This window comes from Fundulus heteroclitus, chromosome 22 (genome assembly GCF_011125445.2).
Source record: "Fundulus heteroclitus isolate FHET01 chromosome 22, MU-UCD_Fhet_4.1, whole genome shotgun sequence".
Lineage (NCBI taxonomy): Eukaryota > Metazoa > Chordata > Actinopteri > Cyprinodontiformes > Fundulidae > Fundulus > Fundulus heteroclitus.
The window spans coordinates 38,678,698-38,932,655 of NC_046382.1; the positions used below are offsets into that span (position 1 = coordinate 38,678,698).

General features: G+C 40.4%; 3 protein-coding genes across 5 annotated transcripts; 2 read left to right on the forward strand and 1 right to left on the reverse strand.

Moving 5' to 3' along the window:
* The first annotated feature begins 90,460 nt into the window (after nt 1-90,460).
* Nucleotides 90,461-95,863, forward strand: si:ch1073-126c3.2 (uncharacterized protein LOC555816 homolog). The gene is made up of 7 exons (XM_012872856.3): nt 90,461-90,506; nt 91,906-92,000; nt 92,099-92,187; nt 92,301-92,415; nt 95,010-95,122; nt 95,242-95,356; nt 95,559-95,863. The coding sequence occupies exons 2-7, from the start codon at nt 91,958-91,960 to the stop codon at nt 95,732-95,734; spliced, it is 651 nt and encodes a 216-aa protein (XP_012728310.2). The 5' UTR covers nt 90,461-90,506; nt 91,906-91,957; the 3' UTR covers nt 95,735-95,863.
* Nucleotides 95,864-99,538: 3,675 nt separating this feature from the next.
* Nucleotides 99,539-115,483, reverse strand: ccdc172 (coiled-coil domain containing 172). Of its 2 annotated transcripts, none has more exons than XM_012872784.3 (8): nt 115,330-115,483; nt 115,115-115,200; nt 111,393-111,509; nt 109,256-109,421; nt 109,012-109,113; nt 107,082-107,184; nt 99,952-100,039; nt 99,539-99,723 (listed from the first exon to the last, which is right to left on the reverse strand). In XM_012872784.3, the coding sequence occupies exons 1-8, from the start codon at nt 115,406-115,408 to the stop codon at nt 99,688-99,690; spliced, it is 777 nt and encodes a 258-aa protein (XP_012728238.1). In that variant the 5' UTR covers nt 115,409-115,483; the 3' UTR covers nt 99,539-99,687. The 2 variants fall into 2 exon arrangements, with proteins under 2 accessions (XP_012728238.1, XP_021177304.1); XM_021321629.2 differs by having other exon boundaries at nt 107,082-107,187; nt 115,330-115,482.
* A 10,474-nt stretch (nt 115,484-125,957) lies between these two features.
* On the forward strand, nt 125,958-243,300 carry LOC105933367 (GDNF family receptor alpha-1-like). Of its 2 annotated transcripts, XM_036126730.1 has the most exons (8): nt 125,958-126,487; nt 126,830-127,135; nt 129,163-129,243; nt 156,330-156,500; nt 234,425-234,603; nt 237,886-238,058; nt 242,314-242,423; nt 243,101-243,300. In XM_036126730.1, exons 1-8 carry the CDS (start codon nt 126,451-126,453, stop codon nt 243,283-243,285), a joined length of 1,242 nt encoding a protein of 413 aa, XP_035982623.1. In that variant the 5' UTR covers nt 125,958-126,450; the 3' UTR covers nt 243,286-243,300. The 2 variants fall into 2 exon arrangements, with proteins under 2 accessions (XP_035982623.1, XP_035982624.1); XM_036126731.1 differs by lacking the exon at nt 156,330-156,500 and having other exon boundaries at nt 125,959-126,487.
* The last annotated feature ends 10,658 nt before the right edge of the window (nt 243,301-253,958 follow it).

Sequence of the window (253,958 nt, forward strand, 5' to 3'; positions counted from 1 at the left end):
ACAAAGCATAAAATCTAGAGCAGAATGGCTGAAAAAAAAGAAACTGTGTCGACCCAGTCAAGTGCAGTCAAACAATGTTTTGAAAAGTGAAAAATCATGAAGAGAATGAAATTTCAAGTTATTGCTGCATAATAAGGTTCTGCTTACATTGTGCTTTAATTGAAAGAGGGTGTTTTTCCTTTTTATCATGACACTGTATTGCCCCAGTGATTTTCAGCCCCATACTGCCAGCTTGTTCCCAGTCTACTTTGGCCCTCGGGTCACTTCTGTTGTAGCTGTTTGTAGTCAGTCTGAACCGAAATAGAAAAGATAAAGCCACGGGCCATGCGACTGATGATCTGCTTCATTAGACTTGGCAACGAGACCTAAATAATCTTTTTCATATTTTAAGTGTAGCTTAATATGTATCTAAGTTTATCTATGTGGCGTTATTGTAAGGAGCCAGTTCTGTTGGTCCTCAAACACAAAGCTCTATTACAGAAACAGTCAACACATCTTAAACCCCTTTTCTACTAAGAGCACGAAGCAACACTGAAATATTTAACTGGAGAAGAAGCGAGGGGGCTTTTGTCAGAGGCAAGCTTTGTACTGCCAACATCAAACTTTTATCTTTCATAGCCAGAGGGCTGACTTTGAAAAGAATATTAATCTCCAAAGGCCATTCTGGTGTTTCCCATCGCTTAGAGTCAATATTCCACTAGAAGGTTTGCTCATTGCAGATTTTCGCAGTGTTATGATGAAAAGTGTGAGGATCTTTTAGGGGTGGTGTGAACTCCCCCAAATATAAATACTGAAGAATTAAAAACAGTTTAAAACTCAGATTAAATAGTGGCTATTTGTTTTATCTTCAAATGGAAAGTGACAGAATGTCAAAATCTTTTATGTTGGAAAATGTTAATGAACATGCAGGAAGCAGAGCAAAGGTGCTCTTAAATTGGATTTTGAGAGCAATTTTTATTTGATTTTCAATATAGAGTGGGAATTTCTTCCCCCATGCCTTGAAATTTTGGCCGACAGCTACAAACATGTAACTGCTAAACACACCACATAACAGCCAAATGCCCTGCAACAGAAAAACGCGACAGAAGAAAAGGTCTGTAGTCAAAGACAATTCAATGATGCAAACTCCAAAACACACAAAGAAAACAAACAATTACCACAGAAAGCAAAACAAAAAGCTGCGCCATAAAACTAGGGGGAGTCGACTACCAACTCATTAAAGACATTAATGTGAGCTGACAAGCTAATCCGAGGAAACAAGAGAGCCATGGTAACTCTGGATGAGCTGCAGAGATCCGTAGCTCAGTTAGGAAAATCGATACAACACTTATTAATGCCAAAAAAATCTAGCCTCTGTCTCTGAGAGGAAAGGCTCTGTTGAAAACAATGATTTGTTTTCTTCAGAAAGTTAAAGAGAATGGTGGATGTAGCTAAATACAGAGCAATCCTTGAAGAAAATTCTAATATTGGACTTAAATGGAAATGTATTTTAACCTTTCGGTTTATTTAATCATTCATTTTGTTCAGCACTTTTATCAGTGCCTGCTGTTTATTTTTCTTTTAAATAAAGTTGGCTCTGCTTGCCTATTTCATCACAGACTGTCACTATACATTGATTTTTAACATTGCTGTTTTTAATAACTGTTTGCCAACAAGGATAATGGGGAAATGCATTTAGTAATGGAATCACATATCCTTTTTCACTAAAATAAACTCTGCATAATTGATTTTGGAGGAAGCCATACCAGATCTGTGTCATCTGACATGTTTGACGTTTGCACAGCAGGGATTTAATTTTTTATCATTGTGTCTGTCCTCAGGAGTCGTTTAATGTATCCAGTGCTGTGACAGCAGTGAACACTTGGTCTTTTTTGGAACATACTGTCAACCATCAGATTGAATTCCCTCCACTGTAGATAGGTGAATCTTCTGACTTTTATTTTTTTTTAAAGAAAACAAACAAAAACAACGGAGACACTGGATCTCTCCCCCTCATTTACTGCCAGTTCTAGCTCAGGACCCTCTCCCACAACCAGATAATTATTTTATTGCTCTATTTTTTTTAAGTCAGAGAAGGATTGTGAATTGTTTGTAAGTCTTTCTCTCAAATACAAAAGACATCACCTTGCTCAAGGGTTGAAATGACATAAATTTTTTAAAAATCTTTTTATGAAAATTGTCTGTTGACGATTCTTGAAAATAGCACATTTACCAATAGCTTTGATTAATTAAAATAGATTTAGTTTAGCTTTAGCCAAATCTTTAAATTTTTGAACAGGCTGTTTGCCAGCTCCAGTGTGATATTAATCCACGTACTGATGGTGATTCTTCAGTAATCCAATACCTTCACTCCGATAAACTAGTTTGTTGTCAAACAGACAGAAGTTAAAAGAAATATAGAGGTAAATTTTGTCATTGTAAAATGAGTTTTGTACTTATCCAGACCACAATGACTCATGGAAAGCATTGTCATTGCATTTTATGAAAATTTTAAGTGTTTTTTTTGTGTCAGTTCTGTTCTCTTTTTGGCTTTCAACCCATGACACATTGCTTAATAATTCACACTAAAAACTGCTGGGTTACTTAAACTAAAATATTGGGTTATTGCTGTTTTTTGTTTCAAGCAGATTTAAGATTAACCAGAGATTCTTAATTTCAATATAACACATACAGTAGATATAATTTTAGTTATTTAGCATAGTATTGAATAGTCCAAATTATCCTACTCTACAATTGCCCTAGTGTGTGTGTGTGTGTGTGTGTGTGTGTGTGTGTGTGTGTGTGTGTGTGTGTGTGTGTGTGTGTGTGTGTGTGTGTGCGTGTGTGTGTGTGTGTGTGTGTGTGTGGACTGGTTACCTGCCCAGGACATAGACTGCCCATAACCCCATGACCGCTGATGATTGGCACAGCACACAATCCTGTAAGGATTAAGCAGGCATAGAAAATGAATGATTCCATTTCAACATTTTTAGTGTCTAGCAATCCAGGTCGTGATTTTTTCAACCCCTTTTTTGAGTTGATAACCAATTGCTCCATTGCTCCATTTGAACCTGTTTGGGGAAAGGCAAGACATTCAGCAGAACTCTCCCAGCTGATTGGGCAGAACGACACCTACCAACCTACCAAAGGTTGGTTTTGGTTAATCATGGCATCAAATTAAAATGTCAAGTGCCTGTCAAGGTGCAACCAGACAGGCATAAAAAGGACGTTGCAGCAAATCCAGATGAAGTATGAAAATACAGTTCAATCAGGTAAGGGCCAGTTGTAACTTTTTCTTATGTTTAACCATACTCAACTAATGCATTAATTGGCTATAATCAACATTTGCTATTAATGACGGATGGTGTGAGTTATAGAAATAACTGATATGTTGATTCATCTTTTGGCCAGAATATGGTTTCACCCATCCTTCTAAAATTATTTGACACAGATTTTCTGGTAGGTTTATAATATGTACCAACCTCACTTTATATTAATCATATAGGCTGTATTCATATTTTAAGTTGAAGTAAAGGTGGCGTTATTTAAGTGAAAAAATGTGCCTTTGCCCTAATGGTGTTGGGTGGAAAAATATATGAATGGAAACTAAAATATATGAATGGAAACTTAGAGCTGGAATACTGAAAAATTCATACTGAATACATGATTGCTTTTATTCTGTATAGTTATTTATTAATCTTGTGGGTCTCTGACTCCTTTAAACTCTGAGTGTAACAGTAACATTCCTGACAGTGCGACATACAGCTGGCTCTGAAAGATTGTCTGTGTCACCTACATTATTACAAAGCTGCTGTTGGCATAAGAACAAAGAGCACCAGACTCCTCACAATGAAGAGCCTGCACATCACTCTTCATTGTGCTAGAAGTGCGATATGCAGGCTGAGAATATTAAAATATATCATTAATAGTGGTGAAAAACAGTAATGCTTGAAAATACATTAATATTGAGACAATAAGACATGTAACTGTGGTCTGATCATCCACTCCCAACAGGGATTTCTGTGGAGTATTTGTGCTCCAGCATACAGGCTCTTCCACAAAAGGACACGCCTCTTACACGCCTCTCTGACACTTCTTTGTGCAGATCTCAACTAAAAAGGAGGAAAAGCTCAGATTATATCCAACTCTGCAGGGTTGTTTCATGGAATAATTTGTTGTCATAATTTGACTCAGGGTAAAGGCTTCTGAGCTTTTTGAAACAGAAAAGCCAAGGTAAGCAGGAATTTAACCCAGAAATTACTCTTAATATCCATTAACCCAGCTTCCTGAAACGGGCCCAGATGACACATGTTGATCCGGACTATTCAAAGATGCTGGGTCAAATCCATTACCTGATTTGGATTCGGCCTACATTTGGTGCAAGGCTGGGGTTGAGAAATATCCCAAACTGGGAATGTGCTTTTTACACTAATCAGGTATAAATCAGCACATAAGTAAAAGTTTAATTTCTTTTAAATACCATTGTTTTATGAAATTTTTATTCAGGTTCGGAAGAGATCAGCCATTACCATCTACACACAAATACTGTTTCTATTAGGATAATAGCGTCCATATTTATTATTCCCCACAGAATACAGCAACACAAACAGCAAGCTCTTCACACACGCAAAGTAGCAAGCATCAAAGCCGACAAGCTTTCAAACAGGCGTGTTGTTCCATCTCTTACCATGGTATAGGACTGGGAAGTCGGTCAGTACGGTTAGAGCACAATCCACGCGGCCGGGCGTCCACACAACCTACGGCTGGCTTCAACGACTAAGGGCAGTTCCCTCCTTTTTATACTAATAAACAAAGTATCAGATAGGAGGGAGAGTGGCCAGTTCTCTCTCCCATGTGAGCTGTTCGTCCCGTTTCTAAAACAAAAAAACGTTCCCAGCATCTCAGCAGTGTGTGAAGCAAAATAATATTGCAAACTCAGAATACAGCAAATAAAAGCAAAATAAGGAATCAGTCTTTCCCACAACACATTGTCATAGGTTCCCACCACAAGTTAAAACAAGTTATAGCAAAATAACACATGTTGTTCTAAGTTTTATGTGAGCAACATAACAGGCACGAGCATATATGTTGCTCTTAGTTTAAAACTAACCAGTTTTTCCCAAAATACATTGTCAAAGAACAAAAATAATTATTTAATATATCAACCATTAATCATTTTAATGTCTCACCTAATTTCTGAAAATCACGTCAAGACCCCCACTCTCATCCGTGATGTTTCGATACCCACAGTGGAGTCCCACCTCCACTTACTCACATTACCTCATTTTAAGGCAACTACCTCACGCTTAAGTCTAGAAATAAAACATTGCATTCAGGTTTGCAAATATCCACCTTACTTTTCTATTTGCTTCTTTTATACTTGAACGTTATGTATTGTTTGCCCATACAGGTACATATATGATCTTTTATAGCCCCAAGTTATATATTTTATGAGGCTTAAATTGTACAGCAAAGACACCAGAGACAGCGATACCGCCTGCCAAATATGATGAAAGTCTCACCATGATGCCCCTGGAGCACCAACTTTTGCTGGCTTCTGTTTTCATGCGCTTGAAAGGCTCCAAAATAAAGACTTTACATTGACTTTCATGTCCCAAGATCACTACTTGAAATTCACCTTTATGCATTAATCCTTTTGGGACCAAGCCATAAGACCTAGCAGCATGAAATGAAGTAATTACAAAAATATAATTGTGTTTATACAGGAGTGGTACAAAGACATCTTAAGGCAAATGCTGCAAAGTGTGTACATTGTGCTCCAGAGTGAAGCACTCATTATGTCTGATCAAAGTATATCCAGCAGGGCAGAGAGTGGGAGCAGAGACGAAATGGATGATGCAAGTGCCGCCTTTCATTAGCTCAAAGGACAAAGAAAAAAAAAAGGCACCTTGTAGCCCCACTGGCCTGTCCTGATGTCATCATCACCACAGCAGAGAAAAAAACGGGGGCAAGCTTGTGCTATTTATTTATTTTTAATAAAAGACAAAGGTATGGGATGTTAAGACAATTTGAAACTTAGCAGTGTCTTAGAAAACTAATTTACAAAACACCACTATTCCGCAGTAAAAAAACAGCCTAATGCTGACTTAACAACATGATAATTCACTCTTTCTTCATGTTGTTTGATGGAGACAGGTTGTGATGTTCCTGGCTGTGGGGTTTGCCATCCTTGTCATGCTGCAAAGTGGAACTCAGAATGATCAGATGCCTCCCACAAGGTACGGCATGATGAATAACATTCTAAGCAACATGAGCATGAACAAATGAGTATCTCTGAACAAAATGTGTGATTCCATATTATGTGAAGCTTTTGCAGAAACCTTCTTGGGGCTTGAATTATTTTGAGTTTTGTCATTGGCATCCTCCCGTCTTTGGGAGGCAACAGTGCAACATCCAGTACACAGGACTAACTGCATGGAATGGCAAACATCTCAGGTTAATAGTGATGCATGTTGGTGCTGTTCTTATTCTTCATTTCCCTTTTTTGTAGAAAATGTATTTCAATTTTAAATACATTTTCTCTCTAATGTGTGTGTCCAGTCAGTTGTGTGCCTCCTATAAGCTCCTATAGGCTTTTTACCATGGGACATATAGGCTTGGGGCGCTAACTGCTAAAGCAGGCGTAACAAGAGGACCTGAAAAAAAAAAATCAATAATAATAATATTTTGCAGTCCCTATATGCACCTGTTTCTCATGTAATGAAAATAAAAATGTTGAAAATATAAACCTTTTTGTATTTTAGACCTGTTGTTTCTCAGTATTTAACAGACCTCTCTCCACATCAAAGAAAAAACTAAACCTAAAACTGAACCTAATTACTGAAATGCCACCATCAGCCAACAGTGAATTCACTTTTAAAGATTCTTCCCAGATTTTCTTAATTATAGAGTATCAGATGCTCCTTTTTACAACATTTCCTTACTTACAGTTGATTGGCAGCATAGGAAATTACTGTTTCACTTTTTTATCTGGGAAATTGGAAACTTTGAATCAGAGGCTAGCTTCAGTGTTGTTGTGCAATATTTTATCTGTGAGTAGGTCAGGGAGAGGCCATAGCAGTTCAAAGATAAATTAATGATGGTTATTTCAAAAGCTTTTGTGTATCAGGTTCATTTTATTCACTTTTTGCATCCTCATGATGCCCAAACACCAAAAAGTTTTATTATTTTAAGTTTTAGTTCATGTGGACTTGCTAAGTATGAAAAAAGTCTTTGTCGTATAATTTGGACTTCTTGGATGTAGCCCATGTCTGACATTTTTAGGCCAGCTAAGTTGCAGTAAAAAAAGGTTGTCTAGTAACACTGCTTTAGATACTGTAGTTGCTGTCACTTTTTAAGTTTTGTTATCTCTTTCATTTCATACAAATATAATCAAACAAGATAATGTATTATGTTGAAAACATCCAGGGGTCTGCTACATGTTTTGCCTGCGCTGTTCAGCAACGGGTAAATCTAATCTAGAGCTGTCCTGGATAGATGCACTCTATTTTAACTGTGCCCAGAAAATGGCTAAAACGTCGTATTTCTCTGATCTTCTGTAGACTCAGAAAACGATGTGAATTGTATCTTCCACACAGATTCAAATGGTAATACAACATTGCCACATATTTGACACATTTTTAACGATTTAAGAACATTGCGATAGACTGGCGACCTGTCCAGGGTGTAACCCCGCCTCTCGGCTATTGACAGCTGGAGATAGGCACCAGCACCCCTCGCGACCCCACAAGGAATAGACGTGTTAGAAAATGGATGGCTGGATTGATGGACGGATTTAACAACGCCAGCAGTGTTCATTATTAATACTATTTGGTAAAATTATGGTAAAAAGTTTATTATGGTAAACGTTTCCAGTAAATACATATGATGATAAATAAAATTCACACAGGGAGGTCAGACTACAACTACCAATTTTTCCACATGACATACAAAATAATGCATACAGCTTTTTGTCTGTTAACATTTGCATTATTTGGGTACGTTTGCCCCAAACCATTAAATTGCCTAGAGCTCCAAGAAGAGTAGGGCTAGCTCTCTTTTAGGATCTTGAGTGGTGAGGCCTGTGTCCTTTTGCTCGACATGGCCGAGCCAGCATAGTAGTGTTGTGCCAACCAAAACATTTCTGTTGGTTAATTTGTCTTTCAACTAGATGCAAAGAATACACCCAAGACATCTCCAGTACGAGCTGCTGAGTTTTCTCATATAGCTCACAGATGAAGTCTCTGGCACTGCTCCACAGGAGAGTGCTAAGCTAGTGGGTCAGGAAGATGATCAGTTCGGCCCTCTCTGTGATGCTCAACTTTTCTTTTGTTCACTCCAGACATAATCTTTGCTGATTTGTCAGGTTTGTGGTTTTCTTTAACATCACAGAAGAGTCAGCTAGCAAGGTCAAACGCTGCACAATCATGGGAGAAACAACATAGAAGCTGCTCCTGACAGGAGGAATGCTGACCAGAGTTAATTTCTTATTGACGAGGTCTATTTGGTTCTAGAAGTGGGAAGATGAGTGCCTCCATTACCAAAACACCTCACAAGTGTTGTTAGTGACACATAACCAATGGTGACAGCACAAAACCAGACATTACTAACCACTTTAATCATCTTTGCCCCTTCCAAAATGACCAACAGAGATGAGCCAATCACTATGGATGTCTGCTACATCACTTTTGAAGTTATCAAGGAAGTAGAGAAGGTCTGTGTTATGGACGTTTGCTATTGCTTGGTCAAACGCATCACAGAACCTTTTTTGTTTGTCTTAGAAGTGGAGTGAAGGTTTGGTTATACGTGGCTATGATTTTGACAAGGTCTAAAGATGTTTACAGCAACAGAGAAAAGATCTTTTCAGTCTATTCCTTACCTTGAAGTTGACATCATATTCTTTTTGTTTGTTTGTTTAAAACATCCCTTGACAAAAGAAGGCAACTGTGCAGCTGTCATCCCACTTATGTGTTTTTAAGGCAGGGGATTTAAATGTTCAATCAGAGGAGTTTTCTGTTACAGGGCAATCTCATGCGTCTTTTACTTTTTGTTTTCTGACCTCTTCTCTGAGCTCCCCTCAGTGAAGTAGGCAGGCAACAGCAGGGCAATTGCTAATTTCCTAGACTATAAAGCTTAACAAGGGTTATACCTGTCTTTTGAGAGTCGCTGTGCTTTTTCTCACCAAGCAACAGACCAGGGGTCTGCTACCCACGGCTCTGGAGCTGCAAGCGGCTCTTTGGACCTTCCACAGTGGCTCATCTTTGGCTAAAAATTATAAAGAACCAACTAATGTTTTTAAACATAGATATTAGGACAGTAGTCTGTTAGGTTTTTTTTTTAGCAATTTTTCAGTTCTAAGTATAATTGCACTGACATTTTACAACCGAATGCAATAAAAGTACCATTAGAAAAATTTAGATCTAGAAAAAAACAAAAAAAAAAAAAACCAATTAGATCTGTTTTTCCACTCATCAGGGTAATAACGAAGTGCTTTTTGAAGAATTGTTTTGGACCAATATTAAAACCCCAGTGAGAAAAATGTATCCATCCTCTTTATGCAAAATGGTATGATTTTTCTTATTTTAAAACTTAAACATTTTTTTTAACAATTAAAGTAAATGACATAGTAGATATTTATCAAAAATTACGAGTTTTCTTTATTCAAAAGGTCATGTAACATTTGTGACTCTAAAGTTTTATCAAGCTGTATGCAGAACAAAATAAATAACTCTGGATTGTAAAGGTTGCCGACCCATGGTCTAGCCATATGGCCCAGCCCATATATATATATATATATATATATATATATATATATATATATATATAAAAAAAAATCTTGCATTGTTGGTTTATAGAGTGGCAGCCATGAAAGAAGCCGCTGTTGCATATTTATGTTTCTCCTCAGTCTTGACCTACTCTTTAGATCTTCAGATTAATTGCCTTAAAGGACAGGTTTTGCAATAACATTCCTTATTTCTGAATATTCCTTAACTATGTGCTAAGGATCTAGTCTTATTCCTGAAAAAAATATTAAATAAGCAGGCATCAGTTGAAATTTGTTAACTATTTCTTATTACTGTACCACAGTGTTTAGGTACAGAAGAGAAACCAGCGTGTGAATCATGCAGCAATATTCCTATACGCAATGAAAATAAAATCAGTAAACACAAATATAAACACTATCAGTGTGTCTGCAGGGTGCCTGCTGACTCCCATCACTGCTAGAAAGTCTGATAAAAGTGTGCAAAACCTGAGATGGATGACAGAACCTGTACAACACTAGTGTAGGAATCCCAATGCCTGCAGATTCTGTCATTAAAGCTAAAAATTCCCTCTGCACCTCTGTGCATTCAAAGGACATTCTGGACAGGTGCTACCCAATAATTGAACTGCTTGCAGTTCCAGTTGAGATTGAGTTTCTCTCTTGTTAGGCTGCCTTTTATAACTGAATTCCACTATACTGATGTGCATCTTGGGGTGCAGGTGAGTTGCTGTAATTGGCTGGTTGGGATGGTGGTAGAAAGTTGTTTCTGGAAATGTTCTGCTCCCTGTGGATTAAATGACAGACAGGATTTAATGAACAAGAGAGTGAATCATCCACTACACGACTTGCTGCTCTTCCATGGAGAGAACCAGGTGTGATAATTCGGATAATACTAATGCAAGACAGGGAAGAGTGATGGGGGGAGCTGCTCTGTTCAAGGAACCTGGAATCTAAACAGTTTCCTGATGAGGGTTTATATGATGTTTCACTGCTGAGCTATAGGATGTGTAAACTACCGTTTATACTTATAATGGAATCTGCTGTATCATTCAGACATCTGTTGTGCAATCATGTGTTATGCCATAATAATGCCATAAAGAATAATTGATCTCAGATTGAATTCTGAACAGTAGGGAAGAGGTGATAAAAATAATTCTATCCTGCTGCAAAGGATACACAGGCAGAACGGACGGCCCTCCTTCTCTCACCAGGAGTTCTGCTGCTATAACACCTTCCTCTAACAGAAAAAGAGCCTCTCTCTCCTGCAGCTTCAGACTTCTCCCAGACTTTCTCCTGGCAAGCTGCTCAGACCACCTCGTCCTGGAGCAGACCAGGAAACCATTTCGGGCCATAGGCCCTACACGGGCCTGAAAGAACACACAGGCTGCATTTGGAGAGGACTCTCGTCGCCCAGGGAACATGTTCGGGCAAATACAGAGCTAAGTTTGCTGTCTTAACTTCATAATCAGATGCCGGAAGAAGGATCCTGCATACCAAAACAGCCTTGTTGTATTTCTTCTCAGCCTGTACCGGGAAGCGAACCCAGATGGAGCTGAAAGCTGTATGCTGACGAAACCCCTGCTCAAATCGGACTGCAACCGGGTCAGAGAACCAGGCCTCCGACCTCGACCATGTGGTGCTGCAGAGCTAACGCTAGCCCGCCAACAACAAGCCAACAACTTCCCTCCTTCAACGCTCCTTCCATGAATGGCCAAACTGGACAGAACTGACACGAGACAAAGGACAGGTTTGGGCACAGGGAGCTGAGGGAGAAGTTAAAAGGTTTATTGGGAAATGATTTGTAAATCGTTGGTACATGGGTCTTTGAACAAAGGGCTAACGAAGTAGCTCACGCTAGCTTTCGTTTCATGGTATTGCTAATATCATTTAAGTGTGTTTTTCTTTGGTTTTAACAGAAAGGTAATCTCCACAAGGGTTTCATACATTGATGCGACATTAATGTACGTTATCCAGCCCACTCATTATGACTAAAGAATAAAGCTAAAGCTTTCATTTGTTAGCAAGGAATGCCCTCTAGCCAAACTGCTATTAGCCTTGCTAACATCCGGTTTCGGACATTTCAAAAGGAGTTTGTTTAAAGCACAAAGCTTAATCGTTCAGCTCCGCCATCCTTCAGTGGTGCTATGAGCCTTATCCCCGCATTACTATCGAATATTAATGTTGGTAAAGGCAATTTTGATAACTTTATGTTGTATCCTCTTAGCCACCAATTTGCTACAGTGACCCCTAGCGCCCAGAGGTAGAATCGCATAAACAAAGGCAAGCGATTCTGAATTAAATGATTTTACAGGACAAACCGGTCCTCAGAATATTATGTCATCAAATAATGTTTTGGTTAACTTGGGCTTTGCATTGTGAATGGGTTGAAACACATGCCAAAAGTCCATTCCATGCTTTTGGAATCAGATCTGCAGTGAACCAGGATTCACTGAAGTATTCTGAATATGATCAACCACTTTTGTTTTGTCTTTTGTTTGTTTTGCATGTAAATAGTTCCTTAGCTTAGCTTCTTTTTTTTTTCTTCATTTTACTTAGTAGTTTAGTTAAGTTTCACTAGCCTAGTAGAGAGGATTTGTTAATCGAAATATTGTGTTAATTCAGAAAAACTGCATTACATAGTGATGTTCTCTGGATGTTAATTTTAATTTTGTTATTAAATTCTTGGACTTGAAAAGAAGTTGTCACTCCTTTGTCTTCAAGTATAAGAATTCATTAACTGAAATAGTAGCTAATGCTAGCGGACATTCAGTGCTTATTCAAAAGGAGTTTTAAGGTATATTTGGTATAATGAGCGGACCGGAAAATACAAGCGTTATTGTCCCATCAGTGTATAAAACCCTTATGAAAATAAAGTTTGTCATAACCGTAAAACACACCCAAAACACATCAGCATAGCTTTGTTTCAAAGTTTGCTAGCAGGTAGCTTAGCTTGTTAGCTACAGGTCTTAACTTCAGTCAAACCTTAAAAACACAGTGAAAATACATTAACAGTAAACCACTTTAAATGGCTCATTCCATCCTAATTTTTCTCACAAACTCTGCCAAACCTCTGCCTTTCTGTCGGGTTGTGGCAACAGGGCATCTGGAGTGAAAGCAAGGACATGGCTCTCACTCTCCTTTATTGCAGTTTTTTGGAAACATTTCTACAGCCTCTCTGGCCCAAGGAAGCTCAGCGCTATTTGAAACTATGTAGGGCTTCTCTAGCACGGCTGTTTTCAGTGCTGGGGAGGCTACAGCGTACTTAGGCACCGTCCAGCCGGAGGAAACCGCTTCATGCAGTCTCAGACCAGCTGTCCTGCAAAGCTAAGAAAGATTCCGAAAGCTGGTTTCTATAGAGGGTTCCTCACTCTGTTGTCTGATTCTGCAGAAGACAGAATGTAGCTACTTAGTGTCATTTCCAGCTTAAGCACATGGTTACGGGTCTCCATTATGTGATGGAGAGAAGGCTTCTCCGATGTGGTTGCCAGCAGCAGGCGAAAGAAGAAGATTGGCCCAGGCAGCTGGGCCTTATAGTTTCAGTAGGCACCCTGCTGCGAGAGGCAGTTCCTTGGGGAGGCAGTCTGCTGCTTCTTATAGCATTAGAGATAGTCTGATTTTATTGTGACTTTCAGCTGACAGTCTGATATTTATGTTGTCTCTTCTTGGCTGAACCCCAACAGATCCTTACAAACTTCAGAATATACAGAAATTACAACATAAGGAGACTGTTTTATTATAAATGCAACCAACACAAGTTAATTCTGACTAAAGGTAATTTTATTTTGTCAGCACCTTCTACTGTGTTTCTTCCAGACAGCATAGCATAAAACAACATTTGAATGTCTTCATGTTTAAGTTGTGCTGCAGTGGGTGATGGGAATCAAACCGCAAGTACCATATTGATATGTGTGTGCGGGTTTGGCCTTTGCAGTACACATTCAGTATTTAACTGTCCTCCATCCTAGACTGAGACATCACAGTCCAGGAAAACCAACCTGCCATTTTTTACATCCTCTCATGTGAACTTTGTATATTTATCCACAGAGTTGTTGTGATCAGTGAAATGTTGGACTTCCTGACATTTAAGTTTAACCCAAGTGTCATTAACATATCTGAACCAACGCTTTGGTGGTGTCTCTGAAAGGACACTAAAGCTCTTTGTTCTACCTCCTCCTACAGGTTTGCAACAATAGGAGAAACTGCGAATCCCACAGCACACCCATGTTTCTGCCTATAATATTGCCCCTCATTATGTGAAGTAGGTTTTCTGTCAAACCACTAGAACACAAGTCACCCTCCCCCACCCGCCCTCAATTGATCCTCAGTAACACGTGTTATAGTTGGGCAGACTTTGGTAGCTAAGTTTTTGGTGGAGTATGAATAGACAGCACCAAAACAAATTTTTTTCATGTTCTTGCCACCCCAACAAATATAAAAAAAATATTGTTTTTTGTGGAGTATGTACCAATCTTAAGGCTATGGTCACACATGGGTTACAAATGTTGTATTCCTCGTGTCTTGACAGTACTGAACCAGAGGCAACGTCAGAAGTGTCTTACCTGGACGAAGGAGAAAAGGAACTGGACTTTTGCTAAGTGGTTCAAAGTTTTGTTTTCAAATTTATGTAAATTTTTCAATTCATTTGAAAAACAAGGTAACAGAGTCTGGAGGAAAGGTGTTGAAACAGAGAATCCACGTTGCTTGAAGTCCAGTGTGAAGGTTCCATGGTCAGTGATGGTTTGGGGCACCATGTCATCTGCTGGTACTGGTCCACTATGTTTTATAAAGTCCACAGCCAATGCAACCATCAAGCAGGACATTTTATAGAACTTCATATTTACTTCTGCTGACAAGCTTTATGGAGATGCTAATTTCATTTTCTAGCAGTACTTGGTACCAGTCCTCACTTCCAAAGTTACCAAGAGCTGGCCCAGTGACTATGGTGTTACTGTGGTGGACTGGCAAGCAAACTGGCCTGACTTGCACCCCAGAGAGAATCTATGTCAGTATTGTCAAAAGGAAGATGAGAGACACCAGACATGACTATGCAGATAGCCAAGACACTGCTATCAAATTAACCTGGGCTTCCTGAACACCTCAACAGAACCAGAGGCTGATCGCCTCCATGCCACGTCTTACTGGTGCAGTAAATCTTGCAAGAGGAGTTCCAACCACATGTTAAATTCATAGATTTGAAAAGACTTTTCAGAACCCATTTAAAATGTCAGTTTAACATGTTGATTGTTTTTGTTGATTGACTGATTGATTGATTTCATAATATTCAAAATTTCTGAGACAGAATTTTTGGTTTTTACATTATCTGTAAGCTATAATCAAATGAGTACAAGAAGGACTCCTAGCACTCTAAACTCTGCAAATGTATGTTTGGTACTATGAATCCTTCTTCTTCAAAACACTGTGTTCCCAGCAGGAAACTGGAAGAAGACAGCATTAAGGAGAAAAGACATTTTCTCCAAAAAGAAAAGTGTAGCCTATGAACAGGGAGGATTGCATGCAAACAAATCAGATTCAATATTTTTACAGCAGATGAACAAAACAATGGCCAATTTTAGTTTTTTAAGAAAAAAAGATAAACGTTGCTGTAGCACCTATGCTGTTAGGCAGCGGTATAGACTAATGGACCAGTTGTAGATTCACTAGTGGTGAACTTATGGTAATAAGAACTAGGATCAGAGCAATTTAAATGTAAGCCAGCAGTTTCATTAGAACAAAGTACAAGACAAACAGTTAACAGATATTTCCAGGCATACTTGCTTGCATGTGTTAGCGTTAAAACAATCTTTTTGTTGTATTTCACCTTGTTCTGTATTAAGGATTGAAAATAAGAGGTTTTAAGTACAAATGTATTTCTGGCCTAATTATTCCTATTTTATTAAATGACCTGTCATTTAGCCTGGTTTTGGGTAACTAACGCCTAATTTTCATCCATCCATCCTCTTCCGCTTATCTGGAGTCGGGTCGCGGGGGTAGCAGCTTCAGTAGAGAGGCCCAGAGTTCCCTAGCCTAATTTTATTTTATTTTATTTTCAAGTTCACACAATTCATCCAATGTACTTTCTTCGATCAAAAGTGATTCTTCAGAGTGTCTTTACAATTACAATTACTTTTTTATAATTACCCTTTAAAGCTCTGTCCCAGCAATACCAAAGTTTCACATAAAACCAATATAACATAGAAAACTTTAATGAAACAGTGCTTCCAAGGTTCTTTAGCTAAGCAAATGCTGCCAGTGTTCATCAACTATGTGTCGGGTTGTACATACTTCACTCCAAAGATTCAATTAATCCCTACTGCGATCTTAGTGTATCAGGGAGTTTATGGTGGAGATGGGATTGTGGGTTGTCCTGATAGCGCTCCTAGAATCCGCACCGCATGGTTACCACTCTTTGAGGTTCAAGTCTGAAACTCAGGGTATTCACATTTATTTGTTGTAGTATATATATATATATATATATATATATATATATATATATATATATATATATATACATACATACTTTTCTTACCTATTTATTTAATAAATTATCAACTGTTTATGTTTACACTTATCGGGGTTACATTGCACTACATCATATAAAACTGTACTTTGCTGTCTGACTTTCACCTAAGTAGAAAGAGGGGTTTGAAAACCAGTTTGTATTGAATACCCTCTCTTTTTATTTAGGTTTTGTTTCCTAAAATCCTCTAAATAGTTTTATACCTAACAGGTACACAGAAAGGAAAATATGGTTTGGCTTTGAAAAGAGTAAACAGGCACAGAGAAACATTATAGGTGTTTAGTCTAATATTCAAACGTGTTTCTGATCATTTATGTGTGATCACAGCCGCGTTCAAAAATAACCCCGGTGCAAAGCGTGCTTACTGTGCCTGATGACTGTAAGAGAGGGTAGTGGTTTGAAGGTGTGCATTCAGAGTGTCTGTGAAGTTTTTGAGCAACTCTCAACACACTCCTGAGAGACTGCTGTGTCTCGTTAAAGCAGAGAGCTTCAAGACTGGTGCAGGATAAATGGGCGTGTTTCTGGTAGATACCATGTTCATCTGTCAGCGCTGCTGTCATGACAGTCTTCTACATCTTCACTGAAGTGTGTTGAGAAAAAAAAAAGACCGAAAGAGATTCAAAGAAACTGTGCCACTGCTGAATCAGTGCATAATTTTAAAGAAATACATATATATATATATATATATATATATATATATATATATATATATATATATATATTTTTATAATTTTTTTTTGAATCATCCTTTTATTTTTTCATCTCTCTTGAACGCTGCAATGAAAAAAACCCAATGTAACCCTTGTTATAGTATATCTATCTATCTCTCTCTCTCTCTCTCTCTCTCTCTCTCTCTCTATATATATATATATATATATATATATATATATATATATATATATATATGTATATGTGTCCAGAGCTTTACTCGGAGAACAAATTTGGCAGTCATAAGGCTTTCCTAAGTCTTCTCACACGCATGTTTCAAAAGTAGTTTAACCTTTTTTAAAAGGTTTAACTGAATTTGTGTACAAATCGCTAATCATAACTTTCTGACTGTTGATTTTAGGTTTTTTTTCTACTGAGTGCATAAAGTGCTGACAATTGATGGATTAAGTGTCAAGTGCAATAAGTTTCTATTAGTCAACTCTGCGAACTAAACAGCTACTTCCTATATCCTTTTTAAAAATGATAATAAATTAGAAATAACAGTCTCAAAATAAAGCCCCTGTCATAAACACTCTAATGTGAGAATAAGATGCTCTCTCATCGTCTGTGCATTTTGTGAAGAGAACAATTAAGGTAGCAGGGAACTCAACCCAACTTTGTTACACTGCATTGTTTGGATAATACTAATGTTCATTTAGGCTGTACAAATCGCTGGACTTCAGCCAAGGTTCAAGGTTTTCTCCAATCAGCAGTTATGGTTTAAAAATGGAACCAAACCAGAAAAGCATCAAACCTGTTTAACCTTTCAGGGTTTTCTTAACACCTCACTCTCTTGGCCTTCTGTGGCGCTGTGATGCTAATTCATTTCTGAGTGGATTTCTTTCTGTAAAAGAGGCCACAAAAGTCACATGAAAACAGCAACCAGGTTGTGCTTCACAGCACAGACCTCCACCTTGATAAGAATCAGCGTGATGTTTTATTATAACCAAAGCAAGATGTTTTAACTCCCCAAATATTAGCTAAAGGTCTTCTGATCAGGACAACACAATCAGTCATTGTTTCCGACCAAGAACACAAGGGAACTGAATCTTTGCTGGCTTGGGTTTTAGATCTGGGAACAGTCTTTCTGTGGGAGTCAGAACAGCCAGCTCTCCAGAAAGTTTTAAATGTCACACCTATCTTTTCTCAGTACGTTTTTTTTTTTTTTTTTGTGGGGGCCTTTTGGCTTCAAAGTTGTTTAACTAGCTCAGCAACCTCATCCTTTATGATAGCAGAGTCCCTCACACACATATTATGGAAATAAATGCTTTCATTTTACCTTACAGTAAAAAAAGAAAAAAAGACATTATCTGACTGTAGCTGTATTTACACTTTGGAGTTGAGCCTCTTGTGCACTCGATAAAAGCAGGAGGTACCATAGCGGTCTAGTGCAGTCTGGGTTACACGGCCTTGGTGGCCCAATCTGTTAAACTGCATAGAACAGTTACTTGTCTGCTTTTTCTTCTCTTCATCCATCTGTGATTGACTGCTGTACTTTCCATTTGTCCTTTCAGAGTCTTGCCAGGAATGAAAAATTGAAAAGAGAAAAACAAAGAAAGAAAAAGGGCACCCGGTGAGTTGACAACAGCCAAAAAGAGGGATGTTGGAAATGTTTAATTAAGCCTCTCTGTGGTTTTTTTTTAAACGCCCAGTGGCGTGTCAGTCTAGTGGAGATAAATACTATCCAGCCTTTGCTTCATTTATCCTCCAAAATCAATTCGCTCTTTCTCTTCCTTTCCTCCCTTTTTCTCCCCACTTACAATATTCAGCCCCACAGCAAAATGTACCCGAGAAAATAAATTGCCGCCTTTATAATAAGTGGCCCTAATGCAGATGAATGGTGCACGATCTCAGAGCAGTGAAGCCTCTCACCCGTCAGCCACCTACTTTCATTTCCATAACAAACAGGAGGCATGACTGAAAGCGAGGCTGCCAGTACTTCAGGCTTCTGCACAGTTTCTGTAGTTGTTCCCTTCTCTGGCGAATCTTTATTGACTGTGTATGACAAATATGTATAAGAAAATACATAATGTTGATATAATTGCAGTAGAATATTCAAAAGGCCTTAAGCATGTAGGCTGTAAGAGACTTGTTCGTTCTGACGTAGCTGAGGATTGTGTGTAAAATCTGATGTTAAAGAACAGAGGTTTGGCTCCAGACAAGATCAACTCGGTGCGGAGCCAGAAAGTCGGGTCCCAGACAGGAAAGTGTTTTTTAGAAGATAAAAGGCTGCCAGTGTGGACGAGCAATTATTGCTGTGTCTGTTGGATATGTTAGGTCAGTTGTTGACACCAACAAGATCTGTAAGTCCGACTGAATTCAACATGTACGTCTCCTGAATGTTATGTACGAAGAGCTTTCCAGATCTGTTGATATGTTCCTTTGCAGGTTCTTTCAAAAAACTTGATAGAATTCCACTTCTATCATTTGTGGATCTAGTGTCTTTGTTAATTTTCCATATATTTATATTTTAATACTGGTTAAAAGTCAACAATCATAATTGAATTCAGTTTAATTAGATTAGATGGCACCAATTCACAACACGTCATCTCCAGAAACTTTACAAAGTCAGTTCAATCCAATCATCCAGACAGATTGGTCAAAAGGTTTCCTATCTAAGGAAATCCAGTAGATTGCATCAAGTCTCTCCAAGCAGCATTCACTCCTCCTGAAAGAGCGTAGAGCCTCAGTGGACAGTTGTCTGCATTGTTGATGGCTTTGCAGGAATCCCTCAAACTGAGCATGCATGAAGTGACAGTGGAGAGGAAAACTCCCCTTTAACAGGAAGAAACCTCCAGCAGAACCAGAAGCAGGCTCTGTGTGAATGAGCGGCCGTCTGCCACGAGTGACTGGGGGTTCGGGAAGACAGAGCAGAGACGCAAAAATATTCCAGAACCATACATTGATCGAGGAATACTTTTTATGTCAGAGACGGTAATAAAAAAGATAATTTTGAAGCATGCTTTTAGTGAAATCTGTGAGAAAGATATCTGGATACTCTGGCCAGTGTTACAAAATGTTTGTCACCTGATCTTAGCACTGACATTTAGCATATAGTAATGTCCCTGTCCATCACAAGGGGTCTGTTGTCATTTAATATTTGAATTTAAAATAATCGTTTTAATATGCTTAACTATTATCTTTATTGACTTAAAAGAATAATTGTGAATAGTTGTAAAAACAGCCCACAGTAGAAAACAGTTAAAGGAGGAAGAAGCTGTGGGGTGTATAGTGTTTTAAAGATACTAAATACAGGTTATCTGCAATCCAAACACCTTTTCTGGCAAGGATTTTTTTTATTAATTTTTCAGAGTTAAGATTGATGACTACTATTAACTCAACAACTGATTTCTGAACTAGAAACGACCACAGCAACAGTAAATTTGTGTATGTTCTTGATATCAGCCAAGACTTACTGTGCTCATCACAGATATTTAAAACAAACAAGCTGCTTTGCAATATATCCTTGCTATGTGAAGAGTTTTTATCTTGTTTTGGTGTCGAGGTCATTGCCATCTACGGGCAAGGTCTGTGTGTCTCTGCCTTTTTAATAATTTCTGCTTCCCATATGATTGGATAAAAATATTAAAGCGAATTTACAATAAAAATAAATAAAGGGAGAGCTGGAGCTTAATGTTACATTTCTTAAGGCCATAAATTTAGAAACCACTAATCACAGTCCACCCATGAATCAACAGACAAAGGAAACTATTTTTGCATTAGACGGCTAAACGTGTAGGAATTCTTTCATGAAATGCTGTAATCTTTTATTTGTTAAAGAGACAGGGGCACAGAGATTGGAGATTGCATGTTTTCTGTCAAGTCGCCCAGAGATGATGTACTACCTGCTCGAAACATACCCCCCACCCCAAAAAAAAATTATAAATCAGTTATGGAAAATGGATGCGTATGCTTTCAGATGAAACAAATTCAGTTTCACTGAAATTTATGAATCTACTTTCGTCATTCAATACGTGTAGTATGAGTTCACAATGGATGCATTAGGACTAAGAGTGGTTGGATGCAAATGTATGACGAAAGTGCTATATCTGCTATATCTACAATAATAATCCCTACTTGACTACTCGACTCTAGGATTGAGCTGACCGAGCGGTGTCTGGTTGTTTGCAGAGTTAGCTTCTAGAAGCAGATCAAATAAACTGCAGCCCCTATTGAGAGTGATAACCACAGGAGGGATTGGCCCTGAAGTTATTAAAGCACATCACATGTCATAGGAGTCAGTAGCCTGAAGCCAATCATGGCAAGGGAAGCTCTTCATATATTTTATCCTGTTTGGAGACAAAACAAACACTCCCGCCATGTCTGTGCACATCTGCCAGGGAAAGGTTGGAGAGAGTGTAGGAAAAGGATGTTTAAAAACCGAATCCACTTGTCTAGGCGCCCTGTGCTAGGTCAGCGACCTGCTCAGGGTGTATTCTGCCTCTCAGCGTTTGACCACTGAGAGGTGGTGGTTAAACGCCGTGTCATAGGAAGACACCAGCCTACCCATAACACCACACAGATTCAACTGGAACATTAGATTGGAAATCCTGAAATGGGGAGGATGGATTAACGTTTTAATGAAATTAAAATTTGTGTTTTTTAAATAAAATGTAAATGGATCAAAGAATAAATTGTGAGATAGACTGTGCATACCCTCCAAAACCAAGCACCACCCATAATAAAGGAAATAAAAATAATTACAGTTTTCATGAGCACCTTTCTAAATTGTCACTTAAATATGAGTAAAACCTCTACACAATGATGCCTTCTAGAGCATTTACCCTACATCTATAACTGAACATGGCTGTTGCTCCGCATCTTCTCTCTCTCTCTGTCTGTCTGCCTCCTCTGAATTGTCACTGACCAGAATGGGGAAATCAGGAGGAACTAAATAAGACTGAACTTTCAACTGGATGTTCTGATTTCCCTCTCACGCTGCCCAGAGGATGAAAGGATCAGGAGCTTTCCGAATGAGCAGCTGATGTGGTGCTCAACAGATTCACCAGCTTCTGCATTTTCTGGAAAGGAACCCGATGTTGCAGGTATCACATCCATTGCAGAGGCTGTGCATGTAGCTAGATTTGTCTAAAAAAAAAAAAAAACTATGTAGGAGTGGGAGTTTGTTGAGTTGGCTGTGTCATCAGCTGCATCACTCATCAGAAGCATACAGTCTGGGACTGTGACAGCAGATGTGGGGCTTCAAATTCCAGACTCCAACAGGCTTTTTTTTTTTCTTAGTTGGCCATAGCACTCGCTGTGTCATGATTTAGGTTTGTTTGTTTTGGGACTTTTTCTACTTTCAGCCTGTCACCTCTCAGCCACCAGCCACTATCCAATCAGCTCAGTCTCCTTCCAGCCAATGCCTTGCTCTCAATCAGATCCACCTGCTGCACTAATTAGTCGACTCTGCTCACCTGTTCACATGCCTACTTATACCTGCCTCAGTCATCCACTCGCTGCCAGAACGTCCCGTCGTGTCATGTGAGATGTGCCCTGCCTCTACCAGTTCCTGTTTGCTCAGCCAGCTGGACTCTTTAGATATAAATTTGCTGTGTTTGCGTGCTGCACAAGTCTGCCTTTTTTCCCGGTGAGTTCCAGCTGCTTACTCTGCCCGTTCTGGTGGTTCCCCGGTCTGCATCGCCTATCCCGGTCATCTCCTGCCTTCCTCACTGCTCTGGCTCTGCCTGCATCTGGTCAAGTGTGGTTCTGCTTGCCTGCCTGACCTGCCACTATTCATCCCTTTTAAATAAACCTCTTATAAACGTCACTCTGTGTTTGGCTGAATATGGGGTTCACCAGCATTATCCATTACAGGCTGGCAGTCTAATTTTCATATTTCACCGAAATTATCCTGAAAGAGTCCAGAGTCTTCATTCGTTAGTAAAGGCTAATTAGCAAGCGCAGTTGTAAACTTGAGTCATATCACGATTGTCAGCGAATGCATTTTTAAATGACTTGTTTGTTAATTTTGAAAGGCTGCTGAGATACACTGTTGCACTCAGTGGTGGGATGGAGGTATGGACCTCTCATTATGTTGTCTTGGATGTTGTTCCCCCTCTCTTTTTGGTTATTTATTTTATTACACAGGATGCTCAAAGACAGGTTTGTTTCAGCCTCTACTGACCCTGCTTGCCCTTCCAGTGCGGCAGTCTTTTGGATAAAAACTCACACACAAAAAAAAAAAACTCAACTAAATTTAGAGATTTCTTTCTCCAAGCTAGACCATATAAACATAACCTTAACACAGATGATTGTACTATTTAATTTTGATAGCAAACTAACACGAAATAAGTAAACTTTAAGACCTGGCCCTGGCTTCCTCCCACAGTCGAAAAACACAATTCAAACCTAAATGAAATCTGACTTTATGTACAATTGCACAGCCCAAAATTGAAATCACACATTTCTCTGATTTTCATCCAAAAAAAGTCATGCCTCGACTTCAGTAACTCGATACGGTGCTTTCCAGTTCTCCAACTAGCAAATCAAAAAAAGCTCATAAGCCTCAAATCATCTTGATTAGTTGCCCAAACCATCTCAACTGACTCATGTTGATGCAGAGAACCGGCGGCTTTATACGCAACCGCTGATGGAGCTCCTTACCGTTTCTGTAAGCCTGAGCCCAGGTACCCTATAAGACAAGATCATTTAAGCAGCTTATATCCAGGATGTTGTTCTTTTAGGGAAGCTCCATATTCACTATCACAGATGAGAGTCGGAAACTTGATTGATCAACAAACGGGAGTTTTGCCTTTTGGCTCAACTCTTCTCTCACAAGAGACTAGAGCAGATAGGCCAGAGCAGCACCTACACTACTGCCAGCCAAGCCCATATACATCTATTTAAACAAAAGAATATTTTTTTTCAACTATTTAAAATAAACAGTGCAAACTGAAGCAAAGAATGTCTGCAATGATCAGTAAAATGTAATTAAATTTTTTTTTTTTTGAGGAATAAATGAGGACAGCATATTTATTTTCACTTAAAACAACTAAAATCATACAGAAGCTTATTACATCATGATTTCCTATAACATTATTAAGCATCTTGAAGGAAGTTTATCCAGTCTACACCTCAGAAATTTAGTTTGTTGTGATCCTGACTGTAGAAGTGAGAGTAGACTCCATGGTCAGATCCAAAAGTTACGTCTTTTAAGGGATTTAAAGACATCTCAAAAGAGTTTGAAATAAGGCATCTGACTGCGGGGAAAATAATCTGCGAGTGGAGGACAGAAAACAAAAAAAGTGGTGTGCAAGGATTGCTCTGACTGAAACAAACCATGGAGGTCAGATTCAGTCCAGACATCATTCCAGGGCTTCTGAAATAATGTACTTTGGACAGGTGAGCCTTAAATGGAATTTTTTGGACACCAGGATGGGATGAGTCTCGGCTGTAAGCGATGCATTAGCACGATAACGTGGGTTAAATTCAATTTTTATAACTTTCTTACCTCAGAAGACGCTATGCCTCTAAACAAAAGACCTGTGCAGTCGCAGCGGCACATGCTTTTCCTCTTCTCCCATGCACTTGCACAACTCTGGTGTCATTTCAACTTGTTGCCAGAGGGGGCAAACTTGAGCTAAGTCTCAGGAACTTGCACAATGCACCCTTTAAAGGGAAAAAAATGCTAAAGAAATCTGAAACAGAACTGAAGTCTGTAATATACCAAGTATTGACTGAGAATTCAGATAATGGGATGGCTGGGTGTGTCAAAACCAAGATCTTGATCTCGTTGAGATGCTGTGGGGGGAACAAAAAACCATTCAAACCTCTGATAGTCAAAAGTGAGGGGGAGGGGGTGTAATGTCAGGCCTATTTGTGGGTACCTTCATCAGCCCAATGTCAGAGACTGGCTGATAGCTACGAGAAGCATCTCACCGAGCTTATTTCATTCAAAGGGGGTAAGACAAGTCATTAGGGAATAGAGTGTCTTAACCTTTTCTCAGTTAAAAAAACACATTTGTAGACATACTGTATTTTGTTTAAAATAAAAAAGGCAGCTTTTAGATACTTGGATGCAATTGAATTAATTTATTGTACAGAGATAACAAAATGAGCTAGAATTCAGAATATGACATTTTTTTAGCAAAGACCTGAGTATTTAAAGGGGTGTCCTAATTTTTCCACGTTACTGTTATTGGTCTTTCACTCATCACTGCAACATGTCTCAGCTTCAGAATGGGCCTAATCATTACCTCACTCAGAACTCATCCACGTCTCTCCTCGAATGAGTCGCTGCACATACTTTATCCCGTTTGGGTTTCTGATATGCTACCATTACACTGGAGTCGCAGAGCTCAGCATCTGTTTGTCTGAACAGTAAATCCCCAGGGATTCCTACAGACACCCAGACGGTTGTTCAGCAAAATCCTCATCACATTTTAAATGCCTCTCAGCCTCTCTGCTGGGAGATAGAAAATGCTGGAACTGTACTTTTATTAATGGGGATTGGGGATGCATAGTAAAAGGTAAATGCTCCACACGCAAATGATTCTAATGTTCTTTGCATCTCTTTCAACATGCAACCTCAAAGATATGTGTGATCATTGCGTTTTCTGCAAAAGCAAATGAATGACCCAAAAAACAAACATATTTATATGCAAAACAGGCCTTAACAGGACAACCTGAGTTAACAAGGAAAAACATAGAACATCAGAACGCCTGCAATAGTGCCCAAAAGCTCTCTGCTTAATTTAGGAAAAGCAAAAACCCAAAGAATATACCTTCTTATGAAAATAGTCATACACCCTCTTATATAATTGTATATGCATTTAGAGAGTGACGAGTTGCATTTTAACATCTGTCACATCCCACATAATTGTTGATAATCCATAAGGGATTCTCTTTTAGAAGTCTTCTTTTAGAACACAGATGCTGAAAGTAATAGATAGGAATGGGTGAAAGGACAATTGGATATACATAAGAGATGAAAACTGTTTTATTCTTCCCCAGACAGAGTCACGTTTTAAGTAATCTGCCAATATCCCAATAAAGACTTTTCCCCCATTGATTATTGGAAAGGCTTTAAATAATGATTGAGATGCCATTTAAAAAAAAAAACTAAATAAAAACAGATCTTTTTTTTTTTCAAACTGACTCTCTTGTTGCATTTTTACTATCTTCTGAGAGATGCCTGTCTCATTTCCCATCAGAAACAAATATCTTGGTTGAATTAAAATATTTTCACGTCTAAATCTGCCAAGGGTATGAACCGTCTTTGGTTTAACTGTTTTCTTTTTTCTGTTTCTTTTTTACTTTCTTTTTCTTTTTAAAAGGACAGACAGTGTGGCATTTCAAGGGTTGATGTAATGCAGTGGTGGCCTTGAAGCCTTCAGGGCAAGTGACAGCCAGAAGAGGCATTTATTATTTCATATGTGCTGTTAGCTCATGTTTAGATGACCAAAACTGGCTTGTGAAAACCTTTTTTGCAGCACCAGCTACATGAAACACATGGCGGGTATTTTCTAGGCTGATACGTCAAAGATGTTTTTTTGTACATCATTTTAGTCAGTGACTTGTAAAAGTATCCATACCCCTTAAACTTTTCCACATTTTCTCATGTTGCAACCATAAAATATTTTATTGGTATTTTATGAGACAGACCAACACAAAGTGGTGCAAGCCTGTAATGGGGATGAAAAGTGGTAACGATTTTATTTTTTTTTTTTTTTTATTTACAAGAAAAAGTGAGAAAGTATTGGTATGCATACTGGGACAGGCAGATCAAGCAGGGATGCTTTTTATGAGGGGTTTTTCATTTCTGTTCTTTGCGTCTTCTTTCCATACGAAAGGTTTGCAGATGCCCCTAGATGGCCTTAAATCAATAACTGGGCTCTACAAATATTTTGCCATAATTATCTTCAGAAGTATCATTTTGTTTCTCTGTGCCTGAGCTAAATGAAGGAGTCAGGGTTTGACCCCACCGGCTGTCTGATTGTGATTGATTTCCTTTTGATCCACCACAGTAGGACTCTGGATTTGGTGGCATGACAGATTAAGTTCTCCGTGTTGTTTTTCAAGACATTTCAATTTGAATACAAATTAAAATGTATGTTTTTTGCATATATTTAATTAAGAAATATGAACCTAAACGAAGTTTAAAAGACCTGTATTAAAAACTTTGTTTTATTTTTAAACATTGGGAAAATACTTTTGAAGCAACATCAGTTTATATATATATATATATATATATATATATATATATATATATATATATATATATATATATATATATATATAAAAAATATATATATATATTTATATTGCATACAGGATAAGTTAAATAGGGGTAGGATTCAAGAACCATTCGCTTCCTCTTGCCGCTTTTCAAACACCAAATACTTTTCTTTCACTCTATACATAATCTGAATTTTGCTGATTGACTGACATTCTTTCTTTCTTATATTGATTGGAGGGCTGTGTATTATGCAGTTGTTCTTTAAGGAATATTTTTTACAAGTAAGAATGAAAGTCTCAAGATTAAAATAGAAAAGCGGCTAATGATAATGCAGGTTGCAGCAATCAATTGATCCTATCTAGGTGAAATCAAGCTCATTCCCTTAAAAGTGCCTTAACTAAATGAGCCATTAAAAGGCAAAAAAGGACACACAAAAAATGGAAAATTGCCCATATATAATACCAGCTAAACATTAGTTTTTGAATATGCACTGTATTTGATACGACAAAAAGTTTCATTCCACAAACATTAACAGAAGTCATATTTTTTTCTTAATTTTTGTACCCATTCGGACAAGAATACATGCCGGTTTTGCTCTCTATCAAAATATGAATGAACCGAATTCAAGTTATTCATGCTTAGGTGGAACCGCAAGCTGGATCAGATTAAATATGTAATCCATCTCCACTGTAAGTTTCTTCAGCAGAGGCCAAAGTGATGGAGAACGGCAGCAGACCCCATATCTCCATTCTCTATTAACATAGCCGGCAGCTGGGAAAGGGCAGAGCGTCGGCTGCCCGGAGATTTATCAGAATGTCACCTACGCCACATTAGCCCTGACACCGTACGCAGCACTCCCACGACTACACACACAATTGTAGCCGTCACACTCGATACCTGGGTCAGACCGGGGTCAAAGAGATATGTCACAAGCAGGCATATCATCAGAGGCTGCTCTCCAGACCAGTGCCTGTGCTCTAAGATGTTGGCGTGCTTTTTCTTTGTGTGTGTGTGCTTGCGTAGCTGCTCAGACTTTGTTCTTTCATCCTCACTGAAAAACAAGCAGAAGTCTTGCAACACCTGCGTTTCCACACTGAAAGCAAGACTCAGCACATCAAAGCCAGACGTGCGCTCTGCTGCTTTCTTAATTCATTAAACACTCCCTTTAATCACTCCAAAACACGCAGCTTCATCGCTTCTTTCAGCTGCATCCAATCCTGCAAGCAAGAGCCCGAGCCTTTTTTTTTATAAGCAATCAGGTTTTTGCTTCAAAATATACACAGCTGGTGGGGGAAAAAAGGCGTCTATGAAAAGTTTTTTTGTTATGTTACTTAAATTAAAGACCTGATTTCTTTGTAGTAATAAGGCAACACACAAGCATACGTAGAGGCTTTGCTTCTTTACCTACCTCCCAAGTTGTAATGGAAAGACAAATGTTCTAAGTAGGTCAAGACATCAGCCATACTGGTAGTGTTTATAGAACAACTCAATAGTTCAGGCTACATGATCCAGATTAGGATGAGCAATCTGGATCATGTAACCAAGGAGCATTATCCAAAACAGTTGAAATCATATTCAGTTACCGTGTTCATGTAAAGTCCAGACACAGTGTCTCAGACAAGTGCAGAGAGCGGTAAGAGTTCACTGAAGGTTCCTCAGTCTCATTATTCAGTGTTGCAGTAATCCGGATTTTATAAAAAAAAACATGGAAGGATTGATGAGAGATGTTTTTTTCTTTCTCCTCTACATGCAGAAACAAAGAACATGGGTTGTATTCTGTTCCAAGGAATGTAATGTTCAGGACAGAGGTTGTTCCTGAAATCTGCCCAAGCCTTTTCTGCTTAGTCCATCACGGCAATGTCAGGTTGGTTGGCCACGACCGGTTTATAGGTCTAGAGCTGATCATTCAGACAGGAGGTCAGCTGATCGAAAGCAAAGTGGATCCAGTCAAGTAAAAGACTACACGTGCAGACTATGGATCGTATTCTACTGTGAAACCTAAATGCGTCATTACCTGCAGCTTCAGCACCAAGCCACCAGAGGATATCTCTATACTTGACACCATAGACGACTGGGTGTTTATCTTGGAGGTGGAAAAACACACCATTTTATATCATGCATCCCTTTTATAAAGACATTAGATGAAGAGTTGGTACATGAGACATGGGTACTACTGACCAAATTACCACTTCACTGGTTTATTGTTCTGTTTATAGCCTACAAGTACACTAAGCAATCCTTGCATGATTCTTACCCTGAATCAGGAACCTTTTAACCTGACGCCGCCAGATAGATTTGGTTCTTATATCCATCTGGAAACCTTCCGTTGAAGTAATTTTGGGAAGGGGCGAAAATACTGGTTAGCTGATTGGCCTATGTTGGTGATAGACGGGCCAAATAAACCAATCAGATCAACGAAGCATATGACGTACTCGTCAACATGCTTCGTCGTCGCTCTGTTACGAGCACAACCACAACACAAGCCAAGCTACTCTTGCTGCTGCAGATAAAGGCTCGTTAGCTCAGCAAAGAAATACTCTGTAATTCCGATAAAACTTGCTCGATAGCCACGCTAACGCTAGTTTCATCGGCTGAAGCCTCCATGTTCTTTAGACTGAACTGTCGATCTTCTGGTTGCGTCACACCTCAACCCGCCCCAAAGCCAACGCTGATTGGACGTTCGTTTGGTGAACGGCTCCAAATTTTCTTTAACGGAAAGTAGCCAGACTGATCTGCGAGTGAAACCTTGAAAGCTCGTGAGATCAGGATGGTCTCACGAGGCTAAGAACCTTTAGCCCTTCCCAAAAAAAGTTACAAAACAAAACAACTGAACTTTTTTCAGGAATTTGAAGACCTTTCACTTCCTATCCAGCAAGCTTTCTCAATTCAAATGTCTGGAGTAGTGTGGAGTTCCAAGCTTTATATTATTTATAATATTATATAGAGAAGCTTGGAACTCCACACTACTCCAGACATTTGAATTGAGAAAGCTTTCTGGATGGGAAGCGAAATGTCTTCAAATTTTGGAAAAAAGTCCAGTTCTGTATTTTTTTTTTTTTGGAATGATCATGACCTGGATTACTGAGAATCTTCACCAGCATAGAACCTATAGCCTGTACGTGATGTTGATGCAAACTATTTCTTTCACCTGGTTATGACGTTTTATGTACTTTACCTGTTTGAGAAGAATCTTTATGTATTCTGCATCTTGGGTCATGTCGGGTGTGGTAGACCCTGGTCTCTATCTGACATCAGCTGAGCACATGTTGTTGTGCCGCCATGATCAGTGCTTCTGTAATATCCTTCAGTACAACCAGCTCTAGGCATTGATAAGACTATTCCATATCAGCGATATTTTCCACTTATTGGTGGAAAGCACCCCGGCTTTTCGCTCAGGCCTAATAAAAAAATGGTGGGCCAAATAATTGTAGTTGAAAGTAAGTTTATTTGTAAGTTGCACATTTGTAAGTTTACTATGGAGAAGATATGGGCTGAGGGGAAGGAGAAAAAACGTTCTTTCTTCAAGTGAACATCCTTGAATTGACAGCGGAAAAAAATAGTCAGGACCCGTAAGAAGATTTAGAGCCACAAATATGGGAGAGTAGCTTCTGGATCATTTGAACTATCGCAGCCTGTCAAAGTCATTATTTCCGTTTCTGAACGCAATGTCACTCAGAGACAGCCACCATTGCATCATCCAGCCAGACATCACTTCACTTTTTTCTAAGGAAGGGAAAACTTCTGCTATTTTCTTTTCTTTTATATACGGACCCGGCAAGTGCCAGCGGGTACAAAAAACAAAGCAGGTGGAAATCCACGCTCACACTTTACTAAACCGTGGAACTCGAAGCATGCAGCGTTTTTTACGCTGCGCCATTACGCATGATCCTGTTGCTGAGCTTTCCTCAAATCTGCTCCTTCTCTCGTAGATTGTTACATTTCATAACCTTTGTCGCCACCTTTCACAGCGGCACGTTTGTCATCTCAGCCTCCACCCTCACCAGACACTATGTCCCCTGTATTTGCACAGAGCACCTCTAAGAGCATAATTACGCCGATGGCTAAATTTGAAGTTGTTCTCCAAGCAGATGTTTCATGTTCGAGCTCCAAACGGACCCAGTCAGGCATTAACTCCTGCGTCGCCGCTAACCCACTAGCAATAGTCTTAAGACCACAAGAAATGGCAATATAGTAAATAGAACTTATATTTATGTATTGTAACCCCTGATTCTATGAGTTTAGGCGCAGCCCTTTAGGCTCTGTGCTTCACTGCGTCTCACTTTTCTACACAGCCTTGATGGCTGTAGAAAATCAATAGGCTATTTGGGAACTGATTGTCCGGTCCCAGCATAATTTACGTTCAATGATACCCGGTTGAGAGGAAACTGTTCTTTTTATCAGTTCTGCAAGTGAGAGCGAGGGATAAACATGGGAAAAAGGCATACGTACTGATTGTAAAGTGCTCTTTTTAAAGAGGGAGGAAGAGGAATGAGGGGTCTGTGCTGAAGCTCCCAATGTTACAGGATCATAAAAATGCTCCTTAAAGGTATGCACCGGCATTACCGTGTGACTAAATTGAGTTTCTGCACCAGAATTCAAGCGTCAGGCGACACAAAAGCCCCACAGCTCGCCTAGCCTGTAAAAGAATCGGGCAGTCTGTTTCTCGGTGCCTCGTAAGAGAAATGTCCCGTTTGGCACACATCATGACAATATCCAACACCACCTTCACACGCTGACGGTTTCTCAACAAATGCGATGTTTCCAGCGTCTCCTTGCCTGTTTTCAGGCTGATTACAGTCCCGCGGCTCTTAGCTGAATGACTTTCTCTGTTATGCCAGTTTACTGAGAACTAGAACATGAAGCTCGCTGTTTTCATGTTTGGGACAAGCTTAATTTAGTTTTAGCCTGCTTTGTTTTATTTTATTTCATGATTATTTTTATGATGACTTTAAGTGAAAATTACAAAAAAAAATGTATATTTCAAAGGAAAGCCACTTCATTGGGTGGGCTCTGATCAAAGTGGGCGAGCCTCGGCCCACCCAAGCCCACCCATGGCCACGCCCCTACCACAGAGGCTTGTCATCACATGTGGGTTCCTATTGGTTCTGCTACTGAACTTTGAGTTTCTGATGCCTGAGACATTCCTTCCGGAGTTCATGATTGGGGACCAATGTTGTGAAGTTTTCCAGGATCTTTGCTGTTTCACGCTATAATGTGTTTCCTATGCTCACCAGACTCTGGCCTCTCTTATTTCTAATAGTGTGCTTTCAGGATGTTGTCAATTAAGTACAACCCCAATGCAAGCTTCAAAATCCCACTTTCATTGGGCTTGTTGGTATAGTAGCCTTCCAGTAGGTCAGTATGCTCAGCTCTCAACTGTGTGTGTTTTGCTTCAGAACCCCAACCTCTGTAGCAGGATGTTGCCTTGATTTAACCACAGCTAAATCTCAACTTATGTTCACAGCAACTTTTTTAGCTTTGAGCAAATAAAATGTGTTTTATAAGTTGACCTGTGTTTAATTTCAGCAAGATGTTGTGATATTTTTATTTTTTATTTTTACCAGTTCATTTACAATGACAACAAGGTAAAACAAACATTATTTAAAAAAGCATATCAAAAGTAAAGGACAGAAAAATCTCCTGTCTGTCAGAAGAAAATTCCCCCACATGAGTGTTTAATGTAGCAATGTTGGAATGCATTTGCCTATTTCTCTATTTACAGTGTATGTTGTTATTAAATTAAAAAAACATGAATGACTATGAATTCTAATCAAAATGTTTTCGTACAGTTAATTGTTATCAGTGATCAATTTGACATTTAGGTGTGGATAGTTGATATGGGAATGTACTAATAACATTAATCTTTACAGGCTAGAATAAAGAATTGTACTAATTGCTGTCAGCGAAATGTCAGGCCTATTTGTGAAGCAAAGATTTTCTCCCCTGATTCATTCTCCATTATTTGCCCTCGAACAGACAGGGGGAGCTTTATTTTTAACATAAAGAATCTGCTAATGAATTATGCGAGCTCTACACATCAGTTCAGATTCAGCTCATCAGTCTCAGGCCATTACAGGCTGCCAACATTGTCAATACTGCTACAGCAGCGTGGGATGTTGGTGAGTTTGTCATTGAATCCATCAGACATCTGAGCTGATCTCTCCTACTCAGTCGTGTGGGAGGTACAGGGCAGTTATAAATGACACTTTGGTTATTTCTCTGCCTCAGATGGCTACTTTCACCACTGCACTCAGATTTAACAGAGGTCTGTGCGCACCTTCAGCCAGCGCATGTTCAGCCAGTGCTAATGTGGGTAAACAACATTCACTTAAATTTGCTGCAATCAGTGTTGGTTGTTGACAGAATATTTTGTCCACATAAAACATTTTATTTCTTGACCAAAAACGGTTTTCCACCTGACTGAGCATCTTTTTGGGTCATGACTAAATGGATAATATGGCTAACATCGGGATACAGTGACTCCCTAAAGTGTACAGCTCTGTTAAAATACCATGTTTCTGTGATTTAAAACAGTGAGATCAAAACATCTCCCACATTTTCCCTCTTTTAAACTTACCCTAAAAAATAAAAGCAACATTTTAAATCTCAGTCCTGTACTTGATACCGTTGGTCACAATAAAGATTCTTGAACATGCTGTAGAGATTGTGTGAACAACATTAAGCTGGTTGTCTGACTGATTCCAGTTTCCTGATGGTAATGTTAAAATGTCATCCCTAACTTATGGATGTCCAAAACGGTTAAGTTTTTGGACCTAATATTTTTACTATACAGTCATAAAAAAAATCTCAATATTGTCGAAAAGCCATTTTTCCAGACCTCAATTTAATAGTAAAACAAAATGGAAAAAAAATTAAATTAAAATTCTTACATAGCGGTTTTCATCTTATATTCAGGTTTTTCTATATGTTGCAAACAAAGCAATTTGCTCTCAAACTGCAGGCTTACTAGTGGTTACTGGAATTTCTAAAAGTAAGAATTGATGGTAGAGTTTTCTAACCTGACTCTTGCCAGATGGATTTATAGTGGAAATATTTATAGTGGAAATATTTTTTTAACACACCCTTATTAAAAATCCAGGTTGTTGTCACGATAAATCATCTCAAAACCTTTTCCACCTAAAAAGTGGCATGTACAGCACACCATAACATTGAAACAAAGCAGTATGCTCTTTCCTTTTTTCTCTTCTTGTTCGTCCTTTAATCTCCTAGTTTCCCATTGTAGTGTCCACATAATTTTAAAAACTCCCTGCATGAATCATAATCTTTACATACATAAATCAAGCAGAGCACTATGGCGAAAGCTGACTGCTCCACTTGTGAAAGTAAAATCTGTCGAGCTCTATTTGGCATTAAGACAACAATAAGAAAAAAAGAAAAAAAAAAGAAAGAAAGCAGTATGGATCAATACTTTTATGATGTTTACATTAGTTTCTAGCAGCCTACCATCTGAGATTGACAGTCACAAGACCAAACATGTTTTACCAGTGTGTTATTTTCCAGTTCTGGGGCGCCTAAGCAAATTGTTACCTCTGTTTCCTGCACTTATCAGACAGGAGGTGCACCTGGTGTGATCTGCTGCAGTAGTCCATCAGTGTCATAGCTTCACGTGTATTTTCTGGATGGTATCCTGCATGCAAGTTGTTATTTGGGCTCTCGTTGCTATCATCTGGGACCAGTCGGCTCATTCTCGCCTAACAGGGGACATCAACAAAAGAGCAGCAGCTCACTGGATATTGTCTGCTTTTAGGAGAATATCCGAAGACATTTTACATTTTTCATTGGAGACTTCTTGAAGCATTCTGCAAATTGCTTTGCAATTTGGGTCAGACCTGAGGCCTCATGTATAAAGCATGCCTATGCACAAATAAACCTGCGGCACAATGTTTCACATAGAACTTGAGATGTATATAAAGGAATGTTGCATGAAAGTGTGTGGAAATCCATGCAAACTGTTTGACCTGCTGTGAAAATGTGCGGCAGCCATACAAACGTTTTCAGTCGACAATAACAAATTACAAGGTACTAAAACTCAATGAATACAATGAAGTATGATTCTATTCAGTTTATTGAAACTATAAGCATCACACCTGAGTTTTTTTTTTTTTACGAGTTTAAGCTTTAATGGTTTAAACGTGTAAAAAGAAACTGAATCACATTTCGCCTCATTCAATAACCTTACACACCTAAAAACTGATGGAAACGTCAATTGAATATCCTTCTGTTGTTGTCAGATGTACTGTAGATGTCAATGCACATCGGTTTGTACTTTGAGGAGCATAAAATGCATGTAAATTATCTAAGGGACACTCCCATTCTCAATGAAAAAAGCAGTGATGGATCAGTATGTCTAAACAGGTCAGGTGTGATAATTTATGATAACTGATGATGGACAAGGAGGAGACAATCACATGTGTCCGTAAGGAATTGCGTAAAGTTGTTCATAGTGTGGAATGATGGTAGCTTCGGCGCTGGAGGTCCTACTGACCTGTTAGCACCAAAATCAGAGCACTACACAGAACTGGCAGCTGCGTTACGGGACACTTGGAGGAACATTGTATTGCTTTTGCCGGTTCAAGTAGTCCCCACGCAGGGATTCCTTGCAACCAGAGCTTTTTAGAGGGAGCTGTCTGGAAGTCATCCCTGTGCCATGCCAAGCCTCCAATATGGGCAACCTCTTCCGTATGTGGCCCCGACATATAAAGTTCCTCTACAGTGGCTGAACATGTAGAGATTAAATTGCAATTCCCAGCGAAAAGCTGATTTCCAAATCTGATTGGAGCTACCGACTGCGCCATTGTTGCTATAAGGGAAATGTCTGGAAATGAATTCACTTTTGTGAATAGAACGCCGTTCCATTCAATAGATGTGCCGATGCGCAAATGTGTCTAAGAAATATAGCAGCTCGTTGGCCTGGTGCAACACATTATTATTTTATACTACTGAATAGTACAGGTGGAGACTGTTTGAGACTACTGTGTACTAACAGTAACCCAGTCTCACTGAAAAACGTGTAATACCCACGTTGGTCCACAGGGAGAAACATAGCATTGTCACAATTTGGCTCTTCAATACGTGTCAGAATTATGTTTTTTTTGGCCAATTCATTTACATTGGCTTGCAACCAGGTCACGTGACAATCCAGTTTTCCCCAGCGAACAACACGGCTGCCGTTGCTCCTGGAACAGTAAACATTCAGGCAAAACAACTGCATTTATATGCATTTTGATTAGGTTTCTAGCAAGAAGTATGGATACTATTTTCACAATCTTCGTTCAGGGAAGGTATGTAATTTTTACTTTATTAGTTTGACCGAAGATTTTCTAAGAAAGATCTGAGGAAGTGATGTTCCCTAATGATGAAAACATCATTCAAGCAAAACATCTGCAGTTGTACGCATTTTGATGGCATCTCTAATGAAAAGTATGCATGGTATATTTTAAGCTTCATTCTGGGAAGGCAGACAACCTTTCCGTTATTCATTTCGCTGAAGATTTCAGTGTGTCTCAGAAAGACGTGAGCAGTCACATCATGTTGCTAGGCGGTTGCCAGGACGCAGTCAGTTATGTCACCGACATGCGCAGACTTCCACGTTTATAAAAATCAATTTTTAAGAAAAACATCACTGTTCTATGCATTTTGATGACATCCCTTGCAAAGTGTATGCATAATATATTTAGAATCTTCGTTCAGAGGAGGTAGACGATCTTTCATTTATTAGTGAGACAGTGACTGGACGTTTTTCAGTGAGACTGGGTTGACTGACAGACATCAAGCGGGGGCTGATCATGATGGCTGGTTTTGTTTTTTTACTTGATGTTCTGAATGAGATTAGGGATTTCATTGTTCATCATGTGTTGATGTAGTGATATCCATACTGACAGAAATATGGGGAACATATTCATATATCTGCAGCGACTCTCTTCTTGACATCCGCCTTGATCTGGGACCACTTTTCTTATGTCAGCCTTTACTATATTCTGCTACAATTTCATTTTGTGACTGATTCCAGAGGAGCGTGTGCCAGGCAAAAGTTGACTTCTTGCTTCCACCTCCGATACTTATGCCTCTATTTCAAATTCAGCGTATCTACTCTTTTCTTTCCCTTCCTGACCACCTCCGTTGGCATGGTTATGTTTGACACATGGTTAGTGCCTTCTGGCTATTTAAACTACTTTGCATTTTATTTGTAGACCAGCCCTTGGCGTTCTAAGCAGTCCCTACAGCTGTGCTGAATTTCCTGTAAATTAGGATGTATAAAGGCTAGGTTTGTGGTGAGACGTGCACGCAGAGTTTTATACATCTACATTTTTTTTCGTGCACCACAAGTTTGAAAATGTTTCACTATTGCCAACTTTTAGTATAAAAGCTGCACACTCCTTAATGCTTAAGACCCCAGCACATGTTGGCAGCTGTATTGAATGTCCTGCACTTGTACACTGTTTCATACAGTGGGGTGGCTGAGTCCTAAATTCCTCTTCAAATACCTTACCAGACTCATACGCTGCTGCTATCTCCTCTTGGAAGTCCACAGACCTTGGTCTGTCCTGTTTTTCATGCTCACTTCAACAGGAAGGGGAACACCAAACTAAATGTCAGAGGTCTAAAGGACAAACCTTCAAAATGCTGAGTAATGGTGTTCTACTCATGTACACCTGATGTGATATGATGAAGTGTGATTTCAGCCCTTTTGTATAATGCGGAAGTGTCCAGAATTTCTTATTCATCACAACTTACAGCACATTTCAAAACTGTCTTTTCTTCCACTTTTGTTTATTTAAATTAGTAGAACTGCTTAGTCGTTTTTAATTCATATCAAATGTCCACACAGGCAGTCGTGGGGTATCCTATTTTTTTCACATGACTGTAAAGTTTGGAAAAGAGCAAATTTGTGGAACCTTATTTTAAAGGTTAAACGTTTATCAATTCCTTATCACCAAGAGGCTTAATTGTCTAAATTAAAATCATCAGCAGAAAAAAAAAAAAAAAAAAACTTGAAAAATACTGTACATGCAGGAATTTGCATTTTGCTTAAGCAGCATTGACTGAAGTGAATTATTGAACTTAATATCAATGGGCACCGCTACTTCAACTAGTCCTTGCACTGTGTTCATACACGGATCGATCCAACAACAAAGTGACTCCAGAAGGCCAACGTTCAGGTTCAAGTCTCCCCATGCAACAGCGGGTGAATTTAACAGAGTCGGCCTTCTGACTCTGAAGAGGAGAACAAAGGCAGTGGGAGATCAGGGAGAAGTGTACGTGTAAACAGGCTGTGAACCTGTGAAGGTGATATCTGACAGAGAGAGTGTCATGACACTCTGTGGATATGGAAAAATATTCTGGAGCTCTGTGGACTGCTGCTGCTGGGCATCAGTTAAAAGCGGGCCTCTGCAGGTTTGAGGTCTAAGCACTTTGAAATGTGTTAAATGGCTCAAGGCTACTGGACATCGGAGGGCGTTTGATTTGTCTCAGTGAGGATATTGACCACCAGGCCGGTTCAGCGCAGCAGCACAGACATCCTTTTTATCTTTCTTCCAAACGTTCACTACCCTGAACCTAGCCATCATTGAACGGGGAAACAGGAAAGAATACATTGAGAATTGTGTATGAGTTAGACTTCATGTGAAAAGCAAATTCGATAACTTCAAAAGTTTTACTTTTTTAACCTTTCTTGATCTTGAAAATATACCGCATGACATGAACGATATGCAGTGAAAAAAAAAATCATTGAAAGAAGAGGAAGTTTCACTGTGTGACTGTGGATTGTATTATTTCCTGTGTGTAAAGGACTGTAAAGCACTGCGGCTTATTACTTTTATATGAGGTGCTTGAATGCTGTGGTAAACTTCAATTTTGTCTTTTCACACCTTTAAGGCATTGGCTTAGATGCTCGAGTACCTTTACCAGCTACTTGGAGCCAAACAAAGTTGCTTTTCAATATGTGCCGGTATGTCTTATTGTTTGAAGAAAACACAACCCACACTGCCTCCCCTCACTATCCTCAAGAGCACCGTGTCTGCTGTGGAGACAGAGTGGTCCTCACAGGAGGAAGAAGGCCCTGCAGAGACTGTACTTACTGCGCCAACCTAAGAAGTACAACATTCCACAGGAGTCGACGCCACCATTATTCAGTCTGTCCGATGTTCATCCAGCACTGTGTGATTTGGCTTGTTCACAAAACAGGACATGTCTGGAATTCAGGTCGATCCTACAGAGCACAGTATGCTAAAATCAGCTGCCACAGTGACCGTTTCTTGCCCCACGCTGTATATCGGATGAACAGTTGACAGTCAGAGTACTCAAATAAATGTTGTGCTTATTTACACCAATTGAGTGTAAATAAGACAATAAAGTTGTCTAAGACTTTATTTTAAGACATTTTGTATGCACAGAGTGTGTACAGAACGAAATTACGTTTGCATACAGCTTGAGAGCATCACAGTAAAATGCAGTAAATTACAGTAAATTGCAGGTTAAGGTGCAGCGGTGATTTTTGTAATCAATTGAAATGTAAACAGTCTCAACAATGTAAACACGGAGGGGAAATAGACAGTGTGCGATTTAACAGTGTACAGGTGAGTATTATTAAAAACTGTGTAGTTTACGAATGTGGTACAGAGTCCATTCGTGGCTTCAGCAGTTCAGCAGTCTGGAGTATATGTGCAAATGTTTAAATATACAGATATACCAATGAGTCCATTTGTGGCTTCAGCAGTTAAGCAGTCTGATGTCATGTGTGCTTTTTCTCTTTGTTAAAAAAATTATATATTCATATTTACAAGAAAAAGACTGCAATTTGCCTTTTTTATAATGCACTCCAATGAAGTGTTTTCATTGAAGTCAAAGTGGAAATGAAGTCAAACAATTAGTTGTATGAAGCAACTTGGCGAATAATCCTAATTATAATTCTTAATAAAGCTGATTCTGATGTTTACAGTTTTTGTTGTGCTGGAAGGGGAATTTCTGACCGAGGATCAACCCTTCTGATCAAATGAGCTCTCTCCAGGATTGCCCTGCGTTTGGCTGCAACCGTTTTCCCATGAACTCTGTCCTGGTTCGGTGTCACTGCTGAAAAGAGTATCCCCACACCATGATTCTACCACCACCATCTTTCGTATTCTAGATGGTTTTTGCCCAAAGTGATGTGCAGTGTTTCTTCTTCTCCACACATGTATTTTCATGTAGGGTGAAACATTGTGTTTTGGTCTCATTTGTCCAGAGCACCTTGTTCCAAATTTTGCTGTGTCCTCTACATGGCTCATAACACACCTTTATGGTTTAATGGCAACAAAGACTTCCTTCTTGCCATTCAGCAAATACAAAAATACTTTGTTATTCCAAAGAGAAAATTCATTCTTGTTGCAACTCCTATTATAAAAGCATGATGGCATAAAGGTGTAATTTACAGAGGGTCCTATAAAAACTTTCCTGTCAACAGATTGTCCCATCTGAGTTGAGAGGAAGATACCTGCAGCTCCTACAGTTACCTTACTACTGCTGGCTGCTTCTCTGATTAAAGCTCTCCTCGCCCAGTATGTCAGTTCAGGTGTACTTCCATATTTTGATTGGTTTGCAGTTGTGCCTTCATATAACAGATGGATTTCTACTCTTCTCACTTGGACTCTTCTCACTTCTTGTGACAAAATGTCTAAGAGTTCAATATGTTTGAATAGATGTGAAATGCCCTTTTACATGCATTTACAAAAAAAACACTTGAGGGAGGAAAAAAAATCTGAAATTGTTGTTGTAATGAACGCGCTTTATGCCTAGAAGAAAGGTTACATGCAGTTACACTCCATAGAAAGCAAATGTTAGTAAATGCAGTTTCCACTTAAAATGGCATAACCATTACTGTTTGTGTTTCTCAGAGGAATAGGACTGGAGATCCATTACAGATTATATTTGGGGCCTTGGGGATTGCAGAAAACATAGCAAAGGAAGTAATAGCATCTTAGATTTGTTGTCTTTTCTTATATCCAGCTCATAACCATTGAGCTGATGGCATGGCTCAGTCAAACTCAGTTGTAAAGGAACAATTGTAGCCATAGAAAGAAAATGGATACTGAACATAATGCTAAAAATGTTTAGGTACGTCGGGAACAGAAGGAAGGGCACTGTATTACCCAGGTATGATAGGAGGCCAAAGAGGACCCATTTTATATTCTTATTAGAATTATAATGTTCACTGCAGGACATTTGAGAAATCCTCTTTCCAAAACTGCAGTTAGATGATTATTACTTTATTCATGAGAGGAAAATTGAAAATATGACTCGGACGTAGAAATCTTCAACCTTGAATGGACCATGTTTATACAAAAACTGGACTGGTGCTTGCACTTGTAAAGGGTTAAAATGTTTACAGTTATGCAAAAGTATGTTAAAAAGTAAATTAGTACAGATCATTATAGTACTGCTAATTGTTGAAATAAACAAGGTGTAAAAGACACTTATATATCATAATTTGTTCATGATATTATCTTAGATGACAACTAAAAAGCCAATTTCCTTGCATTGTACTAGTTGCTGCTGAGAGGCAAACCAACCCAGTCAGCGCTGCGATGGCTGTGCTGGCTGCGTTGGCGGGTCTGCCCATTTGTTTGTTTTGTCAACAGCAAAGACAGGTTAAAAAAGTAAAATTTTAAACTCGAGCTCTTTTCCTTCTAACTAGCACTAGACCTGCTAGTTAGAAGGAAAAGAGCAGCAAGGAAGAAGAGGCTTTGGGTTCATGAAACCCTCAGGTCCAGAGAGCAGCTTGGGGAGTCCTGGCTTGTTAAAGAACTCCATTTCCACAGCGATAGAATCTCAAACCTGTGTCATACAGCTCCGGGAATTCAGACACACATAATATTAACTTCTCCTCCATTTTGCTCCCTGGTCTTTCCAACTGATGGCCGAATGGCCCGGTTTATATTGGCCGCATATGTATCAGCTACTGTGCGCCTGTGGCATGCGTGGCAGCTCGCCATGCAGTGGGTGGCCACTGTGGGTGGTTAGCTTAGCATTCAGTTAGTTAATTTAGCATGTATGTATCTCTTACTAGTAGCTCAGCCCACACCCAGCCCTCATATCCAATATGTTTCCGGGTCCATCGGGCACTGCCTCCTCTGCACATTTTCAAGTATAAAACTAGGCAGAGTGATGGGCCTTTCAGACAGTTTGCATTGATCTTCTGCGAGGTTCAGCGCAGCGTCAAGCTGCTACGAAGCAAGCCCTGCTAGCTAGGAAAAAAAGAGGAGCAAGAAAGGAGTCCAGGGAGCTTGTGAAAGAGCTCTGTTTCCACAGCAATATGAACTCAGACTTGTGTCATACAGTTCAGGGAATTCTCCCCCATTTTGCTTCCTGATCTTTCCGGCTGACGGTCACATGAGCCAGTTTCTATTGGCCGCACCTGTGCATGCCGCGGTCAAAGCTGATCATAGTTTAACTTTGACCACGGCATCCGTGGACCTTGCAAAGCGGTGCGCTGCACTTGCACTTTGCTTGGTGCAGCACTTTTGCGCCCTTGTGCGCCGTATTCCGTTGAAAATAATGTGTTTCAGAGCGCAGCGGTGCGAGGGCCAGGTCCTGTCTGAAAGGCCCATAAGGCTCTACGGGGGTGAGTTACACTTTAAAGAACTGTGTCCGTCCTATTCTACACATTTATTGTTTCTACCCAATTACTTCCCATCTGAGTTCAGTGCCAGTAGATCTAACGTTAAGTATTAGATCTAAAGGCAATAGAACTGCCTCCAATGAAAGTTAAGCCAATGGATTATTGTAATGTTCCAAAATAATGTAAATAATAGGGGAATCCCAACAAGTAATAATTTTATCCTTTAAGCTAGATTAATTTTTAGAATCGAAATACCACCTACAAGTTTGTAGGAATAAAAATACTGTTTGATTTCATTTTTAGCTGTTCCCAGGGTATTGACATTAGAGCTTTTCGTCATTAAAACAATTGGACAACATTTGTCATGTACTGTACAGTGCTCCTTGTCAGATTCTAATTAGCCCTTGTGCAATTTCAGCTGACACCTTGAGACAGGTTGGCTAGTGGATGGATTGCTATGCAATAAATGTAGATGTTCACAGTGTCTAGAAGTAAGTTGTCATATCTTTGGAATTCTCAGTCATTTCAAAACGTCACTGTCAGAAACAACGGACACTGTTCTCACACACTATTCTCTCCCTTGCACTGACTTTAATAGAAAAGAGGTTAAGGCTTTAGTGACACCACTTTGTGCAGGTAGTCTGATACATTTTAAAGACCAATTTAAACTAAATAGGTAATCCTGGCACACAGAACTCACTTTCAGATTGATTTTTAAAGTAAAAATAAAAAAGTAGCAAAGCACAAAAAAATATGGATACAGAAATTGTCGGCATCTGACATTAAGGACACTTTCTTTAACTCAGGCCTAAACAATGGTTTATTGCTCTCTGAGAAGCCTTATTTTCCTGGTTTAATGAGTTTGTTCTGAGTTCTCCAATCATTCTGATCCAAAACATGTTCATTTCTGGGATAAAGCTTCCTTAGTGGTATGATGGCTGGACATTGCCATGCTGCGTAAACCAGCTTGTAACTGTTTTGAACATCTCTTCCTGTCAAATTTTCGGATTTGTTTTTTTACATTTTTCCAGAATGACATGCAAGAATGTGTTATGTGTTCAAAGTGGTGCCTTGAAATACAGCCACACAAACAAACTCATTTTCTTTCAATTAGCTTATTAGAGACTTACAAAGTCATGCTCATTTGGGATTTCCCAAACTGTTTAAAGCCATTTTTCTGGCAAACAGGAATCATTTTGGCAATCACAAATTACCTAAAACACAAACCATTTTCTCTAATTTAATTTAAGACAGCTACAAAGTGAAGGTTATGTTTCTATTTATGTAGTGGGTGTAAATGAACTGGCTAATAGTGTCTCTGCCAAACTTGAATCCATGCACAGGAGATAATTCAAGTATTTGAACCAGGTGTTTAATGGCAGAAGCACATTTAAAAATAGCACAAAAAAGGTCTGAAGGCTTCAGTAAATTACAAATGTCTAGTTAAAGTCAAATAGATTCTGAAACCATATCAGATACCACACAGTCTTCTAGGGCCAAACAGCATTAATGGCAACAAGAAAAGTTCCAGTTTTCAGTTGTTAAAGCTGATTGCCAATTATAATAATCAAATATCATATCCCCGAGTTTTAGAATTGAAAATTAGACCTAGATCTACATCCTACAAAGCTCATTAAAATCACATGCTTAATACCTTCCAGAGAAGGTATAAAAAATAAATATTTTCATCACACAGAAGGCTCAGATGACTTGCCGCAGGACTTCAGCTTTTATAGAGAGTTGTGCATCTTACTTTCAAATATAAACTAAGTAATGAGAACAGAACTGCTTGGGCTTCATGTGGTTTTTGACTGCTGAATGCTAAAATCATGCTAATTGCTCAGTGGGAACCTAAAAACCTTGATAAAGTGGTGTGTGTGTGTGTGTGTGTGTGTGTGTGTGTGTGCGTGTGTGTGTGTGTGTGTGTGAGAACATGTTTTGTGTATTACCACCAAAGTGAGGACTTTTTTGGGGTTAGGACTAAGGCTTAGGCATGTATTGGTAATGATTTGGGGTTAAAGCTATAGTTGGTTATACTGTTCAGAAACACTTTTTGTTATGCTGGGTAAAACTGTCCTTCCACCCTGAAAGTAGCAAATACATTATATATATTCAGAAAAAGGAGATTAAAACGATGTGTGTGTGCGCGTGCACGCGTGTATTGTGTGTGTGTGTGTTTTCAACACTTCCTATGTAAGTGTTAAAACCATTATTAGCATAAATTTCATTTTCATTTAAGACTTGTAATTTTGCACTAGAATTGTTCTTACATGGCAGACTGATAATACACCATACAGCTTGTGCTTTCAAAAGGAAGAACAGAATGAACAGACACACAAAAGTTTTGAAAATCATAGATACAGGATAAAATATCAAAAATCAAGAATCTCTATGACCATTATGCAGCCATAATGAAATTTTGATGACACGTCCGCTCTGAATGCACACATAACAGACTCAAATCAAAAACACCCATGGATATACACACATCCCCAGCCATACAGGATAAATCCCACTTAGCAAGTTGCAACCTGACCACACTGTTGCCATCAGTGCAGTTTTGGCTCTATATCTGCCTAGCATTCAAATCAGAAACTGCAGAACTCATATACACACATTTGTGTGTATATATATATATATATATATATATATATATATATATATATATATATATATATATATATATATATATATATATATATATATATATACACACTATAACAAGGGTTACAGTGTTTTTTTTTCATTGCAGTGTTCAAAAGAGATAAATATAAAAGGATGATTCAAAAGTTTGTATGAACTATTTGTCCTTCATGAGTCACAGATAACAGATAATGAGGTAATAATGTGCTTATTGCACAATGATGATTTGAGGCTTCGTTTACAGAAATGTGCATTTAGATATTGATAGTGTGCAGGTAGGCAATAACATTAATGTGATTGTAACGTATGGCAGGCTAGTAACAGTGGGGTGATTTTAAAGCATTGTACTGCAGTCTCCCATCAGGGGGTGATTCTTTCTTCTCTTGGAAAGAAGCTGTTTCTAAGTTTAATTGTTTTGGCTTTGAGGCTTCTGAAGTGTTTACCTGATGGGAGAGGGGCGAACAGCGCATTGCCTGGGTGGGTGGGATCAGTGGAGATATGCCTGGCCCTTATTTGGACTGGTTCTTCAAAAATTTTGTTTAGATCCTGTAGACGGCATCCCACAATCCCCTGCACTGTTCTCACCACCCATGTTTAGTCCTTCCACTCCTGAACTTTGCAGCTCCAATATCATACAGTTATGCTGATACATAAAACACTCTCTATGGTAGCTCTATAGAAGTTCTTTAGCATTTTAGTGGAAATTCCAGACCTTTTCAGTTTCCTGAGAAAGAAGAGCCGTTGTTAGTTCTTCTTCACCAGGTGGGAGGTGTTCGCAGTCCATTAGAGGTCAGAGGAGATGTGAATGCCCAGGAACCTGATGCTGACCACACCCTTTGCCACCTCTCCCTGTATGTAGAGAGGAGTATATTCAGTCCTCCTGGACCTCCTGTAGTCTATTAGTATCTCTTTGATCTTACTGGTGTTCAGGATCAGGTTGTTCCTGGAGCACCACCGTGTGAGATGGCTGACCTCATCCCTCATCATTGGTGGATATGAGACCCACTAGAGTGGTGTTGTCTGTAAACTTCACAGTTTTTGTGGGGTGGACAGCAGAATTGCCCTGAGTGAAAAGGGTGAAGAGGACTGGGCTAAGGACACAGCCCTGCGGCATTCCTGTGTTGAAGATGAGTGGAGCAGATGTACATTTCCCTATCCTCACCACCTGGGTCTGTTGGTGAGGAAGTCCCTGATCCAGGAGCAGAGAGGTGTGGATAATCCCATGTTGTGGAGCTTCATAGCCAGCATGTCTGGTAGCACGGTGTTGAATGCTGAGCTGAAATCCATGAAGAGCATCCTAGCATGGGTGTTGGGATGCTGTAGATGAGTCAGAGCTGAGTGTAGTGCTAACGAAAGAGCATCCTCCATGGAGCGATTCTCCCTGTAGGCAAACTGCAGGCTGTCCAGGCCAGCAGGGATGGACAGTAAGGAGTAACTGCAGAGCTGTGGGGGCGTTCCGACTGTGGGGGCGTTCCGACTGTGGGGGCGTTCCGACTGTGGGGGCGTTCCGACTGGGGGCGTTCCGACTGTGGGGGCGTTCCGACAGAGCGGCCATCTTAGGTCAGACCAAGGTGTAGTCAGACACAATACAAGTCAATTCAGGAAAATGTACTTTATGTTTTCAGACACTGAATCCGGTGAATTTTCACCCGTTTTCCAGATAAATCAACTGACTGAAAACGTCACCCCTTTAGGGGCTACATGGGACCAATTGATTGAATTAAATGATTGTCTAACTTAATAAATTATTTCGAATTTGTATTGAAAGTAAGCAAACTTCCAGAGCTCCGTCCGAGGATGCCCGATTTTTGCTCCGCTTATGGGTGCGCAAATAAAAGGACACTAGGACACTTGTTTTTTATTAAACAAACCATACATTGAAAAATATTGCAGAGTTATACAAAAGCATCCGAAGCTTTCGTCCGTTGAAAGGCAGGTGACAGTCCGGATTTTGAATGCCCCACACGCATATTTGTCCTTCTTCTTCAGGCTTTATGCTAGGAAGCGGATTTTTTTTTTCCAACTTTGCCTGGCTCCATGCAGCAAAATGTCCAATCGCCTACTCGCTCGGATCTGGTTTTTACCTGTGATTACATGTAATCAATACGCTGCGCTGCAGCTGTGTGACAGAAGCAGCGCTGTCAACTCTGCCTCTGTATGCTTTCTTTTTTTTTTCTACAGTCGCTGGTAAATTTCGTGAGTTGTTTTTTTTTTTAGCTTTATTTTTGAACGTGCAGTCGCATATTTGGGGTGTTTCTCCAGTAGAAGCCCTTATCCTGACAGGACAGAATTCTATCGTAGGCTACTACATATAATAGTCATAATAGTCCTCGCGCTGTGGCTTTCTCCTGACACCGCGAGCCGGTTAATATCTGTCTGCATACAACGCCGTTATTATTACAAATCACATGTGGTCCCTAGGTAAAACTAATACCCTGCGATAGGGATTTTTTTCGTCGGGACGGATTTTTTCAGCGGGACGGACATTTTTCGTCCGTCCCGCTGAATGAAGGAGATGGAGGGAAAAAACATATGTATTGAAGTGGGCAAATCAACGAACCAATCAGCGTTGGCGTGTGGGCGTTCCGACAGTGGGGGCGTTCCGACAGTGGGGGCGTTCTTACGCTCTGCAGTTATACCCTTCTCGGGATGGAGCCCTTATGTACTTTAGGAGGATCCTAAGTACGGGCTGCTATAACAATGCCAAACATATTTGTTTTACCATTAGATCCTCTCTTGATGCCAAACTTCGGTTACTTGTTTTATTGCTGTCAAGGTAGTGTTTAAAAACTGATGTCAACAATGACAGGGGGAGAGGGATTACAAGGAAAGTAAGTAAGAGAAAGAGAAAGGACAGAGACTCAAAAAAAATCATATAGACAAAAATTACAAAACCTGACAGCTGGCTATTATAAAACATTGTCCCACAGCCACCATGGGGAAACCAAGGAAACCACAAGCCCCTGCAAAGAAGATAAAACAACAATAGCAAAAAAAAAGCAACAACACCAGCAGCAAAGATATGGAACAAAACATTTGATGTTTAATCTAGAGAATGACAGGCCAACACTGCCACAGAATTATGAATGCATAAATGTGTGTGTGAACAGGCAAAATACATGGTGTAGGCCTTACAGGAATTGTGCTTAGTGATAGGTACAGAAATAGAAATAATGTTTCTAGAACTGGATATGTAAGGTTGTCTGGGATATTAAGGAGGAATCCACCTGGATAAAAAGCTGGATCACGCATCTCAAAATAAGGCAGAGTCTCTCTGTCTGCTTAACTGAGTGTTGAGAGAGAGACAGAAGTGCAGAGGTGGAGCTTGCAAACGTAAATTTATATAACATCTTTTGCCTCAGCCATGGCGTGAGCGAGGAGAACACATTAATAAAAATGATTTTTAACTGCAGTAATATTGTTTTTATCAGTTTAATTTTGTGCTCACCAACAAGCTGTGGGCCGCACTGTCAGAGAATGGAGCACAAGGCTTGACCGAGCTCGAGCTCCTATCAGCGGGACAATTCTGCGAAAGCCCCCGGTTGCCCTGAAACACTTCACGGGGCAGAACGAGGCCTTAACTCACTCTCTCGCACAAAAGCAGGGATAGTGAGATAATGATAGGTCATGTATTTAAGTAAGGTGGAGTTTGGTTAAGTTCGGGGCCATCAAGAAAGGCCATTAAAGAAGGCCAAGGCCAAGCTTCTGGCTTGGTGTTTTTTCCGGCTTTGTCCATTTTGCATCTAGTTCTAGTTTCTAAAATTCCTTGAAGCTTTATCTTGCGTCATCTGTTGACCCTTAAAAAAATATGGTTTTAGCGCATCATTAAAAGCCTAAACTAAATTAGATTTCTGCTGATGATGAGACAATGTCTAACTTCACCTGCGCTGCTTCTCCTGTTAATACGGTAAAGACCTCCGGAGTGTCCGGCACCAGGATGCACGTGATGCAAATTAGCCAATGAGCTGTGTCAGTCAGGGTTGCTGCTGCTAGCTACTGTTAGACACAGCAGGCAAACCTGTGGCAAGCCGGGCGGTGGGAAAAAGGAGAAGACGAAGAGAAAAAGAGAGCAGAGAAAGAGTGCACTGCTGGAAGAAGCTGTCTGGTGAAAGAAAAGTGAAGTGTCTCATTCGTTGCTCTCATCAAAAGCAGCAACATTAAGCGGCACTGCGTAATGAAGTACATTTTCCCAAACATATCCACTTCAGCCATACGTATGTAGAAAATAGCCGATTTAAAGGCACAGAATGAATGGGCACATTGATATGTGCTTCAGTATGGCTTTGTCGCCATTCAAACCCAGGTTCAAAATCCTTGCAGGGCAGCCTAAAGCCCACTTCTCTCATTAATCCATAAAAAAGAAAGAAAAAAACGGTCAGTTCAGGTGTTTTATAAAAGATGTGAAAGATTGTTGCTCTCTATTTCAAAAAGCACTTTAGATTTAAAACTGGAAAAACATTCTATTTTTATGTTATTGTTTTATTTAAAAAGTCAATATATAAGGTGGACGCATAAACACATGCATTTTATTTCAGTGTTAAATGCTGTTTAAAGTATCGGATTATAATTAAAAATGTCTCCGGAGCTTTACTGGTTGTTGATTTTCTTTATTCGGACCCCGCTGATTTTTAATTAGTGACCCCTGGTGTAGTGTGTGCATTTTTGATCGGTATTGCATCTACCTGAGAAGGCTTCTAACCTCTTGACCTGTTGGCTGTAGGGCAGGGTGGCTATTTTATTGAACTTTCTCATTCTATTGTTTCTAGTAAGCAAAGAAAAAAAAAAACTTTTGTCTGGTTTTCATCAGCCATCATATGTGCTTTTTATGCAGGCTTTAATTAGAGTTTGCCCCAGACATAAGGTCAGAGTGCAGTCAGGCAGGAGTAAGGCAGTTCAGCATTATGCTCAAGGACATGCTAACCAAAACACGACCTGCTGTGACCAGACAGAGAACGTCAGCAGTCTGAAGCTGTCTCTTTGGGTTGTGTAACATCTCCGCACAGCAATCACAGGCAATGGGCTCGGCCTTCAGTGAACTGTGTGTGTGTGTGCCAGCAGGGCACATTAAGGATGGACACTGAGACACGCACAAGACTTTTAAGCGCCGGGAATATTCACTCTGAACATATTGCTAAAGATGGAATCCTATTAAAATAAATGAATAATTTAATGCAGTAGAACAAGCACCTAAATTGTATAATAACATTTAAATTACATGGGAAAATAAATGTAATTTTTACCAGCATCTGCTGCATATTCAACATTTAGACATTATGGCTCTGCAATTCAGAGCTGTTAAGAGTATTAAAGTGGAAAACATCTTAACCTTGAAGAAACATCATTTCACATTGAATACACTTCAACAGTAGCAAATGATTGAAAGTGGAGGGTTTAGTGAATCCCGGTGTTTTGTGAAATCGGTGTGCGTTTATTGTGCAGCACTAACGTAACTGAAATAGTGTCACGGGTCATCTATGATTCACTTTTATGGCCTGATGTTTTTCAGCTTAATTGACCCATCATTTAGTTTTCCTTGTGATGAAGTTTTAAGTGAAGGTAAGAGAGAGAGGGGGGGGGGGTCCATCTGTTGTGCATCTGCTTATGCTACGCAGCGTAATGTGAATTAATACTGCATAAAAGCTTGTTCAGCTCCTGGTTTTCTATTGTCTGAGGATATGCTGAACCTGTTGTGCATCCATAATCACCCTTTGATGAAAAACTGGGCCTGGGTGGGCAGGACAGGAGACAGTTGAGAGGCTGCAGCGTGACAAAAGGTTGTATGAGCTGTCAGCTGCGGGTAAATGCTCTGCAGGTGCATGCGCACATAGACCCCTAGTGGTGCTCAAGAAACGACCCTTTCGACTGGTGTTCGGTAGTAGTCATGTCGGGAAGACATGAATCTGTATATATATCCAGTCTGAAGATGTTTTAACCAAGCAAATCCTTAAAAAAAAATCATCCCTCGATTCATTTTCTATATTTGCTGTTATCCTGTGCAGGAATGTGAGGCCCATACTATCTGTCTGTATGATTTAATTGAATTTGACTTTGCAAAGTGCCTTGAGATGACATGTGTTGTGAATTGGCGCTATATAGATTAAACTGGATTGAACTGAACCTTTTGTTTAGAGGCCTGCTACTTCCTAAACAAGTCAGCACAAAACCCTATAAATCTTTAATTCTGCAACACAACAATCCTAACTTCTAGCAGTTCCTGTATGATACATTTCTCTGACCACTGATAGCATTTATGTAGTTTGACAACTAGGAGAAGAATGCTGAAAGTACGTTTGGTTCTGAAGGGTTATGCAGTTAGGATGACCTCCTTATTTGCCAAATAAGGGGATCGATCTAACCACCTTCTACTTCACCAATATCTAGACCAGAAAATTCCTTCTGTCCCTTTATTGTCAGAATTGCATAACTTGTCCTTGCAAAGATATTAGCAGCTTTAAATTATTTGAATTCTGTAAGTGTCTTGTTTTTTTTATGAACACTAAAAGTATATTGACATCTGGCAATGAAATAAAGTGGGTTTGACATAGATGATGGAAAAAGGAATAATAAGAGATGCGTTTTTATTTTAACTACACACTAAACTAGGCCTTCCCTGGATGAAAGAAGAGCAAAAAATGAGGCTAGGACAAACAAAGTTTCAAAGATTTCTAGATATTTTATTTAAACAGTCAGTAATGGACCTAAGAAAACACAATTGAAAACAGATATTTTCATAATAAACATTTTATTTATTTCCTAAATTTCAGTTTACATGCACACATAAAAACATTTTGGAAAAGTCTAGATGATGATCCCATTTGTTGTTTTTTTTTTTTTTTTTTTACATTTTGGATCAGTTCAAACAATTAAATTTAAATGAAGGCAAACCTGTGGATGTCTTTTAAGGCCATACGTCAAACTTACTGCTTTCTCATAGGACACCATTGGAAAATTCAAAGAAGTCATAAAAGATATCAGCAAGAGAGATGTGGACCACCATAAATCTGGTGGATCCTTAGGAACCATTCCCAGATACTTGAAGCTCACTGTGTTCATCTGTTTAAACCTTTGGATGATAGTAAACACAAAAGGAATGTGTGCATAAACCCCAGAACAAAAGTAAAGTAAGATGTTTGCTGAAGCTGGTAGAAATGTCATGAGCCACTGGGAAGTGAGTCTTGTACAGACAGAGTGGATGACGCCATCACTTTAATACCAGTATGAATTTACATTATCTGCAAACTAAATTAAAGTTTAAAGGTTAACAATTATCTTACCTTTTAAACATTTAGGATAGGTCTATGAGCTACACAAAACAGGTTCATTATAATTTTTGCACAAAATCTGTCTCAGATAATGAATTCACCTCCCTAGTTTCACCTATTTTGAGCTCCTTTCAGAATTAGTTGTTTTAGGGCTCTCTCGCTTTTATGCAAATAAGATGTAGTTGGCCATGCCCCCTACCTCAATGTTTATATCTGCACTTTATACACAAATGGATGTACAATGGTACAAGAGTACATCATTGAACCGGAGTCAGTCCCCAAAGAAGAAGAAGTCCCTATAGGATTTTCAATGTGCTATTCAATGCTCAAATTTGCGTTGAAATCCGTATCATGGAACCATTAATTATCTGTGCAGAGTGTACTGTTGTTATATCGACTCAACTGCCTAGAAGGTAAGATCTAAGTTTATTTATACAGCACTTTTCAATAACAAGACATTCAAAGTGCTGTACGTGAGAAACATTAGTCTGTGAGATTTTTGTTGTTTTATGTGTTATCAAGCTAACCGTCAGTTGTGTGTATAGACTGTTGTTGTATATGTGATTTATTCCAATAATGATTATAATTGCAATGTAAAATGTTATGTAAAAATTTTGTATGTTACAGTTTTACTTTGCTTGGGTTGCTAGGTGAGGGGCAGTACCCGCCGATTGTGACGTAATAATCTGGAGGTTTTTAAAATGGCTTGTTTCTCAGACACCAACAAAACATTTACTAATTGCCAAAAAAAAAAAAAACAGCTGGATGTTTTAGATTAGTGTTTGTAGAAGCAGTAAACATCCAAATGGAAGTACAAAAACCTGCAAAAAGATTTATGATAGGTCACCTTTAAGTAATTTTTTTCACAATGACCATCATTATATTTGGAAACAAAAAGAGGTGAAAGATTTTCAAACCACAGAACACCATCATTAACAGATGTAGTTGTACGGGGTAGTAGATTCATCCTGGGTGGGTGTTTTTCTGCAAGAGAGTCTGGCGATATCTTCTTAGTCCCGCTCAACATCTTAATTTAAGATCAGGCCTCATGGATACCTTTCTTTTAAGATTTTGGAAGAACAAGGAAACACGAAGCACAACTTGCTGGAGGGACCTTTTGTCTATCAAGCCTGTGTCAGAATGCCTCAGGATCCCTTAAGAGGAGTTGTAGAGCATTGCCAAGGTAAGACATGCTGGAATTTCCCTCCTGTGCCTATTATTTCTGTGACCTGGCCTTGGATGAGCAGATTCATGGACAGATAGAATCTAATAAGAACAAGTCATAGCAGAGAATACATAAACGGACAAAGACACCAAGAAATAGAATAAGCAAATAAAGGCAGGAACCTTATACACAGCGTATGGTTCGAGCTACCACAGGAAGTACAAACCAGCGTTAAACGGTAGTTCAATCTGAAAAACTCACACGGATAGAAAAGGCAATTAGAAGAATTTATTGATACAATATTTTAAGACTTTGGCGCTCAGACCTCGGCAGGAAACATTCACGCTGAATTATACTTCAAAACTGATAGGCTTGCGACGAAGGCGGATGACTCTCTGATGGATGGAGGTAGGCGATAGAGTTTCTTCAGATTGAAATCCCGCTTTAAGCTCCACAATTACCTCATTGGGTTTGCTGTTGAGAAACACACTGAGAGCCGTTTGGATGTGCTGCTAAATGGAAGTAAGCTGACTCACAGAGGCCTGAAGTGAGAAGTCTAATTTTTCTCCTATTGGTTTAAATTGGTGAGAAGACGGAAACACTTTTAAGAGATGGTAGAGAGAGAGAGAGAGAGAGAGAGAGAAAGCTTGACAGTAAAAGTGTGATTTAAGTACCTTTAATTTACAGATATTTCCTTTCAGCTACTTTTTCACCTTCATCCACCTTTTCGTCAGTACCATTTGTTATGTTTTTTTTTTTCCATATGGCCTCATGTCTTTTAGCAGAAATTACTCACCCAGGGTATCCACCCACAGAGCACTAAGTGAAGAGAGCTTTATGAAATTATTCTCCCCTTTTGCTTACGTCGTTCAAGCAGCGTTTCTCCTCAGACAAGAGAAACACCTCTGCTCCCGACAATTTTATTGACCGAGCCGGGTTCTGGTGGTTCATCAGACATCAGTTTTAATTGCCTTTTTCAATGCTCCTTCAGTTATTGTCAATTTCACTTTAATTGTGATAAACTAACTTCCAACTAACTGCCCCTGAGAAAGGTGCGAAAATTATACAAGATTGCTGTAGAAAATCGAACTGGCAGGCTCTACCGTTTTTTTTGTGAGATGGCGCCATCAATAAAATTAGCAGCGAGACAGGCAAGGGACAGCAAAGTCAGTTGGTGGGAAGATGTGAACAAAAGTTACTGGGAGATTGGCAGTCAGTGGGGAACTAGGTTGTCCTCTCTGTTACTGAGACTTGAGTTATGTTTAACATTATCATTTAGGAGCTTAAATAAGGAAAAATGGTTGGGACGGTAATGAAGGTGAAACACTAAAAAAGATAGAATGTATTCCATTCTTTCTCTTCCATTTCTTCCTACTGTGTGCATTTACAAAGCAATAAATATATGACTCATGCCATAATAAATGACACCCATAGTAAAGACGTGTGAAAGGAAGTAAAATAATTAAGTGCAACAGCATATTTTCACAAGCACATTTATTTAACAATCCCTTTAAAAATGTTACAGAAGCTACTTGCTTATTTGCTTACTTTAAAAAAAGATGTTTGTAATGTTAGAAGAAATGATTATTGACTATTTTGTTGGGTTAGAGAAAAGACGAGAAAGAGACTCGTCTTTTTCTCACAGACCACCATGTTGGACTAAACAACAACCTGTCCAGCCTTTCCCGAACCTCTTCAATAGGAAGAAACAACAAATGGGGAAAATTATGCTCTTTGATCGTTTTTAATGTCAGTGGGTTGTTTTAATTATTTTTGTTTAGGAACAAGCTTTTTTACCTGTGAAGCAGTAAGAGCAAGCTAGCACCATCTATGCTTAACATTCACACTTTGAAGAGATAACTGCCAATCAAGACATTTGGTTATGGAGCTAATTTTGTCTCTAGTTTGAACTTTTATTGCATTTGTTTTTTCAATATGATTATTTAGTTATCCCGTGTTGATATTAATCTTCCATTTTAGAGCTTTAACTAAAGATGTGTTGAGGAAAACAAAAATGCCACTTATTTTATATCATTGTTATTTACTGGATATAAATATTTTATCCAAAGAATGTCAGAAAGAAATCTTATCAGACATTGTAAAGCTGTTGCCTTTATATTTTTAATCTGATTTCCTTTGTATAATCAAACAAAAAAATAGAATTGATTAGTTTACTAGACTAGTTTAGTAGTTTAGTAATCAACATTATAGTTTTTTCTTTTCTAGCTATTCTTTGGTGGCCTTAATGTTTACTGACTTTAAATGGACAGAATTTTTTTATAGCACTTTTCTAGTTACTAATGCCTGTAACTCACTTTGAGTGAAAGAATAACTAATCAAGTGTACCAGGTCAAACCATGATCCAATAATTTCAACCCATAGTTTATTAGTCCACATTTGACCCAGGATGGATGAATGGATAATATTCTTATATAGGATGCACTTTTTCAGACATATTATAAATTCTAAATGGCAATCCATGGTAAAGCACCAATATCTACTGAAAACAGGAACTGTTAGTTAACTCTACCATGGGCAGTGGGGCTCTTGTCAGTGGATGGAATCATAAATTGTTAAGGTAATCTTGAATAAACCCTTGGTAGGCTCTACCAGTAAGCTGAAAATGGGTCTTGCAACGCCCAAAACACTTGGCCAAATAGACACATAAATAGTTCACCAGACACATACAGTGAACCTTCTTCCGCGGCCATCTCATTCTCCAGACCTAAATCCAGTAGATGCTGGTGAAGATTCTCAGTCATCCAGGTCATGATCGTTCCAAAAAAAAGTTAAAAAACAAAACAACTGGACTTTTTTCCGAAGTTTGAAGCCGTTCTGCTTCCCATCCAGAATACTTTCTCAATTCAAATGACTGGAGTAGTGTGGCATTTCAAGTGTGGAGTCCCAAGCTTTATATATTGTTATCTAAGCCATAACAAGGCCTTTTTGGGCAATAATATAAAGCTCGGAACGCCACACTAATTCAGCCTTGTCCAGTGAATGTAATGCATCTTAGTAACAACTGTTTTAGCTGTCTGGGAACGCCTGAGCACAGCATACAGAAAAGGTCGTCTGATGTCTGATACAGGCAGACTTGGAGCTGCAGCAGCCAATATAGTCTCATAGCATTATTATAAAGGATACAAATAGATTGATAAATAGAAAATCAGGGACAATGGCCTAATAAACAGTTTTGCTTCCAGCACACATGAACAAAGGTTGTGTTTTTTAACAGTTGTACATCTGCCTTTTGCAGCCATACAACTTCAAAGCTAATAAAAAAAGGTATAGCTGGCATAGAATCACTTCTAATAAGACACCAACAGAAGTTAAGGCTAGTTCACACAGCAGGATTTTAAAATGGACGGCCAATTTTCAAAGCCTGAGAGACAGCACACGTAACGCTAAAAAATCATGGATAAAACAGGTTTGCTTAGAGTGTGTGGTCTCCGGTCAGATGGCGAGCACAACACACCAACAAATTTAACTCAGGATCATTCAGAGATCAGACGGGTAATCTTGCCAAACCTCTCAAGATCAAACGTGAGTTCAGAGTAAATAAACATGGCTGACCAGGAAGAATGGTGGCGATTGTCTGTGGGACAATTTTAACAGAGAAAAAAACATAACAAAAAAAAAAGCCGTTGGTTAAAGGAGTGGAGACATCGCAAACCTTTGCTGCACTACGATATGGAGGCGAGCAGTTTTTTTCTTTTCGGGGTTTCCCTCATCTCGCTTTCTGATTGGCTACACCTCACATTCAACAGGCTCTGTGCTGGGATAACAGGACAACACAATCCAACACGTTGATTATCCCCAATTTGAGGTTCCATCGAGTGAACCCTTAACACACCACACACCGCAGGAATATCTCTTAATGTTGTTTTAAGAGCCATGCCGATAGTCAGCCCCTCTTGGAAGGAGAAGATTGGGGCAAAATTGGGGAAAAAATCCCGCCGCGTGATCCAACCTTTAGTTGGGGACCAACTATTTTAAAGAACGCCTCCATCACAACCGACTGAAAAGAACCAAGCTGGATTGTGCGTAATCAGACTGGATTATAACAAACTGGACTTGCTCCAGTTAAGCTTTTCAGGACTTTAGTACATTGTGTCTCTCATACATCCATTTATCTTTTATACTCAACCCCCTTTCTGACAAACCCTTTATCTATGCTAGCCAAGTAAAACGCACAAACAAATCATGAGCAGCCTGTCATTTAGTGATTTGGAGAGTTTCTTGTCCTTAATGTGCTTTAGGGGAACAATAAAGCCCCGTCGGATCAAAGAAGCGGCTGTGACAAGAACACATGCTCTAAAGGTGGAGTGGAGAGTAAATGCTCGTAACTGTCATTTAGGGTACTTAGAGTTAAGGAGCGATGATGGTCTGACAGCCACTAGCTGTTTGGAGAAAATGAGATGTGAGCAGCGGTCTCAAGTATCAGCCAGACGATTTGTAGCCTGAGCTCCCCCCCACCCCACCCCCTCCACTTGGAGATTTAGCAGCGCTTTGCAAGGTATTTGATGCATTTAATTCAACAAGGTTTGGTCCTGGTTGGAATGCCTTGCATCATGTTGTCTCATTACCCCACTCACTCACTCAGTCAGACAGAGAGGAGGCAAAACCAGCCTTTTTGGATGAAACCGGCGGTGGTGCTGACGGAGGTGGGGATTTGAATGCATATCTCTCTGTAGGCTGTCTGATTTATCATTTCAACTGGCCAAGGAGAAAACAGAAATGGAGGAGCTATGGGCAGCCTTAAATCCCCGGGATTCTCTGTCAGAGGTAGTGGGTGACTGGACAGTACTTCCAGCTCGAATGGGTTGTCCCGCACTGCCATCTGTGGGCAAAGGGATGAACGTCAGGTCTAAACCCGCATCAACAAGAAATAAAAAAAATAAAAACATTGCCTTTACATAAGTGATGTACGAACCAGCAGTACGGGCTGCTTCTCCACGAGGAGGGAGAAGAGAGGTTTCACATGAGGGAGGGAGGTAACGGGGGGGCTCGACCGGCCGCGCAGATTCAGATGTGACCCACATCCCCGCCTCAGACAGATCGCGTCAGAGCAAAAGAGACGGAAAGAGAGGAGACAAGCCCAGGCTGCCATCTTCTACATCCTGCAATGTTTTTTCCTCCCTCCAAACCGGCACACATACTGTAATTCTTCCTCTCGGAGGCAGCACACCCAATCCCATCTGTTAAAGGAGAGCGAATCCTGGCCGAGAAAATGTATCCGCAGCCAAGATTTATTTACTGGAAACAACTTTGGGTTTTCGGTGGGAAGCAGTCTGTCTCTTTCTTCTCTCTCTCCCCCCCGCTCCCTCCCCCTCGCTGTGCGAGCTGTCCCGCAGGCTCGCTGCTACCTCGGCCCGGTCGATAGCCGCTAATGAAAGGCGCCTTTATGAAGGCGTCAGCTGCTTTCCCTCACGGGGCAAGCAGCTCTAATTTGAAGTAATGGCTATCGGCTGAGCCACTGATTTATTGAGCCGGTGATTAGTGCTCTGTATGAACACCAGCAACGGAGGGAAACAAGGAGGAAGGGAGGGAGAAGGGAAGAGATAGAGGGCGGGGGCCGAGGAGGATGGAGAAAAGGTGGGCGGTAATGGCTGAGATAGTAGGGGGATGATGGAGCATGTTTTGATATCAGAGTCATTATTTTAATACAGCTTTCCTCTTTTTATGCTCTGACAGAAAGGTTCTTCCCGGCATGAAAACGGCACGCTTATCAAAGTGTTGTTTCTTGGTTCCAATGGTCCTAACATCTGTTTTAATTTGAGAAATTCAGCCGGCTATCAGGATGACCTACCCTACCCAGTGGCCGGCCTAACAGGAACTCGGAAATTCAAGTTTTCAGGCAATTTGCCATGTGCCTAGTTACCAGCTGAAAACAATAGTTATGCTAGAGTGTGGAAGTTGTTACTGAGGGAAGAAAAACCGGGGTGAGCTGTTTTTAGCACCGGTAAGGTGTTCGTCGAGGACCAGTGTCCTCCGTTTATTAGGTTGCTGCTCTACATCCACACCACCGGGAACACCGGTCACGCTCCAGTCCTTTCATCTACGCATGCATGGTGTTTTTAATTCTACTTTTGAATAAAGTTCAAGAAAGTACATCTGAGGGGGTAAAAAAAGCACAATTTTGCCTACAATACAAGTATACTTTTAAATGCCGTGAGTGCTTAGCGGAAAACCAACTTCCTGGCCATCAGCAAAAACTTCCCATCGGACTGTAAAATCTCCTCCCACCACTGGTTGGCTCCCTGCTGTGCGAAGAAAGCCCCTACTGTGAAAAATATCCCGTCGGCTTTTTTTTTTCTTTTCCTTTAATACAAACGCTGAGTTTATAATGTTGGGACAGCAGTTGGGTAGTTGGAACCAAACTGGGTCAAATATTGTGACCCAGTTTATGGGGTTGGAGAAGAGACTAGAAGGAGCCTCATCATCCTCTACAGACCTTTCCTGATCGCAGTTCACCGAACCTCTTAAAGAGAATGAAAAGAGAAAAGTGATAAGATGCTAAAATGTTGCTGTATAATTATGTTGATATCAATGGGCTGTGTTAATGATTTTATGTCACACAGAGCTTCTAGCTGGTTCATTTAAGAGAACATAAACCTTGTACCTGGCTGCTACTGTAAGTAGTCTGGAAAAGCCTGTGATAGCTTTGTTTTTTAATCACATTCTGACCAAAGATCTGCTCATTAAATCAATATAGATAGGCCAAAAAGGGTCAAAGCCATAATCACATTAATCTAGGCCTTGGGTCCATAGTTGACTCAGCTATTAAAATAACCCTAATTTGAGCAGTTTCTTAGAGTTTATAAAGTCAGAGAAAGGTCACATTTCCTGCAGTGCACAGACAAATTAAGTGGGAACCAGCTAAGATGAACATATAAACTCAGAGAGGTTCCGAGTTCGAAAGCACAAATTGATGCTTTGCAAGGTGTTAGCATTGGGAGTAACTTTAGGTTTTAATGCTTTGTCTATAATATATAGATTTGAAAATATAAACACTCAAAATTTTGTTTTTATTGTAAGGTGTTCTATTTTATCAGGTACTACAGCCTATAGTTATGGAGAACCTGTACGGGTCAGCATGTTTCTTAGCTTTCATGTCAGGAAATCAAAAATCGAGAAAATTTTAACTATTTTGGGCCCATCAGCCAAATCTTTGTGTATGTAAACCTCTGAGCTTCAGGAAAATAGTGAAGATAAACACTATTACACAGAAACATTATTCTGACAATAAATCCAAACTGAAGTAGAGCTGGAAAGATTTAGTTTAATATGCCAGAGAAATTAAAAGGCTTGTGTATGTTTTGTAAAGTGCATGTAAGGATCTGGTTTTTAACCATCAATCTTTTACCTAAAATCTCTGTCTGAAGTTGTACTTTTAACCTTTTCTTTACCTTGCATCGTTTCGGCTTTTCTAAATCCTTCATATTTTCCAACTTACCATGGTCTCATTGCCTTTTGAACCTTACTGGAACAACAATAAAGATGGGGAAGTGGATGAATGAAGGAAAAAGGAAGTACATGTTCGTTTTACAAATCTGCAGTACAACCATCATTGCTGTCCACATGAATGAAAAAATAAAGCATTTAACCTTTAAAATAGTTTTTTCTGGTATTCAAAGAAAGTTACCCCGATTCAAAGCCAGCACACACTTAAAGCCTGTTTTTTTTTTTTTTCATGAGACTAAATTTTCGACGTATTAAAAATCTGTAGTTGACAAAATGTTTGACTGGATAAAGGGCTTACGAGTCGCCCATTCTGATGAATTTTAACTCGGGGTAGCTCTGTTTTAAGTCGCATTGTCTACAAAAACCGGTCATTTCATACAGTTGTTTTAAAAGTAATGAGCTTACTGGAAATGAAACATCAAAAGAGGGAACAGCAACTGTTTATTTTATTTAATTGACAAAATGGTATTTTCATTCTCTTTGATCTTACACTGACTTCCGTTTGAATTTCTTTGCCTTAAGCTGAGCGTTTTGTTTTCTTTTGAATGATCCGCACTACTGGTTAAACAATGAAATATACTGTATGTAGGCATGCGTTGGCTGAACCTTCTCCAAAAGTTCAGCCCCGCAGGATCTCAACAGAGAACCGAGATAGCTCCACAGGGATGCCAACGCGGCTGGGAGGGGGAAAACGACCTGGCAGGATTTACCAAATCCCTCTGCTTCCTCGCACTCAGGGCTGTCGGAGGGGTGTCCGAGTCGGAGCTTCTGCACAAAATCACTGCCTCAGATTTCTCATCGGACGGTAATGGGGCAAAAAGCCTCGGTGAAGAACGGAAGGATTAGCCTAAACGCCAGGGGACCCCCCCTGGGGGGCTTTAATCCCCAGAAGCATTTAGGGGTTAAAAATGCTCCATCAGTTCATAATGACTATTGGCAGAGTTGTTAAGTCCTCATTTTTAATGGGCTGAAGTAAACATTTTGTGTTGAGACATTTGCTTTGAACTGCATGATTAGAGGAACACCGAGCTTTAAACATATGGAGAACGTTACATACGGAGTTTAATGAATTATGGATGTCCTCCTGATTAAGGCGCTCTTCTTCCCTTTTTTTATATAAACACAGAGACTCTCAAAAGTGTGCACATGCCTTTTTCAAGCTTTCTGTGATATAGAGAAATGGCTCTTTAATCATTTAACATGTACATGACCGTTCGAAAAAAAGATAGCTTACTAATACTTACTAATCAGGGCTACACGATTCTCTGGAACCTTGCTATAGGCGTTACTTCAGGTGAATTTCATCACGACGATATGACTTGTGATAAGTACACAAATATTTACAGTACTTAGTGTACTACCAAAGCAATAACGGTCTACTTTGCCCTAATGCAAACATAACCCTAGATAGACTATCCAGCTGTTGAGAAATAAATTCACTTCATTATTTCCATCTCATCAATATTGGTCTTCTTGAAAAATGCGCAGCAGTCTGCATCTGAGGTTGTGTAATGAAAGATTTAGTTTTACTGCTTCATGAGTTCACCCAAACAGCAAACATCATCCAATGTTTCAGTTGGAGGATCTTTTGTTCATTGGCCGATGTTTAAAAGCAGGTTTTTGCCATATTGATATGGATATACTGTACTATAAAATAGATATACTGAGATACATATCAATGTCCCATAGATTGTGTAGTCCTTCTAAATATAACATTTCAAATTTCAAACATTTCATTTCTGGGAAAAAAACATTTGGATCTAAAATGCATATTATTCAAATTTTAAAATGAGAGACTGAGCAATATAAGAAAGAATAGCTTTCAAAAAGCAGACTGGTTTTAGCCTGACGAACAGTAAGAATAATCCATTTGACATTATTGTCATTCCCCTGTTGAAATTCTCTGCAGACTTTACATGAAAGCCTTTCTTATTTCTTTTAAACATCAAAACACTGCTCAGTTCTATAACATCACTGCTCAAAGTTATTGGCCCTGTGGCGGGCCTAAACAGCCGTATGCAGCGCCAGAGCCACGAGTTGCTGACGCCTGGCCAGAGGCCAGAACTATATCTGACAAATCTGGTGGATCTCATGAAGAGGACTGCCATGTAATATACTGTATATTACATGGCAGAGTGGTTTAAATATTCCCATGTCAAGATGTGAGATGCTGATAGTTTCTAGCCAAAGAAGACGTTGAATGAGAAGGTGTTTCAACAAAGTGTTTGTTTAAAGGTGTGTGCAGCTTTGCAGTTGTGTTTTTTTCCTTATAACAGATTTGCTTTTCACATGATTCTTACACACAAAAATTTCATTTTAAAATTCTGTACTAAAAAATGATGTTACATAAAGCAGTGCCATGCTTTCCAGATTGGAAAAAAAGGAAAAAAAAAAAAAAAAAGAGAAAACTAAATGAACCAATGCACAACCTCTAAATACATTAATCTAAATTGGTTGAATTAGTTATCTAGGTGATGTTGTATTCTTCCGGACATGATCACCTAGTGCTCTGTGTTTATTAATGGCATAATAAAAGAAGGAGTGAATGCGTGTACTGGGTATCTTCAGAGAAAAGAACTATGTACCGGAGTTTAGTAAGAATGCAGAACATGAGAGAGATCCGTTAAAATATGGTCTGCCTGCTGAGCTTTTGATTTTACAGTCGTTACTAAACCAGCATGCGACGCCATACCTTAAAACTGACTCAATTGTTGCTTGGTTTAAAAAAATATATATCATAATAATATCTGCAGAAACACAGAGCAACCTGAATCTGCAGACAAAGTGTAGACACCGAGGGATCCGAGCACAAACACCGCTCTCTCGTGTCCGCCAGCTGAGGTCATCAGCAACCTGAACTCGCAGGTATTTGAATGAGTTGACCTGAGGTCAGCAGCATCTCCACTGGCTTATCTGGGTTAATATAGAGCTGGTGAGCATCAAACCAGATTGCACTCTCATGTGGACTGCACTGGTGGGTTAATAAACCCTGGAGAAACAAACATTTTTCTGTACCCAGATTCCTTTTTTTCTGCATTTATCCAGACAGGACTTTTTCAGACGTCAAAGCCTGTAGGAACCATGTTTTAGTTACATTGGACCTCACCAAAATCGAATTAAATGTGGATAATGGTTTAAAATAATAAAATTTTAAATAATAATAAAAAAACATCCAAGTCTCGGTTTTTACTTTACAAAAACCTGGAATTTTAACCCATGGGAGAGCGACTGTATGTTCAGCGGTTCCATTTCATGTATCGGCCAGATCCACAACTTGGCACTGTACAGACAAACCGAGTGGATCAAAGATCAGCATCTGGATCCATGTCCAGGAAACTCTCCAGATCTTAAACTCATTAGGATCCTTTAGTCAGTTTTACAAGAAAAAAAAAATGCAGTTGGAAAAAATAAAACCATCCAACTGCATATTTCTAACATGGAATAAAACATGACTGGGTCACCATCAGTCAGATTTGACTCCAAATGTTGATATCAAGCATATTAGAGGGAATTACAGAAGGCATGCAGAAGTAGTGTCAATAATAGAAATATTATCTAAAGATAATTTTGATTTAATTAAAATTCCCTTTCCATTGCCTGCTGTGTTTGATACACATCTGGTCATTTGTTAGGAACTCTGAGAAAATATTACAAACTAGCCAACTATTCCATACTTTCTTTCTTAAGCAGCTCTAGTTAGCAGTAACTAAGGAGCTGAGCTCTCCGTATTCCTAATATCAATTTGAATAAAGACGAGAACTGACATTTTCCATTGTTTTACTGTTGTGATGTGTGCAGCTCTGGATGAGCTGAGCCAGAGACGAAGGCAGGGCCACAGATAGGGGTCACGTTTTCATTAAAGAGGCTAATGGCATACGGAGACAAGGGGCACTTATTAGCCGCAGGGAAACCTATTAGACGTCAACTGGAGGCAACTGTGATAAGGTACTGATTAAAAAAAAAAATCAGTGAAAAGGAAATGACTTGGCAGATAAGTGCAACTTCAGTTCTGATGGTTGACGGTTACTGTTACTTAGGGTTTATGTGTGTATCCAGAATCAAAGACACAGATTGGATTGGCAGGAAGCCAGTTCAAAGAGCTGGGACATCTATATTTCAAGGAATAGCTTTGCTGGACTACTTTTTTAGCAGTCACTATCTTACCTGCAGTTGCCAACAGTCAATATGAGGTCAGGGAGGGATTCTCAGGACGGTCAGGAAGTCGGTGTCAAGTCAAGTTTATTGTATGGCACATTTCAGCAGCAAGGCGGTTCAAAGTGCTTTACATCATGAAAACATAAAAACATCATAAACACATTGAAACGGCCACTGGTTGTGAGACCAGTAACACGCATTACATTTCATCAAGTGAAAAAGTCAACAAACATCACATTTTTTGGTCAGTGTTCCAGTTATTATGGGCTGAAAGCAGCTCTAAACAGGAAGGTTTTCGGTCTTGATTTAAAGGAACTTCTTCAGCTGATTTGCAGTTTTCTAGAAATTTGTTCCAGATTTTTGGAGCATAGAAGCTGAATACTGCTTTTCCATGTTTGGTTGTGGTTCTGGGTGTGCAGAGCAGTAACCTGACTCCGCCAGATGGATTTGCTCCGCATATCCATCTGGAAACCTTCCATAGAAGTAATTTTGGGAAGGAGCGAAAATACTGGTTAGCTGATTGGCTGATAGACGGGCCAAATAAACCAATCAGATCAACAAAGCATATGACAAAGCGTACTAACAGAGCGACGACGAAAACACAACCACAAGCCAAGATACTCTTGGTGCTGCAGGTAAAGGTTTGTTAGCTCAGCAAAGAAATACTCTGTAATTCTGATAAAACTTGCTCGATAGCCACGCTAACGCTAGTTTCATCGGCTGAAGCCGCCATGTTCTTTAGACTGAACTGTCGCACTTCTCGTTGCGTCACACCTCAACCCGCCTCAAAGCCAACACTGATTGGACGTTCGTTTGGTGAACTGCTCCAAATTTTCTTTAACGGAGAGTAGCCAGACTGATCTGCGAGTGAAACCTTGAAAGCTCGCGAGATCAGGATGGTCTCACGAGGCTAGCAGAGCAGACCAGAACCAGAAGATCTGAGTGGTCTGGAGGGATGACAGCAACAACAGGTCTTTAATGTGTTTTGGTGCTAAGCCATTCAGTGATCTATAAACTAACAAAAGTATTTTAAAGTCTATTCTCTGAGATACAGAGAACAGAATTGGTGAAGGTAACTGTCCATTTTCAGTGAAACCTAAGGATCAAATCTTTGTCCACAGTAACAACTTCTTTAAGATATTTTACTCCATTCAAGTAGAACATTTTAATCAGGAGTGTTGGAAAATTTACAAATGCTTGAATCCATAATAACTGGGATCTGATCCTGACAACCAGCTAACAGAAAAGTTAGCTTTACAAACTTACATTCGGCAAACGAAAATATTAGCCTCGCTACTGTTAAACCGATGATAAATAAGAAAATTTGAGCGAGCTGACACTATGTCACAGGTCTTCAGACAAAAGCTGCTGCATGTACCCACGGCGCATGACAAACATGCGCAACGCTGCATGTTTGAGGGGCTAGCTGTTTTAGTTCAGGAGGAGTTATTTTTAACTTTTATACAGCAGAGAAAGCATTTGAGAAGAATATTCTATCCCTCAATGCCCAGGCGGCTGCATTGTTGAGAAAAAAAAGGTGTGTGTGTGTGTGTAGGAAGCAAGTGTTTCTAGTTCTTGCTAGAAAAACAAGCAACCATCTCTATCACATTTACCCAGCAAACAGTATAAATGAACACACCCAGAGTTGCTGATAATAAGCGGACGTGGCAACACTGCTGGAAGTCTTCCGGAGATCTCTTTCCCCGTCTGTCAGAGGAAGAAAAAAATGCATCTCTGTTTTTAAGCAGACAACACGGACAACTTAACACCTGCATCTCTGTTATTAAGAGGTTGTTGACCAGTGGGAGCTGACAATATCAGGACCCCAGCATAGCAAGAAGACAACAGCGCAGCTAGTAACAGTGTTTTTTTTGTTTGTTTTTTTTTGTTTTTTGTGGAGCTGTGACTGCTGCTGTTGTGTGGAGAAGTCTGTGTGGATGTGTAGAGAGAGCCGTGACAGTGAAGTAATCCCTGGACATGGTTATGGTATTTACAGGTATCGAAATCCAACAAAATGGACACTAACCGGTCCGCAAACAGTTCGTAAACTTAGCGTGAACGATAATGCGATAAACAAAAAGTTAGCACCGCAATTCATCCGTTTTCAATTACTGTTTTCGGCTTAGCGTGAATGCGCCCCCCACTGGATCCTGATGTCTATCTGCTGACACTGATTTCTTTCAATTCAGAATGCTTTTACTTAAAGAATTAATCCTGTCTTTGTCTTAGTGTTTTGTGAGAAAAAAAAATAAAACAAAATTGTATGTATAAGATTCATGTTTGCATGATGAGCATCAAAATCATCCTTCCATGCTTATTGTCACATCTTTTTCCACGGCAGAGCTGTTAAATCTGATTACAACTTCATTTGTACAGTTTCCTTGAGCGACCTTAGATAAAACATAGTATTAATATTATTAACCAGCTTAGACCTCAGGACATAGGGGTAGTCTGAAACACTATTGCTGTCAACTCTGTTGGTTCCCATGGGTGATAAATGGCTGATAAACTGCTCCAACAAGACATGATATCCAGTGACAACTTGACAGTCTTTGTTATTCTGGTACAAGTCACACCTTGTGTTCATGTGGGAGTCTGAGAGAAGCCACAGCATGATCACGTAATGGAGCCGCTCAGTTAAACCCAAGTTTACTTCTCCAGTGAAACAAAGTCAAAAAAACATGTAAAGGGAACATTTTTAAAAACAGTTTTTAACAACTTGTATCAACGATTCACTTCGTTGCCATGGTTAGCATTGCTAACTGTAACAGCAGGTTACCTGTGTTAACACACCTTCCACCACTCCAGATGTTGCTCCTAACACCTAACAAGCACCAATGACAGCGGGCCCTTTTAAATCTCTGACTAATATTATATTTAAAACAGCAGTTTTTATACAGCTAATTTTTTTTTTACTTCTGCACGTCCATTCCACAAATAATGTTAGTATCTGCTCCAGTTAGAAAACCCTATGACAGGAGTTTTACCTGAACAGAAGGTCATTGACTACCCACTAGATTTGCATCATAACTCAAGGACCCCAGTATTCTCTAGTCATCGAGTCAAATGTTTACCTTTCCAATAAAGTTAATAGTGTCTATGTTTTAAATATACTATTTTGTTTCTTTTGTAATCAGATAAATAGTTTTTTGTTTTTGTGAGTTACCCTCAAAACATGTCAGGTATGTTTTAGACAAAAAATTGTGCATCTGATAACAAAAGAAATGAAACAGTATAAATTTTCACCTTGCTGTGTGAATCTCTGATTAGAATATAAATATTTATTCATTAGGAACCATATACATGCTATTATGTGTTTAATTGTAACAAATGGCAGCTATTTGATGGTTCTGAACAACCTTTTCATTTAGGTGTTACCAATACCAAGGAAACATGGCTAGGTTTGGCTCAATAATTATAATGTGTTTTACACAGAGATGGGTCTAATCTGATCCAAAATCTGGAACCTGATAATGATGTTATTTTTTCATTAGATAAATGCGATAATTAGTGGCACACCCAACAAGCCAGGAACACTGGCCATTGTTCCTCCAGGCCATCTATACCATCTATAGACTTATGTTCTCTGAAACTTTAAGCTCTCAATTTATTTATTAGAAAACCAGCCCTGGACTAATCTGATCTGATCTGTTTTTGTCTGAGTATGCCCTATTATCTATTAATAGACATTATTGTCATTAATAATGGCACAGTATTTTCCCTTCTTACACGTCTTTCTCTTCTAGTGTTGAGCTTAACTTTTGATTCAGCGTTTTTTTACAGCGTTTTTTTTTTTTTTTTTGCATTTTTTAGGGTCTCTCTCAAAAATGAATGCTCATCCTTCGTGTCTTTGATTTGTGTCTGTGTGTTAAAATTTAATTATGGTTACATAATGACAATGGCGCCTGTCAAGTTGCCAACAGTTCTTTTCGTCATCGTTGTACATCTCAGACATGTCACCCCCTTTTGCTTTTCTCTGGGAAAAGTAATAAAGTAAATATTATAACACACATATGTAGACTAAAAACTCAGGCATGCAAATGTGGACAAGGCATACACACAGACACAAATGGCCATTTAATATTTCTATATAGAAATAAATACACACAATTTATATGCCAATTTATATGCATACACAGACTTACCAAATAATTTGAACGTATAAACATACAGGCATAAATATTTATGTGGATATATATTTTGACAGAAACATACGTAGACTAATATCGGCATAAAAATTTGTACACATACAACATATTACTTTATATGCACATATACATAATTGTTTTCATTTTGGCACACACAGCCCTACATAGACAACATCCAATATAGTATTAATCAGACGGATAAACCTGAATATTCCTCACATTAATGGCATCACTGGCTGGACAGCAGCGCTGCTGGAGGAGCTTCTTTGGGGGTCGGGTGCTCAGAAAGATGAGATGGTTCATATGTTTTAGCCTCCGTCTCATTTTCAGCTCCCACATTAGAAGGATCCTTTATCAGAACACAGACCAGTTGATTGTAGTGCACAAATATTTCGGGAATGGACAGCATAACTCAGTCACCGCTAAGCAGGCTAGCTCTTTTACCATCTTTAGTCGTCTTAAACTAGTGGGAATTGACTGGTATTGTTTCTGTTCAATCTGAGCAAAGTAAAATAAAACCTCACCGTCACATCAGCAATGTTAGGGTTATGATGGTGAAGTCCATGGCTTGCCATGCCATGGCTTTCTAACTGGCGCGGAAAAAAACAGTAATGGTAATACTCGTGAAGCGGGCTGAGGGGAGTGTAGCTAATTGGAGCCTGTGGAAAATAGGTATGTGTGTAAGGATCATATGAGGTCCTGGGAAAGGGTGGTTCCAAGCCCACACAACAGAAATATTATTATTGGATGTTATCGGCCCAGATTTTCTCTTCAGTGCGTCCCTAGTTTGAACCACTTTGAATTTCCCTGCTTTTTTTCCGATGCTGTGATTTATACAAGTTAATAATTTTAGTGTTTGTTACCTAATCCCTCTGCAACATTCATTTGAAAGACTAAAACTTTCTGTGTTTTTCCCTGATTCCATCAGATGGTTATCTTTCTCAGTTACAACACAGACGTTAAACTGGCATCCTGATCAGAGGTTTATTTCCCAAAGACAGGGAGGAGGCTTAGCGTAATTTGTACATGCTCCTCATTAACCCTCCAGTGACAGCTAACACAGCAATCAGTGGAAAAATATGCTTCACTGTTATGAACATTTCCTATACAGGACATTGCTTTTTTAATGCTTTTGAACTTTCATCCTTTACCTGTCATAAAGAGCTTGGAGATGTTGGAAGGCTTTACATGAGGTAGGAATCTAGACAAATGCAGACAATGCGGCTACACTTAGAAACAATGGTAAATGCTAATAAAAGCACTTCAGAATATCCATAGTATCCTTTTTTTCACTAAAACTGTAAACTCCTATTTTATTGGACTGTGTGGTGTTACTTCTAACGCCAGATGGATGTCATTCCGTCGAGCTCCAAACGGCTAAACACATCCATCTGGACTCGCTGCCATTGGGAGGGATTTCAATACCACAAAAAATGGATGGGCCAATCAGGCTAAGTGGCTGTCCCCAACAGAGACACCTGCTTAGCAAAATCAGAGACGTCTCCGTTTTCTTTAGAGAAATCTGGTCACCCGGTAACATTGATGCTGCTATTCCATCAGTGTTGTCCGATCTACAGAATATCAATTCTGTAAAAGAACACCAGAGAATGGCTTTGAAGGCTTTTGTTTGTGGGAATAATGGTTTCGATGTGAGAGGTTAAAGTACCATGTCAGTAAAGATAATGGACAATTGGTTTATCCAATCATATGCAAGGATTTTTGATAAGGCCCCTCTTTCTAAAATACATTTGCAATAGAGCAATCCCAGATGCATGTGTGGAGCTCTGCTGTCCGAAATCCATCTGAGTCAGGTTATGTTACTTCACCTCTGCTTGTGAATATTCAAAATAGGTCACAGTAGAAAGGCTTGTTTAATTACGCTGTTTGTAGTAAGTAATTTTATCTCTGAATGTAGTGGCTCATTATGTAATTATCAAGCTCGTAATTATACAGAGGAGGGCGTGAACATTGAAATTGCAGCAGTATAGCTCACAGTGCTGTGCTTTAAATGTCTGTTTTAAGTGATGGATGGTATCGGATGGTATTTACATGTAGATATCAGGATCAAAACTCCAGTTGTAAAAGGGAGTATATCAGTATTTGTTCTTACACTGAATACTGAATGCAATGTTAGTGCAACAAAGTGTTCAAGTTCAAGAATAGCTTTCATTTGTTTTTTTGTCTTATAATATAAAATATTTCAGTGATGTATGAATATTTTAATTAAAAACAGGTTGGAGGAGGTATAATCCTGTGAAAACACTTCTTCAAGCACTGCACATGTCATTTTCTTGATATAATTATATTTGACCTTAAATTCAGCAGGTTAAGGCAATTTGCTAATATAATAAGTTTTTTTTCGCATTTAAATTAAGAAAAATAAACAGCTACATTATCTTATTTTTATTGTATAATAATAATTTTATTTTAAGAGAAAAACTAATAATTTTCTTGACAGGTAATCATATTTACCTGCTCAAATTCAGGGCAAATACACTAACTTCAAGAAAATATTACTTGCATTTAGATTACTTTTGCAGTCTGCTAGTCAGGAAAGCTTACTTTGAGATTCTTTTGTCTTAATACGAAAATGTTCTAATCTTGTTTTAAGTAGGTTTTTATACCTGACTCTAGATCATTGCCACAATTGTGTGACTAAGAATGAGTTGTATACATCTTAAACCAAGATGATGACATGTAAGGTAAAAAAAAAGATGCTACATTTGAGGAGAAAGACACCACTTTTAAGCATTTTAAGCTTATTCCAAGTTATAAAATGTCTTAATTGTAGTACATTTTAGTCTAAATCGTTTTTTGTGGCTAGTTTCAAGATTTTTTATCTTGTAAAATGTCTTATTTCCAGAAATCTTGTCAAGCAAAATTTCACTTGTTCCATTGGCAGATTTATTTATTTTTATTTATTTATTTTTTGTTGCTTATTTCAAGGTAAAAATTCTCATTATTTTTTTTTCTTGCTTTTGGAGTGCAATTTTTTTCTAGTGCATCCTGCATCCAAGCGTCTCTTATGTTTCATCTTGCCCTGCTCCATATGTGACTTGCCTTGAAGTGTTACTTTGCGTCTTCTGTGCTTTTCATACCGACTAAAGAAGCAAATGAACACATTTTAGAGCTACAAAAAAATGCTCCAAGTAACATACATGATATTGAAATCTAAACTTCTAAAAATAAAAATCCCTTTCATTGTTCTATTGTTTTTTTTTCTTCCGAAACGGCTCCTTCGGCTCAACTAATGCGCTGAAGCCAACTGCAGGATGTGATCTTTCCAGCCGGTACCAAGTTCATGACTGCCTCCAGGCCTCCCCGGGGTGAACAACCAGCACTCATCTTCTTGGCTCTTTTATCTCCGTATGAAAAGGTAATAATTTAGAATAATTGTCAATCATTGGTTTCAAGCTGAATAAATGCATCCCTGGAAGTCCACTTCACAAAGCTGTTCAATGAGGTAATAAAACAGTCCCACATGGCACAGCAGCCCTATGAAGCCCGTTCCGCCATAAAGCAGCGGGTGACTATGACACCAGCCAGTTATTTATGTTTCATGTCATCAAGCCGCTCATGCTTATCTCACCGCTTCCCCACAATGTCCAATAAAACAAAGGCGACATAAAATAATCCTCAAACTGTCCAAGAAACTTGGCTGTTATTTAAATCCTTCACGTCTTTACAATATATTTTACAGCAGAGCTGCATTTCAACACTAAACCACGGAAATGTTGTGACACTAAAGGAATACAGGAAAAACAATTTAAAATGCTCTGCAATTGTCACCATGGCATTGAAAAAAATGCATTTCAAACTGTAACATTTTACTAAATATTTTAACATTTTTGCACATAGGCACAGGCATCCGCCCTGGGAAAGCCATTTGGGTAGTAAGTGTATATATAGCTAATGGAGAGCTGTACCTGTTAGGAACCTTGAATTTATTTTTTTTTCTAAAATAGCTGATTTTGAGGATTCCCATTAAACTCTCTTTTTCAAGATCACTCTCACTGAAAGATTTACTGCAAACTAGGCTTGGAAATGAACTATTGTGACCTCTAAAAATTCTAATTTCTATACCTCACTGATGTTTGGGTGTCTTTGGTCAGATCCTGAGGACCACATCTCATTTAAAATGGATTCCCATTCTCAGTAACTGTTAATTTGATGAAGTTCCTTTTGCAAAAATATTGTCAAAATTGGTTTTGTCAGTGTGTGATTTGTCCTTTTTTTATAGTAGAGAGTAGCACTGTGAGGGAGATCAAATAGACAGGGGGGGAGCAAGGTTGTGGATGGTTTTTGGGAGCATATTGGGAAAGTAGAAGTTTGGGTAACCTGGACTTCCTCAGACTGAAGTACAACTTTTACCTGCTGGCGTTTTAAAAGTGGACAGATTGGAAGAGTGGAGGGTCACATGTTTGCCATGCCGGGAAATAGCTGCGTGCACCTTGAACTCACTGCCAGCTGCTTTTGTTGCACATAAAATAATCAATCAATTAGTCCTGTAACCTTCAGGTGGTGCAATCATCTGTGCTCGAGCTCGCATGCTGCTGATTTAATCATTCGACACATTTTCCCTGCAGAGGTTATATTAACCGAGGTACAACATGGCCTTTAGAAAGATTGTTGTACAGTGTAAACACAGTGCTACACTGACTAGCAGGAGATTTGTTAATATGTGCGAGGAAGCCATGCATAAAGAGCTCTTCTTTTTTTTTTTTTTTTTTTTTTAAATGGTAGCTTGCTTATTTTTAGAACAAATAACATTCCCATGGTTAGACAGCTGCAAGCCTTTTTGCTCATCCACAGTTTTCTGTCAGCTCGGTGCAAAAATGACCTCTTCCACTAAAGGCACCCCAAGAGAACCCACTCAGCTGAAAACGCTCTCGTTTACCATCCCGGGTGAATTTTGAAAGTATCGATTTGTGAGATGGAATTTAGGAAAAAAAATACAACGAGCTGACATTTGCAGGGCACCGGGTTGCCTATGGAGAAACACAAAGACATCAGTGACATTTAAAAATAATGAAGGAAGGAGCGGCTCTCAGTGATGTGTTTAGCGAAGCATCTGTTTAGGTCCCCGGGGGGGCCCGCGGAAAGTTTTCACCCCGCGCCCACAGGACCCAGCCACACTCTCAGGCTGAGCGGTCTTTTGAGGTAAATCACACCTGACGTGCAAGTCGATATACTTTTCACCGTTCCGCGAATTCTGCATGCAGATGTGATATCAAAGCGCGTGCCGCCCTCCGGAGCGTTGACTCATATGCTAATACGGTAGCACCCTGATATCACAGAGAGCAAGTCAGAGAGCAAGGAGGTAAAAAGAAAAAATAGCTGATGACACTTCATGCACTTGTTTACAGAATTTCTTTTTTTGAATATGGGCTTTTTGACTATCTTGGTGGTGTAAGCATTGACACGAGGCTTGCTGCAAAACAATTCCTTCATTTTTCTGAGAGCAAAAATTTAAAATAAAAATGGTGGAAATAAACAAAAACCTACTGGATCTCTAAGGATTAATGGAAAAGAAAATAGGGCTTTTGTCTAAAACAGTCACCAGTAAATGCTAATTTTATTACTGAGCCTGAAAAAGCAGTCAATCATGTCAAGGTATGTTGACAAATGTGTTAAGACATGAAGAAGGTGAATTAAAATCATTTTAGCACAACAAGCGACTGTGCATTATTTATGTATCCTGTGCTTAAACATGCACTAGAAGTGGGCCTGATGTAAACATCTGTGCCCTTAGGCCCTTACAATGATTTCCTGTATCCCTATTTCAAATGAATGTTGCAGATTCCTGAGTAGGGCTCTCATATCAGACCTACTGTGCTTGGTACAATGTTGTAGACGATAACAGCACGCAGGTTTGGTTTCTGGGCAATATCACAGTGTCCGTAGCACACTAAACTATTATTTCATATTTTGTTAATGACTACTATAAGAACTCACCGTCTATTTATTGTCTCAATTAATATTTTTTATGGTGTGTCACTTAAAATTCCGCTTTATAAGACCCAGATTTTACAGGGACGTTTTTCTAATTGAAAATTAGAAATTTAATTGATTCAGCACTTAATTCAGTAAAGGAAAATTATTTATCATATAATTTCTCTCCAAGCAGCATTGTAGAGTTCACATTTAAACCAAGATTTTTTCACACTCTTGGCAGATATAGATTTAAAGTAGTCTTTTAATCTTACCAACATGTCTCCTCTGACTGGAAGTAATATTAACTTTTTGGAGTGACCCATCCACACCCCGTTTCTTGAATCTAACAGAGATTGTGTGGAGGGAGATAAAGATTAGGGTAATGGCACAGAGGCTTCGTCGTAAAGGATAAATCATCCAAACACCAGCAGAAATGTACAAAAAACTGGTCAGCAATTATAAGAAGGGTTTACATTATCTAATGCCAATAAAGATCTCCCCCCACATTTTCAACAAACTGCACACAGACCAAAAACAAAGACATAAATGTTCAAGTTGAACGCACCGACAGCACTTCCTGGGAAGCTAAAAAGTGTGCAAGCAGTCCTTAGCATCTGATAAGATATAGGTGTTCAAGTCAAAAAAGACAGACAGCAGTTGATTGGCAAGACAGTGTAAAACACGGTGTAGTTTGTATGGCTGTCCAAACAAACCCTCCCCGAGAAGCTAAAAGTGTGCAAACAGACATTAGCGGGTGAGAGACGGTGTAAATAATTCTCAGTCGAATCAAGAACCTGTGGAACCAGCAGCATGTTTGCAAACATGCAAACAGACTATGACCTGGGCTAAACTGGACCTTTGGCTCTGTGTGAGAGGTTGGGTGATGTTGGTGTGGGTACATTTTTCTATTGGTTTTTTGATGAGTATGGATTACAGCTCATGAGAATCCAAAAAAGCAGTTTCATAAATAACTAGGATAATACAAAATAGCAATTTAAAAAAATATATTTTTGATACAGAAACAAAGGAAAGACTGCTTGCTAGAGAGCTGTCTAGCAGCCAGCTATTGACACAAGGGAAAGACCTTTTATGATGTTTGCAAGTTAAGAAATTTGAAGTATTGTTAGTTAGTTGTCTTCAGGTTGAGAAATTAATATTTACTACACGCTTAAAAGTCAGGGACGTGAGCAGCCAGCTCTATCTGTAGTGTAAACATTTTGTTCTAAGAGAGCGACGATTGAGCTAGTAAAATAACCAGAGTGCTTTCATGAGCTGACAAAGTATTACAAGACCCATGAGGCTGTTCACAGAGCGATATCTAAGTATATCAATGGAAAGTTGAGTGGAAGAAAAAAAAGTGGTATAACAAGGTGCACAACAGGAATAGCAGCAACCGTGAAAGTGAACGCATTGTGTCAGTTGGGGGGAGTTTCACAAGGCGCCGACAGCGGATCAAGCCAGTCTTTCCAACGCCACCACACAGTGGCATTCTTTGTAATAAGCCCCTTATAAGCGAGACCCAACATATAAAGCATCTTACCTGGGCCGAGGAGAGAAGAAGGACTGGACTGTTGATCAGTCCTCTGTTTAGATGAAATTACAATTTTCATTTATTTCGTCTGGATGTACAGTGGAGAGGCACAATTCAAGATGCTCGGGGTTCAAAGTAAAGAATGATTTCATTTTGATTCATCTGTAGGTGAACAGAAGTAACGTGACTGTGGACAGTGACATATGATTGCTTGTCTTTAAAACAGAAAAGCAGCATTCATTCCTACAGCTACTTATATGATGATATAATATTATTAATAGTTACAAAAATGTTATACAGAATATAGATTTTTTTAAGTAGTTTGCAACAGGTGATGGATGGCCCTCTTGCACTATTCACACAATGAATATGTAGTGTTTAGGGAAAATGGCCGTGGCCTTCTCTCAACTGGCTGAGCGGCAGTTCACAGCAGCATTTGGAGGAGGTGCAGAGCTTTTAGGTCAGCGTGAAGCGTCATACCCCATTACATAGATGGCATTCTCAGTCCGAAAGACCCAGCCATAAATGATGAGGAAAGTTTTCTTTTTTTATGCGCTTTTCCTGAAGCAGCGCAACCCCGAAATGAACTTCGCCGGATCTGCCGTCTCGATACACACTCTTTTTATGAGCCGCAGCATGAAAGTCTTTATTCAGATGCCGTTCATTTACAGTCTCGTAAAAAGGGGGAGATTAAACCAATAACTCAAAACACAGAGAGACCCGCATAAAACTGTCCGACACGGGAATCAACAAACACAGGTGGATGTGCATCATTGGAGGTTCAGCACATCTCTGGTAAAATTAGTTTCCGTTATACCTTCTATGCTTTTGCCAACCCGTTTTTTTTATTTTTATTTATTTATTTATTTATTTTCTTTGCCCATGCAAGGCTGGAAGCTCAAAGTATTCGTCGGTTGCTTTCAGATCACTCATCTGAAAAGCCTTTTACCATCCTTGTAGCTATTAGCAGGATCGGTCCCAACGGAAGACGAGCGAGAGAGAGAGAAAAATCCCAGCTAAAGCAAAAGGTCGCCCGCTGTTTCTGTTACAGCGTCTATTTTAAATCCCGGGCACCGTAACAGAAACAATCCGTGCCAAATACCCACAGCGGGAGGCAAACAGCTTCGTCTGTATCTGCTTCCCATTGTTTCTCCAGACGTGTGAAACCCCGCCGCAAGAATCTGCTCCCTGGATCTGAAACAAAATTAAAAACATATATTCAATGTCACCTTTTATAGGATCCTGTGTTTTTGCCACGCTGTCCTGTCTCACATTAAAAACAGGCGAATAATATTTGATTATTACCCAAGCAACTAGCACTCGATACAGTTTCCCGCCTGCACGAACACGTGAGGGACATTTTTGTTTTGATTTGTTCCTTTGAAGCCAGAAAAAAGGTCAAGAATCACTCAGTAAAACCTGTATTGATTGTTTACTGGGCTTCTCGTAGTCTTTTACATCATACACAGGGCTTTCATGTGGGTGTGTGTGGGGGCTGTGGTGGTGGTGGGGGGGGGGGGGGGGGGGGGGGGATTGGTCTGCTGCCAGCTTTTGTCAGCAGAGCAAACGCTTTAAAGACATGAGGAAAAAAACTTGAGATCTTTCACCAGAGACGCATCCTGATCCCTGACACAGACCCCTCCAGCTGATGCAGAGGAGATGCTAATGTGCAGCGCGGCAACGTCTGAGGGAAACCTCAAAATAAGAGTGTCCACGGAACCCACAGGTGTAGGCGTGCAGTATTTTTCTTTTAACAAACCTTTTCCAGGTATAGTAACCTACTAAAATAGAATAAGTATCTTGTCTCTGACTTACAAAAGTAATTTTCTGGTGGGAAATACCTGACCACATAACTTGAATATGGTTTATAGAGTGGTGTTTTTTCTCTTTTTTTTGTCTTTTATGCAGTTTGATCCATCAGTATTGCTTTGTTTCGGACCAAGGAACCCTTGTTTCCAGTGACAGGAGCACAAGCCAGCATGGTGCAAGGCACGCTTATTTGTAAAGCATAATTATTTACCCCTTCATTCAAAGTGTGAATGAACAGAGAACAAATTGCTGCATTAAAACATGAAATGCGTCAAAGGACAATATTAGAAATCTTACCGGCCACATGAAAACAAGCAATTGACAGAATTGCAGTATTTAATGCGAATGATTAGCTAAGACATGATAAACGTGACCTGAACAAGTTGTCTTTGAGGTTCATTGGAAAGCTGTCGTAAACAAAGATATTCTCTGTCCTGCTTTAAAGGACCCTGCAGGTTCTGCACATCTCAGGTTTTTCGGGGAGTTTTTTCCAGAGCTACAGAGCATAGAAGCTAAATGCTGCCAACCCTTGTTTAGTTTTCATCATGGGAATATAAGGTGAAGAGGTCTGACCTGACCTGAGGGGCCAGTGCAGTGAATGAAGGATAGGTGTTGGCCATGACTCTGACAGAAGCATTATGGATGAGCGGAGGCTGTTAGATTATTTTTTTACAGAGAATTTTATAGACACCATTGCCTGAAAATAAAAACAAGCAGCACATTTTCTGTGGTTTGGTTTCACAGGAAACCATTTGTTGTGGCAACGTTTCTTGGGTGGCAATTGGCTGATTCAATGATAGACTTTAAGCAGCTATTATAATTCAGCTCTAGCGGTTTTTTAGATGATCCTAACCCTAATCCGTTGTATTGAGAGTAGTGCACTATGGTCAAGTGGTAACAAATAGATCAAAAGCTATATGTCATCAGCATAGATATTCTAAGAGATGTTGTAGGACTAGGATTGGACGATATGGCCTAAAATACATAGCGCGACATATTGAGCAGTTCACCTCAATAACGATAAAAGGGCGATAATAGTAACCCCCCCCCCCCCCGCCCCCCCCAAACTCCGGGCTACTTCACAGCCTGTTATATTGATGGTATAATTCACCTGGACAATTGCAGTTTAATTAGCTTAACAGACGTAAATCCAAACTACACATATTTCCCTAACAGGGCTTATGGGTTAAAGATGAAGTGATAATAATTATGCTATAGAGCGAATTATACAAAGATAATTCAACTAAAATATGCATACTTACCGATCGCCAGGTGCAGCCTGTGCCCAAAACACGGCACAAGCATCCATCTATTGAGCTCGCCAGCTTTAACTCTGTTTGCACTGTTGTCAGTAATAATAGCAACAAGGGCCTCTTCCTTGATTTCCCATGCAGACAGCATTGCGCTTAAACCTTGTCCGGTATTGGCTGGAAAATATGACGTCTCGAGCACTCTGGCTGCACAGTTCAACTGATGAACAGGTTCATTGTTCAGATGTGGCAATGTACTTAACAGCTGCTCCTCTTCGTCCAGGACCAGCTCTACTGCCGCCACCGCTTCAACATTTGAAATTTCCTCTATATTCTCAGGATAAGAGTCTCCTTCGCTTCTTGTTTCAGACTTATTATATTAGTTACTGTCGGAAATTTTGGTTTCGGTACATTTTCGGTTCATTGCCCCGGCCTGTGTAGAACTTGTGCAGATTATAGAGATGTGGAATGAAAGTGGTTCAAGAACGGACCCTTGAGGAACCCCAAATGCATGGTGATGCATTTGGGGTTCCTCATGCAGTGAAAAAAATAAGTTGGCCAAGTGAAACTCTTCTTATAGTGGCTCCAGAACTGATCTGTGCTACTTGGAAAACCTCCCCAAGGAAAAGTGGGTAAATCCCACAGGATTGGCCAAGAGGACATTAATGGAAGCCACAGTATATGCTGTATTCCATCTAGTTTAGATGTAAGACAGGGAAAAAAAGAAATGCTTGACCACAAACTGATCATGATGCTTCAGAACATCTGTTAGATCAATTTGTGCTCAGTGACCAGGGACTTTCAGTATCAGTGTTACTGAAAAAATGTTAGGCTTTCAGTCAAGCAAATATAGATCGGATAGTAATACCTGTGCACCTGATGTTGTATTTTATATTCTTCTGGTATTTTACATTCTCAGAGTTGTGGCCTATAGGTTAGGCAGCCGGTTAATAACTCAGTCTATCACTCGGAGTCCCTGAGCCAGACCCTTGACCCCAGATTGCTCCCTGTACTGCAGAACACTGCTCCCTCTGGGATGGGTTAAACCCAGAGAACAAATATTCCCTCTGAGGGACTATAGAGGGATCATTCTTTCTTCTTCTTTGTATTTCCCATGAAGATATAACTTAAAAGTGAATAACATCATTCAAAGACAGGATCAGAGAGGTGTTTCTAGAGTGAAACTAACTGTTAATCAGACATGAGGATTCGAGCTTGAATCCAATAAAACACTTCTGTTGACAAGCAAAGAAGCACAATGCCTCTGGTATACAAAACTGTTGGGAGAAAATCATCCAGGCGTCCCATAGGGTGAGCAGCAATTTTCCTGTTATTGTAAACATATGAAGGGAAGGGGGAAAAGAGAGGAAAAAAACTCACTCTGTGTAGCTCGTTTTTCAGTAAAAGCAAAAGGTTTATTGGTCATGAGAGCGAGTACCACACTGTTCAACTAAAAAGCAATGGAACAGATCAGCGGTGAGGCAACTGAATCATTTGACATTTAGGCGTTTTGCTCTTGGCTGGTCTCTCATTGAGCGCAACGTTACGCCACTTCCTGCATCAACATACCTGCAAGACATGATTCGCAGGTGGATGTATGAAATGCACGAAATTAATTGGTGAGAAGATGCTTACAATGACAATAAGTCATTATAAGCATCAAATGAAAATAAGTACAAGCAAAACAGGTGTTCATCAAAGAGACACAACATACCAAGTTAGCTTACAGGCAAAGTGATAGCTAACCACTTCATGATATTTTATTTCTGTAATATTTTTGGTCAAAAGAAAGAAAACAGAGAGTATGCTGATAGACGTAAATATCAGCAGATGATATCAGTTTTTTTTTTTTTTAAATAGCTTAGTGTAATAATGTATACATATGTATCCTCAGCCAGCTAGCCAATGAACTGTACAATTGTTTTTTTTGTTGTTGTTGTTGTTTTATATATTTATACTTTGTTGTGTGCAGCACTTTGGCCATAGGTATCTGTATTAAATATGCTACATAACTAAAGTTGACACTGACACTTACACATTGTATCCTTGTGGGAAGTCTGGTTCTCTCTGTCATGGATCCTGTTGGGTTTGGAAAAGTTAGCAGCCTTTTGGAAATCGCCAGAGTGCATGTACTGTAAGGGTCTCATTATCTATTACTATTGTTCTGAAACTGTGGTACAAGAATGACTGGTGGAATTTGGGCTGCCTTTGGTGGTACTTCGAATAATAAATATAAAAAAGTGAATATGAAAAATGAACTGCAATGTAGAGATAATTTGCACCAGTTGAAAAGAGGAGTTGCCCAAGCATATTATTCTTTGCTCCCAGAAACCTCTTTAAAAAGTGATGCAGTGGAGACCTCTATGACATCAAATCTAATCTTTGTACCAATTTCAGGATTAAAAACCAGTGGGATTGGTTATGCTAATGGCAATTAGCAATGTAATCTAGTGAAAGTGTATTCCCTGTCTGTTACACTTTGAAACACTGTAGCTAACGTGTACACTAAATGAGGTTAGTCTAGTCCTAGATGTTAAAGACTTGAGATGAAAAATATCAAAGGTGCAATCAAATTATTTGCTACTTCAGCTATCAGAAAGCAGCCACATTACATGTTAAGGATAAAAACTTGTTTTCGTTTTCTCCTTCTTATGACATGACAATATGAGCGAGTTCTGTTGCTAGAAGAACAAGATTTTCAATTTTGCCCTTAATGCAAAATCTGAATCCGCAGATTTGCAAACAGTGATCTGTGCAAGAATGAGCAGTGAGACACGTGGTAAAAAAAAAAAAAAACTGCACTGCCAGGGTTCTGGAAGGTGGAAGAGTGGGTCACGACAGGTGGTAAATAAGAACTAAGTAAACCAGCAAGGAAACAGGTGGTCAGGCATCATCTTTACTTACATTTGCATGTTATAAATATTGATAAATGAATAGCTTCCTCCATCTGGTGTGTGTGTTCTAGGCTGTCGCGCCGGACCAAGGGTGTCTGTTTCATCCCTGGAGGTGTTGAACAATCTCCACATGGCTGCCCCCCCCCCCCCCCCCCTACTCCCCCCAAAGGAGTGGGTGACTAAGCAATGGAGCGAAGTTGCTCCTCTGACTCACTCCATGTGGTTCTATCAAAAAGGAAGAAAACGGAGAAATTCAGGATTTCTCTGTGACGCTGCACTGATTTGTGTAAAACCCAGCCAGCTAGAGGAGAGGGTACCTCCGTCGACTGTTTCCGCGGGACGTTGACATCCCGGGAGCAGACGTTTCTGTCGCTGTAATAGCTTGTTAATTAGTGTACGGCGGAGCGACCAGACAGACAGAAGAAAGGCTCTTGTCGGGTACCTCCTGCTGGGCTCCAAACGTGTAACGCGACGCAGCTGGAGTCACGCTGCCCACTTTCAACTGCCCTGTCTCTCTGCCTCCGCTTTGATTCTCGTCTCTCTTGAAAAAGGCTCCCTTCAGCCGACAGGATCGGCTCGTTGTGTCTCCGCCGAGCTCGGAGTCGAGCACGGGCGCTAAGCTCTGACTTCCGAGGGCATTTTGCACATTAATCTTCCGAAATCTCTCACGAGGAAGTGTTTTTGCGTGCCTTTGAAATGATCTGCAGCCGTAGCTGCCTGCGTGTGTTAAGAAAAATAAATCAGCCTTGTGATAAAAGCAAAGAGGTAATTAAAAGAGCTAATAGACCTTATTAGCTATTCATCAGCCGCAACTGCATTCAAACTTTCCCCCCGAGGCACAGTGTTCCTCTCAAACAGGAAAAGTCTTTGAAACAGGTAGCGCAGGGGCCTTCCTGAATACCAAACAGTTCAGGCTGTGTTTTTTTTTTTTTTTTTTTTTTTTTTTCCCCTGCTCATCCGCGTGAATCATTTGACAACAGAGCAGCCATTTTTCACGGCCGGCTAATTCAGCACACTGCCTGCGAGGGAGGTAGACAAGGAGCGCTGCAGGGAGAATGTCACGGGTATTTGAGAAAGGTTAGACAGAAAGGAGAGAGTGTTGCGATCATACGCACCATTCATCATCACTTTTATTCCCCCCAGTACTTTTGCGGAAGTCTGGTTGCCTCTAAGTGGATGTGTGTAGTTTTTTTATTTTTTTTTTTTCAAGGTGGATCTGCAAACAACAAATGGTTGTGTGGGTTCTCTTTTTCCTCTTAGTGCCTAAAAGACGTCACGATGTTTTCCATGTTTCACATCAGCTCTGACATCCAGCAGTTTAAAGCAACATTCTACGATCTGCTGTCAACAGGGAGGACGTGCGGTTAAAGCAAATAATATCAGTCATGATATCTATCAGCAGGACGTCATTCTTAGTTCTGCTGCCTTTGACCAAAGGGGTGATAATCCGTTATATTTCATGCGAAAACCAGGGGTTTTATTCGGCAAGGATTTAACATTTGACGAACCGATCGCCTCTAAGCCTTTTTTTAAACCGCTGTGACCTGCAGAAGGCTGTTTGTGCTTTTATCAGTTCCAGAATCGACTATAGCAGCACCCTCTGTGTCCGATTCCCCCAGGAATCTTTCCATAGCCTCCAACTTGTCCACAACACAGCAGCCGGCCTTTTAACTCAAACTCCCAGACGGGAACATGTTACACCTGTTTTATTTTCACTACTTTGGCGTCCAGTCCCTTTCTAGAATTCATTTAAAACTTTCATTCATTTTCAAAGCTCTTGACGGCCTTGCTCCCTTATCCCAGTTATCAACCTTTTCCATTCGCACCAGGTCCTTGTTGTCAGACAGTGAACATTTTATCACGGTTCCACAAGCAAAACACAAAAGTTCGGGTGACTGAGCTTTTTGCGTGGACACACCTCCACCCTGGAACCATCGTCCACTAGATCTTCAATCTCCAACTTAGCTTGGCCTTTTTAAATCAACGCTCAATACTTTTTCATTCAGGCAGGCATTTAATAGCCTCGTGAGACCATCCTGATCTCGCGAGCTTTCAAGGTTTCACTCGCAGATCAGTCTGGCTACTCTCCGTTAAAGAAAATTTGGAGCCGTTCACCAAACGAACGTCCAATCAGCGTTGGCTTTGAGGCGGGTTGAGGTGTGGCACAACGAGAAGCGCGACAGTTCAGTCTAAAGAACATGGCAGCTTCAGCCGATGAAACTAGCGTTAGCGTGGCTATCGAGCAAGTTTTATCGGAATTACAGAGTATTTCTTTGCTGAGCTAACGAGCCTTTACCTGCAGCAGCAAGAGTAGCTTGGCTTGTGGTTGTGTTTTCGTCGTCGCTCGTAACAGAGTGACGACGAATCTGATTGGTTCATTTGACCCGTCTATCACCAACATAGGCCAATCAGCTAACCAGTATTTTCGCCCCTTCCCAAAATTACTTCAACGGAAGGTTTCCAGATGGATATGCGGAGCAAATCTATCTGGCGGAGTCAGGTAAGGCATTCAATGCTTAAAACTGTGGATGCAGTTCTGGTTTCATCTACCTTGTTTTTAAGCCTGCTTTAAGTAGATAAAATTTGCCAGGGGGCCCAAGGAGGGGCCAGTGTTTTTTTTTTTTTTCATGGAGGCACAGAAAAAAAGAATACAACTAAAAAGGGTATTATTTCATTGTTTGATATATTATGTGAGCCACAGAACCAAAGTAGCACTTGCAGCTCTGGAACTGCAGGTTGTGGACCCCTGATCTAACAGAGGAAAACTGTGATCCTATCTCAAAATGTCTGAAACTAAAAGGTGCAACACCTTCATTTTTAAATCATTGTTAAAGCAAAACTGTAAAGGTACAAAATTAAACCAGTTACAGTCTCTGTGCCAGTGCATAAGAAATTGATTTGGTATTATGTCTTCATTACAGCAGGGGCCAGGACCAGTTGTACAGGGGCACTGGCCCCTGTTGGCCCCTGTTGGCCCCTGCCTAGAACCACCCATGCTGCTTTGTATGTTTCCTTCTCCTTCTCTTTTGCTAAGCAGTTTGGTCACCATTATTGTCAACATGGAAAGGGGTATACACATAATTGGTGATTGATAAGGCTTAGTTGGCCAAAATGAGGATTGGAACTCCTTTTAGGGAAATTAAGGGTGGATATGAAATCTTGAGAATATACTAAGCGATTTATTTGAATTACATTTCAGATCATTATTTATCTTTATAAATCTTAAGAATACCCAGCTTCCCAGATACAAAAAAGAAGCACAATGATGAAGTGCATGGGCTGGAAAAGGTTTGTTTATGGCTACGGCATGGAAGTAGGTTGGCAACATGTGGTTAGAATAAAGGGTGGGGGCTGTGGGGGTTGGACAAGGGGCAAATTCATCTCTCCAAACTTAACTATTTGCATAATAATCTCAGAGGGAAAACCAAGGAATGTCCGCATAGTTGATATAATAAATATACTGCAAAGGTTATGTTTGCTGGTGTCAACTTCATGATGGGAGAGGCACACTAGAATCATCCCAGCCATGCAGGTTTTTGTGTTTTGTCAGGTACTTTTATCCTCCTGATTTTGGTTCTACCTGATGCCATCTGAAAAGATTTTACATTGTACCACAGCAGCAACTGGTCAGTTTCTACATGCGAGTGTCAACGAAGCAACTCCAGTGCAAACGTTATATTAGGCCTTTGTTCACTTCAACTTCACAGCCCACACTGGTGACCTCTGGCTGACCACCAGCACTATAAGGTGTATGATCCATGGACAATGCAGACGACTCTCCCTGTGGCTCTACGCTTCTCCAGGAGTGAATGCTGCTTGTCGGAACTTTGATGCAATCAACTGGTTCCCTTATATAGGAAATTGTTGACCAATCTGTATAATATGATTGAATTGGACTTTGTAAAGTGTCTCGAGATGACATGTTTCATGAATTGGCGCTATATAAATAAAATTGAATTGAATTGAATGATCCGGCGATTCCTTTCAGCATGGCTCTGTTTCCAGGCATCATCCCTTCTAAAAGTCTGAAAACCAAAGATGTCTTGGCAGACGTCAGCCTGATGCATTCTGAGAACTGACACAAATGGTTTTCTCAGTTGCAGTTCCTCATGTTCCATCAATAGAGGTGACTTATAATGTTAAAGCTACACATTGACCTCAGTTACAAATGAGTCACTTGCTATGTTTACATGCACAAACTTTCAGGATCGGATTAAAATGTTTTTATAAATAATCGGATTGTACCATTTATATGGCAGCCCAGACAGTTTTGCTTCCCAACATATTTTCACCACTCACCAACGTGGAATTACGTCACGTTTACATCAGGCGCACAGGTGCACCCGGGTCAGTTTGCCATATTTGGATTAACTTGAGTTTGATAAGTGTTTATACATTAACGTTGATCGGATTATCAATCAAAAACTACCCATCTCATTCAGAATACAATTTCATTCGGACTGAGCTTAATCCAATCATCATATTCCGGTTGGCTTGTTTACAAGAGACTTTTTTATTCCGATTGGCCCTTTATTCCAATTACTTTTGTCCGCGTAAATGTAGCCAATGCTAAATCTTGTACATGTGTCGCCCTGATTTAGACCCACACCTTCTCTCTAAGATTGGAATGAGCAAAACTGCTTGGTCTAAATGTGGTCCAAGCATAAACATTTAAGCGGGTTAGTTACAGTTTTTATTTCACAAAGAGTAAAAAAAAAAATATGTGGCAAGCAAAAAATAGATAAATGAATAAAAACTCTGTAAATCATGCAGACAACAGAGAACCCAAACCAACACTAATACTGCGTATCATACATTTTGAAGTTTCAAGGACTGATTTCCCAGCAGGATCTTGATTAACTCTTGAACATGTTTATCTTTAGTGGAATTAATTACTACAACAGTGTCTTCACAGGTCTAGTGGGCGTGAAGGTTTTACAACAAGAACAGTCTTGCCTTTTTTGTCCAGAAAATACAGGCCTTCTAAATGTGACAACATCTTTCATGTGTTTTTCCTTCCTTATGTCTTCATCATGTAAAGCACTTTGACTTGCTGAAATGTGCTGTACAAATAAACCTGCCTTACCAAAATATTCACCAGAGAATGTTTTTTTTCTGATTGTTTTCATAACAGAAAAATGCCCGTTGTTCACTGTGAATCATCTCTTCCAACCAGAACAACTAAAGTATCATACAGCGGCAGCATCTGCTCCTTTGAAGTTAACTTGCTGCGTTCCACTTGTACCACAGAGAGGAAGCCGTGCTGCTCGCAGAGTATCTCTGAAGCCGATTCGGAGCAGGGGTTAATTCATATTTCTACAGTAAATGAAACAATTCTTTAATTTCCTCAGTATTTACAATAAGATGATGACTGGTACACATGAAGGGTCCAGAATGTATATATTGTCGCCATTAGTCTCATCAGCTAAATGCTCTGCTGGCGATCAAGAGGTCCCGAGTTTGAGACCAGCTTGTGTGCATATTTTTAGCTGTTGGCAGTCTTGTAAAAAAACATGTCTGAAAACCAGATTTCGGCGTGTGAAGAAACTTACAATTTTACAACAAATATATTCTAATTTTAGGCAACATTTAGATCTAATTTCAACCCTGACAAAAGAAACAACAGCCACTAGATTAACTGACATGACCATTACCCTAACCAGTCCTCAAGTATCATCTGGCCTTCAGCTGAAAGCAGGTATAATTTTAATTATGTTACTTCATCAAAATGCTTCCAGTTTATGTTCTATAGGTGACCATTTTAGCCAGAGGAACAACTAAAGGATAAAGTTATGACCAATCATATTGACATGGTTGCATTCAGCAGCCTCAGCTAACTAAAGCTTGGTACACAGCCCACATACAGCCACCTCCAGCAAACATGACAAGGAAAGAAATATAGTGTTCTTCACTCAAGCAGCATAGAAACTCTGAGAATTCATTTTTTTTTGTACACCTTTAAGCTGCTCATATCTCTCTCGACCGATTCTGATTCGATTCTGTCGTTTAGTTTCTCAGGTTCCTGTCATGATCTGTGATTATTGCTTTATATTAAAAACAGAGGTGACGTCACACAGGGTGTGAGAAAGCAGCCACTGGTTTTTACAAATATTTTCAGACAAAGACAAAATGATCTTACACTGGCAATGAGAGTGGCTAGAATTATTCAAACAGTAACGTTCCCGAGTATTCCCTTGAGATTGTTACTCTGAGATTTAAAAAAATGCCAACAGTATTCCCTAATCCGCCACCTTCCACGACAGACAGAGACTGAAAGATCGAAAGAATGAAATATGCTCTCTCTCACTTTCTCAGAGCCTGAACCAACTGCAGACATGTGTTGTGGTAGAAATATGGTTTTAGGTTAGCTTTTTACTTCTCTGCACTTCCTCTGACCTTATTTTCTTTTTAAAAAAACCTTAATAACTGTGTTTCCATAAACGTTTCTCTGTGCGCATTTTGAAATATTGCATTAGAAAAAGCTGATGGAAACAGCAGAATTCAAAATAACTTCCCCAATTTTGCATTTAAGGTTTTACACTCGCTTGAGGTGGTTTTTGGATTTTGCAAAAAGGAGGTAAAGCTATAGTGGACGATCCTTTTCAGCTTCAAGTTCCGGTGGTATCACCATATCTGTTGGTTGTCGCACATGCCAATCATTCTGACACGCTCACCTAACGCCAGTGTGTGTATACGTTCCTTGTTAGTTTCCTCTTGCTGGCTGCACATTTGTAGTGTTTATGTATCCAGTTAGCTTCAGTGTTAGTCGTTCATTGTAGCAGCGCTGCTCTCACCGTATACTTTGAAAATGGCTGAGAGTCGCAAGAAGTGAACTGTCTTACAAGTTCATGTCAGGAATAGAACCAGAGGACCCAGAATTCAGCCGGACAATACAGGTTTAAAGACAGTTTATTAGTCAAGAAAGTTCAAAGGTTGTCTCGCCTGAAACTGGCTAGAGCTCGGTAGTCTGCAGGTAGGCAATGGGTCAGAACCGTGAGGACAGAGGCAGGCAGGATGATCGAAGGGATAAAACAGAGTCCGTAGTCCGAGAGCTGATCCAGAGTCAGAGCCAGGTAGTCAGAAATCCAATGACAGCCCTAATCACAATCCGAGGGCAGAGTCTGGGCACAGATACAGGTCAGCAATCCAGGTAGCACAAACATCAGGTCCGACGGGCTAGGCAGGCTCAGAATACAGAAACAGGTCAGGAAAGCAGTCATGCAGGACGCTAAACTCGCCAGTGGCTCGTAATAATCTGGCAGTAGTGACTGGTCTGAGAGCTGGTTATATAGTACAGAGGTGCAGGTGGATCTGGTAAAGGCTGATGAGAACCGGGCGGAGCAGCACAGGTGTGTCAGGTGGAGAATCAGGCCAGCACTAGTGCCGAGATCATGACAGTTTATGAGAGGAAGGCCTCAGAAGAAAGAAATAAGACCAGAGTGGATTTGGAAGATTGTTTTCACTTAATCCCCATGAGGAGCAGAGGAGCAGGTAAGATGGTCTTGCGCATGCAAGACCATATTTATGCATTTCTTACCTACATTTCCAGAAAAATCACATGACAATTAGATGGAAACATGGCTAATGACACAGGTTAGTTAACCTTGAGTATTCTCCACTCAGTATATAGTGAATAGTTTTACTGTCAGTGCAAAGCGTTCAAGCCTGGGTGTTAGTGAGTTCACTAATTGGTTATTTTTCTTGACTGGTTGATCATCAGTGAGGTCCAGTCAAGATAAAATTGGGTAAATTCCAGCCAGCAGCTGATCTCCTTGTTTTTTTGTTTTTTTCTTTTCTTGTCTTTTGTTTTGCACAATCTTAAAATATTGATTTCAAATGCTTTATGTCCTTAATTTGTACCAACATGCAGCTGGGGTGGGAGTGGAGCTCATATTAAGAGAATCCAAGTTTCTAATGCCTACAGTGCCCTCTTAGGGACACAGCTCAGAAAACACTTCAGTTATAATATCCAGAGAGCAAAATAATAGATGGGGAAATATATTTTCACTGAGAAACCAAAACTCATGTGTGGACTGCTAAGTGCCAATGCAGCGCCTGCCTTTGTGAAGCCTTGATATAAACGAGAGATTTTGACACAGACACTTCATGTTTGGAAACTAAACTAATTTCTTTATCCATCAGAAATTATTCTATAAAATTACACTGGTGAAAAAGCTGAAGTGTGGGGGGGGGAACAGCAAAAGAAAAATCTCACACAAAAATAACATTTAGAAGATGATAGAGGAGAGCCTTGAGAGAATCAAGACATGCAGAGGACGCGTTGATAAGAAGATAATTACAGCTCTCCAAGTCCATTTCGAGGACTAATCTTTGTTCCTCAAATCAAACATAAAAGGCAATTCTCCATGTTAATGAGCTCAATCACTCCTCCACAAGGCCTCAATAATTCATTTGTGCCAAGATCGTCAGACATCCATAATGAATAACATCCAGAGTGAATTATTTAGAGCCATTCTTTGTGGCACAGCGCAGCGAATGACACTGAGTCACCCCGGCGTGTTTTACTGGCGGCTGCCTGTGCGTGTGCGTGTGAGGGGGCTGTCCGTCTGTGAAGAACTTGGACTCACGACCGAGAAGCAAGGATTGACATCCTGTTTAAAGAAGCTCAGTCACAGCCGAGAGCTGTGCGCTACCAGCACCCCCGTCAGCACGGAGCAGAGACGTGCACACTGAATAAGGTACTGGGTGAAATCACAGGCTCTGCAAATACTGGAAACTCTCTCTCTCTCTGGCCTGCTGGGAACTGACACAGATAGAAGAACACATCACACTGGCCGGGGGTGCGGGTGTTGAAATCCTGGCAGTCCCGCAACTCTTATCTTGGTAGAAGGTCTATATTTGGTGAATTCTGTAAACTTTGCTCCTGCAGGCTGATCAATAAATTTGTCGGAACAGTCCAAACGAACCCAAATTCACCAGTCATGGCGTTTAGGGGAACACTCACCTGGCTGTGCTCTCTAGCAGGTAATGTCCGATAGTTACCATGATAGGAATGGTTTAATATAGATACTACACATGTCTGAAACGTTTGATTTATTTATCTTCTTTACATTTATTAAAAGTTGTTTGCTCCTCTGGAAACCATGAAAGTACGACCGCCAACTGTGATTCCCAGACTGAACTTTTTCAGCGCCTGACCGAAGATCTCAAGGTAAACTCTTCAGGTTTGAGCGATCAGCTTAATGCATACAAATGTTTCTGGCTACCAGTGAGTCTTGATGTGGTGCGTGCACACCAGGGGCTAAATTTCATTTTGCCCAAAAGATGGCAGCAGAGTGCACAGACAAGTCCGTCCTGCAGTGGAGCTCAGAGCAGGCAGCTGAAGTGTTGATTACCATGAGGAATCTGACAGCAAGGCTGCATAAACACCAGCTGAAAGGTAGGAGGGGGGAAGAGGCATGTGGGATTGTGTTTACTGCGCCTTCCTGGGAGCCCACTTAGGCTTGAAGCTCTGAGGGAAAACAAAGTGTTTTACTGGGGGTTCGAATTGAGATGTAAAACACAAACTGATGTCTAAAGTCTATGTTTTTGCATCCTAAAGATACCAGTTGCTTAAATTTTACGTGACTTGTTAAAAAAAAAAAAAAAGGGGGCGAAAACCATCTGATTCAATCTTCAGAATGAATAATTTCTCTACAAGTCTTCCAACGGGAGCTGTTTCGGTTAAAAGTGCAATCTGATTGGTGATTGAGTGTCTTTAAACGTTTTAATAATCCCGATTTTCACCAGTCTGGTCAAACTAGTTCTTTTTTAAAAAACATTATTAGGTTCTATTAATTAAAACAAATAATAATCTGGGTCTAAGTTCTGTTAAACCTATGTCTGATGTTTTGGTGCAAGAATAAATACACCTTTTCATATACTAGCTCCATTTTACTTTTGTGGCTGTCAGGAATACTATTTATCCCTGACATAAAAAAACACCTTTTAATTCAGATTAATTTCGCGTAGGATCTGTCTGACAGTGACTACTTGGAATGGCAAATTGTTTCCTGTATGAGTCTTTTTTTTATCTTTGTCAGTAATACTTAACACTGTAAAAAATACTCAAAAGGTGATTATTTAGAAGGTGCATATTTTGATTTCTACTAATATTAATATTTCTCGTAAGCCTAATTTTTTTTAATAATTTTACTGGTGAGGATCATATTTTATGTTAGACATAATTTACATACACCAGAATGTCTCTTTTATCATAGTGATATTGGAGTTTGTAGGGATCCTATACTAAATAGTTCTGACTTAATTACAACGAGCCGGGTGGTAAAAGGGTTACATAAAGTTAAAAGGAACTGTAATTTTTAATAGCACAGGATAGTTTTCTTTCTTTCTTGTGCATTTCTCTTGCTCTTAAATTGTTAAATTGCAAGCAATTTTAAAAAGTTATATTTTCACCACACTAGTTGTTCCTGATCTTTGGACCTATGTGGAAAATCCAACTTGGAACTTTGAACAAGAAGTATGACGTACCACCTGTATGTTCAAATGTGAAATAGTGGCCTCTGCACTCTAAAAAAAACCTTTGGTTATAGTTTTGCTCTGCATTCAAATTTATCAGATTTAAAAGTCAATAACATCATAATGTCTAATCTTTGTACTGATGATCATTGAATTTAGATACCATTAATCTTATTTGTGTTCTCATTGCAGCTTTGGTTCAAAGTCCATGTTTAATCAGTTATTAGAATAATGCAGCTAAAACAAATAATTGGGTTAAACACGTTTGCAATAAAACGTCCTAATATCTACTTTGATCAAAGTCTGAATGTTAAGCGTAGCTAGCACAAGCTAGCTTATGCTAACAGGTAAAATGCTAGTTATTTAAGCTAAAGTTATTCCAAGTGACCCAAATTATTTCTCGAGTAAAGCATATACAAAAGTCATTAATTAAACCCACTGACATTTAAATTACTATAAAACATAATTTTATCATCTTGGCCGTTTTTATTTCATCCTGTAGAAAGGATTCATTGTCGTCTAATCAGCTTGTTTAGTGCAAAATGGCCGTGAGAAAAGATCCCCTGAAAATAGAACCACATTTCTACTCCAAAGTTTTACTCCATTATGCCCCTTAACATTATTTTTTTAAAGCATAACCTTTGAGTTAAATAATTAATCAGAAAAAAATAATAGAGCTGCTCACCTTGGCTGCATTATCACGAGAATATATAGATGATAAAGCTTCACCTTCACAGTCAGACGTTCACCTTCCTGGGATTAAAATAGTAAATGAAAAATCCAATATAGTTCTGTCCTCTCTAGAATTTCATCATTATTGCCAACTTTCTTCTGCAGTCACCTTTTTATTCCCCTCATGCTTACACAATGAGCTTGTCAAGTTCAAAGTCATTTAAATACCGTGCTTATTGAATAAGGCCGTTATCTTTCTTTTAAAAGCTTGGCCATTGCTTGAAGGCAGGCCCCTGCATTTATTGATGAAAATGAACTTGGACTTCTTCTGCTGTAAATATTTGGATGGCTAAAATGGACCGTGCCACCTCACCAGGAAAGAATGGCCTTCACTTTAGCCCATTCTGACAAGGAACAGGAACTTTTTCCTTTGAATCCATCAAGAGCGTGAGACAAAAAAGTTGAAAAAGCTGTGCATGAAACATTTATACGTCGTCCAAGACAGATAGTGCTCCGAGCTGCAATGTGCACTCTTCAAACCAGGAAGCTGTGAGCAATATAAGAGTCACAATCCTACAAAAAACAAAACGTATCAAGAGGTGTAAAAGCATACAAACAGATGAAGAGGCAATGAAGATACAGGACATGGAATGATATTGTGGTGCCGCACGCTTTAAGAAATATGCAGGAGGCCATTTCAAAACCTGATTCAACCAGCTCCTTCTTTCTTCTACTGACAAATCAGAGCAACTGATACCAGCAGAAAGAACGTCTCTCCAAATGAACATCTGAAGCTTTAAATGTTTTATGACCTGCATTTATGAATTATTCACGGACTTACAGAATGCCAGGACGCCGAGCCAAAGATGTGCCAGCAGCCTGAAGTGCCCAGTAATGGAGGCCTGGCATGCGTCACGGTCTCCAACAAGCGCTACTGCAAGCCCATCTGCAATTCTGTAAGCGCACCACGGCATAGACTCCCCAATATTTAGTGTAAATCTGTGCGGAGGGGCTCATCAGACTTGGCTGTTTTTCTTTTCCCTCCCCACGTTTTAATCAGTACGGTTCTTTGCAGGGGTACGATTTTGGTTTCCTAAGGAGGAGTCGGATCTTTGATGAATGTGGCGAACAAACAAATTACCAGTGGAACAGCCAGTACGTAGGAGGAGGCAGACTGGCTGTGTGCAATGGTGAGCCTGTCCTTTTTTTTTTTTTTTTTACTTCTTTCTCTTCTGATTGCCTCTGGGGAGGAGTTTAAGGCCACAAAATCATAAACTCAACTTCAAATTTGGATGCACCACTATAATACCTAAAACACAAAGTTTAATTTGAAGTCTGTGAGGTTTTTTTTGTTAGTTTTTTTTACAAACAGAACTTTTTCTTTTCTTCCAGAAGCTGCTGTTAAGGTTTCAGGAAGCACCTCTGCGTATTTTACAAAAGACTGCCTCACGACCAAAAGCAGCGGCGAGCAGTGGAATGCAACAATGGAGGTTTTCACTCAAGAGCTGAAGGACGCAGGCGTAGCTGGAAGCCCCAAACATCTCTGCCTCGCCTGCGGATGGCCCTGAGAAAGACAAAACGAGTGCAGAACAGGGCCTCGCTTGTGCCATGATGAATGTAGAGCTTTGAAGGTCTCAAACATTTAATAAACACTCAACCTGAGTGGTGCTTTGGTTGCTACAGTAAGTGTCACAGCACTGACAGTTTGAAATGTGTTTTTTTAACCCTTTTTACATCACTGCCACAAGGCCTGAGCATGGGAATTTGCACTTTTGAGAGCTTTCTAAAGACAGAAAATGTAAATACAATTGGCAGTGCCTTGCAAAGCTACTCGAGCACCTTGATATTTTGCCACGTTACTCCTACAAATATGACCGTATTTTAAGCCTAACCCTGGTAGAAATGGACTGGAAAAATGACCAATTTTGAGAGGTTATTTAAAAAATATATATTGATGGCAATGTTACATTTAATTACACAGTAAAATAGACTGTTTAACTTAAAACAACTACACTTTAAAAGTGGTAGTTTTGTGATTTAAAGAAGATTGAAGTTTATTTTATTGTTATATGTTTTGCTGCAGTTGGCTTTTCTTTGTTCAACTGTCAAAAGAATTGGTTGGAGGGGGGAGCAAAAACTTTCTTTTCAATCCCGGGGGGGGGCACACCAAGAAAAGTTTGGGAACCACTGCTCTAGGCAATGAAGGCTTAAGCCCGTCTTGGCCCAGAGTTCACCTGACAAACTCTCCAACAACTTACATCTGTGGGGTTCCTGAAGTCATCAATTATAGGTCCACAGCTTCTTGATCTCCACATGTTGCCTTTGATGTCTATTGTGGCAAACATAACCTCCCCTTCCACTGTTTTGCAAATGACATCCAGATTTATTTACTGCCCTGATTCATTGAAACCCCTTTAAACTCAATGGTTGATCTCAGAAATAGACAAAGCCCTGTTAAATTGTCAGGTTTTTGTGAAATAAAAGACTAGCTTGATATAAATCATGTAAAAACAGACTTTTACCTGGGAGGTTGAATGGGCTAAATTAGCATAACAAGCTATGTGCGATGTTTGAGAGCAACAAAAAGCTCACGTGCATCAGGGAAGTTGTAAACCACCTGGGCAACAGACCCGTAAGCTAGCGCTAGCTGTTATTAGCTTGACGCACAGCCCAATAACAGGGTTCTGTTGCGGTCTAGGCTCACCTAGTTGCACCACGCAACGCTCTGCTGTGGGAATGTATGCTGAAGCAGTGAAACAACATACAAACATGTGTTCAGTCCTTGTTGTCCATAACTTAATGTTTCAATTAATTTTTAGGTGATACAGCATACCGTTTTCACAAGCCTGTAGCACCATCTTGTGGCTATAGACGGTAATGTTTACTACTTGGTTCATGTTGGACCATTTAAAATTCATATGTCGCACCTGACTATAAGTCGCAGGATTGGCAAAACTATGAAAAAAGTGTGACTTATAGTCTGAAAAATACTCTATCTATCTATCTATCTATCTATGGGCAAACTGACAAATAATTATCAGCTGCTGTTTTTGTAAATAAACCTGTGATCAGTTCCTGCTTGGAAACTAAACAGCATTTTCAGAGACTTGAACAGGCTTCCAGCAGCAACAAACAAATGGTAACATTTCTCATTAGCATTGTCTGTCAAGTCGATCTATAAAAGCGTCTGCCTGCTGTCTCCAAAGGCTTCCCATCTGACTTCATTTTCCGAACAGTCTCTCTCTATTTATAAATGCAGCCCTTTAAATGAGGTTAACCACTCTACCAAATGAAGCGGTGTGTCTGCTGTTCCCCCTGCTCTCTCTTTGGGCAACCGCTCCCAGGCACGGCTTGCCTGGGTCAAGGTTAAGAAGCCAAAATGAGATTGCAGGATCTCATTAGGCGGCTATTGACATCCCGCATCATTGTATTAGGAGTCACTCTAATCAGCGAGAAAATGACCCATAGAATGACCCTCGGATGTACGCTGACGGACCGTCTAATCATCAATTACAGGAAGATCAATCTGCAGACGGGAATTAATGTTTTGAAACTGCAACGGCACAGATCTTCCATCAGGGGGCAACAGAGAGACTTTATTTTCATACAGTGCGCACTGACAAAGCTGATCTAACAACATTGCATATGCTAATGTGAAAGAACACAATGACAGGAAGTTAAAATCCTTTAGTTCCCATACAGATGCCGGTCATAAGTTTACATACAGTCGTCCTCTGCATGAGTGCAATATTATTTTAGGGCTTTAGGAGATCCATTGGGCCGTCCTTTTTCCATGCTCAACTCAATTTATCTCATCCAAATAGGATTAAAATTATACACTCCATCTCAATACATATACATAAATCCTTTCCAAATCCAATTTGCATGTGTTTGGGATACATTTGAAACGAGTTTTCCCCCATCTGACCTCAATGTTTTGACCTGCGATGAAAGGAAATTGGTCCGGCTGTTCAAGAACAGCCTAGGAAGCATCAAGGCTCCCCTCCTTCATGAAGTGGAAGAGGCTGGAACAGAGGGGCTCCTGTCCGCTCTGAGGTTTCACACCAACGTGGACTGATCCACACTGAAATTCCCCACCAAGCATGACTGACGTTTGCCTATTTCCACGGGCAAGAGCCAACGGGTGTCAGGGGGGAAAGTGTTATGGCCAGTTATGCTGAGTTATCTGGCCACAATCATAATGTGGAATCAAAGGGAGACTTTGAAAGCTCACAGCATTGTACTAGCTGTTCAACATGGAGGTGGCCACACTATGGTAAGGGTCTGTTTCAACCTGACTGAAACGGCCTCCACTACGTTAAAAAGCTGGGTTTGTGTCATAAGACCAACCTGTTCCCAACATTAGGGAATGGGGTCAAATATTCAGCCAGAATTGTGCCAGAACTTTTAGTGTTTGACCAACTATTCATGAGGTTGTATCCCCATATTTGAGTCAACAGTAAATAAATCTGATTGAAAAAAATCTACTTATTCTAATAAGTAGATTTTAAATCTAATATTGGGTCACATGAACAAGTTACTGATTCAGCAATCAGAAAAGTGTCAGAAATAATAACAGTATGTAAACCTCTTACCGGTGAAGTGGTACACTTTTTCGAAGGCAAAAATAGAACGCATGCTGGAAAAATCCTGAATTCATTATCCTTCAACAACATTAAACAATGTTCGTTTAAACAATGACTTCTGTTTTAGGCTGAAATTGAATCAAAATATCTTGTATAAAAATCATCCTGGAATACAGAATACTTCAGGATGTTTGTGGTCATTTTTAAATATATTTATATATAAAAAATCTTACATGCTTTGATAGTTTTTAAGTCAAAAACAATGATGCCAGCTCTTCTGGTAACAGGAAACACCCGTATTCAACACAGATTGCTGCAATAACATTTTCTGTCCACTAGAGGGCAATGTAAACCAATTATTTTTTTTAAAGCTTTCTGATTTAAGTTTGCTGTGAATTACTGTTGTTCGCCTGAAACTTCTTTACTTTCATTTTATTCTGCACTTTTATTTGACATCTTTTTACAAGCATGCACATGAAAATGCTTGGAACCACCAACAACAAATGTAAATTATTATTAGAACAAATCACATCAGAGTCATTTTCCTATACCAGTCAGCTACTTATTAACTAACCCAAACTTCACACAAAGTTTTTTTTTTGTTTACTTTATTTAAAAAACCAAAAAGAAATATTGTAATACATTTATAATATAGGGGGGTCAGGGAATATAATATTACACTCAAAGAGACCTAAAATGTAACATTTTTAAATGACTACAGTTTAAAACATGCATTTAAATATGGACATGAAACTTCAAATAACAATCCATTGGGTTTTTTTACATTTTTCCTTTTTTTTTGGTTGGTTGGATGGTTCAAGTTCATCTTTAATGAAACATCGAAGCACAACTAAGTATCATTATGGCGTAACAGCAATGGTTAGCCTGAAAACACGAAGGTCAAAAAGTAAACATGTCGAGTCAGTGATCCAATCCTAACGCTGGTCACTGTCCTGGCTGCTCTTCAGCTTCTGCCAAAAAAATAAAAGAAATAAAAATGTCATTAAAAAAAAGAAATCTGGAGTGCTAGAATGCTGCTTCATGGTTTTGCACCTTATCCTGTAATGATGTAAAGAGCAATGATCTTCTGCCTTGTTGAGCTGAACGCATGATGTCTCATTCCAATAACACGGAGGACTGGCGTACCAAACCACTCATTGGTCTAAAATCAAATCCTGCTTTATAATACAGATACCCACCGACTGCAGGAAGTGCACCTCTGAGCGGAGGGCCTGTCGCTGTTCTTCCAGGTCTCCGTCCTTCAGCGTCTCCAGCTCCTTCCTCAGGCTGATAGGACAGAGAGAAGACCCTTAAAGAGGAGCTGTGCATCAACTTAAAAACATTCATGTTACTGTTTTAATATCTGGGGCGACCCAAAGCACCTCTGAAACGGTCTCGAGCTGGCCCAGGGCACAGGGATATGTGCTGGCAGCACGTCCCACCAGACCATGATAAAATGCTTTAGCACAGCACAGCGCGATGATAAAGAGAATTCTATTATAGTTTTTAAAGCAATTTGCTGTAGTTTTGTAATCTGCTACCTTTTGTAATACGTTACTTCAAGCACTGCCAACAAAACCCAGTTCCCCTGAATGGCGTGTTGTTTCATCCACACTAATGTGAGTGAAGCGATATGACGGCGTATGGTGCCGCTAATTTAGACACGGAGCGTTCGTCTACTATATCAGCTTTTCTCCGTTATTCCTGGACATGTTTGAATGATGTTAAAAGCGACGGAGTAAAGTAACATCTCTGTCGGGCTGATTCCGTGTTCTGTCTCTCTGCTCTCCTCCTCTGTCGGCTGTTGCCTACAGGGCGGCCGCCCTGAGCCTGACGGCTTCCTCGGCCGGTGTGCAGAAAACGTACACCTTTAATCCAGCTTTTACCTCCGTCTGGGTCTTTCTTTTCTTTTGGGAAGTTGTGAAGAGTGAACGGAGGTTTACGACCACATTTCGTCTTTGGGTGAAGTCGTGATTGTTCTGCCACCGTTCAAGCCTCTAAAGTGCGTATTAGAGCAGTTAAACATGGCAGTGATCATCGTACGGCATGTATATTAAGGCTTTTAAAGCCTTAAAACCAACGCCTGTGAGCCTTCTGTTCACGTCGGCTACCTGCAGTGACTGGTAGCCAAAATGTTTGAACTCGCATGCAATGCACAAATGCAGTGCACAATTTTCTTATTGACACACGCATCTCCAGTTTTATTGAAATCTCCTCATGTATGCATATCAATTTTGGGACTTTTAAACTTATTGAACTGTGGCACATTTGGGTTGCCATAAGCCGGGGGGTCCAAATTGTTCAGGTTCTGGAGCTGGATCTGCATTTCAGTCCCGGCTGATCACCTCCAGCTGCAAATCCTTTGTCCAGGGTGGCAGCTTGGAGGACGCGCCCGATGGGAGCAGGAATCCAGAGCCCAGTCCTCGGAACATCCGATAAAAGCCGACAGGATGAGCTCATGGACCCGCCACACCTCCGATAAAGAGGTGTGAGGCCATTAGGGCATTTAAGAACAGTCAGAGTTTAAAATCAATCCTACGACGGACCGGACGGCAGCGTAAGGAATGTAAGGACGTGCGCATGTCAGGAGGCGTTAGTTAACAGACGGACCGCTGCGTTCTGAACACGCTGAAGACCATGTGGGCTTGAATTCTGAATGCCTGTCCAGACCAGATAGAGAAAAAGAAAATGAAAGAAAAGGGATTTAAATTATAGTGAAAAACTTCTATATTTTGTGTCCCTCATGTCAGTAAATGAAAATCACTGTTTAAAGATTCATTACATGGGGAGTGAAATGTTTCAAGCATGTGCGTCTTGTAGTTGTGATGATTGAGGCTTACAGCTAATGAATACTTTCAGTTCAGGTCTTTATGTAAGCATTTCATGCAGCTGGGTCAAAAACGTTGAGTGGAAGGAAACAGCCAGGTAGGAAAAGGTGGACCAGCACCAGGGATGATCTTGAGTTGATTTTTAAACAGACTCAGGCTGGTGTAAAGGCATCAGAACCAGCTACGCACAGACGAACCCGACACATGGGCTGCAAACGTCACATCCTCAGAAGGAACTGGACCGCTAGCCTCGTGAGACCATCCTGATCTCGCGAGCTTTCAAGGTTTCACTCGCAGATCAGTCTGGCTACTCTTTGGAGCCGTTCTCCAGACCCTGGGACCTTGATTTCCTGTCAGTGATGGTTGGGTTTCCACTGGTTTTCTGGAGTCCATTTTAGAGCTTCATGCCTCCTTCAGCAGACAAGCTGTATGGAGCTGCTGATTTCATTTTCTAGCAGGACTTGGTACAGGTCAGCACTGCCAAGGGGACCAAAACCTGTTCCAGTGACCATGGTGGCACAGTGCTTGATGGGCCAGAAAACGGGTCTGGCCTAAAGCCACAGAGAGTCTATGGCCTATTGTCCAGAGAAACCAGGACCAACAATGCAAAGGACCTGAAGATCACTATCAAAGCAACCTGGGCTTGCTGAACACCTCAGCAGAACCACAGGCTAATGGCCTCCATGCTACGCTGCATTGATGCAGTAATGCATGGAAAGGCAGCCCTGACCAAGTCCTGACTTCATAAAAATGAACAATTTTCAGAAGCCTGCTAAAAAAGATTATTTAAAAGTCTGATTCTCTAAGACGCTGAATTCTGGGTCTCCATCATCTGTAAGCCACCATCTTCAAAATTACTAGAAATATTTCACTCTGTGTGGAAGGAATCTATATGATGTCTGAGTTTCTGGTTTCTGAAACCAGGAACCAAAAAAATCCAGAACCTTTCCCCAGCGTTCTACGTTTTTGAGCCGTGTTTGGACGTGGGATTCTGCAGCACCTTTTCAGACTCAGCACTACACAGGAGAAGGTTCTGGTGCAGTGGAAGACATCTGGCCTTCCTCCAGAACCAAACCGAGCTCATTCATTACTCCTCAACAACTGCTGCATTTTATCTGCTTTGCTTCTCCGCTGAGCCATACAGGCATTTAAGGCAAACGGGTCTGAAAGAACTTTATCCGTGTCATTCTTTCCACACCACAGAGACCTAGCACTGGACCAGGGGCGTGTAGACTTTTACATCCCACCGGATAAACCATCAAGATCCTGTTTGACAGCCGGGACGGGGAAGCTGGTCCGAGCTGAACGGAGAGCCGTCGTTAGAGGCAGCAAAACACTAGAGACCGGGCCGGAGTCACCTCCAGCATGCTTTACACCAAAGCATTTGGTCTTAGGACCACTTTTTGGACTTTATCTGCAAAAGCACATTACCCATATGTAAAGAAACGTACAATTTGGTTTTTACTTCACAGTCAAGGTGTCGTTCCATCACAGAAAACCCGAGTCAGATTTACTGAAGTTTGAGGTTGGAACCCGTTGGGGAGAATGGAAAATACAGGATTTTAAATCTGTGCCGAATTCTTGCTTTAAAACAAAACTAAAACTGGACCTGATTTTGGTTAAAACACAACTCTGTTCAAAAAGAACAGCTTGAATAAGTTAAGCGAACGCCACAAACTGATTTGGCGGATAAAAGTCTGGCTGAAACAACATCGGCACGTTGTGACGCCTCGCCGCTCTGCTCCTAAATTAACAATTATTAAGTTCTGCCCTTTAAGAGCAGCCTCCTCCTGTGGCTGACCAGAGAATGCTTCACACAGATAAAACCGCCCTTCTCTCACATCCCTCAGTCTCCAGAGAAAGCGTCCGGCGTGGAGCCGCAGCGCTCCGGAGCGTCCTGCAGGTGCGGAGAGGGAACGGCGGCGAGCTGCTGGCGAGATGAACGCCAGCCGCCTCCTCCTCCTACTTTTATTGGAAGTTAATGAAACAATAAAGCAGCCAGACCTAGATTGCATCTCTGGCGGTGTGAAAACCTACAATGCTGTTTAAAACTTTATACGTCTCAGTGGAACTTAGAAATCAGATTCTTTAAGGTGAAGGCGCCGCGCTTTCACGCAGCACCGCGGTGTTTCATCAAAACACACCCGTGTTATTGACGCCGGCTCCTTCTGCCGGCTTTTTATTAGATTCCTGCGGTCTGGAGGAGCCTTCTCATGTATTTTAACTGCAGCATTTCAGTAAACGGAGCTCAAACGGTCGGCCTCACGCGTCCTGGACGGCATGCCTCCGCCGTGTGACGGGGGGGGGAGATCTGATCCCGTTCTGCACACTGAACACTTTTTAAACGACTGCGGCACTCGCTCAAATTGACACGCACTCAATTTCCCGCGATCAATAAGCAGAGGGTTATATACGTGTTTTAAAGACACGCGCCACCGGCCGCGGGCAGGATTGATGGTCTCGCTTCAGGATGCATGATCACAGGAACGGCTGTGAGGAGGCCCCTCCCCTACCGGGGGCCCATCCTCCGCGCTTCCTGGGGCTAATAGGGCCTCCGGTAACGATGGGCCGAGGATGTTTAATGAGGCTGATGGATGGGGAGGACGTGCTGCACACATGCAGGATTTACGGCAGCGCTAAGAGAGGCAGGCTGCTCTGACTTAGAAAGACAAGGCGCCCAACAAGAGAGCGAACTGATCGAAAGCTTCATGACGCTCCACTGTACGGCGCTGAAGGGAACGAAACGAGTTGTCTGAGTGTGCATGAAAAACTACCAGACTTTTCAGAGTTCTCCGTCGTTCATGTTCCTTTGAAGATGAGCAGGAACTCCTCACAGATGGTTCTAGAGCAGAAACTGGAAGGACAGACAAGATGGGAAGGAAAGAAACAAGCAAGGAAGGAAGGACAGAAGGAATGGAGTTAGGATTCAAGGAGAGAAGGAATGGAGGATGGAAGGAAGGGAGGGAGGGAGGAAGGAAGGAAGGAAGGAAGGAAGGAAGGAAGGAAGGAAGGAAGGAAGGAAGGAAGGAAGGAAGGAAGGAAGGAAGGAAGGAAGGAAGGAAGGAAGGAAGGAAGGAAGGAAGAAGCAAGAAGCAAAAAAGGCAGGACAGGAGGGAGGGCAAAAAGTAGACAAGGAAGGCAGGAACCGAGAACAGAAAAAGGAAAAGCAGAGTACACAGAAAAAAGATGAGGACCCAAAGAGGAAAAGACAAGAAGGAGTGTCACAAAGAGGAGAGGAAAGGAAAGACAGACTTGGGAAAGGAATTAGATCAAGGACATACGCAAGGAATTAGAATTAGAGGGAGGTCACAAAGAGGAAAGAAAGGAAGAAAAGACAGGAAGAGAAGGGACAGAAGGACAAAAGGAAGGAATGGCACAAAGATTATGAGAAAGAAAAAAAACACTAACATTTAGACTATGGAATAGGGAATAAACTCTGGAAATACAAATATTTGCAGAGCTGAAACAATTCTGTAGTTGCTGGAGTTTTGAAGACCCCACAAGAACCTGCTGGAAGAGATGGGACTGATGGGACTTTGGACTGAATACATCAATTCTCCCGTCTTGCCACAGATTCTCAAATGGCTTTGGGTCTGGGCTTTTTATTGGGCCGGTCTAACACATCAAGAATTAAGAATCTTTACTGTTACCATGGTGAAATATTTTTTAAGACAGACTCCGGCTCAGGATGCACACAAATATCAAATAACACGCAGGCACAACAAGGCATACTATATCCACACATTCTGAGCAGTTTAATGCGTGCATATTAATATTCTTTAGGGTCTGATAAGACGCGTATCCAAAAAGTCCAATAACAGTCCCTTTGGGAGCGGTATGAATTACTGTTGTATGAATTAATCCCTCAACGCTCGTAAATACTGTGCAGTAATCTTAAACTCGTTTACAGAACTGAGCAATCAGTTAATTTCTCAGGGAATGTCCCTGAGAAATGAAGAATGTGTAATAAAGGCTTTACTATTACTGTCACTGTAACAAGGAACAGACCACAAACCTCTCAGCAGGAGGCGAGAGCCATCACGGCTTTAGGAAAGAAGCTGTTTTTGTTTTGTTTTCAAAATGTTGACCTGATGGAAGTGCATGAAGCAGTGCATTGCTCAGGTGGGTGGGATCTGTGGCATCTGGCCCCTCCCTGGACTCGTCCAGCATCAACCGTGTCCAGATGTTGTAGACGACATCCCACAATCCCCTGTGCTGTCCTCACCACCCGTGTCAAATCCCAGTTGAATATTTTTTTTAGCTAAATCCTTCCATTGTGGGCAACTGGCAGGTTTAGCGTATGCTTCAGTGAACACCAACGTTCATACCGTATTCCCAGAGACATTCCAGGCTTTTCCTTCTTGGAATCATAATTTCTTTGCGCTTTTTTCCACAGCACCGTTGTTTCACTGGGAGATGCTAATAGCCGTTGGGTACTTCCTTGTTTTAACTCCTGCTGCGCATGCACAGTACGTACTTCTGTTAATATCGTAAATAAGCAAAAAAGGCTTAGTCTCTTTCTGATTGGCTAATGTCCCAGCTTTGTGAGGTTTCATTGGTTGAACGCAGCTTTAGTTTAAAAGCTAAACGGAACCAAGTGGATCCATTTTTTGCTCTCATATGCCGATTGACGGAAACCTGTCGCACCACAGACCCATGGTCTATGCTTTAAAGGTTTTAAAGACATTCATTATGTCTGTTAGTTTCTTTCTTAACATTTCCCTTGTCTTTTAAAAAGTTTTCGTCGGGTTAACAGCTGACGCGGCGGTCCGCTGAAGCCAAACTGTATTTCTTTTCCATTTCAGCGTTGAGGCTTAGCTCGTACATTTTCCTTTTAAAAAGCTGCCCGCATCAATCACATCACTCTCGCATTCTGCTTTCCCTCCGCTTGTTGACTAATTGAAACACATCACCGATGCAGATCAAAGCCTTAATTAAGCCAAATGCCCCTAATGCTGTTATTTACACTTTCCAGCGCCTTGACACCAGCCAGGCAGATAAAGAGGAGGCCACAGACGTACGACAGCCAAGCCCGACTGCTTCATTCAGCAGCTCTCCCAGCGGGAGTCCAATCTGACGTTTTTAAATGACACCTTTCACATATTAGGCGTGGAGGCCGCTGGGCCGCATTGTGTTTCTTGCCGCGGCCGTTTCCCTGAGTGCCTTTTTAAACCGCCGCAGTGACAGCGGCCACTCTTGCTCCCACTGAGATAGATTTCCATCTGTTGGACAAAAATGAATCCTGCTGAGAAGAGGAGAGCGGTGGTGCTTTTGTGTGAACCACGTCAGCTTTCAAAGCATATTGAATCTTTAACTAATTACCCATCACGGTTACTCAGCGGGGGGGGACAACTCTCCCTAAGCCTCTCAGGTCTTTGGTCCTGGCCGACTGAGAAGCTGCAGTTCCCCCCCCTCAAACAAAGAAATAGCCTGACACAATACGAGTCGTCATCAATCGGCTGGTGTTGCTTTTACAAGCAGCCGCTGCATCAACCACTCACCTCAGACAGGTGCTGTCAGTGAGGTGCTTCTGACTGACATCCTGGCTCTCCGCTCTCAGAGATGCCGTCGTTGCTTGAGCCTCCTGCATCTGCTGATCCAAGTCTGCTGTCAGAATAATAAAAAAACAAAAAAAACACATCCGATTCTTAACGACTTCCCTGAAAGAAGAGCGACGTCGTTGCCCATTTAGCTAAGACCCTCTCCCTGTAAGGCCTTGTGTGTGGTTAAGTGTCCACAAACGCAAACCTGTCCGTGTATTACAGTCAACAACCACTAACTTCAATGTAAGCAGCTGGCTCAAATAGAAATTGGAACATGGTGGCAGGCATATGGATCCAGCTTTTGTGGGTCAAGGCAAGGCAAGTTTATTTAAATAACACTGTTCTGTAACAAGGCGACTCAAAGTGATTGAAAGTCAATATTTTGTAGAGGTCCCTTTTCCAGCTCCAAGTGTTTTGAGGTCTGTCTACCAGTTTTAAAAGTTGCAGTTGTAAAAAGGTTGGTTGAGTAAAGGGTTTGAATTCAGCGTTTGTGTGTTCTTTATCTAAAAATAGGTGATTAAGCCACAGCATAAAACGACCCGGGCTGCACATATATAGTTTGGGTTTTTTATCAATATCAATCAATATGATTTCCATTTTATTGATATGCTTTCTTTAAATATAATTCAGCTCTATGCTACACATGAAACAGCAGTTTGGATTGGACTTTTACAGCTCTGGCTTTGTCCTGCTGGAAGAGCCACCCTCCACCCCAAACTTAGGTGTTTTTGCAGCCAACAGGTTTTTTTTTTTTTGCCAGGATTGCCTTATATTCATCCATCTAAGATAAGAAAAAGCAGGAGAGGATGAACTTTATCAGAAACGCCAAATTAATAGTAAATATTGCACAATAATTTATAACATGGCATAATCAGGTAAAAAAGATCCAATATTCAAGGTTAAGCTGTGGAAAAAAATAATTGCCTATTTACAGAACAACGTGAGTTAGTATGCAATTTGCATGATGGTACAGCAGCTTGTCAAAGAAGCTAAGAGGTGTGGAAGTGTGCCTTAGTGTCTGAGAAGCAGTGCCAATGATTCCTGATCAGATCAGAACCCGTGCAACCATCAGTGTTATGTAAACAGTTATTGAGTTTGATGGGAGCAGCAGAGATCATAAAGCCTAACAGTAGCTGGGAGGAAGGACCTGCAGAAGCGCTCCTTTGACCTCCTGGGATGCAGCAGTCTGTCACTGAAAGATCTCCACCTCTGCATCAGCTCCATGGGTGGGAGACATCGTTCGTCAATTATTATTATTTTTCTTACAGTCCTTGTGTCTCCCACCACCTGCACTGAGTCCAGGGGGCATAGCAGAACAGAGCTGGCCCTCCTGATCAGTTTATCCAGCCACTTCATCTCAGCTACATGTAAGCTGCTGCTCCAACAGACCAATCATAAAGAGGGCTGATGACACCACAGAGTCAAAGAAGGTCTTCAGGAGCGCCCCTGCACTCCAAAAGACCTCAGCCTCCTCAGGAGGTACCAATCCATTTTAATTCCAGGTTCTGAGGCAACTAAACATGTAAAATCTCATGGTTCAATGAATGCTTTGGTACAAAGCCAGTGTGACAACAAAACAGACATTTTAAAGACTCTTCATGATGTCAGACGAGGAAGAAACTCTTTAAAATTAGCCATTTTTTTTCTGTAAACAAATGCCTCAAACTGCTTTTTGGTCACTTTAGTGTTCTGTGTATCATTTACCTTTACTGTGAGTAGAATTAAAAAAAGTATCCTTTGTCATTAAATTGTCTATCCACACCACAGGGGAGCTCCTTTTTCCACTCGGTCATGAAGTCAGAGATAAACATGTATTTAAATAAATTGTGTAAGCTGGACGTAGCAACAGGTTAGAGAATGCTAACTGATGAGCGCTTGTTGGGTCAACCTTTCTGTATGTTCTCCAGGTCTTGGAGGTCCAGCAGCAGTTGCCTCTTTTCCTCCAGTGTGGAGCTCATGTGGATGTTGCTGCGTTTCATCTCGTCCATCTCTAAAGCCAGACAGAGACAAAGTTAGGCTTGAGACATATCCTAAGGTTCTACAACACACAATAAACAAGTTGAAGATCAGCAGTTTGGCCACATCTGCCTCGTAAAGTCAAAATAAATTCAGGGCCAAATACATTTAAGGACCTTTGTGTAAAGCTTCCACGTCCCTCTGGAGGGCCAAGATCTCAGCGTGTGTTTGGCTCTCAAACACAGCTGCTCTGTTGTCTGGAAGGCTGAAGTCGCTATTGAACCTCATCATCTCCTCAAGGAACTGTTGCTCTTCTTCTTTAGACTGCTGCTTTATCTTGGCCTGGCGAGAAAAGAACGACCGTGTGAACTTCTCCCAGCAATAACAAAACCCACAGCTGCTTGGGAAGCAAAGATTAAGAACGAAATCTAAAAGATTCAACAGTGTTAAACTTTTCCAATATTTTCTGTGATATTATCCTTCAATAATTACACAAAGCCTGCATGAATATTTACATGTGAATAACTTGTTGGAAGACATTAAGTCCTGTTTCAGAGCTCATCATATCACAGAAGCAGCGACAGTGAAAGTTACTAATGATATTTTTACTGCTTTGTAATAATGGACTTCTGTCCACATGTCCTGTTAGATCTCGGTGTTTATCAGATTTGCTAGGCTTGATGGCAAGTGTCTGTCTACCCAAGAAAAGTGAATGCTGGGATTGAATCAAAAGATGGTTTTCATTTTGTGTGCATGCATCTGCAATCAGGTTATTGACTTTTTACCACGTTTTTACATTTCCCTCTAATTAGGGATGGATACCTTTCACATTTGAACCGATACGTTACCGACACCCAGTACCAGGGAATCGATACTGGTACTTAACGGTTCCTATTTTCGGTACTTTTGAGTGTTTATGTAGTAAATATTAATTAATAAAATCTCAAAACTTTTCAATTTAACATATTTATTTCTCAACATAAAAACTTGCTTGGATCTGGAAATCTTCTTAAATAATTTATGACTTTTACTACATTGCCTGAATCCACAGCACATACAACATTTTTTTTTACTAAAACAACAGTTATCAGAGGCAGAGTGTGAACGAGGTAAATAAGGGACTGAAGCTGTGTGTGAATACAGTTCAGGCAATTGTTTTAGTTCAACAGTTTCAGAGAAGAAAAAAATATATATGTTAAAAACATTATATTTTATCCAGCTTTGTAAATCAGGAACAGGATACATTTGCAAAGAAAGCAGAGTCTCGCCTCTCTGCTCTCTTTGCTCTGACTACAGACGAGTTTCATGATGAAGCAGCAGCAGCGGCCTGTGAGACAACGGTTGGAGAGGTTGGGAAGAAGCTCAATAACTCCAGAATGATTGTAACTTTTCATGGGAAGTCACCAATAACAGAAGAAAGTCGCTATATTTATCGTTAGCCGCTTTTCTGAAAAAAAGGTCGCTGGATGGGTCTGAAAAGTTGCTATATATAGCGAGAAATTTGCTAAATTGGCAGCAGTGACCGAGTGCTTCCTCAGATTAGAAATATTCCCGCAGCTTGCCTTGCAGTTCGCCTCACAAATTTTGCAGCAAACTTAATCTGCGGCGCATTTTAGAAAGTGGAGCCAGACTTCCCATTAGCCACGCTTGCTTTGTGTACTGGACCAGAGGCTACTGACGTCATTACTCTCTGTGTTCAAGTTTGGCATGAAAAACCACCCACTCTTCCACTCCATGTCACAGTGATGCGTTTAGCTAGCGAAACATGGTACCGTCTGATTTTACGTGAATCGGTACTCGGTAGTACTGACGGGATTCTGTCAGTGCCTACAAAAGTACCGAGTTCGGTACCCATCCTTACCTCCAACTGACTTGGCTGTTTTTCAGTTGAATAATACAGGATATGTGTCATAATAAAAGTGATTTCTTGCTCTAAAATAATATAGCTTGTTTATTTTTTTATGTCATTTTAACAGGATATAGTATACTTTATCCTTTGTATTAGGCTCGGAAGTAACTCCCTATCCTTTTAAACTGGAATTCCTAGGAATAGCATTTGGAGGCATCTACAGACAAGAAGACCGATCAGGATAGATGTAGTTGTAGCTGCTGTTCTGGCTCATTTGATTTGTATTACAATACCAATTGGCGATCTGACCATCTGATCATATGTAAAAGGCAACAATGTTAAACATGTTCAAGCATTTAAACCAACATGTACTGGAAGCAGAACGAGCAGCGCGAACATCGGCAACATGATCACATCAGAGGTAATCCGTGGGAGCAGAGATGTTTAGACAGGCTTCAACCCACCAGATGATCCCTGAGGTGGTTCTGCTGACGGAGCCGCTCCTCAATTTGCTTCAACATCTGGTCCTCACATTTCCTCATCAAATCACACTGCAGAGTCATCGCAGACAACTGCTGACCCTGGAGCACAAGCAGATGATTGCAAAGTCAGGGTGGAGAATCTGACGGACGTGTGTTCACATCCATCACAGATATGACAGATATGTTCATCCTCCCAGACGAAGATGAAGCGGAGAGCTGTAAGGACCGTAATACTAAACACCAAACGCCGCAGACATGCGTGTGAGCAGCACTAATAAATGGCAAATGAATTCTTTTTGTCTGATCTTGAAGAACAATGCAGTTAAAGTATTGCCCTTTAAACTGTACACTTTCTGTTGGGTAACAACTGTAAACTACTATTTTTATTGGGATTTTATGTGATAGACGAACATGAAGTGGGATATAATTACTGCTTTGCATTTACCCTGATTTCTTCTGAGGCTCCTAGCTAAAATCAGGGGAACCAAGTGCCTCTAGATGTCTGGTGACCACAAAATAGAGCCTCCCTTTCCTGTAATTGAATCTTGGTCTAAAAACAGCTGTTCAGTGAAGGCCTCAACGGAGAACAAACACCATCGTGGTTAAAGAGAAAGCCGTTGTGATGATTCTGGCACTGGAGCTGACCCTGCTCTCTACCATCACACCTGCTCATTCTCCACCTCTGCGCAATCAACCTTCACTGGCTCCACCTGTCTCCAGCTGCATAAAAGGCCCGTCCTTATCAGTCTCCAGTGCCAGATCGTCTCGTGCCAACCACTGAGAACTTTCCAGCGTCTATACTGAGAACCTGTCTGTCTGTCTGCTCGTTACCGACCTGATCCGCCTTCTGACTCCTGAGTTTGCCGAAGCCCCGTCTGACCCAGCCTGATCGTAACCCGTTTCCCCCTGGACTGTTTCCCCGTGCACCGAACCTGGACCAAACCGGAACCTGATCTTGGACACCCCTGTCAGTACTGCCGCTGGATTCTGGATTCTCTGTGAACGGACCTGGACTGCCCCTGGATTCACGCTCCTCTGGATTGCCCCATTCGGACTCTGCCTGCCAGCGGCAGTTAACCCCGGAGCCGTCTCTCAGCCAGCGCTCGTTCAGGTTAGTGATTCAGCCTTTCTAAACCATCACGTCAGACTCCGCTGATCACTAACCTGTTCCCTTCCCTCCAGAGGGCTGCCAGACGGTTAGCGCATGCTACGCGCCCCAGAAGCCGCACTCCTCCTCTCTTTAATTAAACACGTTTCAAAACGCCACTGACCTGTTTCGGGTTATCATTGGGGTCCGATTCCCGTTCGTAACAGCCGTGGGTAGTCTTAAATCAGGTGTAGATCATAAAACAATATCCTGGGCTTTGAACATCTCAAGGAGTAATCAGTCCATCAACCAAAAATAAAGCATGTGACACAACTCAAAAAGTGCCAAGGTATTGGTCGTTTCCAAACATTTTGCTTTTATGGAAATGGGGTCAGATAAAAAGAAAATTTTTACAAAGAAGCTATATAAGAAGTCTTATTTATAACCAGTCAGCTAGAGGAGGCAGCAAACGCATCATTTCCAACCTGAATCGCGTTAATAACAGCATCACGCTGAGGGGAACATTTCCTTTAGCTGGACAGGGAAGCTGGTCAGAGGTGATGGGAACATGGAAGGAGGGGAACAAAGGGCAATCCTGGATAAAGACCTGTTAGCACTGCTGGCCGATATGGGTTAAAAAAAAGTTATCTGATTTTTTTTCCTCCTTTTCATTTCACGAAAAGAAATGAAAGAAATTACCGTATGGTAAAAACTTGCTTTTATGTCAAGCATTTTGTCTGGACGTTTGACCTGAATTTAAAGTGCAACTAACTTAAATACAAGCTGTGAAACATGCTTGTAAAACAAGATGCCGTTGTAAACAATGAAGATATAACACAATGTGTGCTGCTAGTGGCATTACACACACAATCAGCTAAGAACAGAAACTTAAAAAAAAAAGAACTTAAAAAAAAGTTAATGAGTACATTAAGTGCCTCGTATTGTGGTAAAAAAAAATAAGTTACTTCTTTACAATATTTTCACAATATATTTTGATAAACAGATGTATCATGGAAGCCCAATGAGTGCATTGGCAAAATAAAATCCAGATTTTCCAAAAATGTAATCTTAAAAAAATTGTAAATTCAAATAAATCTATTAAATCGATTTATAGCCCAGCCCTACTTGTTAGAGGCTGCAAAGACTAAGAAGGAGCTTCACCTTCCATCCTCATAATGACCCTAAACACAAGGCCAAAATGCAATAAAATAGGCTGGATCAAAGCACATTCGTGTTAAAATGGACCAAAGTCCAGATCTAAACTCAATTGGGAAGACAGCAAGACACCCTCCATCCAATCTTACTGAGTTTAGGCAACTTTGCATAAGGGAATGGGTAAAATTGTCAGTCTCCAACCGTGAAAAGCTGGAAGAGACAGCAGCGATAAATGTCCTGAAAACTGATCGTCCGAGGTGTAGACTCTTGGGTTGGACTGATTAATAAATGCATTTTTAAAAAAATCCTGTTTCTGCTGGAACGTATACAAAATATGGAGAGGTTGAAGGGTTATGGACACTTCTGAAATGCACCGTACACAGCACTGCGATCCCTACACAAAGGAAAACAAGCAAAATCTCATACAAAGGTGACGTGCCGCTTTTTGGGCCCCCGTGTGACACTGGAAAAGCACAGACCGCTTTCAGGGAGCAAAGTCAGCATCTAAGTTTTCCAAACAAAGCAATTACAGCTTTCGAAACCCCGTAAGGCGCCACACCGCGAGAGCTGTAAACACTCAGCAGAGCAGACACACCATGCGTATTTGAAAGGCGTAAACGCTTTCTATATTCCATCCTCGGGAGAAAGTAAACAGGGATCCCTGTTGGGTTCTCTTATTCAGACAATGCTGTATGCTGATGATGCCTTCCCTGTGCATTCTGCATCCTGTTGTAATTCAGCTCTGGAAACACGGCCTTCTGAGCAGCCGTCTTCTTTAACATTTACGGCTTAGAAATATTTCGGCAGGGTCAAAGTGTCTGCCTCAAACATCATACCTCACACGTGCTGAAAGGTCTCACTAATGTTACCCGGTGGAAATTAGCCATTGATTTCAGAGCAGCACGCCCAATCGATGGCCGATTAAACAAATGCCAGGGGATCGACTGTTTTAAATAAAAAGCCAAATCAGCTCATCAGTGCGTCGACGTGCACCTCTCTATCTCCCGTGTAGATATCCCTACTTCCTTTAGCTGAGTCATCGATAAGAGGTAACATTATTCTGGAAGGTGATGATTGAAGCGATAAATTTACCTCTGGATTTTACTGAAAACATATCATTTGGTAGTTCTCCTGGTGCAAAATCCTAAAAGAAGCTTATCTACACGAAGAAACCAACCATGAAGGTTCTGAATGAGAATAAGCAGCAGACTGTCCAAAAATAAAGCTGTTTTTTTCCTGTGATCACTTTAAAACACAGAGAAGTCGTCGGTTAAATTCCAACTGCTCTGAAACTTTAAATTAAAAAAAGAAGCAAAAAAATAAATAATATTGACTCTTGCAACATCATTTCCAACACTAGGATATGATTCAAACATAATCCAATTACATTAAATCCTTTAAAAAATTATTACATTTTAGAAAACATAAAAGGGCACATAAATAACAAATGTCACAATTTTACCTTTTTATCAAGTTCCTCAGTGGTCTGCTTATATTTCTCAGTCTCGCTCTTAATTCTCTCCTGTTGTCGGATAATTTCCACTTTTACTGGAGTAAAACATAAATAAAATAAATAAGCTACAATGTTAAAAACAAACCCAATGTCGGAAATAATCGTTTTCTGTGGAGTTATTAGCATTAGCCGGACAAGCTAGCGAGCTAGCTAGGACCTCATACCGTCTTTGAGTTTCTGTGTCTGTTCCGTCAGCTGATGTTCCGTCAGGAGGATTTGTTGAAAGAGAGAATCTAAACTCATTGTGACAATTATATTACCAATAAAAAAAATGTCTGCAACTATATTAAAACGTTAGTTTTAAACTAGTCGAGCTGTAAAACAAGAGCCTTCCTCCGAGATTACAGTAACCTTCCGCTAAGGGGCGGAGGGAGACGCGATTCACGTTGGCCTGTAAAAAAAAAAAAATGCTTTTGGGTGGGTGTTCAAATTTGGGCTGCTTTTCACAACATTTGGCGAATTTTTAGTAGGGATTATGGGGAAACTGTTAAAATTGTTGTCATTGTGTGGCAGGAGCGTGAAAAAAAAAACGTGTACATTGGAATAAAATGCCGTTTTCTTGCGCTTCTTCCTTTTGATAGTTCATTTAATTTGAAACATCCGGAATCTGTCAAATATGACGTCATCAATGGATCGTAGTCATTGGTTAATCAAGTTTCACGGTATTGGTCAATTAATCGGTGATCAACTTGTTTCATGGCTGCTGTTTAGCAAAAGATTGTTGTATTTCTTCATGATTGTGAGAGAGAAAAGAGAGAGAGAGAAATCATTTTATATTGAGTTAGATTTACAACCCTATTGATAATTGCTATGAAAACGTGATCTCTCTCTCTCTCTCTCTCTCTCTCTCTCTCTCTCTGTGTGTGTGTGTGTGTGTGTGTGTGTGTGTGTGTGTGTGTGTGTGTGTGTGTGTTCTGTACGTAAGTAGGAATTTTAAGAACACATTTAAGTGTATAAATTTATAATTTTAAAATACTTGCTAGAGTTGACCACAAAAGCTTTACCCCAATTATTAATATTTTCTAAAGAGTTACGTCTAGCAGTTGGTTTGGTAACTTCTACAGCACTGACTAACCTATATTTCTAGGTGTATATAGTAAAATTAAGACAAATTAGGAGTCACCACAGACCTCTTGGGTTCCCAGGTGGACTGTTAGGAAATTATCTGCATTTTGTCACATTACAACCACAAATTAATGTTGTATTGTATTGGGATTTTGTGTGACAGGCTAACAAAAAAAAAAAAAAAAACTGTGCAAACATGTGAAGAGAGGAAAATAATGCATGCGTTTCAAGGATGAAATCTGAAAAGTGTGGCGTGCACTTTCATTCAGCCCCCTAACTTAAGTTTTATGCAGAACCATATTTAGCTGCAGATGCAGATTAAAGTATTTTGAGATTTGTCACTACCAGCTGTGCACATCTAGAGATTTATAATTTTGCCCATTCTTCTTTTCTTGCAGATCAGTCAGATTGGTACAGATCTCTGAACAACAATTTTGGTCTATGCCAGCTTTTCTTCCAGGATTGCTTAGTATTTAGTTTAATCAAAACCAGTTTCCGAGTCCTTTCTGAGGAAGAACAATAAATGGTGCTGCTACTTCCGGGTTCCACCATTCAGATGGTGCGTTCAGGGAGATTTTCTCAACACACAGAGTGTTCTGATGTGATAGGAGGATTTAATTCATGCGCTTCTTTGTGTCGGTAGCTCACATAAGATCCCAATAAAACGCGCTGAAATTTTCCGTTGCGATGAAACAAAATGTGAATTGCGGGTGGGAATACTTCTGCGGGTCACTGTGTATCTGCTTTTTTTTTATGGAACTTGCTGGGAGTGATAAATCAAAATATGATAAAACATTTTTGTCAGTTTAACAGATTGCAGAATTAGAAATTGGTTTTACACCAGCGCTGATCAATCCCCATTACGTTTGTCTGTTTAACTTTATGAAGTGCTTTAATGGCACTGTCAGCTTTCTGAAGAGTAATCCATTGTGTCTCTCCGCATCCATAACTCAGACTGTACCCGACCAAGACCGATTTCTCCCACTAAGACAGAGCCAGCTTCTGATCCGGTGCCATGAAGCACATTACCGTGCGCGATATCAGCTGACCTCGGGACTACATCATTCTGACATTCATTTGCAAAATTAATATCACATATTGATTGAGGCCTTTTCATACATCACCAGACGGACGCTTGCGCCGACTGGCAGCCTTCCCTTCGGAGACTCGGGAACGGCCGAGTCATCAAATTGTGAGCAGACAATTATCCCACACAGCAGCAGCTGGAGCCTGTCGCTCATTTGTTCCCGCCCTCCCGTCCCTTTTTCTGTCGCGTTCCGAGTGAAAAAGCAGTCGCCGCCGGGGCCTGAGGCATACCCATTTAACAAAACTGCGAGTCGTTTTAAAAAGTGATTTTACCACTGCAGGATTGATTCATCTGCATCTAATCACACATGCCTTTTTAAATAAGGGATTATAGCCCGATGTTACAATAAGCTGCTTCCCATCCCATCTCTGAATGCATTGCTCTCTCTGCCTCCTCCGTATACGTGCGAGAGCTGATTTACTGCGCCGGGCGCCGGCATGCTTGATTGATTGGGCCCAGGCTCTAATGCAGAGAGCCTCATTGACAGCTCCCATGAATTCAAGCAAGTGGATTAGCTTCTGAATAGACTATATTGGCAATCAATGGGCTGAAGGTAGAGTCACATGATGGTTATACACAGGATTCCCAGTGAATGATGAACTCACAATGCTGTTTGGTAGCATCATTCATGGTTTTCACATGGCCGCTTCAGACGTGTGGGGGTGGGGGTGGGGGGGTTGATTTTCGCATGACCGACAGATGGCGACAGCATCACGGCGTGTTCTCCCCTGTGCTGACTGGTGGGAGGTTTCACTCCATGCAGCTGTCCGGTTCGAAAGTATCAAACACTTGATCTGCTGACGTAAGCCTGTATGCATTTTGCTACTTCAAAGCAAGCGCTGCATTCTCTCTAGAGTTGCTAGATTTTTATAGTTTCATCAACCGGACAGAAAATGGGAAAGATCCATCCTGGTGAAACATGCTCCGCAGCTGAAACGCGTCCGTTCGACCCTATTTTAGCAGCTGACCAGTGGCAACAAATCACCCACAGCAAATGAAGGTGAAACACGAGCTACACTTTAGAGGAGAAACTCTGCCAGTGAAACACAGTTGGTTTTTAAAGATCACCTAAGTAACTTTTTTACTTAAGTAACATGTTTAGTGCCATCTTGTTGTCTGCCAGACAGTCAACATGTGAGGAACCCAGTTAAACAGTTATACCAACCAACCTTTTCTTTGATAACAAGATGAAGTTGGGGGATGTTATGAAAACCTCCCCAGACATCCCATAAATCACGCCTTAGATCAGTAAAGAAGAGAACCCAAGTAGAAACTGGATGAGCTCATTCAAGAGTGGCTGGCTAGCTCTGAGGAGAGGAACACTTTTTTAAAGGGGGGAGTTGAGTTCTTCTCTCAAATCAACTACCTTAATGTCCCCTTTCACTTCATCCATAAATCTCCTCTCTGGTCTTCCTCTGGGCTTCCTGCCTGATGGCTCCAGACTTAACATCCTTCTACAGATGTACTCACTATCCCTCCTTTGTACATGTCCAAACCATCTCAGTCTGGCCTACTGGCTTTATCTCCAAAATACCCAACATGAGCTGTCCCTCTGATGTACTCATTCCTGATCCCATCCAGATTTGTCACTCCCAAAGAGAACCCCAACATCTTCATCTCTGCTACCTCCAGCTCTGACTCCTGTATCTTTATCAGTCTCTCTAAACCAGATAACATCCCTGGCCTCACCACCAGCCTGGACACCTTTCCTTTCATTCTCACTGATAGTTTCACACCTGACACTTTTTCCCCCACCTGTTCCAACCTGCTTGCACACGTTTCTTCATTCTGTTGCTGTGGACTGTTGACCTTAAGTACTTGAAATCCTCCACCTTCTTTGCCTCTGCTTCCTGTAACCGTACAGCTCCACTTGGGTCCCTCCCATTCACACACATGTCAGTCTTGCTACAGCTAACCTCTATTCCTCTCCTTTCCAGGGCAAACTTCCATTTCTTGATTTTCCTGCTCTGCTCTCCCCATAGATCACAATGTAATCCGCCAACGTCATAATCCATGGAGATTCTTGTCTCATCTGTCAACCTGTCCATCACCACAGCAAACAAGAAGGGGCTCAGAGCCCTTGATACGGTCTCACTTCCACCTCAAACTCCTCTGGCACACCTACAGCACACCTCATCACTGTTTTACAGCTCTCATACAGTTCCTGCACCATCTAAAATATTTCTCTGTTATGAACCATTACGCATGCTTTCAAGTTATTCAATATTTAGTAAATAACTTTCGGTTTGTTAGGTATTGTCCACTGAATATCAGTCCACACAGCTGGAATTAGGACAATTAGGAAAGTAGGACTCGGACACAGGCATTCTTTTTTACAGCAAACTCTGCATACACATGGAATAAATGAGTGACTGCTTCTCTTCAAGTATGAAAATGTATTAACAGAAACAAATGCACATCCAGGGAACACTACTAGAGAATGTTGTTTATCTGAATTAATGCTATATTAGGCAACAGATCCTCTCTACTAGGCTAGTGAAACTTAACTAAACTACTAACCGAAATGAAGATGAACGAAATTAAGGAACTTTGTACATACAAAAGATCAATAGGACAAATAAAGATAGTTGAAAACCATCATCAGAATGATCTAAGAGGACCAAAAGTTCATCTTAAATAATACGGAATGAGGTTAAATTAGCTTAACTAATTTAAAATAACCTGTGGTATGTGTTCTACCCAGTCACAATGCAAATCCAGGTTAGATAAAACATTATTTGACGAAGTAACATTTTAAAGAATGGTTTGCTAAGTAAAAATCAATAACCCCTAGGACGCCTGATTTTTTACTAATTTAACTATATCTCCTGGAGTAGTTAAAACTTAAATTGGTATCTTAGGAAGTTAGAGGGCGCTGTAGCGGACGATCGACCATAAATGGACAAAAGCTTGATGGGTTAATCTTAAAGTTATACAAAACAGCAATAAATCAACATTAATGTTCCCTATTAATGCTTTATTAACTCTCGTAGCACTATCGAAAAATGACAAAGCTAAACAACCTAAAGTTACGTTTAACTTGAGTGTTAGCGTATTAGAGAAGCTAATAGCGGCTAATACTAGCTGCAATTCAGTACTCACTTAAAAAGACTTTTAAGCTATATTTTGCTGCAAAGAGCGGAGCTGAAAACACAAACAATAATGTCCCATTGGTGTACAAATCCCTTATGAAAATAAAGCTTTTTATAACCGTAAAACATATCAAAGACATATCAGCATAGCTTTGTTTCAAAGGTCGCTAACGGGTGGCTTAGTGAAAACATAGTAAAACACATTCAAAGTAAACTATCTGAAAGGATTAATCCCATCCTGACTTTCATTATCATTTCTCTGCCAAACCTCTGCCTCTGTGTCCATTCGATCGACTTTTGGGCATTCGGTTGCAGTGAATCACTTACTCCTGGGTGAAGCTGGTTCTTCGGCAGGAAGCAGCTGGTCTCAGTCCTCGTGGATCCCGGCCTGGGAAGAGTTCTACACAGGCTCCAGTGGTGCACTCAGGCTGTGGAGGCCGCAGTGAGGGCCTCTGCACAGCTTACAGAGGGGGGCTTTCAGATCAGCTTTCTCCTGCAAAAGCTGAGGAAAGATTACAAACAGACTGTTTCCATGGCAGTTGGCTGCTTAGGTTCCAATGCTGATGGTAGGAGGCTGTACTTAGCTTCAGTTCTACCCTGCGGCCAGATTCGTGGGTCTACGAACTGCATTCGGACCCCGGTGGCTTGTTTTCCTAGTGTAGACCTGGTCCTCATAAGGGCCCATAGACAAGAGACAGATGAAGGGGGAGAGTCTGGGTTCATAGCGGTGGCCTCCTGCTGTGAGGGTCAGTCCCCTCATGCCTGCAGTCTGTTACGACATCAGAAACAGTCTGATTTTGTCTTTCCTGGCTGGTATCACAACAACTTCCTCATACAATACCACAGCCCCCCTTTTAGCATCCTGTCATATGATTTCTCTAGATCTCCAAAAACACAACGCAGCTCCCTTTGACCTTCTCTGTACTTTTTTTTTTTTTTTGCGAAATTCTTAAAGCAAATACTGCATCAGTAGTACATTTTCTTGGCATGAAACCATAATGCTGCTCACATATGCTCACTTCTGACCTCATTCTAGCTTCCTCGTATCTTTCCCATAACTTAATTGTATGCCTCAACAAATCTATTCTTCTGTAGTTGCTCTCCATATCTCTCTTGTTCTTGAAAGTTGGTCCCGGCACACTTCTCCTCCATTCCTTAGGCATCTTCCTGCTTTCTAAGATCTCACAGAACAGCCTAGTCAAAAACTGCTGCAGTCTCTGCTAGACGCTTCCATACCTCCACAGTTTTATCATCAGGACAAAGTGTCTTTCCACTCTTCATTCTATCCAGTGGCTTCCTTACGTAACCCTTATTGATCCTTGCAACTTCGTGGTCCACAGTGGTAGCTTCTTCTGCTCTTTGTTCTCTGCCATTTTCCTCATTTGTCAACATTTCAAAGTACTCCTTCCATCATCCTATCACACTTGTTGCACCTGTCATTACATTTCCATCTCAATTCTTAATCACCCTAACCTGATGAACATCCTTCACATCTCTGTCTCTCTGCCTCACCAAACAGTATAAATCCCTCTCTGCCTCCTTGTTCTCTAATCTGTCATACAACTAAATGTGTGCCCTTTGTTTGGCTCAAGCTTCACTTTATGCTACACCTCTCTGTACTCCTGGGAACTCTCTTCAGTCCTTAGTGTCCCAGTTCTCCTTAGCAGATCTCTCGCCTTTAGAGAAAAATACAGTAATAATGTATTTTTCTCTATTAATTTGCTTCAGTGCCACTGGTTTAATGATTCAAATATGGTTGTATCCAGCACTATCACTATTTTTTAAATACCCTGCAGCCTTCTTGGACCCGAGCTTGGGGCTGCATGTTGACTTTCCAAGTTGGAATTCCGACTTCTGGCACTGTACAATATGTGTTAGTAAACATGTGTCTTCAGAGTTTTAACGCATAAAGTAGAGAAAGTGGTGTTCCCTCCAGCCATTTCTTAGTTAGTAGTCAGCCCAAATGAAAAAAAAAATAAATCCCACACACACAACAGTGTTTTCCCCACTACCTGAGGGGAAGCTAAGCAGCTAGGCTTTGAAATTACTGGTAAAATTGTTGAGCTTCAGCACCAGGAAGTAAGTTTGGCTGACGTTATCAAGAGAACATAACGAGGTGAAACTGCAAAGGAATTCTGCTTGAAAAATGGCATCCTTTTCTGGCAACACGGAGCAGTAAAACAACTTGGGGTATCCAGGACAGCCTGGATTACGTAAAGCTGTTGCCAGCTTTTGCTGGAGTTGCGCTCAGTGCCAGAAATCATTTGCCAGATTTATTTGTGTATCGTGAGGTACCCAAGGTGACTATGGCTCTTTTTCCCTTCGACTTACTCTTTGGGTGGAGGTGAGAGGACCACTTGCACTTTTGAAAGAAAAGAACCTGCTACTATTGTTTCTTATGCTCCCTAGATGAGCAATTGGAGAAGATGACCTCGATGGCTCAGGAATTTATGAGTGTCTCTCAGAGAAGCAAAATGAAACCTGGCACTTTTGAACTGCTTGAAAAAGAGACTTTAAACTGGGTTAAGAGTATTGGTACTGCAACCCACTGAAGACAGCAGGTCTTTGGCTTAGTGCCAAGGGCCATATTTATATCAGTTTAGTTTATCTATAAAGTGCCAGTTCAGAACACATCATCTCATGGCACTTTACAGGGCCAATTCAATTGAATCCTACAGACAGATTGGTTAAAAAGCTAAGGAGACCGAGCAGATTGCATCCAGTCATTGATGAGTCATATGAAGTTCAAAAATTAAGACATATATATATATATATATATATATATATATGTCTATATATATATATGTATATATATATATATAATTTGAGATTTACAAAGCTTACTATTCCAACTCCAACTCTCTATGGAGGAATGTTCCAGATGGAGCTGCTTTTATACCCCACAGTAGCAGACTGTCAGTAGCTGACGTCAGGTTTTCTTGGTGATGTCACAATGTCTTTTGAACAAATAGCAATACTGATTCAAAACTCAAAGCAAGACACTTTTTAAACCTTCAGAGGGTGCCACACTGTTGATTTTAGAGACAAAAGGCTATCTAAAGGCTACTATAAGGATCCATGTTAACAGTTTATTAGTAAAAAAAAAAGTCGATTTGGGGGTGTGTTACCCTTTAACCCTCACAGGAAGACCGTTCTTTTTTCTCAGTCACAATAATTCTGCGTTAACAATATCCTCAACCCCTCTTTGCTCTTTAAACTTAGACTTAGACATACTTTATAGTCAACTATAAGTCAAGTTCCATTTGGGCCCTTTCTCTAGAAGTACTTGCTTTTGCATTGATTTTTGTTAACAATTCTTTGGAAAAATTAAACATAAAATATTTAGTTGGTCCTTGTTGCTTACTGGTTGGTCACTCACAGAGAGAAATCCTACATATTGTCACTTTATATCGCTAATAGTTGCGTTAACAACTCAATTCTTACCACATAATACCGGTTTTCAAACTTGTAACAAGAGCGTGCTCATCAGGGTTTTGAACTCATTCCTAGATAAACATGTTGCTACACTGTTAAAATATGCTAATTACAGCTAATGTTTCATGTCCTCTTTAATAATAACACACGGTGGATATTAGCAAAATGGATCGGTGTCCAGAGTGGCATCCCAACAACCCCAGAGCAAGAACTGTGATCAAATTGGCTGTTAATCATGGCTGGCTGATGGCAGAGTGGATGGTGACTAATTTGAACAATTCTGTGCCAAAGTAAAGGGCCATTTACAGCTGTTTCTCCTCATCTGGACTATATTTGAACATCGCTAATTAACAATCTAAAATGTTTAGGACACTGCTATCTGAATTAACACATTCTACACTAAATAGAAATGCTTTAAAACAGTACGTTAGAGTTCTGAAACTTCAAGTTTATTTACTGCTAACACACACACATTATTTTAAATGTCTCGTTTGTTTTTGGCATTTGGAACTCTTAGGGTTTAGACCACTATAAAAAGACAGTCAATGGGCTGGCCAATTCTGTACTAAATTCTTATTACAGAATGAATTTTCTATGTGTCCTAATTGCATTCTTCCACCCTATCTCTCAGACTTGCTTCCCACTGTACATCGTGGTCTGTAAGGTCAGCGGATCAGCTTCACCGTCCCAAAGACCAATGAAGTTCAGGAGTGATGGGGCTTCAGTGTTGCTGCTCATAGGTTGTGGGACGAATTGCTCTACAGAGGCAGATTCCTTTACTGTATTCTCAAACCATTTTTTGCCCCCCCTTTTCTTTTTTTTTTTTTTTTTTTTTTTTTTTTTTCTTTTTTTTTCTCCCAGTGTCCTGTCTAGCACTATGGCAATAGGAATTGATATCTCAATGCTAGATAGAGCTCGACAGATTTTGCTTTTACAAGTGGAGCAAACAGCTTTCGCCATAGTGCTCCACTTGATTTATGCTTGTAAATAGCTTTATTATGATTCCTGCAAGGAGAATTTCAAATTATATGGACATGACAATGGGAGAGTAAAGGAAGAACAAAAAGTGAAAGAAAAGAAAAAAAAGAGTAGAGGTGAAAGAAAGAGGAGATAAAAGGAAGAGAATGATAAAACGTCCTCTGTCTGCTCCATCACCTGGAAAGAGACACAAAAAGAACAGCACAACCAACAGACATAAAGCAACAGATACACTCGAATAACACCTAGATGCCATTGCTAAATCATATATATTATTATGTAAGCTGACATGTGTAATGTGATATTTGAAAAAAGAAAGTGAAAAAACATAAATAAATAAATAAATAAATTATAAGATTACTGTATATAAGTGAACACTTAATACCTGGGACCCAGCACCTGTGGGAGATGTGAAAGTGCACTAGTTTAGGTGAAGATTATCCAGAAATAGCTTGATAGTGATTGTGGAGAACCGAAGACCCACCTTCCCCGAGCACAGATGCAGGCGTCAGGGGACCCGTAACCCCGGACTCCCAAAGGGGCCCCTAAAGCAGGTCGCCCAGGAGGGGCCGACACAGGATATCTGCAACCCCCCCCCCCCCCCCCCCCCTTTTCAGGTATCTTTCTACTGCATGTACGAGTTTCCCTTACTTTCTTAATATACAGCAGTCCAGCCATTTGTTGTTATGGAATCTGCGTTATAAATACATTGGATTGGATTCCATGCTGATTACTCAGAGGGATGGGCTTGTCAGGGCGCCATTAACGCAAAAGCTGCCACTGACCATATGTTGCTATATCCGTCACGTCATAAACTGGCACCGGGGTCGTGCACTTTGCCCTCTCTCTGCAGCCCACACACATCCAGCTTTGCTCCATTATAGCATGCCTAAAGCAACAAACTATTTCTCATTTGTGTTTAACCCGAGTAAAACACGTGTTTTTTTATTTTATTTACATGTTAGTTTGACCAGAGAGAAAACCGAACTGAAACGGTTGATCCTGCGATTGATAAAGTGGAGTTCGGCCGTGATGGCAAAGCTGCATCCTCGTCAATTTACAATCAGATCGGCGTCCTTCAGAGCGGGGTGAAGTGAGGAGGGTGGGGGGTAGAAGCTGGCGCTCTCCTGCTGCTGAGTGCGCTGCGCTGTAGACGGCGGCGGGACTCCAGTTGGCTGTGTGCGCTCAGACGCAGCAGCAGCAGCAGCAGCAGCAGCAGCAGCATCCTACTGGCCGGACGCGGAGAGGACGCACGCTTCACACCGCAGCTCTTGGCCCCCTGTGTCCCGCAGCTCTTGATCGGACCACCCCGCACGGGAGGGGGAAAAATAACGAAATAACGCAGGAAAAAAAGCGCTTCTGCTGCGTATACTAAAAAGTGAGACAAGCTTGATCTTGACTGGACACTTTTTTTTTCTCTTTGTTTGATTGGTTTCCTTTCTGAAGGGGATTATTGTTCGCATGAGGCGAGCTGGGATCTGTTGTCCACAGCGGAGCGCACGGCGCGTCTTTTCCATGGATCTCTATACAGCGGGAGTACTCTGGGAATTAAACGACTGTTGAGTCGCTTTTGAGTTCGTTTACTTCTGTTCCGACTTGGGCTGTTGTTCAACGCGCAGAGGGAAACCATGCTCTTCGCTCTGCTATACGTTCTGCCTCTTTTGGGTAAGTGAATACGGGGTGAAATAAACTTTGGACTCGGTTTTTATCAGAGATTTTTTTCTGAAACTGGTCCACAACAGAAGGAAAGTCATTCGTCGTCGCTTTGAACAAGAACTTGTTTGCTCAGTTGTCAGTAAAACTGATTTTAAAGCAAACAAACGATGCATTGCGACCTAAATCTGTATTTATGTCATAAAGCTTATCCCTTCATTGTAATCCTTGAAAAGCAGCTTTTAAAGTCTTTAATATTGTTTTCCACATAAATGGCAAAACCCCATATATATCTAGTTTTTTTTAACAAAAAGGGATGCTTTGGTTTATTTCCACCCTACGTTCCGCCTCCAGATGTGTTGACCCACGCGGAGGAGAACCTGCGCGCCGGCGCGTCTCGGCTGGACTGCGTGCGGGCCAGCGATCAGTGTCTGCGGGAGCAGGCGTGCAGCTCCAAGTACCGCACGATGAGGCAATGCGTGGCCGGCGGCAAGGAGAGCAACTTTAGCCTGGTGGCCGGCGTGGAGGCCAGGGACGAGTGCCGCAGCGCGATGGAGGCGCTCAAGCAGAGCCCGCTGTACAACTGCCGGTGCAAGAGGGGCATGAAGAAGGAGAAGAACTGCCTGCGCATTTACTGGGGGATCTATCAGTCGTTACAAGGTGTGTGCTGTCAGTTAAAACAAGCAACTTAATACAACTAAAAGTTTATTCTGTCAGGTACTCATTTTATTGGGAACTGCTGACTTCAGATGCGTCACCGGAAAGTTTTTTTTTATTTTAAGAGCCAACCACTAATAAAAACCCTGGGGTGGCGCAGCAAATTCAAAACCATTACAGGTTTTTAATGGCTTTAATCTGGGCATGTTCCCATTGCAGTACTTAAAATTTAGGTGTGAACAAAATAATAATAAAAAAAACCTTGATTCTCAGTTTTTTAAAACAACTTTGAATTTGTGTTTTTCTGTACCTATTTACCAAAAACCTGCTAATTTGATATGTTGGGTCCCTGATTGAGAATAAACCATCTCTAACTTTTCCTAATTTTGATCTGAATATATATGCGATGCGACAGGAAATCTAACAGAGGTGGTCATTTTCCACCACATCAGGAGCGTTTTATCTGATGAGTCCCACAGATCTGCTCCACATGGGGGCTTTGGTTTGGTGCACTTTAGGGAACTCCCTGCTGCTGTAAAAATTGACCCTCTCTACAGTTTGTCTGTTTCGTCCTGCACATTTCAGAGATGATTTGACGCATCAGGGCCGACCCATGGTTGCATGAGGCCTCACGCGACCTTAGATGGGGGACCCATTTACAACTAAGCTCATTGCAGTTAACATGAATATGGGAGAGATGGAGATGTTTAGGATTTTGTTCACAAGCAGCTGTGGGTAAAAAAACTGATGCTTTTCAGTCTACTAATATATATAGTGTGTGTTTAATGGGATCCCACCTCAGACATAAGCAGCAGAAATGATCAACCGTGCATTTAAATATAAAGATACACTGATCAAGTAGGCAGAGGTTGGATAGAGCCAATTTTTTTCTCACGTGGTTGTTGACCGACAGGCCACAAACTGAAAAAGGAATCTTTTTCCCTAATTATTAAATGCATCACAACAGTTTCCAAGTAATTTCTATCTTTAAACGTATCAACTAACATGTACTTTTTTTATACACTTCAATTTTGAAGAAATATGAATGTATACCCAATGGTGCTAATCCTGTAATTCCATCCCTTGGATTCCAAAGGAACCTGTAAAACAGGTTATCGGAATCTGTCAAAATTGGAATACTTTTAAGCAAATAAGACCTTAAAGAAAACTGGGAATTGGTATCGGCTAAGAAAAGCCTGATTGGTGCATCACTATTAAAATGAGTGTGTCATTATCCTTTAAAAATCATGAAGGTTTTCCTCAATATATGTCAGACTGGTGGGTTTGTAAATCTCTCTTGTGTGGATTTAAGTGCTCTTGGGGCCAGCGGGAGGTCCTAAGCAGTCACAAAGTTACCTGGAGCCAGCTCCTGGCCACAGAAACCCCCCCCAAGTGTTAATGACTGGAGGAACAATGAATGACCAACTTCCACCGTTCACCCGCCTCTTCCATCTGACTCTGCTCTGAAAATCTGACTTCCAAGCAGAGATTGAACACACCCTAATAAAGTGTTAAAAATGGACATCTTTAGACATGTCTCGTGGAACGCAGAGGAAGGCCTACACCACAAACACTCACACACAGAAACATGAGACATGACACAGACCCAATACTCATTCAGACCTGGTCCACTTGACTGGATTCGTAAAGCCAAGTTACTTCTTGACCTCCTGAAATGCATCCCTTGCAGCTAATGGAGCATGAGCCCCCCCAGCCCCCAGCTCCAGCGCTGTCTGTGGCATCTTACAGTGTTGCTCTTAGCAGGAGGGGGTGAGAACGTGGCAGTGGGGGTTTATTTAGGGCCCTGAACTGCATCCAGTTCCTCGCCTGCCTCCAGAAGCGCGTCGTAGCTGACCAACCTGCCTAATCAAGCGTGTGGCTGTTTGCCAGCGTGGATATCGACTGACCCAAATAACCCGTGTCACATGGAGGCCAATGCAAGGGGCCCCCGAGAAATGATAAACACACCAGGGAGGGGTGGCGTTGAGTGAAATATGCGTATTCAGCTGTGTTGTTTGTCTCGGTTGCAGGTAACGACTTCTTGGAGGAGTCTCCGTACGAGCCGGTGAACAAACGTCTGTCGGACATCTTCCGCCTGGCTCCCATCCTGGGTAAGAACGCTGCGGCCCGCCCGCCCGCCACCCCAAGCTGAGGCGAACACAGCGTCCTCCCGGGGTTTATCTGTGTGAAGCGTTTGTCCTCGCTCTCTCCTCTCGTTCTCACCCTGCATGTGGGCTGGAAGTGATCTTGCACGGGGAGCTTTAGTTCAGTCTCGTCGAGCAGCAGATAAAACAAAACAAAAAAAAAAAAAAAAAAAGGGGGCTTTAGCTGCTGTGTGCGTGGGTCGCCGGTCATTTTGGCGCTGGGTTCTCCGATTGTTGTCTGTCATCGAGGCTGCTTGAAATCCCATCTGGGAGAGAGTGTGAGTGGAGAAACTCAAAAGAGCATGGCCAGCATTTTTTTTTTCTTTTTCTGCTCAGAGCCAAGCGTGGGAGCTACTCTGGCCTCTAGATGGCGATCTTATTCCCTACTTCAGCTCCGACACTCTCTGTTGTGCCGTCATATTGCTGCGCAGCAGGTGATAAACTCTGTGTCACATCAAATAGGTTTGCTTTGCTCTCTCTCTCTTTCAGAACACGGCTAATACCCCGACCCACAGTGATAAAGAGGGACCTTTCCTTGTTGCTTCCTGGCCACTGTTCTGTCATTTGCCTGATTGTTCTCCTTCAGATCCACATCAGCAACTCTTTGCCTAAATTCTGACTCAGATTTAGAACCTCGGTGAAAGCGGTTGTCTTTGGACTTGTGGTTGATGACTGATCGGACTGTTCACAGAGTTTCACGTTTTAACCATGTGTGTGTGTTTTTATTGCTTGTTAGAGTCGGGGACAGTTGCTACTAGAAAGACACAAAATTAAAGTTCACCCCAGAGGGAGTCAGTCTGTTTCATTGTTGAAGCTGGCATATTACGTGCTGGACGTAGGATTATATGTTCAGACCAAAAAGAACTCGGAAGACCACAACCGTCTGGTTCAAGCGTCCTTGCAATCGCTGTTCGGCAGCTATTGTGACAGCCAGAGGAGCAGGACTGCTTGAGTCGATTCCTTTGCCACAGAGCGAGGACATTCCATTAAGTCCAAAATGCAGTAAAGTGAAAGACTTGGTGGATAAAATATCACTTAACTTAAGAATTACTGACAAACACATAGCTTGTGTGTGAAATTTGATCCCAGCTCAGACACAAGTACGCAGAAATAATTAAATTAGGATAAATTTCTAGAGATGCACTGATCAGTTTTCCTATTATCTGACTTGATTGTTTACCTTGCCGGTCATTTACCGGAAAATAGTGTTTCCTAGTCATTAAATGCATCAAAACTAACATTTACTGCTTCCTTTCCACCTATAGACAAAACAACCAGCAGCATGAAACTTCATTCATTTGAGCTTAAAGACATTAAGGAATGTCCTACCAGGAATAGCTAGATCAGTGCATCAATCATAGGAGTCAGTTATTATAACTTCATAACTATGAGTTTTCTTCTCAATATGTGTGCAATGGAAACAAATGAAGTCTAAAACGCAGTAAAACGAAGGATTTGATGCGGTTTAGTGGCTGAAATATCCCCGATTGACTTCCATTGCTGTGGCCGGCAGCAACCTGTCTGGGACGGATGCAGTTGATGGAGCCTTGGGGTTTTTAACTAGGTCTGCACCGAATCTGGTTTTAATGGTTATTTGATTTTAAAACTGTACCGCCAATCCATCAGACGTTTCATTATGGTACCCATTACAAACGGGTATGTTTCCTCCTTAGTATGGACGGTACCGGTGGAAGTAGCGGGAGAGGAGGATGGGGGGGGGGGGGCTTGATGCGTGGAGGCTGCAGAGGTTAAGAGTTAATCTGTGAATAACAAGGAAGGTCTGAGTGGTCAGATGGAATCAGTAAGCTTCAGATCACTCATCCCGTTTCCTTCCTCTCAACTAAGTTAAACTAGAAGATGACAGGAGAGAATCACTGCTGAGGACATTTAAAACTTGTCTGATCAATCAGTCAGCGGTTTTTATTGCACCTTTACGTCAAAGCATATTGAATTCAGCTATTATTCTGTAGATAATATTCTTTGGGGATTCTGTAAAATTGCATTGTTGTTCTTTGCTGGCTTTTGCACATTTTTAGGAAATGTGAAGTTTCATAGTTTTGTAGAATGGGTCCTCTCTCATATCCTCATATCTTGGCTAATTGCTTTATTGTTTAAGTGAAGCACCTTGATTAACTTATTTTGGTTTAAATGTTGCCCTGCAGTGATCTTAACTTAAAAAAAGATTAATTCATTAATATATTTTGTTTAGGTGCAAGGTTAATTTGCACCTCAAAGTCTAATTTACAGTAAAAGAAAACAAACTTTGCATGTTTTAGAAATCAGAGAACCACAAAAAGTAATAATTTCTGGACTATACGTTCTCAAGAGCTTTGGACAAAACCGTCCCACGACATCATGGACGCTCCGCCTTACCATAGAGTGGGCCTGAGCAGCTTTTCTGTCATTTTCTTTTCTTTCTTATTGCTCTAGCTTGTAAAGACGGTATGCCATTAATAAGGAGTTATAGTGCAACAAGTGAAATGGTGACAGATGTGAAATAGCCTGCATCAGGATTATTGGTGGAGTGGCCTAGAGAACGGGCCAGAGGACAGATGGGAGAGGTGCAGAGGCCTCAGAGGCAGCAGAGGATAAAGGTTAATCAGTGAGTTCCAGGGGGAGTCTTAATGATCGAGGCGGGTACAGGCGCGTAAAGCCTCGGACCAGTCGGCCTCCTAACCTCTTTTCAAGGAAATTAAAGGGCAGGGTGACAGGAGAAGGGACGGGAGCGTGTTTTTGACCCTTAAGTCAGTTATTTGTTTCAGTTCTTCTTCACAGCACGCCGATACAAGCTTAGAGCAACAGATTGTGTCAAAGAAATGCAGAAAAACAGACATATTGTTCAAAGGAGGGAGATATATAAAACATGTGCTCTGGGGATTCTTGTTTTTAAATGCTTCAGCATTGCCTTTAGCCAAAACAAACAAACAAAAAAAACCCACACGGTATTGTAAAATGGAAAGTTTTTTTCCAGAATGTGTTCTGTCTCTCCTTTTCTGTCACTGCCCTGGACCAGATTGGGGACGGGCCTGTTTCTGGTATGGAGGTGTGACAACCGTTGGAAAAAGTCTCCATCATGTTCGTACGGTTTCAGGTCCCTTTACACTGCAAAAACGGAACTTAAAATAAGTAATATTTTTTTAAAATGAGTGTATCTGTCCTTGATTTGAGCAGGTAAATAAGACTATTTGCCAATGGAATAAGATTTTTGCACTTAAAATAGGAACAACTCATCTCCATCATCTTATTTCAAGTACAGAATGTCTAATTATCTTATTTTAGGGGTCAAAATACTCATTCCATTGGCAAATAGTCTTATTTAGCTGCTCAAATCAAGGATAAATGCACTAATTTCAAGAAAATTTTACTTATTTTTAGTTCCCTTTTTGCAGTGTAGCGACATGGCAGAGAACGTGCCGGAGTGACCGGAGCTTTCTCTGCCCGTCAGAGTTCAGCAGTTAGAACCCCTCCCCCACCTGTTGCTGAACACTGCTTGTCTGTCAGCCGGTTGAATGAAACCCCACACGCTTCCCCCCTGACAAGACGGGCAAATTTAGCAGAAATATTTGTGGTCGCAAAAAGCAGGGACAGTCATGGTTTGTATACCAGAGGAGTGCCACCTATTGCCCTTGTTAATGCAAGTCAGCATACTGTTTTTTTTTTTATCTTCTTTTACTTCCACTGATAGATTAAAAAGCAGAATGGCAAATATGGACAAAGTTCTGCATAAAGGCAAGGCAAGGCAAGTTTATTTATATAGCACAATTCAGTACAGAAACAATGCAAAGTGCTTTACATGATAAAAATATAGGAATAAAAGCAAGTAGGGGTAGAATGTAGAAACAAAAAAGAACAAAAAAGTGGTGATTCAAAAAAGCACTAACAAAACTACAAGTTTTACGTGTTATTACTTTATAGTTTGCTCAAGTACATATAAACTTATTCGTAACAGTATTATACTGTTGCTCTCAATATGTAAGATAATCTCAGGAGCAGTAAATGTTTTTCCGTTGTTTTGTAACAAAAGAAAGCAATCAGACCATGTTATACTCTAATAACTAGTAGTTTTACTCAAGGTTATAACATTAGAATCTCACACTGGCGTAGATTAGGTATAAACATAGAAGTCAAGCTTTTGGATTTAGATGAACGTAAAGGGACCACATACTCGTAAGAACGTTTTCTGTGTTGTTACTGCTGTTAGCGCTACGGCACAGGGATCCCATGTTATCGGAGCCAAAAGCAGCCACGATGATCCAGTTAGTCTGCAGTCGAGCCCACGTCTCTGAAATAATCTGCGGCGACGCTTAAATGTACAGAGCCCAGATGCCGAGACGCTCAGGCCGACTCTGCCGCGCGCCCAACACCTGCTCCGAGCGGCACAGCCACAGACGTCAGCCCGGTATCATCAGACTGTCTGGCTGTCATCTTGGCTGTATTTAATTGAGTTACACAAACAAATCAAATAAATCTGTGACGACTGATTAATAGGGATTAAAATGAAGACAGAAGGCCTTTTTAATGTATTCGTCTCAGTTCTGTTCTAAGCGCTGTTTAGAGAGTAATTACCAAGGTCTTTTTTTTTTTTTTTTTTCATCTCTCACTGAATCTCATTCATCCTCACCATAATTGCCCTTTCCTACTTGCCACTCATCATTAGTCACCGCAGATCTGTGGAAGTAACTTTAGAAAATTACAACAAAAAAATAGACTCTTTTACTCTAATTGGCTCCGATTGAGGATCAGCAGGTCAAACACTGAAAAATCTGAATTTCCTCTTTATTCAATAAATGCATCAAACTAATACCCCCCCCCCCCCCACCCCCACAATTTACAGTCGATAAATGCATCAAGCAACAATATGTACTTTATTGCCCATTTTTGATTGTAATAAAATTCAGAAAACACTTATTGGATTATTGGCAACTGTCAAACTGAGTCGCCGAGTTGAGCAGGGGAATTATTGTTGACGCGCCCGCTCTACAAGAGGCAAGTCCAAGCTGCAGTTAAGATTCTTTCATTGGCATTTATCTTCAAGTTTCAAGACAAAACACCAGTGAATTACAGACATCCATCTTCCGCAGCAGCATAAAAAAACAAATCTGGAAGTTCAAGTAGTGATCAAAGCCAAAAACATCCAAAGCTAAAAGCATTTGGCTAAAATTAGACTTCCCCCATCACCCACTCACTAAACTCACCAGGTGAGCAGACAGGTGGTCTTACAATCACTGCCGACACCACGTGATCAAAACTACGGCTATCCACTACAGGGATGTGTCCCTTAGTACATAAATGGGGAAGATCTAGGAAGTCCAAAAGAATGAGAAACTTGCTGCTTGCAAATGGGGAATCTTCTTACATGCGCCTGTACTTTGCTCTGTGCCTAATAGTCAGTGCTGGGAGGGGCGTGGCCGAGGTCCGACTTGCTTGGATCCCTTTCATACCTGCTTGCACTTCTAACTCACTCATACTGTTTTTCTCTATTATGTCTTATAATCCTGAAAATGAGGGAAAAAAGAACAAATAAAAACTGGAAGGTAAAATCTTTAAAGAAGACCAGAAATCGGCGTTGGTCAAAAGGAGAAACCTGATTGGTGCATCTGTACAAGAAATAGGCTACAATTATACAACATACCAATTATACAACACAGAGTTTGAACGAATACTGGAATCACAGAATCGTTTGGGAGTTCTTGTATCATCTGTGTGAAGGGAGATTTTTTTTTAAATTTTTTTTTTTGCCATGCTGCTGGGTTTGTTTAGCTAATTATTTTCAGATCTTCACCAGGGGCAGAGTGCCTTTCCCCTCTGGAGAGTCCAGTGAGTCACTCCTTTCTCTGCTGCGAAACACAAGCAATTACCACTGCAGTAGCTGTTGCTGGTGACTTCTTAAGAAAACAAAAAAAAATCCTCACTGTCACCATGTTAGCTAAATGCAGCCATGGTGGCATACCTCTGAACACACTGTCAGCACTTAAAAATTTCAAGAGCTCGAAACAACTCTCAGTAGACTTCAAAAACATGAGAGATTACATTTCATTGTTTACTCTTTGCAGCCACTCACAAAGAAACATCTAGAATAGGGGAAAAATACATATATATGTATATATATCATTTATTTTTGTTAAGCAAACAGAGAAGAACTGATTTACAGATGCAACATCTCATGGAACACTTTGTAACAGATCAGTGCTGTTTGTCGTCAGTTACATCGGTCAGTGAGTTTCACAAATTTTTTGTCGGTAAAATGTCAAGAAAACAATTGCAGGAAGATATGATTAGTGACCTTGTGTTGTTCTCGTGCAAATTTGATGTATCAGAAAGGAAAATAAACTCTGGAGTATTAAATGTGGCGCTTGAAACATTTTGGCTGCTATTTGACTTGATCCTGGGTTGAGCTCCTGATGGCTAGAAACTGGATAGAAACTGGTGCTGATGGCAGGTTTTCAGGGCCGGGGCCCGAGGTAGAAACATTAAAGAACTAGTGCTTAGCAAAACTCTAGCATGAGTTAAGCACTGGAACTGGTTTGGTAGAAAAAAAACAACCCAGAGACAGTCAGTATGATCTGACATTTTCTTCTTCAAAGAGGTGAAACATCCTTAAGCACCAAGAAAGCCCAGTTGTCTACCGTTACAGCATTGGACAATCGCCATGTGTCGACATCTCTAGGCTGGCTCTCACTGTGTTAAAAACGTTTTTAAAAGATGACCATTAGCTTCTTCCCAAATTCCCAGTTAAAGTCCCGGTAGCTTTTATCTTTGTAATGGTAGGATAGAATAGGGTCCTAACATAGTTCCCAAACATCTAATGGAAATGTAGATAACATCTAATGGTTGTTATGGCAAGTTTGGCTATGTTCACGATGCAGGTCTTGATGCTCATTTCCAATTTTTTTGCTGAAATTGATTTGTTTTGAGGTGGCCATTCATATTACTATTAAATGCGATCACCGTCATACTGCTGTCTGAACGGTTCCCGGATAACAGAAGGAGACGTCACACAGCAGCGCACTGTTTGCGGAAGTTATGGTGAATGGAATTGTTTCTAGAAGTGTTCAATAAAGTTTTGTTAAAATAAAAAAACTTGAAAATAAATAAACGTGGATGGCCGGCATCTATCCATTTATTTTTAGAAAGGTGCTGAGCAATGGGAGCTGATAATATTAAGACCACATCATAGCGAGACTAAATAAGGTAAGAAGAAAGCGGCACAGCTATTAACAACGGTCTTCTATGGAGCACTAACTGCTACTGCTGTGTGTAGATGTATAGTGAGAGACAGGAGAGTGACGTTAAAGAAAAATGCGACATGACTGTTCAAACAGCGGACGCTTTGGAATAGATCCGATACGTATCCGAATTAGTACCGTGTATGAAAATGGCACGAATCGGATTTTATGGGGGCGAACAGATTGGAATTGGGCCATTCATACTGCTGTGAAAAAGACAGATATGGGTCGCATATGGGTAAAAAGATTGGATTTGGGTCGCATTTCCCTACAGTGTGAACGTAGCTTAAGTTGCCCGAAGATGCCCCATGTTACGACCTTACCATCCTGCTGACTGTTAACCTGACTTTCGCCAGCTCTATGTCGCTCCGCCTAGCTTCACTCACATACATCTGGGACATCTCCTATAGAGAGTGATTTCTCCAACCAATTTTATTGTCTGGCCAATCAGGACGCAGGGCTGGAGTTTCACCGCGGTTAGCGGTTAGCGGTTAGCGCTAACCATATTAGGAGGCCTTTAGTCCTCAATGCGGTCAGCCCGGCATCGACTCCGACCTGCGGCGCTTTGCCGCCTGTCTTCCCCCCCTCTTCCTGTCAGCTCACTGTCAATAAAATGCGTGCCACTAGAGCCGCAAACACATAAAAAAAATTTTTTTTTTTCCTGCGTCGCTCTCACAGCGTCACGGGTTGGCTTCGGTGTGAGTGGTTGAAATAGCACGTCAATAAAGATGACAGACAAGTGGCTTATCCAATCATATGCAAGGATTTTTGATAAGGCCCAGCCTTCAATAAAGGCAATTCCTATGGCGGTGTCCCAGATGTACGTGAGTGGAGCTAGGCGGAGCGACATACAGCTGGCGAGAGTCAGGTTAACTGACTGTTACTGGTGGTAGGATTAGCATGGATACTCATCAAGACTTGTTTGTCGCAGATCCAGTTGGTTCAAATGTTTCAATTATTGCTTTGACTGTAGATGGCAGCAATTTCAGGCAAGTAACTATTTTCCTCACCTGTTTTCTTGTCTTTGCCTTTTTAAGCACAGCTTAAGAGAAATGAGCCTCTGTGTCACATCATAGGTATACCCCATAAAAAAACAAGCAAATGATTAGTCATTAAAAGTTCCTAATTACTTAGATACTCAAACTCTTAGCTAAAAAAGTGAGATGATTATTGAAGTTACATTTACTTATAGTAATTGTTAGTGATTATCAGTAAGTATGGCAGTGAGGACTGAGTGGAAACATTTCAGCATGAGATTTGGATACTGCAAGAATAAAGAAAATAGGTTTATTTTAGGGCCCTTAACCAGATGCTGTGTGAAAAACAAAAAGCATAAAGTTGCTTTGATGTCATCCATGACATGTAACATTTCTTTCACCTTATATGAAACTGGTTTTTATAAATCAGCCATCAGAGAGGTTGGCAATGCATGGAGCAGAAACAAACAATAACTTTCTGCCAGACGTCTTGTAACCTAAGAGAAAGGAGAGAGCTGAGTTTCCATGAAATGGCGGCGTTCTTTCACCAGTCGGCCGTGTTTATGAGTCAGTGATCCGTGCAGGCAGGAGCGACACAGAGACGCAGAGCATTATTCTGAGATTCAAGTGGACTTTGAATTACTTCCACTCCATTTAGCTCATGGTGCTGGAGATCAAAGTAGCCCAGGAAATGAATGATGAATACCAAGCCCGGGTGGTTCTCTGTTACTGGATTCATGAAAAATGGCTTCTCCAGTTATAGAATCAACTTGTCATTTACTTACTCCATTATATTCACCTTCTCATATGTTGCATTATTTTCGAGAGGGTTTTGGTAAGGGGCTCCTAAACTAAACATCCAGATAAGATATTATTATCCATGCTTTTAGAACATTAGATGTTTTAGTATAAAGGAGCGACAGTGGTGCAGGAGTTAGAGGTTCGATCCCCTGCTCCGACCTTCTCAAGACACTTCGCCCTCATGGCCTGTTCGCCATGGCCAGAGGGTGGCAACTGAGGTTGCCATTTATCGGCAACAGTCTGCCCCTGGCAGCTGTAGTTACTAACATAGCTCACCATCGTCAGGGTGTGAATGGCTGAATGTAGTGTAAAGTGCTTTGGGGACGCCTGGACTTAATAAAGTGCTCTATAAGTACAAGCCATTACCATTTACATTTTGTTTCATTGTTATCTTGGCGGTCTAGGCTAGTCTTTAACTAGGACAGTGTTTTAAAACCCGCAGAATGGGGTTTGGCATTGGAGCCTTCATGGACGTGCAAGTTGGCTGGTTAACGGGCATAAGTTTACCCACTATTATCTCACTTTTGAGCTTATAAGGTGTTTGATGATGACAAGCCTTTCTATCTTTGGCCTGATAATCATGAGAATCCACGATTTCTAAAAGCGGAAATTGTCATTGTCATACAGTGGCAGTTTTTGACTGTGCCTCAGTCCATCCCAAATGAACTGGGACTGACAGGGGCTGTCAGAAGGGGTGAGCTGTGACAGCTGACAGTCTAACAACTGTTGTAGAACAAAGTTTTTAAAGAAAGGAAAGGTGCAATATGGGACCCTGTAAAATCATCCATACTACTTTGGCTCGTCAGAACCACAAACTTCAGTGTATTTATAAGGGGAAGGAGTTTATGTGATGGACCAACAGAGTAGTTCAAAAGTGTAAAGTTGAAGGGCGCTTGCAAAGATAAGATAAGGTAACTTTATTGTCCATCACATTTCCTGAAATGCAGAATTGTCTGATGTCTGGCAACAGTTCATGCATAAAAGCACATCATTTAAAAGGCATATCTAAAAGAACAGCATTACTAAAAGACAATATTTAACACACTTACAATAGTTCAGTAAAAGAGAACATCAAAATAAATGAACAAATAAACCGACAATGATGTGAGCAGTGATAAAGAATTCCTAATTCAAAAAGAAAACTAAAATATTTGCTCATTGTGTTTTAGAAAATAGCTCAAACTCAGTCAGATCGGAGCGACTGTAAACATCCCCCAACAATTCTCTATTAGATTAAGGTCTTTGCTTTGACTGATCTTTCAAGCTCATTCCCAGGCATTGACCTAAACTCTCGTGTTGCAGCCCCAGCGGCGCGTGTCAGATTGTTGTCCTGCTGAACAGTGGACCCCTGGCCAAGTTATTGTAGCCTCTAACAGGTCTGTTTCCAGGGTCGGCCTCTATTCAGCTCCATCTACCTTCCTATAAGCTCAGACGACCCTCGCCGTACCAGAGGAAAAAAAAGCATCCCCACAGCATCATGCTGCCGCCACAATGTTTCATCTTAAAGACAATGTGTTGAGGCTAATGTGCACTGAATAGCAGCTTTAAGATCACAGTTAAGATCGCAAGAAAACATGCAACTGCATGTTTGAAAAGATTCACACTAACAGCCTGGTTTTTATCTCACGATTGGACCTGTGTGTGGATGAGACTGCATCTCAGTCTCACCTGAGACTGCAGGATTTATCAGACCAACTAAAGCCAACTGAGCTCATCAAATTATCGTGGAAACTCTCGCGAGGGCGACAGTCTGAGTGAACATACCACTAGGTGGCGGTAATAAAAGATATCTTCACAATTCTACCGGGTGACATTTCTGTTTTTCTCTCACATAAAATCAAAGAGGTGCGATTGAAAGTACAAAAGGTTTATCCCAGAGTTGAATGTTCTTGGTTTTAAAAACGTAGATATTTCAGATAATTTATAAGAATGACTGTAAATGCTGGTTTTAATCTGAAAAAGTTATTTATATCTTAACAGACAGCATGCTCCTGGGCTGCCTTGCACAGTTAAACATGAAGAACTTAGGATAAATAGGATGGTTCTATGTGGAAAACATTTCATTCAGACATTTCATTCCTAAAATGAAAGTCCCATTACCCTTATATTCAATTTGTGAATTATTTTTTTTTTTTTTTTGATTTTCAATTAGCCCATTTATTATTTACTTTGCTTTAGTCTTAAAAATCCAACTATCTCTGTATGGAAATAAAATTTGTTACAAACATAAAATACGCCCTAAACAATTAAGCATAGCTTTGTTTCAAAGCTTAGCCAAAACACAGTATTTCTCTGGCAAACCTCTGCCTTTGTTGTTGACTTTTGATCTGGTTGTGTTGGTGACGAGACTGTCATTTCTGGATGAGCTTTACCCTGGTCTCCTGTGGGCTGCGCCTGGGCTGGAGGCCACGGCACGGTGATCTCTGCACAGCAGAGGTGTTGCTCTGCCCCCTGAGTAAGCTTTCTCCTGCACAGCTCAGAAAGATCACCGCTGCTTTGATTTTGATTCACAGAAAGCACTCTGTACTGAGCTTGGTTGCAGCCTACGTCCATGCGGTGGGTCTCCGAACTCCATTCTGGTTCATGGACAGCGAGAAGGCGTTTCTCTCCAGTGCGGCTGATGAACAGCAGCAAAAGATGATTTGGAAGGATGGATGAATTCGGGGGTCTGGCCCCAGGGTGCCTTACTTTCAGCAGGCACCCTGCTGTGAGAACAGTCACTTTGGGAGGGTTAACTGCAGCAGTCCCTTACATTAATCGCGGCTTCAGCCTTAAAGTCACAACATTCATCTCTTTTCTGATTTCACAACAGGCTAGATCCGTAAAAGCTTAGATACTACATTTAATGTCAGTTCAAATAAAAGTGAGGAAGTTGTGAATCTCATAAAGCGATGCCAAACCACATTCCATATATTTAGGTTTTCTTGGGTTAGAAACTTGTTTCTTTGTTGCTTTACCATTAAAAAAATCACACCCCAACCTTTTTGATAATAGGTTTTTATAAAAAAAAACTTTCCAAAGAGTAACTTGTAGTTTACATCACATTTTAAAGGCAACCACAGTTGAATCATAGTGAGTCTGGTTGGAAAGGATGGTAGTGTGGCTTCAGAATAGAGATGGCTTATGACATTTTTACTGCACCTATGAAATAATCTTCTGAATCTCTTTAGTATTTCTCAAGTGATAATTTAGCATTTAGCATCGGCAGAGGTGACCACCATAGCATTTGGAACTTTGACCAAGAATTACAGTGGTTTTGAACACTTTATCTACTTTTCAACACAATCTTATATACGGCAGGGACATCAGAAAGCGTTGGCTAAATCCAGCTAAAGTTTAAGAGCTATTCATCTCCAATCTATGTATGTTCAGGCAGCTCAGCAGTAATCGGAAACCCTGTAATTAATTATCACCCTCCGTATGTTGACGTCTGTTTGGCTTTAAGCTCCGTCCTCCTCTCAGTTGGCTGGGACTGCGTCTCTGTGAAGCACCCACTCACCACTTAGAAGCCCCAATACACCGCCGCTCGATACTGTATCTCTTCCATGTGTCAAGACTTCAAACACATCTCGTCAGCCTCCCTCCCACGGCCGAGGGGAACCTGGAAGCAGAGCTGCAGCGACGTCTGCGTATGTGTGTGCGTGCGTGTTACGAGTGTGAAAACATCTGTAAGCGCGCGACCCCGGCTGTCAGGCTACAGCGGCCGCTCAAATCCCTCCGCGCCGTCACGGGCGGTTTAGGGGGCTGTCAGCGCCGCTCCGCCACTGGGTTTAGAGGAAGTCGCTGTCATTATAAGCTGCCAGTGTTTAGAGATAAACGTGTCTACTGCTGTCTATTGGGCCACTGTCTTTCTAGGTCTCCACACTGCCAGAATATGCAGTGATTGAAACATAATATATGTTTGTATGTCTGGAAAGTTCAAGGACCCGGTTTGTTTTCCTAAACAGGAGGTTTTGGGAATTTTGTGATGAGTTATGTGGAGTAGCTATGAACAGTCAGTGCCTTACCTGCAATAGACAGCAGTGTTACAGACAGAGGCTCATACATATGTCTCTGTTTGTAGGGAGCTGGTGCATGTGTGATGTAGGAGATATAAGACATTAGGTACTGGGTATATGATGTAAAAAAGGTCTAACAGTTTTTTTTATTAGGGTTTATTTATTTGTTGGTAATGGGAGGTTGTGGCGGTGCTCGCCCAAGGAAAGCTCTGTTATTTTCACTGCCTCAGTTCTGAAGGGCTGATTGTTTCCTGGTAGAAGCTGTGCAGCAACCGAAAATAACTTGCTGTCCTACACCGCAGGTGGAGTCCCTCTTCTTCATGTGGTTACCGTTACGTGAGCTGGTCAGTTTAAGGGTGTCCAGTGGTGCTGTTACTACTGTTCAAATCAGAACGATTGAGTTAATAACTGCTCAGTCTAGGGTCTGTCCAAGAGCACATTTCCATCTGACAGTTGCTCATGGTCTACCTGTTTTTGTTCTGTACAAGTACATGTAAGTAGCTGAGGTGTAACAAGATCTCGTGGCATTATATCTCGCGTTATTAAAATGCTCCAGTATTTCTCATCCCAGAGAATTCTGGCTCATAAAGTGCTATCCGGTTTCTCTGTCAGTCTATGTTATCATGATGAGCCCCAGATATTCAAGTTTAAGCCAGACCCTCTGTAGAAAGTGGAAGTGATAGTGGACACATCTCTTCCACTTTCACCAATGCGAGCTCTCTGTCAATTTAACATGGCTGCAGTGGGAGGAGTTACCAGCTATCTTCTGCTCTCCTCATGGCCTTGTTCTACTGTGGGAGTGCTTACTAACAGCTAACAGAGTCTAAATGGTTGGAAACATTGCAGGAACACCGAACCTTGCTAACCGTTCCACAATATCGTCACAGAAAGCTGGTATCAGTGTTCATGATTCTTATTAATGCAAAAGTGATATCTTACAGGTTTGAAGGTTTTAAGTGTTTAATTGGAGAATTCTGCCCTGAAGAGAAATGGATTTATTTAATTGCTTGTTTGTCTACTTAATTAATTCATCTCCTTTCATTTCAAACCAGTTTATACAGTATGTTATTAAAATGTCAATGTACCTTTTTGTTGGAGGAAGAAAAGAAAATGTATGTATGAGTGAAATCACGTAGGGTAATATCTATTTATTTGATTGGTGGTGAGTTGTAGCTTAGGTTTTAAGTGTGTCCACCCTCTAAATGGAAACTCAGCAGTTTAAGCACTAGCCCTGCAGCATCCCAATGTCAGCAAGAAGCTAACTCTGTCGTTGCTCTGTTCTCGATGTGCGAGTGTAAAAAAAAAAAAAAAGTTTGCAGAGTGCAAAAACATTCATGTCTAATAACTAATAAATAAGTAACAATAGTAAAGGAAATCCCCAGTTGAATTAACTTAATAAACCTGAGTAGTGGTCCATAAAACAAAGAGTTCTAGTGAAGTTTTGATTCGTCTAATTTGCTGGTAATTCAATCCTGAATGGAAGCTGCTGAGCAGCTGTTAGCAGAACCACTTTTGGAAAATTTCAAGTTTCTTCAAACTCCAATTGATCTGAAGGTTGTATACTGCTAGTAAAGTACTGCCTACTCAGAAGTACATCATCCAACCCCCATTTTAAAAAACTGAACCTTTCTTTTTTTCCACTATTATTTGGGAGTTGACTGAGTGCTGCTTTTCACAGGTTTACACTTAATTGGTAAATTTACCATTTACATTTAACTCGTAAAAAAACTCTGTCTGTAAATAAAAAGCTTTTGAAGCCTCTCAAAGACCTCTAATATGTATTATGTGATACAATTTCATCAAGACCTACAAAGATATTGCTTTCAAATTCTCTTGTCTTTGTACTTCATTCACATACTTCAGTACAACCCCTGAAAAAAAAAGATATGTATAGAACTGAATGGTTCCTGATTTAATGACTAATAAATAACAAAATACCAGATTGATCAAATTTGAAAGTGGCACAAGTTTGTTGCCATTAAAACCACATGTCAATAAAGAGTAAGGTGCATGTGTTTTTGCAGGAATGAATACACCAGGTTTGTTTTTAGGGTCACAGTCATGATGACTTCATCAGCAAATTTGTAAAATCTTTTGCATCATTTCACATAAAAACTATGTAGTCAGTTTGCTGGCTAAATGACTCAGCCCCCTGAAGCTAATCTCATTCAAGCAACAAAAAGAGCTGCTTGTCATCAGCACAAAAATGTTAATCTGTGCAAAAATAATCCACATTTGAACTGTTTCATTTAGGTGTAATGAGTTTTGTATTTAAAACCAGCTCTGACCCAATTTTATGGGTCCGAGCTGGATTGCAGTTTCTGGGTGCTGGAGTGGCTGTTGAGTATACACTTTTTACATCTATTTATTCATCATGACTACAACTACTACTACTACTACCACTACTACTTCTAATAATAGTAATAACATTATTGTTAATATTGCTGTTATCTTGTTCCACCTTATATTTGAAACAAATCCTGCATGGTTTAATTTGAAAAACAGAAAACAAATCTATCAAGAGGAATACATTTAAAAAAAAAAAGAACTAAAAAAACAGAATGTTGTGTGCCCGCCAAATGGACCGATTTGAAGGGCATGGACACAGGGCATGGACTTTGTTGAAGCATGTATCCTTCTTGAGTTCTCACCAGCCATCAGTTATAGTAATATAGTGAATCAAATGTATGAAAGTCCAAATGGATTTTGATTACAGTGAAACTACAAACAACTAAAACTAACTATTTCATGTTGGTGAATAGACACAACAGGACCTGCTCAGAAACTGACAGGGCTGCAGGAATTTATTTCAAGTACAGCTTTTATTTAACATGTGACTAGTGTATAGTCCTCGCTCCTCTCATATATCCACTAAGAGGTAGGGTTGAAGATAGAAGCCATTTTTTCCTTTTACCAAAGACAACGTCTCTGGTTGGAACAAACCTCCCAAAATCTTCTCGGAAAATTATGCTCTCATGGAAACCAATTTTAAGTTTTCTTTGTTATTAAGTTGTGCACAATCTTCACCCTAAAACTATCATAACCACATAGTGAAAAACCCAGGCCATAACATAATTTGACAGAATCTGAGAACATCTGCAGGCAAATGGGCACACTTAGCCAAGATAGGGTGCAGAATGTAAATATATTTGTACTAAGGAAAATTAAATGGAAAAACTCTTGTTTTAGATCACAAAGAAAGTGCCATTTGCAATTTTTTTTTATCTATGCAGTTGTTTACAACTCTCACTGGAGATATTTCTTTATCTGCAGTATGACTAGTTTAGATTTCTCATTCCTGTGCATTTTGTTCGGGATTCATACGATAAGATTGCCCCCGCATGTTTAACCATCCTAGCCTCCTCCTCATTAGTTTGCTTTTATAAAGACTCCCAGATCCACTGCTGACATTACTGTCCCTGCGCCTTGAAGCATAATCAATACAGCACTGTGTTAGATTGGAAACTTGAGGCTGTGCCTACAAGAGTCTATTGATTGCTCCTTTTTTTTCCCCCTGCTGCTCCCTCATTGTTTTCTGCTCAAGCTCTTCCGTTCAGGCCGAGATCAAAGGTTTTATCCTTGAGGTGTACAGTTCCAGACCAAGTTGCGCTCTGAGAGAAGGACTCATCCTGCTGGGGATTTGTGTTTTCACTGACCTTGTCTTATCTCTGTGCTGTGTTATTTTTCACAAAAGGACTACAGTGACGTGCATGAAATCGTTGTTAGTCAAATATAGCTGAGGTCTAGGACGAAAGGCTGTTGAAAAGGTAAATCTCTGCATCGTAAAGGATTTTATGATTCAGTGATAACTGTCTGTTTCCTTTCTGAATGATTTTACACAGTGACTGAGGTAAAGGCTAAGATGCTTTTAGGGGAAGGTCAAAAGAACACTTTGTTATTCAATGACTCGTTGAAGAACTCCCAACCTACCTTTTAAAATTTCTGCTCCCCATGGGGCCACATGTCAGCTGGCCACTTAATTCTCCACGGTGTTTCAAAAATGACAGGTCCAGCTGTGGGCCCCATTGGCAGCTTGATTTTACCAGAAGCCATACCAACAGGTTGTCAGTCCAAGCGCCGGCTGTCACACCACGAGCCAAGAAAATCATTTAGTAAAAGGTGACCAGATTTGAGTCCCTCTGAGAGGCCTTTGATTGGATGTGAAGTGGAGGGGTGATTCATCATAGTTAATAAATGCGGCTGACAGCTGAAATCAGCAGGAGGAAGCATGCGCCAGGTCTGCCTCCCCCCACTGCTTTATACTGCATGCAAATATGGACTATTAACTTTTCACATACAGCCTCCGACACCTACACAGATGGTTATGTATGAATTTATATTCTAAAGCAGTTCAGAGGGATTAGGGTGAGGAACGTGTTACATAAGTGCACGGTGTAAGAAAGATCTCTTGATTTATCTTTATTCCGCTGAGATTCTGAATGTAATCAACAGTATAAACCAAGTTGTGGCTTTTTAAATCTGCTTTCGCACTGTTGCCTAGCTTGCCTCGCATGCTGACTGGGTGTGTTGAAAGGTGTGTGTTGAGTGGGTTCTAAACATTAGGAAATGAAGGGAATTTTGTGGAACATCAAGGCCAGTTATGTCTTTGTTGTATATCTGTTGGTTTTTGGTTGATTAGCACATGTGCACCGATGGTTTGGAATTCACAGTGTTCTGCTACATCAGGACCAAGAACTTTAGTTTTGATCTGACTCAAAATCAACTTGTGTTGGGTGCGCTCGTGTCGTAGCGGGTAGCGTGACCCATGTTTGGAGGCCTTTAGTGCTTAACGCGGTCGACCTGGGTACGAATCTGACCCGTGGTCCTTTGCCGCACGTCTCTCCCCTTCTTCCACCCACTTCCTGTCAGTCTACTGTGAATAAAAGTGAGCCACTAGAGCCGCAAAAAAAAAAAAAAATCAACTTGTTTTCATCATCTTATTTTTTGTATTTAAGTATCAACCGACTATCTGGGAATTCAATATAAAAGATGATCTATAAATGTTCCCAAGTGGTCAGATAACTAATTAGTAAGTCATGCCATCCGTTTCACTTTCATTTTCAAGCATTTGGCATGCTGAGGTGAGGGAAAAAAACTGCATAGCACAAGGTGAGGCTAAGCAATATTATAAAACAAAACCTTTTAATTGTTCTTTTTTCTTTCATTATATAATTGCGAACTTGAAGTATTATCACAAGTAGTTTTGTACCAATGCGCGCACGCAAATATAGAGTAAAACATTTTTATTTGTCCTTTCTGTGCTTTTCAGGGGCGCTGCCATCTTGGCATCCAAATAACACACTGTCACTCAAATTTAGAATTGTATATATATTTGTTATGTATATATACCCTACCCTTTGAACACCATGAAAAAAAAACAGCCATGCCACTAATATCTGGTATACATTGTGCCAGTTTGCGCAGATGACAGATGAAGACCGTAGAGAAATCTTTAGTTGTGCCTCTAAATCTGCAGTCTGATGTTGCATTGTGAGACATGTCCAAGGACGGCCATTGTTAGTGTCTTGTAGCCAAACATGATCTGCGATTAATATCTGATAGTGTCAGATATTTAGAATGACTATCTCAATTGTCCAACAACCTTGTTAATGCAGCTATATTATTCAGCCCTACTGAGAATATTGTCACTTTGTGCAAGACAGTGCAATAATACTTCCAAATCAAAAACCATAGCTTTTACTAAATTATTGCCATGCAGTATTTTGATAAGGTCAGACCTTGGACACTGTACTAATGGTTTACCAAACCCAAATCTATTTCAGTTTGCAGATTAGAAACCAAGTGACACTTACTAAACAAACTGTCACAATATAAACAGTTTGTCTATGCAGCTGTTATGACACTATAGCTACGCCGCATTACTATTACATTTTCAAGTCAGGGTCTATAACTTTTAGTTTTTTTAAGTTGAAAATCCAAAGTTGTTGTTAGTTCTTTTTGATTTTACTAACATGAAAGGTGAATATAGAATATGTTCCAACGTATAATAATATATGTTAGAGTAGTTTTAGCTTCCTAAACCCCACCTAGAAATGCAAAAACAGTTGTTGTGTCAGTCTTTTCCTGAAAAAACAGAAAACTAGAAGATTAATATTAACGTGATGGTTGCATTGCAAAAGAAATGTTAAAAATTCAGTTTTAGCTTTGGTCAATAACTTTTTCAAATAGCCACTCAGCACTTCCCAACTGAGTGTTTTGCAAACAGGACAAGGGTCATCTCCTTCTGCTCTGAGGTCATGGTTCTCTACAGGAAAATGGTGGAAAGCCCACCGGGTCAACACTCAAGTGCTGGAGCAGGACTTTAGGTGTCTTGTTAATAAGCTTCCTCAACTTGGTAGCTGGACGCATGATTTGGGACAGGTTGAGAAACTTTGTCCTCTATGAGGAGCTCATAGTAGTGATGCTACTCTTCTGCTTGCCAAAAAGTCCATAGAAGTGGTTCAGGGATCTCTTTGGATATATCCTGGACACCTTTAATTAGAATCTCATGGCAAACTCACAGGTCACGAAAGGGACCATGTATCCCTTCTGACCTCTGATAAGGATTAGACATATGATGGATGGTTCTGGATAAATGGATCCCCCCACCCCCTTATTTAAAGAAAGCCTTTATTTAAAGTGTATGGTCACTAACAGGTTCAGTTAGAGCTTGACAAGCTGTTTAGGATTTGCTTGGAGGTGTGATGAAACAAGGGTCATGGAACACTTCACCTTGTAGAATCACATTTCTCAACCCAATGGATCACTGTCGAAAGTGTGTTTATAATGTATGTCGGTCGTGCATCATGGCCAAAGCCTAACATAGGAGTTAGGACAACTCTTGTCTTATGTCCATGGTGAGATTGAGATTCTCTGGGTTTGTTCACTCCTGTGTATAACTCCTTGGTCTGTCACTCTTCGTCCCTTCTTAAGTTCACACTTGTTGTATTGTATCATATTGTAAGTATGGATGGGGCCGATCTGATCCAGTATCGGTATCGGGCTCCAATGTCGACTTATTTTACGGATCAGAAAATTCTGATCCAACCTATTTCCAGTCCATAAGTTGCATCTTTGCTTTCCAGTTTTCTGCTGGAAAGTGTCCAGTCTCTCTGCTGGCTTCTCTGCTAGCTGGCTGCTAACTGTGGAACAGCTTTCCTGAACAGAGCCGAGTTCCTCCGGCTCTCATGATGAGATTGACTTCCGGTCAGGAAATTCATTGCACAGTTAGCAGCCAGCTAGCAGAGGTGCTGTATTGAGCCTAGTACTGTGGCTAACCGACTTTTAATCACAACATGCCCGCTGTTAGGGAATATGTTACACCAGAAACACTGCATACCAAGATCGGCATGTACGTTTAAGAAGCGCAGATTAATAAATGGATTAATAAATTTATCAAAATTAATCTTAAAATTGACACTCATAATCCTTATGAAAGCCCTCAACATCACCTGTGCTTTTACCATCATGTCTTTTTGTATCATGTTACAGTTTTTGCGTAATCCCCTCCACTTTTCTGTTATCACCGATAATTGCCTTCGGAGCATTCGGTGAGTTTTGGTTGAGAAACTGACGCTGCTCCGCCAGGCAGCCCGGCCGAGTGTTTATATTTAAAAACAGAACCGCAAAAGATAATTTTCCATCCTCATTAAACAGTGTACAAGTAAACCCACACCGGATTCCATTTGGACTGCTTCATGTTGCGTCCGCCATTACGTTTTTCCTCCTAGTACTACAGTGCGGCTCCAGTTTAGATTTATCGGCAGTGCCCTGGATAGTGGCAATACCACAACACTAAAAGAAGGTCTAAGCAGGTGTTATCAGTTAAAGGGATGGAACAAGCTTTAATCGAATGAACCAATAATGGATAATTAATCATAAGTCGATTGTTTGTTTCCATCCCTATTAGATACTTTATCCTGTGGGAAAATAAACAATAACATTTAAAATTAACTGACAAAAGTGTTGTTGCAACATGTTGATGCAAAACTTCATAGACAAACGATTTCCCACTTTCTTCTTTTCCTAGATTTTCAAATTCATACATTTACCAGACTTTCAGGTAGTTTGGCAAAGCAGGGGAATGTGTACTAGCAAGTTTAATCGGAATAGTATCGGCAAATACCCAAATTCTGGTATCGGGATCGGAAGTGAAAAAATGTGGATCGGTACATCCCTAAATGTAAGATGGCTCTCTTACTTTTCATGGGAGTACAGTGGCAGTATTCATGCAATGCTTGTCTGGAAGCATCAACAGATGGAGAGAAATGTAGACTGGATTCTAGGACCCGATCACTATAAAAAAAAACTTAAAGAAAACACAAGGATTAGACAGGTCAAAAGCAGAGCACATCTCTGTGAGTTTGACTATTTACTGTTACACTGTGCCGTGCTAAACTGGCAGAGCAAAACACAATGTGGTGACTGACCACTGGCAGGTGCTGTAAAGCTGCGTTAATCTGTTGTTTTAAGCGCTCAGCTGCCACAGTCAAATCACAGGATTAACTAGCCTCGGGTCGAGCCATCTGGGAGTTTTATTTGTCCTGTAGTTTCTCAATAGCATTTTTAACCAAAGCCAACTGTTCTGTGCTCGTGTTTATATCGTTTCATTAATCTAAGTGGAATCTGTGAAATTTTGCTTCGCCCCTGGGTTAAAATTGGATTTTTCTCTGTTATAGAGAAAAAAACGTTAGTAACGTTACTTTCAAAGGCAACCCTCATTGTGGGATTTGAAATGGAATTACTTTAAGATTTTTAATGAAAAGCTTTGGACACACATCACAACATTAGCACAGTACAGAGACTGCTTTGCTGTGTGTCGTTTTAAATCAGAGGACCCGGTTTTGCTACCATCAAAAAGGTAAATATTTCAAAAGATTACACTCAGTGATTCATAACGCACATTTTAGAATAGCAGGTCACTCTATTTTGATCTTAAATACTTTACATTTACCTTATCTGCAGTTCAGCCAAGAGCAACAGGTAGTGAACCCTATTTTATGCAAAATTCCAGTTTAAATTGTTGTTTTAAATGGCAATAAGTTGTGAAAAAGGACTGCAGACAAACATATTGGCAATATGTTTGGCTTTGATGATAAAATTACTGATACATTTTTTAAAGCGTTTTTTTAAGCGGCACTTCTCCCCAGTAGTGCTGTGGGTTTCCTCTGGCATGATTTCCGATATTTTTTCTTCTCACTCCTGTCAGATACTAAAGGAATCTGTCTCTGCCTGCAGTTTTAAATCTCAGAGCTTGCTGTGATTGAAACATTATGTCAAACTGCAGCTGTTTAGTGGCTGACAGCTATGACGTTCTTACTTCTTATAGATCGAAGTGCAAAGATTTTTCTCGGTATTAAATACACCTATACATCAGGACAGCTTGATCCCAGATCTTTAAGTTGACGTTAGCAAAAATTTAGAATGGCTTGTAAAATTATTCATGGCTTCTTATCTTTTCTCATTTTGTCATGTTGCAGCCATTTAAACTTTAGTGCATTTTGGAAGGCCTTGTTACAGACCAATATAGTTTAGGGCCTCATTGTGACATTAAAGGAATAAAAAAAATGTCTTTCAAATTTCTTACATGTAACATTTAAAAAGAGCTGTTCCTGCTCCACAAAGCCCACCCCTGCCCACAAACACACAGAATGATGCTGCCATCACCATCTTCCACAGTAGGTATGATATGTCCAGAGAGATGTGCAATATTAAGTAGCCACTGACCACAAATAACATTTTGTATATATCACAAGTGTTACTTGTTATCTCATTTGACAGGATTAGCTTCTTCCACATGTTAAAACGATCCCCTGCATGAAATGTGGAAAACTGATGATTGCCTTCTTTCCACAATAGCTTTTTTTATTGCCACTCTCCCCTAAAGGCTTATAAGAATAGGCTTTATTCACCAAGTTTCGGTGCACAAACAAGGAATTTCACTTCAGTTCCACATTGCTGTCAATGAAGACATTTAAATTTAAATATATAAGAATGTGAATAAACAGATTTCTTTCTGTAAATATAGAATAAAGACAAGGTTAAATTAGAGCAACTATGTATGGTATTGATCTGGGTACTCTGACCATTATTCATCAGAGAGAGAACGCCTGGGGATAGAAACTGTCTCTGTGGCAGCTGGTTTTAACAAACAACACTGCAGCGCCAACCTGAAGGTAAAGGTCTAAACAGTTTGTGTCCGGGGTATATATGGTGTGCAGAGATTTTAGCTGCCCTTTTCCTGACCCTAGACCTTTACAAGTTCTGGATGGAGGAAGCGTCAACTTTGATAATCCTGTCAGCACACCTGATTGTTGCAGTTTGGACCTGTCCTGTTTAGCTCCAGCTGTCACAGCAGTTTGTGTTTCTTGAGTTGCCGCAGGAAGCACATTCTCTGCTGGGCCTTCTTCCAAACCCTGTCTATATCTGAGAACCATCTCAGATCCCCAGAAAGGGTGGTTCCTTGGAGCCAATGTGATCCACAGTAGACACAGTGTTGTTGAAAAAGGTGAGGGGAGCCAGTGTGGTGGATGTTCTCTGCAAATCCATCGTCATCTCTATTGTCGTGAGAAGATCAAGGCGGATTACGGTCCAGGTGGTTCTGACCACACTCGTGAATCAGCCAATTTGCTTCCTTACCGTATACAAACTCTTCAGACCAATTGAAGTGATGTCGTCTGGAAATTTATGGAGTTTCTTAGATGGCTTTTGCTGAGGTGCAGTCGATCTTATAGAGATAGAGGAGGAGAGAATACAACCCTGGGCGACAATGGTGCTGATGGTTTTCGTGAGGGAAAAGATACTCCCCAGCCTCGCCCACTGTTCCTGGTCTGTCAGGACACTCGTGATCCACCGACAGATGGAGGCAGGTACTGTGACCTGGGTGAGCTCATGGTGGAGGATGCCTGGGTTGATGGTGTTGAAGGTTGAGCCAAAGTCCATGTACAGGATCCTGCCATACGTCTCCAGGTGGTGGAGGTGGTGCGGGAAGAAGTGTTATCCCACGTTGACTGCATCATCTGCCAACCTGTTTGCCCAGTTAACAAATGGCAAGGGGTCCAGCAGGGGTCATTTGATGTGTAGGGGCTTCAAAACAAGTCAGGCTACATCAACATGGAGCCGAATACTGTATCTGCACGGAAATGTCTGAGCATAAAGATAAAACCATATGTATCCAGAGGAGCTGTTATTGTGATACAAAAGTAAAGAAGGAAGAACAAAGAAGAGGAGCAGTGCAAAAACAACAAACGCAGGAGACAGAATAGATGCAATTTGTGAACCAGCGACAAGGTGGTCCACATTAACGCTGTAGAAAGGCAAAACGTGTTGAAGAAAACATAATGCTTTGAATAGCGTTTGAAGCACAATTGCAATTCCAAATTCAGGCCATTGCTGTTAGTCATAGATGGTGTGTGCTCTTACAATCTAGAAGAACAACGATGAGAGATTTTGGGTATGTTTTCTCCTCATCAGTTTTGAGCTCATTGAGCTGTTTTTCAGCCTGTGAATTGAAGGCCTGTGGTGGGATGTAAACACAAAACAGAACAAACTAGAACTCCATCTGGGAATTAAAAGGGTTGCAGTTTGGGTTCCCTGCGAGTTCGGTGCTGTGATCTGCGCAAAGGAGATGAAGCCCAGAATCTGCTAACCTGGCCAACCGGATTGATAACCAGGCGAAGCGATACCTAGTGACCGACTACCAAAGGCTGGTTTAAGCCAATCACAGAATCAAATTAAAACTAAGCAGCAGACGTCATGAGAAACCCCAAGAAGGCAAGATAGTCAAGGCACTTCTTACTGTTCTACTATCAAAGAAGAAATCGTGGAGTCTTACAAAACAGATGTTATAGCAGCAGCTCCACCTGCCATGTTTGTGTTGGTTCTCCTGTGGACTTGTCAGCTCTTGTTTCATTGCACCAGCATGACCCGCCTTGAACCTGAATACTGCAACGTGATTGGCCTGAACCGTTTTTTTGGTTCGGGCACAAACGGTTGAAACCGGAGCAGTGCAAGATAGATTCTTGTGTGTTTGTGAAAGCACAAATACCACGAGAATTCATCTTGCAGGAAAGGTTAAGCATCAAAGTAGTTTTGGTGAAATAGAATGCTGCAGATAAACGGAAGTCCAACTTTATTGGGTTGAGAAGCAGCACTTCAATCATTTTGTTAGCTGGGAAATTAACATTACTCAGGTGGATAGAGGGCAAGGGTGTGTGGAATCTTCGTTACCGAAGCTTTATGAGCTTACCTGCCTGTTTACCTCATCTGCGTCTCCAGTAAAACACCAATAGACAGGTATGCCGCCATCCAAGATCTCACTGAAATTGGGGTGGAGGAAGAAATGCCTGGAGAGGACTGTCGGATGTTTAGGCCTTCCTCTGTGGTGAAAGTGGCTACAGAATGGTGGCGTAGGGAAAATTAAACAGAAGAACAATGCAAAGTACAAGAGAGCCAAGTACCAAGGCTGCCATCCACCACATTGAGTTATTATTAATAGTTATTCTGATACGAGGTATTTCCACCTGAGTTGTGGATCTCTGCAGCTCCTCTACAGTTATAATTACTCGGCCTTTTGGGAACTTCTCTGATTAATACCCTCCGCTCACAATAGGTCGATGGCTTGGTAGGTTTACGGCTACACTATGAAGTGAATTGGTTTCGTTTTTTTAAGAAGTCTCTCTATGAATAAGGTTGAAGACATTTGCATGGCACATCTTTCAGATATGTGTTTGTAAAAAAAAAAAAAAAAAAAAAGGTTGAAAACCACAGCTCATTCACATTAATGCGCTACTTTTCTCCTGGTCCGTCACTTGAAATCAGAATTAGGTAATAAGGGCTTGCACTCTTGTCATTCTTTACATGAATCTTAAACTTCTAAGGCTTCTTGCTTCCATAAACCATAGCCAGTGGGGATGGCCTCTTCTTTGCGCTGCACTTTTTGCAATCTAGTTGATTGAAATTGGAATTCACAAGCTGCGCTATGTGCTCATGTTTGTCGACAGCCGCAGTGCCCCTGATAAAAGCAGCGTCTCTAACTAACCAACAGCTTTTCTGCAAAGAATGACTGCATTTCTCCCTTTTTTCTTCCGTCTTTTCCCCCCCCCTTTCTTTTGATCATGGAGCGGTAGCATGCCAGAACGGCAAATAAGGCCTTAAACCCCCCCCCTCCCGCGACCCAGCAATAAATGAATGTGCTCCACTATGCCAGGACACACACACACACACACACACACACACACTCACACTGTTACCAGTACTCAAAGAAAGCACTGAGATGAGCTGTTGTTCTGGGCCGCTCTTCTGCTCTCAATGATGTTAAATGAGGGCATAGATACATAAATCTGCATTTGTTTAACCCACAGCAATCATTCCAGCTAAAAACCTATAACTAGACGCACGCACATTGCCAGGCGGCTTCACACGCTGCTCCTCTTGTGCTTGTTTCATGCGAGGCTAGCGCGACCGTTAAATCGATTTGCCTTTGTGTACTTTCTCCTCGCCCATAAGTGGTCTAAACAGTGATCTATCACCACTCCAATTGTGCAGTTTGTCAATTGGCAATTTAGGCGAGCAGCGCTCAGATTGTTCTTTAGTTGCGGCCGGGCTCCTAATTTGCCGGCGTGTCGGTTGTGGAAGACTGCGCTGAGCAGGTACAGAGCTGCTGTGATTGTGTTGATTTAAGAGCTGAGAGCTTCTCCTCATTACGTCTGCTGTGCAGAAGGAACTATGCTCCCTGGTGATGGTGCAGGCAAAAGATCCTTTTCTTTATTCGCCTCTGTTGTATGCTCAGCTGTCTTGGGTTTCTTGTCGTGCAACCTAGAATCAGAAGACACCTTGCTCCTTTGTGTTCCTCTGTTCTCCTTCTGCCTTTGCCACCTTTTCCTTAAAAAAAAACAACAACTTGTTCTTCACACAAACCGATCTGAATGATTTCTTTCCTGTCCTGCTGTGAGATTTTCCCTTTGACCTGGGTTCCCCCTTTCCTCCTTCCCTCCTGCTGAGCACCCGGTGGATTTTACTTGGTGGTCCTGAATGAAGCACATCTTTTGCAGAGGATGGGGAACCGTGGAGCAGCTCTGCCACTTCAGCTCCAGGCAGGGGGGCTGCCGGGGGCATAGTGTCCCAGGGAAGAGAGGCTGTTCTGGGCCGAGGGAGCCCCTCCTCGACGGAGCTTCAGGACCCCAGTAGAAACAGGAGAGCTCATCCAAATTGGGCCATACTGGGTAACGTGTTGTGTCTTTGTGTGTCTGATGATGCATGACTGTTTTGTTTACGCAGCTTGAGACACAGAGATCAGAAAAGATGGGAAACGATGTCAAACTTTAAAACCAATGCTACGCCATCAGAGCCAGGTGGATGGCGTATCTGTCGTGAAGTGTTGGCTTTGATTCATCTGCTTTGGCCCATAAAAGGCCAAACCATTCACCTGGCCCATTCACCTGGCCCATAAAAGGGCAAACCATTCACTTGTTTAATGGTTTCGTACCCCTGGTTCCTGTTACTTTCTTAGTTGCACACCATGCTAATAAAGCCAAGGCCCTGCTAGCCAAGATGGTTGTATATAACTAAACTGATTTGAAGTTAATTGAATCCAAAATAGAAGGCGAACAGTGGTCATATCACCTTCAAGTAGACTTATTTCACTCCTTCTCCTTGTTGAAAGTTCCGATGACTGTTGCAGTCCATCTGTCCGATTTGCCAGGAGAGAAATCAACCGTTTCCTCGTCAGTAGGATGTTCAACCACCCCAGAGAAGAAGGGGATAAATGGAGGGAGGAGGAAGCGAGGGTCGTGGCTAACGTGTGGGGAAGACAGAACCAGCGGGAATGTCAGGTTTTGATGTTCCCACTGTGCCATTTTGGCTTATGAATTTCCATTTTAGAGGGCAGTCAGTCTTCGTGACCGCTACATTAGTTTTATGGCCAAAAAACAGCTTATTGGAGGCCGTGTTGGCGGGAGGGGAAAATCATTCATTTCACATCCCGGAACTGCTGAGAAACCAACCTGCGACGCGTTTGACTACATTTTATGTTATGATTCGCTGCATTTGGGGTTAATAAACATCCTGCACGCCCGCGCGCTCCGAGCACCTCCTTGTGACTTTATGCAATCTGAGGTTGGGCCACGAAGGCATTCATCACTCGAGAAAGCGAGTCCATGAGCTCAGAGCATCATTCTGTGTGGATGCACATTTGCATGCATGCACAACCAATCAGAAGCAGACATGCTCTCTCTTTGGCAAACACTTTGTGCTGCAGGTCTTGCTGAAGGGAGGATTACATCAAGGCTGTGAGCCTGAATCACGGTTGCTGCGCGTGGACTAAAACCTGCTGGGCAGAACACGTTTTATTCGCTTGATTTCACTTCTTCACTCACCTGTTTTAATACCGTTTTCTTTCAGAAGATATTTAAGAGTTGTTCTTTTTTTTGTGTTTTCCCAAATAATGAGGCAATAGCTCTCGGCTGCTGTTTTGCAAAAAGATATTTCATTTATTTTGCAGCAGTTTGTGCTTATTTGTTTTTGAAGAGATAATGAAAGGATAAAGGAGCGTGAGATCCCCTGGTGTTCTGGGAAGTTACCTTTCGAAAATGAAGCTTAAATCACATATTCAATATTTACAACAGTAGCCACTTAAATGTTAGTCCTCTTTATAGCTTTTATGAAGAACAGACTTGTGAAAGTGACGGAACTACGGTGTGTGGAAAATTTGCCCAACATGTAAAGTTTATCTTACAGGCCAAAATATCCACCTGTTTTCATTGATTAGTTCAAAAGGGAAAGGTGGTTGCAGAAATGATCTGTTTTCTTTTCAGATTTCCTGAGCAAAGACAGTTTTAAAATAAGCTGCATGAGATCTGCTCATCGTTCACCTGAATCACAAACAGCATTTAGAAACGGACCATATTGTGTGAACTCTGTGACTGAGTTAGATGGAAGCAGTAAAATATATATCTACTCTATTTTAAAACTAATTGAACACATGCAGCTTTTAGGATTCAATAGCAATTGAATGGCAATATAAAGTAATATTCAATGAATTAGAATATTATTGACAATTGTAATTATTTGAGTCAGTCAATTCACTAAATGAAACAAGTAGATTAATTGCACACAGAAAGATGTTTTCAAGCCCTCATTGCTGTTAATTATGAGGTTTTATCATTTACGGCTAATGAAAACAAGGCATTTAAGATTAGAATATCACATCAGGCCAATAAAACAAATTACTGATGACATGGGTCTATGCATGAAACGAAGCTCACTTTCTTCAGAACATCAAGTCCTCGTATATTTATGGTATAAATATACGAGGACTATTTATGGTATTTATGGTGTTGCTTTTTATGCGTCCCCTGTTTTGGATTTGAATTGAGTGCCTTGGCAGTTCTTGGATGAATGGCCTCTTGGGACAGAATAAATTGCCGTGCAGTCCTGCACGTAAACTAGTCTTGCTTTTCTCTGTAGCAATCAGGGAAGGCCCCTTCAACACATGGGGATGCAACTCCCCAATGACTGTGTAATCATAGGGGCAATAAAAAAATTCGGGACACAATTCACAGATACGTTTTTTTTTTTTTAAATCTGGTACTATTTTTCTTTACCATATAAAGACGGCAATTCAGTGATCTACTCAAAGTCCATAAATGCCTTGAACTTGTCAAGTTTTTACTGAAATAATGAGAAAATAGGTCAAGCTGCTGGTAGTTGGAGCCACTTGAAGCAGATCAGGTAACATTATTGCATCACAACTGCAACGTGTGAGTAACATCTGTATACGTAGATTCTGCAACAGTGGTTGCATATGTCTGGCTCATTTGGTGTCTCAAAGTTGCAACGCTAAGGCTAAGGCATTAAAAAGAAATCCATGGATGCTTAGCTTAGCTTAATCATGTGGCATTGTTACAGAAAATACACCTCACCATGACTTGTTAATCCCTAAATTATGCCTTTTTATGCCAGATTGTTTCATAGGTGCCATAAACTTGTCGTGCAGAGGACCCAAAAACATACAGGAGGCACGAAGGATCATTGTAAATTAAGTTTAATACAGGAAGTCCAGGAAACTTAAAGGTGCCATGACATCACTGTAAACAATTTCATGTTGTTGATTTTGCTGCATATGTAACTTCTCCAAATAATTTCATAAAAAAACAACACCAACTTGCTGTTTTGTCAGGCCAAAAGTCCTCAGTAAAAGGGTTGGTTGCGGTAATTGACTTCACTCTGATTGGCTACCCCCCCCATCCCACCACCACACACACACACACACACACACACACACACACACACACACACACACACACACAACTTTTTGTTTTATGGCTGGTTGAAAAGTTTGTGTAGCAGCTTGTTGGATAGGCGAGGCCAATCTGACTAAAGGTTTTAACCTGGTGGCACGATTCAACACATTGGGGCCGAAATAAAAAGCCACATCGACCGCAGCGCAGCGGGGAACTAGCTGCGGCTGCACTTACTACCCGGTACCGTAGCCAGCTCCCACTGCGGTGTAGGCTGTCCACTAGTTCACAGTGACAGATCATCAGTGATCATCAGCCAGCCAGATCTTTTAGCTACAAACACAGCTTCCTTATATTTGACAGCCTTTAGAAATGAAATAAACTTACGGGTAATGACAGCGTTGTGGTCACTACCTTTTTAAAATCTGTTTGTTTGAAAACCACAACTTGAATTCGCCCACAGGAAACAGTCTTCAGCAAAGTCCTTATAAACGCTTCTGTAATCTTCTCGTCCTTCGGGAGTGAGTGGAAACTTCATACATTTTTGAGCAATCTTGGACATAGCAGCTCTCCTTTTTAGTAACTGCTGTGAAGTTAGTTTGAGGTTGAATATGGGATTTTTGCTCTCCGTGTCATCAGCGGTGACTGCCTCCTTTTCGAGCCGATACAGGGAGATGTAGAAAGACAACTGTTTGCTGATATGACCGTTTTTGAGCCAATTAAAAAAGCTGACTGTCTCGAGCAGGTCCTTTGGTATATCATTTAGGCTTTAACATGACCTCATCAGTGCACAACAGACCATATTATACCCCCAAAACCTCAGAAAAATTTAATTTCTTGTCGTGGCCCATTTAAATATCAGCATCAAGCGATAGAAAAATCCATATTAATAGACACAGTCAATTACAGAAAAAAAAATTGTGTATGTATATATGTATGTATATATATATATATATATATATATATATATATATATATATATATATATATATATATATGTGTATGTATATATGTATGTATATATATATATATATATATATATATATATGTATATATATATATATATATATATATGTATATATATATATATATATATATATATGTGTGTGTGTGCGTGTGTGTGTGTTTGTCTGCTTGGAAGGAAGTGATATAGGAGTAAGGGCTGACTCAAGATTTTGCATCAGTAAATAATTCTAAATATATGTGAATAACACACCTGCAATGTAGTGAATGCTGTGCCTCCTCCTCAATCAGCTCTAAAACACTGTGGAGACATGTAGGCACGCTCAGAGGTAATCCATTACATTAGCTGTGTAACCCAGTAGTTCTGTTACTGTGAGGAAGCTCTGGTACTGGAGAAGCAAAAGAGGGGGAAAAAAGCAGAGAATGGTTAGGATGATGTAAATGTGCGTGTCATCATCTCTCAGATTTATCCTAGCTCGTAGACATTTTATTTTGACAAACTCAGAGAAGCGTCTATGGCAAGCGTTGAGATTTCCACTGTTTGGCTCTCAGCCCTAAATGTTAACTCTGTGTTTTGTGTGTGTTTGTTTTGTGGCAGTGTGTTTGAGTGAGTGAGTTTGATGTGTGTGTGTGTGTGTGTGTGTGTGTGTATACCCTCAGGGATGCGTGCGTTAGGATTAATTAAAAACTTCTATCCCTCCGCTCTGCAGCGGGAATATGGATGCCTCCGAGGGCTCAACTGTAAATATTGTTTCTCCAAGATTGTCTCTTAAAAAGATCTATTGTCCCAGGTAATAACCAGAGCTTTTGATGCTGCTGTATTTCAGGAAATTACAAATTTATAGGAGGCAACTGTGTTAGAAAAAGCTAAAAAAAAAAAAAAAAAAAAAAAACAACAACTGTAAAACCAGGTTATATCTTGTGATTATAGATTTCTTTTTGACACAGAACAAAAATGTATGTTGTGGTGGAGTTTTGTGTGATCAGGATTTAACAAAGAACAATATATACACAATATTTTTGAAACAACAGTACAAAAAAAAAAAAGCATCCGGGTGGTTCAGATTTATAGAACAATACATTAAACATGATTGTTGCTTCAGGAAAGTCAGCTGGGCGTGTTACCCAAGAGAGAGCAGCCACTCTGTTATCAAACATCAAGGATTATCACCGATGAAGAACTCACAGCGTCTTTAATATCACATGTCATTGGATTGGAGCAAAAAGTGCTCTGGAGACCCTCAGTCCAACCAGAATGCTGTTAGAACGGAGGATATCCATGTTGAAATCCCATCAGCTGCCATGAGAAATGTCCCTTCTTTTATTCCCTTTTAGCCCTTTTTCTTCCTCCCGTTCCAGAAATCTGTCATGTGGACAAAAGCTTCACGTCAGATTAAAAGCGGCGCAGTTGGAACCTTTGTCTGGCAGGTCAAAAGCCCTTTTTTTTTTCTTCTCTTCAGCCAGGAGAATCACACCTTTTTAGTCAAACAATGTGAAATGGGTTTCTTGTGCAAGAAGACATGTTGGGCGAAGACGGCAAGTTCTGGAGTTGCCTGGCAGGTAATAGTTTTAGATAGCAGCCGGAATGAAAGGGGAAAACTTGAAAAATGCCGGTGTTTTGTTCACGGTAGTTACTAAGGATCAGTTTAGGTCATGAGTGCTTTTTCTTCCTGCGTGCTCACAGTATGAACTCAGAAATGCTCTCCGTGCTATGCATAGTTTTAAGAAAGTGGCTTTAAATTCAACTAGTCCTTAGTTAGCAAGTGAGCTTCAAATGTACATGCAGGGGCGATGTTGAAGAGTTTTCCAATAATTGCATATTATGATTACTGTAGACCAAGATTAAATGTATTAAAATTAGAAGAACAAACATAAATGTGGGCATTCAAGTGATCTGCTATTTAACAAAGCATATCACGTTGTTCAAAGCGAAGCACACTGATCGTATAGTAGGAGAACATTGTTTTTCTTCAAGCTTGACAGAGCCATATCAAAACAGAGTAAACGTGCTGATGATAGCATAGCAGCCAACAACAAAACATAATCAGATAGAGCTAGATGTGTGTTTTTTTTTCAAGGACTGCAGCCATATGTGTCAAGTCAGGTAAACACCCCTGAGCAAAATCTTTAGACCATTTAGAAATTGCAAGCATTCGCTGCTTTAGGAACATAGCTGAGTTTTAATTAGAGTTTCAAAATGCAAAATAAACAAATACGAGCAAGAGACCAAACAGAGGATCCAAAGCCTAAGACCTTTCATGACTATAAAGTCATGAAAAAATGAAGGCCTTAATCAGATTGTCTTGTTAGTTTATGTCAGGGGGTCACACTACCATGACCTGATAGCAAATAAAAGAAGGATATTGGAAGGTTATTGTTTTATTTTCTGACAAGCAAATAAAATAAGATAAATCAATCTGGACTTGGTGGCTTTCAACATGTTCAGTATAACAAGAAAATTTGAGGGGAGATGTTGTCGATGTAGCACAGTGGTGGAGGCTCCATTATAATTCTGGGAGTTTTTTCCTTCAATCCAACAATGGAGCTTCAAATTGTGCAGAGAGATCAAATCATGGCTAGCTATGCTGAAATGTAGCCATCCCTCTTGACTGAGTGTCTTTGTCCTGTGGGGATGTCCTGGTCTATCCACAGGACATATCTCGTCTGACAAAATGACTTCTAATGTGTCTGCGTCTAGTGGTTTTATGTACATATTTTTACAACATCTCTAAAGCACGTTATATTACACCTGGTTGCATGAAAGAGAATGCTCTGCAAATACAGTTTGAGGAGAATATACCAGGAGAATAATGTCTTTTGGACCATCCTGCATGTGTTCCTGATCAAAATCCAATTGTAAACAATAGGATGCATAGGTATAGGTTCACAAAGTGGGACATCAGTTTCAGATGGTGGATGCCTCGTGTGAAGGGGGATCCACATGGAGAAACTTTCACATCAGCCTTTAGGAACCATTGAGCATAAGGCACGCGTAAAAAGGTTTTTGAAGTGGTCAACCAGAGGGATTTATTTTTTATACGTTTTTGGGAATAATCTATTGGAATTGAAATGTCTTTTTGAATAAATTGTCCGCTCAACTTTTTTTGTCTTTTGCTCCCGTTTCTGCTTTTTGCATTTTTATGCTTAGCTTGCAACCCGCCATTTCGAGTGATATCGGATACAATTACGTTTTCCCTGGTCTTATAATTTTGATCAGGACTGTATTGTAATATATAACCAGAACACTATAGTACCTTAATTAACCATGAGCTTTGAATTATAGCCAGCCCACAGACATTTCCAGTAGGAAAAAAGATTTCTTTCAAAGACAAGAAAATTAACAAGAGACTCCTGAATCTCTTGTTGGAGTGAGTGAAATGGAATACAATTACAGTAGCCCATGTAATACGGCTAAAATATAGAGTTATTTTTCTCCACTTTGAAACTACAAAATTGTGAAGCATTTACTGTCCCTTGTTCTGATTTTGGCAACATTTTTAAAGTATAAGCACGAGAGGCCAAGGTTTAATATTAAAAGACTAGACCGGTTTATAGGATAATATAATTTTATCAAGGCATCGCTATTTCTATCAGTACTGAATCATTTTGATTGAGTGGCTAAATTCTTACCATAATAGGAGCTTTAATCATTGGTCAAATTCCCAGTCAACAAATGGCAAAGTAAAGAACCTTTAATGGTATTCTCTACCACAAGGGACAGACAGTCCTTTTCTTATGGTGAGCTATCTTTTGGATAAGCCACGGTCATTAACTGAGTGAGCATCCTTTCCTGAGCCTTTCCTGAGCCAAATAAGTCGCAATTGTTGGAAAGAAAAGGCTTATTTTACATGATGATTCTTAAGAAGAAGAAAAAAATCATGAAAGGCCACAAAAAGAACCACTTGAGAATCTTTTTTTTTTTTTTTTTTTTTTTAACCATAAACTAAATATAAAATGGAAAAAGAAGTGTCTACTTTTTTTTTTTTTGAAAGGTCATTAAGCATAATACAAACATCAGTGAAATTGTCAATTTCTTGGTGGGAAGTGTGCAGCATTAGTCAAGAGCCATGAGTCATGATGTTCAGAAATCATGGGACTGTTTTTGATGTGGTAAATGCATAATTCATGAACGTGACGCATCTGTTTCCCCTGATAGAAGAGGGTACTTCATGCCGTCTGAAAAGGCCAAATGGAATGATTTTGTTTTAAAGAGGCAATGTCATGGATTTGGAGATTCCCTTTTTTTTCTTTCATGTCTATCCGGACATGCAAACAGTTTGCAAAGAGACGATACGAAGAGAGAGAAAGATTCTTAATCTTTTTGGAGTAGGACTTGTTTGTAACACGGGGAAAAGTTTCATTTGTAGTCCAGGATTTCCTTCTTGTTATTATTATTATTATTGTCACTGATCAGCATTCTGTGGCAAATATTTAATCTCTACCTTTTGTAAAGCTTTATGCTGTATTAAAAGTTTGGTTAATTCCAGTTTTTCTTTCAAAAAATACAAAAAGATTAAAAACACATTTTTTCCTGGCCTTACAGGTAAGTATTCCAATTTCATGTAATACCAGAACAAATGATTATAGAGCTGAAATATCAATTTATTTTTAGATTCTTAGCATTTAGCTCAGTTAGTGAGGCTAGCATTACTAAAACAACAGTTATAAATACATATATTGTGAACATTTACACCTTCCTAACCTTCACCCTGAGCATATTTATATTTTAGGGATAACAGCGATACAAAGCATGCTATAATATTCATGTGTTAAATTGTTTTATTCTTTCTTTGTGGTTATTTCTATTTTCTCATCTGAGAGGACAGTGTATTAACCCGAGTATTATGGCCTTTGTGAAGCTTTACTGAAAACTCTTTCTCTTTAGCCGAGACACGCCAGGTGACAAATTAGTATGAGCATGGCCACAGATTTGTCCAATCAGTAAAAGCAGCTGTCATTCATGGACACGGGGAGCAACGTGAAGATCTTAAAAGGCTGGCATACCGTCAAAATCGTGCACGTCCCATTACAGAGAGATGTTTAAAGCTTAAAAGGATAAAACATGGCAACCTCACCCGGCTAGCCTTCCTGTTACACATCTGCTTGAAAGTATTGCTCTCTCTCACTTTCTTGCAGCCAGAATAAACCGTAGCACTCTCACAACGATGTAGAAAACAAATGTCCCTTTTACATGGCGGTTTACGTCTTTATGTTTCTTTTGACTTGTTGTGTCTCTGCTCTGTCTTCCTTAACCCCCAGTCGGTCGAGGCAGATGACCGTTCACACTGAGCCCGGTTCTGCTGGAGGTTTTCCTTCCCGTTAATGGGGAGTTTTTCTTTCCACTGTCGCTTCATGCTTGCTCAGTATGAGGGATTGCTGCAAAGCCATGTACAATGCAGACGACTCTCCCTGTGGCTCTACACTTCCCCAGGAGTGAAAGCTGCTTGTCGGGACTTTGATGCAATCAACTGGTTTCCTTATATAGGACATTTTTGACCAATCTGTATAATCTGACCCAATCTGTATAATATGATTGAACTTGATTTTGTAAAGTGCCTTGAGATGACATGTTTCATGATTTGGCGCTATATAAATAAAATTGATTTGATATTTGAATTTTAAAACACTGACTGATACTGAAAATAGCAATGTTGAAGTCTCCTAGTTCGGTAACAGGAACGACTCCAAGGAGTGTGTTGTCAGGGTGACCTGGTAGCATTTAGTTACACGTGTTCACTGAACCGCAAAATATCCGATTTCTAAGACTTTGGATCATTTGGCCACCCATCGGGGCTGGTCAAGCAGATTCTGGTCAACGGCAATTTTTTTCTTCATTGCAAATCTACTCCTGATGCAAAATCACGAAACAGGACGGACTCGGTTTCGCATTTCGTATTCACTCCAAATTATCCAATGCCAGACTCCTCACTCACCACCACCTCAGATGTGCTCGAGCACATCTGCACAGGTCACTGAGTATGCCGTGAGCCTTGAAGGAATAACTAGCATGAGTCAAAACACCCCCCACAGTCTACTGGCACCGAGCTGCACAAACGGCGCACAAAATGCCACAACCGCTTTCACACCGAGCCGGCGACGCACGCGTGCGTACGTTGCTCTCGTGCGCGGTCAAGAAAAAGGGGATCGCGACGCGCGTTATTATGAAACGTGAAAAAACGTTACGGGAATGGGAGCTGGCATGATTGCAGCACCTACAGGGAATGGAAAGCAATGTGTGTTTCCGTGCGGGCGACAGCCTCGTTTATACGCTGAGTGAGGCCGACACGGTGCGAGTGGTTTTAAGGTCAAATAACACGCTAAACAGTGAATGCGGCTGACTGAGGGAGAGAACACTTGAGGCTGTGGGAGAAAACAACTTTCTGAGTGGAATTAGTTTGTCTAGGGACTGAATGGTGTTATGTTTGGAGCAAAAAAAAATAACGGATTTGTCATGACAGATGTGAACGGTGGAAAAGACAGGACGAAGATGGCAGACAGAGACTCCTCCTGCTCCTGCCATGCCGGCTGTGGTCGCTTGTACTTCAACTTGTACTTCATCCATTATTCACATCTTCGCATTGACCGAGAGCGGGGCACTTATCAGTGGCCAGCCAGGCGCAGGACGAGGTGAAAGGGTTACGTTATGCGGCTCGGCCGGGAAGAGGACAGCGCAGGCCAAAAACGCGCCTCCTTCATGTGCGTCTGCGTTGACAGTGATGCATGTAGTCAACCTTTTTTTTTTTTTTTGCGGCGCCGCGGAGAGCCAGGTGTCCTGATGGGTGATTCACAATACGCCGCCGTCGGGCATGCGGAGCTTATCCGTTAAAATCACTGATGATGACACACACACATGAGCACGCTCCCACCAGAAGGCTGCCTCCGCTGCGTTTTTTCAGGGTTTGAAAAATGAGCGGGGGCATTTCCTTCCTGCTGACATCCGTATACAGTATCAGCGGAAAGCCGGCGGGAGCTGGGATCCTGGCGGCCGCTTTGACGCGGCACTGCAGAGCTTTTTAGGCTCCACGCGTTATGCTCGGAGGACAAGCTGAAGGACTTGGCTGGTGGATTTGGCAAAGGTGTGATTGGTTTTGGCAGATAGAGAATGCATTGAGGGAAAATCCTGAGCAGATTCACTTTAAAGGGTTTTTTTCATTACCGTTTCAGGCTTGATTTTTTTTTTTTCACCTTAAGTATCCTTTTTATGGAACAATTGCTTTACCTTTTTGAGTTTTGAAGTTTTTACATAGTAAAAACACTGAGGGCTAATGCTATTTAATTATGTTCCTATAACTTGGCCTAATACCATTTCATTTGATATCACAAGATGGTAATGGTCAAAATATTTCATTATAAAATGGACATAATTCAAATATTGACACAAAACAGCTTTCACCAGTGTTTTTCACATAGACTGGCTAGTATGTCAAGAGGAAAAATACATGCTGATTTATCTGTAACCAACAGTTAATCCCAAAAGTATTCATACTCCTAGAAGACTTAGGCTTAAAGAAATCATATTTCTTTAGACTGGAATTATGATTAGCATTTTACAATGGCCTAGCCAGTGTCCTGACTTGAATTCATTTCCAACTTTCAAAACTCAGAGGTCACTAACAAACAAAAATCAGCAAAAAACATTGGGAACGTGCCAAAAACAGGTACTTATAACAATTTTTGATTTTTTTTAAATTACAATGTAAAGAAAAACAAACTGTCTTCCTATCACAAACAAACTTCTTAGTTGAATAAAATGTTTTTTTAACCAAAATCAGTAAGGAATATAAATCATTTTAGGCTTAAGTCGGCATATTAAGGTTTTTATCTGAAAATGAAGGATGCACCAAATCAAATTTTGTTGCCAATTTTCAACCTCCTTTTTTTGTAGCATTTTGAGTTGGTGATACCCATTTTAAAGAATTCAGATTTTCTCTAAGAACTGTAGGTTTGAGAAGTTATTAAAATTGCATTCAAAATATTTTCTTTTTGTCCTTCAACTGTTGCAAGCAGTCTCTATATCATCTTTTCTATTGTTTACAAAGATTAAATTAAAGCTGAAATTTTATAATTATAACTGAATGCACATTCCCTACTCTGCACCTTCCTGTATGAGCCGATGTGACGAGTGAATTTCTCCATTGTGAGATCAATAAAGACCATCTTATCTTATCTTAAACTGCCTTTAGCATTTTATTCCAAATATTGTTTCCCAAATGTCTGTAGGTTGTGAACGCTGTAACCGAATTTCCACACAATTGTGACCAAATAAGGATCATTGTGATGATCAGCATGGTCGGCTCAGTTAGCATCACTAACTGTAAAATCAGTCTCCTCATGGTTTTCCTAGAGAATGTCTTTAGCTTGGGTCTCAAATCTCTAAAAGGCTTGCAACATTCTCTATTACAGAGTTACGGTAATACTTCAACCTTCTGGTTATCTGTTGAAGTTTTGTTCTCTTTTAAAGTCGCTGATACTGAAAATAGCTAATTTCTTCATGCAGTAACTGCATCCACAGCAAAGCGAATATACCCAGACCTGTTCATGGATCAAAAAAAGATCAGAAAATCGTCTGATTCTGTTCCGCACTTTATTTTCCGGTGCATCACTATTGAAAATTATACCAAATGTTTCAAAACCCTATAAACTCAAATAGACAAAGTGTTTCTTGAAGAAATAATACGATTTCTTACATTTGGAAACACATGACTTACCTGTTCGCTTGTTAAGGAAGCCGGACATTTGTCAGCTGATGATAAAACTATTTAATATTATTTTTTGTGGAGAAAGTACTCACTGCTTCTTTCTTAGCCTGTGACCCAATCTCGCCAGATATCTGTGGAGGATTATAACATAATTGTATAACTGATATTATCCCAGAGTTCCTCAAGTACAGCCAAAAAATGTCTTCTTGACATAAATAAAATCTATTTCCTTTTTGACAAAGCTTCTAGTTAGAGTGGCTTAGGTTACCCTGAGCTACCTCTATAGTTATGCTGCTATAGGCTACTGGAGGACATCATGGTCTATTTCTCTCTTTCTGCTGAGTTCTCCTACTGTTCTCCAATTTGAATTGCTTGTAGTCATTTCAGCTCATACTGAGCCCGGTTCTGCCGGAGGTGTTCCTTCCCGTTAAAGGAGAGTTTTTCTTTCCACTGTCGCTTCATGCTTGCTCAGTATGAGGGATTGCTGCAAAGCCATGTACAATACAGACGACTCTCCCTGTGGCTCTACGCTTCCCCTGGAGTGAATGCTGCTTGTCGGGACTTTGATGCAATCAACTGGTTTCCTTATATAGGAAATGTTTGACCAATCTGTATAATCTGACCCAATCTGTATAATCTGATTGAACTTGATTTTGGAAAGTGCCTTGAGATGACATGTTTCATAAATACTTATAAATACAATTTAAATGAATTGAAAAAAAATCTGTTTCTATGGTCAGATGGCAGCACCCGATTTTTTCACAAAATCATAAAATAAATCTTGGCCTTTTGCGTGGCTGGATAGAATGCAGGGTTATGGTGAAGTAATTCAATTCAATTCAATTCAATTTTATTTATATAGTGCCAAATCATGAAACATGTCATCTCAAGGCACTTTACAAAGTCAAGTTCAATCATATCATATACATCGTAACAGGGATAAGGTGGGAAAGGCAACATTTCCTACAATACCTGTAGCAAATGACAGTTTGTAGTGTTATCTGACTCTTATTATGGGCAAGTGAGCATGTAGCGTAGCCATCTTTCGACATTGTATTCTACTTTCCTTATTATTTTCCGATATAAAGAGTCTGCAGCTCATTTTTACCAGGAAGTTGGATGTTTAGAGAAGAAAAAGCCAGCTTCCATAGTCATTTAGCAGACAGTTGAATACTGATTTGTGTGTGTAGGTGCCTGAGTGTCTTGTTTGAGACTTTGTGCAGTTCCCCCCGTCTGCAGAGTAGACTGTGTGGGTTTTTTCGGCGTGCTTGCTCGCATGAATTTGCACCTCTGCCAGCGACTCGCTTCAGAGTTGCCCTACAGTGCATTTACGGGAAATCAAGTTATGGAGTTGTAGTAAGTTTAAGTTGGATTTGCTGTGCAGCTTTGTGCATGTGTGTCTTTGTGTGGGGGAGAGAGAGAGAGAGAGAGAGAGAGAGAGAGAGAGAGAGAGAGAGAGAGAGAGAGAGAGACAGATTGTGTGTATGGGTGTTTAAAAAAAAGGGGGGGACAGACAGAGAGCAAGCCAGCAAGCGTAGGCTGTGTGCTTAAACTTAGGAGATTTACATGCAAAGCGCGGCTGCTCCGGCATCTTAACTTGGGGAAGTGAAGGTTGAAATGTACTCAGTGCAAATGCGCTTACGACTGGAAAAGAAACCAATTTCATTTACAAGTGGGAACTCAAAGTAATGTATTCCTACACTCATGCACACTCCATCTTAAGATGTTTGACTTGTTTTCTCTGACTAGAGATTTACACAGTGGGATAGGCACACGATATACGATGACTTAATTTATCTCCCGCTATTTAGCTGCTACACTTTCAGACAGAATGACTTCCCAACGTGAACATTAAAACTGAATAAGTAAAGTGTGAAGTCACTCTGAGATCACCGTGCTAGAAGGGAAATGTTTTTTTTATTTCATATTTCTCTGGCGTGCGTCGTAGCTCTTTGGCCAGTCCATGACTTCATCCCGTTGTTGCTTTAGTGAAATGAAAATAGGAGAAGTGAGAGATCCAGGAGGTCAGGCTGTGAGTAAATGAACGTGAAAGTGTGCATTAGTGCGGCATTAGGGCAGCAGTTGTTTGGCTGGACAAATTTGTTCCCACAGGATCCCAAAGTCATTTTTGCAATTTTGTCAAAAGTTCACGAGGGAACGGAGCTCTTTTTAGTTTTATTACTTTCAAACTTTCTAAATTAAGTTGAAATTTGCATAAAACTAGTGGCGTAAATGATATCAGTTTCTCATGCAGCCATTATGGTGTTGTGTTGCAACGTTTAATGAGATGGTTTTCAAGGGAAATCTTTGCTGACCCCACCTCTCCCTGCCTTACTTTACTCATAATAAACTCCTTTATATACATCCCTTATCATATCCACCCATCACAGTCATTCCAAATATTTAAAGCTACGAGCCTTAGCTGTTAAATCAATTAATCTTACTTCAGATACAGTTTGTCACATACAGAACCTGTTTCAATCAGTTTTTCAATCTGCTTTCTGGTTAACAAGCCCGTGTTAGGTGAAATGTTGCTCTGTTGAATTCTTGCATGTTGCAGCCCTAGTATATGTCACTATTAAATGTATAAGATCATTTAGAGGCAAGCTGTAGTTAAATGCATGTAGTTTTGGGAAACATTCTATTGGGATGACTTTTAAGTGTGGAACAGCAGTATAAGTGACTTTTTCGACCAAAAATGATCACCAAGCAGACTGATTTGTACCGAGCCCGTTCCCACCAGTTAATCCCTCCCTGCTTTGACCTGCAGTGCAGCCTTTACCGTCACCATCATTCCAATCAGCACCAGAGGGAAGGAGAAAATAATCCCATCGCTCAGCAGTCAGAAAGAGGAAAGTAGTTCGGGTAAGCTAAGTTCGTGTGAGTCCAGACTACATGCAGTGGCAAACTGTGGCTGTTTAAGCAGAATATGAAAATTCTGTCGTGGAATTGCAAACTTCATTCTACTGCTGTCCTTTTATTGTCGGTGTACACCTGTTGGTGAGGCAAATACACCCCTGAAGCGTATCTTTAACCAAAGTTCACTGCTATGTCAAATATGGACCAAACTTCTTTTTATACAGCTGACATATCATGGAAGCTGACTGTAAACACATGAAGGTTTGTGCTTTCTGCATTCCCATGCCACTATGTGAAACTCATTTTGCAATTTTTGCCTTCAGAGTTTAAGTTGCAGGTTGCACGCTTACAGGATCCGTGTGTCACTTTCACTGTTGATGCTTCCTGGAGATTATCACATAGCTTGAAGCCAGCATCACGTTCACATGGCGACCCCCAGGGACAGGTTTGCCTGTTAAATGCCAAAAAAAAAAGCTTTGTGAATCAGCCTGGGATCCCCGTGCCTTTTACCTCCTGTCACCTTTGGATTATCCGGCATCTCTCCTTCCCTCGCGCTCCTTTCTTTGCTCCACCTCAGACCTTTTCTCCTGTGTGCTCTCCCGTCTTTCCTCTTCCCCTAATCCCCCTCTCTCCTCCTTTGTGCCATGTTGTAGTTGGGATTATGTGCTCAAGATGCCAGTTATGCCAGGCTCGGCTGCGTTCCGCTCTGAGGCCTCCGCTGTGTTTATACGGGGAGCTGAATAAGTTGGACAGAGGTCTGAATTAGTTTATATAGCCATTAGGCTCCAGGAGCAAACTAAATATAGGAATACTGTGTGGTCTATTCAATGTGCAAATTGCTTAAGGACGAACATGTCGCCTCATGAACCCCATACAGGAAGCTTGCCTTTCTGTTTGAATTCTCAGTTCAGTAAGTTTTTTGTGGACAAAGCAAAGTTTATAAAGTTGCCCAAAACTCTCCCCAGTGCATCTTTTGCGGTTTTGTGTGCGAGGCCCTGGTGTCCGAACCATAAATTGGGATGAAGAGAACAGATGTTGCTGGGTCCACGGGATCTTGGCCTGGCTGCCACTGTAGCTAATCTTATTGGCTACACAGAGGATCGTATAGCAGCTAGACATGGGTGAAGTTAATCACTATAAAGCGACGTGAACTCTCATTGGAGCAATGCTTGTTTTAGTCCCTGTTTACTCCTACTCCTATTTGCCTGATACACCCCCAAATCACCCTTGAAATCACAAGACCATCTCCGCTATTCCTCGGCTGAAGCTTCTTACTGTTGGAACAATCGATTTTGAAAATAAATGTATGGTATTTTCATCATATGTCTGTTAAAAAAAGAAAAAAAAAAGGTCCTTAATGACATACGGTACATGTTGAACATTATGGGATCAGCATGGTATAATAGGGAAATTGCTCCAGCTGCATGGTTAATGGATTTAAGCCATTGTTGCCACAACAACAGATTTAGTTGCTTTGAAATACATCATGGGGCAGAAATCTGTTGCCAGAGAGGAAGTGTATGTAAACACCAGGGCCCACGTTATGGGTGGGTCTTCAAGACAAAAGATCTAGGTTCTGTGGGATGCTACTCAATCAGTCAAACATATTAAATGTGTGATTCTTAAATCCATTTGCTTTCAAACCATCAATCCATTTATATTCTGTACCTGGTTATCCTTCCAGGGTCACAGCAGGGTGGTGGCTATTCCCAAGGGGTCAGGGAGTTCACTCAGGACGGGTTGCCAGTCTATCACATGTCAACACAGAGACTCACAGGACAGACAGTCATCACTGTACACAGTCATACCTAAGGGCAAATCGTGGAACAAGTTAACCTAACAGATATGTTTTTTCGCTTTATCATTATAATTTATTAAGTAGATCTTTATGTTACCAGGACAGCACAAGTAAGTTACATAGGTTTACACACACACCCCATAAGAATCATAGTGGTGCGAAATACATTTGAAGATAGAACAAAGAAAAACATGAATTAAGCTCTAATCTCCTGGTAACCAGCCAGGCCTATATTGCAGTTGGGGGGGGGGGGGGGGGGGGGGGGCTGAAGATATTTATGCTTGTAAACCACTTACTCAGTAGTTTAATAAATCAATTGTGATCCATCTATCCAATGCCATCCATTTTCTATAGCTGGTTATCCTTGCAGGGTTATAGGAGTCCTAGTGCAGAACTGCTGCAGTCCTATCCTATTCAAGTTAGGGATGGGTACCGAAATCCGGTATCAAACCGGCCACATCGGACAGTCCACGCGGACCCACAAGCTTCAGTCTTATCGGGCCTCTTAAAGGTATTTTTAAGGTCACATTAAATTTTTCAGGGAGACTCCAGTGCCCACAACATAGTTTTGCCGATCTTCTCCACACACACAGAGGACTGGTGGGAGGGGTTAATGTTCTGCTCTCACACGTTCGCCTCGCTTACGTTCATTAACACTTGACTGTTGCCAACTATTTACTTTTCAGGCCTCTCAAGCGAATCTATTCAAAAGCAACATGCAATAGCCTTTAGGAACTTTTTTATGTCTTGTTTGAGACTTTGGCAACTAGTAAAACACTGATCGCTCTGAGTTTACGGTCTCTTCAGTAAATGAGTGCAGCTGTGAGCGCCTCCCGCTTCAAAAGCTCTGACAGGCGGCCGGTCGGTCAGTCAGCGTCGCCATGCTGAAGTCAGCGAGACGAGACCGACTCGTCTGTTTACCCCATTGAAAGTGAGTCACGCATGAGCAAAGCTTCCACTAGATTACAAAGTGGGATGTAAATGTTATAAACATATTCTTTAATGGGTAATGATATTTCTTTTCTCTTGAGAGTGCTACTCTTAAATAGATGCTTCCCTGTGAGTGATTCACACGCAGCCTCTCATTTATTCACCTCATCCACTGTGGGTGCCTTCGCTGTCTTTGAGTTAAAATTTATAATGTAAAAACGTATAAATTTAGTTTGGATTCACTTAAATTATTATTTTATAATTGTTTTATGGAGTTATTTTTTTTAGCATATTCAGTGTTTTTAAATCCTTAACGATACCCATCACTAAATCCAGTGCTGCTCATTTAAATTTTAATGCATTTCAATTCCTTCAGAATTGCTATAGGGTCGTTTTATTTCAATTTTATCCAGTTTGTTTCCAATTATTATAGTTTAATTCAAGATAGTTTTATCCCATTGAGGCAAATTTGTTTAGAAATAAAGACAGTTCATAAAACAATTATATTGCAGCTTTCTTTAGCCTATTCAAGATAAATACTGTTTTATTCAGGTCAGCTCAGTCCAGGTGAGTCTGATTCTGATCCATTTAAATGCGTTAAAAATTTCTGCTTTCCAGTTCAAGCTTATTTATTGAATCTGTTCATTTATTCCAAATCAAGGCACTTGAAGTAAATCAAGCTGATTTGGTGCTATTTACCAAACTGAGTCAGTTAAAATCAATTTTGAAGACAGATCAACTTTATTTCTTTTAAATTTAATAGTTTCCTTTTCCAGGCCTATATTGAATTCCCTGCAGTTCTTTTGGAAAGTTATTTGTACTTTAGTGGAAACTGACAGTGGTTTGCAAAGGAGCTGCTAAATTGGATAACTTTGTTATCTATTTAACTAAAGTCACATTAAACTAGCACATATAAGGCTACATATTTGCATATATACAATTATAAATGTGCATTTTGTACACTTTCCGGTCACCCTACTCAGTGGCACATCTAATGCAATCTGAATGCGCCATTTCTGATAATTGTACAGTATTCTTTTCTTTTGTGGTAGACTTGTTTAACTTGATTTCCCCCACTGTGGCACATTAAAGTATTTGTCTGTTGTGTTCTTCTATTGTACAAATAGATGTTCTTATATATGAGACCGTGAACCTGTCTCTCATTTATTTTTAGACATAGAATATTGACATGAACTGATTGGATTGATAGAAGAGTGCCGACAGAAATAGGGAGATAAGCTTCAGGCAGAGAGCCTAAGAACATCCTTCACACTAGAAAGAAAGAAAGAAAAAAAAGCAGACTTTGCATGTGGATGTTGCTCCTGTTGTTACAGCAGCCAACAAAAGGATGTAATTTCACCGTGAGAAAGCAAAAAAAGACAGACAGCACAAGCAGGAGAAGAGCGAGCGGAAGAACAATCCGGTCGTCTGAGACCGCGTCCTGTGAGACCTTTTGTCCACCCGCCCGCTGCTCCAATTATTTGCCCTGTTGATTGGTCTTGCAGAGACGCGGCCAATTAGAGAAGCTCACTGCGGGGAGGCTTTGACAACATAAGTCACGGACGTTCTGCGCACGCTTTATTAATGTGTGGAAAAGGCAGCCTAAAGGGTCAAATCAGAAATGTCATTGTTAAGGATTTGCTCAACTTACTGGGGATGCAGCTAAGATGAAAAAAATTGAAGATTGACGACAGAACAGATGAGAAATAACTCCAAAAACTCATTTTAGCAATACAATGTAATGTTCAAAGTCTCATCTTTTTTTTCCTCATTTCCTGTTTTATGCAGGTACTTGTACTAATATAACCAAAAAAAAAAACGTAATTGTTTGATATGCATATGGTGCAGTAAATAAGGAAAAGATTGAAAGAAACGTACAAGTGAAGCAGATACATTTATTGCTTTTGAAGTGGAAGGCAAATGTTCATAGATGCCCACTGAAGGCTACTTTCTGTTTAACAAGTTCTTGGAAACGGTATTATTCCTGAGAAATGGCTTGACGTCAGTAAGTATTTTTCTTTGCCCGCTTTTTTTTTTTTTTTTTTCTGAAGCTAAAAGCATTTTTCCTTTTTATGCTTGACTTTCTTCAGTTGCCAGAAGGCATGATACTCAAGCTCTTACTTACTTTGGAGAACCTTTTTAGAGGCGTTTGATTGGGTTCTACTTGGTTTTCTCTTTGTTGTGAATTGACAATCAGACAAACCATTAGATCATCATGATTTTATAGGAATTATGAATATTATCTCTTTGGTTAAGAGATTTCTCTCAGGTACGCTGATGAAGGGAGGAAGAGAGGGAGCCTGTGGCTTGACGACTGATCCCATAAAAGCCAGTCGTTAATTGCTTTTTATGTGAATGCCGGTGGAGATATTGAGAGTGAGAGGAGCGTGTTTGGGAAACGAAGTTAAAAGCAACAGTTGGAGGTTGGAAGCGCGTTATTGCTTTCTTGCCTGCCTCTCACCGGTATAATCCGTTTAGGTCGCCGACACTTCGATCTAATCAACCGCTTGATTGACGGGTGGAGAGGAGCCTCGTTTGCATTTGCGCACAGAAAGGGACGTGAATCGGAGGAAAACATCTTCAAGATAAATGCAAACACATCATCCCCCACTAACGGCGATGCACAGACATATAAACGAGCACGTATAATCACTCACTTTCACAATCATGCGCACACTCCGACTGCCAATTTAAGTTTGGAAGGTTGTGGATCTTTTCACAGACACTTTAGCGTGACTTATGTCTGCATTATGCCGTAAATAGGCTGTTTGTTTACCTCTATTTGTCTCCTGCGGGAAAGTGATGAATCCAACTAAATCCCAGATTTAATCAGCATTTCAGGTGGAACATTAGGAGTGTGCCTTTTAAAAGAATTAGTGACTTGGAATTCTCAGCTGGAGGAAGGATTTCAGCATGGAAGAAGAAGATTGCAAATTAATCTGTGGAATCCACTCTCAGTTCAAGCCTGTTTTCAAAGCGCGTTTTGCTCACAGCATTGATTTGATGTTTGGAATGAGTGTCAACAGGGCTTCAGGGTAAATACATAGTATCAACAATAGCATCAGTTTAACAGAGATAATATATGATCACTGTTACTGAAAATAATAAATGTATAACCGGAGTGTTTATAGATTTAAAAAGGCTTTTGACACCAAATAAAGACAAGTGATTCCTGATAAAAAAAAAAAAAACTATACGAGATTGATAAAAAAAAAAACAATATGAGATTTCTTATCTTAGAAGCTATCTGTGTGTGTGTGCGTGTGTGTGTGTGCATGTAAGACGACAGCATTTTTTTATTTGTTGGACCCCATGCATTTGATCATGCATGGGGTCCAACAATTCCTTACTCCGGCCAAAGTCATTTATTTTGTAGACCACTAACATTTGTAATGTGTCAAAGTTGTTCTCGTTTTATGTTTTGTGTAGACAATGAATAAAGTGTGGGTAACGTAAGCCTTACTTTATTTACTTTCTGAAATTAAAAACTTTTGTTTGTGAGAAGATTGCTAGATGATTTATTTGGGGGGAATGTTTGCTTTCTATACATATAGTGGTGTGTAAAACCATCAGCCATTCTTTGGCCGTTATGTTGACTAGTCTGAGAAAAAAAAGTTTCTCTTTACTCTTTGGTTGCAATCTCAGTCATCTGTGCAGTTGCTTTGCCTGACCACGATGGCAATGGATTCTTCTTCTTTTCTCTTTTATTGTTAACCATAAAGACTTTGGAAGAAATGCTATGTTTTAAAAGTTTAGTCAAAGGGAGATTGTCTTGTCAAAGTTAGTGACCTCTGTGTACTATGGGCCTTAGGTTACCATGACCAAGATGTCAAGATGCTGTCCTTCCAAACCACTGGAATTATTCCATGGTTTGTGGAGGCAACTTTTAAAGAACGCAGCCTGTTTTCCTGTACACAGTTTGAATGGGAATGGGTGAATGACTGACTGTAATGTAAAATGCTTTGGGGTCCTTGGACTTGATAAAACGCCTTGCCATTTAACTACATTGATGAAGGTTACAAGCCAAGTTATCCATAAGTCACATCATAACATACTAACATTAACCTAGTAATTCAGCTAAGTTAGCCATCAGCTGACTTGGGCAAGTGGGCTTTGTGGGTCAGGTGAGTGGTGTTGTTATGATGTATTGTTTGTGTGACTAGCCAGCAGCAGGGAGACCGATAAATCATTTATGATGAGGAAAAAGTAAGGTGAGGTATTTTATTTATGTGATTACCAACAACAGGATCCCTTCATTGACTTTGCCTTTTGTTATTGTAAAAATGAATAGCTTGGGCAGACGTCTGACACAGATGTGTCATGGGGACCTCAATGTTGTGCCGTATCACCTGCAACTCCACACTGTGTAGCGTTCTTTATCATTTAGTCCCTGTTCAAACAGCTAAAATGCTATGGATTTCCAAACCACTTACAGCCCAATGTAAACTTTTCCCCCCAAAAAAAGTCTTACTTTCTATAGGGAACCAACATGCCTCCAAACTTCATGTAGCCTTCAGATTAGCTCAAGAGCAAAGCTTCCTGGAACAGTTTTTTTTTTTCCTGGTGGAGCATCTACATCCAAACCTAACATCACCTAACATCACCAGGTAGAAAGCAAAGGGTGTGATGCAGTGGTGTAAACCATGCCACCACTGGACTATAGAGCAGTGGAGACATGTTCTCTGGTGTGACAAACTTTGCTTTTTAGTTGATGAGTTAGTTAGTTAATGAGTTTGCAGCTCCCATACCACACAGTTATGCTGAGGCATAAAATACTTTCTATGGTAGTAATGTAAAAGTTTTTAGCAGTTTAGTGGAAAGGCTATTCCATTTCAGTTTTCTGAGGAATAAGAGTCATTGTTGGGCCTTCTTTACCAGGTGGGAGGTGTGCACAGCCCATGAGAGGTCAGAGGAAATGTGAATCTAATGCTGTCCACACACTCCACCACCTCCCCCTGTATGCAGAGTGGGATGTGTTCAGTCTTCCTGGACCCCCTGTAGTCCATTATGACCTCTTTGGTCTTAGTGGTGTTCAGGATCAAATTGTTCCTGGAGCACCACTGTGTCAGATTGCTGACCTCATCCCTGTATCGGGACTCATCATTGTTGGAGATGAGACCCAACACAGTGGTGTTGTCTGCAAACTTCACCACTGTGTTTGTGGGTTAAGCTGTAGAACAGCCCTGGACGAAAAGGTGAAGAGAGCAGGGCTCAGGACACAACCCTGCGGCGTGCCAGTGTTAAGGATCACTGTACTGTATCAAGCATAAAGTTTGATGTGTTTCGGTATTAGCCCATTAGTTACAGAGAAAGCTTCAGTATTAGAAGACATGCTGGACAATTTAATGCTCTGAACTATGTGGGATAAATTTGGCCCCTTCCTGCTCTAGTATGACTGCAGAAACAATGCACAAAGCAAGTTCCATAAAGAGGTTTGCTGTGAAAGCACTTGACTGGCTTACACAGAGTCATATAGAACATCCTTGGAATGAATTTAAGTAGAGACTGTTTCATCCAAACATTAGTGTCTGACCTCACAAATATTGTTCTGGAAGCTTCGTCAAATGTTGCCACAGTCACAGTCCTAAACATTGTGAAAATCATTAAAAAACATTCACTCTGAGGGAGATTAATGCGTTCACATGCAGAATGTAATGCCTTTCTTTCTCATTCTCTCACCCCAGTTGTTTTCCTTTCAACAATATCACTTGGCCTCCATTGCTTAGTTTCACCCTGAGGCTCTGATTCAGTCCCGTCTGAGAATCAGTTTTTCCAAAGACCTGTCAAAGTTGTCTGAGCTAGGAACTTTATCAACATATAATGAAGAAGCTTTGGTAGGTGGAAGACACACTACAGACGAAACACAAATGGAGTAAACCTGTAGCTTTGGCTTTGTGTGCATAGTGTCTGTTGTGATTTTGGATTATTGTTAGTAGTGTGGTTAATCCAGAAAATGAAGAGGAAACAAAACTGAGGGAGAGTTAACATTGATTATTCTTTTTAAACATCATTATCAATTCCCTCTGCTTATGTAAGGCTGCAGAAGTCGATGCAAGGTGGTGTGACTGTCTCACGATTTGTCGAGTTGGAGCAAAGTGGGGAATACCTCCGTATTTTCCCATAAAGGCAGAGCTTGGACTGATATAGCTGTTATAACAACACTGAAATACATAGGAGTCTTTTTGTCTCATTCCAAATGAGGAAGTTTAGGTTCAGGAATGTCACAGATTACTTTCAACACACTGTACGCAATGTGTGGCAAGTCATGTTGACGGAGGCTATTACTAAACTCCTTCCAGCCAGAATGCCCGCTAAGCCGTTGCATTTATCCGAGCTTGATTACATCCATCGAAGCCAGGCCTTTAACTGCTCAGCCTCACCAGAGACAGTCTGCCCCATAAATCACCTAAAGGTCCGATTAGCTAATATGGAGACCCAGACATGCATAAATCTAGGCACAAGCAATAGCTCAAAACAAAGTTACAGAAAGATGCTGTGGGGAGAATCGCTTTACGATGGTGTGGTACAAGTCTTTTTTGAAAAAAAAAAAGATGTCAGTTCTAAGCTGTATGACATATAAACTAGTCTGGGTCATTTGTGGCAGAAAGATGTCTAAGATGTTATCTCAAAATGAACAAAAAAAACCTTTAATTCAATTATGTAGAAAAAAAAATGGAAAACACAAATAATGACAGGACAACTAATAGCCATGTACTCTAACAATCTGGCCTTTTTGGAACAGCGTCAAGAAGAAAGAGACCCATTTGCAATTTGCAACAACTAACGAAGGGGGACCAGCAGACGGGCGGCAGAAGATGCTTTGGTCAGATCAAACCAAAATAGAACTCTTTCGCCTGCATATAAAACACTATGTGTCTGTCAAAAAAAATTAACACTGGCTATCAACCTGAATCAATCTTCACATTGACCCACGGGGTCACAACTCAAGTCCTCAATAGTCTATGTTGTAATGATAGTGTTCTTTCTCTCTCTTTCTCTATCTATCCATCCATCCATCCATCCATTTTCCTACATGCTTCCTAAACAGTTCTATTGAAAGTGTGATTGGCTCACACTTTGCAATGAATGTTGGATGTCTCTAACATCCATTGCTAAAATGTGACCTAAATGGTCACAGAATTTCAGTCCCTAGATGTTTAAACCTAAGGTACTCAAACCAAAGTGCCATGGTAGGGCTTCTGCATAACCAGATAGATGCAAACAATTCAGAAGTCGGTACTTTAGCTTTGCAAAAATACACCTGTCGTTACGCTGCTTCGTCTCAAATCGTCATGAATACATGTATCTTTAAATTTTATGGCCGATTTCAAGTCTCCAGTTTTATAACGCATTAAGCTGCCCATACAATTTTGACTTTATTCCTCTTCTTCTTTAAGAGCTATTGTAAATGATGTAAGAAGAGCAATTTAAATACTGCCATGAGTGATCTTTAATTAGAAGCAGAGGTGAAGTCACACCGTCAGTGTGAGAGAGCAGTAGCTGTTAAACAGGGTTTTGTTATTTTAAAACAAATGTAAATGTTTATGGAGTTCACATTTGAAACTGTCTTTCACATCTATTAGCAGTTAGCACAAACTGCACAGAAAGCCTAGATAAAATAGACTCCCTAGAGAACATGGATTCTGACGTTCGGCTTTACCCTTGAATTTCCAAAAAGCTGTCAACCTTTCCAGAACCATCTTGTTCCATGACAAAACACTTGTTGAAAGCAGTTTTCCTTCTGTTCAGCCTTCCTATTTTCCTTGCATTCAATCATTTATTGATTTATATAGCTCTTTAAAAAACAGCTAAGGCACTTAACATTAAGATCATAAGAGATTTTCACACAAAGTCTATGGTGGACGTGGCTCTAGGGGCATTGAGAGGTCCTGCAGCACATTTTGAGTGTTGGGAGAAGAGGGTTTTGATGTATTAAGCATCTGACGTATTATGCAAAATGCTCGTATTTTAAGCCCTTTAAAACATTTTGTTGTATACATTGAGTTTCTGGGAGTGCAGAAAATGTAAGTGTTGTCTCTAGGAGCTGTATAGATAACATTATATTTATCGGTTCTTATTTTTCAATAAGAACTTTTTTTGAACAATTTGTAATGAACCAGAAGTTGGACCCGAAAATTCAGCCAGACACAAAGAGAGACTTAAGAGAATTTTTAGGGCAATGGTAGATGCCCTAAAACTCCATGGTAGATGCAAACATATCAAGTTTGCTCTTTTTCCTCTTTAGCTGTGCAGCATACAGCCATGTCATATTTCCTTTTGTTTAACTTCCTTACAAACTAAGGTTTAAGGATATTGAAATAAACCAGCTGAGATTCAATGGGATAGAAACTTAATTTTTTTCCCCTCTAAATGCATATGCTGCCATATTTATCGGCTAATACTCTGGGGAGAAGGACAAGGCCTCTGACAGTGTTAAAACAACAGTTGTTCATTCTCATAGGTTATCGGGCATTGATTTTCCTCCAAATTAAGAAGCTAAGCGGTAGAAGGTGGAAATGAGTCCCAATATGCCGCATAAGTGGCAAGAAGGGCCAAAGCAATGCCCAGATAAATTAGAGAGCAAGCGCACTGTACAAACAGGCAAGGAGAGAAAAAAGAGAAATACATTTTTGTCGCAGTATATCTGCAATTTTACCAAATTTTTCAAAACCCCAGGAAACCGCATGCCTTATCTCGGAAAAAGAGACTAAGCTAAGGATACGCAGAGAGTAGGAGGGTGATGTTTCTTTTTAAAAAATTACATCTAATCAGCATACGAGCAGCCTCTCCAATTAGCTCCCCTTATTATTCCAATCTGTCAGATGGAAGAGAGCACAGCAGAGAGAAATCAAACATCCCCAGGCCAAGCACATTTAACATATCCTCTGAGGATGGCATGCAGGCAGGCGGGCAGCCTGGGAAATTAAAGAGAGAGATTTCCAGAGAGCTGTGCTCCCCACCTGCAGCTATCATCATCCAGCACGTTTGGAAATTTGACAGAAACGGTTTGGTGTGGGCTTGTTTTATCTCCCCTCACTAAACGCTGAAACATATCCACATCCTGGACGAAGGCCAAGAAAATAATGGAGTCTGAGAGGCTTTTTTTTTTTTAACCGTTACTTTTACTACAATCCGCTTGGAGTGCACTTGGGTGGGATGACTTGCATTTGTCTGCAGGAAAGTGGAGAAAATGATAAGGATTGCACTTTAGCTCTAGTCAGTGCCATGGTCCACTTTTTACACTCTATGTGGAGTGTAAAGAAAAGCCTTTTAAGCCTTCTCAGCCAATAAAAAGGGAGAAGTTGTGTCGTGTAAGGCCTTAAGAATGTATAATTTCCCTTAGAGAATGACAAATACGAAATAAATAGAATCCAAACTTTAAAAACTGATTGAATTTATATGGAATAGAAAGAAAATGGCAGACTTATAAATTAATACATTTAACTACATATTCATTCTCCTTTATGTTAGTTCTTTTAAATACAGATTTCAGACTGAATTTTACAAACAAGTGCCTTTAAAAGAGAAGAGCTACTCCTGGCCATCTGTCTCTACAGTCTTGTTGAAGGATGCCCAAAGCACTCGACCCAAGTCATACAGTTTAAAGATGACTGGAACAAACACTAAAGGAATGCATTTAATCTTCACAATTTTTTTATGTGTCCTGTCTGGCGGTGTAGGGCTAAGAATTGCTGTCTTAATGCCAAAGAGAGCCCAACAGATTTATTTTCACAAGTGGAGCATTAAAGCTTTCGCCATAGTGCTCCGCTTGATGTATATGCGAAAAGCTTTATTATATATTATGTTTTGGACTATTTCATGTTCAATTGACACAAAAAAGGTGAAAGAGAAAGAAAGGAAGAGAAAAAAGATGAGAAGAATTGGTCAAAGGGAGAAAAAGGTGAAAAATATGCAGTATTATTTAATACAAGATGTGTAAAGTGACAGTTAAAGTTCATTTTTTGAATAGAAGTGAAGTAATCTTCACAATAAAAAAAAGAAAGATTTTAGACACTATCAAGAGTTTATCTTGATGAGGAAGTCCCCCATTCTCTGAACTTTTTCCTCCTGACTGCAGTTTCTTGAGTTCGCCTTGGCTTTAGATAAAGCCAGACGTGTTACCACAGCGTACTGACCCATCGATCCAGGTTCTAGTGCCTGCAGTTTCCAACTCACTGCATTTAATCTCCACAAGTAAGTGTTTTGGGCGTCTTTTGGACTTGATAAAGTGCTTTACAAGTACATTTGACAAGGTACACACTCTGGACTTGGATTTAGCTCTTGGTTTGGGTGGCCATGTTACTGAGATATGTGACTTTGGTTTCTCTGATCATCTGCCTGTTTTATTTGAGTTTTGCCTTTTATCCTCTGGCCTTGGCCCATGAGCCTTTGCACACTTCCGCCGGCTGATCAGGACACTGACAGCCTCACAGTTTATCGCTGGTTTCTCAAACTCTGCTCTTTCCCCTTTGGAAGGCTGCCAGGATAAAAATGTTGAGCAGCCCGTTGATGGTTTTTACACTCAGTTAAGAAATTCTGGATGTTGTCGCTCCTTCCATCAGCCACAGGATCATGGCTCAGACGTGCCTGCCAGTGAGTTGTGAGGAAATGGAAGGAGGTCTCGAGGAACTACTTAACTGAGTATCAGGCTACTGTCAAAAACTCAAAGAAGTTGTTTATTTCTCACACTGTCTACTGAAAACACCAACCAGGCCTCTCACAGTAGCAAATGTTGCTGGACGGTACGTGTTCCTAAAAGTTATTGCAATACACCATAGTATCGTCATTTGGAGACATATGATAAAAGCATAAAAACACAAATACGTCCTCTCGATATAATGGCTCAGATAGATAAAGCTGCTTGTCGCCGTCATTTCGCCGTCAAAAAACTCCCCCACTGTAGCGGCCGTGATCAGCTTTGACACCAGTTCTGTTTTCTTTTCAAACTATCGTTTCTCTGGATGTCCCTCCTGAGGCACTCTTGATAAACTTTGAGCTTGTGCCTACCTGTGTCATGATTTGGGTTTGGTTATAGTTTTTGTTTGTATTGGATCAATTACTTCACTCTCCTGCCTTAAGTTCAGTTTCTATTTTTGGTTCTGTCTTAGTGTTTGATTTTGTTTTAGGTTATAAGTTTATCCGGCCTGCTCAGACCATTTCTGTCACCAGTCTTAAATCAGTTCACCTGCCAGCATTCTTTTGTCTTCCTGTCACTCCCCTTCACCAGTCACCATCCAATCAGCTTCAGTTTACTCTCAAGCACTTCCCTGTTCCCGATTAGCTCCATCCATGCCAGTAATTCGTTTCACTCCATTCACCTGATCACTCCCTTACTTATACCTGCCTCTGCCCCCTGCAATCTGCCACATCATTGTTTGTTTTTTCTGTGCCCAGTTGGTGAGTCAAAGTCAGCTTTCAATGCTCTCTTTTGCATCTGGATATTTGAGTTAGCCTGTCCCCTGTTTTTGCATATAGTTTTGTCTGTGACTGCCTTTTTGTTATTTTTGGTTATTGGATGCAGTCTTCCCATTTTTGTCTTGATCCCCGTTTTGGCTTTTGCTTTTTGTAAATAAATGTTCTTTCACCTAACCTCTGCTTGTCTGGTTGAATACTGGGTCCATCTGTCTCTGGTTCATGACAACCTGACAGAAGATTTAACTCTTCCTACACTGAGGAAACAAGAAGGGAAAGGCCAATGAGACGCTGATGTACCGTAGTGAAACCTTTGTTATCCAGTCTCAGAGAGAGGAGAGGGAAACACAGGGGGAGCGTCCATACGCAAATTATCAAGCTTATTTTAATGAATCATGTGATTGACATTCGTCCTGCAATTAATTGAGTTATTGATTATTGCGACAGGCCTAACCACTAGACTTAACTACTGCAACGGCCTCTGTTGTGGGATCAGGCACATCTTTCTCTGTTGTCTTCAGCTTGTCCATAATGATGTTTGCTATCTGGAACAAGATGGCGTGAGCACAGCAACCTTATTTTATTTCCCCTACACTGGTCTCCTGTTTTTAAGATTTGACATTTGGTCGTTAAACCTTTAAATGGTCTGGCACCGTCTTACCTCCCTGAACTTTTGCATAAACACAGTCCTCTAAGGACGCTGAGATCTGGAAACGAAATGATTTTAGTCGTTCCAAGGATTCAGCTGGTGACTAAAGGAGTCCGAGCTTTTTCAGCTGCAGCTCCTAAAATGTGGATCGGTCTCCCACCACCCATCAGATCCGCCAGAACCTTGGGGCATTTTAAATCACCTCTAATAACTCATCTGTTTTCAATGGCTTGTGATTCTGGGGAGCTTGAGTTAGTTTGTTTTTTTTACTGTATTATTTTACTTCTTTTGCTTTTATTGTTTTAATACTCCACCTGTTGCTGGTTGCTTTTTACCATTTTATTATCTTATTTTACCTGTGAAGCACTGTGGCCACTATATTGTGCGTAATAGTGCTGTAGAAATAAAGACTGATTGGCAAGAACCAGAACTAAGGTGCAAAGTATAAACAACCATGCGTTTTCAAGACGTCTTCTCAAAAATCGTTTGGTGTACTATGCTCAACATTTTTCATGAAATAATACCAGAAAAACCCAAACTAATTACATGCAATTAGTTACGCAAATTAAATGACATTTTCCACTAGCTCAGAACAAAAACCTCTGCCTGAATGTTTTCTCGTGGTTTGTTATGAAAGGTTTCTCTGCGTGAAAAGAAACCGAATCACCTGAAAAGGTTGTGAGTTAGCAAGTCATCCACTGGTCCGGACCAAATAACAAAGCTGGGTGAAAAAAATGCTCTAATTGTAACATTTCATATATCGTGGTTTTGCAGTTTTTGTGCGCAATTCTTCACGTATGAAAAATAATCGCCGCCACACCCATTTCAGATACAGGACACTTCATCCTCTAAAAACTGAGAATTTAAACTGATTATCTATAATGAACTGAAGAAATGTGGTTATGTGACTTATTCAAAATATGTGTCCATTACCTGGAGATTGCTCAGTTATTGTTAAATCGTCTCGATGGTAAAACCGTCAAAAACGTATTTATTCAGTTAAATTGCAGTATATCTTAGCATTGTAATTTCATTGCTATTATTGATCTAAATCCTTTACAATCAAGAGATGCAAGAAGACAGAAGTAGGACAAAGTGACAATATGTTTAGGTACTAAATGGAGTTACAAATTAGTGAAGGTGTGAATTGAATAAGAGGAGAAAACATCACACAGTATAATTAAGAATCAGTTTTAATATCAGCATTTTTCTTGTTCTTTTTTTTTTGCGCAGATTTATTGTTTGCTGAGCTTCATGTCGCTGTGTTGTTCTCCAGTCCACTCTCCACCTCTGCTGGAAACCATTACAGCCGCTTCATCTGTAAACACACGGCTGGCGGCTGCTGGTGTGACTGAACTGTTGTTTGACTTACAAAGCCATCATTTAGTTTTAGTGGCCCACTGATTTCTTTCCACAATCACTGGGCATTTTCTCCATGTAAATGGTGGCAGAGGTGATTCCCAGAGCCCAATAAGAGAGAAAAAAGTCTCTGCGATGCAGCACTGTTGGTGTTGTTAAATTTGATTACAATTTAGATAGATTTTGTGTAATTTCCCGCTATTTATTTGCGACACACCCCAGCTTTGCATGTGTATTTTATATTTGAGAGGGTGATCTAAAGAAGCAGTTGTAGGAGCTGCAGGACATTTTATCTAACTATAGTTACAGAAAGTGGATGTGTATTTATCACACGTGTGCATGCTGTAATTTACTACTCTGTGCCACTGTATGACCCAGATCTGTACGTGCGTGTCAAGGTCAAAGCATATCCGTCAAATTAGACGGTCAATAACATGGGAAACTGTGCGGGGGAGTTTCTGCCTCGGGGTCTAAAATCACATTATTGTCAGAAATGTTTACTAGCTTACAGAGCAGACAGAAACACTAGTTTGTCAATACTCGTCCATTGTTTTATTGTGAAGTCCTTTCAGGGTCCTCCCTCCAAAGGCGCTTTGTCCAGAGATCTGAGCTTTACAGTCATGGGGGGGGGGGGGGGGGGTAGTGCAACCTCTTTCATATATAGAGTTTTAAAGATCAGCATGTGTTTTAGATCTACCCCAATGTATTAAAGGACCACTAAGCAAAATTTAATCATTTTAGATTGAAAGAACTAAAAAATAGTGATGTGAAGAAGTAAAGGTTACTTTTTAGATGGACTATGGTATGATTTCACCCACCATCTCTCTGTGTTGTTCTCCAGTCTCTTTGTCTAAAAGTGGGTCGGTCGCGTGTGTGTGTATGTGCATGTGAACAGCTGCCATTCAGGGCTTAGCCCCTCCCTGCCCATAAACTGCCACTGTCAGAGCAGTGGAGTGATGGAGAACAGGTCCAGCGAATCAAAATGTTCTCTTGCTAACAGCATTATAAAGTTATGAATTACTTACTTCTTTGCTAGACATTTTCCTCTGAAAGGTGATGCTGTTTTGCTTTGTAACCTTTGCAAATATGAGCATAGAGGCGACGGGTGGGATGGAGAGCTGGAGCGGAGGTAGAGAGAGGCGTGGGTTATCACACATCTTGTTTTGGTCTCCCTGGGTCTGTGTTTGTGATTGGTTGGGAGGATGTAATGACTGTAGTGTTAACCTACAGTTCAGGCGTACTTATGTCTCCACTCACAGCTTATTCATCTAGGCTTCACGTTTGCTTTAATATGCCTAGAAAGTGAAAGCGTTAAATTCTTTTGTAGGTTGAGTTTAAATTATCTGTAAACCACATACCTGAGAGAAGGTGCACTTTCTTTTTTTACCAGGATTGTACTTATCCCTTGGCAAAGATTGGCTGAGAGTCACAACTGCAATACTAACATCAATTATTAAGTAATAGAACTAAGTAATAGAATATATTAGAATAGAATGGGAAAGAAAGCTCCTTAATTGTCCCTCAGGAGGGAAATCCAGGTGTAATAAAGCGCTCTCTCTATGAAACGCCTTCAGGTTAGTTGACATTCAGAAAATAAACAAGAAGAAAACCCAACACCTACTTATGGAACCAGATATGCACTATTTAATGGTTATTTTAGGCCAAATGAATAATTTCTTTTGTGTGCTGAAATTGCAGTTGAGTGCACTGGTTGCCTCACATTTTAATTAATGCACTTGGGTCTTTAATATGGATGTCGGTTGAGCCATATTGCACTGGCAGCGGTTAAAAGAGAATTAATTCTCCACTCCAACATTGTCTGTTTTAATTGAATAAATAAAGCAGTTTCTTCCTCAAATAGTTTCTTTTTTTTTCTGAGAGGGATTATTACAGCTAACCTTGATAACAAAAGTTAACTTCGGTTCACACTTTTGCCTAAATTGTTGGAAGCAAAGTAGGTGTAATGGAGCGTCTCTACGTGCAGCGAATCTAGACGTCTGTTTCGTTCCTTAAGAAAGTAGACAATACTTTTGTGTTTTTCTTTCCCTCGGTTCATGACGTTGACATTTTTATTTTATTTCCCCTTTTTTCCTCGTGTTTCAACCATGTTTTTTTCACAGAAAAGACCCTCACTTGTTCTTAAGAGCACTATGCAGTCCCCTTTTTTTTCTGCTCCAGACTTCCCCACGGACCACTTCTTTTGTTCCCTGCAGCCACCGTGTTCCTCAGGCCACTTAAAGACATCAAACACTCAGCAGGTGATCCTGCAGCTGGCAACCACTGCCTCTGTTTCCTGCTGCTTTCACCTCCAGTCCCTCCCTGACAACCCCACCAGGTACACCGAGCCCAGTAGCAGAGAGCAGACACACTTCCACCATACAGAGAGCAAGTCATATTTCACAGCCGGAAAGCGTGTCAGCCAATCTTAACGCTTGGGAAGCAAGAGCAGCTCTCGCTTAATGAATAGTCTTGGGGAAGATATCATTTACATCTAGGCTAGTTGGGCAGTCCTTTGTCAGGTGTTTTAGCAGCTTCTGTCATTTCTTTTAAACCATCAGCTCAGATAAAGCTTACTATTAGGCTTGAAATGGTGAAGTTGTTTGTCTAATTTAGTTAGTCGTGGACCATAGAGTACCATAGCAACCTCCATAAATTGCTGCACACTGCTGGGCAGCTGGATGAAAAAAGCTGGAACAGTTTGCTCTTTCGTGGAATAAAGACAAGTTTGACATTTTTCAATATTTGAAGTCTCGAAAAAAAAAAAAAAAAAAACATTTAAGTAACGCTGCCTCACAACAAAAGTTGGAAAGTGACAATCAGAATGTCAGTTAAGCAACCCACTATAGGCATGCTACTTAGCACGTAGCGAAAGGTAAAAAGTTTAATATTAAAGATGTACTGTAACACTGGCCTGGGTCTGGAATCGGACAGTTTTCAGCTTGATTATCAGGTGGTAAATTCAGAAACCCAATCTTTTTCTGCTTCATGAAGACAAATTCTATGGTGAACAAAGCCTGTTTGGTTGGGAAGTTTTTACTGAAGGAGGAACGTTTTCTATTGACGGTATCAGCGAGGCGTTAAATTGAACTCACAAAAAGAGACGTAATAGGCTGTGTAAAAGGTAACTATGGGTGGGCCGGGTGGTTCAGTGGAAGAGCAGGAACACCATATATGGAAGCCATAGTCCTCCACACTGGTCTCAGGTTAAATTCTCTTCTATGGGCAATTTACTGCATGTCTTGTCCTGTCTGCCCTTTTTCCTGTTAAGCCACTAAATAATAAAGGCCACTACCACAAAATAAAAAAGGAAACCTGCATGAAAAAGCAGCCCCACACATACTGACACACATGTTATAGCAACCAGAGAGAACAAGACTTTACACAGATAACAGGAAGGCTAAACAGAGTGCAGTAAAGTAGCTGCATTTTATGCTTTTCTGTCTGTTTAGGAATAACCTGAGGCCGCCAGATAGATTTGCTTTGCATATTATATATATATATATATATATATATATATATATATATATATATATATATATATATATATATATATATATATATATATATAATATATAGGACATTTTTGACCAATCTGTATAATCTGACCCAATTTGTATAATATGATTGAACTTGACTTTGTAAAGTGCCTTGAGATGACATGTTTCATGATTTGGCGCTATATAAATAAAATTGAATTGAATTGAATTGAATATCCATCTGGAAACCTTCCGTTGAAGTATTTTTGGGAAGGGGCGAAAATACTGGTTAGCTGATTGGCCTATGTTGGTGATAGACGGGCCAAATAAACCAATCAGATCAACGAAGCATATGACGTACTCGTCAACATGCTTCGTCGTCGCTCTGTTACGAGCGACGACGAAAACACAACCACAAGCCAAGCTACTCTTGCTGCTGCAGGTAAAGGCTCGTTAGCTCAGCAAAGAAATACTCTGTAATTCCGATAAAACTTGCTCGATAGCCACGCTAACGCTAGTTTCATCGGCTGAAGCCGCCATGTTCTTTAGACTGAACTGTTGCGCTTCTCGTTGCGTCACACCTCAACCCGCCTCAAAGCCAAAGCTGATTGGACGTTCGTTTGGTGAACGGCTCCAAATTTTCTGTAACGGAAAGTAGCCAGACTGATCTGCGAGTAAAACCTTGAAAGCTTGCGAGATCAGGATGGTCTCACGAGGCTAGTTTAGGAACAGCCTGGATAGAGAAATCTTGTCAGCCTTTTGGAAAAAAATCCCAGGAAGGGTTGTTTTTTTTTCTAAGAAATAAATAGTTAGCATCCATGCTAAACATGCTATCACTAATATTGAGTGTTAAAGCCATATTAAAATATCAGCTGCACTCCGTTTGAAAATAACAGTGAAATCCTGTTTTGCAGCGACTGCTGGCTCACACGTATGACATGTTTACCTTGGTGCTTCTGCTCCTAATAAAGACAATTACAGACCGCTCACAGCAGGAAGGCGAAGACAATATTTTGAAGGCTGTTGTTATGTGTTTTTTTTTTTTTTTTTTTTTTTTTTTTTTTTTCCCAGTGTCCTGTCTAGCACTATGGCAATAGGAATTGATGTCTCAATGCCAGATGGAGCTCGACAGATTTTGCTTTTACAAGTGGAGCAAACAGCTTTCGCCATAGTGCTCCACTTGATTTATGCTTGTAAATAGCTTTATTATGATTCCTGCAAGGAGAATTTCAAATTATATGGACATGACAATGGGAGAGTAAAGGAAGAACAAAAAGTGAAAGAAAAGAAAAAAAAAGAGTAGAGGTGAAAGAAAGAGGAGATAAAAGGAAGAGAATGATAAAATGTCCTCTGTCTGCTCCATCACCTGGAAAGAGACACAAAAAGAACAGCACAACCAACAGACATAAAGCAACAGATACACTCTAATAACACCTAGATGCCATTGCTAAATCATATATATTATTATGTAAGCTGACATGTGTAATGTGATATTTGAAAAAAGAAAGTGACACAACATAAATAAATAAATAAATAAATTATAAGATTACTGTATATAAGTGAACACTTAATACCTGGGACCCAGCACCTGTGGGAGATGTGAAAGTGCACTAGTTTAGGTGAAGATTATCCAGAAATAGCTTGATAGTGATTGTGGAGAACCAAAGACCCACCTTCCCCGAGCACAGAGGCAGGCGTCAGGGGACCCGTAGCCCCGGACTCCCAAAGGGGTCCCTAAAGCAGGTCGCCCAGGAGGGGCCGACACAGGATATCTGCACCCCCCCCCCCCCCTCAAGGAAGGAGCAGAGACGACCCCGAGGAAATCCCCCAGCCACCGCAATGCCGACGCCCTCAAGAGCCGCGGAGACGAGCCCGTGGGCTCCGCCGGCAGCCAGCCCCGCTGAAGTGGTCCCGGCCATGGGCCCTGAGGGCCAGAGGCCCCAGGGGCGCCCCGCCCCCGCGACGGGGGCCCCGGCCGCCCCCCGGGGGGCCAGGCCCCGCGAAGAGGCCGCCGGGAGTGGGCCGGCGCACGCCCGGGAACCCGCCCCAAACCCGAAGCCAACTAATGCGCCAGGGGGCCAAGGCGCCCGCCAACGAAGTGGAGGAGGGCAGGACGTGGGGGGATGGGCTCCGCACCTATCGGAGACTTGAGATGTTCTTGGGAGAGGGAGCGGACCACTCCCATACCTGAAAAAAAAAAAAAAAAAAAAAAAAAAAAAAACAAACTCATTCACCCCATCCCTCCCTTGTGCCCCACTCGCCACACACAGAAAAAAAAAAAAAAAAGACGCTGTACACACATTCCCACATAACACTCACATCCAACACTGACCAAAGGGGGGGGGGACACCCCAAATCGACTATACGACTGCCTGTGCCCGACCCCCGGCCCCGGCCCCCGACCAGACGCCCCCCGGACCGGGCCCCCCCAAGAGGGCGGGCCAACACGACCCGCACGAGCCACCCGGCCAGATGTTGTTATGTCTTTTTATATTCTAGTTCTTAAAGAGTTGTTGTCATAATCTATAGTCGGTATTGGGACTTCAAAGCTTCAAAAGAACAGATCCAAAGTTGGAAATAAAATTCTGATGGGATCTTCTTTACATCGGAAGCTTTTCTTTATTTTTCCTTCAAACTCTACGGAAATCTAAATAGCAAAATAATGTTACCTTAGACAAGCCATTAAAACAGTTTTAGATGATAAAATGAAAGTGATTATGTAATGTTTTACATTTATCTCATTTTGGTTTCTGGAGGTTTGCTATTGACCTTTTTTCTTAGTGATCAGACAGAAAACAGGTCAGAGAGAGAAAGGGGATGACATGCAACAAAGGTCCTGAGGATTCAGACCTGGACCGCTGCGTGGAGGTCAAACAGCCTCTTTCCATGGGGCGCCTGTTGCACCGCAGGGAACACAGGGGACAGCTGCAGGTTTGTACCTATGCCCATCCACCCTGTTTAAACGCTTGCTCACATATGTACATCTATATAAAAAATGCCCCACAGATGCCTTTGGTACTTATACAACAGGACTGCAAAAAGGTTATCATCACGAGCTTGAGGTCATGCTGACAAACACCTGATTAAAAGTTGTTGTTTTTTTCACATTAAAACGTTATTTTTACCCGATCTTGCTCAACTTTCTGAGACAGATTAAAATACGGAAGCAAATCTAGAATTATTTGCTTTCCAGCCTTGTTTGGTGAGATCTGCTGAGGGAAATAAATCCCTCTCCCTGGAGGAAGCAGACAGACAGGCCTATTTCCCTTTGCCCACACGTTTGCTAGGCCATATCTCAACGACATGGCTAAAAGGATCGAGAAATGGATTACCCAACGACTTGAACACCTGATAAATGGCCGCTCAAGCGAAACAACCAGGGACTCTGGCCTCTCCCGCTGGCTCTCGGCCTCCTCCCCTTGCATGTTGTTTATCTTCTCCATCATCTTTACAACCTGGGAATATCCCCACTTTTTCACAGGAGAGGCCTCTGACATCTGGTCTGTGTCCAGAAGATGGACTGTTTGGGTTGAAATGCTGACAGGGGGAATGAGTGGCTCCTCTGGTAATTCGGATTACGAGCAAAAGTAAACATCTACAGGAGCGGCAGTTTCCCTGGGAGGGAGTGGGAGCTTGTCTGAGAGGCAGATTATTACTTCTCTGAGGCCCATAAAGCACAAAACAAGATGCGTTTTTATGAAACTCCTTTTTCATTTCATGTTTGGGGACCAAACCGGAGCAGAAAGATTTAAATCACTTCCTTAAAGCTATGTTGGATCCCCTTCTTGAATATTCTTAAAGTACATTTTTTCAGCAAACAGTTTTTCACACCAAATAATATCTTTAGAAGAAAAATATAACATCCGAACAAATCAGATTTTCAGCAAAAACAGTCTGAAAGTGCCTTTCCAAAGGTATTCATGCTACTTGAATTTCTTTTCACATTTTGTCCTGTTAAAACCACAAATTTCTCTGTTTTATTTATTTATTGTGGTAGACCAACCCAAAGAGGTAAATACTTGAGAAATAAATCAAAAGTGATTTTTTATTTATTTATTTTACACATCTTTATCTACAATTTGAGGCATAAATTTGTTTTGGTCTTTATTTTCTGATCTAGCTTTTCAACTACAGCTGCAAGTTTTTGGGAGGCTTGTCTCTGGCAGCTTTACACTATGAGATCAAAGTTTTGCACATTCTTCTCTGCAAGACTCATCCGTCAGTCAGATTTGGGGCGGGTAGGGTGTGGGGTGTTGATGCGTTACACTCTTTCCATCTTGTGACAGATTATGTTCTGGATTTACATCTGGACTTTGACTAGGCCATTCCAATGGAAGCTTTGATGTGACCGTTCAAATGCAGATCTGTCTGTTTAGGGGTTGTTTTCTGCTAGGGGCGAACCAGTCTCTAGTCTGTTGCGACTTCAAATAGGTTTTCTGTTGCATCGTGTTTAGCTCTATTCAACTCTGACCCTCCTTCCTGTCCTTGCTGTAACATTGGATTCCCCACAGCATGATGTTTTGTTTTTATTCCACACCTCTTCTATAAACACAAGAAATGCACAACTATGAATTGTCATGTCCAGAGCCACTCTGGGCATCTTAGCTGTTTCTCTGATTAATGATTAATGATTGCCCAGCGTGTCAGTTTAAGTTGAGGAGGATCTCTTGGTAGGCTTGTAGTTGTGCCAGACTCCGTCTTCAGATGATACACTGATTAGGGATCTTTGAGACGTTCACAGCGAATAACCTAACCCTGACATTGAATTACACCCAGATAAACTCTGTTTAGTAATTAGGTGATTTGTGAAGGCAATTGGCTCCTTCCAGGTCTCTAGTATGTGCTACTAAGGCTACGTTCACACTGCGGGCCTTGATGCTCAGTTCCGATTGTTTTGTGAAATTTTCGCGTGTCCGTTCACATTTCCAAATATATGCTACTTGTATGTGATCTCTTGTGTGAACTGCATTTATACACCTAAGTGTCCCGCATGCGCAGTAGAGGATGCAATGACGTCATACGTAGCAAGCGTGCTCATTGTTTGCGGAAGTAAACATGGATCGTAATGCTGAAGCGTATCTTGCGTTCTTTACGTTATTCTCCAACCGGAGCCAGCACATTACAACGTAATCTTTTTAAGAAGATGGAAAAGGAAGAGAGACATATTTTAGCGATGTGAGCGGCTTTACTGATACGGACTTCATTCATAATTTTCGAATGACAAAGGCAACCTTTATTTGCGTCTGAACGGTTCTCTTTAGCGCTCTCACGTCAAAACACACATCTTCGGCGGCCATTGCAGCGAGTAAACGCGTTGCCGTGGGGCTGACTTGCAACAGGTGCTTGTTACCGCACAATAGCCAAACTCTTTTTTTTTTTTTTGCCAACCTCTTTGGCATAGCCAGGTCCACCGTTAGTGACGTTTGTCAAGTATCAATGACGTACAGGTTGGATGAATGCGACCTAGCCGTACAGACACAGGTCGCATTTGAAAAGATCAGATACGTATCGGATTCAGGACTACATATCCAAGTGGCCTGGGTCGCATTTGAAAAAATCCGATCTGTGTTTTTCAGACTGTCATGAAAAGATCAGATACAGGTCGCATATGGGCAAAAAAATCGGAATTGGGTCACTTCAGGCTGCAGTGTGAACGTAGCCTAAGTGTCAGTGTATTACATAAAATCCTAGTAAGTGCACGGATGTTTGTGGTTGTAAGGTGACAAATTGTGTAAACAGTCAAGGAATATCAATACTTTTTGTTTGCTCTGTGAACACAACAGTACATTTAAAAGTATTTAATCCTTTTGTGGGTGAATAGTTTCTGAGCACATTTTAAAGGAGGAGGATTGTAAGAAAAAAAGGAAAAGAAAAAAAAACAGGAGAGAAACAAAAGAAAAGGGATAAAAAAAAGTTCCATGAAGCTGTGATTTTTCCTGCATACCACGGAGTTAGTGGTGTTATCTGGAGTGTGTCTGGCAGGGCAGGGGTCACGGCACGATCGCTGCTCCTGTCGTCGCCGCGTTGATCAGGATCTGTTATTCAAACACTGTCAGAGGTCGGTGCTCTGTCACCGCAGCTGATAGATGAGAGAGTGAGGTAGTAAACGTAAGCTCGCTTGTGTGTGTGTGTGTTCTTGTACTTGCAGCTGAGCAAGAACATTTCTTGCTCGTTTTACTAGTAAAGTGAGGACTTTAATGTAAAGTGAAGACCTTTCTTCGGTCCTTGTTTTTTCTGGGCTAGGTGTTAGGTTTATGGTGTCAGTTAGGTTTAGGTTAGGGTTAGGTATAAACCAGCAAAGGTTAGGGTTAGGATTAGGCCATAGAAAGGCTTGAAAATGAATGGAAGTTTATAGAATCAAGGCACGGTCCTCACTATGTACATTAAACAATGATATGTGCGTGCATGCATGTGTGTGTGTGCATGCGTGTGTGTGTGTGTGTGTGTGTGTGTGTGATTACATTGTCTGCTTTTAAACAGATTTTTTTGGTGTGCTACTGAGTGCTTGCATCTGTAGAACATCACTTGGTGAGATTTACCTCCTACCTTATAGAAACAGAAGATAACGGCAGATTTCAGTTACAATAAGGGGATTCTACAGTGAATGTTTTCTATATGTTTGTGTGAAATCTTTACCTTCCTCGGGTAGGTAGCGCTTACAGTGTTTTCCTCATAGTGGGATCTATGATCGGGAGATACAAAGCAAATCGATATTCATAATAAAGCAGTGGCAAAAGCATTTTTATCCATCTGTAAACAATGACTCAGAACACCGCTGCATCTTTTACACAGACTATGTGAAATGGCCATCTGGTACAATATGTGTTCTGCGACAACATGGAATATTGTTACTTTACTTTCGTACGCTGCATGCGTATGCAGCACCAGATTTTAATGTGTTTTCTTCCTCTAGGCACTTTAACACTCTTGGCCACCATAGAAAAGCTGCTTTTTACAGCTTCTATTAACAGGTCTTAAAAAAAAAATGTTGTAACGTTTTAAACCGGTTGAAGTGCTTTCTGTGTGTACGTCACTCATGTCAGTGTTTGAAGGTTTCAGGGAGAACTAGGTGTTTGTGTGAAAGCTTCCAGCTGTAAGCAGAGTCTGATCCTGGCACTAGCTATGTTTACATGCGCAAAATTTTACGATCGGATTAAAATGTATTCGGATCAAATAATCTCATTGTACCGTTTATATGGGCACACAATCAAGTAATCTGATGATAATGCGTGTGTATATGCACCTGGCTTTATTCAGAATAGAACCACTCTGACATGCACAGTTATCCAATGCCTCTAAAAAAAACACAGAAGAAGTACTTCTGTCTTTCCTCAAAAAAAAAAAAAAACGTAAACAAAGTAGTATTATACAAGTTTGTTTGTCTTTCGAGTGCCCAGGCTGGACTTTCACAATGTTCTAATTATGGTTGAAACGTTACCGAGTAAAAATTTTGAGCTCTTTAATTTTTTCAAATAGAAAGGTTTATCAGGAAGCCCAACAGTTTTAGTATATTTCCACCACTCACCAACATCGAAATATGTCATGTTTATTTCGATTGCTTTTGTCCGTGTAAACATAGCTATTGTGTGTGCCACCTTTTACCTTCAAAGCTACGAAATGACATCACATTGGAAAATAAGAGAAGATGGTTTAAATTTTCTTTTTTGTATTTTTTTTTTTCATTTTAAAGAACCTAATGTGGCCTTTGGAACTGATTGAAAATACCCATCTTAAGTTGGACTTTGCTCCTGCTTCCTTCTATCTACACACGTATGAAACCAAGAACCAAAGGAGCAAACCTCACTACATTTAACAGTGGCGGAGTCAAAGCCGGTTCTTCCCAGACCAAGAACGAGGCCAAATCTTTAGACACAGAGAAATATTTTTAGACAGCTATTTCTTTTTCAAAAAAAAAAAAATGTTTACAACCCACCGAAAATGCAGAAATGAACTCAAAAGAGTTAAGTACTCAAGCAGTGCAGCCTTTTGGTGTTAAACTTGCCACATTAAACCTATACGACATTTATTAAATAGAGTTACACATCAATGCACAGTTTTGAACTTAATTCATCAGCTTATGTTGCACAGTAGTTGTTGGCTGAATACAAAAAAAGTGGAAGAGTAATACAGATTTGTTTTCCAGAGGTTGTTGTTTAAAATTTATTTTTGCAAAACAAGGTCTAACATTTCATGCATTATTACGAACCTTAATAGAACTACAGATCTCTAATCTTACTGGTGAGTCCTTTTCATGTAAAAGTAAGGTGAACTTACTTCATTTAGGCTTACTGTGATGAGGTTTCTCACTGAGGTTGCTAGGATGAACACTCACAACACAGGAGACTTAAAACTACGTGACATCAAGCTGATCTCTAATCGGTTACTTAAATATTCTTCTGAGGGTGCAGACATCTGCCCCTGTGACATATCAACGCTTTTTAGCTCGTTCTTCACCCAATCAGATCAATTCATGATAACTGTCATTCAAAGTCACCCTGGGCAGTTTAGAGGCGCAGACGCTAGCGACACTTTAACATAATACACATACATTATAGTGTCAGTGAACAATGATAAGGCAGGAGAGAAAAGGGTTAAAGAAGAGAAAAATATCACTATGATTTCATGAAATTAACACAAGTTAAAATGATAGCTGTTTGTGCAAAGTTAGATTGCTAATTAAATTAGACATTGTTCCTTATTTTGCACTGTGTGCCCATGTTAAATGTCTAGTAAAACTAGATCTCTTCCCCCTCACCTGTTGATCTCCCGCTCAACTATTGATCATGAAGGAAATTTGTATAACTTTAGAACCTGCTGCGCTCTTTTAACTATGAGGACCAAATGCGGTAATCCAGTGTGGTTCTATAAACATATAGGTGCGACAAGAATTCACGATCAGTAACAATAACTTTGTTTTGTCCCTTCTGAGATGGCTGCGTGCAGCTGAGCTCTCTTCTGTTGCTTTAGCTTTTAAGTCACATTCAGTTGGTTGATGTTTTTTTTTTTTTTTATCAGGATGTGCGTTTACAGGTGAGAATCAAAGGGAGTTCCATTTTCGCATGATTGACAAAACTATATAGAGTCTCCAACTGGCCTCGACTGGATTTCTCGAGACACAAGTAAATGCGACTGAGGCCAAAAACAAGGCATCACATTCCAAGACCAAGGCAGAGCCTCAGACGAGGAGAAATCGGTCTTCAGCCATCAGCCCTCTAGCCCTGACATTTAAGTGCTTTAGTGGTGGCCATGACATAAAGAGTGGCATCAATAACAATGTAGGATCTTTTAACTGTTCTAATGACACCCTGGTATTATCATTAGATTAAATGTTGGCTCAGATGCCTCCACCCTTACAGACACTTTCTCTGTCGTTTTGTACTCGTTTGAGTGCTGAGGGTCTTTAGTGTGGAACCTTTTGTCACGTCCGCCTCTCACTGAATGTTTGATGGTGCCACTACCTGGAAAATTATTCGTCTTTTCTGCTATGAACAATACAGTTACCGTCAAAGCATTAGAATAATCTACCCTTGAGGTAACGGATACAATAGAAACAATCTTTTTGTCATTAAGAGGGAGGATGAAACTTCATTAGGCTATTTTCAGCCTCGTCAACTCAGCCTTCTCTCTTATTTCTGATGTCAAAACCACACACTTTTCCTCTCTCAAATTTATTGTACTTTTTAAGCCATTTGCAAAGTAAAAATGCAAAGGTTTCGCTATGAATGTATGACATATTTCTAAAATGGTCAGACCTGGAACCTGCAAAGGAACTGGATGGATGGATGGATGGATGGATGGATGGATGGATGGATGGATGGATGGACGGATGGACGGATTGATGGATGGATGGATGGATGGATGGATGGATGGATGGATGGATGGATGGATGGATTGAACTTTTAATCAGTGGTATGTCTGGAAATGCAAACACATTTTCTACTTTTGTGTTTTCTGTACTTCTTCAGAGCTGGAAAAGACTTTTAAAATCGCATATTCTTCCCAATTGTGTAGGAACCCAGTAAACTGAAGGGAAAAAAAATACTACCTTAAAGATATTCAATATTAATTACATTTGTTACTTGATTAGCTGAGACAATTCTTCACTTTCCATATTTTTTTGTGTTTCCTAGCAGATTAGTTTGGCTTAAACTATATTAGATTTTGATCATTCTTTGGCTCAGGATAATTAAGTCAAACCCATAGACATAATCAGGAGTGCCCAAATCAAGCACCTTGGGTCAACTTGGGTGTATTGTATCTTTCTTCGTATTTCGTATGTCCATATGATGTCAGGATGCACCATTAGGAAAAAGATAGAAAAAAAAACTCTGGTTAATGTCATTGTCCCAGTTCTACCTGGCTGATACTGACATGTTAACATAGCCATATACCGATGGTAAGGCCGATATATTGTGCATCCCTAATATAATTATAAAATTTCTAAGCCATTGTAGAAGCCCAATAGGTCAGGTCAATACTATTCAAATAGTTTAAAGTATGTTTTTGTCCTTCTCCTGTTAAATACTCTCTTTAGATAAGAAAGCACATTTATCATTTAAACTGAGCAGACCCTCAGGGGACTGATCCTGCAGACTGACATCTTACGCTTTAGCAATACCAACCCCTTTTTCACTTAAAAATCACCCAGACCATACAATTGAATGACACTGAAAGCTCTCTGGTGTTGCACATTGGAGTGTTTTTTTTATATATATATATATAAAAAAGTGATGATTTTATGTGAATTTCCTGAGTGTCAGTTCTGTGGCCGTTTCTGTCAGCGCTCCACCTGACAGCCGTTGGCTTAAAAAGGCAGAGCTGCAGCGCTGACAAAGCTCGATACGCCCCGTTTATCAGTAGCTACGCTGTCTTGTGTCTGTGCGTCGCGGTAACTTGATCAATTATTAATTGTCTCAGTAATGGGCCCGGAGCTTCTGGATCGGCTCCGCGTGTCCCCCTGATTAATGCTGCCACAAAAAAACCCCGTGCAGTCGCTCTCATCAGCAAACGGCGAGGACAGCAGAGCCGCAAAAGGAATTCAGATCAAATATCGCAGAGAGAGACGCGGGGAAAGTTCAAGAGAATCAAAGCTGGCAGGAGCAAAGCGCTGAGGAGCAGTTAGCAGGAGGAAGACAGGAAAGACAAACCCAAAGAGAGACCTAGAGGAAGACAAGGGGTGGCAGCGGGAAAAGGAGTGAATTAACAACCGGCAGAGGTGATGGCTCCATCGGTGCCTCTAAAGGCATGCTCTCGGAAATGGAGTGGGCTCTGCTGTGCCGAGTCTCGCTTAATAGTCTCCAGCTTTGTTCTGAAGGTCCTGATTAGCGCGCACCGGGGAGATTGAGTCTGGGAGGAAGGAAAAAAAAAAAAAAAAAAAGCCGCCGATGAATACAAATCTGCGAAGTGGCCTCGGCCCTAAGAGGGATTTGTTGAGTGAGTGGATCTAGCGGGCAGGTAATCAGGCTGTTGCAGGTTTATCAGAGGGCTCCGGGCGCGCTCCGCTGATGCATGTGAAGATGTTCAGACGCTTTCCTTCCAGGGGAAATATGTTCAGTCACCACTCGTGTATTTATGTTCACTGCAAGCACTCAATAATTGCTGGAACATAATTTAAGCCAATGAGGCAGAAATCAAACGTTTCAGTTTGTTTTCGCGTGTTAGAATATTACAGATCATTATAAATTAGCTTTTATATTCGTCACCGTCGCTCTCTAAGCGTGCCGGCCTCTCTGAGGTGTTCTCATTGATGCTGATGGAAGTCGCTCAGTGTCCCCAGCTGTCTGCAGAAGTAAAGTGCCACTTCATGAGAAAATAAAGTTAGGCGAAGAGCTGTTTTAAGTCTTTGGGGGGGGGGGTGGTAGATTCTCTAAACAACCCTTTTCTGCTTTTTATCTTCCCTTTTTAACTAACCAGCTTGTATTTCCAACCTTGTACCAGGTCACAGTAGACATGTATAATTTTAATTGAATATTTTTCTAATAATAAAGGCTGTATTGTTCTCTGCAAAATCAAAAACCTCAAACTTCATTGTGTTTTTGTTGACCCACACAGTTTAGCGCATAATTATGAAATGGAAAACAGTTACATGGTTGTTGAATAGAAATTCAAAATGTGTTGTGCGCATTTGTGTCTTTAAGGTTGAAAGAAAAAACTATTTTAAAGCTTTGGACGTCTTACAGAGAACAATAATCTGAAAACCTTTCTGATCCAATAAAACAATCGTCCTCTTCTTCCCTGATTTAATCGTTTCTGCGATTCTTTCTTCACTTTTTGGTTGATGATATTTTATTCTCTAATTTACCTTTATGTACTGTAACGTTCTTCTTCTAGTTGAATGGATTACAACCCCTTGTGTTAGATTGCGCCAACTACTGTACATGTCAATCATCTGGGCAACTGGGCTGCCAATCAGATTTCAGGGGTGTCCAATGGCTCCCGCCCCCTTTAGCTCTGCCCCCGACTAAATCTAAAAACTCAATGAACTCCTCTTGTATGTATGTGATTCAGGTGGTGTTGACAGAAAGACAAACCTAAAAGTTGCAGGGCGCTGGCCTTGAGGGCTGGAGTTTGAAACCTGTTCCATAGATCAGGGGTCTTCAACCCTGGTCCTGAGGACCCACTTTCAGTTTGTTTTAGATCTGTCTCTGACCGATCTAAAACACCTGAATCAGATGATTGCATGAGCTCCTCAGCAGCCATTGAGGGTCCTGAGAACCAGGGTTGAAGACCCCATGCTTTGGACCAAACCATATCCACGCGTAAAAATGGCCCAGCCACAGTCCAGACCTAAATCCCACTGAACAAGGAGCTGTATCATGTATCACTGAACACACTCCAGACTTGGAGCTTCAACTGCAGCAGGAGGCCGTTATACTGACTCAGAGATGCTGAATAAAAATTCTCGCCACACTTTTCAGATCCTTCTTTGCAAAAAATTAAATAAATAATTATAATCATAATCAGAAAACCTTGTGTCCTTTTCCTTCCAGTTCAAAATTATGACCCGCTTCGTGTTGGGCCATCACATAAGCCTAAAAGAATCCATTTCAGTATGCGATGGGAATACAGTATTTGGGAAACGTGTACATCTATGAATATTTTAGAAAGATACTAAATTGTAATTGGTCTACCCAAATCAGATTATATAAAGAATTATTTAAGCTAAAATGAGGACCCTGAAAGACCACAACTAGGTAAAGTTGTTTCAGAACGCTCCAGGAAGTAGTTTTTTTTTTTGCCCCCTGACCAAAGTTTCTTAACACATCTCCTTGTTTTTCAATGTTTTGTCAAGGTTGAGTTATTTAAATATAGCGAAAGGAATGTACTGATGATTATCTCTAATCCTAGCCGGCGGCAGGTTACCATTCCAGCACCTTCTTGGTTATAGCCATCTGTGAAACTCAAAGCGAGCATCACTGAAACAAAGAGGGATGGACCGCCGCTGGATGCCCCGGCTGTAATGAGCGAACGCGCTCCGTCTATTACGGCGGATTGGTCCATGTCGCCCCGGGGGGCTCGTGCAGCCTGAAGCTAATGTCCTGTGTTTATCTCCCGAACATGACCCCAGGCGCACTCGCGGCTCCCTCATCTTCTCCCAGCCTCACAGACGCACCGAAACAACCCCTCAGCCTCATTTGTAGCAGGAACAAAGGAAACACAGAGTACAAAAGAGCGCACGCAGCTCAGCAAGAACGAGAGAACACAAATTACTTTTTATTTGTTAAGACCTACTTTTCAAGAAATTGTGTCTGCGTACCCATAATTAATGTGCTGTGCTTGTTTGTGTTTTAGCTAACATCCACTTTATTCATTTTTTTTCTCCCCCCCATACTCACAATTGTGCGAGAGCTGGTAACACGCAGGCCTTCTTCATCAGGATTTAAACCACATATTTTTACATAATTTATTCCATGACACAGTTAAAAATGATTAGCCTCCGCCGCGCGTCGGCCCTGTTGCAAATATTTAAGCTAATTCCCCCCTTTTAAGCCGCAGATAGTCCCGCAATGACTGTCGACACACAGTACCCAGAAGTATTCGAATCTAAAAAAAAAAAACAAGGTTCTTTGGGGGGTTTGAATGGTTTAGCAGGGCAGCTGTTTACTTTCTTGTGTAATTGGAGAAAGTTGGAAACGAAGGCATCGGCCGTTGCAGCTGACGGCGCCCCGGGACGCAACAGCGGATCCAGCTATGATGATCGATCTCTGCTGATCCCACGAGGAGTGAAGGGATTGATCTGCATCAAGAGCGAAGCCGCTAAAACGCTCTCTGGGTGTAATGAAAGTTTGCCTGGTGGTCACTGCGCGACTGGGAATCCATCTGCGGCCGACGCGTTGCCATTTTAGTAAAGCTCAGTCAGGACCGATGCATCTTTGCTCGTGACGCCACCGGCAGGCAGGGATTTGCCCCAGAGGCCTGCAGCCAGTCCAACTGAGCGGGACGCAGCCGATGGTGATGCGCTTTGGGTGATTTGCCTCTCGTCATTTCAGCTCGCAGGATCTCCAGAGTCAGGGATGTGCAGATGCGTGTGTGTGTGTGTGTGTGTATGTGTGTGTGTGTGTGTGTGTTTGTCCGTGCTGTGTTATGTATTAGCCCACCGTGCGTCCTGCTGTCGTGCATGACCTCTGCTGCGGGTAAATCTCCATAATCGACATGCAAAGGTGAGCATGCGTGTTTGTATGACTGCACATCCATTCGGGTGAACTAACACAGGTTTGAGAAGAAAAAAACACACACACACACACAAACCTTCAGAAGAAGAAAAAAAACGCCGCTATGTGTACAAATTTCCATTCAGCCGTAAGCTCTCGTACGCAGCGCTATCCCCTCTCAATCATAAAGAAAACACTCAGTGGATTTAGATAACAAGCTGGATTTAGCAAAGAGGATGAACAACCCTTGGCTGATGTGTGCCGTATAACGGCTGAAATCGAACTGTCAGTCAAGACGGGCGGATTTCCAGCTACCCACGGGCTTCAGGAGAGATAATGTCTGAACGAGACAAGCGTCAACAGGGACATTATTGCTAAGCCAATCATTTAATCAGGAAACATTGCAGGTAAACATTCGAGCAAAATGAATTTCTTATGAGCCTGTCTGAGTTTTTAAGTGAAGAAACACTCTGTCCTGTATAAGCTTTTTTTTTTTTTCATTTATTAGACAGATTGTTTTTATCCATATCTATTTAGCACAAAACTGCCAAAAAAGTTTTGAACAAAAGTTGTCACACAAAAAATAAATAAATTAATGTTTGTTTTCATTTGAATAAAGCAACAGAGTTTTATGCTTTTAAAGATAAGGGATGTGAGTCTCCCAAAATGTTCTGTCACAATTTCTTGCTTTTTGATTCATTTTAGAGGACTTTATCTAAAGCTAAGCCCAAAATAATTCATACCCCCAGTGGGTTAAGATTAAAATTATCTTCATTTGGCCAAGACGTTTGTTTCTGGTAGAAAATGAGTCTGGCGTCTCTCAAAACATCAACTGCAAATAAAAGCAATGTAAAAGGAGTGTAATACTGGGGGGGAAAATCTATTGCTAAAAGAAATATGTCAAAGTTCATTTCTGCCTTTTTAATAATCAATGAAAAAAATCTGAATTTATTTGCATCACAGCAATCAAACTCTTCTTGTAACTGCTGAAACGATTGTTTTCCTGTTTCCACTGGGAAGTTGAGAATGTGTCTTTAATACGTCTTTATGGTTTGAAGACCTCGTTGTGTCATCATTTCCACAGATTCTGTTCGATCCAAGTTTGTAGTCTTACTGGGCCATTCCACAACAAAAATATTATTTCCAGTCAGAGTAAATATATTGGTCAAATCAAAAGGTTATAATAAACCTAAATCTACCAGGGTTAAATTATGAACATTTCAAGGTTTTGTAAATCTCACATCACCAAATAAAACAGGCTTAACTCGTTTGGTAAAGGGGCAACCGGTGGTGTTTGTTTTGTCTTGAATTCAAGCAGAAGACTTGACTTCAGCTTCGGTTTGATCCAGTCCTGTTGAAAGCCCTAAAGAAAATGTATTTCCAATTTATGAGCTGTGGTCATAATTTGTCTTCCAAGAGTTCACAGTGCTTCAGGTACTCTTCCACGTACTGTTCTCTGTTTCACACAATTTTATTGCCATCTGGCCAAAAACACCCAGAGTTCCTTTTGTCTAAACAACACAAGGTTGTGGTTGAAGGTTAAAAAGTTAAAAAATGTCAACATAAAGAAGTCCACTGGTGTCTAAATGTGTCGCATGCTTCTGCGGTGGCTGACGGCCGGCGGCGGGCGGTGCGCGAAGGCGCTTGGCTGCAGGGCCGATCGACGCCGCTCGCGGCTTTAATTATTTAAGCAGAACAATGACCAGTGCAAAATTAAGTTGTATTTACCATATTGGCGCCGGTAGGAGCTGCAGATCATAAAGCCAGCAAACAGTGGGAACACAGCAACTCGTTCAAAGGTAAGCTGTGCTCAGACGGGCTCTGGCACATGCTAGTTTAGTAGCTGCTAACCGTTAGCGCTAACAACCACTCACGCATGTAATGTACTTTTAACTTGCTGCTATGTGTTTCAAACGTTTAGAACACACTCTCATTGACATCGGGATACTGTGGAAAGTTATGTTCGGTCTTACAGCCGCGATCCAAGCGAGCCGACGACTCTTTGTTATCGCTAACAGTTGTTCTCCGTGGTTGCGCCTCCAGGCAGGAAAGCGGTGGAAAATTAATCTGTTTCTATGTTTTTCCCATGGCGATCATGTGTTGCGCTGTTACAGCCCACAATACAGCAACGGTTTACCATGGTTGAAATCAAGTTAAGGTGAAATTAATCAAATTAAAACATGGCTGAGAGAGGGAGTACAGTACGCGGTAGTTATAGGCAGTAGAGGCGGCGGAGGCAGTCAACATGACAGCCGCGGAAAGTAATACGTCATAACGCCCAAGCCCTATTATTAATATATTCTTCTTATATGTTTTAAATACTTAACAGTTAATTACCTGTGACAAAGTGAGCACCGCAGACTCTGGCGTATTCCAGCTTAACACCGTCCAAATCGGACCTGGATATCCGTGTCAGCCATAGGTGACGGTGTTGTTCAGAGAGCTGTTTTGTTTTTTCACACTGATTCACTATTACGGCTGGTAGGCGATAGAAAGAGCGTTGATCTCCACCTCCACGGACCGTGCAACCAACCATTAAACACGTTTTCCCCATTGTTCACTTCCAATACTGCCTAAGGCGTCATACAATGCAGGTCAACGGTGCGAAACGACTGCCACCCAATATGGCGGACGCGCTGAGTAGTCACGTGAGCGTGACGTCAGCTGAAAACCCCCTATTGAAAGGGAGTCAGGGTTGAATCTGCTTACCAAGCCTTCATTTGATTTCTGTCTGGCTTTAAGGCTCAATGGGCAAAATATGAATTTATTTAAACATAATGTTAGTGATTCCACAAACACAAGGACTGACAAACCATAGAAAAGATGCTCCTGGATGTCAAACGTTTAAAAGGACAGTTCCAGGCAAAGTCCTTGTACTGTTTAGCCAACTCCATATTTACAGTTGTGTCAGTGGGACATAAAAGGCTTTTTTCCAGCGCCACCCTCAACCAAGCGGTTAGCTTTTAGAGGACGACAATCCTTTAGACATTAAAGACGTTGTGACTGCAAGAGGCCTCTCATCGCTGCAGTTCTCCAGCAGTAAGCTTTGTAGTTGCTTTTTTTTTTACATCTCCAATATAAAGATGAAATGTTTAATTGCCTCCGTGCCACATCATATTTATACCTCAAGGGAACCATGAATTTAAGGATAAAAAGTTTCAAGACACTCGGATGAACTTAGTTGTATAAATAGCATAAATGAAGAAGTTACTGTCGTGTCTTAGTATGGGATTTTCTCTCCCCCTTAATAAATACATGTAAACTAAATGTTGGATTTTTCATTTCTCCTGTGGGACCATGGTATACAGAGAAAAGATGAATTTATTTCATCTCTACCAGGAGTGCCTGAAAAGGGTGAACGCCACAGCAGGTGATTGCAAAGAATGCACAGATGCTGCTTCAATAAAAGACATTTCTTTAAATATCCTTAACTACATAAACAGGAGAAAGGAATTAACACAAAGTTTTGTCTTAAAAGTAACATTTTTGAGTCAAATGCAGATAGAACCCATTTTTAAACCAGTTAGCTACAAATCAACAAAGATACAGTTTAAGTTTCAAGATACAGTAAAAAAAAAAAAAAAAAGAAAGAAAGAAAAGCCAGCTGTAGACGTCTAGACGTGGTACGGCAATTTAGGGGGGAAAAAAGGCCAAATAAATATACGGTGCGGACGATAGCAACGTACACTCGGCACATCTCCGCAAACACTTTCCTGCCTTCGCCGCCTGCCAATTTGGCCCTAATCTTTGTTGAGACTAGCTCACAGATTCTAATTCAACCAGGAGGCCGGCTTCTGTTGCCGGCGAGGCCAAATGGACGGCCAAGCTCCCGAGGTCACCGTTTATTCTCTCTGAGTGCTTTCTGTTTGGTCTTGATTTACTGAAATGTACAGAAAAGAGGGGCGTCGAACAGCGAGCTGACAGCGAGAGACAAACTAAAAGCAAACTAACGAACCGCGTGAAGAAACAAACGGCGGAGCATGGCTGCTTTCTAAAACACAGGACAGAGATCTTCACGAGGAGCGGCTCGGATGAAACCTCACTGTCGGTATCTTCTCTGAAACGAGACAGAGTCCCCAGTGAATACAATTAGGCCCCGTCCGAGCACACTGACCCGTTGTTCTCATCCTCCCCAAATAACCGGCATGCAGAGGAAGTCATTGGTCACAAAATGAGCCTGGGGTCGCCTGCAGAGTCATTCGGTGATTAGCGACTAATCTTGTTTAATGGTGACCTCGTCTCTCCCGGCCTGCTGCGTCCGCGTCCTCCGTGCCCCTCTGCAGACAGCGCGTCGTGCACAGAGCGCTTTACTGATACGCAGATAATCGTTGTTTGTGCACTGCAGAGAAAACGTCATAAATCGATGTGCCGTTGGTTATAACAGCGGGAACGTCAGGATTAGTTTATTGAGTTTTTTCTGCTGGAAGAGGAAATGCCACATGATATGATTATGTCCATTTGTAGTTTGCATCTCAGGTCTGTGAGGGAAACTGAGCTGCAAAAAGGAGTCAATAAGACCTGCTGAGAGCAGCAGTGTCAGCAAGCCGCTTTCAGCAACCAATTAGAAGGTATTGTCAGTAAAGTATTGACTTTTTGCTTGACATGATTAAAAAAAGATGGTTGGTGTTCGGGTGAGGCTATAGATTAGAGGTTACTGCTCTCTGTGGCCATTTCTGGGTCTGAATCCGCAGGGATAATTATTCTGCAAGTTCCTGTAGCCGAATGTCTTTACAAATACTCATATGAAAGCATTAAATGTCAGGTAAATGAAGAGTAATGATTACAGTGCTGTGTGGATACCGCACGTATATTACAGCTTGGTTCGTCATTTGTCTTGTTTAGGCAGAATAGGCCAAAAATGAATCAGTTTGGTTTCAGTAAAGCAGTTTTACATTTTTTTTTTTTTTACTTTTAGTGACTTTTTGGAAGAACTCTATCCTTCAGGTTGGAACAATTAGACGGCACACATTTTACTTTGTCGAGCAAGATGTACAAAAAACACAAAATGTCTTCACAAGTTTTAAATTAGCATTAAGCTTATTTTATTTAATTTAGTCTAGTCCACGCAGGGTCATCAATTATACATACAGCTCCAACTGTTGCCCATAAAACTGGAAGGAAATTGTGACATTGCAAAGTATTCTGGACAATTAAACTTTACTCTTCATCAAATATATATCGCAGACAAAAGTAAACCACAATAAAAAGGGGAATGACTTTTATGTTCCCATCTTTCCCTCTATATATATATATATATATAGGTTGTTTGCAATGTGTAGAATCATGTAGAATATGGAAAACCAAGTTTGATCTGACAGATTGAACTATTTTCCCACAATAACAAGATGTCTGTTATATTTGAACTGGTATGCATCATGTCCAGACTTTTAAATCCAATTCAACCTGGTGTGTCCAGTCATTAAATCTTTTTTTTTTTTCAATCATCATTCTCCCCCCTGAAAATGAACTTGAAAATGAAAACATGGCATTCATGCAGATAAGTGGATGTAAACCTCTGACCACAACAGTCACGCGAGAAAAATGTTCAGATAACTCAGTTAAACAGTTTAATTCAGAATGGCTGTATGCAGAGTTTACATATGCTATATTGCACAGGATTGTTTGTAAAAATGAGAAAGAAATGAATGCCTGCAATGATTGCTTCATAATCCAGTCTCTCCAAAATTCCAGTGATTGCAACTCTAGAAAGGAAGTCAAAATAACATAATCTGCAAACAATCACACAAAGAACCTGAAACATAGAAATCGTTGCCTAATTTAACCAGAAAACTCTTTATGAATTGTAGAAAAGAATTTCAAATTGCCTAAGGTGGGCTCTGATTTGAAGTGTGTGTGTGCGCTGATTTAATTGATTAAATAAATAAGTGAGAAACGTGAATGTCTGAAACATAAAATAATTAAATAACAATAAAAGCTATATTTATGTTTCTCTAAACGTGAATTCAACAGTTGCTCTCAGTTGTGATTAAAGAAGCTTTTGTCAAAACGGAAATTCTACAGCCGTTTAGTTCCTTTGGCTTTTCTATCATGCTTTGTTTCTACTGTTACGTTCACATTGTTCCACATTTCTTTCCCTTACACTGCTTGTGCTTTTTGTCTTTGCCTCAGTTCTGGCTTGCTCTCTTTCTTTTTTGGCCCTTATTCGCTCCTGTCATCTGCCTTTGTCAGCAATCTGACTGGTGTCTGCAGCACTCAGCTCCCTCGTTTTCCCTTATAAGGCAGCTTTCATAGACTCTTTAATTCACTATCATGCCCTCCCTCCCGCTAGGCCCCAACCTCCCTACTCTCTTTTCCACTTTCAACCTGCCAGTAGAAGTCGAGGAGTTCTCATCCATCTTCGAGCCAGTCTTTTGACATGCCAGCATGTTAATTTAAAAACACATAGCCTTAAAATAAAAAGTGGGATGTCGGCACCAATCTAAGACATAGAGAGTGAAAATGAATGCCATCCATCAACAGGCTCCCAAACATCTGAAAATAGTTGTTGTGCTGGTAGCGTGGCCAGACATGGGCCATTTGTACAGCTAATTATAAAGGAGGAGCCATTTGTTAGGTAGGTGGCCCAAAACAATGGACAAACAGAAAAACTAGAGCAGCGTACATGATAATACTGTTTTGATAATTTATTAGTTTAGCGATTGCAATTAAGATCCCATGTTCATGTTGGCAGTAAATCCTAGGAGCGCTCCCATAGAAACCAAAGTCCCACCAATATTACAAATATGGAACTGGCCTTTTTCTGGTAAGTATTGCAACACTATACCAAGCATTGAAGAAGTATTCATGCAATGCACACACTTATAAGGTTTTATATGTGAAAAAAAAAACATCAAAGAGTGCTGAAGTGCAAGGACAATGAAATATGGTTTTAGAACCTTTGTAAACAAAGAGCATGATGAAGAACAAGGAACAAAACAGAGGGTCAAGGGAAAACGTTTTGGAGACATTTAAAGCAGGGGTAGGTTGAAAACAAAATCCCAAGCTTGGAATATTTCACACAGCTCTGTTCAATCCATCATTTAAAAAATGGAAAAGATTAGTCCACAACCGCAAACCCCATACACCAGGGGTCTGCACACTTTTTGTACTAATCCCAGCCCAATAAAACTTGTTCAGATCTAGAAATGTCACATGACCGTTTGGAAAAAACAACAACAATTTATCATTTTTGATGAACGTCTACAATACAACCGTTGCAATTTTCAGAAAACTAACTTTATTTTTCTATTTAACATAAACCAAGGTGGCGGTGCGGGCCCCCTGAGGCTCGCTGCTCATTATATTCGTCCTTGTGTTTTTGTTCCTGTTTTTGCCACTCCAAGCCTTAATCCAAATATGGGAGGGCTGAGTTGCTAGAACTGGGAAAAACCTCTTGGAGTCAAAAACTGGACTTTATTCCACCCAAATTGCAGTGCACTACAGAGGCTGTGATCAACCCACCACTAAGACTTAAACGCCTGGCTACCTGCAAGAAAAAAACAGGAAATGCAAGGTGGACTGAGCGCTAGGCTAGGCTAAAGACTAACCCACACAGAGCATCTCTGCACAGTGTCCTCCTGGGCCAGGTGAGATCACTTGTCAAAAATTTGACTCAGGATCGCTTCATGTAAGATGGACATCTGTGTAGCGATCCCCGACATCTAGCAGGCCTCTCTTTGTTCAGAGCAGACACTATTGAAGCTGCAGGGCAGATCAAAGGTCTGTAGCTGTATATTCATAACTCTTGGTGCCCAGCTACAAAAACAGCCTGAATCTTCTGCTCCCCTGATCTGGAATATCTGAGAGTTGATTGCAGACTATTTAAAGTGACCAAAGAGCTCAGCTCTGTTATTATTGTTGCAGCCTACATACAGCCTAGACATAATGCTTAAATAGCCCTGGAAGAGCTCTATTATTTTATCAGTGGCCAAATGCACGCTAATTCAGAGGCGCCTGTGATACTTTAACCAGTGATTCCCATACATATTCTCTGCTTGGGCGGCCTGGCAAGGTACATTGAGACCCACAAAGGGAGATACCCTCAACCAAAAAAAAAATATATATACTTTTTCAGCAGTGCACATAGACCATCCTCCCTCACTCATGTGTGCATCATGCACCAATTAACATCAGTAGCCTATACCTAAAACTTGGTAGAGCTGATGTTTCAGAGCTAAGTACATTTTCTCCCATATTGTAGGACTCACTATGCAATCTGTAAGGTATCAGTAAAGTAGCTACTAGCTGGGGCCCATCATTTCCGGGAAACACGGATAGAATCACATAATTTACCGTAAACAGTTACACCCGAGCAGAGATGTGTGTGAGTAAATGGGGGAGTGGCTGATTGTAATGTAAAGCACTTTGCAGTCCTCAGGACTTGATAAAGCGCTGTACAAGTACAGGCCATTTACCATGTAGCTATGGATGTATGTTTGGGATCTTTGTCTTACTGACAGGTGAAACTCTGCAGAGTTTCTTCCAGGATTCCTTATGAAACATCCCATTGACTCAGACTAGCTAACTCAGACCTGCCTAAGAAAAGGATCCCCACAGCATGATGCTACCAGCACCAACTTCAAACGTGGGTATAGTGTGTTCAGGGTGACTTGCAGTGTTCGTTTTCTACCACATATTGTTATGTTACCAGTCTCATTCCACCAGAGTATGTTTCATCCCAGCTTTGCTGTGTCTTACACATGGCTTGTGGCCAAATTGCAAACAGGACTCTGTATTGCTTTCTTTCAACAATTATACTTTCCGCTCTTTCCTAAAGAATACATTTGAGGGATGTGTTACTAATGGTTGTGTCAACATATTCTCTCGCCAGAGCTTTAGCTCTCTGCCGCTCCACCAGAGTTACCGCAGAGCTCTTTAAATTTTTGTCGGGTATGTACTGTCGCTGCGTCGTATCTATACCTGCTCAGTGGGATGCTTAAAGCTTGTTTTATTACCAAACACCAGTTTAAACTTGTCTGCCACCTTTTCCCCTGACTGCCTTGTTGGGTTCCTTGGTCTTTATGACATAGTTTGTTCTTGCATGTTGTTTTACAAACCTCTCAGACCTTTACAGGTAAACTGTATTTATAACAACACTAGAATACACCCAGCTAGGACTTCATCTACTAGCTAGGTCAGTGGTTCACAACCCTGATCCTCAGGGACCCCTGTCCTACATGTTCTAGACGTGTCTCTGTTCCAGCGCGCCTGATTGAAGTGACGGCATGACCTCTTCTGCATACATTCAGGTGCTGCAGAAACCTCTTAATCATCCATTCATTTCAGTCAGCTGTGTGGCACCAAGGAGACACCTAAAACATGCAGGGCAGGGTCCTTGAGGACCAGGGTGTGGAACCATTGAACCGGGTGACTTCTTAACACGATTAGTTGCACTACATCTTATTTAGCGACATCATGGTAAGGGACTGATGGACAGGGGACCTCTCCAGAGCGTACACTGACTTTTATCCAATGACCACTGGAAATAGACACCAGTCCACCAAAACACATTTTATATTAGATTCTTTAAAATAGCTGCTTTGTTTTGATAACTACTTTGCACAGTTTTGGCATTTTTATTTTCGATGAGATTCAGGAGGTAGACACCTGAAATGGTTTTCTAACAGTCTTGAAGGATTCCCCAGGGGTGGTGATGAAAATAAAGGTAAAGCATTGAATGAGAAAGTGCGTTCAAACTTCTGACTGCTGGTGTATGTGTTACTTTATATGGGTGTGTCACATATAACATATAAACCACACTGAACTTTAGGTCACTATGTACAAAAGTTGAATAGGTATATCTGCAAGATGAATTTGGTCCAATTTGTCTTCTGTTTTCTCAGTAGTTTTGAGTGGACTTCTTGATTCTTTGCTCCAAATGTGGAATGTTTGAACAGCACATCCTTAATATTTATATCAAAGGAATGGTCTCACTTAACAGGACTCTATTGATCGTTCTAAAAGATTTTACGCTGTTTCCCCTCTGTTGCGATGATTCTTTTGTCTCCTTTATCTATAACCACCTTGTGTCTGGATGTGATGAGTGGCAGAAGCCGGCAGATCAAAAAAAAAAAAAAAAAAAATCCATAGGACTAGAGATCAGTGTAATCTGAACAGTTTTCCCGCTGCAAGGCACACAGGTGAGATGAATATTAAACAGACTTGAGTGAATTAAGTTCAAAGTGTTACATCTGTTTTAGTCTCAAATGTCTCTTTTGATACAGAGAGCCGCCCATGAATCATTAGCTGGTTCTCGTTCAGGTTTAGATAGTTCTGTCAGGTGGGAAGATTAAAAAGCGTGGGCGGTTGGTAGTCAGATGTGACTGCGCGTAATCCCGGTGATGTATTCATTCCGTCCCAGCTGTGACAGTCCTCTCCCCCCACCCAGCACCGCCGCGATCGATCTGAAAGTCCTGGGGCGTCAGATTGCTTTCAGCAGCCATCACCTTCTGCTGTCATAAAGAAAAAGCAGCTAAGGCTTCAACCTGTCTTGCTGGTGGGAAATGAGAAAAGATAGCTGATGGAAGCAAGGTTGCGATGTTAATTTCGGCCATGATCGGGATTTATGGAGTTTTGTTGGGTTTTCCTATTGATTAATTCTTTGGGACAGAACAATCTTAATTTCTCTCTGCAAGTCCTCCCTCTGGCTCCTCCCTCCATTGCTCTTTTCCTGTTTCTCTTCTCTTCGTGATTACACTCCATATATATACCTAAGAGAGCGCCGGCAGGACTAATTATGGACAACAGTAATTCCCCCCCGAGCACCACCGCTCCCCCGGCTGCATAACAAATTCATTGGCACATTGCTGCCACCATTGTAAATCAGCCCAACACAGCCGGGGGTGAGGTGCTGAATGCATTCGTGCGCCATGTGCTTGTTGCTGCAGTTTGTACGCGGAGCGAAGTAAACAGGCTCTCCAGTTGCTAGATGCCCACATCCATCTCCGCTGTGGACTGCTTGATGTTCAGAGAGGGACCTCATGTTGGGGACAGGAGCAGCAGAAGGGCCAGGAGATATTGGAGGCAGGGGACCCGAGAGCAGACCATCTCAGCTGTAGACCAGGGGAAGGAGGTGGTTGGATATATTAAACTGAGGAAAATGGCTACTTGGGGTATTATTGAGATATGAGGATGGCAGATGGGAAACGGTGGAGCGTTGATGGCACTTACTTCAGTATGCTGTCAGCTACAAGCCTTAAATCAGGCCCACTGCTGAGCTTATTATTTTTCGTTCGGAGCTGTGGTTTTCAAAGTTGGGTCTGGGACCTGACAATGTGGTGGGAAACCAAGCAGTTGTCCCTGTGTTGTAGATTTAGCATCCCTTTGTTGGCTTAGTGATGAAGCCAACACTGATTTCCAGTTTTGTTTAGGTCCTTCCTAATGATATTCTTTCTTTGGAAAATGACAAATACAAACTTTGACCGTGAAAGAGGAAACATTTGCTGCAGGTTAGTCATAGAGGTTAAGGTTGTAAATAAGGGGTTAAAAGACTTTTATGTTCATCAAAGCAGGTGTTCCTATCCTTCATCTGATTTTAGGGAAACCTAAAACAAAGTGCATCAAACATTCGGAATTTGCAGCTTTCATACATTTGTTGAACTTTTTCTTCTGTGGAAAATGGCTGTTTTTTTAATTATTATTATTCATTTAGAAGTTTACAGTAAATGGTGATCATTCAAAGAACATGTTTGTAATTTCCATTGTTATGTATGTGACCTTTGGATTTGAAGAGCCTATTTCTTAATTGGTGAACTTCAAGTATGAGCAGCTTATCTTAGTGACATTAAACGTTGTTCCATTAAGATGTAAACGGCTGTTGAAAAGTGACAGAATCGTCATATAAACTTTAGCCATTTCTTGAAGAAGAGAGTCATGGTACTTCCTTCTGAGGGCCGGATCTGTGTGATTGTGCACAGCAGACTTGTCTCTGCATACCAGGTTTTGTATGGACCTCATTTGACCACATGACATAAAAGGAGCTTTGTGAGAAATTAAACAGGTGGATTCTGTCAGCTTATATCACGCCTAAATAGAATTGGAAATGAAAGCACTCTGAATGAGCCACTCTTACAACAATCATGTATGTGCATGAAAGCAGCTTTAGTGGTGATTCAGCTATTTTAAGCTACAGTATACAGTAATTGAACACAAACTAAAACAATCTGAGACGATTTGAACATATGTAGTAATGTATATAACACTTGCACATGAAGTCATCTACCAACACATTAAAGTTGTTTTAGATTATTCTCTCTGATGGGGAACTGATAAACAAATCCATGGAAGCTTTCATATTTATGTAACGGTCTCAGAACTAGTCAGCTTGAATGGCAAGAACATATAAGTTAGGAACATCTCAGTGACACTGCTTCACGGCTCAATGTTTTTTAGTTGTTTTTTTTTTAACTGAGCCTTCTTGTGTCCAACTTAAAACTGAACCAACATTGCCGATCACATGAATCACCAGCAGTATCTGTCATAGGAGAAGTTTAGCCGTTTGTCCAAGTCTAATTTAAAAACACACATATCACTGTTTTCCATCTACCCCATGTGTATGATATAGAGACATAACTGTTTGCTTTATAGCTGTCTTGTAAACATCACACAATGTTCCTCAACCTCTTTCTTAATTGTTTTGTTCTTAACTTTTATTTAGACACTTGTTCACTACACCAACCCATGGTTTACTTTTAGTTGATAAATGAATAAACAGAAGGACAGGACAGCTTATTTGCCCCTATATGTGTGTGTGTGTGTTATAGAGGGAATGGTTTTTGAGTATGCTACACCTCCTTATTACTGATCTTGTCATACTGTTATAGAAAGATGTTTCAAAGCATTAACTAGATATATTTGCTGTATCTAGTTTGACAGTTCAAATAAAGTTGATAGTTTAAAAAAAAAAAAAAGATTTATGTTGGATAATGTTTTCCAAACTTTTTTCTTCAGATGACTTGTTATCCCAGACGTTAAGGCCCAGGCTGTAGCGATGTAAATATTGTGCAGGTTCCAGACCCTGGTCCAGCCTGGGAGCGATGTGGGGGTGGTGTACAGTACAATACTGCACTGGATGTGTTTGTGGACATTATTAAAAAGCCATGTATTCCTGCTGCTCCCAACAGTGGCAGCCTCTACTGACTGCTCTCCACACGGGCAGATGGGTTTATGAAACAGGCATCGCTGAGGATTAATCACTGTGAAGGGCCAAGGCTACTCTTTCCTATGTTCTCCCTGAATTTTGCTTTCTTGAGTTTTATTACTTTACCGTTTTGGTCTGTTGAATGTGCCGCTGTACATCTGGTTCTAAAACAGAAATCAGCACTTATCATGCTTCTGTCCTCACTACATGGCTACCTTTTCTGAATGTCTGCTGTCAGTTTTACTCTCTTTAAAGCAGTATTTTAACTACAGTTTGACATCCCATTGTTTCAGCTAAATCTCCAGTAATGACCCTTTTTTTCCCCCAGAGTTACTGAACAAATAAAACATATGAGGGCCAGTTTGTTTGTATCGCTCCTTAGATCACTTTAACGGCATACTGGTAGTGGGCCAGTACATGTTTCTGTCGGATCAGTAGGGTAGCCTTTAAGGGAGAGGCGTTCTATGGGCCACGGTGTCACCACAGACCTGCAGTAGTATGTCATTGTTTACATCTGTTCCTACACTTGATGTAATACAGCATGAAGCTCTCCAGTTTATTTTGAACTTCTGTCAGAGGCTACATTAAATGGTTTTAAATTTTAGGCTGTTCACTGCTTGAGCATAGACACCCAAGTGAAAACAGAAGGTTTTATTGCAGCAGTCTGAAAACGTGCTAGTGTTTATATTGTACTGACATAGAAACACGGTTTCTGTTGGGTCTCACATGGTCAAAAAAAAAGAGAGGCTTCTACAAACTCTTAAATGACTCCTTTCATGTTTTCTTACATCAATTCATTTATATTATTTTTTTAGTTTGGTGCATTAAAATTAAAACTTTATAGTTACCTCATCCACTATTATCACCAGATTTGACACAGAAATATCAATGGTTGGGAAAAAAAAAAGTCTGGTCTAGGTCTAGGCAAACTCAGAAAAACAGGAGACAAGGCAACGATCAAATAACGGGCAGGCAGGCAGACAGAAACGCTAGATGTGACTCACTGTCACTGGAAGGATTGTAATGATCTGGCAAAGAACAGAGGAGTGAGGCAGGTATAAATGTGGGGAGTGAACAGGTGAACAGAGTAGAAACTAATTACAGGAAAACAGATGGAACTAATCAAAAGAAGGGTAGTGACTGACAGAGAACCAAACTGATTGGTGGTTGGTGACTGGAGACTGACAGGTGAACAGATGTGACTGGCTGGTGACTGCTGACAGGCGAGTGACAAACAAAATGATTGAGTGAGCTGGCAGATTGCTGGCAGGTGACCTGAGCTGACTTAAATGCTGGCGGCTGAATAGTGACAGGGTAAACATAAAAGTCCTCATAAGTCCAAAACCAAACTAAACAGAACCATAACTATGACAGGCATCAGGGAATGGCCCCATAGCAGCGTGGCACTGGGATGATCCTTCATTCAACAATTCTGTTTTAAAGTGCTGACCTTTCAGAAAACATTACATATTCCTGATTAGTGTTTTCTTGGCACTTTTTACAGAGATGCTTTTACTGCGTGGTAATGATGGGAATTGACACATGTCCAAGGATGCACTAACCTGACAAGCCAGATTGATGTTTAGCACACTCCGTTCTGCACATTATCAATCTGGATCTGCTTGAATCTGTTTGGGGAAAGAGGAACAGTCAGCAGAACTATCCGAGCTGATTGGTTGAAGCTACAACTAAAGCCCGCCTACCAAAGGTTGGTTTTAACCAATCACAAATGAAAATGGAAGCAACAGGCTTCCTGAGAAACCAGAAGTCAAGACACTTCTTGTTGTTCTTCTTTCAACGAAGAAATTGTGGATTCTGGTAAAACAGATGTGATAGCAGCAGGTATGTGCGCGTCCTCCTGCACTGCCATGTTTATTTTGGTTCAAGTGTGAGCTTGGCAGCACTTGCTTTCATCACAGCCCGTATGTCCCGCCTTAAACCGTAATACTGCAACCTGATTGGCATGAACCGTTTTTGGTTCGGTCACAAACGGTTGAAGTTGGAGCAGTACAAGATGGATTCTCGTGTGCTGGGGAACGCACAAATACCGCAATAATTCAGCTTGTAGGCAAGGTTGGTGATGCAAAACTTCTTGCCCAAGGTGTGCTCACCTTAAAAAGGCATTGAAATACGTTACAGCTCTGAAATCACGCTTAGAAGCTAATAAACACAAAGATAATTTGTCAGAATTACTGTACAGTGCCTTTAGAGATAAACACTGGTTGTATAAAGGGTTAGAAATGTAATATTGTTATTTATTTCTTGAATCATGTAGATCTTTAAACACAAGGCTTACCTACTCTGCTTACCTGCTTGACTCTACCGCTTTGATTTCACCACCATTCTGGTTTATTTTCAATGAGCATGTCCGCAAACAATTTCTACTGGGAATCGTTTTTTGCGACCAGCTGAGTTTTACCGGTTATTGTCAACATGAGTAGCAGTGAACCTTATACCATAATAGTGTTGAAACTTTTTTTTGGACAAAACTACCTATTAAAATTATTTTTAAGCTGGCTGTTTTAGTTGTGTTAGAAAAAGTGAAATGGGTCTTTGGAGACCTGGTTGTGTGAACAGTTTTTTTTTTAATCAGATTTACCTACTTATGCACTTCTGATTAGTGCTTTTGTACTTAACAGTTCTTTCTAACCAATTCTAAATGTCTCCTCAATTGCACCAAATTCTAATTTGCCAGTTAGCCTGCTAGCCTACTAGCTATTTCATTATTTTTATGATTATTAGCTTTCTTTTCCTGGATGTGTGCTGGTGTGACAATGCTTGGATAATAGAGAGATGAAGATTAACTGATTTGGACTAATTCCTGCTTCAGAATAAGGTGTTACTGGGTGAAATCTAGTTGTGTAATTTTTTTTTTATTTTTTTTTTTACATCCAATCCGTTTAAATGAGATATAAAGAAATACATTTCTAAACAAGCCCATGTAGGGCTTTTCTTCTGTGTATATGGACATGTATATTTTACTGTAACAATAATTTAACAGTAAGACAAGATTTTGCATTTTGCAGTTTAGATTTTCTGATGTAAAAGCACCAATAAAGGTCCCTAAATTACTGTAGGAAATCTATTTTTCACATTGGGAAGGGTCAAAAAACATTGTAACATGATAAATGTTTCACATTAATAATTGTAAAAAATAATTCTCCATTTTTTTTTCTTTGTTTGCCTTATCTGGAAATTCAATTCAATTCAATTTTATTTGTATAGCGCCAATTCATGAAACATGTTATCTTAAGGCACTTTGCAAAGTCAAATTCAATCAAATTATACAGATTGGTCAAAACTTCCATATATAAGGGAACCAGCTCATTATTGCATCAAAGTCCCGACAAGCAGCATTCACTCCTGGAGAAGCGTAGAGCTACAGGGAGAGTCGTCTGCATTGTCCATGGCTTTGCAGCAATCCCTCATACTGAGCAAGCATAAAGCGACAGTGGAAAGAAAAAAAACCCATTAACAGGAAGGAAAATAGGAATGTCTATTAGTTATGAAACTCTGCAACCAGTCGAACTCAACACCTCTGAAACGGTACATCTCCAGCTTTCTTAACAGTATATCAAGGTAGACAGTGTCAAAAGCTTTTTTTTTTATCTAAAAAGACAAAAGTGCATACTTTTTGTTATCAATAGATTCAGGTTTGTTTCCAGTTATTTTTTTTATACCAAGTCCATCACTGCCAGAGCTGTAGATCTATTATTCCAAAACCCATATTGACTGTCTGTCAGCAACTCGTGTTTCTCAGTACAGCTGTCAAATCAATTAATAAGTAGTTTTTAGAACATTTCTGAAAAGTTACATTGTAACAAATGTAATCGCACCATATTGCATCAAATGAATGCAATAAATCGGAGGGAATCCTTGTTGAGTGGTAAATCAAATTTTAGCAAATCAGTGTTTGTTTCTTCATAGTTTCAGATCTTGTCATCAAGATACATGCTGTATCAGGATGAGAAACGGTGATTGCTAACCCTAATGCATAATGATTTCCCCCTTTGCTATCCTTGCTTGCCTTTAGATTGATTCATGTCGGAAGAGCAGCAACCAGATTTTAATCATTCGGCTTTTAGTTTTCACTTTATGGGCAATCAGTTCAGGCAGGGAGAATCAAAAGAGGAACTCGGGTGATGTTCTGCCCGTGTGGGCCTCATTTCAGTTTTTCGATTTGAAGAAAACATTGAACGATTAGATGCGTCCTTTAAAAGCTTGTTGATGTCACGAAGAAGACCGGAGGCCTTCGAAAAGCAATAAGTTAGGACGGGCCGGCATAAAGTTCAGAGTATGAGAACTTTTTTAGCCAGCACACAGCATTTACCCACAGGTTGTATTTCTTCCCTGACCATCAGTTCCAGAACCTATAATCCCACGTTTGAAGGTGAGCAATTTGTAGAAAAAGTTACATTTCAGGCAAGCAAATAAGTTTTAGGTATGAAATTGGAGAAGCTCATGAAGCGCACGGAACATGTTATATATTCAGGTAAGTGCCTCTGTACAGACCTGATTTGTAATGTTAGTGAAGCAGAATGAATGAAATGAGGTGCTGGGCTTTTTTTTTTTTTTTTTTTTTTTTTGGCAGTGGAAGCGCTGAGGTGCAGTTTCAGGAAAATGAAAACAGCAATGGGAGACACAGAAATAATTGTCTTTGGCAGATTTTATTGGAATGCGAGCCAATAAGGTTCAATAAATTCAGGGAAGTTGAAGGGGAAAATTTGTTAGAGTTGAAGAGCAGTTGCGCAGAAGGCAGAGATAGAGGCGGATGAGTGGGAACGAGGGAGAAAGAAAGGCTTCGCACTACAGGGATCAATTACTAGCAACTGTGAGTTATGTCATTTGCTGCAGCCTGTGCCATGTGGCTTTATTGCACTGGGACAGTTGGAGGAAGAGGCAGATTATTAACTACAGAGAAAGTGGCAGAAAGTGAGGTGGAGAAGGCCAACAGAGATTCAGAAAAGCTTTGGAGAAAAAAAAAAAAGGAAACAGGTTTGGGGTTTGGAAAGACAAGAAAAAAGTAAAAGCTAAGAAGGATGGGTAAGCCTTGAGGCTCTTCTTCGACCACTCCTCTCTCTCTCCGTTTCTGCTTGTCTTGCACTTTCAAGTGTGGAGCCCATTAAAGCAGATGGCGGTGTAACTCACCAGTGATGATCAACAGAGTGATGGAGAGAGCAGTTCGGCCAGAGATCTCACGCCGCCCTCATGATGTCCTGCTTTTCTTTTCAGTCTGCTTGATCGGAACGAGGCGCAAAGGAGGAAGTTCGGGTGTAGAGTTGTAGAGTTGTCAAAATCTGCATCCCCGTGCAAAGTACAGGAATAGGTTCTGTTTCGGAGGTGCAGAAGGTAATCAGCTGGTAACCTGAACGAGACGTTTTCAGCTGGCATAGCCTGGACCTGTCCCCCAGCCGGGTCTTCTCTTTCCAATCAGTGACACCGTAGCTCAACGCTAACAGGATTAGAAAACCCAAAGTTCTAACTTCCCAGTTTTAATGAGGTGCTTAAAAAGAATGTTGCAGGAAGAGTTTTGCGGGAGACGTTTATAACGTGGATATAATGTATCCACCTTGCAGATGTTTTGGTGAACTGGACAAGATGATTATTGACCCAGAACCAAATTAATAGTTTGAATAGGTCTTAATGACTGAAAGAGCTTTATAGACTGCCTTGTTAAATCATGTTAGGCACCGTCTGCAAACATTTCTTTCTGTCTCTCTATCCAGGCCCTCATGGTGATCTGGTTTTCGGTTCAGTCTGCTTGATCACAATGAGATGCAGCAAAGTTGATTCAGACATTAAATTCTCAATGTCTGTCCATCCGTCTTACCTACCTACCTACCTACCTACCTACCTACCTACCTACCTACCTACCTACCTACCTACCTACCTACCTACCTACCAACCAAAGCAGATTATTTTTCCTAATAAATTCTTATGCTAGAATAATAAAATGTTTTTTTAATTTACTCTATTAAAAGGCAGAATACATGAACAACTCGTATTTGCTTTGTGTAAGTCTTCAAAGTGATCCGTCTATTGCGGAACACATTTTGGGATTGTGGTGTTAGCAGACGGGAACAAACAGACATGTTTATCTGTTTCACCAGCTTTACAGTTTATTAATGTGACACAAAAATTGCTAAGTATGCAAAAAAGTAACTGGTCAGAGTGCAGTCTTTGTACTCAACCCTTTTAACGAAAAGATTATTCCACCTGATTCTGACTCTCTTTGATTAATTAGCATATCTTTGTTACCCAATGTGGGCCTATGAAAATAAAATAATTAGGGGCTAATTATAAGCAAAAGCTGGAGGTAAAATTTGCTTATTTGAGCATTGATGGCTTTATAATGTGTTGGTCGTGTTTGTTTTAAAGGTTTAATGAGTGAAATGACCAGACTTAGCTGATCAAACTCAAAATGTCATGAAAAGGAGCATCCATGCCCATAAAAGCCCATAAACACAGAACCTTTCTGCATAAAAATTAGAAACATTAGTCGCTGTGCTCCCTTTTGTTCTTTTTACATTTAAATTCACCACGGTGTTCAAACAACAAAGAAATGCATAAATAATTTAATGTTGATTTTTTTGTTGGTCTTTACACAAGCCAGTGCCCTATCCAATGGAGAGCTACATCCAGTCTAGTCGGCGTCTTTTCGCTGTGACGCTCCATTCTGCTGAGTTGTTGAACGCTCTGCTCCTCTTCTATCTTTGACCTCGTGATATTTTCCAGAAAAGTCAGGAAAAAGGTCCTTTTTTATTATTAGAGTATGCACCTTGTCTAGTTGTGACTTTTTTATGTCTTTTGAACCGCTTCTATTGTTGTTGGTGCTTGTTCAGTGTCTGACACACCTTATGCAAGGTCCTTGGAGCCACATTTGCAAACTTTAGGCAAAGACTTTTTGTCATCTTCCCTTTGTTTTAATTCAATAAACATTTTAAAATGACAAAAAGAAATTGCCATTTAAATGTCAAATTACTGGTTGCTAATGTGTGATTAAAATATAATTTTGAATTTCCCAAAATGTAACTCTTTCTTGTAGGTGTATTAAAAGAACGCTACAATCTGAGTGGAGGTTACATAATTAAACATAAAAACAAGCGCATGCCTTATTTTCAGCTATTTTCCTTATTTTGATGCAGTGTTGGCTTAATTTGCTCTTAATGTTGGAGAGATGTGTTGTTTCCAGGAACTTTTAATTTGTTACCATGACTTTCCAATGAGCCACTGGACTGCAGGCTGCACACAGGCGCATATTTATCTGCCACCAGACGCAGTGATGAGGATGGTAAGGGAGGTTAAAAAAAATCTCCTGAGCTAATGTTAGAGAACTACTGCGGAGGGTTAACTTTGGAGTCACTGACTCTCAAACATTAGATGCTATCTTCATGCTAACTGTGTTTTGGGAGTGATCCCTTTTCTGTCCTACCATTAAAACGTTAACCAGGAATTTGCAACAAATTAATGGAGGACTGTTTTAGAAAAGGTAGAAATACAGCGCTCCTTTGGGCTTGTTTCGTTGGAGCTGGTCGCTTGTTTGTCTTCCACTATCTGGCAACACTGGCGGTGGGCACTGCGTGTAATTTGTATTAAACTGCTGCCTCTCGTCGGGCTGTTTAGAGTTTCCCCTTGGGTGGCAGAGGGTTTGTTCTGTAATCCCTCGCTGCCGTGCCACCAGGACAAATAGCTGTATTTATTGCACTTAGCAAACAGAGAGCCGGTGAATTATAGGCACTGGCTCTGTGGCTCAGCACGCAGCCAGTGACTGTCTCCAATGCTGGAGCATGAAGAGTGGAAACAAACACCAGTCAAGTGCTTCCAACTGACCCCCCCCCCCCCCCCCCCCCCCGAACGGCTGGATGTAGAAAGCTTCCTTTAGCCGAGAAGACAAGCGCTGCCGGGAAAACAGTGTGACATTTTAGTGAAAGCAACGCAGATGTCAAATTTCCTCTGAAAACTTCAAACCACAATTAAAATAAAAAAGGGAAGCAGGTAGGGCAGATTGTTTTGGGGTCTCTATACCATAAATACACTATGTTATAGCTAACTTTTTTTTTGTACTGTTGTTAGAAACCCCTTGAAGGCCGATATAAAAGCTGCACCTTACTCCAAAGGGGAATATAAAGGCCAGATGGCAAAGAGATCCAGCAGAAAAAAGAAAAAAAAAAGCTGTAGGAGCCACACGAACAAAGTTGAAGAGATGGATGATGATGATGGGGACGAAGGAAGGGAGCTAATGACTGGTATAGATCCAGAGCTTCGTGCAGACCCGAAAGACAAACGCAGTTACCGGAACTTAAAAGGAAGGCGCTGTGAGAAGGAGGAGGGGAGTTTCAGTCGAGGCAAGGAGTGAGAACGAAACATGAGAGATGATAATGGAAGGGGCAGTGTAGGGGCGTACGAGGATGGGGCAGGTCAGGTTCTAACCGCGCTGTGTCCCATGGCATCTGTAATTAAGCAGAGTATTGGGGTGGGGTAGGGGGGGGGGGGGGGGGTAGCAGCGGCACTGGAGGAAACAGGCGACATGATAATCAATTTGAGACTGAATCGGAAACATGAGCTGCCGGGTGGGGGAGGGGGGGGTGTTGGTGGTTGAGGAGGGGAGGGGCTCGTTCCCCCCCTACCAGGCCTCCAGATGGCCCCGGCCCCAACCGGGTGCGGGCCCTGTCTGAGCATGCAGAATGTATGTTGATGTGTGTGTGTGTGTGTGTGTGTGTTTCTGAGAGACCATGCCATCTGCCAGGAGGGCAACAGGAGTTCAGCTGATGCACTGCTAACACTAGGGGGCGCCATATGGGACAGGCAGAATACTGTATGGATGTATGTTTGTGTACGAGAAGGGAGAATACCCCTCATCCATAGCAGAACGGATAGTTGACCAAACAGATATCAACACCTCTGACACGAGGTCGTGTGGCGGGTATGCGAGCGCTGCTGAGTGACGTTTCTGTCGGTTTGTTACCTAAGAACCGCAAACCTAAAAATTGTAGAACAGTAACAAACAGCAAAATTTAAAGCTGTGCTCTGGATCTCATGGATCGTGTACGGTTCAAGGGGACAATTTGCTCTTTTCTTCCACCCGCCAACTGCGTTTCACAAAAGAAAAAGCTGAAATATGTTCAAATGATCTCCTGCAACTGATGTAATCCATGTGAACATGACACTGTATATGGGCGCTGTTGCTCTTTGTGTTGATATATGCTGAACCAGCAGCTTTTGATGATTAAAGATGGACATCTTTACGTTGTCTTCATTGATCTAAGGAAGGGGTTGTGACTTAAAGCTTCACAAAGAAAATGAATACATTCCATAAAGGGGTGTAGTTGTGGTGCGCAGGGTTCGCTCGTTTCTCATCTCTGGATTTAAAAAAAAAAACAGAGGAGGAGCAGAAAGATGTTTAGAAATGATTGGGCTTTGATGTTAATCACTCAGTGCTTCCAGGATTTTTTATTGTGCTTTAGTCTTCAGATGGATGCCATCCCAGACTGTGTCAGGACTTTTGTTCAAGGTTCATTTTTAAGGCAGACACACACAATGCATGGCCCAACAATGGACAGACATTAAACTTAACGATGGTCTGCTGGGCAACACTGTGCAGATTTGGATTTTTCAAAAAAAAAAAGCATGGAAGGAGACGGATCATCAAGTTCAGAAGTTTGGATGAAATCTGTGAAGAGCCTGGATTGTTTTACTGTAAGACAGCGTTTTACAGCTCTTTCTGTGTCTATATCTGTATCTTTTTCATTGCCAGGCTGTGGAACGGAAATTGACAGAACACCTCAGGTGTTTCGACAAAAAGCGCCTTAAACGCGTCCACATTACCATAAAGAGATCATCTTTATGATAATGTATGATCTGCTTTCCTGCAGGGATGCTTTCAACATATGATAATGGGGAAGGTGTTGGATAAAATCTGATGCTGTCAGAATAGGTGTTATTTTTCTGTGTTTAAAAACCAGCTGACTACTGAATGGACCCCCTGGCTCACATTTGACAGCATGATACAGGACCTGAACAAACTGCTGTAACCAATACATAACCCAAATGCAGCAAGGCAAATAGCTCATCGAGATGAACAGCTTGTTAATGAGGTTTCTAGGGAATTTTAGCAGTTCACTTTTTCTTCAATAAGAAAAAAAAAAAAGTTCTACAAACCTTTTCTTTGTGCTATGCCTCACACATGGATGAGTGTTTTTACTTCTCGGTCCAGGTCAATCGAGCTATAATTCACAGCAAAAAGACAGCCATTGTTTTTACCCACATACAATATTATCCTCCTTATCTGGAAAGCCTAAACATTCTTAGACTATTTACTTCAAAACCATGACACAGCCAATGTAGGTGTCTAATGCTAGTACATCTTGATGCATATTACACACAAGCTAATGACTGAAGTGGTAGCTCAATACTGCGATCAGAATTGTGGTCAGAATTATACAATTTTGCTAATTTGAGCAAATTTCACCCTAAATGTATGTGTTCCATGCATTACCTCTTCTTAATTTAGAATCTTGTTGACAGACAAAGCACGTTTTTGTAAATCCGTAAGCTAGGGGTTGAAAGAAGAGTAGATTTGCAAAAGCACTGGTGGTTTTTTTGTAGAAATGCAATGCTGTTCTTTTTGGAAACTAAAGATAAAGAATGCCCTGATTAGGGCTACAAGATAAGCCACCATATAAAAAACATAAAACAAAATAAAAAAAAACTCAAACTTGAACAAAAACAGTATCCTGTAACAGTTTGTCATAAACTTTTCCCAGTTCTGTTTTAGCATGATACGTTTACATGGACTGGGTCAGAGCAACACTGTCAAGTCCATTTTACGTTGCAGCATCGCTCACGAACTCTCTAAGACACGTGTCTAGTTCAAAAACCTTAACACCAGCTTACGATTGTAGATGATGAAAAACCTGATCTCTCACCATATCAGATCCTTTATTCTTCAGACGGAGAAGCATCTGGTTTTGGCAGATAAGGTATTTGCGAGAGTTGTAACCATACTTGCAGTTTATGGATAAGTCGATACACCCGATTGGGTTCATGAGACTGAGAAGAGGTGAAATTTTATCAATATCTTTAGTAAAGCTGATAATGAAAATTTAAAGGTTTCATAGATCACAGACTGTCTCTTAGACAATGAGGATTCAGTGAGGAATAATTTAGCCCAATTTTGACCTGTACTTATATTGTGTGTCCTAATCTAGATGGTTCTAATGCTAAACAGCACTGGAAGAACACTCTTTTGTTTAGCATATCACCAGCTGTGCTTACAAATCGTCCCTGAAAAGATATATGGGATGTTAAGGCTACGGCTGGTACTCCCATGGTTCTGGCTCCCAAGAAGAAATCCACTAAACCTAATTTACTTAAAGTTACCAAGTGTTTGTCACAATGATTAAAATCCAAAGTCAGGTTTCAAATGAAGTGTTCATAGTGCTAGATCAACTTGTGATCATAGTCTGTGTTCCATGAAGTAACGGCAACGTGTAGTTTTCTAGAAATTGTCAACATTAATCTACTTTTACGGCTCTTTTTACTTAGAGCCTCCTTTGATCCTCCCACTGTCATATGAATATAACCAATGAAGTAATCTTTAAGTTCTAATAACGCAACTGTCTGTAGAAATGTTAGTCTAAGAGTGAAGGGCCGTTATTCTTGTTCATTTTAAACAATGTTTTATGGTAAAATAAGCCTATTCTGTCTTCCCGTGAGTCAAAAGATGTGCAAAAGGTGCAGACAGTTCAACCACTAAAAGGCTTAATTAGACTGCCTGAGATCATCCATGACATTTTAGAACTTCCTTTTATCTACACGTTGTCATCTCAGGTAAAGACATGCGTTTCTTAAATCATCTTATTTCAAAACTGACCAGAGATGGAAATCAGAGACTTACCCATTTATTTAAGCCCTTAAGACTGACATCCCTTAAACGCAACCTTCACAGAAAGTACACACATAAAATAAAACATTTCCTCACACAAAATTGTTTGAAATACAAAGATTATGAAATTGTTTTTTTTTTTTATTTAGTACAGAATTGTTTAGATACATGCATGAAATGTAAATTGGTGAATTTCACAAATTTTCTTTGTAGAAACCATGCTAGTGAAAGAAAAAAGCCAAAACAATGGTTCCTCCTCCATGTTTGATGCATGTTCCAACATGTGGTGTGACAAAAATTAGATTATCAGGCACAATGATGGAAGGTGTTTGGGAGGACAATAAGTAAGTAAAACTTTATTTATATTAGCATATCTCGTAGCTGGCCTTCAAAGGAAACCACTTAGTCTGCTGATCTCAGTGACAGAGGAAGGGAATTCCAGAGTCTTGGAGCCCCAGAAGAGAAAGCTCTGTCTCCTTTAGTTTTCAACTTTGTATAGGGGACAATCTGCAGGTCTTGATCACTAGATCTCAAGGCCCTAAAAAGAGAGCAGGGATGTAATAGTTCAGAGATGTAGATGGGTGTCTGGCCATGCAGGGCTCTCCAAATCAAACCTAGGATCTAGGATAAGATCAAACCTGTGGCTAGGTATGGACACATAATGGATTTTGTCATTATGACAACCTCTGTGAGACATAATTCCCTTTTTTAAAATAGATGTCTGTTGAGGATTGGGGACCAGGTAGATATCTCGCTGTGGGGATATTCCAGTGAATGACTAGTCAGAGGTGGGACAGAACAGCACTTCTGCTATTTAAAAACAACTTCAATCCCAAATGTCACAGCAGTTCATGCAAACACATTCTGTAAACTTCAAACTCCCTTTCACATTTGCGTCGGACGTTTTTTTAAGTCGAAATCTGCGAAAGCTGTATGGACAGCAAAGTTAATGAATATATGGTAAACATTATCTCTTATAAAAGTAAAGCAGTGTACAAAAACAACAAGACTATAGAAGTTTAAGTGAATGATACTGAGTACTGAATTTTACCATCCCTTACTCTTCCATCAGACTGAATAAAATACACGTAACACATTCAATTAATTTAAATTAAAAAAAAATAATACTGTTTCTTTATGGCACACTGTGGGGATCCTTCAGCTTGAGGGATGCATTCTCCGACACGTTACAAAATTAGAAAGGAAATGTCCCATAACATGGATTGATTGTGCTGGTCTTGAGACTCACAATAGGCCCTTATATTTCCATATTACATTTACCATGGCTTTACTTTCAAAGGAAAAGGGTCCTGGCCTGAGGGCTGGACGTTTTAAGAAGCCTGGGCTTTGCTTAAAGGTAGAGTGAACGATTTTTTTCCAGAAATGTAGGTAAGAAATGCCCAGTCCCCTTTCTGAATAACTGCACGTACGCGTGGCAGAGAATAACCTATAAAAACTCATTTTGGTGTGATCAAAAGTCCCTGGTATTGTATTTAACAGAAGCTGCACCAGGACTGTTGTAGCTTATATCCTGGTCTGATACCATCTCTCTCTATGCTGTGGAATGGAAATGGCTGGAACTAATCTCTGCACAGGATTTGTACTCACCGAACCTGGATTACCCACCTCTGCACAACCCACATGAACCTACACTACATCGCGTTAGTCGGACACACACAGCCGACAGGTGTTTTCAAGATATTGCGAGTTTTAGTGGACGTAACGATGCTGAGCTAAGGCCTCTATTGTATGGAGGACCAAGTCTTCCATATTTAAAAATAAATACAGAAATAAATAAATGCTCAATAAATAAATAAACATACAATTAATTGCCACCAAATTAATAAATGTAGGTAGAAATTAAATTATACAGTGAGACATAAATGTATATATCTCTTTTAATTAGCTTCTTTATTTATTCGCCTTTGTAATAATTACCATATTTATTTTTTGTCCGTTATAATCTTCTACTTCATTTATTAATTACTTATTTTCAAGTATTTATTTATTGAGCATTTATTTATTTCTGTATTTATTTCTAAATATGGAAGACTTGATCCTCCATACTAGTGTGTCTCGTTTTTAAACCGATTATACTGTCTTCTTTAAAAGGCGACGAACCTCAAAGATGACCCCATTTTTGCCATTGTATACAGCTGATGGGCCGCTCACATTAACTGGTCAGAACAGTAATTCTTGTGTTTAGACAAGCACAATCCTCTGAAAGTATTAGTATGATACAAAGTTGTGTATTTCTGAAGCCTCGGGACTCGAGAACAAACCGAATTCTTATGGAAAGAAAAGAAAGCTACAATACGAGTAGATGGCTTTGGATCTTCTCTCTCACAAAGCATACTGCATCCAAACCGTCATCAATCCTCTTAACTCTTTCTCCCTCTCGTCAACACATTGTTTCGTATCAACAGCCAGCTCAGTCTAACACATCGCTCCCGTTAGGTAGCTCAACTACAAGAGCTTGCGGTTTACGCCTCGGCCGTCTGCTGCCCTCCTTCTGCATGTTTGTCATGTCGAGCTTTCCCCAATTTAATTGACGCTCGTTTTCGCTCCACTTACACGGAAAAAAAAACAAAAAAAAAAACAACTTCAGGAGTGGGAGTAGTCTATGAAAATGTTAATTAATGGTGGATTGGGGAGAACACAGGCAATTAGTGCTAGCTGACAGATAAGCAGGGCTGTGTTCGGGATGCTGATGACTATAGGAGCTCTACGGTGACGCATCACTTTAAGTGATTTGCAAACATAACAATACAGATGGGAGTTTGGGGTGTGGGGGTGGGGTGAAGTTTAGACTTTTTGAGTTTTTTTTGGTGCATGGACAAAGAATCATTATGCTGCTGTTTAATTCTCTCTCTCTGTCTTTCTCCACTCTACTTTACAGCTTTGGGTTTTGAACTGCTTTTGTTCTGTTAAGAAAGGATCTGTGGTTTGCCACATTCTCTGAAGGCTGTGTATCTAACTCGTTTAAATAATTTATTAAAAAAAACGAATGTTTCTTGTAAAAATCTAAATATGTAAAACAGTCAATGCATCAGATCGTCATTGTGATCCTCTTGTCTCCTCGTGCCTGCAGGTGAGCCGGCGGTGGCCCGAGAGAACAACTGCCTGACAGCCGCTAAAGCCTGCAACCTCAACGACACGTGCAAGAAGTACCGGTCGGCCTACATCAGCCCCTGCACCAGTCGCGTCTCCACTGCCGAAATCTGCAACAAAAGGAAGTGCCACAAGGCCCTGCGTCAGTTCTTTGACAAGGCAAGTCTTTTCTGACACTAAATGCAGGCCAACGGTTATGGAACAAAAGTTTGATGTCCACCACCAAGAAATGTTTTTTTTTTTTTTAAAAAAGAAGAATCTTCTGCAAGTAGATAAATTAGAGAGCCTGTCAAAACTTAAATTGAACTGCAGGCCTTCTTTTGTTTGGTAAGGCTGTGATTTTCAAGCGCAACGTTTTTGCTTTCTTTTTCATTTTCTAAAGTGACGAGGAGCTTTGTATTGCCAGTCCAGCCTCCTTGATGTTCAGCAGTATAAACTTGCTGATGATTAATTAAAAAAATAAAAAGCTGCAAAGAATGCACAATGTTGGTAATGTTAGACTGGGGTATTTTTTATTATTTCTGTGATTTATCAAACCTAAAGAGCATCTGTTTTTTGATTTACCAACTGATCAATACTGTTTGTGTTCCGTCGCTGTTGCTGTCTACAATACATTTCTACCTTAGCTCATTTATGTTGTTTTTTCTGGTTGAAGTTGATTAAAACATAAGCATATTGACAAAAATTACTTATTCAGTTATTACAACTGATGTATAAAGTGATTTTACCCGATTGATAAAGCTATATACAGTGCCAGCAAGAGGTTTACACACATCCATCTATATGGATGTCTTTATTTTGAGGTTTTAGCTTTATCTTTGAGCTGTTCCTTTCAAGGGGCGCACTGCGTTTAAATCATTCAGCAAAACAAAGATATAAGAACTGGGTGCACACATTTTAATTTATTATGGATTTTCTTATATTCTGCTGTAGTAAAAATTTACAAACAGGCCCAAATATTCACCTGTTTGTAAATATTCATGTTTAGTTTAACAACCCACAAGGGGTTTGAAAGAAATAAGCAGCAACCTATTGTTTATGCCTGCTTATCCTCGTGGGGGTCATAAAAGCAGGTATGTGTGGGGGTCCTGGCTTGGACTCAGCTTTGAAGAATAGTACACAACATTTAGAAGACATTGAGGTTTTGTCTTTCGGCATACCCTTTGAGAAGCTTAGGGTTAACTGACATTGTTCATTCCACTACTATTCTTGATTGCCGTTTTGGATTATTGTCCGGTGGGAACGCTCGTGTCCAACTTTTAATCATCTGACCCAAACTGATATACATGAAAGTAAATTTGTCAGAATGTCCTGGGTCAATCCAGGAACTTCCTAGCAGATGCTTTAACTCCAGTGTCACTGTGGACAGTGTAGTGATCTGTACATAAATAGGGACTGAGAAGCTACCAACATTGAAAATATAAGCTTTATTTTCAAATAACACAAAAAAATAGCTTTTTGGCTAGAGTTAGAAAAAGTATGTTTGTTGTCTAAGGTTCAGTAGCATTATGGGGATACCCCATATCTGATCAATGTATAGACTACACACAAAGTCAAACTTGTTTCCAATGCTGGTTGGACTCCACCATGCTTGCCCCCTCCAAAGTGTAGTTGTTAGGAGGAGGGCGTCTGGTTTTGGAACCTAGGAGCCTCATCTTGTCTTTTGGCAGATGATGTTGGTCTTTTTACTTATTCAAGCCATGGCCTTCAGGATGAACTAAACCCATCGGAGTGTGAAGCAGCTGGGCTGAGCGTTAGCAATTCTAAATCTGTGGCCATGGTGTCTTGACTGGCAAAAAGATGGATTGGTCCTTTTGGGATGGAGATCAGCCTCTGCCTCAAATCAAGGGTATCAAGTGTATAGATGGATCCTGTTTTTGTAGTGAAGAAAGAGCTGAACCACGTAAGTTCATAAGATAAGATATATCGCAATTCAAAGAATGGGATCCTGGATACAAGCGGCTGAAATTAGCTTCATGCATTAGGTGTCCTGACTGTGCCTGGGAAATAGGGTGAGAAGCTGTATCATGCCGGAGCAGCCTAAAGTAGAGCCACTTCATATCCATAGTGAAAGGAGTTAGTTGAGGTGATTTGCCCATTTGATCAGGATGCCCTTTGGGTGCCTCCCTTTCGAGGTTTTCTAGCCACTTTCCCCTGGGAGAAGACTCCAAGGTAAACCTAGAACGTGCTAAAGGGACTATATATGTATTCTGTCCTGGGAATGTCTCCTCCAGAATGAGCTGGAGAGTGTCACTGTGTAGAGGGAAGTCTTGGTTCCCTTAGTTGACCAATCATACCAGCACACCAATCTTGGATAAGTGGAAGACAATAGATGGATTTAAGGAGGGACATTTGAACCTATGAAAAATTGTTGTCAAGTATGATGGTGGTAACCTTGTGCCCTGGTATTGTTTTAATACCAGTGTATACTTTAGATGCAATACAGAAACAAACTTCAACTTAAATTAATATTTTGTCAGACTTACACATAGCTGGATTTTCGCATGGCACAATGACCACAGACTCTCATCAAGCCTTGTTCTAGGATAGATAAAAGTCTGAGATTAACCCTATCATACTGGCAATTTATGTAGTACTTTTAACAACAGGGTTTGTGGCAGTAAATGAACCAATTGAAGAAGCTCTACCATTCCTAATACAAAGAGCGATCAAATACCCTGCAAGAGGATTGTGGATGGCTAAAAAACATGTGGTTTATCTCCAACTTGTCAGGGGACATTTAACCAAACATTCATTGTGGTGTACCTTTTTGTTCAAGACTGTCTGGAGTAAAGAAAATTCACAATATTGTCTAGTCCGCAAAAAAAAAAAAAAAAAAAAAATGGTAATTTTCAGAATAATTCCATTATGATATAATAACGTTCCAATTAGTTTCGCAATAGCTGCAGATTGTTCTGACCTCACGCCTGTGATGAGTGTATGTAATACCAATGTCACACTACTGGATATATGCATAGAAGTTGCAAATATCCAAAGATGGTTTACTCACCTCTGCATGCCAGATACTTGAAACCCATAGTAAAACATGACGTACATTGTGATTAGTTTGGCTGAAAAATATCTAATAACTTTCCAGTTGTGTAAAGATCATTAGAAAAATGGCAACGATGACACAATGACATCATAGCAACAGTGACGTACTCCTTCCTGTCTCAGTTTCATGCTGAATCCCATGTTTTTTTGGGAACAAACGCAATACAGATACTTCAAAGATGTTCCATATAACCTGTTTCATGTACTCATGTTTAGACCTACAATCTGGGTGACTGCAGTTAAAGTAAATTATATGGTATATTTTTAATTTCTCCATTATGAAAAAACATCTTAGGATAATCCAAAGAACACAGCCTGTGAAGCAGAAACCTCATGGAAACAGTGTTAGTCAACTAAAAATAAAACTGTTTCTCTTTTGCCACGCAGGTTCCTCCAAAGCACAGCTACGGCATGCTGTTCTGCTCATGCCCTGTCAGCGACCAGACAGCATGCTCTGAACGCAGGCGTCAAACCATTGTCCCTGTCTGCTCGTACGAGGAAAAGCAGACGCCAAACTGCCTGGAACTGCAGGCCTCCTGCAAGACCAACTACATCTGCAGGTTGGAAACAAGAATTCTGCTTATGCTTTAAGGATTACTTTGGTTAGTGATGGCATGGAGGAAAAGATGCAACAGGCAACTGGTTTTGACACTGATATGGTGTTTCTTTGTTCCAAACATAAGTGTCTGTCTTTTCCTTCACTGGATTGCTTTATTTTGCATTTTAAGATAAAGCAGCAGTTGGTCCAATAAGCAAGAATGAGGTAAAAATCTTTAAACAGCACTCTGATTGACACAAACTCTGCTGTTGTGCTTTTTTCAGTTCAATTAAATTTCATTCCCTACTAACATTTGTTTGGACAAGTTGTTTCTCTCAAAACTGACATGCTTTGGTTGAAGTTTTTTCACAATTTATGCACTTTAAATCACCACCCCTGTGTCAGGATTCTCACTAATATGAGTCAGGAGGAAATTAGATATTTTAGGTGTTCTGCCTTTTAGTTTTCTGGCATTAAAAAAGAACAGTAAAGGGAGAAAACCTTGTCTTTAAGCTTTCTGCAGTGTGGGGTCCAACACCCCCACTTTTGTTACATAGTTAATTTCCCTTAAGCAGGATGTGAGTTGTTACTGAATAATTTTAAATTGCTGATTTTAATCCAAATTAGGAATTCCCGGATGTGTTCAAGGTCCAAATCAAGGCTTTTTTACTTTAATGGGTATCAGGATCCCTAATTAAACTCGATTCCTGATTTTGCTGCTGTCCTGACAGCCATACTCACAGGCAAACCAAGCAGCAAAATGAATTTGGATGATTTTAAAGAACTGTGGCTTGTTTTCCTGAGCATGGTATGAAAAGTGTTATTATTGGATGTTAAGTTATTTTGATGACATAACAAATCTCAGGTTTCCCTTATGATGGCTTTTTAAAATTGTGTTGACAATGTGAATCAAATCCCATTCAACGGAGGAATCATTTTGATTGAAACATGACATTTCTCAAAAAACACACCCAAGCCTAACAGCTTTTAATTATCACACGCTAAACATAATTATTTCCAAATGTTGTAAGAGCACAAATGTCCAGTGGAGCTCTGGTATCACATGAGACTGTTAAAACCACCATGAAAGAAAGGTGTTGCACTTTTTTTGGTGTTAATAGAAATTCCCTCTTTGGATGCAAACACTGAGATGGTATTCAGACCTGTAATCGCTATCAATGGTACTACAATCCCTGCTTACAGGTGCTAATAACAATAACTCAGGTATGATACAGCAGCGGATCAATACTGCTAGCATGCTTCATGTTAAGATAAATTTAGGCCCAAAATTAGCACTTAATGTCGAATATGGAAACTTTTTTAGGAATGCCAGTTCATGCTTAAATTGCAGCATTGAAAGTAAAGACCAGTTAGGATCCGATACATCAACACTGCATTCAGTAATTACACAATTATACCCCTCTTTACCTTAGACAGCAGAAATAACCTGTCTCCTTAGTGCTTAACTTACATCTTAATTCTCAGAGTCACACCTGTCGCTGAGCAACACAGCAGTCATTATCCTGTAGTACGAGGCAGGAAAGAGTAATTCAGTGATGGGTATCTGACATCACCCTCCCTGGATTGTGTATGAATGTTGACGCATGCTCTACGGGGGCCACGTTCAATCCTAACGTGGGTCTGTTGGATTAAAGGGAAGCATTAGACATCAGAAATGATCTCTGTTCAGACTGCAGCCTCTGGTTTTCCCTCCCCTTCTTGCCTCTCTGTCTTCTTAACAGCAGGCAGCATGACAGCCATAAATTCCCATTGCAAAATTTTTCACTCTTCTCTCAATCTTTGGCTTTTTTTTCTCTCTCTCTCTCTCTCTCTCTCTCTCTTTCTCTCTCTCTCTCTCTCTCTCTCTCTCTCTCTCTCTCTCTCTCTCTCTCTCTCTCCATGGCGCTCTCGATCCATCAGACATATGCTGAGGGCTGAACAACAGGTCTCACCGCAATGCAGCTTCCTCCCAGTCCATTTGTCAGTTAGCAGGGATAGATTAAAGCCATGCATTTCCACAGGCTCCCGCAGCATATGTCAGGTCTGCTATACTGGCTGCTGTTACGCTCACTAAACACTCCTCTGCTCTGCTCCAGATTGGCGGGATTAGATGCATCATGCTGGATGATCTGGTCTATACTTACAGCTGATTGCTCTTGCAGCTTTTTTTTTTAAAAAAAAAGTAAAAATATGTGATTATAATCATGCAGAAAAGAGTTGACTATGCTTTTATTTTGCTTCAAAGTAGCCACAGTTTATAACAGTTTTGTTTGAAGTGACTTTTGCTTTCTGAGCATTGTTTATATATAGAGTTGCAATCAAAAATATCCAACGCCCTCAGCCTCGACAGACATTTTAGTGGCGTGGATGACAATAAATTACTAAAACACCTTATTGCACAACAACAAAAAATATTGAGACATATTTAAGTTATTTTGACATCAAAATCTTTGAAATTGAAATAAAATATATAACTCCTAACACGTGCGTGCGCAGTATCATCCAAACCTCAACTTTAGTATTTTGTGGAGCATCCTTTAAGTTTTATAAATTCCAACAAATGGTTTTGAGAAGTGCTGACAAACTTCCCGCACCTCTTGACAGGAATGTCTGCCCATTCTTCACTCGTAAAAGCTTCTAGCTTGTTGACGTTTGATGGGTTCCTTGTTGCAGCTGCATTCTTTAAATCCCGCCAAAGATGTTCAATTGGATTTGAATCTGGTGAAGGACAAGGGCCCTCCAGGACACTCCTTGATGTTTTTCTTTTTAACCACGTTTTTTTTTTTTTTTTTTTTTTTTACTTAGAGGTGTGCTTGGGATGGCCGTCTTGCTGGAAAGTGCAGTGATCACAGAGGTTTAATTTGTTTGTTTTTTCTTTTTAAAAAAAAGTTTTATTTTGTTGACAGAAGTTCACATGTTCCTCTTCAAAATGCCGTGATGCCCATGCAGAAGGTAGAGATTGCCAGTTCCTGCCACAGACAGACAGCCCCACATCATCAATGATCCACCTCCATGCTTGACTGCAGGGCTGCTCTTCTGCCAATCCTAAGCCTGGTCTTTCACACGGCTAACACACCACTGATCCATATGTCCAAACAATTCCAGTTTGGTTCCCCAAAACTCTGTAGTCCTATCCAAATTCCATCTTTGCTTGTTCTACTCGACCTGATGTTCCTTTTGGCCAAGAGTGGAGTGCGTCTAGGAGTTTAACTATGAAGTCCTTTTTTTAAGCTGTGCATGCCTTAGGGTTGCCACTGAAGCACTAGTACCAGCCTCCGTCATGTCATCCTGTAGGTGCCTTGCACTCCCACAAGGGTTTTTCTTAGCTGTCCCGACTAAATAGCTATGATCTCTCTGTGAAAGTTTGGGCTTTCTTCTACAGCCAGGCAGATTTGCTGCCGATCATAAGGTTTCAAATTTCTTATAATGCTCCCAATGGTGTCTCTTAAAATATTAAATCTTTTGGAAATTTTCTTATACCCAAAGCCCTTCAGGTGTAATGAAATAATCTCCTTTCTCAGTTTTTCTGGAAGCTCCTTTGTTTTTTGTTTTTTTCAGGACTGCAACACACCTTGATACCATCACTGGTATTAAAAACAAAACTGACAATAGTATCTAGAGGTTGAATAATTGTGCCGGTGGCTGCCTTACACAAAAAATGTAGTGTTACACACAAACACTACATCGTGCATTTTCAATATTGCCTTTATGGATCAGTAAACTTCTAAGGAATTCATCCAAAGCAGAATCTTTCTCTTGGAAGAAACTTGAATAATAATAATTGAATAATGATTAAAACTTTCATTTTCTCCTCCATAGCATTTTGATGACGCAAACGTAAAACAAAAAACTGAGCGTAGCTTTTGTTACTGGTAGAAAACACATCCTAATCTCTCGATTTTCTGGAAGGAAAAAGGGGAGCACCATCTCAGTGCCTGGGGATACTAACTCCTCATTGACCGTGCATGCATAAAACCAATAGGAAAGTTCTTCTGGGGGCCACTGGCATACACTGGCAATATATAAACTTATAAATAAATTTTTATATATATATATATATATATATATATATATGGTGCATTTACAATCCTCTTTCCTCATTTTCAAATCAGGAAAGGCATGGATCTTTGCTTGTTTGTTATTTGTATGTAATTTCAGGAAATAACTCAGCCAAAGCAAACGGAAGATGGTCATCTTACTCTTAACTCTCCTATGGGCCATGTGGAAATCTCGTTGGATCTCTGATTGTTTCTGGATGTGTGTGTTTTTTTTTTTAGGTCCCGACTGGCTGACTTCTTTGTTAACTGCATGTCAGAGCCTCGCTCGCTGTCAGGCTGTCTGAAGGAGAACTACGCTGACTGCCTCCTGGCTTACTCTGGCCTTATTGGTGAGTCTACACGTTATAGCTAATTTCACCTTTTTCGTTGATGGTCGCGGTCTGTGTTCTGTGTCAAGTAGTCAAGTTAATTAATGTCTCAGTTTGACTGACTTCTTTATGCTTCCGACAGCAAACATAAGTGGAAATTTGTTGAGGTTAAACCTTCTTTGAATCAATGCAAACTGTCAAATAATTTAGCATTTCCTACAAGTGACCACACCAAGCCCCAGAATATATATATATATATATATATATATATATATATATATATATATTTCCACACAGTGCCAATTTATTCTGCCTACTGCAAAACAAAAAAGCCCTTATTGGTCAGCATCCAGCTCAAGGGAACAATCCATTGGGGGAGTGAGAAATCACTGACTGAAGCTATTTGCTTTCCCTCGCTGAGAGAAAAGGCTATTCTTCACTTCAGCCTCTCTGCATTCTGCTTCCTCTGGTTGTTACCCTCAAACATGAAGTTAAAAGAAATGAATGTAGCAATGAATAACTTTGTTATTCATTTATTATTGAACACAAAATGAGAAAGTCTTTAGAACTGTTGGAAATGCTTGTTTTTGACACTCAGCAGCGCATTGCGTTTTGACTTCGGTCAGAACCATTGTTCGTCGTCACATTTATTGCCATGCCTGAATTCTTCAAGGAATCCTTGTTTCCACCTGCTGCAGGCACCGTGATGACCCCCAACTACCTGCGCTCCCCCAAAATCAGCGTCTCTCCCTACTGCGACTGCAGCAACAGCGGCAACAACAAAGACAACTGCGACAAGTTCACTGAGTTTTTCACAGAGAACACCTGCCTCCGTACGTTTTCCCTCCTTCTCAAACTGCCATTCACTTGTATTCAGTTTTAAACCTGACTGTCGCTTTATGGTGTTTTCTATTTTCATCCACTCCTCTCCCTTGGTCTTTAACCTGCTATGCACTCATATCCATTCTCTTAATTACTCCTCCAAACCAAAAATATGCCTTTGCAGAGGTTGTGTTATTTATCCCACAGCACGGAGAAACCAGTCTGACTGCATCGCAGTGTCTCTCTGTGTGTTTTGTACTTCTGTGCTCCTGTTTGTGTGCCTTAAAGCTGTTCTGAACCGCTCTCATGGTTTTCCACATGCAGAAAATTTTATCTAATACATCTTATACACAAGCTAATTCTGTTTTGGAAAAAAATTGTAGGCACACTTGTAAATCCCCACCATTTTCTGTATATGTTAAACAAACCACTGGTGCCCTGGATCTAATCAAATTCTTGCGTCTATATTCAATATCTATCCATCCATCCAATGCCCTTCCTTGCAAGGTCACAGATGGCTGGTGCCTAACTCCAGTGTTCAATTGGAAAGAGGTGGGGTACACTTTTGTCAGTTCGCCAGCCCATCACAGTGTAACAAGCATTCAAGCATTCACACATACTCGTAACTAATGAAGAAGAACCAGCTCACCTAAAAGTGCGCGATAAAGTTGGAGTACCCTGTGAAAACTTGTGCAGGCACAAGGAGAATGGCCAACTCCATGCAGAAAGACCATCTGCTAAAATTTAAACCGCAGGGCTGTCTTGCTGAAAGGCAACTGTGCAGCCCCTGGCCTCAAATTCTACACTTTAGAAACTGAACAAAGATATACAGCCCCCATAATAGGTAACAGCCATTTACTCATCAATAAGGACTTTCTGGGGAGTGTTTATTTTATTTTTTTTTATTTAAGCTTTTTAACTTTACCACAAAAATTTTGAAGTATTAAAATTTTAGTTTAAAACTGTATAATTATGTAAAATATTGCCTAAACCTTTCATTTCACAAAACTCGTTTTTATTTTAATTAATGAGAACTGTTCCACATTCTCCATGACTTCTCCGTCAGTGGACCAGCTCTCTGTCGTCCACCGTCAAAGTACGGAGCGAGTCCAATTTTCTGATGCGTTCCGGTCTGTCGGAGCCTGGTCAAGCGCCACAATTGCAATCCTATCAAACAGGAAACAAAAGACTTACAACATTAGGTTTGTCAAAGTAAAATAGGGTAACGGGAGATCGGTAACTACAAATGGAAACATCTTTTTTAAATATTCCTAATAAATTATGTAAATATTGGACGCAAACTACTGGTTTTTCACCAAACATGGAAGCAGATTTGTCATTTAATATGTATAGGCTAGATCAATACATTAATTTCATTCGGAAAGCCTTATATTTCATCAAATCCAGTAGCAACATGGAAGTAAAAATACGGCGAGTTGATGTATAATCAGCAACAGAGAACTTTTCGGACGCTGTTAAAAGGTTAGTCCTTAGGTTAGTCCTACCAATTTTCTGATTAATTCTTTATTGCAAAGGCTCAATCCATTTGACCGTCCAAGATGAGTGAATCTTCATCAGTGCAGACTAAATACCTGCATAGTTTAGAATGAGATTATATAACTTTATTTTTTTAAATTTGTAGTGGAGCCTCTGTGCAGTAAGAAGGGTTTGTCTCCTTTCATGACGGCCTGGCTTAACTGCAGATCAAATTAAGGATGAGACAGTAATCGATGCGTAGAAAAGATACTCAAGAATGCAATGGTGGTGGATGGCCTTCAATGTGTATGGAGGAATTTCTTATTCTCTTTTGAATCAAACCAGGAGCCAGTGGAGCTGCTGTAGGACTGGGGTGATGTGATGAAATGAGGGGGGTTTGGAAATAATGTGAGGAGCTGAATTCTGAACCACTTGAAGTTTATGGAGTGATTTTTAAAGGAGGCCAAAGAAAAGAAAGTTACAGTAATCAATACAGGAGGTGACAAGGCTATGGATAAAAACTGATGCAGAGTGAGGGAAAAGGATGGAACGAAGACAATTAATATTCCGCAAATTAATATATATGTAGACCGGGTGATGGTATTGATGTGAGAGGTGAGCAATAGAATGCTATCGAGGATGACAGCCAGACTCTTGAGCTCAGGTGAAGGGGAGACTGTAGAGCCAGCTGAGAGAGGTAAACTCTCAACTTTGGATGGTACAAATTTGGTTCCTACAAAGGGCATCTCAGTTTTGTTACTGTTTAGTTTTAAGAAGTTAGTGCTCAACCAAGATTTTATTTTGGATAGGCAGGAGGCGAGAGAGGATGTTACATTTCATAGAAACATATTGCCAAGGACAGGAAGACAAAGTGAAAAGTAATGAAAAGTAGGGTCCCAAGGCAGAGCCCTGGGGCACTCCAGTTTTGACAGTGGATGGATGGCTGGATGGGAAGTAAAGGACTTTAGTTGAATGAACTGAGTGAAACCAGAAAGGTAAGAGTAAAATCAGCCAAGGGGGTTGTGTAGAGAGCAAAGCAGACTCAGTTGCATCATAATATAGTTTCATGATAATAAGTTAGTATTGTATAATAATTTAGTATATTGTAATATAGCATAAGATACTTAAATAATGTCACAATAATATCACAATATGAGGTTTTCCCACTGCGATACAGCTCTTGTCCATTTACTGACACATAGACAAATGAGGAAACCAACACATTCTTTCCCATCGAAACAAAAATCCCAACCACTTTGTCCATCGTTTTTGGTTTAAAGGGCAATAAACAAGGAATCATCAAATGGATTACAAAACCTATGCAGTCTGCATATGTTTCAGTAATGTTAAAAGAAAGAGCCTAACATTGTTTTCTGGTTACACCAGTTTGAAAATTGGTCAAATCTGCGAAAAGGTACGATTGCATTGTTAATTCATCTTTTATGGATTCAATCTATAAAATAAAACAATGAACCAGAAGACACCTGTGACAAGCAGCCTGTTAATCACTGCGCTCCTAAATCACTGTGTACTTTAGGAAATCACAGACGGTAAAAATAATGAGCTTTAGTGACAACAAGGGGAATGAGCTACTGCCTGTTTTTCTGCTCTGCAGGAGCAAAGTGGATGGTTTGGTTTTCTGCAGTCAGAATGACAGCGAGCAGATGAGAAAATGCTGACATGATGCAGCCTCGTTTTCACCAACCCCCTTCCATTTATCTTCTCCACTTCCATTATTCTTTATTTCACCCTTCTCCTTTTTTAGGCTTTATTGTTGTTTTACAATTCTGCATTTAAAAAGTTAGTCTGGCATGGACAAAACAAGTTTCTGTTCCTGTTATTAGGACAGCTTGTGTAAATCAGACTGCATATGTTCTACATAGTGTCCAGATTTAGCGCGCTAAAGTCTCAAAATGGGATTCGTAAGAGAAAAGAAGGTCGATGTAGGTTAATCAAATACCTCAATCTGTTATTTAATGCTATTCAGTGTCTTGTCACTTTTAATTATGATTCTCAGTTCAGTTTTCTCGTTCTTTTTTCACTGCTTCCATATTTTTTCGATCGCTCCGTATTCACTTTACTCGTTACCCGTCCTCCTTCCGCTTCCATCTCACTTCGTGGCGCTCATCCTTTTCGTTTCTGGTCTCAATTGTCGTCCTTTCATGCCCGGCCTCGTTCTGCTCTCATTAAGCTTGCTCAGCAGTAACTGGAACTGACAACTCTAAAGATCCTGACACACACCAGCTACGGGGTCATGACAAGAGAGAAAGACAGGAAGAGGGGGGGGGGGACAGAAAGAGGATTTCTTGTCCATGCGCCCCAGTTTAGAACTCCTTATTGTGAAGAGTTATAATTTCCTTAATTAAGACAGATTTGAATTCGTCAGCCTTTAATTCTGAAGTGCGTAACCTTCTTTGGCTTCTGACCCTATTAAAAATAAAGCCAGTAGAGTCTGCGATTTATATTTTCCTCATGCGGTTTTTCTCTTAACTTGATAGAAGCGCAAAGAATATCTGGTGAGGAGATAGCAAATCCATTTCTGCCCTGTAATTTGTCTTACAGTTTATCAGCGTTGCAGTGCGACTCTTCAGCTGAGATTTGTATCTGCTGCTTTAATACTCTCAACGTGACACAGATGCTTTAACGTATTCACAGCTTTTCCATTGCTCGTTCTCTGGATATGCAAAGGTCACAGAAGGCAACTGGATTCCATCTTTACAACAACCCTTGTTTGTGTAAAGCGAGATATAACGTGATAATGTAGGCATCCGTGTGAGAGCCGTTCTCCAAATGGTAGTATCTGCTGCGGTGGGAAGATCATATCATGTTTGGTGAAATTCACTGTCTGGTTTCTGCCGGTAGACAGGACATTGCAATTTAAAACTGGGTCATTTTTTTTTTAACTAACATGATTCGACGTTTTGGATTTAACGTGAACCCAACTATGGGTGAGTGGATTGACGATTCTTCTACGATCTGCAACCATAAAAGTCCAGTCAATGTTTTTTTATATATATATAATTTACAAACAATAGGAAAACCTCTTTATCAGATAACCCAAATTTAGGAGCTACATTACCAACAAACCAACAGACAAACTAGATTGGTTAAACTTTTACGTTAAACTAAAGCAACTATTTTGAGCTATAGTTGGTCATCCTGTACAGATGATTTTGTAATATTGGGTGAAATGGTCCTTACATCCTGACTGTAGTCAATACATGCAGACCTCTCAACCGCTATGGAAAGTTCAGCCTGAGATTAGTTTATTTTTTTGGAGTTGGGGTTGTTGGTTGGTAGGCGCTCTGCTTTGCTGTCTGGGAGCGTTTTGCTGTCATTTGTACCTCCTGCTTCGGCAGTGACGCGGGAAGAGCGAATCCAGTCATCTCCGTCTCATTTTTAATCGACTAGACATGGAAGTGGAGATGTTTTACTTTTGTTAGAAAGTGAAGGAGGAGTGTCGACACTTTATTGTTCAGTTAGTGGGTTAAAGCAGAAAAAGAAACAAACGACTGTTCTCCGTTATTGTTTCAACATACCAAGCCTGCCTTATATCAGAAGAAGTACGACTGTTTAAACCCCATTCATTTGCGTTCGATAGTGCACCTTTTCAACAAGTCTGATCGTTTCCAGATTTCTGACGAAAATCCATTTTGCTCTGATCGTCACTCGTCTCCAGAAATTCTGTCTGCTGCAACAGAAGTTCCACCTTCCTGAGTCCATTCCAGCTGTCTGCTTTATTCTTGGAAAACATGTTTTGTTTCTAGATAGATCTGTATGAATGGATCAAGTGAAACAGACCCCAAATGTACAAATAATCACTGAATAAAGTTAAGACCGAAATATTTACAACTCTGATCGCAAATTATTGATGGCCGCCAGCTCCGCAGAAGGCGGGGTTTACACTGAGGTTAGCTTTTCATTTTAATCAATGAATGAATCAATAAATGTACACCAATAGCATAACGCTATGCAACAGATAAATTAGACTGAAGTTCTAATTTCAGACGCTTATACATCGCGGAAGTATCCCAAAATAAGAGTCGTCAAAAGTAAAGCACCATGGATGATGTAGTTGTGACAAGCTAACAACCTAAGAAAATAAAATAATTAATTTCCAATCAGATAAGGTCAAGACACGGACTTTTAGTTCAACAAAGCATAGGCTATATTACTGATAATTTAATACCTTCCCCATACATTACTGGTAATTTATCTTTCTTTAGTTATTTACCTATGACAAAAGTTCTTCTCTCCACAGAATCACATCACTGTGTAGCGTACTTTCAGCATCTGGTATAAATCTACACTTTTAAAAACATGCCCGTAAACAGCACTACTTACTTTACATATCTGGTCACCCTACCGGAGGGGCGGAGTGATATTACACACTTGGGAGGAATATGTAATGCACCGTGTAATCCGGTGCGTTTTATATGTGGACAAAGACACGCATAGATACCTAAATTCACAGTGCGCCTTATAATCCGGTGCACCTTATAGTCTGAAAAAATATGGTAATCGTACCTTTTAATTAATTTTATTGTTTTCCCCATTAATGAAATTTTCAACTCTGGGATTTTAAATATGTTTAAACACACATAACAATTTGATTGGCTGTTGGTCTGTATAATCCTTCCTCCAGCCAAACAAAATAGTTATTTCCTCTTGATTAATTAACCAATTAGTTGGTTATCTGATTGAACCACTTTTGTGGTACTAGAATTGGTGCTTTTTGAAGAAGAAAAAAATACATGACTCTAGATATAGTCAGTATTAGTGTCGATTTCACACTGAAATGATTAGTATTGCCACATTACCAGGTTTATTCATTCTTCGGGTCATTGATTTTTACATGAGTTGAACTTCACTAAGGAACATGTACATACAGTGGAAAATGTTCCAGGACTTTACACACACAAGGATAGGAAGCCATAGCAGTGCCACTGTTTGCAATTTACGTAGGAAATCGTACCGCTGAAAAGACCGTTCCAGCCTGCAGAGCAGAGCACTAGTGTAGAGAAGAGATATACTATCCCCATACATGTTCTTGCCTCTAATTTACTCATTTCTGAGTATATTTCTGCTCATGTGTTGCCATAATTTGAGAAGAATATTATATTTTTTCACTGATTTACAAACCATAGATATAAAATCCAAATTATCTGTTTGTGATGGTATCGCGGTTTTGTAAAAAAAACAAGTCAGATAAGAACTTTTAAATATAATATCTATGGGGAAATACACTACCTTGAAAAATACCCCCTTGGTATTTTTTAACTTTTGTTGCTTCACAGCCTGAAATTAAAATGATTTTTTTTTTCATTTTAGAATTTGCCTACAACTTTGAGAATGTCCTTTTTTGTTGTGAAGCAAACAACAAATGGGAGAAAGTATACCTTTCCTAATAGGTGTGTTTATACTGACAGATCACGTGACCCTGAGATTACACACAGGTAGACTTAATTTCACTAATTATGTGACTTTCAAAGGTGATTGGTTGCACCACAGGTTTTTAGGGGCTTCATTGCAAGGGGAGTGTGTACCTCTCCACGCCAAGTCTCATTTCTTACTTTTGTATATATGTTTTTTCTCAATTCACTTAACCAACTTAGGATATTTTTCCTAGTCCATTACATAAATTAAGAATAAAACAAACATTCAAATTACAAATTGGAAGGTAACAAGCTAGGTGAAAGGGCAAGTGGGTGAATACTTTTGCAAGGCACTGTATTTATTCACTTGTTATATTTTTGTTCATTAGTCTCTAGTCAGTGAGCAGTGACTGTAAACTGGTTTTATGTCTCCTGACTGAACAGGAAAAGAAATACTGCTCCCTCTCCTGTGGAAAGCCAAACGCTCTATCTCAGAGTTTATTATGCAAATGCACTGGAGGATTACTGCTACACCCTTATATTAATACTTTCAAGTGTTGAAATTTAATCTGTAAGAGGTCAGGTTAAACCAGTGGATCTTTTTCCGGCATGCCCCCGTTCGGAGAAAGACAAAAATTCAAGCAACACCTCTCAAATAAGATTATTGTAAATACGTTTCAACTTTATAGAAGCTATTTTTTTGGAAGCTGTTGTCACAATGTTTCTTTACATCCCAAAAACACGTTTTTCGCTGGTCTCTACCCATAGAACTGAAGCACACTTTATTAAAAACTGAAATGAGAAACTCACTAATTAAATAGCACCTTCTAGTCATACTTACCACTCAAAGCACTTTGCACTGGGGCCACATGCACCCAATCTCAGTAACTAACATGCACATATTTGTGTCTTTTTTTCTTTTATTATTTATTTATCAAGGGACCATGTCAGGGTGAAAGTTCACTGGCCTGTAAACAGTCTTATACTGTAAATGCCCCAAAGAGGTTGAACAATGGAAAGCTGAAATAAAAAAATAAACAAAATTAGGTCAGACTGTGCTATTGTTGGAGTCATTTGAACCATTCAGAATGAATCAGTGCAGACAGAGTGTCTGCGTGGTGTGGAATGAGACCAAGGAATTTGACTATCAGGACATTGCTGTTATATTTGCTGCGTATTTGCTATTTTTTTTTCTTGCCATTTGCATTGGATGTTGTAACTGCAGGATAAGACAATCATGCCACAGAACTTTTCAACATGCACAAAAAGTATCTGGGAGCCTGGCTTTGCTTAGTTGAGCTGTATTTAATTAAAGATATGCATCATTGTATGTAAATAAATCCATTAACATTGCACGGTAGTTTTGGTGAAATTTGATAACCACATTATTACTTAAGATTCTATTTTTAAATTCAGAAAAGGAACCGTAAAAGCATTTTAGTAGAGCAATAACTGACAGCTTATTTTATAATGAAGAAAAATACAGTCTACCTCGTTTGTCAACTATCAAGTTAAATCTATGCAGGGAGAACCCACAAATACAAACTCATGAGAGATCGGGATTACAACTTCATCAGTAGCTGTAATGTGCCTGGTCGACACTCTTTAAAAACAAGGCAACCACCACTTTTTGATATTTTACTAAAAGGAATCTAAAATCGTACTCCTGTTCCTTGTCTTGACTTTAAATGGTTGATCATTGTAACAGTTCTCTCAGTCCCTCTCAGTCCTCTGTCAATCTAATGTTAGCACTCTTTGTATTTTTCCAAAACTCTTCATTTCTGTGTCAGGTTCTGTCTTATTATCATGTAAGTGCAGTTTGTTTGTTGTGGAGCCCAAAAACTCTATCCTGTGTGTCTTCTAGATTTTCCCCACTTGACAAAAGAAGCACACATACACAAAATAAAGGTATGGCCTTATGTTGAGGTGAAATCATACAAATAGGGCTAACTATTTTACTAGGGATTTGATTCTAGCTTGTAACAGCCTTGTAAATCTGGATTTGGAAGTTAAAGATGGCTAATTTGTCATTGTAGTAGTCATATATTATGTTATTCTGGCAAAAGAAACTCGTTTAATCAGGGGAAACAGAAGGAACATTAAATGTGCAAAAAGGGCACTCAGGCACACAGAATTCTCTGTCTACACAGCCTACTGTAATTAGACTTTAGGTGAGGAGACAGACAAGACAGAAAAGAGCCCATCAATACTCACAATGTGCTCATCAGCCTTCTGCTGTCTCGACATAAAGCTTCCAGCTACTCAGTCAGATGCAGATAAGCAAAAACAAAGTATGCACATGCTCTCTTTAGCAAAATTGCATCCAATCTGGCCATTAGGATACTAAAAAAAAACAACTTCTGTACTGAATATTTCATCGCAGAAATGAACACCAGCATGTTTTTGATTAAATTCTTTGCTCCGAAAATGATTAGGACAAAAATAAAAAAAGAGGAAAAACAATGGTGCGAAAACAACATTATCAGTTAACCTGCCCGGCAGTTTTTCAATCAGCATAAAACCCAATTAGTGCAGTAATTTTCTGCTTGTAATCTGGGATTTTTCACACAGACTGACGGAACGCAATTGCGAATGTTTTTCTGTGTGATAGGACGGACTTTTTAAGGATGTGTCCACTCTCCTCCAAATTGACTTAGTTCAGTCACGGTATTAAATTAGCTGAGTGGAACTAACCGAAAGGTTCTTTGTAGGTCAGAGTGAGTTTAATCAGAAGCCATTTCCACAAGAGGAAGAGCAAGGAAAGACGGGAAGCAATAAGACTTAGTACTGACCAGCTTGCCTCTTTAAATACATGTCCAATCAATACCCAGATGTTTGTTCTTGAAGGGCACTTGATATAATGTCTAAATATCCACCTGAATAAAGTTTAGTGTCAGATAATGTTAACCTGCTTATTGATGAAGTTCTAAATGAATATGGCAGTCTATAAAATCTGTTAGACATTAAGCTGCTCAGGGACATTGAGATAACTCAGACCTCTTCAGGTGTGCATACATTGTCACCATCCACATTTAATTAAAGCTAAATTGAAGTAAAATTAAAGCTCAAGTAGTAGACCTTTGCGACGTTGGTGTCGAAAAGGATGAGATGAGCAGATCCAGACTGAACTTTGAAGTTCAGTAAGGATGAGGTTAAACCCTCATGCATGTTTCATATTTTCCAGCTGTGATTTTTTCCAATAATCAGGGGATTTTTGCAATATTTTATACCAAGGCCCAGGATCAGGAGAAAAATTGAATGAGCAGGAGAAGGCCAGAACAGAACTGGTTAGATGTCCTTCAAGCCTTCAGTCCCTCCTTGAGAGCTTTTGATTTCTAACTTTTAACTTGTAAAATACGTTAGAACTATCTATATTTGGTCAATTTATATTATTCTGATGACATACCACTATATTGATTGCTTGATAGATAAGGTGAATACAAATGTCCCTGCAGTAAAATTCACTCTAGAAAGCGACTCAGATCCAATAACAATGTGCTACCTGTGGTTGTCACGAACGAGAGATTTGAGGACCCAGTATTCAGCCAGACAAGAGAGGTATAAGCAAAAAACAGGATTTATTAATAAACAGGGACAGGCAAGGCTCAATGGTCAAAAAGGCAGTCCAAATCAGGTACCCGAAAGGCAGTCCAAAACAGGCAAAAGTACAGACAAAGGACAAGGCAAAACTCAAAATATCCAAGGCAGGTCCAGGTCAGAGAAACAGGTAAGCAATCATACAGGGCAAGAAAATCAGGTTCAGGGATCAGGCTGGCTCAGAATCAAAAAGGCAATCGGGTCGGTATCAACAGTGCTATCAGAATTCAACGCTGGATAAGACTCACCAAGTGTGCTCGAAATGATCTGGCAAATTGCAGGAGGA

Excerpts from the sequence above, each read along its gene's own strand:
- si:ch1073-126c3.2 (XM_012872856.3), top strand. The coding sequence starts at position 91,958 with ATGGCGTTTAGGGGAACACTCACCTGGCTGTGCTCTCTAGCAG. Across the intron at positions 92,001-92,098 it reads CTGGCTGTGCTCTCTAGCAG|TTGTTTGCTCCTCTGGAAAC; the intron begins GTAATGTCCGAT and ends ATTTATTAAAAG. Across the intron at positions 95,123-95,241 it reads GCAAGCCCATCTGCAATTCT|GGGTACGATTTTGGTTTCCT; the intron begins GTAAGCGCACCA and ends GGTTCTTTGCAG.
- ccdc172 (XM_021321629.2), bottom strand. The coding sequence starts at position 115,408 with ATGAGTTTAGATTCTCTCTTTCAACAAATCCTCCTGACGGAACATCAG. Across the intron at positions 111,510-115,114 it reads CTGAGGAACTTGATAAAAAG|GGTCAGCAGTTGTCTGCGAT; the intron begins GTAAAATTGTGA and ends CTTGTGCTCCAG. Across the intron at positions 109,422-111,392 it reads ACCACCTCAGGGATCATCTG|GCCAAGATAAAGCAGCAGTC; the intron begins GTGGGTTGAAGC and ends TTTTCTCGCCAG.
- LOC105933367 (XM_036126730.1), top strand. The coding sequence starts at position 126,451 with ATGCTCTTCGCTCTGCTATACGTTCTGCCTCTTTTGG. Across the intron at positions 127,136-129,162 it reads GATCTATCAGTCGTTACAAG|GTAACGACTTCTTGGAGGAG; the intron begins GTGTGTGCTGTC and ends TCTCGGTTGCAG. Across the intron at positions 242,424-243,100 it reads GGCTTACTCTGGCCTTATTG|GCACCGTGATGACCCCCAAC; the intron begins GTGAGTCTACAC and ends CACCTGCTGCAG.